The 284,731-nt window shown below is 39.7% G+C and overlaps 18 protein-coding genes and 1 non-coding gene across 32 annotated transcripts in view; 5 read left to right on the forward strand and 14 right to left on the reverse strand.

Annotated features, from left to right (window-relative positions):
• Positions 1–2,906: 2,906 nt before the first annotated feature.
• On the forward strand, positions 2,907–21,802 carry acsl1a (acyl-CoA synthetase long chain family member 1a). Of its 2 annotated transcripts, none has more exons than XM_084931462.1 (21): positions 2,907–3,005; positions 12,978–13,190; positions 13,628–13,742; positions 13,824–13,888; positions 13,986–14,087; positions 14,711–14,810; positions 14,940–15,115; positions 15,740–15,772; positions 15,994–16,045; positions 16,157–16,230; positions 16,943–17,020; positions 17,418–17,552; positions 17,655–17,789; positions 18,022–18,117; positions 18,204–18,276; positions 18,368–18,456; positions 19,317–19,433; positions 19,522–19,665; positions 19,774–19,875; positions 19,968–20,039; positions 20,532–21,802. In XM_084931462.1, exons 2-21 carry the CDS (start codon positions 12,996–12,998, stop codon positions 20,670–20,672), a joined length of 2,094 nt encoding a protein of 697 aa, XP_084787588.1. In that variant the 5' UTR covers positions 2,907–3,005; positions 12,978–12,995; the 3' UTR covers positions 20,673–21,802. The 2 variants fall into 2 exon arrangements, with proteins under 2 accessions (XP_084787588.1, XP_084787589.1); XM_084931463.1 differs by lacking the exon at positions 2,907–3,005 and adding an exon at positions 9,961–10,079.
• Positions 21,803–21,849: 47 nt separating this feature from the next.
• Positions 21,850–27,012, reverse strand: primpol (primase and polymerase (DNA-directed)). Its single transcript, XM_084931464.1, has 14 exons — positions 26,892–27,012; positions 25,645–25,929; positions 25,469–25,563; positions 25,228–25,366; positions 24,279–24,426; positions 24,114–24,195; positions 23,911–24,020; positions 23,645–23,807; positions 23,459–23,556; positions 23,203–23,289; positions 22,890–22,998; positions 22,730–22,806; positions 22,584–22,630; positions 21,850–22,509 (listed from the first exon to the last, which is right to left on the reverse strand). The coding sequence occupies exons 2-14, from the start codon at positions 25,816–25,818 to the stop codon at positions 22,273–22,275; spliced, it is 1,566 nt and encodes a 521-aa protein (XP_084787590.1). The 5' UTR covers positions 25,819–25,929; positions 26,892–27,012; the 3' UTR covers positions 21,850–22,272.
• Positions 27,013–33,479: 6,467 nt separating this feature from the next.
• LOC146385648 (ecto-ADP-ribosyltransferase 4-like) lies at positions 33,480–36,463 on the forward strand. Of its 5 annotated transcripts, XM_084931466.1 has the most exons (6): positions 33,480–33,532; positions 33,826–33,881; positions 34,153–34,206; positions 34,365–34,455; positions 34,547–35,265; positions 35,568–36,463. In XM_084931466.1, the coding sequence occupies exons 1-6, from the start codon at positions 33,506–33,508 to the stop codon at positions 35,644–35,646; spliced, it is 1,026 nt and encodes a 341-aa protein (XP_084787592.1). In that variant the 5' UTR covers positions 33,480–33,505; the 3' UTR covers positions 35,647–36,463. The 5 variants fall into 5 exon arrangements, with proteins under 5 accessions (XP_084787592.1, XP_084787594.1, XP_084787596.1 ...); XM_084931468.1 differs by lacking the exon at positions 33,826–33,881 and having other exon boundaries at positions 33,499–33,532; XM_084931470.1 differs by lacking the exon at positions 33,826–33,881 and having other exon boundaries at positions 33,517–33,532; positions 34,378–34,455.
• On the reverse strand, positions 36,464–43,227 carry tacr3l (tachykinin receptor 3-like). Its single transcript, XM_084931465.1, has 5 exons — positions 42,772–43,227; positions 42,118–42,306; positions 41,783–41,933; positions 38,469–38,665; positions 36,464–38,387 (listed from the first exon to the last, which is right to left on the reverse strand). The coding sequence occupies exons 1-5, from the start codon at positions 43,119–43,121 to the stop codon at positions 38,189–38,191; spliced, it is 1,086 nt and encodes a 361-aa protein (XP_084787591.1). The 5' UTR covers positions 43,122–43,227; the 3' UTR covers positions 36,464–38,188.
• Positions 43,228–49,385: 6,158 nt separating this feature from the next.
• On the forward strand, positions 49,386–57,575 carry LOC146385650 (N-acyl-aromatic-L-amino acid amidohydrolase (carboxylate-forming) B-like). Of its 3 annotated transcripts, none has more exons than XM_084931471.1 (9): positions 49,386–49,481; positions 49,861–50,061; positions 50,152–50,253; positions 53,319–53,545; positions 53,698–53,890; positions 55,116–55,209; positions 55,288–55,395; positions 56,215–56,327; positions 56,703–57,575. In XM_084931471.1, the coding sequence occupies exons 4-9, from the start codon at positions 53,319–53,321 to the stop codon at positions 56,892–56,894; spliced, it is 927 nt and encodes a 308-aa protein (XP_084787597.1). In that variant the 5' UTR covers positions 49,386–49,481; positions 49,861–50,061; positions 50,152–50,253; the 3' UTR covers positions 56,895–57,575. The 3 variants fall into 3 exon arrangements, with proteins under 3 accessions (XP_084787597.1, XP_084787599.1, XP_084787598.1); XM_084931473.1 differs by having other exon boundaries at positions 49,861–50,001; XM_084931472.1 differs by lacking the exon at positions 49,386–49,481 and having other exon boundaries at positions 49,852–50,061.
• Positions 57,576–58,480: 905 nt separating this feature from the next.
• On the reverse strand, positions 58,481–62,857 carry cldnd1b (claudin domain containing 1b). The gene is made up of 5 exons (XM_084931474.1): positions 62,696–62,857; positions 61,924–62,378; positions 61,507–61,608; positions 61,171–61,308; positions 58,481–59,875 (listed from the first exon to the last, which is right to left on the reverse strand). The coding sequence occupies exons 2-5, from the start codon at positions 62,147–62,149 to the stop codon at positions 59,655–59,657; spliced, it is 687 nt and encodes a 228-aa protein (XP_084787600.1). The 5' UTR covers positions 62,150–62,378; positions 62,696–62,857; the 3' UTR covers positions 58,481–59,654.
• Positions 62,858–64,972: 2,115 nt separating this feature from the next.
• Positions 64,973–67,000, reverse strand: LOC146385652 (ecto-ADP-ribosyltransferase 5-like). The gene is made up of 4 exons (XM_084931476.1): positions 66,685–67,000; positions 66,487–66,582; positions 65,680–66,398; positions 64,973–65,437 (listed from the first exon to the last, which is right to left on the reverse strand). The coding sequence occupies exons 1-4, from the start codon at positions 66,712–66,714 to the stop codon at positions 65,368–65,370; spliced, it is 915 nt and encodes a 304-aa protein (XP_084787602.1). The 5' UTR covers positions 66,715–67,000; the 3' UTR covers positions 64,973–65,367.
• Positions 67,001–67,297: 297 nt separating this feature from the next.
• LOC146385653 (ecto-ADP-ribosyltransferase 5-like) lies at positions 67,298–69,986 on the reverse strand. Its single transcript, XM_084931478.1, has 5 exons — positions 69,897–69,986; positions 69,645–69,730; positions 68,833–69,551; positions 68,227–68,274; positions 67,298–68,111 (listed from the first exon to the last, which is right to left on the reverse strand). The coding sequence occupies exons 2-5, from the start codon at positions 69,702–69,704 to the stop codon at positions 68,045–68,047; spliced, it is 894 nt and encodes a 297-aa protein (XP_084787604.1). The 5' UTR covers positions 69,705–69,730; positions 69,897–69,986; the 3' UTR covers positions 67,298–68,044.
• A 1,156-nt stretch (positions 69,987–71,142) lies between these two features.
• LOC146385654 (NAD(P)(+)--arginine ADP-ribosyltransferase 2-like) lies at positions 71,143–75,477 on the reverse strand. Its single transcript, XM_084931477.1, has 4 exons — positions 75,356–75,477; positions 74,113–74,199; positions 73,295–74,019; positions 71,143–73,013 (listed from the first exon to the last, which is right to left on the reverse strand). The coding sequence occupies exons 1-4, from the start codon at positions 75,359–75,361 to the stop codon at positions 72,932–72,934; spliced, it is 900 nt and encodes a 299-aa protein (XP_084787603.1). The 5' UTR covers positions 75,362–75,477; the 3' UTR covers positions 71,143–72,931.
• A 2,989-nt stretch (positions 75,478–78,466) lies between these two features.
• Positions 78,467–82,963, reverse strand: LOC146385655 (ecto-ADP-ribosyltransferase 5-like). 3 transcript variants are annotated; one of them, XM_084931479.1, is made up of 9 exons: positions 82,242–82,963; positions 81,374–81,450; positions 80,562–81,280; positions 80,235–80,282; positions 80,105–80,152; positions 79,990–80,037; positions 79,857–79,904; positions 79,353–79,400; positions 78,467–79,260 (listed from the first exon to the last, which is right to left on the reverse strand). In XM_084931479.1, exons 2-9 carry the CDS (start codon positions 81,431–81,433, stop codon positions 79,182–79,184), a joined length of 1,098 nt encoding a protein of 365 aa, XP_084787605.1. In that variant the 5' UTR covers positions 81,434–81,450; positions 82,242–82,963; the 3' UTR covers positions 78,467–79,181. The 3 variants fall into 3 exon arrangements, with proteins under 3 accessions (XP_084787605.1, XP_084787607.1, XP_084787606.1); XM_084931481.1 differs by lacking the exon at positions 79,857–79,904; XM_084931480.1 differs by lacking the exon at positions 82,242–82,963 and having other exon boundaries at positions 81,374–82,074.
• Positions 82,964–83,032: 69 nt separating this feature from the next.
• LOC146385656 (ecto-ADP-ribosyltransferase 5-like) lies at positions 83,033–88,029 on the reverse strand. 2 transcript variants are annotated; one of them, XM_084931483.1, is made up of 7 exons: positions 87,735–88,029; positions 87,523–87,607; positions 86,681–87,399; positions 85,046–85,093; positions 84,899–84,946; positions 84,770–84,817; positions 83,033–84,674 (listed from the first exon to the last, which is right to left on the reverse strand). In XM_084931483.1, exons 2-7 carry the CDS (start codon positions 87,583–87,585, stop codon positions 84,596–84,598), a joined length of 1,005 nt encoding a protein of 334 aa, XP_084787609.1. In that variant the 5' UTR covers positions 87,586–87,607; positions 87,735–88,029; the 3' UTR covers positions 83,033–84,595. The 2 variants fall into 2 exon arrangements, with proteins under 2 accessions (XP_084787609.1, XP_084787608.1); XM_084931482.1 differs by having other exon boundaries at positions 83,035–84,674; positions 87,523–87,620.
• Positions 88,030–92,158: 4,129 nt separating this feature from the next.
• LOC146385657 (ecto-ADP-ribosyltransferase 5-like) lies at positions 92,159–94,516 on the reverse strand. Its single transcript, XM_084931484.1, has 5 exons — positions 94,308–94,516; positions 94,057–94,152; positions 93,213–93,931; positions 92,741–92,788; positions 92,159–92,659 (listed from the first exon to the last, which is right to left on the reverse strand). Exons 2-5 carry the CDS (start codon positions 94,114–94,116, stop codon positions 92,581–92,583), a joined length of 906 nt encoding a protein of 301 aa, XP_084787610.1. The 5' UTR covers positions 94,117–94,152; positions 94,308–94,516; the 3' UTR covers positions 92,159–92,580.
• A 2,378-nt stretch (positions 94,517–96,894) lies between these two features.
• On the reverse strand, positions 96,895–107,424 carry glb1 (galactosidase, beta 1). Its single transcript, XM_084931485.1, has 16 exons — positions 107,181–107,424; positions 105,227–105,396; positions 104,729–104,879; positions 102,761–102,821; positions 102,581–102,675; positions 102,309–102,489; positions 102,090–102,148; positions 101,890–102,011; positions 100,983–101,023; positions 100,768–100,880; positions 100,516–100,590; positions 100,270–100,359; positions 100,072–100,185; positions 98,525–98,656; positions 97,974–98,213; positions 96,895–97,611 (listed from the first exon to the last, which is right to left on the reverse strand). The coding sequence occupies exons 1-16, from the start codon at positions 107,235–107,237 to the stop codon at positions 97,357–97,359; spliced, it is 1,956 nt and encodes a 651-aa protein (XP_084787611.1). The 5' UTR covers positions 107,238–107,424; the 3' UTR covers positions 96,895–97,356.
• A 3,087-nt stretch (positions 107,425–110,511) lies between these two features.
• ccdc86 (coiled-coil domain containing 86) lies at positions 110,512–111,991 on the forward strand. The gene is made up of 4 exons (XM_084931486.1): positions 110,512–111,161; positions 111,377–111,506; positions 111,607–111,681; positions 111,815–111,991. The coding sequence occupies exons 1-4, from the start codon at positions 110,632–110,634 to the stop codon at positions 111,962–111,964; spliced, it is 885 nt and encodes a 294-aa protein (XP_084787612.1). The 5' UTR covers positions 110,512–110,631; the 3' UTR covers positions 111,965–111,991.
• A 5,714-nt stretch (positions 111,992–117,705) lies between these two features.
• On the reverse strand, positions 117,706–150,566 carry rnf24 (ring finger protein 24). The gene is made up of 6 exons (XM_084931488.1): positions 150,051–150,566; positions 137,773–137,922; positions 130,612–130,654; positions 130,041–130,082; positions 124,809–124,888; positions 117,706–121,414 (listed from the first exon to the last, which is right to left on the reverse strand). Exons 2-6 carry the CDS (start codon positions 137,913–137,915, stop codon positions 121,273–121,275), a joined length of 450 nt encoding a protein of 149 aa, XP_084787614.1. The 5' UTR covers positions 137,916–137,922; positions 150,051–150,566; the 3' UTR covers positions 117,706–121,272.
• A 9,306-nt stretch (positions 150,567–159,872) lies between these two features.
• trnas-cga (transfer RNA serine (anticodon CGA)) lies at positions 159,873–159,954 on the reverse strand. The gene has a single exon. It is a non-coding gene; the product is annotated as a tRNA-Ser (tRNA).
• A 13,218-nt stretch (positions 159,955–173,172) lies between these two features.
• smox (spermine oxidase) lies at positions 173,173–188,627 on the forward strand. Its single transcript, XM_084931489.1, has 7 exons — positions 173,173–173,297; positions 179,253–179,487; positions 181,371–181,597; positions 183,758–183,931; positions 185,109–185,829; positions 187,172–187,332; positions 188,085–188,627. The coding sequence occupies exons 2-7, from the start codon at positions 179,280–179,282 to the stop codon at positions 188,235–188,237; spliced, it is 1,644 nt and encodes a 547-aa protein (XP_084787615.1). The 5' UTR covers positions 173,173–173,297; positions 179,253–179,279; the 3' UTR covers positions 188,238–188,627.
• A 6,778-nt stretch (positions 188,628–195,405) lies between these two features.
• On the reverse strand, positions 195,406–263,198 carry fbxo41 (F-box protein 41). 4 transcript variants are annotated; one of them, XM_084931490.1, is made up of 14 exons: positions 263,008–263,198; positions 244,685–245,460; positions 243,543–243,772; positions 224,169–224,376; positions 217,359–217,432; positions 209,360–209,736; positions 205,985–206,223; positions 205,758–205,873; positions 204,695–204,847; positions 204,430–204,525; positions 204,218–204,336; positions 203,805–203,963; positions 203,520–203,635; positions 195,406–200,055 (listed from the first exon to the last, which is right to left on the reverse strand). In XM_084931490.1, the coding sequence occupies exons 2-14, from the start codon at positions 245,231–245,233 to the stop codon at positions 199,993–199,995; spliced, it is 2,499 nt and encodes an 832-aa protein (XP_084787616.1). In that variant the 5' UTR covers positions 245,234–245,460; positions 263,008–263,198; the 3' UTR covers positions 195,406–199,992. The 4 variants fall into 4 exon arrangements, with proteins under 4 accessions (XP_084787616.1, XP_084787619.1, XP_084787617.1 ...); XM_084931493.1 differs by lacking the exon at positions 263,008–263,198 and adding an exon at positions 262,807–262,974; XM_084931491.1 differs by lacking the exon at positions 263,008–263,198 and adding an exon at positions 262,460–262,791.
• Positions 263,199–284,640: 21,442 nt separating this feature from the next.
• Positions 284,641–284,731, reverse strand: part of LOC146385664 (uncharacterized) — a 3,522-nt gene continuing 3,431 nt past the window's right edge. Inside the window, exon 2 of the mRNA XM_084931494.1 lies at positions 284,641–284,731. This exon is cut by the window's right edge and continues 2,739 nt beyond it. The gene's annotated coding sequence lies outside the window, so the exon portion shown is untranslated.

Here is a 284,731-nt window from a genome sequence, read left to right on the forward strand (position 1 = left end):
GCCCCCTGTGACTGTGAATTTGATAAGCAAGAGATGTTAATTCCATTTTTAAATTATAGGCCACATATCCAAATTATTATGCAAATGATATTTTTCTCTGTTTTTCCTAAATAGTGGATTCAAATGACAGTCGGCATAATTTTCGAGTCATCGACCAATAGAGTATAATTCAAATGTTACTGAACAAAACTCCCAATGAAAACATTTTTTTTGTAGAAATAAAAAACTTAAAACACACTGTTCCAAATTATTACACACACAGAGTTTCAAAAGATTTTATAGGTTGTAGAGAATTGAAAATGGTCATTTGTTGAATTTGCAGCATTAGTAGATCAATTTCATTGAAATCAAAAGCTATTTCAATCAAAAACATCTTAACAGGTCAAGTTACATATTAACATAGGACCACTTATTTGATAGCAGGTTTACAATTTTTGCATCCATGGAACTTGTAAGTTTTTGGAAAGTTTCTACTTGAATGTCTTTGCAGGATGTCAGAAGAGTCTCCCAGAGCTGCCGTTTGGATGTGAACTGCCTCCCACCCTCAGATTTCTTTGCTTGAGGATGCTCCAAAGGTTCTCAGTAGGACTGAAGTTGGGGAAGAATGGGTACCACACCATGAGGTCCTCTCCTTTTTCCTCTTGTTGTTGTAGCATGAGATGGTGCATTGACTTGCATGAAGATGGTTGTGTTGCAGAAGGCACAGTTCTTCTCTTTCTACCATGGAAAGTGGTCAGTCAGAAACTCCACATACTGTGCAGAGGTCATTTTCACACCTTCAGGGACCCTAAAGGGGCCGACCAGCTCTCTCCCTGTGATTCCGGCTCAAAACATGACTCCACCACCTCCTTGCTGATGACGAAGCCTTGTTGGGACATGGTGGCCTTCCACCAACCATCCACCACTCCATCTGGACCATCCAGGGTTGCACGGCACTCATCAGTGAACAAAACTGTTTGAAAATTAGTCTTCTTGTAGTTCTGGGCCCACTGTAGCCGTTTCTGCTTGTGAGCCTTGGTTAGGGGTGGCCGAATAGAAGGTTTATGCACAACAGCAAGTCTCTGGAGGATCCTACACCTTGATGTTCGCAGGGCTCCAGAGGCACCAGCAGCTTCAAATATGTGTTTGCTGCTTTGTAATGGCCTTTTAGCAGCTGCTCTCTCAATCTGATATATTTGTCTGGCAGAAACCTTCATCATTGTGCCTTTATCTGCACAAACCCGTGTGTGCTCTAACTCAGCCACAAATCTCTTAACATTATGGTGATCACGCTTAAATTTTCGTGAAATATCTAAGGTTTTCATTACGTGTCCAAGGAATTCAACTATTTCACACTTTTCAGCAGCAGAGGGATCATTTTTCCTTCCTATACTGCTTGAAAATGGTGGTCTGCTTAATAATGTGGAACATCCTTCTTTAGTAGTTTTTCCTTTAATTGGGCTCACCTGGCAAACTAATGATCATAGGTGTCCGAGATTGTTTTCAGTGATACAAAGAGTCCTGAGACACAATTCCATCCATGGGTTTAATTGAAAAACAACTTATTTAATCTTTATGACACTTAAACACAATTTGCATAATAATTTGGAACGCGGTGTACAGCCTGCTTTGATCTTATGTGGGCCGAGCCAGTGCAACTGCTCTTTCTGTCAGTTTAAAGAACTTAAGTAGACTTTGATTGCACATCTAAACCCTGAGATATTTTAATATAAGAAAAGAATTACAGTTCCAATGAAAAATTCTCTTTCCAGAGTTCTTTTAACAAGATAAAGAGTATACATCTTTCTAAAACTAAACATGAAAAACTAGACATGAAAAAGATTTTAGATACCCCCCTCATAATTGAAACAATTTTCAAACTTAGAAAACTAAAACCCTGGTTTTAGTATTTGTTAGTTTGCTAAATACATGGTTATTGAGGACATCTACGAGGCTGTGAGTCGACTGCTTTCAAAAAGTTGTGTTTTTATTGTAATGCCTGTGGTGAATTTACTAAATCTGGCCTCTGACACTTGCCCTCCATACAGTAATCATTAAAAACACTAAAACCAACACAGAATTGAATAAAAACTCAACATTTTCAAACAACAAAAATTAAACCAAAATAAGAATATAAGCCCTGGAAGCTAACTGACACTACACCGAATTAAAAAACAAAAAGTCAAAATGAAATAAAAATTAATTAGAAAATACAAAACTAAGATAATTGTGATTGTAACTTTATGCGTTCAAATTGTGTATGTAAGTATATTTTATGTATTCCACTAGTGGCATGTGCAGTGGGACAGTGGATATATTGGAAAAAGATGTTGAAGATGGAAAAGGAGGAAAGGCAGCAGATAGAATAAGAAGACTTACATATTTGACTAATGACAAACACATGATAAATGTTCAAAGTACCCTGTTTAAGATTCAAGTGGTGATTTCTGGCTGGTGCTTGATTGTCTGGTTGTCAGGTAGGGGCCACCATAGTTAACAGGTGTTCCCATAACTTCTTTGAAAAGCTTGTAATTGAGTATTTTTACATTTTTGAATTGGAACTTTTAATTTAAGGTGCCACCTTAAATTGACAGGACAAATGGAGCTGCAGGTGTTTAGTCTATTCTTTAATCAAATGAACTCCCTAAAGGACTGACTGTATATTTTAAGTTGGGGGCGGAAATAACTTCAAATAGTCTCACTGCAGTCATTCACTAAACCTCTAAACACTATTCTCCTGAGTAGCAATTAAAAAAAGTAAGGGTGTCTTAAAATTAGCTAGTATTCGTTAATTACTCGTTGGCTGTACCTGATTTCATTCACATGGATGTGAAACCCTCTATCGAGCGTCACAACTAACTGACCAATGACCGAACGCCTCTCAAACTTTACGAAAGCAACATGTGAAGCCGCCTCTGATTGGCTGGTAGCTGCACCAGCTGAACAAAGTGTAAACCGCCACTGCCGCCCGCCGCTGCTGCTGCTGCTTCCTCAAGAAACGCGTTAAAGTCTGCTGCTGCAAACAGGTTAGTGCCAACATTTGACTCTTAAAAACCGAAAAAAGGCAGCGTAGGTCTGAGCTCCTCTACCGAGGCCCGTGTGCAAAAGTTAGAGCAGGATGAAGCCACCGAAAGGGCTGCTCTTATTGTTGCTTTAAATAGACCAGACCCCAGCCTCGTTTTATGTCTTTTCTCCGCATTATATCTTCGTTTCTGCTAATCTGACGATGAGCAGCGTGATATTTAGTGCGTGATCAGAACGAGCTGTTCATTTTTGATGTTTGTGGGTCTGTTTATCAGCGACAAACCCGCGTGTAGGCTGAACGGACCAGCCCTCTGAAAAGAAAACAGACAGGGACACGTAGCAACAGGGATGAAACAGTCACCAACGCCTCTGATGATAATCCTTTTTCTTTTTTTTCAAAAACAACTTTTTATTTCATATGTATTATTTCTTTATTACTAACATCACTGCTGATAGTCGGTGTGAGCGTGCTACACGCGCACGTCATTGTTAAATAAAGATAAGAAGTGGACAAGGAGTAACAATGTAACTGTTATCTACTGTGGTGGCATCCCGCCAAATCACTCATAACTCCGCCTGTGGTGTGTGTGTGTTTGAATAAGTGACCAAAGTGGTCCACACCAGATAGTAGTAGCGCGTGCTGCTGTTTCCTCCAATTTCCACTCAATGTCAAAATGTTGGCGACATCTATTTTGTTTAAAATGAGAACATGGCTTTTAGTGAAGCCACCGCTGTGAACTTGAACTGTTTCTTTTTTCCGCTTTTGGAAAGTTGTAAACTTTGAGAATGAATCTGAAAACACGGATTGAGAGTTTAAAGGTTTTGTTTTTGCTTTCTGGCCACAGTGTGTAACTGTGCAGGACCAAGTTGCTGTTTTAAGGATGATGTGCTAAGCAACAGGCCGATATTCCAGGAACTTTCCATGTCCTTACCAGTGACCCGTGGAGCATATCATAGTGACACAATGTCTTTGACGTTCTCATTAGAGATCCACCATTGTAGTTTTCTTGGCCTATTCCAATTTCTCATTTTTCACCTAGTGTGACTTGCCCATAGTGATTTTTGTGTATTTAGGATTTTTTTGTGATAAAGACTTATTTAAACGTGACAGGCTTCTGTAAGTTTTCTCTCAAAACTGAAAGTAAACTGTCCTGCTCCTGGAAAAAGTTAATGACAAATAATGAATGAACATGAGTTGCTGTACACCCACCTTTACCTGACATATTTTACCACAGCTAACAAGTGCAGCAGATTTATTTATAAAAATAAATGTCTGGTACTTACAAATTTTTTTCTGTATTTTTATATTGTTACCAGATAACAGATCATCAACCTTTTCCCTTTTTTTATTCCTCTCCCCATAACTGATCTGATCCTTTGCTCATACCGAGGCTGCTAGCCATTTTGCCTTTGTTAGCTTCTTTAAAATGTCCACGTTTAAGTGTCTTTTTAAGTTTGTTGTTTCAGATATGTTTGCAGCTTACTTTAGTGACCGTTACGTCTTCACTCATGTCCAACATGAGTGAAGAGTTTGCGTGGGACTATTTGCCTGTGCTGCCATGTGTGAGTAATGCATGCATGACCAGCCAGTCACCAATCCACGTTAAGAACAGTGGAAACTGTGTAATTCTGGTTCCTGGCTGGTCAAACGGTGCATCTCAATTTCTTTCTCCACAGCTATTCTGACTGGCCTGTGATTGCTGCCCCTTTGAGATGCAGATGGCCATCATTTACTCCACATTCAATTGTAGCTCTTTCATTTGCCAGCAGATACTTTATATCTTGCCTACTTATGCTGGAGGACAACATGCATGTTCCAGATATCAAATTAAACATAAGATTGTTGAGCAGACTTACTTTCATGCATATTAGACAAATCAAGCAGGTTTTAACAGCTTGTTGAAATGTGAAGCATTCGTGTGTTTAGAATTAACTGCAGATATGAGAAAAACAGCAGGTTTTCCACTCAAAAGCTGGACTGTTTCTGTCATTTCCCCTCAAAGGAAAAAAATCTCTCAGACTAGAAGTCATGGACAGCTGGTAGCCGGTAGTTGGATACTTGAGTATTATGAATAAGTTCCAGCCTCTTCTATAAGAAAGAAAATTGGGTGAAAGTGAATCATAATTGAGTGCTTAGTAGTCAGTTGTTGGTGTACATCACTTTTTGGAGAGCAGCTCTGATATGTGCTTGCGTCTGAAGGCGTTTTTATGCAAACTTCCTCTAACAGGAATCTCTGGAATGCCGCCTGCTGTTTTCCTCCCATTTTAAACCCAATTTTTGAAACACTAGGTAATGCTGTTGCGGTCATCCAGGGCAGTCACATGAACAGTTGCCATAAAGATGCAATCGTGTGGGCGGTTTTAGTACTCAAGTAGAGGAGGAGCTTTCAGTAAAGCAAACCCAGGATGTGGCACAGCGTGGTTTGCCATGTGGCCTTTAGTCTTTCGACAGTACCAGTATCAGCCTTTCTGTCTGCTTTGGTGATAGCAAGGTGAAAGGGCTGAGCTGGATGACACAACAGTCAGCTCTGGTGTGCTGCTTTTGTGGCAGATTGCTTATAAAATAAAATAGTAGTTACATTCTTGGAAAAGATGATCCAATTTTACAAAAAAAACAAATGGCCGTGTACTTCAAACCAATTCCTTTTTTTTTTTCTTTTTAAATTTTTTTTTTAGGTTATTCATGCAACAGCCTTTCAGTTCAGTGCAGGCTCTGATAGCTCAGAAAATATAGAAAGGGCAGTCATGAAGTTGTGCAAAGAGATTTAGTGTCTCAAGAGGATCTTAGAGGATCCCCTTTTTTTCCTTTTAGCTCCTCTTTAATGAAAAAACTGCTAAATGGATTCAAGTTTGCCACAAATCCACTGACATTTCCAGCCCTCCATGTGATCTCTGTTAATTAGCACATGTTAGCAAGCACAACTATTTACCGGTTGGCATCAGGTTGGCAGCAAATCTTAGCGATTTAAAGGATAATGATGCAAATTAAAGCATAATGATGCTTTTGGGGTTTTATAATGTAATGTTTCACTGTGAAAGCACTATGTCAGGTTGTTTTTCTTTCATTTGCTTTGCCCCAATGGTGTGTCGGGAGTTGTTAAGAGTTGTGTGACCTTTGTCCTACTTAAGCAAGCTCGTCCTCCACCCTCTCTTTCCCCCTATACATTTCTCCGCTGTGTGACCATGTGACTTGGAGTGTGTGGTTTCATCAAGGAGGTTATGACCTGCAATCTTTAGTCTGGTTGTCTTGTGCAAGGTCAGGTCATGTGTCCGAAAACCGGGGTTAAAAGTCACAGTCAGCCAGGGGATCGCAGCACATGAGAGACACTATAGTGAAGCCCCATACGAGTTAAAGTAGGCCTCCTGTAGCTGTGCTGGGATGTCTCTCAGTGTAATGCTGGTCATGTCAGTTGGTCTGCCACGTTGATCACATAAAAATGGGTGGAGGTCTTCTCTTCCTGTGCGCCTTTCAGAGTGCCCCTCATCTGCCACGCTAATCAGGGAAAACTGGTTTGTCAGTTGCCTTTATGGGGTGTGTGAATGCCCTTGTGAATTTATACTGTATGCAAGGATATCTCATTACATCCATAAAAATGTATTGACTCCTTTTTTTTTTTTTTTTCTTTTAATCACTTCCTAGGCGCTGTGCTGTGCTTTATTTTTAAACTGTTGAATTACCAGTGAGGTTTTTGGTGTTTCCTCTCACCAGTGAGAAAGCTGTTGTCAAGTTTCAACACATGTTGCATTAAGCCTGGTCTCATCATGAAGAAGTTATGATATCGTGTCTCGGAGTACAAAAAAAGTGTGCGCTTTAGTGAGCAATTTAAAGAGGAAAGTCTTTAACAGACCAACAATGATGAAGTGGAGCAGGCACTGATTTATAGATGCGCACGGTGATGATTTACACTGAAATACCATGCTAGTTTCTTTATCTTGGTATATCAGAAAAGAATTGTACTGTTACATATACCTCTATATCTCAGTTAAACACAAAGTCCTCTTTAGAAGACCCTAAAATAGGCAAGATGCAGAAGATGCCCTCAGAGATCGGCTTATGATCCACTCTTCTCAGACCATTGCAACCTGACACCACACAGACTTTGCACCGAGGAGCTAGCAGGTTAAAACTGTTTAATGTTCACCTGTATGGACCTTTCTGTTGTCACATGCAACTCCATCAGGGTCAGCGTGCATGTGTGAAAATGGTTTTAGCTACTGTCAAAACCATGTGTTCTCACACAGCAGAAGCAGTACTTCACTGCCAGACACTAACTGATGCTTTTTTATTTCTCAGCTGGACCTACTATTGACCGCATTCGGGTCTGAAAGGGGAAGCCAGTGTGGAAGTGCTTCAAACCTGCATTCTTTCTAATGGCAGGTTATGTGCGTTATGGTCCTATTTTGAGTAAAATAGACAGTAAGGGGTATGCTTTAGGGAGTGGCGACTTTGGGATTAACAAGTCCCTGCCATATGAGCGTGCGGCGTCCTTGGTTTCTCAGTTAGTTCCACCGCTCACCTGTGAAGTTTGGTTTCAACAAAAGAAATTCAAACGTTTATTTTAGTACAGCCATAACACAACACACATTATTTAATTTACTTTAAAAAGACACTTACTGTTTTAGTTATACTGTATACTACCCAGTTCATGTAAAGCTGAGATAAAGCAGCTGGCTTGTTAAGATGGGATTATGTTTTATGTGTTAAACTTAATGTTTAACCCTCCTTTAATAAGGTAGTAATAATGAGATTAAACAGGTTTATCTGATGCTCAACAACTGACTAAGCAGCTCAGTATCACACTGCTTTAAGGTTTCAGATGTATTGCATCATTCTTCTAAGAGGAACCAAAGCATTTCAGAAGAATTCAAGTATGACTGACCAACTATGTGCTTTTTTTGTAGCTTCCTGACTGTGGTAAGAGTGTCTCTTATACCAAACAGCTGTAACCTGCCTGCAAGCTTGAGGCTGTTGCCAACTTATCTTCATGTTCTGTTATGTGTCAAATGAACCCACTGCCCCTCCACCTCTTTTTTCCAGTGCCTTATGTTTGTGGGGTGACTGCCGAGCTGGCTCTGCCATTGGCTCCTCATCCTCCCAGGCCAAGTATGGTTAGTGGGGGTGGTGGTGGTGGGTGTAGTGGTACCTTTTGCCTCTGACAACTCTTAGCAAAGCATGACACCAGTGTCATGTGCCACTGCTGGCCATCAAACAGACACATGTACTCTCAGAGTAGATCTGTAATGAACACTCGCAAAATAAGATGTGTGAAGATGTCACTCGGTCTGTGCAGCGTGTGGTTTACTGATGCAAATAATAAATTATTGAACCAAGATTGTTAAGTTATTTCTATATAAAACCAATTAAAACAAAATCAGGTTTGTTTCCGCTTACAAAACAATATTAACACAACACAAAACACAATCAAATCTCCAAATTTCTTAGGTTTGTATTTTAAAATGTTAAATGATTTTATAAACGCATTCTTAATTTATTAGGTCATTTGGATCCCTGCAGGCTGTCTTGTATGGTAGGCTAGTGTAGGATTTTTGCATCAGTGTGATCTGTAAATAAAGGAGTGGATACAATGACATTGCCTTTGTACCTGATGAAGATCAGTGTGGCATAAACACTGTAATTTAATAAAGGGGTTAGTAGTAAGCGAGACATGTGCATGAGTTACAATTAGTCATTTTTTGGGACTTTTTTCTCTGTTGCTCATTAAGGAGTTCAGAGATTTTGAACTAGTTGTTTATCGGTGTGAACCCAGCTTGCGCTAATGTGAAATTTACTTGTGACCAACAGGTCCAGAAAAACAGCTGTAAAAACAGTGTCCTGTGAATGTTTTGAAACATGATATAAATAAAAATATGGAAGAAACACCCTTCAACCATGTTATTTTTCAGTTTGTCCATCAGAGGGCGCACTGAAATTTCCTGTTTGTTTGGATCACTACAGTTAAATAAATAACTAAAAATGTAAGAAACATAAACAAAATCTATTTACGTTCCGTGTGTCCCAAAGAAAGAAAGATATCAGCTAATATATCAGAATATCACATTTAAATCACCAAATATCGGTGATTTAAATGTGATATTCAGTCTCAGTCTTAAAAATTAAAAATGGGTTGAACTCTTAAAATTATTCATATCCACACTGAGTTTTCTTGACTCCATGCATGTCTACATTTTAGCCCATGTGCTTCCTTTACTTTTCACAAAAATCTGCATTCACTTTGTTCAATATAGCCACAACCTATCACACTTATTCGACTCAGTCCACTTATCGATTTGCTAGAGCCGGAAGACTTTAAATCCATGTAGAAACTGTGTAATACTCTAAATGTCCACACTCACAAACGAACTCGTCTTAGTTAGCCATCATTATTTGGAAATGTTATTTTATTCATCTTAGACACGAAGGACTCTGCACATATGGTTTGCACACATTATTTGGTGACTTCGTACATTCTGAGACGAGTGTATGTTGGTGTCGACATCTCTGCTAGATCAGGTCTGTCAACATATCTATCACACAGAATACACAGCATGACATATAATCAGTATGTACCTCTTTGTTCCACAGCTTCATTAGATTGGCTGCTCAGCAACAGAAGAACTTAACACTCCGTTTGTGTAGATAAAGACAATGTGTGATAAGATACTGGTGATTCACTCTTGAATAAACATAAATAAAAATGCTCGAATCACTCAGATCAGCTTTCAGTTTGTTCTGAGCTTTTTCTAAGATTACTTTTAAGCTACTTTTACAAACAGACAAATGCACACCTGTGTTCACAAACACAAAAAGCTCACATCAGTAAAGAAATCGGCAATGAGTTTGAGTTAGCCCGTTAGCTAAACAGTACCTCAGTGAGTCACTTGTGTGGGGTGTGTGTGTGTGTGTGTGTGTTTCTGTTTGAAAGGGGCGTGTTTCTGCTATTCATAGTTGTGAGAACTTCAGAGGTCTATTAGAGGTCAGTCTGAGTCCTTCTAATAGCAACTGCAGCAGCACAGGGCCTTTCAAATATCCACTGTGGCCACGGTCTCGACCTTTCTTCAGACACACACTGTGAGCAGTGAGTAAAGAGTGATTTTTATTTCTGCCTGTCAATAATCAGTGCTTAGATTTGTGAAAATGTACTTAGCTGCACTTAAGGTTGTCCTTGAGGTGATTTGAAAGAGATGTTATTGCTGCTTCTCTTTTATAGTGTTTAAAAATACAGTTTAATCTAACGTTTATGATTTGGGAACCTTTTTTTTTTTTTCCTTCCGAGAGGATAAACAGATCCGAACACTTGTAATGAATGTAGCCTTTACTTTGTGGTTTGTTCTTCAATATAAAAATTCTCATCTCAGCTCAGTTTACAGTAGTTATTTGTCATTTAACACGTATATATAAATTGAATTGAATCCACAATTATAAGTCGATGACAGCGTCACTGCAGAACTTTGTGCCAGTTGGCAGTGGTTCCACTTGTCACAGGTTTGTTGATAATAATAGAAGTAGGTGAAAAGTCAATTGTTGTTGCTGCTCGCTCATTTATCTCACAGAGGTCAAAAGAGTTAAACACAGTTCATGTGCTTAAAAAATGTGAGCTGCACAGAAGGCAGCGTGAAAAGTTGTAGGTCTAAATGATTATTTAATGTGCTGCTTCCATATTAACTCGTAATAATTTAAAAAAAAATCTAGTTGACTATTTTAGTGAATTTAAATAGGTTTTTCCTTCTTCGGGCTTCTCTTATTTCATTTAACATGTCATTAAAAATCAGGCATTCAGCCTACTTGTGACTCACTTTTATTGTTGTATGAATATTTTATTAGAATAGAGCCATATGTCCATGAGAGTGAAGAGCGAGCCCAGCCCAGTGAGCTCATTTCTAAACCATCCAAAGCAGAAAGCTTCTCTTCCTTTTGTTCAGCATCTGCGGTCGCCCATCTTGTTATATTTCCACTGAGGTTTGTGATCAGAAAATGTGTCGGGAGTCATTTTTATTTCCCATGTCCTTGTTGTCAAGTGCACAGCTGTTGAATGGGATAGCACATCCTCTTCTTTTTCTTCTATTAACAACATCAGTTTAAAAACAAAAACAAAAAACAAAAAAACAGAAGGAAAACACGCAAATGTGCAACTATGTTTCATTCATTCATTCTTTAGCGATTTGAATGGATTTAAAAAAAGCTCAGTTGTTAATTTAAAAAAAAAAAGTCTTCAATTTTATTTTATTCACCTGCACAATTTAAAAGACAAAGATAACAAATACCACAGTGCAGCAGGGGATAAAGTTGACCTTGAAGCTGCCATCTATTTCATATATGAAAAAAATATCATTGTTATGGAAAAACACAACATTTGCACACAATAAATGATCTGACTACATAAAATGAATGTCAGATTACTGAAATGTTTTTAAATGAAGAAGAAGAACCATAGAAAATTACCTCTGCAAGTGAGGAAGTTAGGAAATAAAGCTGAGTAATCATGTACCTGTGAGGTGACATTAAAGTGAGTCTGCTTAGGGAGATTTCTTTTGCTGGAATATAACTTATAAATAAAGGCACATACTAGATGGATATTGACGTCATAAATAGCAGAAATCTTAAGCTTCCACATAAAGGAACAGATGTGATGTATTACTCTGAGCACGATGCAGACCTAACAAAACACTTCTGTAAGAGTTCTGCAGAGAGCAGGAGGAAACGTACTCGCTCAAACTACATTACAAAAGGAAAGAGAGGGATAAATGAAACTATTAATCTTTAAGGAAACTGGTTTTAAGTGCAAGATAGCTAACCCTCCTCATTGTATCAGTGGATTTGTTGATTTTTCTGCTAACCCAGCAAGTATGCTTTTTCAAGCGCTTATCAACCATAATTCCCAGGAGCTGATATTTGTGGCATTTCAACAGACGTGATTATGATTTTTGATTTTTTTCTTATATATAAATCTTGATGTTTTAAACACAAACTTAATTATTTTTATTTTCCAGTCTTCAGTATTCACATTCACTGAAAGGAATATTCACATTTACATCCAATGTTTGACTCATTGTAAGTCTGGTACTCAGATTTTTAAACCACAGAAGAAGAAGAAAAAACAGTTGCAGTGAAGAGTTGGTTCATTACTGAATCACTGAGCTGTGCTGCTGCTCCATCTCTGCGGTGAGCCTCGGATGATTCACTCTTAGTTTATCCTTGAAGCTTTTATTTTGCGCAGTACGTTTTTGTGTTATCGCGTCAGTTTGCCAGAAATAGGTGTTTGTGTCAGAGAAAAGTGAAAGCTGTAGACATGATATAGTCCTTTTAAAAACATTTGGCTTTTGGGATCGTGTTACAGCAGTTTTACAGCAAATATTAATGTCAAACCTGAGATCACTAGGCTGGGTCGGGATTCATGTGTAGGTCATGTGTAGCTAACAGAAGGTTTATAGGGTAAATCATGCCTGTTTTTTAAGCTGATGCTTTAGTTTTATAGAGTACAGTTCTGTATGTGTTCCTGTTGTAATGTGAAGGTCAGAATGTATTTTTAAAACAACGGTTTAGCCTGGTTTGTTTGATTCCTTATAGCCTCAGAAAATAGTTGGAGTCTGGCCCTTTAAACATGTTGCATGATGAGGGATGATAAATATTACCCTGGAGCCTACAGGTGGATGGCAGGGTGGTGTAGGTTGGAAAAGCAGCAGCACTAATGTGTCTGAGGGACAGATGGCAGATTTCTTTACATCTAAAACAAACCACAAAAACCAGGGGCTGTGTTTCAAACATGATGTGAGAAAAGTGAGGCCATGAAACTGTTCAGTTTGAGTTGCCAGCATCAAGTAGCTTCAGGCTCTTTACAGAATTTCACTAAATGGAAAAAGTTCCTATTACAGTCATATTATGTGCTAAATATTTCACTTCTCCACACAAGTCTCTGAGCTAAATTAAAACTAAAACTTGAGACCAATGAACTTGTTTGTTTTCTGTTTTTCTGCAGGTTCACTGCAAAACGACCATGCAGGCTCAGGAGGTCCTGAGACAGCTGCGGATTCCCGAGCTGGATGACTTTCGGCAGTACGTCCGAGGCTTTCCCACCAACGCCCTCATGGGTATGGGTGCCTTCGCGGCCATCACCACCTACTGGTTTGCCACCCGGCCAAAAGCCCTCAAACCACCCTGTGATCTTGGACTGCAGTCAGTGGAGTTACCAGTGAGTGATCTCTTTTTTTTCTCCAGTTAAACTCTCTGGATTTAGGTTTCGGTTTTACGGTCATATTTGTTAGTGGAATTTCCGAGGTTTGATCCCTTATACAGTGACACTGGGCAAAAAGCACTGAACAGTTGACTTCATTCACTGGAAATGTTAATGGATTTTCTCCACAAACTCAATCACAGCTGGCGTTAGTGTCAGTTTTAGGAGTTACAAGCCATGACTTCATCACTTCCTGTTACATTAAAAGTACTAAAATGTTTTTCACACAGTCACTGTTGGCGCTGCTGATGTTGAATGTTGTTTTATTATTTCAGGGTGCACAGTGTTGTCACTTGTAGCCCAGTCTTTGCATTGGACCTCATGAGTAGATAAACGTGTTAAGGAATCATGGCGAGCTTGCTAATTATTAGTTAATGAACTCTGTTTCCTTGCAGGGTGGTGAGCGTGCGAGAAGATCGGTGTTGTGCGAAGACGGCTCTTACCTGACACACTACTACGACGATGCACGCACGTTATACGAGGTGTTCCTACGAGGGCTCAGAGTATCAAGTCAGTGTCTCTCTTGTACTTGCTAAATGTGAGAAATCCCCAAAGACGCTGATGTTGGATAAACGTTCCTTTCTTTTGCAGATAATGGACCTTGTCTAGGATCAAGGAAACCAAACCAGCCATATGAATGGCAGACTTATAAAGAGGTTAGATGGGCACCACGGACATGCCAGTGTGGGATTTTACAACCATCAAAGTGGGAATTTATTTTATAAACTGGATTTTATTTTATTTTTTGCACAGGTAATAGATAGAGGAGAATGCATCGGCTCCGCCCTCCTTCACAGAGGACACTCTCACACAGGAGACAAATTCATCGGCATCTTCTCTCAGAACAGACCAGAGGTAAAACTTACGTCATCCTCTCATGTTATCCTACGGTGTTTCTGTTATCACTAACCACAAGCTAACTGCATTCCTGCGTTACAAGGGCAGATTAAAAGGGTAAATATATACTCGGCAGACACTCCTCTTTAACTGAGGAGATATTTGTTTGGTAATTTCACAGTAGATCAGCAGTTTCTGAAATACTGAGATCAGCCCGTCTGGTACTAACAACCATTTCATGCTCAGTCATGATGCTCATTTTGAACTTGAGTAGGTCATCTTGACCATGTCTGTAGGCATAAAAGCAGGTTGCTACCCTGTAATTTGCTGATTTACATTAATAAGCAGCTGAACAGGTGATCCTAGCAAAGTGTCTGGTTTAGTGTAGACACACTCCACACTTCTGATGGGAGACCTGGTAGGAAGAGTTAGGTAATGACTAATTCATCCATCTGACATAAATACTGTTTGAAGCTGTTATATTGTTAGTCAAAAGGTGTATCAGATATTGAACTTTTTACACTTTTTCCATTAAGATCTCTGTGACATAAATGATTCTTGTAGCATTACCAAGTTGTTTATTGTTCTTTTTCCTTTTTTTCCACGGCTGAACTCAAATGAATGATACTGTTTCTGTGCAGTGGACCATTACAGAGCTCGCCTGTTACACGTACTCCTTGGTGGCTGTCCCGCTGTATGACACACTCGGCGCTGAAGCCATTGACTACATTATTGATAGAGGTATAAAAAAGGGCACCATCTCACACTAACCACATATCGCCTGCAGCACTGTCAGAGTGCTTTATAAATCAAGGGCCGTGACGATGGAAGATTAAATTAATGGTTCGCTTGGCGCCGTCTGTTTCACAGCCGACATCTCAACGGTGATCTGTGATGTCCCTGAAAAGGCCCGGATGATTCTGGATTGTGTCAGCGGAAAAGCACGAGCGGTGAAGATGATTATTCTCATCGAGGCGTTTGACAGCGACCTGGTGACCCGCGCAAAGGAGAACGGCATCGAGATCCTGAGTTTAAAGGAGCTAGAGGTGAGAATAAGAATCGGATTTGTCATTTTTGAGTTTCACAAATGTTCATTTTTGATGTGCAGAGCAAATTGTGTCATCTTCTGTGTTATGTCTGCACTATAGAGAGTAGTCCCCAGAAAGTTGATTCTGTTCATCTTGACGTAGATTGTCACTGGGAGGAACGTTTCGTCACTCATCCAAGTGACTTCTTCAGTCCCAGCTGACTGCAGGGTTCTTCAACCTTATAAACAGTACATAATGGCATAATGCTCTTTGATTAATTCTTATGACCATTTTCATATTATTGATCAAGAAACTGACCTCACAGCCGATTCTTCAACAGTGGTGCTATTTTCAGTCATTATGCAAATGTACTGTTTATAAGGTTGAAGAAACCTGCAGTCAGCTGAGACTGAGTAATGCCTTACCGGGATGATTAAGCATGCATCAAGACACTGTTGAATCGAATTGTAATTTTGTTGCATGCATGTAAAAATGACTGTGAAGGCGACTCTGGTTCGAATATTTCAGCATGTTTCTGTTTGTGTTTTTTAAACCATCCAGCCGTGTTCGAGCTAAGTAGAAATCAGACCCTTATCAGGACTTCCTGCAGATGTACTAATTTTTGTACATTTTTGTTTCCAGGCCTTGGGTAAAGCAAACCTCAAGCAACCAGTGGTGAGTAGGAACAGCACGCCATCTTTATCTGATCTATTGACAACATTATTTTTTTTTAAAGGCTCTTCTTTTTGACTAAATTTCTCCAGTGAGAGTCATTGGTGAAACTTCGATGAATTTGCTTGATCAACTGGTCTCCATCTTAAAAAAATTATATTATATTATAAAAATATTTTAAATGTAATAGACGTTCATGTATCAGTGTTGCTCTGTGATTACAGCCTCCCAAACCAAAGGACCAGGCTCTTATCTGCTTTACCTCTGGAACAACAGGTGAGTACGGGGTTGTTATTGCATTAACATTTCAGAAATGTTATGTTTTTATGTTCTATATCATCATAATTGTTTTTTATTGTGTTTGTTTTGCTTAAACTTTACTTTCAGGATACCCAAAAGGTGCAATGATTTCTCATGAAAACGTAATCTGCAACACTGGCGCTTTCATTAAATTGACCAAGGTAAACAAACCCACCCACCAGCACTCTAATATTTTCAATTGGCTGATCTCACTGAAACCTTTCCAAACAATAATAACACAGAGGCTCTGGGTCGCCTTCAGGTTGTCATCAGACTGTAAGAAATCATGTATCATCTTTTTTTCATGTACTCCTTTAAAGATGCGATAAATGAACATCAAAGATGAGGCAGAAAGGCAACACCTGATAAAGAAAAGAAGCATAAAGTCTCAGTTCTTAGTTAAGTTAAATGGCGTTTTGAAGTACACAAGCTGTTGTATAACAAATGTAAAGGTAGATTATAGAAAAACAAACCATGTCATTGAATTTATTTACTAAATGTAATAAAAAAAAAGCCAAAATCTTCATCCATCTTTGTATAAGCTGATTCGGCACAGTTCAATCAAACATTTTCTTTTGTTCTCATACGTTTTTTTTCTACGTCAGATAGAAAAAAACATGAAGCTGACTCATGGCTCTAATATCCCTGTCTGGCCCCTGTTGCCTGTCCTTGATTCCTCTTTGTATTTTCCTCTGTCCGTCTGTCTTGCTCCCTCGTCTGTCCCGTCCTGTGTGGTGTCGTCTAGGAAACACTGAAGCCCACAAGTAAAGATGTGCTCATCTCCTTCCTGCCTTTAGCCCATATGTTTGAGCGTGTAGTGGAGGTAAAGTACAGAGTGCTTCACCTGCATGTGTTTTGTGTGTCCCTCTGCAGGTAAACTGCATGCTGAACGCCCATGACATTCACGTATCCTATCTCCCTCTAGCTCACATGTTTGAGAGGGTTGTGGAGGTATGTTGCTCACCTTAAGATGCACAATGAATTTATTAGTGGAGGTAATATTTAAGAGTCGGCAGAGAAGGACTGCTAGTATAATGTTTGTGAGACATGAGATGTGAGACCCCTTAATGCCTAGCGTATAGTATTTGATAAATGTGTTTTTGTGAGTTTTATCAGCAGTGTGATTTATACAGTTAAAGGTTTAAAATTTGTGCACCCCTTCATGTTTTCCACAGTTGTCCAGTAGGTCACATTAGAGTCTTTGGCAGACCGATTCTGGCCCTTGTGCCTTACATGTGACACCCCCGCCTTAGTGTGTTTAACTGCAGCATTAGTGCCCTCGTGTGGTCAAAATATCATTTTTAATTTGTCAAAGTTGAAATGAGCAGCATCTTTTCCCCTCCATCAGTGTGTCGTACTCGTCCACGGGGCTCGAATCGGCTACTTCCAAGGGGACATTCGACTCTTGATGGATGATCTGAAAACACTCCAGCCAACAGTTTTCCCTGTTGTCCCCCGCCTCCTCAACCGCATGTTTGACAAGGTCAGTTTATGCTGTTTATGTGCTTTTGTGGTCAGAAGTGCCGTTTCTCTGGTCTGCTGCTTTGCACGAAACACGATTTGGATATTTCTCATTACTCTGCAGGTTTTTGGTCAAGCCAACACGCCACTGAAAAGATGGCTGCTTGATTTTGCCTTCAGAAGGAAAGAGGCGGAGCTTAAAAATGGAGTGGTCCGAAAAGACAGCATGTGGGACAAACTCATCTTCAAGAAAGTGCAGGTAAACACGAAACACTTTAAAGCACTTGGAGATGTTACGTACCGCCTAACAATGTTTCAAAGAGCACATACACTAAAGAGGAACAAAGACACAAAATGGATAAACACGTCCACACATTTGACCTTTTTGTCAAAATTATTTTGTTAAATGAATCTGCAGCGGTTTTTGTGATGCATAATAAATTAGTTTTGAGTTGACATTTTGGAGCTTTCATGTTTGTTTTGCACTGTAGGCGAGCCTCGGCGGCCGCGTGAGACTCATGATTACAGGAGCAGCCCCGGTATCCCCGACCATCCTGACTTTCCTGAGAGCTGCTCTCGGCTGTCAGGTGAGCCACATTCACAGTCATCTCATCTGTAATTTTTTTAATACTTTGTTTATGAATATCATTAATAACGTAAACGTTTTCCACAGTTTTATGAAGGTTACGGACAGACTGAATGCACAGCTGGCTGTACCATGTCGATGCCTGGGGACTGGTCAGCAGGTAAAATATAAAACTTTCACTAAATTTTGCAATTTGTAGACACAGTGATGCTTGTAAGAATGAAACGACACTATGACTGCTCTGTCATCAGGTCACGTTGGGCCTCCTCTGCCCTGCAATGCTGTTAAACTGGTGGATGTGGCAGAAATGAATTATCTGGCAGCCAATGGAGAGGGAGAGGTGAGGAATAGGATTCGTCGAATGCATACGGCCATTACGGAGACTTACAGTCAGTTTTCACACAACTATACATCCCTGTAGAAAAAAGTACTGCTTCTATAGGAATTAAGAGCAGCCAGGTGGTGATATACAAATGCACTTGGTTAACTGATCATCAGAAGGGTGTGAGCACCTCTGACACACAGCATAATTTAAAAAAAAAAAAAAAAAACTGAACAGGCTCGGCTTGTTTTAGAAGGGTTGCCAAGACCAAGCCTCTTCTCCTTTCCTTTAAAAAGAACATGTCGGGTTTGCAAAGTTGCATCTGAACAAGTCGTGAGAACAAACTGTTTGCTCACAATGCACAGCTTCATGTTTGGACAAAGCCACACACAGCATATCAGCACAAACACTTCATACCAGGTGTCAGCACGGTGGTGGAGGGGTGATGACTTGGTAAAGTCAAATGTGAGCCCATCTGTCTGACAGCTGAAGCTCGTCTTTTTTTTTCTTGGTACATGGCTGTGAGCAGATTTCTGGAGGCCAAAACTGAATTTATTGTTTTAATAACATGAACTTTGTGCAACAGGATCCAGTTTTTTTTTTTTTTAAAAAGAAACAAAAACATGACACAGAATTTAAATGCAAAACTATTTTAAACATATTAAAGAACCACAATGTGTATTTAAGTGCAAATGGAAACCCTTTAAAGGAGAGGCTGTCCTTTAACATTTTAAATCAATGTTGGCTTCAAACGGGGACGTGAGCGAGAAACTATTTGTAAAAACAAAATGTAGCGGGGTTGATTAAAAAAACAAAACAAAATAAAAACAAGAACAACAAACCAAACAGCTTCTTATTTATAATCTCGGTTGTTGTAGGTGTGCGTCAAAGGGCCAAATGTATTCCAGGGATACCTGAAAGATCCTGACAGAACAGCTGAGGCTATTGATAAGGATGGATGGCTGCACACTGGTGACATTGGGAAATGGCTTCCTGTGAGTAAAACGGGCTGAGTGGTGATGTGAATGGTGATGATCACTGTGCATAAACCTAAACTTACATTGCTCTTGTGGTTCCCTGCAGAATGGCACTCTGAAGGTTATTGACAGAAAGAAACACATTTTTAAGCTGGCACAGGGAGAGTACATCGCCCCGGAGAAAATTGAAACCATCTATGTTCGCAGCGACCCCGTGGCCCAGGTGTTTGTTCATGGTGACAGCTTACAGGTAAGGCTTAAATCTCAGACTTTTGTTTCATTTTTTTTTTTTTTAATCTACACAAATAGTCTGTTTGAAGCATTTGATTCTCATCTGGTCCATGTTGTGTTTTTAAAGGCATGCCTGGTGGGGATAGTGGTGCCCGATCCTGACTTCTTACCTATTTGGGCCAAGAAAAAAGGGTTTGAAGGCTCTTACTTTGAGCTGTGTGACAACAAGGTCTGATTTATTACTATCAGTAATCTCAACATGGACTCTCACTCTGTATGCCTGTGTAACATCTTCTGACCTTTTTTTTTTTTTGCTTTTAGGATGTGAAGAAGGCAATTCTGGAGGACATCTTGAATTTGGGCAAAGAAACAGGACTCAAGTCTTTTGAACAGGTGACTGGTCCTGTGTAATTTCAAGCGCAGCCAGTGCTTCCCACAAACAGACTTCATTTGAACTGAATGTCCACTGAAGTATATTTGGAAAATAATTTTAGTTTTTCCACTCGAGGAAAATATTGCCAGGAAATTAATGGTGCACAATCACTTCGGTTTTATTTTGAAAGATCCAAACGTTCCTGCCTTGTATTTCCAACAGGCCAGGTCACTGTGACGGTGCTGATCTCTCATCTGTGCTTTGAATATATTGTGCAGTTATTTAGTATTAATAATTAAAATAATTTCCGCTGAGGACCACACATGAATGCAGGTTGTTTTTTTTGTTTTGTTTTTTACATGAAAAAGCACGAGTGAGTCTCTTTCTGGTTTCAGTGCAAGATTTACACTTCAGAGACCCAGAATTTTGCAATATATGCATCCTTAAAAATTATTTGCAGCAATACTTAAGTAAAGTTTGCTCTGTCATTTATCTTTTTTTTCCCTCTGCAGGTGAGGGACATTGTGTTACATCCCGAGATGTTCTCTGTCCAGAACGGTCTGCTGACTCCAACCCTGAAAGCCAAGAGGACTGAGCTTCGGAGCCACTTCAGAGAACAGATTGATGAACTCTATGCCAAAATTAAGATGTAAGCCAAGTTCAAGGCGTATTATAGGGAAGCCGTTCAGAGACAGCCAGAACCAAACCATGTGCTGAGGGAATCCGTCTCACTTTCTCTGCAAGTGACAATCTTAACAGTTCTATGGGGAAAAAGCTTTCAGGATAATTGGATAATGAATTTTAAAAGTGCATTTTATCCCCACTTTGATCAATAATCACACAGATCCATTATCCCAGCTAACACTGGCTAACTGGCAAAGAGATCCGCAGAACCCGCATCACGTTTCTTGTGTAGTTTATCCAAGAATAAGGGTTAAAATGGCACAGAGGAAGTTTGACTTCTGCTTTTATGTATGACAACTTCACGGTCAGAAAGGTGAATCCTGAAAACATTTCTGCTAGTTTTATTCGTGAGAGCAACAAGAGAAAATCTTTGAAAATACTTCTACAACAGTGACAGATATTAACTATTTATATGCCATGACATTTCATGCTTTGGTTATCTATTTAAGGGGATATTTAATATCATCTTTTTGTAAATAGTGTATCTGCTGGAAAATTTGTGTACAGGGTACCATGCCAGATACTCTGTAGCTTCCCTGCATTCCCATGTTTCTCAGTGCTGACGGCTGAAGGACTTTGATGAAGTTTTTGGTTAACAGCCTACTGAAAATCATGTTGGTTCACAGATTTTGGGCTTTTGTTTTTGGTGTTATTTTTAAATGTTGCATGTAACATATTCACTGTTGCTTTCTAAATGCCTGACATTGCATTGCCAAAGGCTGAGGAATGAAGCTGCACAACCATCGTTTGTATATTCTGCAAGTATTTGGGGTAAAAATAGTAACAGTGATTTTTATCGTTGATTTTTAAGAAGTCAAGTGATTCAAACCGTTTCCATGTCCTTTGCAAAATCAGCAGTCTTCATTTCAGCCATTTGAAAAAAAGTTTGTTTTTTTGTGAATGCCGGTTTTCTGACTGATGAATGATCATGATGTACATCCAATCGTGTCAAAGACCTCATAATAGCACAAGCTGTACTGTTTAGTTGGGGTTTTTTTTAATGACTTGTAATCTAAAAAAGGGAGAAAGGTCCAGTTTTGTGCTAATAATGGAAAGTGTATCTGTCAAATGTACCAAATAAACACAACATGGTCGTGCAGTTGTTAGCACTGTCACCTCATAGCAAGAAGGTCCTCCATGCTGCCATTCGGTGTGGTATTTGTGTGGGTTCTCTCCAGGTACTTCCAGGGAGTGTTTATAAAATTAGCAGGAGCAGTGAAGGCAGCCTGGAGATGGTGGAGAAGATGACCTCAAACAGAAACTTGGTCAAAAATTTAATCTAGTGTGGTCTGCGGTGCTGATCTGATCACATACCCAAACCATCTCAGCTGGCTCCTTTGAATGCAGCAGAGCAGCAGCTGTGCTATGTTACAGTTCATGTTCAGTTTAAACTTGAGCAGGCAGTCAAGGATCTCCACTTGAGCAGAAGCACCAACGCCTGCAGCTATGTACAAACCAGGGGCATCTCCACGGCGTGTGTAATAAATACTTTATTACATGTTTTCACAACGTTTAAAGTGCTGCCAGTGTCTTTTATGCAATACTGCAAAGGAACACAAATCTCATGCTCTACTGGGAATCAAAATCTGCCATACAACTGAGCAGGAGCTGGTCTGAGATCTCTTCACTCTTCTGTTCAAAATCGTCTAGACTCTCCAAATAGTCCCGATCATCCCGTTCATCTCCCCACACATCAGATTTCTCCTCCTCTGTGTGAGTTGTGCTCTGTGGGCCCATGGGTTTATGTTCCTGGCTGCTTTCAATGTTGCCAGCATCGTCCATGAGGTACACCTGGTCCTCCTCATCCTGTAAGAAACAGAAGACGTGATTACCGACTGTGCATGTTAAAGCTAAAACGCTGTTAAAATAAATGAACTAACCAGCGTCAAGACGTAGCTGATACAGATCTCTTGTGGCAGTGGGTAACCTGTAACAGGGACATGATGTTACCTCACAGTCGGGTCATGTTTCCTTGAATTATTTCAAATACAAGTCAGTATGGCAGCTCTTTCGGATCGTGACATACTCGAGGACCTGAAGTTCCTGCATTCAGGATCGTGGCACTTCTGGTACCACACTTCCTCTTTCAGATCCACAACGATCCTGCAGAGGGTGACAGAGCCAAATCAGAAAGCGGAAGAACACTCGACAATCTTCAGAAGATGAAGGAAACAAACTGCACTCACATGATGTTGTTGCTTTTGTGAAACCGCCCCACGTTTTCACACCAGCGGTATTTGGCGATGTCATAAACGAGAAGTTGCTCTGCGGCGAAGTAGTTCCATCGTCTTAAGCCTGTTGAAATTTATGAGATCATAAAAGTCAGGTAGGGCGATCGATGTGAACTGCTACACTTTTCTTTTCAGGAAGAAAAAAAAACGGTAATATCTAAATGTTTCACTCAGCTGGATGTCACGTCAGAAAACCACAATTTTAGGGAGATGAACTCTACAGACTGAAATATTTCACGAGCAAATGTTTTCACAGCATAATACTTACTTCCTTGTATCCCATCCTTTCTAACCACCGTTAATACAAAGTTGTCCACTTCTTGGTGAGGGGATGACAGGAAGCCAGAAAGTGCACCTGTCGGTAATATACGGGAAAAAGTTTCACGAATCAAATCATTTCACACTGAGGTTTTTGAGGTGAAACCAACAATAACATTTATGCCATAAACTGACTACATGCAGGAATACTTCACATATGTATATGCAGAAGATTAAGAAAAACTCTGGTCTCGGTTCAGCATTACCTGAGTCTGAATCCGACCCTTGTTGGGACTTAGAGGGGGAGATTTTGGGCTCACTTGATTCTGGGACATCCCATGTAAGAATCCTCTGACCTGTGAAGCTGATACACGGGAGGAGAGATTATGTGTGGCACTTTTTAAAAAAAGATCACAGCACACAGGAATCTGAGCTGTTTGTGCCCAATGTACCTCACGTTACACACTAAGGAGGCCAAGAAAATGCTTTCCTCCAAAGAAGTTCCCTTCTCAGGTTTGGCAATACACTGGTTATCTTCTGCCACAGTGAACGCAGCATTCTTCCCCGCTTTAGACGACTTGTACAGGCGGAAATTTCTATTCTTTGTGTAGACACCTGTGTGTTGAAATAAAAATCCACGGTACATGAAGGGAAATTGTGTAAATGCATATCTTTACACATAAAAAATAATAATTTTTAAAAATCTGATTTCCCTTACCAAGATCCACAAAGAGAGAGTCTCGACCATCTTTGTTTTTCACCTGGAGGAAACTGAGGTCTCTCCCTTCCTCTTTACGCCTCTTCATCTCTGGGCTCGCTGCTTGAGTTCTACTCAGGGCAAATAAGTGCAAAATATTAACCTTAAACACTGAGCACATAGAAATAAAAACATGCAGTTTTTACAGGTCTGGGAGAACAAACCGTGTGTCCACTCCATTATCAAGGTGGCTTCCATTTTTGGGTTTGTTCAGGACAGGCTGAAGAATTGCATGGATGAACCTCCCTACAAAACCCCAATCAGATGGAATATATGATTATTATGCAGGTATTAACAGGCTGATGTTTTCCATGTAGGGCTGAACATACCAACATGAATGTTGTCTTTGAAAGCTGCTTGTTGGAGACAGAAGATGAGATGTCTGCTGAATTTCTCCTCAGTGCTGGAGTCGAGATTGAGGACATTTTTCGCAGAGCATTCAATCCCATAAACTTGCAATAACTTGTCACAGACGTACTGTCACCACACAAAGCAGAGAGGGGTAAACATATAAACATATCAAATGTTTAGACGAGAACTTTTACTATTCATGGTAAACATTAGCTCAGTTTGAATTAGATGGATGCTGAATGATGCTAAATCACATATTGCATCTATTAAAGCAGCATGGCTTCATAGTAGAAGAGTCTAGGTGCACTCCAGACCTTTTTTCAATGGGACAAAATTTATCTCCCAGAAGTCCAGCAGCTAGTCTTTTCAGTTCCCAGGCATTTGCAGACTGTTGTTTAAAAGAAGATGGGATGCCTTGCCCTACTTTTTTAAAACATGTTTCCATCAAATACAAAATGAGCTATTATTTTTCTTAAAATTGTACATTTTCTTAGTTTAGGCACTTCATAGTTTTTCTGTGCTCAATTGTGAATAAAATGTGGGTCAAAGAGATTTGCAAATCTTTGCATTCTGTTTTTATTCACATTATACGCAGGGCCCCACCTTTTGTGGACTTTGTTCTGTATAAATGTTTCTCACTAGTCAGACGTCAGGGTCCAGAAGCAAGTTATAACCATTTCTTTTCACAGGTTCATTTTCATTATCATTTCATTATTAGTGGTAAAATAAACTACTACTTCAAGAATTTCAAATCAGTTTTATTTGTATATATTTCCAGTTGACAACAGCAGTCATTTCAAGGCTCACTATGAAAATACTACAGTCTATCTAAATCCATTCATAATTTATGTCTAAAAGTGTGTGAATCAAGCTGCTTTATTAAACTCCTTTGAACAGGAAGTAGTAAAACAGAAAAATGGACCCCACCTGGATAAGCAAAGACACCATAGTTTTCCCATCAGATCTTTTGTTTGAAGGTTTGTGGAACTCCAAGTCCAAGTAGAGCTTACAGACAGCTCCCTCTGGTATCACCTCATAACAGTGCATCAAAGACTGGGTGTAAGTCCTGTAAAAATACACAGAATCAACAGCTGAACATCAATTTTTTTACTGAACACAAAAGGAGCTGCATCTGAAGCGAGTAGTAACTGATATATATTGATATTACCTGTAGTAAAACCACAGCTCACTGTAACTGGTAACCAGGTAAATCCTTTGACCCATGGACTCCTTTTCTTTTTCAAGTGCAAAAACATGCACAGCCTTGAGAATGAAAGGCACAAAATTCAGCAACTTTCCCTCCACATACAGTATGGAAACATTAAAGTAGAAGGTCTTGTGTACCTCTTTGCAGCTCTGAGCGAAGCTGATAGCCATGGACTGACGAGGGAAGAGTTTCCAAACAGACGAAGGCTGGCAGGGCCACAGTCGAGGCTTGTAAGGTGTCATCAGAGGATTTTTCTGGAACGACTGAGCGAGCTGCTCAACTTTCTTCAGTCGATCCCCCCACTTACTCATCTTCAAGTCCGTATTAACCTCCAATTAGCAAATTCTCTGTTATTCTCACTCAAGGACAGTTTCACTCAGTGATCTTTAGTTATCCTGTCATTCTCCAACCTGAAATAAAAACTACATATGGCATATTGATTAGATACAGTTTAAGAATACTGTAACCTATAACCTGTGAACTTATAAACTGGCAACTCCATGCTGGGTATATAAAAGCTGACAAGCTACAAGGCGTCGCCACAGCAGGTAGTGTGATTTGCTTAAGTTTTATGTCCTTTATGCCCGTCCTCATGCAGCCCCAAAAGGGTTTCTGTGTCTCCCACAGGAATAGGACAAGTGACAAAGTGATTGCATTAACCACATCTCAAACCTGCCAAGTACAGCAGCCAAGTAAGTACCTTCTGCCACTGTATGCCATCTGTTTTTATTTTTTAACTGTTATCAGGCTCTGACCTTTTTTGTGCTGCTTTTATCTGATTATCCTTATAATTCAATAAAGACCTGGAACACTAAGATTGCATCCAGATGGACAGCTCCCAAGTGAAAGGGTGTGTGTCCGCGGAAAAAACATAAAATAGCTTTTTTATATTTATTATAATATTCATGACATCCAAATGGGATGTGTTTCAGATCTAACTGTGACCAGCTTGTGTACTTTTCTTCATATCTGGCAGCTGAGCCTTCGCAGTATGTAAAAATGGGCAAATATATTATACAGTAATAACAGTTATATCCTGCTACACATCTGCATGATATGTGACTCATTTTACTCTAAAAAGTCAAAAATCTGTTTCTGAAATGTCAAGTTTTTGGTTCTTTTTTTTTTTTTTTTTTTTTTTTACATGTAATGTTGTATTTTCCAAGTATGAGTACTTGTAAAGTACTCGTAAATACTTCTTCAGCCACTGTAATCTATCTACTGTACTACCTGTTTGTACACGGGGCACAGACTGTTCACTAGACGGTCTAAGTGAACAACAGTGAAACAGAGCTAATGTAACTGTAAGTTAGCTTGCATTAACTTTGAAGTGAGATAATGCTAAAGGTCACTAAGGTTTAAGGAGTTAATTAAATTGTTTTACCGTTGTGTTTATGTCCACCTAGTCTCTCGTCACTCGGTCAAGATGAGTGGTTACTACAGATGTAAACAGACGTGCGGAACATCACGTCTTGTTTTTCGTTTTTGGCGCGTCGGGAACCGGAATTGAGACTGTTTCCGGTTACAAGACCGGAAACAGCTGTTGGAAGCCAGAAAACAGCAGTTTTTCTGACCTCCACAGTTCATTTTTTTTAAAGTCTGAAGTGTTTATACATACAAAAGCCCTTAATATTAAGTACTGTCAGTACCGTAAACACCAACAGCACAGGATTTACACTTCCTGGATTAAAACTGCGTTTTAACAAAATAAAAGTCTTGATTTGAACTATATTACAGCATTTCAAACGTAATATAAAGGTATTTATTATTATTTTGTCTTACATAATTTCCTCCCATCTGCCAAAGTCATCTTTAAACTGTGATTCACCACATGTTTTGGAAAACTGAGGACAGCCACTCAGTCACGTGGAATCAAGAAATCATATAAACCCAGCAATGTGGCTGAATTCAAACTAAAGAAAGAGAGTGGGCTAAAATTCATCCACAGTTACGTGAAAGACTCACTGCCAGTCGTCATAAATGTGTGGCATAACTAGTAATATATATATATATATATATATATATATATATATATATATATATATATATATATATATATATATATATATATATAGGGTCCTAAGGCTAGACCCCCTATGCTAAGCGAGCCTACCGCAGACATGAGCGAGACAGATAAATATGAAGGCATGCCGGCTCGGACGTCGCCCGGATCAACAAGGTCCGCGTCAGGTGTTGAGGAACCAGGGCACCCTGACGACAATGCAGACATAGAGGACAGTTACAAGTACCTGGGGATCCCGCAGGCGAATGGGAACCATGAAGAGGCCGCTAGAAAGGCTGCAACCACCAAGTACCTGCAGAGGGTCAGGCAAGTCCTGAGGAGTCAGCTGAACGGTAAGAACAAGATCCGGGCCATCAACACCTACGCCCTGCCCGTGATCAGGTACCCTGCTGGGGTAATAGGCTGGCGAAAGGACGAGATAGAAGCCACTGACATAAAGACAAGAAAGCTCCTTACCATGCATGGAGGGTTTCACCCCAAGTCCAGCACCCTGAGGCTGTACGCTAAGCGGAAGGAAGGGGGCCGGGGACTGGTGAGTGTCAGCACCACAGTCCAGGATGAGACAACGAACATCCAAGAATACATTGGGAAGATGGCCCCAACTGACCGAGTGCTCAGTGAATACCTCAGGCAGCGGAAACCCAAGAAAGAGGAGGGAGACTTGGAACCATCATGGAAGGACAGGGCCCTGCACGGTATGTACCACCGGCAGATAGAGGAGGTGGCTGACATCCAGAAATCCTACCAGTGGCTGGACAAAGCTGGACTGAAAGACAGCACAGAGGCACTAATCATGGCAGCACAAGAACAAGCTCTGAGTACAAGATCCATAGAGGCTGGGGTCTATCACACCAGGCAAGACCCCAGGTGCAGGCTGTGTAAAGATGCTCCAGAGACAATCCAGCACATAACAGCAGGGTGCAAGATGCTAGCAGGCAAGGCATACATGGAACGCCATAACCAAGTGGCCGGCATAGTGTACAGGAACATCTGTGCCGAGTATAACCTGGAAGTCCCGAGGTCAAAATGGGAGATGCCCCCAAGGGTGGTGGAGAATGACCGAGCTAAGATCCTGTGGGACTTCCAGATACAGGTGGTGGCTAACCAACCGGACATAGTGGTGGTAGACAAACAGAAGAAGACGGCCGTAGTGATCGATGTAGCGGTTCCGAATGACAGCAATATCAGGAAGAAGGAACACGAGAAGCTGGAGAAATACCAAGGGCTCAGAGAAGAGCTCGAGAGGATGTGGAGGGTGAAGGTGACGGTGGTCCCCGTGGTAATCGGAGCACTAGGTGCGGTGACTCCCAAGCTAGGCGAGTGGCTCCAGCAGATCCCGGGAACAACATCGGAGATCTCTGTCCAGAAGAGCGCAGTCCTAGGAACAGCTAAGATACTGCGCAGGACCCTCAAGCTCCCAGGCCTCTGGTAGAGGACCCGAGCTTGAAGGATAAACCGCCCGCAGGGGCGAGATGGGTGTTTTTTTTTGTTTTTTGTTTTTTGTTTTTTGTTTTTTGTTTTTTGTTTTTTTGACCTACTTAACATGTGCCACCATTTTTTAAAGGGACCGAAAGCAATTGGACAATGACTCAAAGGCTATTTCATGGGCAGGTGTGAGCAGTTCCTTCACTGCCTTTATCAATTAAACAGATAAACGACATGGAGTCAATTTGAGGTATGGTGTTTGTATTTGGATGATTTTGCTGTGAACGGGCAACATGTTGTCAAAACAGTTCTCAATGCAGGTGAAACAAGTCATCCTTAAGCTGTGAAAACAGATGGTGACGAGAAACCCCTTCACAACAGCCAACCAAGTAAACAATACTCTCCAGGAGGTAGCCATATCGATATCCAAGTCTACCATAAAAAGAAGACTGCATGAAAGTAAATAAAGGGTCCACCGCAAGGTGCAAGCCACTCATAAGCCTCAAAAATAGAAAGACAGTTTGGACTTTGCTAAAAAATAATAAAAGAAAAAAAATCAACATCTATCAGAATGATGGCAAGAAAAAAGTGTGGAGAAGGCGTGCAACAACTCGTGATCCAAAGCATACCACATCATCTGTAAAACACGGCAGAGGCAGTGTGATAGCTTGGGCGTGCATGGCTGCCAGCCGCACTGGGACACTAGTGTTTATTGACGATGTGACACAGGACAGAAGCAGGAGGAGGAGGTGTTCAGAGACAAGCTGTCTGGTCAAATCCAGCTAAATGCAGTTAAATTGGTTGGTCAGTGTTTCATAATACAGATGGACAATGACCCAAAACATATAGCCAAAGCAACCCAGGAGTTTATTTAAGCAAAGAAGTGGAATATTTTTGAAGATCCAAATCAGTCACCTGATCTTAACACAGTCGAGCATGCATATCACTTGTTGAAGACTAAACTTCAGACAGAAAGGGCCACAAACAAACAACAACTAAAAGTTGCTGCAGTAAAGACCTGCCAGAGCATTAAAAAAGAGAAAACATCTGGAGAAAACAGGAGAACATCTGGTGATATCCATGATTTCAAGACTTCCGCTATCATTTCCAACAATGGGTTTTCAACTAAGTATTACAAATAAACATTTTAATTTCAGTTTTTAATTTGTCCAGTTACTTTAAAATTCTTTAGTTCCTCACATTTTTATGCAACCTTTTATTCACCCCACTGAATTAAAGCTGAAAGTCTGCAATTCAACTTGATCTAAGTTTTTTAATTTAAAATTCATTGTGGTAATGTACAAAATCAAACTTTAAAAAAAGTTGTCTCTCTCCTAACTGTGTGTATTGCATTTTTTTGCTGGAAACCATCGGTCCTGCCATTCATGTGGGTGTTACTTTGACATGTACCCCCTACTCCTGTGGATCATGTACTTTGATGGGAACAGCTGTGGTCTCTATACCACAAGGGACCGTCCTCTCCCTTTTCTTCTCCATCCTCTACACCACAGATTTGAGCCAATGCACAAAGACCTGCCATTTTCAGAGGTTTTCTGATGACTCTGCGGTGGTTGGATGCATCAGTGAGGGTGATGAGATGGAGTAATAGAGTGTGGTTGACTCTTTTGTCACATGGTGCAAGCAGAATCATCTGCAGCTCAATTTGACGAAGACCAAAGAACTGATTGTGGACTTTAGGAGGACCAGGATACCTGTGACCCCTGTTTCAGTCCAGGGAGTCGATGTGGACGTTTGTAGGACTGTAAAAACTTTGGAGTATGCATAGATAATAAACTGGACTGGGTTAAAAACACAACTGCACTTTACAGGAAGGGCCAGAGTCATCTCTATTTTCTTAGGTGGCTTAGGTCTTTTAACATCTGTCAGACAATGCTCAGGACTTTCTATGGGTCTGCTGTGGCCGGTGCCATCCTCTATGCTGTTGCATGCTGGGGCAGCAGCTTGAGGGATGCAGATGCCAACAGACTCAATAAACTGATCAGCAAGACCAGTAATGTTGTGGAGATGGAGCTGGAATCTCTTAGGGTAGTGTCTAAGAGCAGGATGTTGTCCAAGATAATGAAAATACAATACAATACAATACAATTTTATTTATATAGCACATTTAAAAAACCACAGGTATGCCAAAGTGCTTCACAGTTAGAGCAATAATAAATACAAATACAAAACACAAAATACAAAATACAAATAAAATATACTAACAGGCAGCTGACATAACTAACCAATAATACACCAGGCACAGTAGGCACAACCCGAAAGGCTGAAGGTTAAAACATTATAAATATTAATAAAGCGAAAAAGATAACTTACAGTACACCAAAAATGCGGGCTCTAGGAGGCGGGGAAAGCAAGGCTAAACAAATAAGTTTTTAATCGAGATTTAAAAGATTGAATTGAATCAGACGCCCGAATAGCTAGAGGGAGGTTATTCCAGAGGTAGGGTGCGACAGCGGCGAATGCGCGGTCACCTCTGGTCTTGAGCCGAGATCTAGGTCGCACCAGGAGCATTTGGCCTGCTGATCTAAGCGCTCTCCCAGGGGTATAAAAGCTGAGGAGATCCGTAAGATAGCTGGGCGCGGTGTTATTTATGATTTTAAAAGTGAGCAATAAGATTTTAAAATCAATACGAAATTTAATAGGGAGCCAGTGCAGGTCGGAAAGAACTGGAGTAATAGACTCAAACCTGCCAGTTCCAGTTAAAAGACGCGCAGCCGCATTTTGAACGAGCTGCAGTTTGTGAACAAGGGCAGAATGGAGACCAGTGTAAAGGGAATTACAGTAATCTAATCTTGATGTAACAAAGGCATGGATAAGTTTCTCCAGGTCCTTACGTGGTAAGTGGGGCTTGGCCTTAGAGATTAGACGTAGTTGATTGAAACTCGATTTAACTACAGAGGACACATGTTTGTCCAACTTGAAGGAACTATCCAAGACAACACCCAGGTTCCTCACAGTGTCAGAAAGGGAGTCAGCAAAGGGCCCAAAAATACCAATAAGTTCAGCCCGAGAGGAGGGAGTATCAAAGATTACAATTTCAGTCTTCTTATCATTTAGAATGAGGGAATTGCTCAGTAGCCAGATTTTAACTTCATTCATACAATCGGAGAAGTGTTGCAACGATGACGTGACATCCTCAGCTAGTTCAAAATAGATTTGAATGTCATCCGCATAGAAGTGGAAAGAAATATTGTATTTATCAAAGATTCGGCCCAAGGGTAACAAGTATAAAGAGAACAGCATGGGACCCAGCACAGACCCCTGGGGGACACCAGAGGTAACAGGGGCAATGGAGGAGGCGTAGGTACCCATGGTGACAGAAAAGGACCTTTCTGAGAGATAGGATTTAAACCAGCTAAGGGCACTGCCCGTGATGCCCACCAGATCCTCAAAGCAGAGGACAAATCAAGCAAAATTAACACCACAGGGCGCCCAGAGTCAGCAATTGAGAGAAGATCATTAAAGAATCTCAGTAATGCAGTTTCCATGCTATGGCGTGGCTTAAACCCCGACTGAAATTTTTCCCCAATATTATTTGCATCCAAATAAGTTTGAAGTAGGAAATGGGTCTAAAGTTAGCGAGGTCATTCTGATCAAGGGAGCTCTTTTTAAGTATAGGTCGCACTACAGCGTGTTTAAAAGCAGCCAGAACACAACCCAATAACATCGGTTTTGCTGGACAAAACCTTCCAACCACTCCATGACATGCTTGCTAGTCACAGGAGCACGTTCAGTGTGACACTGAGATTACCAAAAGGCACAACTGAATGACACAGGAAATCATTCCTATCTATGGCCATCTCTCTGTACAAATGTACTGTAAACACTGCAATAGTAACACCCTTTTGCACATCCTCGACAGTGAAAATAACAAATAACAAGTTTTACAGTTTAGAGTAAAATTCCAATCATTTATACCTCTGTAATATTCTGGATATTGATAATTGGAGCTTTTTGTATATATTAGAGCTATTTCTTATATTTTGTAAACTTTGTAATATATTGTATTATTTAATTTAGTTCAGTCTGTTACTGTTGTTGTCTTGGAGCAACTGTAACCACATAATTTCCTTAGGGATTAATAAAGTAATCTGACACTAATTTCAGCAGAGTAATGCATCTTGCTACAAACTAAAAATGGTCCAGGAATGGTTTGAGGATCACAACAATGAGTTTGAGGTGTTGACTCAAACTCGTTTTTTTAGTCAACACCACAGTTGAGCATCTGTGGGATGTGCTGGAAAACAAGTCCTTCCATGGACATTCATGTCAAAATATATGCGAAATATATGAAACTATCTAATCTCTACGCCTGGTACTGCTTGAATCCACAGCACTCCCTCCTTCCTCTCACTCAAACTGAACAGTTTTGCAATACAAAATCCTGTCAGAGTGCTCTGCAAACCCAAGTTTTAGCATGCATGTTTTACTACAAAGCAAGGGAGGGCGTGAGTGGAAAGTAGGAAACAGAACATGATCTTGCTCAGCAGGAATTTACTCTTAACAAGCACCAGAGAACAGTGGAGAAAACAATGCTACATACAGTGGAAAGTCATCAGGTATGTGTGCACTCAAAAGTGTTTAGTTTAGTGCTTAATTTACCAGCTATATCATATGAAGAGTATCAAGTGATTACTTCACTAGTACTTTATATTAAGTTTATATTAAGAAAATTATTGTTACATTTCTTCCATGCTGATTGCTGACATGTCACAGTGAAATGTTTATAAGTGGGTAGATCATGATGCAAAGCAAAAGCATGTAGTGAGGTTAATGTGTTAAGTTACTGCTCAGTGTGGACAACCTGTGAGCTCAGAACATATCACACTGTAACTTTAAGATGTCCAACTAGGGCTGCTGGAGTCTCCTGTTTACTTTGGATAAAGGCTGCACAGAAGAATTGCTGAGGTATTTGGCCCAATCAGCTGTACTGAAATTATGTTAGAACACAAATAAATTATTGCTGGTTTAAAGGGGCAAAACTATGGAACCATTACTCTGGCTATGAAGCAGTTTACAACAAACCTGAACAAGCTTAGAGGAACTGGGTAGCTTAAGCAGGATAAATTACTGGACAACTGGTCCCCCAGTGCCTTTTTACTTCCTTCCACAGGAAAGACTAAGAAGTTCTATTGTATGACATCTTGATTCTTTCCTCCACACCCTGTGTTCCCTGCAGTTTGATACAGCCTTTTTGTGAGTTGCTAACACAAGTTTACTCTTCTTGCTTCAGGTATGTGCTTTTCAATCTTTCCAACATTTAAAAATTTAAACTTGCCAAATTCCACAGAAACCAAACAATGAACAGATTATTTACATCTTGTCAGTTCCAAGTTTCTGGATTGTGTAAAGTGTTAAAGAATTTTTTTCTGTCCACATTTGATCCTGCAGTGCTTTCTTTCAGAAGAAGAAGAGAACAAAAATGGGGTGCAGAAGAAAAGTGCTTCTTGCTGCAATAATTTTCATGCTTGTCTGCTACAAAGTAAGAATTGTGTTTAAAAAAAATATCCGAAGGTTAGAAAAATGATACATTTAAAAATGTGTTTTTTAAATGTGATACACCTCAATTAAAGGTGACCGCAAAGGATACAAGATTACTGGATGTCCAAAAGACCACAGATGTTGTAGATGACCAGTACAAAGGATGTCGTGAAGAGGCCATGAAGAAGTTCATCGAGTCAGACGTGTTAAAAAAAGAACTAAGCAACAGTGAAGGATTTCAGAAAGCGTGGAATAAAAGTAACGAGTGTTCAAAGCAGATTCCTGGAGGAAGAAAAGAGCATAGTGCTGCACTTTCAGTCTATCTTAAAGGAGACCGGCCTTTCATACTAACACTGAACAAAGCAATAGAGACAATGGGTGGAAATGTTAGCATCTATAAAAACCGCTTCCAATTCAAGTCTCTTCATTTCCTGCTGGTGGACTCCATGAGGCTGCTGAAGCCAAAGGAGTGCAAGAACTTTTATGTTTTTCGAGATGGTCAAAACCAACCACAGAAAGGCTCCACAGTGAGATTTACAAGTTTCACTTTAGCTTATTCAAACTATGAAGAGCTAAAGAGACTTGAAGATGTCAATGAGAATACTATTTTAAATCTCACTTCTTGCTTCTTTGTCAACCTGAAAGACTATGTGTGCGGTCAAGGACATGATGAAATACTCTTATCTCCAGCAGAAGTTTTCACTGTGCAACGAGTGAAAACAAAAACTACATCGGATGGTGATGAATACCTCGAGATTGTTTTAAACCACTCAGGACTGAACAGCTCACACAACTGTTACATGTTTTCACAGTAAGATTCATATTCTCTCAATTAAAGTGAAATATTTTTCATATTAATTTCACAAATTTTGATCTTGGAACTGCAGTGTGGTGTTAAAGATATAAATGTTTACCATTTAAAGCAGATGAAAACATTTCGTATGTCCAGCTACTTAAAAAATGCATATGTATTTCAAATAAATTATAAATTTCAACATTTTCTGAATCTCAGAGGTTTTACCATCTGGAAATGTATCATGTTCGTGTTTTAGTAACTAAAAAAAAAAAGATATTACAGTAATCCCCCTCTCTGCTTTGTTTCCATGTCTTCAGGTCTCCTCCAGCTGCTGTCGCCACCCTGTGGCTTGTATCAGTGCTTGCGGCCTCATCTTTGTTTTCTTTAACTGTTTAGTAAGAACAGTGTTATCATCTACAGTACTGCTTTGTTTATTCATTTTACAATTTGTTGTCACTTTATTTGGCAGATTGTAGTATCTATCAAATAAAGTTTTAAAGTAGGCTGCCAAAATATAATCAAATATTATTTTCTGCTTGTCATATGTTATGAATTACAGACCCAATTCACATATATTATTTATGCATGTGTTTATTATTTCTTGTACTTGTGTACTTTAAAAGAATGACAACAAATGAGAGATGGGAATTACTTGCAGCTGTTCCAGGCTGAATTGAGACTGTTGTGGAGCTTTAACTCCCCACAGCAGGAGTGTTTCCAGGATTTCTTTAATGGGCTGTCACGAGAGGACTAAAAACAAGGCAGAGTGGCACATAGAATATCCAAATAGTTGAGAAATTTTGTTTTAGGTTCAGAAAAATGGTGTAGACCATGCTGGGCTAAATTTTCAGGCTCATGTGAAGCCACAGCCAATGTCACATGTAAATAACCTATGAGTCTGACAGATGAACTGAATCTTTGAACCAAAAAATAGAATTTAGAATCTTAGGTATCGGTTTTCTGTCTTTCTTTAATTAATCTGTGAACTCATCCATTTTTACATTTTCGTCAGTGAACATTTTCTAAGTTGAATATTGTTTACAGCTTCCTTCAGTGTGTATATATCTGTAAATTACTAGCTCACAAGTTTTAGAATGCTTTTTTTAGTCGTTACAGTCAGCAATGTTCTCCCTCTCAAACTGCTTGTAAAGACACCACGCCTCAAGGATTCCTTCTGTTTCCCTATCAAATAAACAACATGCAAAAATCAAAAGGCTTTACAACAAATTTAATGTGATCACACAAACATTTTACCTACAATTAACGATTTTTTTTGTTTTGTTTTTACAAATATACACATTAAGTCCAACTTCCCCAAATTAAACACCATAATACGTCGCTTGCCCAGTAGCCGGACAATAATTACTGTCTAAATGTAACACTCATCATTAGACTTCACATTAGTGACACACACAAACACACATTCACACTGTAAAGGCTAAATATGTCTTTTTTTGTATTCATGTGTGAGTCAGCAGCAAAATATTTAAATATTATAATACATATTATTATTATTATTATTAACAAATTACTTACATTAATACCTACATACTGTTAGAACACCAATATACAGAAAAATCACACAGTTCACACGGCACATGCTTCCTGCAACTACATCAGCAAGCACTTGTGAATTAACATGTACAAACATGAAACACAGGTAACATCTGAACACCTTCAACAACAGTGTCACTAAAACTGATTTAAAGACATTGAAGTCAGTAAAGCAACATTACTTTTGATGCTGAAGTTGATCAGAGCCACTGAGATCTACAATGATGTCAAATGTGTTAATGTAATCAAAACAAACAAGAGAAATTGAATTTTTTTTAGACTTTTTATAAAAAGTTCTCACTTTTTACCTCTGGGTACTCAGTAATGGAAATATTTAAAATTCTTTGTTATGCATTTATGAGAAATTAAATGTATTCACAGTTGTATGGTGTGATTTAGTGCCTTCCCCCACCCCCCAAAAAAGGAAAAAAACCCCAACACATTTGTAATTTCTCACATGAGCACATAATTCAATTTATACACATACGCCCACAACATTCATGTAGACAAAGCAACGAAAAATATGACGTTTCGACACTTTATTAACAAAAATATATATTCAGAAACATGTCATAATAAAAAAAATGAAACTATTAAACATTTTAAGGACTGGAAGGAGGTAATAGTAAAGCAAAACATTTCATAGTTATATTTATGATTTTTAAAATTAGAATAATCCACAAAAGTATTCATCAAAAAAAATATATGTCTATGATGTATGTGTGTTCAGGATTAATGCACCATCGGTTCCTTTGTCAGCTGTCAGGCACAATAAATGGCCCAAATCAACAGCCAGGGCTTTAACACTACATTCCTGTTTTTCTTTTTGTTGGTTTGTTTTTAACCACCAGCATAGAGGCTGTCTTTTTCTGCCTAGTTGTATCATTCTTCTCCTTCTGCGTGCAATTTTAATCCTTCATAATAAGTAAGTAAAGATTATTTGTAGAGCACTTTTCACAGGCATTAAATTCACAAATCGATGTACAACAATTAAACAAAATTAATTACAAGAGAAGAATTTTAAAACAGAATCAAAATAAATAAAAACACACGTAAAAAAATTCATCAGAAGGCCTGATTAAATAAAAATGTTTTTCAATTTTGTTGTTTATTTTCTTTTTAAAAAGACCTCACAGAGTCTCCTAAACAAACTGGTAAACTGTTTCAGAGACCCTTGGTGCCACAGACTGAAAAGCTCTCTTCCCTCCTGGTCTCTTTTCTTGTACGAGGGGCAACTAACAGACTTTGAGTTGGTGAGTGGAAAAAAAAAATCACAGGAAAAAAAAATGAAGCAATCAGCTCAAAATAATGTAAAAGAAATAAAAAAATCCGCAAATAAATAATTCACGTTGAGCTGGAGTGCGCTCATTGGATCAGAAATACCCTAACTGTCTTTATTATTCAGCTCAGAGTTGGGTTTCGACCTGTTTCCACGAGTGCTCTTGTCTTTGCTCAGGATGCTGGTGCACACGCTGTTCTGGTGACACGGTTGAAGTCTTGTGCTTTGGAGCTCCAGCTCATCGTAGCTCGACACCCGGACAAAAGGACACCAGCGGAAAACCTGCTTGAAACCAGCTCGAAACCTGCAGCCAACAAAACGCTGACATGCAGTTATGCTCTGATTAGTGTTGGTGAGGTGATGAGGTAGACTGACTTGGACTCACCTGCTATTGAGGCAGCAGTAGATGATGGGATTGTACATGGTGGAGCTCATTGCAAGCCACAGCACTGACAGGTAAACCTGCTGGATGTACTTCCACTTGCTCAGACGCTTGTTGAGACCCGTCGCGATGAAGTAGACATGATACGGCAGCCAGCAGAGGGCGAAGGTAACCACTACAATAATCATCATCTTCACCACCTGCAGGACACAAGCCATCAGCAGGAGGGCAAATCAGTAGGCGGGCCCCCACCCCCAGAAGACATTCTGACATTTCACAGGAAAGCGGAAAAGGAGAGGCACCAGTAATAAAATGAATGATGGCTTAATTCCGTTCAGCTGCTTCTATTTCTGGGTGCTGGTATTTTGCATGCTGGCTCGCTGCCACACTGTCGTGTCTCGCTGGGGCACTTGAAAAGAACAGAGCCTTCATTAGTGTCAGGAGTGACACGTGATTTTCCTGCTGTCAAAGTGCTGCAAACGGGTCTATTTTACAGCACAGTGATTTTTGACAGACAGCCTTCTTCAGTGTGCAAAATGGCAAATGTAACATAAGTAACTGCGAGAAAATGTGCTGGTATAACATAATAACACAAAATCCTTGTCTGGGGAATTATGAGATAAACTCAGATGTGGCATCTGAGACAATACAACATGGAAAAAAATAATCAGAAGTTTTGTAGCAGGCTGGTAGAATCACAAAAAAACTACAAAAAAAATGACTATATATCATAATCCGAGCCATGAATAGAAACAGGAATAAATTATTCTTTCCAGCTTTAGTTTCTTAAAGCATCAATACAGTAAAGGTGTCTTTAAATCACGGTGGTCTGGCAAATCTAAAGCAAATATTTGATTGCACAGGATTTTATTATATATGGGGATGTACCAGTGCAGTGACGGATAGATGCATGAAAACTGGAGCTGAGAATATCTGATATGCTGAAGGAAACCAAGACATCTAATCTTTTTAACAATAGTCTTTGCATAAACGATAGAACACTGACACAAGCCCTTCAACTGGAAAATTACCAGTTATTATTATTATTAATATCAAATGGTTCCATTTGGTATCAGTCAGTGAGGTTTTGATTAGGAGGAATTCCACTACTGCTGAATGTGTTTTTTTATGTAAGCTCTGTAGCTTGGGAACACTTTGGGGAAGAGATTGAGACCATTTAAGTTGTATAACTCTAAAGATGTAAGCGTGCAGCAGAAACTCAAATGGATGTGGGTAATTTGTTTTCTTTGTTTTCGTTCTGGTGTGTGTATGACCTCCTCCCTTGTTTGTGTATGTCTTGTCTTTTACCCCAGAAGGGCTCTAATGAGAATGAAAATAAAGACTAAAGAAAGAATAATACAGTATCCAGTAAGCTGCTTTATTTGTCTTCCTCACTAGACAGTGAAACAAAAAAAATCTACATCTGAGTTGTCAGACCACAGAATATCTGAATAAAAATCTGATGTTGAGTTTGTAATTACCTATTGGCTGCTCACTGGGCTGAAACTGAGCTAAACAAAAAAGTGGAGGATGTAAAACTGAATCTGAGCTGATAGATACAGAGAAACGCTGTTGGATGATTGATTTGTCACTATACTTTATACCTTTCACACTACAAATAGTTTAAACTGTATCCAGCAAATCTTCATATTCAAAAGCTACATTTTTGCTACTTTAGATTAATTCAACTTTGTCACACTGAGCAATTATTCCGTATTCAAACTTCCATACTATCCATACCTGCATCCTAAACATCATTCTTAGCAGGAGAAATATCAAATTATGAGTGCAAGCATTTCTCTAAATGCTACTTAAGCGTGCAATGTCTGGCACCGTGGTAGCTCTGATGCACAGCGTAGGAAATAATGAGTTTATTGACCATTTTTATCTCTCTGTAATTATAATTTCGATTCATTGAGTCCAGGATGGCTGTCATGAGGAGAGGGAAAGGTCAGGGATGACGCACCAGTACCCAGGAGGTTTCAGGTAGGATGGAAGAGAGAGCACCGCAGAACGCGTCAGCAAGTTACAGCACAATGCAAAGCTGTGGGGGGTTAAAAAGGAGCAGGCAGCGATTCATGAGCAGAAGTGCATCTGCAACAGCATGCTTTCTTATCTGATGCAGTGCCATGAAATATTCTTAAAAGACTCCTGCAAGCAACAGATTTGTTTTAAACTTTATAGAAGTATGTGGTTGTTTTGTTTTCTGTCCTCAGTTTGCAGGAAAAAAGTGCCAAATATGGCTAAAACCATATATGAGATCATTAAAATCAAGCTGGGAAACTGTTGCTGGGTCAAAGACAAATAAAACCACAGATTTATTCCTTTTAATTCCATCCAACACACCCTTAATCAATGAATACTTCCACTGTCTGACCCTTAGGGTCCCTCTTTGAATAATCCTACATGGAGCATTTATCAATGAACTGACATTAATCCCAGGCCCATCTTGATAGACGCTCGTCATGACATCTGCAATGACCTTAATCCCTGCTCAACCCAGCGCTCACAGTAGCTGCTGGAAAGTACACTGTGCCGTCTGGCTGAGGAGTGAATCGATTGCCTCCGGATCCCATCCTCTGCTATCAGGATGTGGCCAGTTCCTTTACTTCTGTGTGATCAGGCTGTTTCGACGTGTTGTGTTTGCAAAGGTCAACATTAGTGCCCAGCAATAAAGAGATAGCTTGTGCCGGTGCATTTGTTCTGTATATGGTTTTCAGATAAAAGCTGAACCTCCGCTGCATCACATTTTACTGATCAAAGCTGGAGGCGGTCAGCGGACATGCTCGTATTTATTTTTTTATATTTTTCATTTGATTGTTCATTGTGTTAGGATTTCCTTTAAACCTGCAGATGTGTCATCAAACATCTGCACTCTTATAGTTGTTGTGCACTAGCATACCATCGCTTCTCCGGGGATGTTTTAACGCAGTATTAACTTAAAGCATTTCAACATTTCATTACTTGTTGTATCAAATTTAAGATGGAAAGACTTTGCATGTTGGATTTCAGTCACAGAGCTGGTAGTTTTCCTCTCTGGTTTAGGTAAGTGTTTTTTTAATATATATATATTCTCAAATAGGAGAAATAACTTTGCCATTTTTCTTGGTTAGCTACAGTAAATGTAGAAGACCTAACATTTGTCTTTTCTGTAAAATGTGATCTTTTTTCCTTCACGCAGAACTGTGTTTTTATTACAGCCATTTACAGGTTATGTTAAATTCAAGTTTGTTTTTCCCCATAAACATTTTACACTATTAATCAAAAGAAAATCATTAAGGCAGAGGATGAATGCATTGGATGAGCACAGTGATTACCTTCCTTTTGGCCTGTAGCTGTCCTTGGTAGTTATCAGATGAATCTCCAGGGATCTCACCTCCCCATAGTGTCACCCCCACAATGGTATAGGTGATGCCCATCACCACTAAGGGCAGTATGTAGACCAGAACTGTAACTATGATATGATACCTGTGCAAATAATGAAGCAGATGCCAAGCTTTTAAAGGAAGCTGTCTGACGTTGCTTGACCAAAGCAGCTTTAGTGGGAGTGATAGTGATGCAAGCTACAAGAAACAAGACAGCTCAAATCTGAATTGATAAGGATGGTTAGGTTTTCAGAGAAAAACAGAGGAGGGTGTCAGTGTGATCTCACATGAAGGAGTCTTCGGCCATGCGGGGCCAGGCCACGTAGCAGACGGTCCTTTGGGGCAGAGTTCGGATGGTGGAAAAGTAGCAGAGCGGGAAGGCCAGAACCACAGCCAAGCTCCAGATACAGACAATAACCCCCAGAGTGGCTTTAGCCGGCAGACGAGGCTTCATAGGGTGGATGATCGCCATGTACCTACAACCGAGAGCCCACAACTTAGTGAGTGAGTGAGGTCAGCTATCAGTTGATGCCCACAAGTGTGGGTTTCTCCATGGTAGGTGGGATACAAACCCTGAAATGGCCGTTACTGTGGCAGAATACTATGATTTACCCAAGACCTCATTAGACCCAAAGACCCATTTTCAGGCATTTAAAGCGTGTAATTCATCAGCTGTAGTTTATTTTTAAAGTCAGATTAAAGATAGAAAAAATAAAACTGTAACAATTTTAAAAGAAGTATTTTCAGACCAAATTCAGACAAAAAAAATAAACGGAACAGTAAATAAAATAACACTGAACACTACTGCTACTGCAACTTATGTACAGCGTGGGGGAATAATCTAACTAATCTAACCAAACTAAAAAAAAAAAAGTGTTCGTAAAAAGAGGTCACTGAAAGGGCTCTCGCGTCTCTCCAGCTTAATAATAACACAGCCGTACCTGTCGATGGCGATCGCGGTCATGGAGTAGATGCTGGCAAACACGGCGGTGACGGGAAAGAAGTTGTGGAACCTGCAGTACACCTGGCCGAAGTACCACTCTCCGTGAGCCGCGTAGATGAAGTTGATGAGCGTGTTGAAAGCGGCCATGGAAACGTCAGAGAAAGCCAAGTTCAGCAGGAAATAGTTGGTAACAGTCCTCATCCGCTTGTGCGCCAGAATAATCCAAATCACTATCAGGTTCCCGAAGACCGCCACGGCCAGTACTGTGCTGTAAGCCACCGACCACAGCGCGACGCGCCACGGAGGCTGCACGAACTGGTTGGTCAGACCTCTGGTTGTGTTTTCCATTCCTCAGGTGTGCTCGATCCGATCTGTTTCACTCGGTCTGCTGCTGCCTGAGGTCTCTACAAAGATGCGCCACAGACGCGCGACGTGCCCAAAGGACATGTGACCGGTGAGGCAGAGAGAGTTCTCCACATGCGTCTGCCATCGTTCAACAAATCAAACAAACATAAACTCTCTGATCGTAGTTTTCACATTTTAGTCTGCACAATCAAACAAGCACACAGATTTTTAATGAGAAATTGATACTTTATTATGTTCTGTCTGTGTCTGTTATTAGAAACACACATTGTTTTTGGTTGAAGTCATGGACCTCTTTAAACTAAATCACATAATTCAAAGGCAAATAAACAAGTAATTTAATAAATAACTGGGTTGCTATTTGGTATATCTGTTATTGGCTACTTGCACTTCCGCAGTACCATCACATCCACATTACAAGCCTTTGGAATTCATCACATTCCTAATTTCATATGGAAAAAGTGACAGACAATGAATCTGAAAGACAAGGAAATGTTCTACATTCATAAATTACAGACTGCTAATCACACTGGTTTAAATGACGATTGAGATTTTACAGTTTTTGTTTGTTTTTACCTTTCAAATTTTGTTTGTCCCTAGAAATGCATTTGTATTATCTGTGGTTGATGGTATTGTATGTTGCTTATGTACATTTAATTTAAATGTAATAAATATTTTGGATATCATGTTGACATCCTTTTGGTATCCTGCATCCAGGTTTTGAAAGTTCTTTCTATTGGTGGAGCATCGCTGGTGGACGCTTACCACTGGTGGAACATGAAGATCCAGCATTTCGATGAACTGTGTTGATGAAGGCTTATCTGCTTAAAGATGTTGGAGTATTCTAGGTCAAACGTGACAATAAATGTTAAAACAAGTATATTTTTTTGCTTTTTTTTTTTTGCTAAAATTTTGGTCATAACTCCAGGAGAAATCAAATAAATTTCATTGTAAAACATAAAAAATGTTGCTGTAGCATTAGATCTGTCTGAAGCTTTAAATCAGCCTGAGGGTGATACCGTTAAATCCTTAATAACTGTTTCATCCAAAGCAAAGCTCGTGGTGTCAGGATTTTATGGGTTTGTCTGTATTATGTAAGAGGTTCAGCCGATGTGAGAGCCCAATAGGTTAGCCTGACTTAGTGGTTCATATACAGAATCTGTTTGTAGAGAATAAAGCTCAGTAAAACCAGTAAGTGTAGAATTTAGTCTCTTTAGGGTGCTACATACAGTATCTCACAAAAGTGAGTACACTCCTCACATTATTGTAAATATTTTGTTATATCTTTTCATGGGGCAACATTGAAGATATGACACTTTGACACAATGTAAAGTAGTCAGTGTACAGCTTGTATAACAGTGTAAATTTCCCGTCACCTCAAAATAACTCAACATACAGCCATTAATGTCTAAACTGCTAGCGACAAATGTGAGTACACCCCTAGGTGAAAATGTCCAAACTGTGCCCAAAGTGTCAACATTTTGTGTGGCAACCATTATTTTTCCAACACTGCCTTAAATCTGTTGGAAATTGAGTTCACTAGAGCTTCACAGGGTGCCACTGGAATCCTCTTCCACTCCTCCATGATGATATCATGGAGCCGGTGGATGTTAGAGACCTTGCCCTCCTTCACCTTCCATTTGAGGATGCCCCACAGATGCTCAATAGGGTTTAAGTCTGGAGACATGTTTGGCCAGTCAAGTACCTTTACCTTCAGTTTATTTAGCAAGGCACTGGTCTTTTTAGAGGTGTGTTTGAGGTTGTTATCATGTTGGAATACTGTCCTGTGACCCAGTTTCTGAAGGGAGGGGATTGTGCTCTGCTTCAGTATGTCACCGTACATGTTGGCATTCATGGTTCCCTCAATTAACTGTAGCTCCCCAGTGCCAGCAGCAATCATGCAGCCCCAAACAATGACATCCCACTACCATGCTTGACTATAGACAAGAAATGTTTGTCTTTGTACTCCTCACCTGCCACACACCCTTAACACCATCTGAACCAAATAAGTTTGCCTTGGTCTCATCAGGCTACAGGTAATCCATGTCCTTAGTCTGCTTCTCTTCAGCAAACTGTTTGCAGGATTTCTTGTGCATTATCTTTAGAAGAGGCTTCCTTCTAGGATGACAGCCATGCAGACCAGTTTGATGCAGTGTGGCGTATGGCCTGAGCACTGACAGGCTGACCCTCCACACCTTCAACCTTTGCAGCAATGCTTGCAGCACTCATACATCTATTTTTAAAAGACAACCTCTGGATATGACGCTGAGCATGTGCACTCAACTTCTTTTTTATTAACTATGGCGAGGTTTGTTCTGAGTGGAACCTGTCCTGTTAACCTGCGTTATGGTGTTGACTACCGTACTGCAGCTCAGTTTCAGGGTGTTGGCAATCTTCTTATAGCCTAGGCCATCTTTATGTAGAGTAAAAAAAATTCAGATCCTCTGAGAATTCTTTGCCATGATGTGCTGTGTTAAACTTCCAGTGACCAATATGAGAGAGTGTGAGAGCAATTACACCAAATACAACACACCTCCCCATTTGCACCTCAGACCTTGTAATACTAACGAGACACATGACAGTAGAATCGAAAATGGCTAATCGGGCACAAATTGGACGTTTTCACCTAGGAGTTTACTCACTTTTGTTGCCAGCGGTTTAGGCAATGATGTTGAGTTATTTAGAGGGGGAAGTGAATTTACACTGTTATACAAGCGGTACACTGACTACTTTACATTGTGTCATATCTTTAATGTTGTCCCATGAAAAGATACAACAAAATATTTACAAAAATGTGAGGGGTGTACTCATTTTTTGTGAGTATTTCTTTTCTCAGATTAAGGTAAAATCCAAAATCTTTTGGAAGTAGGACTAATTTATGAACACCTCTATAAAATATCTATTTTCTGTCTCTGAGCTTCTTCATGACAGTAGATTAAAACAGCAATTGTTTTAATTTTATTTTGGTACATCACAATGATTAAGGGCAAATTGTTATTAAACCCAAATAGTTGCATTTGTTAACAAAAACGTACTTTGTGTACTAAAAGTTTACTCATTCTCACAGGGTCAGACTGCCGGCCTATTCTGATGTGATTTGCTTTTCATTGATCAAACTTCACACAGAGATCAGACACCTGACAAGAAGACACATCCATACCCCCCCACTGCCGCCCCCCTACTAAATAACTGATGCCTGAATTATTCAAAGCAAAAAGAGGGTGAAAGTTTAGGTTACAGCTAATGATACTATCAGCTGTTACTAAATAGCTCCTGACCTTTTTAGTATGGGAGTAAGGGCGTGTTTACAACAGTTTCTAACACTGACATTTTAAAGAGGGAGTGGCCCAGAAGAGGTGGCCTCTGGGTAATGAGTTCTTGCTGAGAGGAAACAGACTTTCTGACCTTCTTTTGGTCTTTTCACAGTGTGCACAGCTTAAAATGGCCCACAGCCTCTATTATAAAACCCAGCAGAGTGCAGCCTTTCAATAAATACATTTTGAAAACAAGTGCCGCTCTGTAAAAGTGCGAGAATGTGGAAACATCAAACAACCCACGTCACTGAAGAGCTCATAAAAGCAAGATTGCTCGAGGCGCTTTTTGAGGTAATTGCAGTCATACACAGCAGGAGAAAAACCAAACACTTACTGGGCACTATAATTGTGACACTGATGTCTGCGTGGCAACACATCAAATAACTGATTTGTTATTAACATTAGACAACCTCAAGTGAATAATGCAACACGCAGCACTGGCAGAGCACAAAGCAGGATTTTACAAACACAGATTTCAAGAGTCCTCCGGATACGCTTGTCTTTTTAATAGTTTATTCATGATTTTATTTAGCCAGAGTCAATGAGACAATGTGGAGGACTAGAGGAACAGTTGCAAGGAAAAAGGAGGAGTCCTTTTTTGTTCAGTTAAAGATGTTTTGAATGGTGTTCTTCTAAATTAGGTCATAGTTGGATATATATCACATGTATTGTTTATAACATCTGAAAAGCACAAGTTAGAGAAGCATGTGCTTCTCACATGCTAGACAGCTTGAAACTGGATAGCAAACTAACAATGTATGCCTGGTTAGCCTGAATCCTCAGAGTGCCATTTAGATACTTTACATTTGTTATTTAGTAGCAACAGTAAGCTATCATTTATTTATTTATTTTTTTTCAGTGTAAAGGTAACTGTGTCAAAATCAAAACGTAAAATATGATTTTCTTATTTTTATATATTCATATCAGCTGATATTATGAACAGGCTCAGTATTTAAAAAATGGTTTCAGTTCACCCTCCCTCAATCATAAAATCATGCCAGAAATACAAAAGAGCAAAGAAGAGCCTGTAAGTAGTAAGAATGTACTACTCACGGTCAAGGAAGCATTTCGAAATGCATAAATGTATCCAGCTGACCTGGAGGTAAAATACAGCTGTCAAAACGAGGTATGAACAAACTGACCTAATTAAGTGAGACACAACATTATACTCACAAATCAAAACATTTAACAGCCAGAGGTGAAATAAACACCACCCCCTGCTGTCACACATGATGGTCTGGTCCTTTTGTTAGGCCTCAGTGTACTCCACCCTCGCCACGTCAGAAGCCCGAAACAAGTAACTGAACGATTCAGCAACGTAGCGCGTGTAAACTACTGACAGGCCAACTTACAGCCCTCATTTAGCACCGCAGTATGTTAAAAAAGATTTTAAACATCTGTTATATAAGTTAGGTAACTACAAAGGTGACTGAGTATGGTAATGCTGTGTGAGAGGGTGAACCCAAGATCTGTGTTTGACTCTGTTAATTAATGGATGAATATTGCTCAGTCGTTCGTGTTTGTTTTTTGTTTTGTTTTTTAACTTTATGCTAATATAGCTAACAATGAGTCGGGCAGCACATGTGCATTTTTTTCCAAGCCACACTATTCCAGCCTAGTTTTTTGTCACTGTGAACAATGTTACCCATGTTTGTTGTTGAAAATACCCTAGTTTAGAAGAGAATTTAATTATTTACTTTAAGTTAAGAGAAAAAACTTTTAGTGTTCTTGGAAAGTTAATATTGTTAATTTTTATTCTGACTTCGTTCATCAGAGATTAACCTTTGCCCTTTGGACCAAATCTGAAGTGTCTCCTTTTTCAGAGACACTGACACAGCATGAATTTGGCCTATATCTCCTTTACTTTAAAACAGCAAACACACTGTACAACATTTGAAAAGCTTTTGCTTTAATATCTATGCATATCTACACAATGCCTGGTTTATTATTGTTGAAGCATTGTCAGCATGCACTTCACAGAGGCTAGAGCTCAAAGGACCTGCACCATACACAGGGTCCTAAAGGGCAAGGCCTCATTGGTAGCAACAAGAGCAACATTACTATTTATTTATTCACTTAGCTGATTTAAATATACATTTTGTACTTCTGGCAACACTTCCAGCCATGTTTAGATCACTCCCATATTGACTTGCATTTGCTCATCTACATGAAGGGTGACTCTCCAGCTTTAGTTTTAGTTTGCGTCTCCACAAAATGCCATGTGGTGGGACAGTTGCAGACACCAAAGTACAGGCTGTGTTTGCCAGATGTCACAGGAGTCAGGAGCAGGCTTTCAGCCCAGTGTTGAGAGTCTGAAACTGGAGCTTAATTTAATGTTTAAAACCCCAAGAAAGAATGAATACATCCAACTGGAAGTTTTTATTTATTGTATTCTGTGTTCAGTGTGATACACAGTTTTACCACAGCACATACCTTAATATGGTGTGTCTAATTCAGACATATAGATCTTCTTTCAGCTGTTTTCTTATCAACAACACAGGTAGTTCTGCATATTTGATTTTATGTATTTATTTGTTTTCCAGATGCCCTTCCTGACCCAAAGAGACTTGTGTCTGCTCCTGGAATCAAACCAGGGATCTTTCACTTATTAGAAAAATGAGTAAACCACTATTCAATGGAGCCACTTTGTGAGCTACTTCCTGACAAATAGATATAAAAATTAAAAAAGAAAGCACACATTCACACAACCAAAAACAACCAACAACATAAAAACAAGGAAAAAAGGAAGAAATATCTTCATAAATACAGGAAATCAGAGCACCATTAGCCAGCAAACCCTGCGGGGTAAAAGCAAAAAGAGATAAAATCAAGTGAATTGAATTGGACAGACAGAGGCAGAGAACGAGAAAGAGAGAGCGACAGAGTGAACGAGTGAGAGGAAGCAGCTTATCATCAAGCGACGGATCAAAAAGGATTACATGTCTAAATGGAGCTTAGGTCTTCTTTCGAGAGTTGCAGGGTGTGAGAAAACGGACGGTGGTATCGAGTAGAAAGATTGCAAAGTTGTGAGGTAATTAACATTTTTAGATTACAGATTCATCAACTAGATTCATTCATTTGAATGATATTGATGAACTAGATGTCCAAGAACTGCTGCTGCTAGAAAACTACTGTAATTAAATCCTACCTATATCACTTTAGACTGCTTCACCTTTCTTTAGGCAATAAACTAAAAAATTAAGCAGACTTTTGCCCAAAAGCATCCATGCTTTTACTGTTTGTTTACTAATGAATTATCAGATATATTTATTTATTTATAGTTAGCAGTGGTGGTGGAAATGCTTGGAGTGTTTTGATACAGCTGAAATAAAGCATCTGCTGAGGTTTGGGTTCCTCTGAAGTGAAACATCTTATGTGCCATTTACTTGTTGTTGTTGTTGTCGTTGCAGCACCTCAAAGTTGCACCACAGGCCAAAGAGCAATGAGAGCGGCTCCTGCTGGTTTAGCAGAAAACAACAGAGTGACTTCCTGTTACATCACAAAAATGAAATTTGAGCTGAAGAAACATAGAGGAGGGCCGCTGTAAGAAGGTACAAACATAAGGAAGCTTGAAGGCGGGCGCAGTCAATCGAAGCAGTCTGTACTTGCATGTGGGTTGGTTTGTACTGCGTGTCTGTGTGAATTGTGAATAGCTAAGCAGCTGCTGTGGGCTGAAAAGTGTTTTTTTTTTTTTTTTTTAGGTTGTGAAATAGCACACTTCTGCCCCGACACAACTTCGTCTCTGGGTTCAAAGGTTGATGAATCCAGTGAATGCTAAACAAGGCTGAATTTTGACGTGAAAGGTAAGACGTGGAGTCGATTTAATGTAGTTTTATGCGTATTTTATTGGCTGTATTGACAGAGGCAAGCTGCCAAAGCCTTAAAAACCAGTTTCTCAGATTTTACTACTTTATTTGTCTCTTTTACTGCTGCTGCTGCTGCTGTTGTAGTAGGTGTAACTATGCACTTACTAGTGCTTACAGTCACATTGTAATATGATTGTATGACAGCACAGTGTGCTCCTATTTATATTTCTGCCATCACTTACATTGTAAATAGCAGATCCAGTTCTTCAGCTGGGATCATATCTGTGATCCAAAACCTGGAGTATAATGAGTATAATGACACTGCAGCATTCAGATGGCATAAATATCATAAAGAGTAGGTGTGGCCTTGTGCTGTATCCCCACTTACTATAGCAACAGATGCCAGGATCTCTAAAACTAATATAGATAATGATGTGAAATAGCCACTTTTGATATTTATTTTTGATAAGAATAGAAATGCAAAGTATGTATTTAATATTTTAATGTACAGTTGAACAGAAAGTTATAAAAGGGCTCACCTGAGGGCAGTATCTGACTTTCCCTCAATAAAATGGGGCCTCTATCAGCAGATGTGGGATCCCTTGTGGTTCCCAGTGTGGACATTGGACGAGTGAGCAGTGTTAGGAAAGCGCAAAGGACCGCCGCCTAAAACCTTTCTGGTTGACAAAGAGTGTTTATTTCAGGTTTCTCAATAGCAAGATTTGTTTCATCAGCTCTATTTGTACTTCTGAACTCTTAAAATAGTATTCCTGGTGAAAAGGCGGTAAGGCCTGTTAAGCTTAAAAGGTGACCAAAGTATAAACAACAAACTGCCTCAGGGAAGATTTGTAAATGGTTCAGTGTCCCAACTTCTGTTCTCTTAAACAACCCAGAGCAAGGGAAGTAAAACTGTAGTTTCCTATGAACTGAGTGTTGTCACCTATTTATCACTTATGCTGCTAAATATTTTATTATTTTTATTATTATAAACTAGAGATGGCACGATACCACTTTTTTATGTCCGATACCGATACCGATATCATAAATTTGGATATCTGCCGATACCGATATGAATCCGATATAGTGTTTTTTAATCAATAAAACTGTTTTTTTAATATCTTGCTGCTTTTTGTATAAGTTCATACTCAAGTTAAAAAACAACAACAACACTAAAGCTATTCTGTTATACCTGTATGTAAAAAAAACAAAACACTGCACCCAAAATATTTCATAGATCAGCAACACTGATCAATCTAATAAAGTTAAACCTACTCCATCCTCCCTATTCTGATATTTTAAAGAGTACTTAGCAGAAATATTAAGCAACCTAACTAATAGGGTTGCAAACTCCCAGCAAAAGAAAATAGGGAACCAGCCTCTTCCTCATGATGCTTAATCGATGTAATCAACTTTAATTTGATGCAGGGTGAAAAAAATTCACAGAAATAAATTATTTTTCAAGAATAATTAAATAGATTCAACATCTTTCTTCAACAGAATTGCAGAATTCACAGATGGTACTTTCCCAAAGGAAAAAGTACTACAGCTTACTAGGGTATATTAGACTTAACAGTTACTATATACAGTAATGGACTTCTATACATTTTACATCAGATTAAAACTTTGGGTGTAAGATTCAGATAATTATTAAATAATTAAAAGCTAGATATTTTAAATGAGAATAAGAAAGAAAAGTATGTCTTTGTGCCCCCTTTTCCCTGTTAATGCCCTATCGCCCCCCCTGGCTAAACTTTGCTAGATCCGCCCCTGCACAGTTACCAGCCGTCAGCTGCGTAGAAAAAGATCCTGGTGTAGAAAGTAATATTAAATAAATTCTAACAACAGCTTATCAAGCTTAATAGTGCTGCTGTTTTTCAGCCGCTGGTTTCCTCTTTCTGGTGCAAAGTGGGCCAAAAACAAAGAAGAGAGACGGACTCGCGACAGAAAAGCCGATCAGCTCATTAAGCAGTTTCACGATTGAAGTAGCAGCAGGAGAGAGAGAGAAGAGGCAGTCGCTCCATATATCGGTTGTTAAGCTTAACGCGGGAATGCTTTACAAACATTCAGAGATGAACTTACACACTTGATTTACTTCTCTCTGACATAACTTCCTCGGAGATGAAATGTTTGCTAGCAGGCTACAAATACACAGCCGCTCTATGTGACCACACTGCTCCGACGTGCTACGGTTATGAGCCGAGTTACGCGGTGTCGCAAGTTTTGTGAGGTGCTTTTTTGATATTTAATGGATCGGATTACATTTTTTATTTCTCTCCGATATCCAGTAATTTAGGTCAGTATCGGACCGATACCCATACGTAATATCAGATCGGTCCATCTCTATTATAAACTGATTTACCTATAAATGGTAAAGGAGAGAGCCATCAATTGGAAAACTGTCTTTTGGAGAGTTGCCTCTCCAGTGCACCTATTGTCTGCTTTTCCCCCCAAAGCAGTAAAACTGGATTCGTGGTGGTTCATGCTTCTTAAAGGGGCAGATGCATATTCCTGAAGTTTGTTTTACACTGTAAGAATTAAGTGTTTGCCCTAATTTTATGAGAAGTGTATTTTGTATACAATCATAAATGAGTTAGATGTGTTGGACTTTCTGACTCTGATCTGGAGGGTGGTGTGTGTGTGTGTGTGTGTGTGTGTGTGTGTGTGTGTGCGCGCAAAGAAATCATTAACAAGTGTTACCACAAACTCTTATATCTTGACAGACTTCGGGCAAATATTAGTATTTTAAAATAAATAAATAAATAAATAAATATATATATATATATATATATATATATATATATATATATATATATATATGTTTGAGTTTCAATCTTTACATGTATATTTTTGCAAAAAATAAATGATTGTTCTTTTTATTCAGAATAACAGTTTTGCTGTTATTTATTTATTTTTTTGTTGGAGGTGAACCTGAATTCACTCCCTTTAGTCAATGAATGACTGCCAGGACATCATCGGTACTTTTTTTTGGTTTGTTTGTTTATACAACAGAAAAAGAGAATCCAACATTAACCTAGCACCCTCTTTTTTTCTCGTGGAAACAGATGGAGTCTGTGTCTTTCCCACCGCTGTCCAGGGTTGCCGTTTGTGGTGGCACTCATGGAAATGAGATGACAGGGGTTTACATGGTGAGACATTTGCAGAAAGAGAAGATAGATAAAATTGGATCTGTTTCTGTCTCCACTGTCCTGACAAACCCACGGGCTGTGGAGATTTGCAGGAGATACGTAGAAACCGACCTTAACCGCTGTTTCACAGAAGCCTTGCTAAAGTAAGTTCAAAAACGAAACTGACGCCAAAGCTTTATGTAGGTAATGAAGTTTTAAAGATTTTGGCTAACTGCGCTACACTGTGAGAGCAAAGTAAAACTTTTCAAATCTGCCATGTGTGAGAGACATCTTTGTTTTATTTTCCCGATTCTAGTTCCCCTGTAACAGATTCATCACCCTATGAACTGAGGCGAGCTCAGGAGCTGAACGCTCAAATTGGGCCCAAAGGAAGCAAAGAGGCCATGGACCTGATCATAGACATCCACAACACCACTTCCAACATGGGCCTCTGCGTCATCTTTTACTCCATAGACTGGTTCACCCTGCACATTCTCAAGTACCTACAGGTACAAGAGTACTACAAACAGATATTTCGAGTCATGCACTTGGAATTTGCATCTATAATGTTTCTGATAAAGAAAATATGCATAAACTGTGAACTACTAGAGGTCTCATATCTTCAAGTTCAAATAACTTAAATTTTGCTAAAAGTCAGGTTAATCTTCGCAGTGATGGTATGGTGAGATAGCAGCAGCTGTTTTCAAAAGCAAGAATGCAAATAAAACAAATAAATAATAGAAACAGTGCTTACCTTCTTCAGTAATGGATGATTGAAAACTTGGACCTATTATTTATGTTAATCACCAAAGTAATTCAGAAATTCTGATGAATCCTCAGTTCATTCCCATACCACTAGTTAAGGCACTAACTGGCCACTTTATTGGGCACTAGTCACCTGTACTGAGTTGGGCTTTTACTTCCAGAATTGGCTTGATTCTTTGTGGCACAGATTCAACAAAGTGCGGGAAACATTTCTCAAAGATGTAGGTAATGTTCTTAGGTGTTCTACTGGACTGGGATCTGGTGACTGAAGCCATTTAAATACAAGAAGCCCGTTTGAGATTATTTGAGTTTTGTGACATGATGTGTTATCCAGTTGGAAGTAACTACCAGTAGATGTGTACATTGTGGTCATAAAGGTTTGGACCTGATTAGCAAAATTGCTAGGGTTAAATGCTCAGTCGGTAACAAAGCGCCCAAAGTGTCCCAAGAAAACCCTTTTATAACTTTCTGAAACTTTGACACAAGGCAAGGTGGATCCATGCCTTTATGTTGTTTGAACCAAAGTCTGACCCTACTATCAATATGTTGCATCAGAAATCAAGACTCATCAGACCAGACAACATTTTTTTTAATCTTCTGTTGTGCAATTTTGGTAAACCCATATGAATTGTAGCTGCAGTTTTCCAGTCTTAGCTGATGGCAGCAGAAGACCACACTGCAGAGATGCTGTTCTGCATACCTTGGTTGTAACACATAGTTATTTGGGTAACTGTAGCCGTCTTGTCAAATTGAAGAAGTCTGGTTATTCTCTGCTGACCTCTAGCATCAACAAGACATTTCCATCCAGTAAAATGCTGCTCACTGGATATTTTCTCTCGTTCAGGCCATTCTCTGTAAACCTATAAAGCTATAATCAAAATCCGGGATAAACATGTCGTTTATTTTAAAGCTCAGCCTATCATACCTAAGCACAGTGTGCAGTCGACAGTAAACATATTTGATTTTCAGAGTAAAATGGCTTCTGTGGAAGTTAGAGCAATCCAGCTGGACATACCGATCGCTGAGGCTTATTCTTTAGAATCGGTCGGCAAGCATGGCTTTGGTAAGTGTGTCTGTGTGCATCTTTTGCAAAGCTGAGCTTATTAAATATTTAGATGATTGTTCCCCTTGTTCTTTGCAGCAATAGAGGCTGGCCCACAGCCCAGTGGTGTGGTCAGAGCAGATATCTATAACATGGTGAAAGAGGCAGTGGATCACATATTCAGTTGGCTTCAGGAATTCAATTCTGGTAAGATGCTACCGCTTTTAAAATGCCCCTTCTTATAAGCTTTGGTTTAAATATTTATTTAAATAATTTTGTAGTCTGTAGTTCAGTTCAGTTAGCTGCTTTTTTTACAATTGCCATGGCAATATCTTCAGCTGTGGCCAAGCTTTTAATTGCTGCATACAGGAGAGCTAACACGTATCACACAGAGATTCATATAGTCAGCAGATAACATAGTTGAGCAGGCTACACCAGGTCATAAATCTAAATATGAGAATAAACAAGAATTGTTCCCATTACACAAACAAACAAAATAACGAGGTGAAACATATCTGATGCATATGCTTCCCCACATGTGTAATGTACTGTGTAATTAACCAATTAATTATAGAATGCATCCTGTGGCTGGAGCTTCACCTCACCTGATGTTTCAATGGGAGCAGGGACTAAAGTGGCCTCTGCAATTTGTTAGATATATAAATATTTGGTTAATGACACGTGTTTTTTGTCATTTTGCTGCTGTATGCTACAACAGTTGGTTCAAACAGTCATCACATGAATAAAGTGCAGACTTTTTACTTTTATTGAAGAAGTTCATCAAAAGCATTGCATTAACTCTTAAGGTATTACAGTCGTTTTTCAACACAGTTCCCTCATTTTCAGAGGGGTAGCTTCACTGGAGAAGCTTTAAGTCATCACAAATCAGTAAATCAGACAGCGGGGTTAACCGTGAACAATTATGCAATGGCAAACAACAACATCAGGTGGACCTACAGTGGCAAAATCAAACCATAGCTCTTTGTGAAATGACTCCATTAACTCTGCAACTTTTATCCTCATCAGGAAGCACATTTGAAGGGGGTGAAGTGGAAGCATACACCTTGGTGAAAAGCATAGATTACCCGAGGAATCCAGTGACTGGGGAAATCACTGCTGCCATACACTCCCAGTTACAGGTACAGTACAAGATGGGTGCACGTTTTATAGTCTAAGCTTTCACACTTTTCATTATCTGACTCTAGGTCACAGTTGCAGCAGTTTTAGAAGCACTTAGGTGCTTCCAAGCTAGCTGAGAGACCTAAAACCTCTCCAGTCTATCCGTCTAGCTTATCGTTATCCTCGGGTCTCCTGCCCATTAGACATGTCCAGTGTCCACAAAATAAATACTGAGTCCTTTGGCAGAATCCCTCACACCCTCAAGTATCCTTGAGAGGTTGTCTAAAAGTTTGGCCTTAAACAAGCCTTCCTAACCTGGTTTCATCTGAACATTTACATTCATGAATTCAAAGACTGTCAAGCAGTAAATGTCGTATTTGCATGTCTTTCTCCAGGATAATGACTTCAAGCTTCTGCAGCGGGGCAATCCGATATTCATGTCATTTTCCGGGGAGACAGTGAAGTATGATGACGAAGACCTCTACCCTTTCTTTGTCAATGAGTGTGCCTACTACGAGAAGAAGATCGCTTTTCATTTAGCTCGAAAGATAAAGTTGACACTTCCACCCATAAAAGTGACAGGCTGAGAGTGCTAAATTTAAATATCCCAATTTTAAATTATAATAAAGTAGGAAATGAGAATTATTCTGATCATTTGAAATGTGCAAATGAACAAACGTGATGTCATGACTGACAAATATAAGGTGTCTAAAACATAACTCCATCCTCCAGTGCAGTACAGGAGCTCTGCTACTACCTCTGTTAATATGTAAAATGAAGCTTATTCGAGCTTTATCTGAGTGGTGTGTTGCACAGGCTCTAGAGTTGAAGTCCACGCATTTTATGTTTTTTAAAGCTAAATTTAACGTGCAGAAATCTTTTTGAATGAATGACTGAATAAATGAACATGAATGAATTTTAACTACAATCTTCTTAGCACTGTGTATTTGATTTGGATTTACATAAAATAAATGGATCAGCTCAATTATCAGCAGGAATATGCTCATCGGTCAGAGCAACTACATGCTCCAGTGTGTTTATCAAGTACACTTTACAACATTGGTTTGTCCTAACATTACACTGTGAGTGATGAAATGATCAATGAAAGATGCAAAAGAAATCTATCATATTTATCTACTGTGCTTAAAAAAGACTGATGATTTCAGTTGTCTCTGTATTCCTTACACACGTTTTTAAATCTTTCAGCAGACACTTTATAACTGTGTTAAGGAAAATTTGTTATAAATAAAGTTAATTGTATAATACAAGCATGCAGTAAGTGGTTCTTAACACAGTGCACAGCTGCAATTGAAAAGCCTTTGTTTTAAAGTAATCATCAAAAAAGCCCATAAAACAAAAAATATTACTTTGACCTTGAGCACAGTTCAGATGAAGACTCATTAAGTGGTCACGGTGTGCAACTTTGAGTGAAATCTGACTAAAACTCTGGGATGAGAAGCGATTCTTGTCAACTGTGGACGAAACAGATGACCGACACCTCTCAGATCATCAGTTGGCAATATCTTAAATATTTCTACAATCAGTTCCAAATGTGCAAACACTTTTTTTAACTACTTACATTAAAATCTGACACTGTAGGATTAGCTGTAGGTCCTGTTCTTTGGAGCAAGCTGCCTGCTGACCTGAGATCAATTGGATCTTGAAAAGGGTCTTGAAAAACCCTTCTTTTTCACACTCTATAGGAATGCATTTTTCTTTTTCAAATTTTCTTTTGTTGTTTTCACAAAATATATAAAATTGCCATTGTTCTTCCTGAAGATGTGTAAGACAAGACAAGACATTGTAAGCTTGCAAGTAAGAACTCATCATCTTTACTCATCTCCTTTAACCTCCTAAGACCCAAACTCTTTCATGGCATGCATTTTTAATTTCTGTTTGCTGATTAGGATCTGATGAATGTAAAAACAGAATTACCTGATCTTTTTTTTTTTTTTTTTTACCTGATTTTTGTTTCTGAGAAAAATTAGATCCGCATAAGAGGTCATTCATTTTAAATTTCAATAGAACAATGGCAGTATAATGTCCTCGTAAGTGGATATCAGGCCCTTGTAGAGCAAAATTTAGTATTTTGGTCTAGACAACCCAAAATGTGATGTCCACATATGTGAACGCCAGGTCCTAGGAGGTTAAAAGGGATTACATGAAACAAAGATAAAAGTCAGCAAATGGCAAATTTATTAAGACATAATCAGTACAGTGTGCTTCTGGATACATAAAAACATTTACAAAAAGCCAGAGTGTATACACGTCAGACATGTAACAAATCATTCTGACACAAAACATTACAGTTTGTTTTGTTTAGTGCTGACATATTACTCATTTTGGACTTTTATACACACAAAAATGTGTAAGTGGTCACAGATTCAAGAGGATTTGAACTTTTTGGAAAATTTGATTGTTATTTTAAAAAGTCACACTGAAACGCTGACATACTGTACCAACAGTAAACATCTGAAAGCTTACCAAACCAGTCAGACAAGTAACTGTTTGAAAGGATGGGAGAACCGACTTAAACACCAGCCTGCAAACATTTAGGTGGTGTTGAGCAGCAAACCCTCTGTAAAATGGCAGTATAGCAGATCATTTGGGGCTTAAGGTCACAGGTTTGTGTGGCATCACTTTAGCTTTTTTGTTTTTCTTTTTAAATATTCAAACTAACTAAATTAATACATCTACAAACACAGGCGACAGATGAGTGGTCACATTTGTGATGACACTTGGAAAATACCACAGGCTGAAATGAACAATCACCACAGACGATGATAAAAAGGCATGCACAGGCTGGATATTTTAAATTATGCAAAAACAGAACTGCAGTAAAAAAAAACGTAAAACAAATAAAATAAAATAAACTCTTGTTTAATATTTTTTCATGCACAGAGAAAGCTACCATGTCCTGGATAACTCCAGGTGTGAAGTTAAGGGCAATGTGGTGAGCAGCTTCAGAAGAAAATGGCAACCAAAAAGAAGGCAATAAAATAATGCACAAAAAAACATGGTTAACACCAGAAATAGTGAGTGATCTGCAACCCTTAAAGATTAAAACCATTAAGAACATGCTTTGGGTAAAACACAGGTTAGAAATGCAAGAAAAAAGCACTGGTGAAATAACTCAAATGGTATTAAAACACCACTCCTTTCTACAGGTCTGAGATACTGTAAATTCGTTTTTTTTTCTTTCCTTTTTTAAGTGTGAAAATTCTGTTACAGATGAAGTGAAAAGCACCCTTTATCCTTGTTACATCCTCTCCTAGCAGGAAACCATTTTCTGAGGACGTAATGAAACCCGTAAGCTGTCTTAAACTGTATGATTGTCAGTCTCTCTTTTACGCTACCCTGTAAGCGGTCATGCGAGTGTAATTTTTGCGGTGACTTTTGGCCGCCCACAGGAACAGAGCAGCTGCCATCATCTGCAGAGGGAAGGATATGAGGGCAAGGTAAAGAGACCAGCCCAGGGTGCCCTCCACCCCATCAGGCAGAGGGAAATACTGGTGGACTAAATCCACCCCGGCCAGGAAACAGCAGACGGTGCCCAGAGAACACAGACCTGAGGAGTCAAAAGCAGCGATGAAGGAACGGGATGAGATCGTGTAAACGTTTATGTTTGTGGTCATTTGGATCTTAAAAAAAAAAAAAAAAAAAGGACTAAGCTTCTAATGCAAAGCAGAAACAAATCTAGCAGATGAACTCCACCTTCATTGTACTCTGGCTAAGACCAAAGTAAATGAATGAAAGCAGAGGGAAGTTTTTTGTTGAACAAATGTTCTGTGCAGTGGTTTTCAAAGTGGGTTCTGGGGACCCTCAAGGGTCGTCAGTCTCAAAGCCTTAGGAATAAGCACCGCTGATTTTGGATGATTTGCATACATTTTGACTTCTGTTGTGAATCTTTGTAGAGACTGCAATGTAACCTGGCTGACATTGGTGCTGGCATTTGTCCTGGGGCAAGTGCATTATTTCTTAATTGCCGTGTGGTCGTGTCCAAGGGTTTTACATGCACTGCCAGCCAAGATGAAAACAAACAGAATTCTGAGACTTTTTTCCCCTCCCGGGTCCCCACTCTTTATTATGGTCAGTTTTTTATGGGGCAAACATATTTGTCCCTCAACTTTTTCCACTTCTTCCCTCATGTCAATTCCAATAGTTTCAACAAACTCCCTCCAGGAACTTGGTGACAATCATACCGATGCTATGATTGTTTTCTCTCACTGATAAATTAAGTAAACAAGTAGCTGGAAAGTCACAGGAGGAATCAATGAGACACTAATTGAATTGAATGCACCTGTAACTTGTAAGTTCAAAACTGCATGCCAGTAGCTGCAAGTCCAGCTGTGTAAATGACATTCAGCAGCAGATAAGGACCAACCATTCATTTATACAGTACAGTCTGAGCTGCTGTAACTTTACAACTGGCTTCATTTGGAGGTGTTAGTAAAGTAAAACTCTAATGTTGTGTGTATATATAATTTATTCCTTCAGCACATTTAAGGCATCCTGTAAATAAAACAAAAGAAATGCTGACTATATTATCCTTCCAACTAATTTTAAAACGAAAGTTTAAAAATTAACCTGCTCTGAACCAAGTTACCATGGCAATCCAAGCAGCTAAGGAGACTGACTTTAAGCCAAATAATATTCTCACTCCTCAAAAACTCTAAGATACTATCTGTATGTTTTCATGGGAGTCTGCTTGACCTAGAACTGATTGTGCCACTAGTTTTTGTCAACATTACTCATGCAGTAAAAATAGTAAGAAATTAAACTGTCAGTTCAGAAAAAATGCAAGATATTATAGTTTTTATGCTCTCTTTAAAAAAAACTTGTAAATGTGTGTGTTTCTTTCACCTGCAAGAAGATGGAGCACTCCCACACAGAAGGTCGGGGTAAAGCTGCGGCACAAGCAGGCACAGACCCCAACGAGGACACTGAGGAACACCAGCGCCAGAGACACCAAGGGCAGCAGAAACTGGCACCTCCACAAGTCTGCACAACAATCATTACAGGTTAATACTTTCTAATGTTTAACAAATGATGTGCAAGTAAAGACAGTGAAGGGAGCAGAAGTGACCAAGATGGGTTAAAAAATGTAAGAATCGCTCAGTAAAATGCAAAAAAACCCCACATATTTTATGAACTACAGGTCTCCCTGGATAGATTGAGGGAGAGTAAGGACACACTCACATGTTCTTAGCAGGTCTTCTTCTTCCTCATTTCCAGGTTTATACTTTGTACCTAACTGATCAGAAAGACTAAAGCTTGAACAGCGGGTTTCCATCTTGCGATCTAAAGCCAAAAAAGTCAGAGAACACAAATCCAACTAAGTCTTCTCATTAATTAACAATGTAAAGCATTTAACACGGGACTGGGCATTATAACAATCACGTGCACTGGTTAAACCAATGCTGAGTGCAGAAAAGTCAGTGACGTAAATCAATGTGCAGAATTAATCTAAATAAAATTCCTTAAAGTTAAAAATGGAGTTTAACAGACAAATGATCTTGTTCCAGATTTTCTTCTTAAATTTAGAAGGCAGCACTATCATCAAACAAAGTATTGGTCAGTGAGGACGCTGAACAGGTGTGCCACTGTGAGTAATACCTGGAGATTTGAACCAGTATGAGGGGCTGGCTACCAGGATACACCTCCACCATAGTGCCCGAGTGCCGTTGGGGAATACGGGTTCGCTGTGCGTTGTATTATTAACTTCTGGGGTATTGTACTCATACCAGTGCTGAGTCCCCACAGCCACGGAGAGGTACACCGTGGCCAGCAGGCTCAGCACGGAGCCGATAACCAGAGCTGTGGCGTACCGGTTATCCACCATGGTAGAGAAGAAGACAGCTCCTTAGGAGAACAAACACAGTCTGCAGTGTCAAATGAGGTTTGGCTTCCTGAGATGGAAGGCTAACAATTAGATGTCGGCTTGTTGCTTTGGCTCCACGGCATGTGGTCAGTAGGCACTGGAAGTGTCACAGTATCCGAGCATTGTGCTTTCTTCAGTTAAGCTGCATGTTTGCTGCAGTTTCGATTAGGTCCACAGAAGCGTTCACAGCCTGCCGAGGAATCCAACATAAAAAATACATAAGCAACAAGTACGCAATACGAGGTGGTTAGCGTCGCTTGTAGCTTAATTAGCCTGTAATTAGTGATCATAACTGCTTTGTACTCATAATTAATGTTATTAACGTTAACTCTGCTTCACATTGCTAACAATAACAAAGACAGCTTTCTCACTTGTGTCAGGAAGTTAGCATCCTACTTGCCAGCTAACGCTAAACATAGCTTCTTGCAGCAGAGTGCGACATTATCGAGTTATTTAACAGACACCTGAATGTTACAGATTTCACTCGAGCTCTTTTTTTTTTTTTACCTCATTATTGGCCAAAACCTTCCAGTTATAGCCTTATCTTCTCTGCTCTATCAATTTGTAGCTGACCTCCGCCTTCTTCTTCGCCTGTTTTTTCTTCTTTGTTTGATGGAATGAGTTTGTGCATTATGGCCACCGTCTGCTTCGGAGGAGAGGTGTCGCGAAATCTGATATGATAATCCCAGCTAAAAGAGTTCGCAATAACAGTATTGTCGCGATATCTGTGGAAAGGGTGACGCTTTAATTGCAATCAGCCAGATTCAGTCATAAAAAAAAAATCATAATTCATAGTATAAAATATGTTTTAATTATGAATGAATCTGACTAACGCAAGATAGGAGCGTTGGAAACTGAATGTAGAAACCATAACCAAGCGAAGTGCCTACAAACTATAACAATTATAAATATTACATAATACATTTGAAACTACACTTATTTATAAATGTAATCTTTTAATTGTCGTGGTTATGGTAGATATTGCATCACACATATCAAATGTTTAGGAGACCAGACACTATTCAATTTATGTTTAGTTCAATTAAATGTGATTTGTATGGCACCAAGTCACAAGAACAGTCATCTCAAAGTGCTCCCAACCAACACTGCCTTGACACAAACTGTTTAGGTTCAGGAATAGTCACAGATATGTATGCAGTTGGTAAAACCTCAATTTTACTCCTAAAAAACTTTAACACACACACACAAAAACGTTTCTAGTCTTAGTTAGCATGCTTCAACATGCTGAACAGAAAATAATGTGTTTGTGTGTTATTTAACCCAACATGTAACTGGTGTTGGCAGACCCTTTGTACATATGAATAGTAAATCACTTTTTCCTCCATCATCTGACCTGCTGCCAGACCAAACCACTGGCTCAGTCTTAGCTGTTCCCATACCCATAGTCCTGACATGAGCCAGCCCCACTGATACCTCAAGTAGGTGAGGTGTCTTTTGTAATAATAATACATTGTCATTATAAGCCACATAAACAGAGCAGTGCAAGTGTGCATTGCTCTGCATATATTTTGCACACTGTGACTGCGTCACTAGGTCTCAAATCAGAAACATATTTTATTTTGCTAGACTTTGTTGGAAAATTAATATCCAAATAATTATTTAAGTTGTATTTGCCAATACTTTATATAAAAATACAAGTTTTTCTTTTCTTTTACACCATTTAATAGATTAGAATTTAAATTTACTTACATCCAAAAAGTATACACATATGTACCAGTCAATGTAAAAATAATAATAACACTATAAATGGATAACACATATCTCATCAATCTTCTAAACATCTTCTCATCTTCTTTCTAAACAGAAAATTGATCCATGTTTGCAGTATTAAAGTGGCGGGGTCGAAAGTGATATATTTTTCATGGGACTCCAGATCCCTGGTGGCAAAAGAGGTAAAATCAGTCAAAAAGTCTAAGGTGTTTGTCTCAAGGAGGGCTATCATTTAAAACAGGCTACATCAAACCACATGTGTGCAGCCTGGGACAAGCAGCCTGAAAACAAGCAAGGAGCCTCATGGGAGATATTTTTCCTGCTTTACCAAACTGCTTTAAGTTACCTGGCTGAAGATTAAGTTTGCACTCTAACATGTAGTGGTGGTGTCTTTATGAACTTCTAACAGGAATGACACATAATGCCTTCTCCTAAAGATTAAACGTGACCCTTCACATCAAGCTGCACAGAGACCCAATAAAAGGCATCATTTTTTTTATCGGGGTTATATCTAACACATTATATTTTTACATTAATGCTTTCTGAGAGTTTTAAATGTTTTCTTAAAACACTAAGTCTAAATATTTGCAACAAATTGTACAAAGTTTATATCCTAGTTGTTTTGTTTAGTAACTTGAAACTAGTGGGCTTATTTGTGTAAAAGAAAAAAATGATGTGATCCTGTGAGAGGTTTGAACTAAAAATTATTTCAACTAACCAGTGAGAGCAGATTCATTAATACTCAGTATATGTGGAACTTTACCAATGGTATTTATTTTACTGATATTTTGGGCACAATTACATGCAAAAACAAATAAACCCAGTATTTAGAAGCCACCTTTAGCAGTAATAACTTGAAGTAATTATTTTCTGTATGATGTTATCTGTCTGTCACATCATTGTGTTGATCTGTGGAACCGAGTACTTAACATCTGGACTGGCTCTCTGTTTAAAAAGTCTAGTCTCTGATCCCATCGATACTACCCAGCAGGCAGTGCAGAGCTAGGATGGAGCCAAAGGGTGAAAGTATTCACCCAGTTCTAACTGCCTCTCTATCCTGCCTACTCTGATAAAGTATCTGGCCCTAGGTAGCCTTGCAGGCCCGGTATCCTATTTTACTTATCTTTACTTTTTAAAAAAACAAAAAAAACAAAACAAATGTCCACAATTTAGACTTTTTGAATTCTGGATATTTTATTAGAGCAATTTAACAGGAGAAAAGCTCGCTTTTCATACTCATTTACCCATTTGCATCTCCCCTCTTTCACTTTTATCTTTAGACATCCAATCACCATTGTTGACATACAATCACATGACTTCATAACACAACAGAACCAGAAAACTATATTTGATTATATTTCACAGATACCACATTCTGCCATATAAACTATGCAAAACAATTACACAAATAAGCAAATCAGTATTGTAGAAAATGATAACTGTTTTTACTAAACAGATAAGGATAAGGCTGCAAACACTAATACAAGCCACAAGGTGGAGACAACAGCTAGAGGAGACCTGAAGACATGGAAGAAAGCAGAGAGACAGATTATTACTACTACTACTAATAATAATAATAATTTGCTTTCTTTTGTGTGAAGTATTTTTATTATATTTTTATTATATCGAATTGGCACATGTGACATGTTTGTATCTCCTTTAAATATTTAAATACTAGTTCAACTAACAGTTCCAAGCTTAATATTTGAAGAATGAATATACAAAAAAACTCACTTTACTTGAGAGAATATGAATCTTACCGTGAAAAGATGTAACAGTTGTGTGAGCTGTTCAGTCCCGACTGTTTCAAAACAATCTCAAGGTATTCGTCATCATCCCATGTAGTTCTTGTCTCTACTCGTTGCACAGTGAAAACTTCTGCTGGAGATAAGAGTATTTCATCCTGTTCTTGACCGCACACATAGTCTTTCAGGTTGACAAAGAAACAAGAAGTGAGAATTAAAATAGTATTCTCATTGACATCTTCAAGTCTCTTTAGCTCTTCATAGTTTGAATAAGCTAAAGTGAAACTTGTAAATCTCACTGTGGAGCCTTTCTGTGGTTGGTTTTGACCATCTTGAAAAACATAAAAGTTCTTGCACTCCTTTGGCTTCAGCAGCCTCATGGAGTCCATCAGCAGGAAATGAAGAGACTTGAAGTGGAAGTGGTTTTCATAGATGCTAACATTTCCACCCATTGTCTCTATTGCTTTGTTCAGTGTTAGTATGAAAGGCCGGTCTCCTTTAAGATAGACTGAAAGTGCAGCACTATGCTCTTTTCGTCCTCCTGGAATCTGTTTTGAACACTCGTTACTTTCATTCCAGGCTTTCTGAAATCCTTCACTGCTGCTTAGTTCTTGTTTTAACACGTCTGACTCGATGAACTTCTTCATGGCCTCTTCACCACATCCTTTGTACTGGTCATCTACAACATCTGTGCTATTTAGAAAATCCAGTAGTCTTGTTTCCTGTGCGGTCACCTTTAATTGATATATCACATTTAAAAACCCATTTTTAAATTTATAATTTTTCTTACTTTCTAATATTTGTTTGAATCACGATTCTTACTTTGCTGCAGGCAGCTGTGAAAATTATTGCAGCAAGCACTTTTCTTCTGTTCTCCATTTTTTGGCGTCTTTGTCTTCTACAGAGTGCAAGAAAGCCCTGAAACATCAAATATGGATAGAGAAAGTTCAGTAACACTTTACATGGTCCAGAAACTTGGAAGTGACAAAATCTAAAAGACTGAAAAGACTAAAAACTTACCTGAAGCAGAGAGAACAGCAAGGGGCCCATCAAACTGCAGGAAAGCGAAAGCAAGAGTTTGAGGAACTGGAACAAGTTATCATACAGTGCAGCCCTTTAGTCTTTCCTGTGTAAGAAAGTAACTTGTCACTGGGGGACCTGCTGTTCAGTTACTTTTTCTGCTTTCTGCTTTAGTGAGGAACATTACTGTGTTCCTGTAAGCTGGTTCAGGTTTAGCCCCTTTAAGCTCGGCCATAAATTATCTTTATATCTCTGATCTAGCATGGCTTCAGTATAGCTCATGGGGGCAAATACCTCAGTACCTCTTCAATGCAGACTTTATAAAAAATGAACTGGAGCCTCACAGATGAATATAAATAACATTTAGCCTTTACAGCGAATGTGTGTGTGCGTGCACAATCAGCTTTTATTTCATTGATGTGTAGCTTGATGATGAGTGTTACATTTAGACAGTAGTTATCGCCCTGCTGCTGGACCAGCGATGTAATATGTTTTCAAATGTAACATAAGAAAAAAAAAACTTTGTGATGTCTGAAATGTCTGTGTGATAAGATTAAATTCATTGCAAAGCATTTTACATTTTATATGCTCTTTATTTGTCAGAGAAATGGAAATCAAGGTGTGGTTTCTTTAGAAGCAGGAAGATAATCGCTGACTAACTCAGGAAACACACTGACGGCATGTTTATCGTAAAAATCCACTCCCTGAAAAATCGTCACTGAGGAAAATGTAAAAAGTGAAGAAGTTCACTAATGTTGAGAGAAAGTTCAATAAAGAAATTGATGTTGAATTTAGTTTTATGGATAGAAAATTTCAGTTTTTCTATCACAGTCACAGTTCATTAATAGGCGGCATTGGCTGTGCTCAGGAGCCTGAAAATTGAACCCAGTGTATTTTATGCCAATTTTCTGCACCCCTTTATAAATTTTTAATAAATGTTCTGATTTTCTATGTGCCACCCTGCCTTGTTCTTGGTCTTCTTGTGCCAGCCCGTTGACAAAATCCTGGAAACACTCCGGCTGTGGGAGTTAAAGCTGCCACCATAAACTCCAGAATACCCAGTCTGAATCCAGCTGGGAAAAGCTGCAAGTTATTCCCATCTCTTGTTTCTTATCATCCTTTTAAAGGCACACAATGCTTAACAAGAATCATTGAAATTATAACGCATATTATCCATGAATTCAGCCTATAATTTTAACATATGACAGAAAAAGAAAACAATATTTGATTATATTTTGGTAGCCTAATGCAACATCTTATTTGGCAGATAGCACAATCTGCCAGACAAAATGCCAAACAACTGTAAGAATAAACAAAGCAGCATTGTAGATGATAAAACTCTAAATGATAACTGTTTTTGCTAAACAGTTAAAGAAAACAAAGATAAGGCTGCAAGCCACAGGGTGGAGACAACAGCTGGAGGAGACCTGAAGACATGGAAACAAAGTAGAGAAAGAGATTAGTGTAACAGCCATCCATCCATTTTCTGCCACTTGTCCGGCCTGTAGATATGGAAATAAAACAGTAATAATAATAATTTACCTATCTCTCTCTGTGACAGTTGTGAAAGGTTCCAGTTCTCCTGAGACCCTGAATTGTATAAGCAGAATGTAATACTTTAAGCGAAATGTGCTGATGTGTGCGTTCGTTTACTAATGCTGTCAGCATTATAAGGCCAAACTATTCAAACCACATCCAAAACCGTACCAGGGTTTTATAATCCTGTTTGGGTTTTTTCACTTTTTATGTCACCTCATGCTTTCCAGCTGGGAAATCTTTAAGTTTATCAAAACCTCGAGTATAATCCAGTCATTACTTTGTATTTACAGCATTTGTTACATCCTGTAACGGAGCAACAGGCTGTTTTATACAACACCAATTATTTTCCCCGCTTGTTAGAAGTGTTCAGCTACATTTAAAAAAAAAAAAAAAAATTAAATACCTATTGAGACAAATAAGTATATTTTACAATTTTCTTGTGTGGCTTGTGAAGTATTTTTCTTATATGTACTTTGGACAAGTTAAATGTTTTTATTTCCTTTGTGTGTTTAACACCACAATGAAAATTATTTAAGCACTTCAAAGTTTAATGTTTGGGAAGTGAACCTACAAAATATTTTACTTTAATTGAGATAATATGTGTCTTACCTCGGAAAGATAAAACAGTTGTGTGAGCTTTTCAGTCCTGAATGTTTCAAAACAATCTCAACATATTCTTCACCATCCTCCACAGTTTTGCTATTTACGCCATCCACAGTGAAAACCTCTGCTGGAGATAAGAGAAATGTATCCCCTGCTTTAGTGCAAGTGTGTTCTTCCAGGTTGACAAAGAAACAAGATTTGATATTTAAAATGATGTCCTCAAACAGATCATAATAATTGTTTGGCTCTTCATAGTTTGAATGAGCCAAGGTGAAACTTGGAAATCTCACTGTGGAGCCTTTCTGTGGTTGGTTTTGACCACTTAGCAGAACATAAAAGTTCTTGCACTCCTTTGGCTTCAGCAGCCTCATGGAGTCCATCAGCAGGAAATGAAGAGACTTGAAGTGGAAGTGGTTTTCATAGACGTTAACATTTCCACCCATTGTCTCTATTGCTTTGTTCAGTGTGTTTATGAAAGGCCGGTCTCCTTTAAGATAGACTGAAAGTGCAGCACTATGCTCTTTTCTTCCTCCTGGAATCTGTTTTGAACACTCGATACTTTTGTTCCACGCTTTCTGAAATCCTTCACTGTTGTTTAGTTCTTGTTTTAACACGCCTGACTCAATGAACTTCTTCATGGCCTCTTCACGGCATCCTTTGTACTGGTCATCCACAACATCTGTGGTCTTTTGGACATCCAGTACTCTTGTATCCTGTGCGGTCACCTTTAATTGAGGTGTATCACATTAAAAACTCATTATTTAGTGAATAATTTTTCAAACCTTCTAAAATTTGTTTGTATGAAACACATTTCTTACTTTGTAGCAGACAGCTCTGAAAATTATTGTAGCAAGAAGCACTTTTCTTCTGTACTCCATTTTTTATCCACTTCTTTTTCTAGAGACTAAAAGAAAGCATTGCAGGATCAAATGTGGGTAGAAAAAAGTTCTTCAACACTTTTCACAGTCAACTTGGATTTGGAAAGATGTAAATAATCTAATATTTGTTTGGTTTTCTTGGAATATGTCAACTTAAAAATTTAAATGTTGAAAAGACAGAAAATCACATACCTGGAGCAAGAACCAAAAAAAAAACTTGTCTTAGCAACTCACAGAAAAGAGTCTATCCAATTTCTGAGCAGCAATGAGCACAACACGCTTTGGGGAGTAAAATAAGTTATCCTACAATGCAGCTCTACAGTTTTTCCTGTAGAAGATTGTAACTTGTCACTGTGGGAAATGGTGTCCCCTTATTGGTTCTGCCTCAGCTACTGAGTTCCTGTAAGCTCCTTTTTTTTTTTTTTTTTTTTTGGCATAACTGATGAGGCCAAGTCCCACAGTACTTCTTCAATGTAGACTTTTTCTAAAATTAAAAAAACAAAAACAAACCCTCAAGCAGTTCCATGCCCACTTTTAAATTTTGTACTTTTTCCCAAAGAAAGGGGTTAACTACAAAATTGCATTTGTTACTGTTTGCTAAAACTCAGGTCGGCAGAGCACTTTGACAGCACTTTTTATTACTAAACTCTTCAATTTGGGCTACTATTAGGTGGACTCACGCAATGTCAGGTTTAGAAGACAGTCAGTGAGTGATAATTTTGTTGAATAATAGTATTAGTAATGATGAAAAGAAGATGATAACTAAATTAAAACTAATTCACGAGGACAAAAACTATGATGAAATGTAATGACACTTAAAAATTCGATAAAATTGTTCTGGAGAGATAAGATTCCATTATAACTAATGAAGTTGTGTAGAAAGGCAGGACGAGTTTGGAAGTCCTTGTGTAGTAAAGTTAGACAAAAACATTTTGATCCACCCAGGGTAGGGAGGGAGGTTCAGCTGACTAAACCTATTGTAATCTTATGATATTTAGTAAACTAAAATTAGACTAAAGCTAAATAAATAAATATAGCTATAATAAAACAAAGTTACAAAGTAAAGTGATTTCAGGATTGGTGGTCCAGACATGACTTCAATTCAGATGTTTAAAGTTGTGAATAAGCTAACAAAGACATGTTTGGTGTACTCGATTTAACATGCCTCCAGAGCTTTTAAAAAGGTCCCAACAAGTGATGATCAAAAAGTTGGTCCTCGCATGAGGTGGAAACCTGTGTGTGTGTGTGTGTGTGTGTGTGTGTGTGTGTGTGTGTGTGTGTGTGTGTGAGAGAGAGAGAGAGAGAGAGGCTTTTGTATCACTTAATTATAAGTGTGACATTTAGGCAGTAATTACTGCCCTGCTACAAACCTGTTGGACTTTGTAAACGTAACACAAGGAAAAACAAATGTATTTGTCTATTTGTGTGATCAGATTATATTAATTGCGAAGCTATTTCAATTTTCCATGTTGTTTATTTGACAGGGAAACAGAAATTCCTGGTGTCTTTAGAAGCAGGAACATTTGCTGCAAGTTATTCCCATCTCTCATTTCTTATCATCCTTTTAAAGGCGCACAATACTTGACAAGAAATAACAAAGTTTGCAGTATATTTTTCTAACATGCATAAAAAAAGATGTAAATTGAGTCTATAATTCATAACATACGATAGAAGCAAAAAACAAAATTGCACAATACTTTGGCAGCCTGTTGTAACACCATATTTGGCACATACCACAATTTGGCAAATAAAGTGCCAAACAATTATATGAATAATCAATATAGAATTGTAAATAATAACACTCGATCGCAGTTGGTGTATTTCTAGTTACTGTTGACTGCAGCTGCACATGAGCCTGAAATTTGAAACCTGAACTTTATTTTGCACCCCTTTAATATCTTTATCAAATATTCTGAAGTAATGAAGTCTATAATTCATAGCATAAGCACAGAAGCAGGAAATTACTACTAAGACAAAGTTATTCATCACAATCTTTCAGATAACGTCCCAAATAATTGTAAGTAAAAATTTATATAACGCTTTTCCCAGATAAAAATCACAAGGTGCTCCACAATACAAAGCATGAAAATACAACATATAACAATGTAAAACAATAAACACAATAAACTAATTGAAAGCTTGTCTATATAAAAATGTCTCCAACTGCTTTTTAAAAGAATCAGTGGAGTGAGTAACAGGGTAAAAACAGTGGAAGAGAATTCCACAACTGTGGTGCCACTGCCTGAAAGGCCCGATCACCACGAGTTTTAAATCGAGTGCGTGGGGCCACCAGCAGTCTCTGACCTGATGACCTTAGAGGTCGGGAACCGGAATGTGGTTTCAGCAGGTCAAATATGTACTGGGACGCTTGAACATGTAGGGCCCTAAAGGTTAGAACTAAAATTTTTAAAAGAAATGTAAACCTTACAGGCAATCAGTGAAGGGAGGCTAAAACTGGAGTAATATGAGATCTTTTGTTGGTGCCTGTTAAGAGTCTTGCTGCAGCATTCTTCACAGTCTGAAGACGATTTAAAGCTGATTTCTTAAAACAAGTAAAAAGACCACTGCAATAATCCAAATGGGAAGAAAAAAAAAAAAGCATGAATAATCATCTCAAGTTCAGCCTTTGACACCATTAGTCTGAGTTTTGAAAAATTCCTTGGATGATAAAAACAGTTCTGGACCAGCTGTTTGGAATGTTGCTCAAGGGAAATGGAGCTGTCAAATATGGCACCAAGGTTTCTAAGGCTCAAATTAACAGAAGGCTCTAAGAAGCTGATATGCTGCCTAATTTCTGAAATCATATTGTCTGGAGCAATAATTAAAGTTTGTTTTATCACAGTTTAGCCGGAGGAAGTTGTCGTTTAACCATTGCTTGATTTCTGTCAGGCAATTACTTAAACTAGACAATTTATAAAGCTCAGAGACTTTAAAAGAACAGTATAACTGAATGTAATCTGCGTAGAGATGATAGGACATATTAATGCAGCCCCCATTTAATTTGGCCTAGGTGGAATAGATATAAAGCAAAAAGAGAATTGGACCCAGGACAGATCCCTGAAGCACCCCACAAAACAAAACTGTTGATTTGGACATCACTTGATTCATACAAACAGTAAAAGATCTTTCAGATAAGTATGACGTGAATCATTTTGACATTGTATGAATAATTGCAGCAATATTATAGATGATAAAATCCAGAAAACTCTGAATGATAACTGTTTTTGCTAAACAGCTAAAAAACAAAACAAAAATAAGGCCAAAAGCACTGATGCAAGCCACAGGGTGGAGACAACAGCTGGAGGAGACCTAAGGACATGGAAACAAAGCAGAGAGGGGAATTATTGTAATATTCATACATGCACACATTTTCTGTGTGTATGTATGAATATTACAAGCACTAAGTTATAACAGATGCGACAAACATATTTTATTATATGCACTTACATCTAAAATTTAATTTTTTTAAAATATTTATATCTTTAAAAATATTTTGAAGTTTGACTTTGCATTTCGATACTAAACATTTGTAAAACTAACATGGAAATTGTCAAACTTTTTCACTTTAATTGAGAGACTGTGACTCTTACCGTGAAAAGATGTAGCAGTTGTGTGAGCTTTTAAGCCCCGAATGTTTCAAAACAATTTCTACATATTGAGAATCATCATCTGCCTCCACAACTTTGCTATTTATGTCCTCCACTGTGAAAACTTCTGCTGGAGATAAGAGTATTTCATCCTGTCCTTGACCGCACACATAGTCTTTCAGGTTGACAAAGAAGCAAGAAGTGAGAATTAAAACGACCTCCTCATACAGATCAGTTTCACTTTTTAGCTTTTCATAATCTGAATAAGCTGAGGTGAAACTTGGAAATCTCACTGTGGAGCCTTTCTGTGGTTGGTTTTGACCACTTAGCAGAACATAAAAGTTCTTGCACTCCTTTGGCTTCAGCAGCCTCATGGAGTCCATCAGCAGGAAATGAAGAGACTTGAAGTGGAAGTGGTTTTCATAGATGCTAACATTTCCACCCATTGTCTCTATTGCTTTGTTCAGTGTTTGTAATAAATTGTGATCCCCATTAACATAGACTGAAAGTGCAGCACTATGCTCTTTTCTTCCTCCAGGAATCTTCTTTGAACACTCAATACTTTTATTCCACGCTTTCTGAAATCCTTCACTGTTATTTAGTTCTCGTTTTAACACATCTGACTCGATGAACCTCTTCATGGCCTCTTCACGGCATCCTTTGTACTGGTCATCTACAACATTTGTGTTATTTAGAAAATCCAGTAGTCTTGTTTCCTGTGCAGTCACCTTTAATTGAGATTTATCACATTTAAAAACATATTTTTAAGTGAAGAATGTTTTAACCTTCTAATATTTGTTTGTACGAAACTTAATTCTTACTTTGTTGCAGGCAACTGTGAAAATTATTGCAACAACAAGCACTTTTCTTCTGTTCTCCATTTTTTTGTCTTCTTGTTCTTCTACCGACTGAAAGAAAGCACTGCAGGATCAAATGTGGTCAAAAAACAGCTCTGTGACATTTTACATACGAAGGACATACACTAAGTCTGGACTGGAATACTACAGTTCTCTGTATTTGGGTCTTGAACACTCATCTCTCCATTGCATTTAAAATTCAAAATGTTGCTGCAAGTCATTTAACAGGTATTAAAGGGACGATTACGTCACTCATGTACGTAGTCATGATTACATAGCTTAATTTTTTACCTTGGCTTTTAAGTTCAGTTTGAGTCCCATCAGGGGTTATTTTATGTTGTGATGCCTTAGTTTTACTTTGTTTTGAGTTTTAATTCATTGTCTTCACTCTATTGGTCTTAATATTGAAATGTGCCATCCAAATAACATTAAAATTGACATTGACACAGTCCAGTAAATTTGAATCTGGCAAGATTTAAATTAACAATTTCTTTTCTACCTCCTGGAATTTGGCAAGTTAAAAAATTTAAATGTTGAAAAGACTGGGTACATACTTGAAGCAAGGAGATTGAACTCATATTAGCAACTGCTGGGAACCAATAAGAACAACAGCCTGGGAAGTGAGACAAGTTATTTTACAATGAATTCCTTAGTCTCAGTCTAGTTCCCAAAAGCTTGTTCAGATTTGTTGCACAATGATTTATAACCAGAGTAACACTTAGATAATTTAGCCACTTTAAGCCCAGCCCAGTGATAGCATATCTTTGTATCTCTGTTCTAACATGATTTCAAATACCTCAGTACTTCTTCAGTGCAGTTTTTGCCTAAAGTAAACAGGAGGCACCAGCTATCATAGTTGGAAAATCTGGGTATCTTGAAATTGAAGGAATGAAAATGCACCAAACAATGTGAATAATCTGGTCTCACAGAACTGTTCACCCCACTGGGCAGTAACAAATTAACTTAACTGAAAACACTGATGTTGAAATATCTGTCCACTTCTACATTTTTCTGTTTTGCCCACCTGAAGCGCTAAACTAGAAACTTGGAAATGTTGAAACATGCCCTGATTCAGCTTGGATGAAACATGCCCACTGACACTTTTTCAGTGCACTTTATATTTCACCCTGCTCCACCCTGACCTTGAAAAATGACTGACAGTCAAGCACCAAATCTTGATTTAATTTCTTTAGTGGAGAGTACTCACAGACATCGAGCAGAGGTCTATACTCCGATTGCAGCTGATTTTCTGGAACTGTCAGTTGTTTCACACTTCTGTCTGTAGCATTAAAAAGGCTGGGACACATTCAAATCCTACTCTGCCTCTCCACTCACTCTCCGGTGTCTCCCAGTGTCTCTCATCCCGCCCACTAAACCCTTTTTAGTCCTCTGGCTGATAGAGGTCTGTCCTGATTGGTTGATGCCAGTGTCCTTCAAGGCCATGAGCTCACACAGGTGTGAGCACTAAAAAATCAACAAATTTGCAATAAAAGCATGCAATAAAATTCACAACCGTTAAAGATGAACTCATGCAATACAAAAAACAAACAAACAATAAATCAATAAGAAGACTTCCCTGACAGTGCTGTTGTTGGCAATATCATCATCTGCTGGCTCAGTTACAGGTTACAAACCAGTCTATCCTACAGCCTTACCAACACATTTGAAGACATTTGATACTTTATATTTAGACATTAAATGCTATTTTGTAGAGTTTTATTTGTTTATCATTAGATCAAGATAAGGATGTTTCTGGTCATAAGTCTGAATATTTGTAAGAAATTGTGCAAGCGTTATAAGTTGTCTTTTTTTAGTAACACATAGGTAGTGGGCTTTTATTACGCAGCATATATGGTGCTTTAAAATGGGACTTCATTAAAGACTTCATTACAATAGTCACAGCCTAATGGAAAAAATGTCTTTGCATAAATGTTTTGGATCTTCACTCAGTAACATCGCATTTTTAAAGGTGTTTACTGTATTTTATAGGAGAATTGTTGCACATTGTCAGGTGTGTCTGTCTGTCACAAAAGTATCCTATAAACATGAGTCATTCATTATTATTTTTACTTTAACCAGCAGGAGTAAAACCTTGAAGTCATATGCAAGATCGTATGCTGACAGCATTTAGCTCTACTGTTAAACTTTTCGAACTGTGGACTCGTAGCTTCTTTTTAAACTGTAATAAACTGTTTTTGTCTTTTGGATGCTCACCTTTCCTTCATCTTTCCTCATGTTTGGTGTCTCACTCTTAATTCTAGTCTCCACTGTTAATCTCCTGTGCTCTCTCCCATCTTGGTAGTAAAAAGAAAGCAGTCAGCATGTGCCAGTCAAGTTCTAATCAAATCTGTAATTCTTGATGTGATGATTTGATATTTTTTCCCACCATTTCCTGATGGTCTGAATAACTTTGGTATGACTAATTAATTTGTTTTGTGAAGACTTTCTTTTCCCAACTGTTGTGAGTACAATAGATTTTTCAGAATTGTAAATAAAAGATTATACACATATTTGCAGTATTGAATAAAGTAAACAGGCAGCTCTTGCACAAAGCATCAGGGATATTAAATTTCATCAGTTTGTTCTGGCTCTGTCAACATTTGACATCATTGCCACCCTCTTTACTTGTAAATTTTCTAGTGCTGTCAAAATTAAGACCTTAACGCAAATTAATCCGCCATCACCGTCAATGTGATTAAAATTTTTAACGCAATTAATGCATCTGGAGTGAAGAATGACTCAAAATCCCTGAAATTTCTCTTTCAATGCATTTCGGGCAGTTTGTCCAAGTAGAGTTACCTTCGCACATGCGCAAATGGGCAGTTGATCTGGTAGTGACGGTCAGCTGAACAAATCAACTCAATATGGAAGATGATAAACGCACATTGGCCCTCTTGATGGGAAATTTGTGTGTTAAAAAAAGTAACAAGACGGAACAGTCGACAGACATAAAGTATTATGCACATTGTGCAAGAAGGAATTTCCTTTTCACTGAAGCACTTTCAGCTGAAAATATCACATTGACGCGAAGCATACGTTAGTCGGGGATGCTGCAACACGTTGACTGACACAATTGTCAAGTGGATTGCAATGCTATTAATATCGTTGAGAACACGCGCTTTACGCAGCTTTGGTTCCTCTTTTCAAGGACTTGAAGTGCCTCCCCAAGAGTGACAGAGAGAGAGTGGATAAATGTTTCAGTTTTTTTGTTAACATGAATGTTCAAGATGTTCAATAAACATGTTAAGTGTGTATATTTTCCCTTTTTCTCGAGTCTGTTTGCTCATGCAAAATGAAATGCGATTAATGTAGAATAGAAATTAATGGTATTTAATCGTGATTAATCAAAATGAATCCACAGTAACCCTGTGATGAATATGATTAAACACTTTAATTGTTTGACAGCACTAATATATATTATATATTAGTGTATACTTACCTATTAGCATATAGGTTTTTTATGTTTTATTTCACAGGAAAGAACCTGTGTTAAAAGACTGAAGAAAACTATTCAAATTCTCTTTGAATGTAAGCATACATTCTTTGTGTTTATTCTGCATTTACTCCATTATATTGCATGAATGTCAGTTACAAGCTTAAATATAAAGTTGAAAAAAAGTAATTGCAACCATGCTATTGATCAAGTAATTGTGATTAATCAAAATTAATTACAGAAAATTGTGTGATTAATTAGTTATTCTTTTAATCTATTGACAGCACTAAAATGTTCATGTCTTTGTTTACTCACACAAATGTGCTCTATATGTAGTGAGGTTCACTGTTTCTCAGGGGCTGTGATTAACTTCAGTGTCAAAAGTAATTTACTGATTTTAATGTCTTTAAATGACATTTTAGTGACACTGTTGTTGAAGGTTTTAATATGTTACCTGTGTTTCATGTTTGTACATGTAAATTCAAGTGTGCTTGCTGATGTAGTTACTGTTAGCTGCATGTGCCGTTTGAACTGTGTGATTTTTCTGTATATTTGTGTATTAACAGTATTTAGGTATTATATCTAAAAATTTTGTTGCTGTCTCGCAGACAAATACAAATATCATTTAGCCTTTACAGTGAATGTTGGTGTGTGTGTGTGTGTGTGTGTGTGAGAGTGTGAGATCATCTTTAATACCAATAATGTGAAGTCTAGTGATGAGTGTTAGTAATTATCGCCCTGCTACTGGACCAGTGATGTATTCTGTTATTTAGTTTGGAGAATTTGTTGGAATTTTTAAATGTAACATTAGAAAAAGGGAAAAAAAACTTATTTGTAGGTAAAATGTTTGTGTGATCAGATTAAATTAATTGCAAAGCCTTTTATATTTTGCATGTTGTTTATTTGACAAGGAAACAGAAGCAGTTTGGCAGGAAGAGCATCAGCGACTGTTTAGGACAGAGCGCTGTCGTAGGTCCTTCAAATCAGTCAAACTGTCAGTCAAGTGTAGTTTACTGTAGCAACATATATAGTAAAAAATACTTTTCTATAGTATTTTCGTTTTTGAATTGTACACTAAAGACTGCAGCTGCACGTGAGCCTGAAACGCAGTGTATTTCACACTAACCGGCTCGGACAGTCTCGGTTGTTGTGTCCTTGAGCAAGACACTTCACCCGTTGCCTACTGGTGGTGGTCAGAGGGCCCGGTGGCGCCAGTGTTCGGCAGCCTCACCTCTGTCAGTGCGCCCCAGGGCGGCTTTGGCTACAATGTAGCTTGCCATCACCAGTGTGTGAATGTTTGTGTGGATGGGTGGATTACTAAACGTGTAAAGCGCTTTGGGGTCCTTAGGGACTATGTAAAAGCGCTATACAAATACAGGCGATTTACCATTTACTAACTTTCTGACCCCTTTAAAATCTTTATCAAATATTCTGAAGTCATGGAGTCTATAATTCATAACATATGACAGAAGCAGAAAATTGCTGCTAAGACAACTAATTCAACACAGTGTGTCAGATAACATGTAAAACAATTGTATGAAGAATCACAGCAATACTGTAGATGATAAAACTCTGAAACTCTGAATGATAACTGTTTTTGCTAAACAGCTAAAGAAAACAAAGATAAGGCCGCAAGCACTGATACAAGCCACAGGGTGGAGACAACAGCTGGAGGAGACCTGAAGACATGGAAACAAAGCAGAGAGACAGGAAGAGATTACTGTTGTTGTTTATTGTAATAACAATAATAATAATAATAATAATAATTTACCTGTTTCGGTCTATGACAACTGTGGTAGTCTCATGCACTCCTGGAACACTGAATTAGAAAAGACAAAATAAATCAACGGATGATGATGATAATAATAATAATAATAATAATAATAATAATAATATCCACCTGGATCGCTCTATGACAGTTGTGGTCGTTTTCTGCCCTCCTGGAAAACTGAATTGGAAAAGAAGAAGAAGTAAATTGATGGATAATAATAATAATAATAATAATAATAATAGTAATGATAACAATAAAAATAGCAATAATAGTCACCTGGATCGCTCTATGACAGCTATGACAAAATAAATCAACGGATGATGATGATAATAATAATAATAATAATAATAATAATAATAATTTACCTGTTTCGGTCTATGACAACTGTGGTAGTCTCATGCACTCCTGGAACACTGAATTAGAAAAGACGAAATAAATCAACGGATGATAATAATAATAATAATAATAATAATAATAATAATAATAATAATAATAATAATTTACCTGTTTCGGTCTGTGACAACTGTGGTAGTCTCATGCACTCCTGGAACACTGAATTAGAAAAGACGAAATAAATCAACGGATGATAATAATAATAATAATAATAATAATAATAATAATAATAATAATAATTTACCTGTTTCGGTCTGTGACAACTGTGGTAGTCTCATGCACTCCTGGAACACTGAATTAGAAAAGACGAAATAAATCAACGGATAATAATAATAATAATAATAATAATAATAGTTTACCTGACTTGCTGTGTGACAGTTGTGGTAGTTTTCTGCCCTCCTGGAAGACTACATTGGAAAAGAAGAAATAAATCAACGGATAATAACAGCAATCATAATAATAACAACAATAATAATAATAGTAGCTTACCTGAATTGCTCTGTGACAGTTGTGGTAGTCTCTTGCCCTCCTGACCTCCTGAATTGGATAAGCAGAAGAAAATACTTTAAGTAAAATGTGCTGACACATTATCAGGCCAAACTATTCAAACCACACCCAACTCCACTGGAGAAGTATTGTCCCTGTTTTTGCCACTTTCCCCCCCCAGTTATTACTGTGTACTTACTCCATAAAAACCAACATAAAAAACGTATTTATATATTTATCATTACATTGAAAGTTAACTTTGCAGTTTCAAGTTTAATATTTGTAAAATAAGAAAAATTTTCACTTTAATTGAGAGAATATGAATCTTACCGTGGAAAGATGTAACAGTTGTGTGAGCTGTTCAGTCCTGAGTGGCTTAAATCAATCTCAAGGTATTCGTCATCATCCGATGTAGTTTTTGTTTCCACTTGTTCCACTGTGAAAACTTCTGCTGGAGATAAGAGTATTTCATCCTGTTCTTGACCGCACACATAGTCTTTCAGGTTGACAAAGAAGCAAGAAGTGAGATTTAAAATAGTATTCTCATTGACATCTTCAAGTCTCTTTAGCTCTTCATAGTCTGAATAAGCTAAGGTGAAACTTGTAAATCTCACTGTGGAGCCTTTCTGTGGTTGGTTTTGACCATCTTGAAAAACATAAATGTTCTTGCACTCCTTTGGCTTCAGCAGCCTCATGGAGTCCATCAGCAGGAAATGAAGAGACTTGAAGTGGAAGTGGTTTTCATAGATGCTAACATTTCCACCCATTGTCTCTATTGCTTTGTTCAGTGTTTGTAATAAATTGTGATCCCCATTAACATAGACTGAAAGTGCAGCACTATGCTCTTTTCTTCCTCCAGGAATCTTCTTTGAACACTCGATGCTTTTATTCCAGGCTTTCTGAAATCCTTCACTGTTATTTAGTTCTCGTTTTAACACGTCTGACTCGATGAACTTCTTCATGGCCTCTTCACCACATCCTTTGTACTGGTCATCTACAACATCTGTGTTATTTAGAAAATCCAGTAGTCTTGTTTCCTGTGCAGTCACCTTTAATTGAGATTTATCACATTTAAAAACAGATTTTTAAGTGAAGAATGTTTTAACCTTCTAATATTTATTTGTATGAAACTTAATTCTTACTTTGTTGCAGGCAACTGTGAAAATTATTGCAACAACAAGCACTTTTCTTCTGCGCTCCATTTTTTGTCTTCTACAGACTGAAAGAAAGCACTGCAGGATCAAATGTAGTCAAAAAACAGCTCTGTGACATTTTACATACGAAGGACATACACTAAGTCTGGACTGGAATACTACAGTTCTCTGTATTTGGGTCTTGAACACTCATCTCTCCATTGCATTCAAAATTCAAAATGTTGCTGCAAGTCATTTAACAGGTATTAAAGGGACGATTACGTCACTCCAGTTTTTAGCAAGTTTACATTGGATGCTTGTCCATTTTTATATTGATTTGAAGATTCTTTTACTTACTTTCAAATCTTCAAATGCTATGGTGCCAACTTTTAAACCAAACTGCTAAACTTACATGATCCGAGAAGAGCACCAAGATCATCTGCCCAGATGTTTTAGTGTAGCCGAGGTCTCGATTTAAGCATAGAGAGTTGAATCCACTAGACTCTCGTATAACAGGTCATTTGATATTCCTACTGAGTCTATGTAGTCTTTAAATCCTGTCTTAAAACCACTTTTTTTTTTACCTTGGCTTTGAATTTAAGTTCATGTTGAGTCTTATCAAGGGTTTTTTTTATGTTGTGATCTCTTTATTTCAGTTTGTTTTTAGTCACATAATATTGTAATTGTTTGCATATATAATATATTGTATTGTCTTTATTGATTTTGCTATAGAAATATGCCATATAAATAACATTAAAATTAACATTGACATTGAAATTTGAATCTGGCAAGATTTAAAATAACAATTATCTTTTCTACTTCTTGGAATTTGGCAAGCTAAAAAATTTAAATGTTGAAAAGACCGAAAGGTACATACCTGAAGCAAGGAGATTGAACTTGTATTAACAACTTAGCGAAAAGAGTCGATTAAACTGCTGGGAAGCAATGAGAACAACAGTCTCTGGGAAGTGAAACAAGATATTTTACAATGAACTCCTTAGTCTTAGTCTAGTTCCCGAAAGCTTGCTCAGATTTGTTGCACAATGATGAGTAATACTTACATCATTAAGCCCATTTTAAGCCCAGCCCAGAGATAACTTATCTTTGTATCTCTTCGTATCTCTGTTCTAACATGATTTATGTATGTATTTGATTGTGGCTCAAGAGTTGGGAGTCGGAAGGTTGCCGGTTCGAGCCCCAGCTTGGACAGTCTCGGTCGTTGTGTCCTTGGCAAGACACTTCACCTACCGCCTACTGGTGTTGGCCAGAAGGGCCGATGGTGCGATATGGCAGCCTCGCTTCTGTCAGTCTGCCCCAGGGCAGCTCTGGCTACAACTGTAGCTTGCCTCCACCAGTGTGTGAATGTGTGTGTGAATGGGTGGATGACTGGGTGTGTAAAGCGCTTTGGGGTCTCTAGGGGGGACAAGTAAAAGCGCTATACAAATACAGGCCATTTACCATTTACCATTTCAAATACCTCAGTGCTTCTCTTTACTAAAGTTAACCGGACGCATCGTAGTTGGAAAATCTGGGTATCTTAAAATTTAAGGAATGAAAAGTCACCAAACAATGTGAATAATCTGGTGTCACAGAACTGTTCACCACACTAGGCAGTAACAAATTAACTCAACTGACAACACTTTCATATTGAGAGATGTCATGATCCATCCACTTTTGAAGTTCTCATTTTTGGGAAACTTGCAAATGTTGAAACATGCCCTGATTCAGCTTGGAGGAAACGTGCCTCCTAACGTAGGTTTCCAGTGAACTTTGATGGTACTTTTTATTTCAAAACTTTTCAGCTTGAGTATGAGAAAGTGGGTACTACTGGGCAGATTCGAGGCATTCGTAGAAAATTATATAGTTATATTTCTGTGGAAACAACATCCTTCATATTTCCATGAAGCCTGTTCTTTAAAGTGTTTTGAGTGCTCATGTACAGCAGAAACACACCACTCTACTTGCCACCTTGCCAAGTGCTGCACCCCCAACCTTGGAAAACAACTGACAGTCACTTGATTTACTTTAGTGGAGCAGTACTCACAGACATTGCACAGATGTCTATACTCTACCTGCAGCTGATTTTCTGGAACTGCCAGCTGTTTCAAACTTCTGTCTATAGCATTACAAAGGCTGGGACACAGGCATAGCCTGCCCTGCCTCTCCACTCTCTCTCCAGCAGCTCCCTTTGTCTCTCATCCCTCCCACCAAACCCCTTTTAGTCCTCTGGCTGAAAGAGGCCTGTCTTAATTGTCTGATGCCAGTGTCCTTCATGGCCATAAACTCCACAGGTGTGAGCACTAAAAAAAACATACAAATGTAACAATAAAAATCAAACAATACAAAAAAGAAATAAACAATAAATCAATAAAAAGAAAAACAATATTCCCCGGGATGACTGAGCAGATGAAAGTACATGATGTAAGAAGGAAAAAAAACGTATTTGTGGGTAAAATGTTTGTGTGATCAGGCTAAATTCATTGCAAAGCCTTTTATAATTTGCATGTTGTTTATTTGACAGGGAAACAGAAGCAGTTTGGCAGGAAGAGCATCAGCGACTGTTTAGGACAGAGCGCTGTCGTAGGTCCTTCAAATCAGTCAGACTGTACAATGCGCACATATCACAGATACCTACTAAAATACATACATGTATATGTTATCAGTCCCACTGCACTTTATATACATATAACATAATCTCTGTGACATGTCTTGTAGTGTATTTTACTACAGTAACATACACTTTTCTATAGTATTTTGTTGTTTTTTTAATCTGTATACCTTTTTTCTTATTTCTTTTCTTTTCTAATCTATATCAAATTCACCTTTGTTCTTGCTGACCCCTGTGCCACTAGAACAAATGAACTGTGCAGGCTTAATAAAGTCTATAAAACCTATCAATATCTATCTATCGATCTATGTGACCATAAGAACAAATAAAAGCATCTCATAATCGCAGATTATTTCTAGTTGGTCTTGACAGCAGCTGCACATGAGCCTGAAATTTGAACTCACTGTGTTTTACACCAATTTTCTGCACCCCTTTAAAATCTTTATCAAATATTCTGAAGTCATGGAGTCTATAATTCATAACATATGACAGAAGCAGAAAATTGCTGCTAAGACAACTAATTCAACACAGTGTGTCAGATAACATGTAAAACAACTGTATGAAGAATCACAGCAATACTGTAGATGATAAAACTCTGAAACTCTGAATGATAACTGTTTTTGCTAAACAGCTAAAGAAAACAAAGATAAGGCCGCAAGCACTGATACAAGCCACAGGGTGGAGACAACAGCTGGAGGAGACCTGAAGACATGGAAACAAAGCAGAGAGACAGGAAGAGATTACTGTTGTTGTTGTTTATTGTAATAATAATAATAGTAATAATAATAATAATTTACCTGTTTCGGTCTGTGACAGCTGTGGCAGTCTCATGCACTCCTGGAACACTGAATTAGAAAAGAAGAAATAAATTAACGGATAATAATAATAATAATAATAATAATAATAATAATAATAATAATATCCACCTGGATCGCTCTATGACAGTTGTGGTCGTTTTCTGCCCTCCTGGAAAACTGAATTGGAAAAGAAGAAGAAGTAAATTGATGGATAATAATAATAATAATAATAATAATAATAGTAATGATAACAATAAAAATAGCAATAATAGTCACCTGGATCGCTCTATGACAGCTGTGGTAGTCTCATGCCCTCTTGAGGTGCTGAATTGGATAAGCCAAAAACAGTAATTGAAGTAAATGTGCTGACACATTTTCAAACCACACCCAACCTCAACACTGAAGATGTGGAGAGATAAACCTCACTTTTAAAATCCCGTTTTTGCCACTTTTCATGCCACTTCCACTCACTTCATGCTTTCCTGACAACACCTATCATTTTTCTTAGTAGTTTTCATTGTTTAGGTGTATGCACATTTATTGAGATAAATAAATATGTGTTACTAATATTTTTTATATTATATATATATTAGGGGCGCAACGATACACAAAATTCACAGTTCGGTTCGGTACTTTGGTGTCACGGTTCGATATTTTTTCGATACAAAAATGTTCATGCCTTTTTAATTTGTCATTTATTAAAATTATAAATATTTTAACTCAAAAGTACAGTTTTTAAATGTAATGTTGCTGAAACAACAAAATAATAAAAAAAATAAATAAATCTATCTGATTGAGGAATCACTCATCTTTGGAAAAGAGTTTATTACAGAGAAATGGCTCTTTCCAAAATAAAAGCTATACTATACGCTTCTTCTGGGCTATATTCTCAGCAGCATATTAAACATATCAGGTCCCCATAAGGAGAATCATGTGCTAACGGCTGTCTAAATGACTCGGGTAAAGTTTGTAGCATGTGTGCTTGTTGTTTTTGTCTGCTTCCACTTGTCTTTGCACTAGGATGATGTCGGCGTAAATGTGCAGTCATATTCGTTGCGTTCCCACTAGTGCTGTCAGCGTTAATCTCATTAAAATGACTTTAACGCCATAACGCTGCAAATCTCCGTTAACGTTATATGAAGTCATTCTTTTTTGAACAAAACTCAAAACAGAGCCTATTAATCTTTCAGTCAATTCTAAAGCCCCCCCCCAAGCGTACTACCCTTTATACCCCCAGGTGTATCAAATGTCTGCCTCTGCCTCTGTTTCCCACCAATTGAGCATTGCGTGGCACATCCGACATACTGTTTTACTTTTGTCCATGACACGCTTACCATCAGGGTCATGCTTCACATGAAAACCAAGATAGTTCCAAACGCCAGATCTGAATGAGGGTGGGGGAGGTTCAATTTCGGGTAGCATTGAGGAAGTTGCCATGTTGCAACGAGCTTAGCTTCTGTCTTGCTAGCTTGCGCTGCGCTCAGTGGATCTGCACTCGACAGTGCAGCCTAGGCGGAGTAGTCGAACGCAGATCCACTGAGCGCTCAACACAGACAGCATCGTCAGAAGAAAAGTTGATAAAATAAATAAAAAATGTTGTATTGTTCGATACATATGCACACCGAACCGAAAGCACTGTATCGAACGGTTCAATATCGATACGAGTATCGTTGCACCCCTAATATATATATATGTTATATAGAAATACAGAATGTATGGGGCTTATGAAGTATTTTTATCATATTTTTATTATATGCACTTAGACTACGTAAAATGTTTGTATCTCCTTCGAATATGTTAACATTCACATGATAAACACCACATTAAAAGTTAACTTTGCAGTTCCAAGTTTAATATTTGTAGAAATAATAGAAAAATATTTCACTTTAATTGAGAGAATATGAATCTTACCGTGAAAAGATGTAACAGTTGTGTGAGCTTTTCAGTCCTGACTGTTTCAAATCAATCTCAAGATATTTGTCATCATCCGATGTAGTTTTTGTTTCCACTTGTTCCACAGTGAAAACTTCTGCTGGAGATAAGAGTATTTCATCCTGTTCTTGACCGCACACATAGTCTTTCAGGTTGACAAAGAAGCAAGAAGTGAGATGTAAAATAGTATTCTCATTGACATCTTCAAGTCTCTTTAGCTCTTCATAGTCTGAATAAGCTAAGGTGAAACTTGTAAATCTCACTGTGGAGCCTTTCTGTGGTTGGTTTTGACCATCTTGAAAAACATAAAAGTTCTTGCACTCCTTTGGCTTCAGCAGCCTCATGGAGTCCATCAGCAGGAAATGAAGAGACTTGAAGTGGAAGTGGTTTTCATAGGTGCTAACATTTCCACCCATTGTCTCTATTGCTTTGCTCAGTGTTTGTATGAGCGATTTATCCGCTTTAAGATAGACTGAAAGTGCAGCACTATGCTCTTTTCTTCCTCCAGGAATCTTCTTTGAACACTCGATGCTTTTATTCCACGCTTTCTGAAATCCTTCACTGCTGCTTAGTTCTCGTTTTAACACGTCTGACTCGATGAACTTCTTCATGGCCTCTTCACCACATCCTTTGTACTGGTCATCTACAACATTTGTGCTATTTAGAAAATCCAGTAGTCTTGTTTCCTGTGCGGTCACCTTTAATTGAGATTTATCACATTTAAAAACACATTAATAGAGATGTATCATTTTTAAAAGCATTTTTAGGAGGATAATTTTTCAAACCTTCTTATATTTGTTTGTATGAAACATAATTCTTACTTTGTAGCAGACAGCTGTGAAAAAAAATATTGTAGCAAGAAGCACTCTTTTTCTGTACTCCATTTTTTTCCTCTTCTTCTACAGACTGAAAGAAAGCACTGCAGGATCACATGTGGATAGAAAAAAGTTCTTTAACACTTTACACGGTCCAGAAACTTTGATGTGGAAAAAATATATAAGTAGAAGACTAAAAAAAACTAAAAGGCACTTACCAGAAGCAAGGAGAGTAAACCTGTGTTAGCAACTCACAGCAAAGGGTCCAACAAACAGCCGGGACGCCCAATAGGGTCTGGAGAAGTGAAGCAAGTTATCTTACCGTAGAACTTCTTAGTCTTTCCTGTGGAAGGAAGTAACATGGCACCGGGGATTTGTTTTCCACTGATTTTTCCTGTTATTTGTCCTTCTGGAGCTACTGAGTTTCTGTAACCTTGTTTAGATTTGTCAAGTAATGTCTACATAACTTAGCTCTTTTAAGCCCAACCAAAGCACCAAATTGCCTTTACATCCCTGTTCTCACATTATTTCAGTATAACTGATGGGACCAAATACCACAGTTCTTGTTCCATGCAGATTTTATCTAAAGTAAACAAGAGACTCCAGCAGCCCTAGTTGGACAAATGAGGGCATATTAAAGTTACAGGAATGAAACTGTATGAAAACGAGCTGTTGTATAACAGAACTGCTGTCCACACTGGGGTGCACCTTAACTTTATGTACATAATGTAGGAAGGAGTAAGAGCGGCACATTAAAAAAAAAAAATTGTTCATTTTGAGATTAAAGTTGAAATGGGCAGATTACAGTTATTGTTTCAATTCAAACAACTGACACAATTCCTATACCCTCAACAAATGTCCTTGGGTAGATCAGTTAGTGAAACAACTTGATCAGCCGTGTTATTGTGTATTCTGATACAACATACATCGTCCTTATTGCACAAGGGTGTAAACATCAGTATTCTTGCATCTGTTCATTGCACAATTTCCTGGATGCCCTTATACTCATTACCACACTGTGTTTACGCGTTAAAAGAGCAATAACTTCCTTGCTACTAAAACTGATTCTGAAGTATGATTTCACTAACTCATGTTGTATAATAGATTACTTTTTTGAGTAATGACCCCAACACTGAATACAACCTTTGCCATTGTCTGCCATCTTTGCTCTACACCTAGATTCCCAGTACTCCTGTCTACTTTCTTCATCTCCCTCACTATCCCGCTTTTTCTTTGTTAACCTTTGTTCTTTGAATATTTTTCTTTGTAGAGCACCAAACATCTTGCTGCCAGTTTCCCTCAGCCCTGCAGCTGTACCTTCCCAGTCATCTGCTAACTCTTCGCTACTCCTCAGAGGCTGTCGCAACTCCTTCATGGACTCTGTGTGACATTCTTACTTCCTCAACATTCATCATTTAATCCTTGGCTCAGCCTTCACTTGTTTCCATTTCTTGATTTCTAAAGCCATGTGACAGCCTACCATCCACATCCTCGCCACATTCTCCCCCGACACTACCTTGCAGTCTCCTCTGCCTTTCAGGTTGCACCTTCTGCAACAGATATATGGTGCTATGCATTTACTGCCTTCCTGATTTCTATTTTTTTAAACCAAGGAGATTCTGTTTTTGGTATTGGTATTGGGTTTGCATACTCTGTTTTCTTCCCATCTACTGGAGGGAGAGAGAGAGAGAGAGAGAGAGAGAGAGAGAGAGAGAGGAAGTGCAGTTGCAAAAGTCTTAAGCAAACCCTCAAACCTTTATAAAACAGAAAGTTGACACAGAGATTTAGTGAAATATGTTTAAACAGCCACACTACAGTCAGTGACCAGAGCTGTGGTCCACCATTGCAGAGAAGAAGACAGGACAAACACATCCTGCAGTGTTAAATGAAAAAGAATGAGGTCTGGCTTCCTGCCAGGCTCAGGAAGTCTCACAAGCATTGTCTTTTATTCAGTTCAGCAGCTTCTTTGTAGCATGTTTTTCAATGACGTCCACAGAAATGTTCACAACCTGCTCAAGAATCAAACATGCACAGGTTTAGTGTTAGCCTAGGTTCTCTCGGTTAAGTGATGTCTGGCTGGGTGGTTGGCATCAATCGATATTTAATTAGCAAGTAATTAATTATCAAAAAAAGCAAGAATTACCCTACCAATTAATCCAGATTGTCTAATAAATCCTCAGGAAAAAAAAGCTATGGCATGTACAATTTTCTGTCAATATTACTATCTTAATTAGGGATGGAAATCGAGAACCAGTTCTTCTAGAAAACTGGTTCCCAGTAGTCCAATTCCTTGGAATTGTTCACCTGCCTATCGATCAGGCTTATTGGTTCTTGCGCTCGCACTACAATCAACCGATATCAGTTCACGTGTCAGAGGAAGAAAAAAGTAACACAGTCTAGTGTGGACATGGCATTTACTTTATTTTTATTGCACAAAAAGACAAGATAAATGGCAAAGTGCAAAATCTGCATCCAGGACAGAAATAACCGCATTATGCTGCTGACACTAACTTCAGTACTTTGCAAGCATCAGCCAAGATAGCATGCTAATGCTAAGCTAGCCAAGAACCCAGAGTGAAAGCTGATTGAATGCCGACGCCAGCAGCCAGACCCTGAACCTCGACAGGTAACAAGAAGATGAGCAGTTAAGCTGCAGCTTCACTTTCTACCTGTTTATGTTTCTAATCAGAATCACTGTGGCCCTTTTTGGTGTTGGTCTTCTTTTTCTTTTGGTGTGTGGTCAGCTTTGTATTCTACTACGAGAAAGATGTTAGAGACGTGTGTCCTCATTAGAGATTTGTGTTGGTGTGTGGGCCCTTAGCCTCAGGTTATATTGTTAAATGGTGCTTATGAGTCAGTGGGTTTCAGCTGTTTTACAGAGTAACAGGAAAGTAACATAATGAGTAGTAAAATGAATTACTTTTTCCTGGCAGTAATTAAGTAACGTACAGCGTTAGTTTTGAGAAAAATGTTCTGTGTAATGTGTGCAGTAATTACTTTTTTGAGTAACACTGATCACAGCAAAGTGAGGAAATACCTCAACAAACATGCACAAATATTTGACCCACAGCAACAATTAATTTGCATGAATGTAATTTAAGTTTATAAGTCTGAATATTTGTAACAAATTATACATAATTATTATTTTTAGTTATTCTGTTTAGTAACATGAACGAAGTGGGCTTATTTGTGTAAACAAACAAAATGATCACGTGAGAAGTTTCAGTTTTGTAAAATCTCCAGTGAAAGCGAATTTATTAACACAGGATATATATGGAACTTTAACAATGGCATTTCATTCATACACTGGGACACACGAAAAACGAATTCAGTTTGAATAAAATGTTATTTATATGGCACCAAACCACAACACGTTGCTTTATATTGTAAGAAAAATCCCTACAATAATACCAATTAATAAAAACTAAACAAAACCAAAAACCTAAGTATGCCCATGATTCAGTAGCTTGTACAAACCGCTTTAGCAGCAGTAGCTTGATATAATCATTCTCTGTATGACTTTGTCGGTCTGTCACATCATTGTGGAGAAATTTTGGAAGTTGCTTCAGTTTCTTGAGGTTTGCAAAAATTTGTTCATGCACAGCTCTCTTAACAGCTCAGCATTTCAGGTAGATTGTGGTCTGGACTTTGACTGGTCTCAATGCAACACCTTCATTCCTTTCTTACTCAGCCATTATGTTGCAGATTTGCTGCTGTGCTTGAGATCATTGTCCTGTTGCATGAGCAAGTTTGAGTCAAACTTTAAATGTCAGGCAGATGGCCTCACATTTGACTCTGGAATATTTTAGTATACAGATGAGTTCACGGTCCACTCAGTGACTGCAAGGTTCCCAGGTCCTGTGACTACAAAACAAGCCAAAGCAGCTTTACAAATCTAAGCTGTGCTTCATGATGTTTTTAGATAGAAGAAGCTTTATCCTGGCAAAACCTTCAAACAAGTCATACCTGTTCAGAGTTTTTCTAATTGTCCTAAAGTTTAATACAGTGGAACCCTGACTTACGAATACCCCGTTTCACGAAAAATTCAAGTTACGAAGGCACTGAACCGCAATATTTTTGCCTGTGTTACGGCAAAATGCCCGAGTAACAAAATCCGCTGGCTCTGGTTGGCTGAGCCTACAATGCCCACAATGCCTTCCGAATCATGTGACAACCCCTTGGTTTCCGTACTTGCGCTTCGCTGTTCCACTTGAACGACGTATTGTTGTTCTAGTTAGCAATTAGCCTATAGCCTATCGTTCAGCTTCGACTTTCGAAAATTTTCGACTTACGAAAGACCCTCGGGAACGAATTAATTTCGTAAGTCGGGGTTCCACTCAGTTAACATTTGACATGTTAACATTTGACATGTTAACGGAGGCCTGTAGAGTCTAAAATGCAACTCTTTGGGCTTTTTGTGATTTTACTAGGAAGACCAGACATGGAAAGATTATAGAGTTAACACAAAGCTGAATGCTCCAGTACCAAAATATGTTATATAGAGATGGCAGTACCTGAATGCCACTTCCCCTAATCAGTAAGGGCGTATTTAGTTTAGTCCTGTGAATCATACATTAAAGTTTTTCTGAAAGTCATATATGTTGTAATATACATATATATAATATACAATCATTTTCCAGAATTGCATTAAAGAATTATTGTATTTCCATTGTTGAATACTTGGAGGTACACCAGAAGCAACTGTACCAAACCTTTATTCTGACCTTATCGACACATATCGTCTTTTTTCATTCCCATCACTCATTTCCTATAATCCTTTTAAAGGCATGCAAACCCTAACAAGAAATAATAAACACATACTGCATATATATTTCAAGTATGCTGTACATTTTTCTAGCGTGCATAAAGAAAATAAGAACTGAGTTCATAATTCATAATATACGACAGAAGCAGAAAACTGTATTTGACTATATTTTGACATAATACTGCAATACCTTATTCACCACAATCTGCCAAATAAAGACCTAAAAAAAAGCGTATGAATAATCAAAGCAATATTGCAGATTATAAAACCCAGAAAACTCTGAATGATAACTGTTTTTGCTAAACAGCTAAAGAAACAGAAGATAAGGCTGCAAGCACTGATACAAGCCACAGGGTGGCGACAACAGCTGGAGGAGACCTGAAGACATGGAAACAAAGCATATTATTATTATTATTATTATCATTATTACAAAAATAATCATTAATAATAATAGTTTACCTGGCTCGCTCTGCAACAGCTGTGGTAGTCTCCTGACCTACTGACATCCTGGATTGATAAAGGAGAGAAAATACTTTAAGTAAAATCTACTGACACATGTGGTTTTATTCAAACCACACTCAACCCCAGTGGAGATGTGGAGAGCAATCCTCACATTTTAAAATCCTCTTTTTGCTACTTTTCACATCACTTAATTTTACATCATTCCCCAGTTATTACTGTGTACTTACAGCAATAACAACCACTAAGTTATAACAGAGTAACAGACTGTTTCAGACACCAATATTTCCCTCTTTTGATTTATGGGGCTTATGTATTTTAGTATATGCAACTAGAACTTTTTTTTCAAATACATAAAAAACATATTTATATATTTAACATCACACTGAAAGATACATTTGTAGTTCCAAGTTTAATTTCTGTAGCACTAATAAAAAATATTTCACTTTAATTGAGAGAATATGAATCTTACCGTGAAAAGATATAACAGTTGTGTGAGCTTTTCAGTCCTGACTGTTTCAAAACAATCTCAAGGTATTCGTCATTATCCGATGTAGTTTTTGTTTCTACTTGTTCCACAGTGAAAACTTCTGCTGGAGATAAGAGTATTTCATCCTGTTCTTGACCGCACACATAGTCTTTCAGGTTGACAAAGAAGCAAGAAGTGAGATGTAAAATGGTATTCTCACTGACATCTACAAGTCTCTTTAGCTCTTCATAGTTTGAATGAGCATAGGTGAAACTTGGAAATCTCACTGTGGAGCCTTTCTGTGGTTGGTTTTGACCATCTTGAAAAACATAAAAGTTCTTGCACTCCTTTGGCTTCAGCAGCCTCATGGAGTCCATCAGCAGGAAATGAAGAGACTTGAAGTGGAAGTGGTTTTCATAGGTGCTCACATTTCCACCCATTGTCTCTATTGCTTTGTTCAGTGTTTGTATGAACGATTTATCCGCTTTAAGATAGACTGAAAGTGCAGCACTATGCTCTTTTCTTCCTCCTGGAATCTGGTTTGAACACTCGATACTTTTATTCCACGCTTTCTGAAATCCTTCACTGTTATTTAGTTCTTGTTTTAACACGTCTGACTCGATGAACTTCTTCATGGCCTCTTCACGGCATCCATAGTACAGATCATCTACAACATTTGTGGTATTTTGGACATCCAGTAGTCTTGTTTCCTGTGCAGTCACCTAATTGATATATCACATTTAAAAAGACATTTAAAAAGGTTAAAAAAAATTATACATTTAAAAATGTATTTTTAAATGTATAATTTTTTTAACCTTCTAATATTTGTTTGAATCACAATTCTTACTTTGTAACAGACAGCTGTAAAAATTATTGCAGCAAGAAGCATTTTTCTTTTCTGCTCCATTTTTTTTGCCTCTTCTTCTACGACTGCAAGAAACCACTGCAGGATCAAATGGGAAAAAAGTTCTGTAACACTTTACACAGTCCAGAAACATGGAGCTGACAAGATGTGAATGATCAGTTATTTGTTTAGTTTTCTTTTGAATATGACAACTTCAAAAATGTTAATGTTAAAAAAGGCTGAAAGGCACATACCTGAAACAAGGAGAATAAACTTGTCTTAGCACCTCACAAAAAAGGGTCCACAAGCACAGCAGGCTCCGGGAAATGTGGAAAATATATATTATGCAGCAGTAAGTGTCAAAGTAATCCAGAAGTTAATAAATGTGCAAATCATAGGGTATTAAAAGAAGTTGTCTGCTTGTAACTGCATACGGTAAAGTTGGAACAGGATGTGAATCTCATGATCATGGGCCTCATAACGAGAGCAACAGGAAACAGCTCATCGCAAAAGAGCATTGAGTGCTTTGTGCTTCCTCTTTGAGATCTACCGGACTGCGCTTTGGGTGGTGTCGTGTGGATCTACCACATATATGTGCTTAATAAATAATTGTTGTTGACCGGACCTGCTCTGAGTATTTGTTGTTTATTCTCAGCCCATCATAAAAGAATCGGGACAGAAATGAAATACATTATCTTACTATGCAGTTCTTTAGTCTTTCCTGTGGAAGGAAGTAACTTGTTACTGGAATACCTGATATCCAGTCATCCTGCTTTATCCACTGAGTTCCTGTAACCGTGTTCAGATTTGTTTTATAACCAGAGAAATCCCCACAGCGCTGTGAAAAAGTATCTTCCCTTTCCTGAGTTTTTCTTCTGTGTGTGTGTGTGTGTGTGTGTGTGTGTGTGTGTGTGTGTCTTTTTCTCACACTTACATGTTTCAGATCATCAAATAACTTTTAACATTAGTGAAAGACAACTTGAAAAAATATAAATTCTGTTTTCAAGGATTCAAGGAAGCTTTATTGTCATTCTCATCTCATCTCTCATCGCATGTTTACATGAGATGGAACGAAATTACATACCCACAGTCCCGGTTTTCCATAAAAACAACAGAATGACAGGTAATAAAATAGTACCAAATAGTAATAAAATAATACAAATAAGTAATAAATAATACAGATAAGTAATAGAATAATGCAAATAAGTAAAGTGCAACAACCTGAGTAACAGTATAACGTATAGATATAGAAGTGTAGGTATAAGTATTTTAGCAGCAAAGTATCTGTAGTGATTACACCACAGTAGCAGTTTCTTGTCCATTATGTATTGAGAAGTCTCACAGCTTCTGGAATGAAGCTGTTTCTCAGTCTGGTGGTTTTGCATTTAATGGTGGTTTTGTTTTGAAACAATGATTCCATATAAAAGAAAAGAAAAGCAAAGTTATCCAACCTACTGTGTAAAAAAGGTTATTGCTCCCTAAAGCTAATAACTGGTTGTGACACCCCTGGCAGCAAGAACTGCAAACAAGCATTTGGCAATGAGGCTTTCACATCTTTATGGATGAATTTTATCCCACTCTTTTTTGCAAAATTGTTTTAATTCAGTCACATTTGAGAATTTCAAAGCATGAACAGACTTTTTAGGACATTCCAAAGTGTCTCGGGTTATTTCAAGTCCAGATATTGACTTGGCCACTCCAAACCCTGTTTTGTTGAGCCATTCAGAGGTGGACTTGCTAGTATGTTTCCAATCATTGCACTGCTGCATAACCTGAGCTCTTGAACTTCAGGGCATAAACTGATGGCCGGTCATGCTTCTTCAGAATTTTTTGGTAGAGAGCAGAATTCATCCATCCATCAAGTCGTGCAGGTCCTGCATCCTGACACAAGGATGGATGAATCCATTGTTTTATATCCAATTCTGACCCTAGCATCCAAATGTTGCACCAGAAATCAAGATTTGTTAGAGCAGGCAATGTTTTTCAATTCAATTCAATTTTATACAGCGCCGAATCACAACAACAGCCACCTCAAGATGATTTATATTGTAAGTTAGACCCTACAATAATACATACATACAAAATCCCAACAATCATATGACCCCTATGATTAAGCACTTTGGCGACAGTGTGAAGGAAAAACTCCCTTTTTAACAGGAAAAAACCTCCAGCAGAACCAGTCTCAGGGAGGGGCGGCCATCTACCGCGACTGGATGGGGTCAGAGAAGGAAGACAGGACAAAGCCATGCTGTGGAAGAGAGCCAGAGATCGTAAAATACTACCCAATCTACTTATTGTTGCCTTCCTATCAGCTGGAGACAGTCTGGCTATTCTCGTCTGACCTCAAAACACTTTCACTCAGAGAACCGCTGCTCACTGGGTATCAGTTTTCTGCAGGAAAATCCCAGCAGACCAGCACTATCTGCAATATTCAGACCACGTTCAGTCACTTAGACTTTATCAGGTTGTTTTCACCATGACTACATATCTAAATGCTTTGAGTTGGTGCCATGTGATTGGATGATTAGACATTTGTGTTAATAAGCTAACTAAGTATATCTAATAAAGAGGCCATAATGGCTTTGTTTGCCTTATGGTGATGGATACATCACACCCAGTATTTCCCACCACAAACAACGCTTACCTTTTATAGAGAGGACTACATGTTTTTGTGCACTTAAGTGCAGCCTCACCCAAGGCCACTTCAGAAGAACCTACAGCCATGTTTTTGGACACAGACAAGCCACGGCAGCAGATCCCAACCCTTCCAACCACTGTACCACCACAGCAGCCAGGCGGACTGGTATCTTTTCATACAAAGACAAGACAAAGGGGATTTTTGAAATTCCAAAATTTTTGGTTTTTATTTGAAAGGTGTATAAAGGTAAATCAAACTCAGAGTGCATGTAATGTAATGTAAAAGAATAAAAGCAGCAATCCCGCAGTAATTTAAAAATACAATAATTCCCTGATCTGAGTTTTGAACAACAAAGAAAAAAAAAATCTGCTTTCAGTGGCTTTCACTTCATTCCCTTTTTGAAGAGGAAAAAAAGTCTCTGAATTTGGAATCATGTGGAATCAGTGAGGTAGAGAAACCCGAAGTTAATGTGCTGATAAAAAACAGGCTAAAATAATTCAGCAAAATGCACAAAAACACACATCATTGATATCATTTCCCAAATTTAACCACTTTTCATAGTTTTAAAAAAAAGAAAGATTGTTGAGGTGACCCAACAAGTGCTAAATCAATGAGTCTAAATGTGCAAATAGATCCCTTTTGTGCAGCGGGGAGTTTTCTTATCATCACAGTAAATCCTCTTTAACAAACAGCCTCCTGTGCTGTTTGTAGTCAGACTGGACTGTTGCATTGAGGATGGGGGTGTTGGTGAACTCCACAGTGCACGCTTTAGAGCCGCAGAGAGCCCCTTCCAGCTCCAGGATGGTCACATTGTTTGGTGCAGCTGTACTGAGGATGTTAGCAGGGACAAAAAGTGTCATCTGAGGCCCTCGAGTCGGCCAGTACCGTCCTACATTAAAGCCGTTTATCCAGATCTGTCCCTGAAAAACACAAAATCACAAAGACAAGCTACTTAGCCCATTTTTCATCAAAATAAAATTAAATAATTAACAAAAATTAAAAATATCTTGTGTATCTATCTAGATGTCAAAGGTCTAACACACCACCTGGTCCTAAAAAATTGTACACATTAATTTCATTTACCAGGATGCAACTAAAAATGAATATTCAGTCTGTATACTGTCACATAAACACATGTACTTTGAGGTCAAACTGTCACCTTCTATCCAGCAGACCCTCTAAAACCAAAAATATTAAATGCATAAGAACATTCAGCAGAGAAAAGCAAAACCTGTCTTTTGACAAGTTAGCACCAGTGCGTGCTATAAAACATGTCACATGCCTTTCTCCAACTGCTCAGCTTGATGTAGGTGTCCTGAGGGAGGTCTGGGATGCCGTCGGGTATCACGAAGCTTCCCCCATAGAAAGCTGGAGGGGAGAGATCAGCTGGCTGAGGTGGATCAAAAAGTGCAGGCTCTTTTTCTCCGAGGAGGCCCTTCATGACTGCTTCATCAATACTGAGACTGTACATGGTCCAGTCGGTGAGAAGGTCCGCCCCCAGGGTCAGATTAGACACCAAGCCCTGTGATAAGAGAAGAGAAGATCTCATGGGACTGTTTTTTTAAACAGCTAACAATAATAATAATAATAATAATAATAATAATAATAGATAAACAGCAAATAGTTTTGTTTGTGTGTCAATTATTATGTTTTATTATCTGATCTCTGATTGATGAAACTCTGAAGAACCAAAAAAAAACCTACATGAACCTCTGGACAATTTTTACAAAAGTGACCAAATTCCACATGACCGTAGACCTGGGATAGTTACACAAACACTAAAATGTCCAAAGGACAAACATCAGCACGACATGTTGTAGCACAGAAACAAACCTTAAAATCGTTGATCTGTTTTCCGTAGTTTACTCGGCCCATGTTCTCCACCAGTATGTCCACCTGACTTCGAGCCTTCCCGGTTACATTGATGCTTAAGACTTTATCCCTTTCAAGAATTCCTACAGCCAGCTTGAGAAGAAATAAGAAAAAATCTGTAAAAAATCCAGATTATAGCAGAAATAATCACATTTTCTTGATCAGTGCAAAGCAGTTTTTGGGGAAAAAGTGGAGATTATATCAAGTTTAAAAGCTTAACCTGTTTTGTTTACTAATCTATCTTATTATACTACCTGTATTTTTAGACTTAAATGAAAATGTAAGAAAGATTAAGAACCACGAGGAGGTAACGGAAATGGCACTTTTAAAATATTATTTTCACAATAATGATTCACAAAAAACCCCACACCAAGTATCACATCTGAAAAAGATTTTAAAGGAAATTTGAGGGAAATCTAAACATCTAGAGCTCCTTTTTCTTTTCTTTTAATTTCAGTTCTTTTGAGATGAAGGAAGAAGAATCCAGATGCAAAAAAAATAAAATAAATAAATAAAACCTACTCAGTGAAAAAGGAGAGAATGATTTCAAGGTCTCTGTGAATGGTGGTCTCTCACTGATCAGTGCTCTTTGATCAGTAGTTGTTGATCAATGGTCATGACAATTTGCATATTAATGATCAAGAAACTGACCTCACAGCCCATCGTTCATTCAGTGGGCTAGTTTCAGTTGTTGTGCATTGTGTACTGTTTATAAGGTTGGGGAAACCTGCAGTCAGCTGAGACCGAAAAAGCTAAATGTTTTTCCCACCAAAAACGCTACATCTAGATGAACAGAATCAACCTTTTGCGGTCTCTATTTGTACTGAACAATAATCAAAGGAAAGTGGTTTTATGGGTTTCTTCTGCTGGCAGAAAACTCTAAAACTACTACACCAGAATCATGCAAAACTGATCAGTTTGTTCAAATGTTGCCAACTTCATGCCGAACTTCTTATATAGTGGCTTTCTGCTCAGTTAAGGTAGAACTAATAAAGACAAAATGACTTTATTAGTTCTACCTTAATTGTGGAATATCTCTTTTTTATTTATCCTGCTGTTGTTTGGCAGTAAAGTGTGCCGTCCTTGTCGTGTCATTGTATGCGGTTGTACTTTGTGCTTATTGCAGATCAGTTTTTTTCAGTGTTTCATTTCTGTTTTCATCTTTTGTAACATATCCAGCTGCATCTTTAATGATTTTATTATGATTTTTTTTGTTTTATCCACAGCGGTTACTGTAAAAAAAATTATGGGTTTTGATGCAAAAGACATCGAAGTTTGTTAATGAATAAATAAGTGACTTACTAAACATGAACACAGGAGCCTAATCAACAAAAACAAGACAACAACTTAATGAAAGCAAAAGTTGTGTAAGTTTAATGACGCATACGTTTGGCTTCCACCAAAATATTTAAGAACAACAGCTAGTCTAAACTTGAACTGACTGAGCGAACTGTGATAAAGTCGGGCTTCATATGAAGAAGAACCTCCACCTAACATCTGATACTCACCCCGTCCACTGACACGTATGCTCTGTCATGGACCCCATTCAGTGGAGATGACAGTGGAGTTGGTGTGGTGCAGTCCATGGGCAGGATGGTCCTATAGAGCATAAAACCAAAAGCCTAGAGGAGCATGAGAGACTCGTTAATGACAGTACAAAGTTATTATTGCTGATAAAACGGGAAAAACGGAACAATTACTGGTACCTGATTCAAGTCGATGAAAGTCTGAGGATGGATGCTTCTGACAGGGCCAGAGAGGGACAGTACGTCTAGGGCATCCGACACGGTCTGGAGCTGCAGGTGGCACAAGGTCAAACTTTAATCTTTAATTTTCATCAGTCCATAAGCTTCATTATCCATTTTTTAATAAAGCAATCTGAAAATATTTATTAAAGTGCTAAAAAAGAAGCTGTTTTAATGACTTTATTAAAGGTGATGAGTATCACCCACCTTCTTCATTGTTACGGCACCATACGCATACTTTGGAGTTGTTGGTGGTATCGGTCCTTCTGGTACCTTACTGTACTGTTGGAAAAATGCAAGTTTGTCAGAATGGCTTATACAAGAAAACCATACTCAAAAAAACAATGAATTACTTATTGTAACTACAGTTAGCGTATGCTAATGAAATGCTGCCACAGTGTTTTATTACCTTCACAGATATTAGACACTGTAAAAGTAGAAGCTTACGCTTGTTCGTACCATTTTGATCACCTCTCGGATGGCAAAATATTTCTCTGTGAGGTCTCCGGCTTCTGTGAGCGGAGCATCGTAGTCATAGCTTGTAGGCTGTGCAGCGTATGGCATATTAGCCCCTGAGGGTATTAAGTGACAGTCAGACAAATGGCAGTGTTTTCATCAGAAGTCATGTGAAACAATCATCATCTCAGCAGATCAGTTTGTCAAAGTGGACTCACCATTCCAGTATCCAAAGTTGGTTCCTCCTATGAACATGTACCTGTGTGAGGAGGAAGGAAGGTGAGTATATAAACTAAAATATGCACCTGCTGTATTTGCAAATGTAGAGCAATTAGCTAGTATCCAATTATTTTACATAGCAATGTCTATATTCTTACAATGATTTAGCCCATTTCAATCACTGTTTGCCATAGTTGCACCTTTTTTTCTCAAGAAGGAAATATTCAAGTGTGGATTTAAGATCAGACTCATTATTAATCACACACTACACAGAGTAATAATGTTTTACAGATCTGCTTCTTTTCACCTGCTCCCTGTAGGTGTCACCTAAGAAGCTCATATGCCTCTTTGTTACTGTTATTCACAACTGTGTTGTCAAAGGAGATGTCTTTTTTTTTATTATAGAAGAAACATTTGGCTGAAACTTTTTGATCACACCACCCTGACACACTGTGGAAATGTAGAATCGTGTATAAACACAAGAGAATGAAAAAGGTAAATGAAGGAGAAATGCTCAGTGCATTATGGGATGGGGTGGTAGATAGGTACCAAAGATTTTTGTCACTTAAGCCTGTTGCAAGGTTGTTGCTAGGAACGTCTAATTTAATGTTTGTGTGGCAGTTGTAAAATTAAAACGATACAATACCAGGGCATAAATCCTAGAAATAGGTCATTTTAGCATGTTGCTAAGTGGCTGCTAAGCAACATGATGCTGCCATAATGTCTGATAGATAAGAACCTTCTATCATTTACCTGTGCACCATGTTTGGCCAATCACTGTATTAGGTGGCAGTTGTAGCAGTGGATTGATCCCTGGAGGCATCACTTCACCAATACATTTCTAGCTTTAGATGATACAGCCCTTCACTGTCTCTAACAATCAGTCTCTGAGATCCATAAACTCACAAGTTGACGTTTGCTCCCATGAGCAGCATCTCGCTGAGGACCTTAGCCACTCGAGTGGGCGACACGACCGAGTGATGTGATCCCCAGTGGTCCAGCCAGCCAGTGTAAAATTCAGAGTTCACCTGTGAACGAAACAACACCGTGAGCACCTAAAGAGAAAACGTACCATGCTGTGAGAACATTGTGAGGGCGACCCTTACCAAAGGCCCGTGAGGTTGAACTTGTCGCTGTGCTTCAAAGGCAGCAGTAACATTAGCACCTAGCAAAAGGAAGAGACAATAATAATCATGCATTTGTTTTTGCTACTTCCCTGTGAATGACTAATGAAATGTGACAAGGAGTCAGTGCAGAAAAAAACAAGAAGTTTTCAGCTTAGAGTGTTCACCTCACTCTGCATTTTACCGTTGACAGATACCTACCCGGCCCAAAATCCACAGTGGCATAGAGGTCTTGTATTGAGCCACACTTGAGGTAGCCCAGCCCAGCCCCATCTGTAGTGAACAGCACCACCTCATCACCCAGGTAAGAGCGGAACAGCTTGGACAGGTGACGCATGTAGTTGTAGTCACAGGCAAAGTAACTGCCGTATTCATTCTCCACCTATCAAACAGGTATGTAATGATGATGTAAAACATAACAACAGCAGCTAAAGCAGGTACAAATCCAAAGACCAGGAAAGTCCTGGACTCACCTGAACAGTGATGATCGGACCACCATTCTGATAGAGATACGGCTTTATCATAGGCAGCAACTTCCCCATCCATTTATCCACTGCTGCGATGTAGTCTGGAATACACAAATGACTCTGTTGCGAATTGTGCTGTATATACAATTTGTACTGGTTACATTACCATTTGCTTTTGTTTCTCACCTGAATCTGTAGAGCGCAGTACGATGTCTTTCTTTTTGAGAAGCCAGGCAGGCAGACCACCCTGGTTGGCAGAAATACACAAAAATAGATAACGTGAAATTTTAAATACACCATAAAGTCTAGTGAAACTTAAACAGCAGAAATATAACTTGCAATTCATACTAATATTAAGAAATTTTTGCTAAATGCATGTTTAAAGCTTTGAGGCATGACATAGCATAGAAACTCTGTTTCTATTCGTTGCTAAAAAGACAATTACTATGGGGACCACAGAGTATGTATTGCAGTAGAGGTTAATTATGAGGCGTGATGGGTTTCTGGGAATGTTATGATGCTTTGCACCAAAGGTTGGGAAGCTTTGCAATTCGGTTCATCCAGAGGGAAATATAAAATTTTACAGCGGTGTTCCTGGTCCCGAGAGGATCAACTCAACACTTGAAATTTGTTACTTATCCTTTTATCCATCAATTATTCATCAACAGTTTCTAACCAAACATTTAAATAAAAAGAAAATCAATGCTATCTGATTCATAAATTTCTGCAGATTTCAGATGAAGATGATACTAAACTGCACAGTGCTTCTGTTATAACAGCATGACTTTGCAGCCTGGATGATGAACAGGCTTGACTGCCTTCCAGACTTCTCACCATCTAAAAGCATTTAGTGCTTTAGTAAACCAAAAATACTGCAAAGAAGACCCCCAGGGCTGTTGAGCAGCTAGATCTGATATGAAACAAGAGCAGGACAACATTCCTCTCCCTAAAGTTGGTCACATCAGTTCCCACATGTTTAGAGACTGTAGTTAAAAGAAGAAGGGATGCTACAGAGTGGTAAACATGGCCCATCCACAACCTTTTTGAGGCACGTTGATAACCTTCAAATCCAAAATTACCTTTTTTGTGCTCAACTGTGAATAAAAACATCACCAAATCACTGCACTATCCGGTTGTTAAGTCTGACGTCACTAGCTGTGTCTGGGCCTAAACTCCGCTGCAGGTCCATATATCAAATGATCACTATGGCATTACTGAGAGTTGAAAAACTGTCTAAAGTCTTTCATCTTTAATAAAATGATCAGCGTTCTGCTCTACCAGGTGTAACAATTGAGTTTAACATCCAGGCATCCATGAAAACGGAATTTATGACATTTAACGGAGTTAGAAGTTAGCAGGAAGTTAGCTCGCTAGCTTCTATCTAAATACAATATAGCATGTCCTGACTGCAGGGTTTTGGAAACAAATTAAAACGTACAGCTCTGTTATCACTTCCAACATAAATGAAGACAGAAAACTAAACAGCAGTGACGTTTGTAGGGTTACTGAAGTTTGGCTAGCTGGTATATAATGATGTGCTACGTGACCGCTAGCGACACAACTATGTTAGCATAATATAAACAAGCTAACTTTTTTTCCACTCAATAAAAGTTAACGTGAGTGTTCTCGGTGGTCAGGAACAAATGTAATCGCATGGCAGGATGCTGTAAAAGAACCAAACTTCAGCCAGGAGAACAACTGAGATAATCCATCCACAATACGAGGTTAGTCATTCATATACTGCTGCATGGGCTGGGCTGTAGTTACATCCTAAGGTTTTAAAAACTGAGCTTAAATAAATGATTAGCGGTAATAAAAGCCGAGGGAGGTCAACAGTGATCACTGACTGTTTTAGGAGCTTTTTGAGATTAAATATAAGAAAATACATAACATTAAATATGTAACAACACAAAAGCCATATTAAACGCAGACTACTTTAGGCCCGGAAGTAGGATTCGTCACGTCATCACTTAACGACCGGATACACAGCGTCCCAGCTTTTTTGGAAACGACTGTGTAGATGACCAGGTAAGAAGCGGTTAAGGCTGATGGAGGGAGCAGACTCTCCACATTATTAATAAAAGGCAAGTGCATGTTTTAAGTGTCCTGTAATAGTTTATTATAAAAACACAGTCAACAAACACTTTCACTCACCATGTCCCACTCTGCACATATGTAGGGTCCTGGCCGGAGGATGACCAGCAAACCGATGTCCTGCGCCAGCTTAAGGAAATGCTCCAAATCTCTGTCTCCACTGAAGTTGTACAAGCCTGGAACCGCTTCATGGTAGTTCCAGGGAACGTACCTGCAAAGTGACTGAAACGTCAGTGTCATCCAAACAAACAGGAAACCTGTCAGATGTGTTTGTGCTTTCATTAACATGAAGCTTTAAATCAAATCATACATCCTTAGTTCTATAACTATTTTGTTATGATTACGCCATAAAGTAATTTGGATTCACCAACATGTAATCTATTAACAGTTTAGTTTATAGAGCATCATAGTGCTAAGATTATGTTTGTTTGCATCAACAGAGCAAAACTGTCACAGTTATTAACTTATAAGCTGAGTTCATTCGCTTCAGTTTCCACATCAGTCCCACAGATATATGACCAACTCAAGATTACAGAGAGTGAGAGGAAGTAAGCCTACGTCTGGATGGCGTTCAGGCCTGCCATGTACATCTTGAGCAGCCGATCTTTCCAGTAGACTCTGGGTATCCTGTTATAATGGATACTTCCTGATATGTATTGAAACTTCTCCCCATCTTTACGGAAGCAGTCATGCTGGTAGTCCACAGTGAATGAAGGAGATTCCCCGAGCTGCAGACAGATCACAACACAACAGGTTCACATCTGAATCTTTTTTCCCTTTTTTTTGCATATTTGTCACACTTAGATGTTTCATATCATTTTACAATTAGACAAGGATAACCCAACCACATACAAAATATTCATTTTAAATGATGATTTAATTTCCTAAGGGAAAAAAGTCATCTAAACCTACCTGGCGCTGTGTGTAAAAAGTTATTGCTCCCTAAACATAATAACTGGTTGGGCCAATCTTAGCAGCAACAGCTATAATCAAGCATTTGCGATACCTGGCAACATCACTGTGGAGGAATTCGGCCCACTCTCCTTTACAAAATTGTTTTAAATCACACACATTGGAGGATTTTTGAGCATGAACAGCCTGTTTAGGGTTGTGCCAAAGACTCTCAGTCGGATTGAAGTCCAAACTTTGACTTAGCTCAACAAAAGAAACCTTCATTTCTTTTTGTTGAGCCATTCAGAATTACTGGTGTGTTTCAGATCACTGTTCTGCTATGTAACTCCGGTGAGCTCGAGCTTCAGATATTCTCCTTCAGAATTTGCTGGTCGAGAGCAGAATTCATGTTTCTGTCAATTACAGCAAGTTGTTCAGGGTCTGAAGCAGCAAATCAGCCCCAGAACATAACACTACCACCACCATGTTTGACTGCTGGTATTATGTTCTTTTTATGCAGACCTTCCAAAAAAAGTTTAGATTTTGTGCCAACAATCCACAGAATATTTCCCCCAAAGTCTTGGGGATCATCAACATGGTTTTTCAAATGTGTGCCTTTGTGTTCTATGTGGTCAACGGTGGTTTTCTCCATGAACTCTCCCATGGATGCCATTTTTGCCCAGTCTCATTCTTATTTCTTATTCTTGAATCATGAACTTCACTGAGGAAAGTGAGACCTGCAGTTCATTTGATCTTGTTCTGGGTTCTTCTGCGACCCCCTTCATGAGCTGCTGATGCGAGGCCGTACACTCCTGGGAAAGTTCACCACTGTTACACGTTTTCTCCTTTTGTGAATAATGGCTCTCACAGTGCTTTACTGGAGTTCGTGTGTTTCTTTAGATTGTCCCATGATGTGTTACTTTTGGAGATCTTTAGCCGACTTCACTTTGTCAGACTGGTTCTGTTTAAGTGATTTCTTGAATCAGCAGGCCTGGCAGTAATCAGGCTTAAGTGTGGCTAATGAGACTGTGTATATTCATAATTTGAGAAAGAAGGACATTAACTTTTCCACATAGGGCCAGGTACATGTGGATAACTTTTGTTTGTTTCTTAAAAAATGAAATGATCAGTTAAAAACTACATTTTGTATTTACTCAGCTTATGTTTGTCTAACATTACAAATGTGTTTAATGATCTGAAACATGTACGTGTGACAAATATGCCAAAATATAAGCAAACCAGGAAGTGCTGTTTCTTAGCACTGTATATTGCAGTGGTCATAATTTGGCAAGTTCGTGTTTTTATGGCACAGGGCTGACACCTCAGGTGATCTCAGGATGTCTCAGTAAAAAATGTCTCATTAAGATCCTGTAGTTATCCCAACATGGTTTTAAATGTTTCAGCTCTGTTAGACATTCCAGTGTAACCTATGTATCGACCATTCATCTTTATAGTCTAAAGCTCTGACAAACAACAACCGATACATGAGCCTGACACTACTGATGTTAAAAACCTTTATGATCTCACATCACAGCACCATATTTCATGTTCGTGTAATGGGGCTGCAGAGTATGCACCAGACAAGTTTAAAACTTTATCTTTAAAAGCGTAGTCTACTCACTGATCGTCCAAAGAGCATCAGCAGAAGCAGCACGCTGCCAGTTCTGAGCAGCAACATGATTACGAGTCTTCTCAGGAGTCCTGCTGCTCTGTTTCAGGCTCGGAGCGCATCCAAAGTTACCAAAACATGCAGAATTTACCTGCAGACGGTCAGCGACAGACCTTACGTCCCCGGATCTACTGCGCTGTTTTCATTGAGTCGTTTCATTTGGGCTCGCGGAAGTGAAATCATGTGACGTGATATGCTGGTGGAGTGTGGACGCTTTTACATCAGCAGAGGGCAGTGTTGAGCTTTTTATTCAAAGGGTTTGAAATAATGACAGTCATTGTTTTGAACTATGGGATAGAAGTCTTTTTTTAAATGTACAATCTGACAGTATAGAGTAAAAATACAATATACAGCAGAAAGAAATATGGGTAAGAGAAAGACAATGTATTAAATCCGCAATATTTTTATGTCTGAAAATCATGATAGAGGTGAGGAACAGATGGTCTGGACATGTGCGGAGGAGGGACAATGAATATACTGGATGAAGGATGTTGAATAAGGAGCTGCCAGGCAGGAGGAAAAGAGGACGGCCTAGTTTTATTTATTTATTTTTATTATTATTATTTTTTTAAATATTATTATTATTGTGCCGTCATATGCTGGTGGCGTATGGACGCTTTTAAGCCAGCAGGTGGCAGTGTTGGGCCTTTTATTTAAGGCACTGAAGACGTTTTTTTTTTAAATATTCACAATGTAACATTTTACTTTAAAAGGTGTGTCAAGTAAGCTGTTTTATTTGGACTGTGTGTGTGTGTGTGTGTGTGTGTGTGTGTGTGTGTGTGTGTGTGTGTGTGTCTTTTAGTTACCTGCATTTTTCTCTACTAAGTAAAACCCAAGCAGGTGAACCTATGAGGGACACTGTGGGGTGGCCTACAGATACTTGGCCTTGTCCTCGGTGTGAGCAGGGACACTGTGTGAGAAAACTGTTTGGATGTGGTTTAACTAGAGATAAAAATGTGGAGATAAAGACTTTGTGCAAGTTTTTGAGAATTTTGTTAAAAAATAAAAACAGTGGAGGATGGATGGCTGGTTCACCTCTGACAGGTGAGATCCCACCCTGAAAAACTTTAGAACAAAGTAAGGCAGTACAGTCACGCGTTCTGGGCCTTAAAGTTTTTACACCAGTTGGTCAGGCACAGTCTAATTCTACTTAAAGCTTTGATCTTATCGCAGTTAAAACAAAATATTGAATTCTTTATAAGCAATAGAATTATACAGAAGGCTGATGAGCCTATGAGCGGTGGGATGGCCATGTGTGTGGAGGGAAAGCAAGTTCAGGTTCCCCTATGATGGGCAAGATTCCCCTACAAAACAACACCCATGAACACTTGAAAACACTTGGCCTGTTTTCTGCTGTGAGCAGTAACATGTGCAACAGTCTATCTTCTGGGACCTTGCAAAAAAAAAAATCAAAAGTTTTCAAATTTACAGCAGATAGAAGTGAGAGGGGGCAGAGCTGTGCTATTTAAGAAGGTTTTGGTACGCTTTGACGTGGATTGACTTTATTGATGCCTGGGGCTTGGAGTGGCAACTTCTAATATGCTTTTTTCAGGTGATGCATCCTTATGCTGAAAAATACTGACAGTTAGTGTACCAGAGACTTGGATCAAATACAGTTATTAAATTAAAATACAATTACAACAGCAAATTAAATTACAACAAGCAAACCTGTCTCAGTGTTCCTGTCAGTACCTGGTTAATAATCGATTAACATGCCCTTTATGTTTGGATTAGACAGAAAGGAAGTTTTGGGAAGGTCTAAAAAGGTGAAAGGTCAAATCATGTCATAGTTTCCTGTCCTCCAGGTGCAGTTCTGTTGTCTAGCTTTCTCTACCTCTATAAGTTGCATGTATGTTCTTTTCCAGGAGTCGGTGTGGTCGAGGGAAGACTCAAGTAGGCAAACCTGTTTCGTATTTCCACTTACTGACAGCACTTTCCTGTCCCAATTCCTCAGTCTCATCGGAGACTCCTCTGTTCTGGAAGGTTAACTGCAAGCCTTACCCTCCCAGTTCATATGGAAATACTTGTCTGAATCCATGTTTTGGTAACACTTACCTGAGGGAAGTCCTGGTCCTTGGAAAACTGCTTGTGAACATTCTGTGCTGCTGCACATTCCTGAAACTGTTCACTGAAACCTGTTAAATGGTTCAGCTGTCTCCCATCACCGTGGATCTTAGGTAACACCTAAACACTAACACACTTTGCCAGGATAGTGATGAAGTCACTCTGGCATTAAAGTCAGACTCTTCCATCAGGGTCTGAAGGGTGACTAAATGTAATCACATCAATGAAGGAAGAGGATTTTTAGTTAAGAAAAAATGTTTTCACATCTCCCACAGTTAAGGCTCGGCTAAGGTTAAATGGCATGACTGAGGTCTCAGTTTTAATATCTGCTTTTAATAACTTCTGATATTTATACCTGTCATAACTGCACTATGAAATATAAAAATACAACAAATCAAAAAAGGGGGTTGCAAGCTTTACTACTTGCATGGGTGTGATGTGATGAATCCAAACAAAGCCCTATTCCTTCTTTTTAAACTAAATTTGCTGCCCTTAAGGAAAAAAAGAGTAAAATTGTTAGCTTATTTAACTTATTCAGTTTCTGAAAAAGTTTGTAAATCGGGATCAGGTTGAGATCAGTGAAGCGCAAACTAATTCTGAGGGTTCAAATCTTTAAGGACCTCTACTGGTCTTTTTGGCCTCAACCCAAAAAGCTCAAAAAGGCCTCACAGCAGCTACTTACACTACTGAGGTTTACATGACATTTGATTTGAAATCTCCCTGTTTTAAATTTAGTAAAATATGAAAAAAATAAAGTTCACATATGAAGTTGGCCTATGAGGTTCTTCAGCCTTCATCAAATACTTTGACCACTTTCCTCTTGTTTGTATTTCAGCGTCATTTCAGGATCTTTCTCTCTGTGTTCTGTGGTTCACTTCAAGCAACCTCGCCTTAATAAGACATGCAACCAAAGAGACTGACTTCTCAAATTTGATTGTGGCTGTAAAGAAAGAAGACACCCAAAATCCCAGTGTGTTTAATTAGTTTATATGTGAACTCTGACAAGCTAAATTCACTCACTATCTAACTCTAGAGGTATCTCTGAGACTGACTCACTGATGGAGCTAACGAAGCTACACATTGATGGTGTCACATTTCTATGAGTATTACAAAGAGCAAACACCACAGTTTTCATGATAAAAGCTAAAGCCAAACAATGGCGCTCCTTAGAGGAAGTTCAAATTTGTAGTTTGCCCTCCAGAACTGGAGGTGGCGGTAATGTGAAGCCATGTTGTTTATCGTCGACACCGGAAATAACGCGACGTACACAACGCTGGGAGAGCTCACACGTGGAAACAGAAGTAAGGTTTAGTAATGAGCTGTTACTTTGTTTAAAAATATGCCAAAAAGAGGAAAACCCGTGTCAGAAGAGAAAGCCGCCGATGAGGCGGAACCAGGAGCGGAGCAGGTCCAGGAACCACCGGCGGAGGGCAGACGGACCCGCAGCGGCCGCACGTTCCGGACTCCCGCACCGGTGCTCGGCTCTGAAGCCCCGGTGAGGACTCCCAGCCGGAGGAGCAGGAGGTCAGTCCTCCAGGAGCTACCGGTAGAGGTGGAGGAAACAAATACAGAGGAGAAACCTTTGAGTCCGGCCGAGGACAGGTCCAGCATGCCAGCGGAACCAGAGCCCTGTCTCGGGGCAGAGCAGCCGACACCGGAACCAGCAGAGCCGCAGACAGTGACTCCAGCGGCGGATACAGAAAACAAATCCACAGTTAACGGCAGCGGAGACGCTCCTCTGTCCAGACCTGTTCCAGCAGAGCCGGTCCCGAAGAAGCCTCACCTAGCTCCCAGTGAGAAGCCCCGCCCGGCCATTCCTCTGGGAAAACCGAAATCTGGAAGAGTGTGGAAGGACCGGAGCAAGGCGAGGTGAGGACGATTATTATTATTATTATTATTATTATTATTATTATTATGATATAGTACTGTATGTGAATGAAAAGTACGTACATGGCAGTTAATGAGGAAGGTGATGGTGATGAGAGTTCTTGGTAATAAGGTTTTGTTTATAATGAGATGTCTTGTACAGATCGCCCTAAAGTTTGTTGGTAAAACTTTAGTGTGAACCTTTTTTGTCTTCTAAGGTTTTCAGCTTTAGTGAGAGACAAACAATTGTGCTCCTCTTGGGAAAAGAAGATGGAGGCCAAGCGGGAGAAGGCACTGGTGAAGCAGTATTCGTTGCAGCTTAAGGACGAGAAAGCTCGACAGAAGGAGGTAGGGAGGCAGGCCGTGTGAGTGATGCAGGTCTGCCTGACCATTGTGTTGTCAACGCTTTGCACCTCACTTGGTTTTGTGTTTTTGCCTGTTTTAATAGGAAAAGAGGAAAAGAAGAGAAGAAAACTTAAAACGTCGAGAAGAGAACGAACGCAAAGCTGAGATTGTTCAAGTGGTATGTCGACTTGTCTCCAGCTAAAAGAAATACTGGCATATTCTTCAGTCCCTCGTGTGTTAATGCTTTTCTCGGTTTATTGTAATATTCCAATCAGCTCATATTTGACTTTTATGTCTCATTTGTTTCTCAGATCCGGAATACGTCAAAGATCAAGAGGATGAAGAAGAAACATCTCAGAAAGATTGAGAAGCGAGACACGCTGGCTCTGCTGCAGAAGTCACAGAAGCAGAGTGGCAAACCCACAAAGAAACAGAAGAACTCTGACCAAGATTTAACTTAAAGTCCAGAAATAAATGTGATAAATTTATCTGTTCTGGATTTTGACTCATTCTTGTCTTCCACTCATTTATTTATTAAAACTTCACTGAGGCTGAGGGGGAGCACTGGTGGCTGACAGTATTTTTATATCACTACAAACTCATTTCAGTGCAACTATAATAATGCTGGTTTTATATTTGTGAAACTGTGTTTGATGATTAATGGGCTGTGAACTGATGGTTTATTCAGAACTTCAGAAATGGGAGTCTGAGATCATTTATGAGCAGATTGTCCTCCAAAAGTACATTTTTGAACTATAAAAGCATCCCGTTCTTAAGATTTAAAAACTAGACACTCACTGGACACGATCTTGCTAGTACTGAGTTAGACCCCCTTTTTGCCTTCAGAGCTGTTTTAATTCATGGCGTAGATTCAACAAGCTGCTTGAAACATTTCGTCAGAGATTTTGGTCCATATGAACATGACAGCATCACTGTGATGTCCTGCGGGACCCAGTCATCTGAAAATAGGTGCACTGTAGTTATTATTGTCAACAACAACACTCAGATAGTACTCACACTCAAACTGCCCAGAAAATATTCCCCACACTGCTACATGACCAGCAGCAGCCTGAACCACTGATACAAGGTAGGCTGGATCCATGCATTCATGAAGATAAACTGTTGCACATGTTCTTTCTTTTTTGTTTGTTAACCCACATAATGCTGACCTATAAATCATTCAATTGTAAAAAAAAAAATCTGGAAGAACCAGTGTTGTGTCTACATATAACAGACAAATCTTAGTGCTTTTTTTTTTCCTGGCAACCAGTTACATATGATTGGTTCCCATTGCTTTAGCCGTATCTATGAAAAATGTCAAAGATGATACAGAAGGCAACCAACATCCAGGGAAGAGCTTTGAATGTCCTTCAGGATGCCTGGAGATCTATTCCTAAAGACTGCTTAAAGAAAATGCAAGAAACTCATCAGTATCTGTACAGAACGTTCTCTAGTAAAACGTTGCTCTGCTGTCCAATTCAAGTTCAGTGAGAATTGTTTTTCACACATCTGATCAGGTTCTCAGCAAATGAAAAATGTACCTAAAACAGTCCAATTCAATCAAAAGATTTTTCTTTGTGTCTGGAGTTTTTGTTCTGAAGGAAGAAGATCTAACACGTTTTTCTCCAGACAGCCTAAGAAAAATAGAAGTTGTTTAAGTGCAGTTAAAAAATTATTATATGAATAAAGCAGAATCATCCTGCTGTAAGACATTAGGCCTAATTTAGCAATGATGTCCACTAGATGAGTCTGTGGGACTTTTCTTCTAACCTTGGTCGTGACACGTTAACGTCACCAGTAAGTATGCAGACACAAGACATGGCTTTAGTATGTTGAACACACACTCTGCTTCTCTTCACCTGCGTGCCCATTCCATGTATTTCACATGACATGCTTTATACGGTGGATTCATTGTTAAATTAATAGCCAAGCAGCTCTGAAACAGATAATTCACCGTTATAAGCACACTGCTGTCTTTGTGTCACACAGGTAAACAGTTCCTTCACTTTGTCACCAACCTGATTCCTTTGTAATCTGTCAATAATCTCACAAGCCTGGAGATGCACGCATGAACAAAGCAGTTTGTTAAACTTAGGTGACTGCTGTGAAAGGAATGGCCATCCTTCAAAGGTGTCTCTTTCATGTCATTCCTCATGTCTGCCATTCACAGTATAAAAGATGGGAAGAACTCACAGCTTGAGGCGAAGTTGCTCATCTGAGGTGCAAGAAGACTCGGCACTGAGACAAGTTCACAACTGAGACAACTGAGCTGAGAGAAATTAAAATACAGGAGTGTTGTAAGTAACACACTTTTAACAGGTTGTTCAGCTTTCTTTTTTAGACCGTTTGCTTGTTAGAAAGTAATGTTTAAAGTCAAAATATTTATTTCAATTTTCCTTTTGGTTTTCAGGCATTACAGAGATCAAAAATGCTTCTGACCATTCTGATACAGATCCTGATCATTGGTGAGTAAAACGCAGTTTCTCATTTATTCTCTTTCTGTGTCAGCAAATGCCCAGACAAATTCCACTGTAAATTCAACCGCTCCCACCTTTGCCACTGCCACGACTGCAACAAACATGACAAGCACAATCAGCACCGCTACTGCGAACAACACTGCAACAACAACAAACAGCACTTCAAGCAACGCCGCGGTGGCCTCTCCCACTGGGATCATGTTCATGAGCAGTCTGGCTGTGTGCTACTTCACTGTCTCACTCTTTAAGCGCCTCCTTCCTGTTTAGCTTCTTCTTGTGTTGCCTTCATCTGATCTTTGTTATTCACAGAGAGGCATCGCACACAATGTATCCTTAAATATCAAACAGTGTAATCATGACATGAAGCACTTCTGTTGACAGGTTTTAAGATCTAGGTGATGCAAAGTGGTCACGTTTTAACAAAAGTGATCAAACTGAAAGTTTGTTGTTCTTTTCTCTTCCTTACTTTAAATATATGTTGAAATGACTTTTTGATCACTTTGACTCAGATGGAGTTATAACACTGTAATAAAAAATGTTATTATTTCCTGAAATGATTCTGAAAATCGATTTTTATGTAATCGACACAAAGTAAGGAAGTCTACCTTCAATTATCTGAATTCAAGAAGAAAATAAATCAGATCATGGAGTCTTTTGAAGCAGATTTTAAAAAACATCATTTGGCGCTTCAGGATAGACAGTGGAAGACCGATCAATAGTGTGATCCCAACAAAACCGGGACATGAGGTAAAGTGGGCCATCTTATCACTTTAAAATTCAACAGAGAGTAATTGCAAACCATTTCAAACTGTTGCCAAAGCAACACTGGACGTTCAGCATTTAATTGATTTTGGTCTGAGGTTGCTGAGAAAACCAGGCCTAGTCCTGGTTTTCACATTTCCACAGAAAACTGCTGATGAGTGGGCTGACGTATCTATGCTAACTTGTCAGTTTTAGGGTTGATAATTAAATAAGACATAAACAAACATCTATCTATCAAGTACTACATCATAATCTATGTCAGGACAGCCCCTTGTCAAATAAAATACTGATATTATACTGATAAACTACATTTTATGAAAAAGCATTTTGAGATACTGGACCAGTTTCCCATCATGGGTCAGATCAAATGAGCCGTCTATTGGAGTTTTCACAGATATTCTGATGGTTTCTCTTCTTAAAAACGACTTTATAATAATGTCACACTATTAAGTATTAAATAAGGTATTGGCAGGTGCTTAGTTCATCTTTTACAGAGCATTACTCCTCCTTAGTGTGTCATTTATAAATATATAATCATAATGATGTATCTGTGTTTATAAATGTCATCATAAATGATGAATGAAGCTCTTACTAGTACCTTACTAATATATTACTAGTGCTTAATAGCGTGACATCATTATAAAGTGCTAACTAATATTTATAGATTTTAAGTTTGTGGATGCTAGTTTGTATGTCGTATGACACAAATTCAAACGCTCACTAAAATGCGCACACAAGACATGAGTTCACAGTCAGATAAAAGGGAGAGGCTGAAATAGGAATGCTGACATAAAAGTGATCAGTGTTGAAGTAAAGTAGCATTACACTAGCATTAGGATAACAATGTCCTCAAACTTGAGACCATTTTACAGGGTGACAAAAACAAGCCACACCAGCACTTTCTCAGCCTGTTCTGTCTGTCAGTTATTAACATGTGTATGAGCCACTGTTTACTGAAACAGACACAAAACAGACTGAGTGTGCTGTGCCCTGATGAAGGGTTTCTAACATGAGTTAAAACCAGCTGCTGTGTCGAAATGCCGTGTGGCCAGATGTTGCTGAGTGCTCCCATTTGTTTAAGTAGAAACAACCTTATAGTAGCCACGACAACAGTGGATGAGTCCTGAGGCTGGGGACAGGTTAATTGAATTTTGACATCATCCCTTGATGCAATAAATGCATATATTCTTACTGACAGGTAAAAATATTCAATTTAAAGCACAAAGTGAGACTGTTAGAGTGTCCCTGGCTGTAACAGTGGTTGGGAACATTTTCCACTGTATTTCAAATAAAAGGACGCCTAAGAAGGATACTGTAAGTCCAAGTCTTATGCACTAAAACCACTTTTAAAAACCATGCAAATCAATATTGAAATTAATATTTTAGATAGACTGAAGGCCACTATATTAGGTAAACCTGTTCAGCTGCTCATAAACCCAAATATCTCATCAGCCAGTCATGTGGCAGTGACTCCGTGCATTTAGGCATATAGACATGGTCTAGGTGACCTGCTGATGTTCAATCTGAGCATGAGAATGAGGAAGAAAGGGGATTTAAGTGACCTTGAATGTGGCATAATGCTGGGGCCAGAGTATTTGTAGTCTGATTATTGTAGTAATCTGAGTATTTCAGAAACCAATGATGTGCTGGGATTTTCCCACACAACCATCTCTAGGATTCACAGAGAAGATTCTCACAAGCAACAGTAACTCCAGTAACTTAATTGGGTATGCCTAGAAGCATCTCTGAATGCAAAACACATTGATCCTTGAAGCAGATGGACATACCGGGTGCCACAACTAAGGACAGGAAACTGAAGCTACCATTCACACGGGCTCACCAAAATTGGGCAACAGAAAATTGGAAAAATGTTGTCTGGTCTGATGACTCTCGATAACTGCTGAAACATTTGGATGGCAGGGTTAGAATTTGGTGTAAACAACGTAAAAGCATGGATCCAGCTTACCTTGTGTCAATGGTTCAGGCTGGTGTTGGTTTAGTGATGCAGGGGATATTTTCTTGGCACCAGCTGAGCATCATTTAAACACCACAGACTACCTGAGTATTGACCATGTCCATCCCTTTGTGGCCCGGTGTGTAGTACCCATGTGTGTGGAAGAAAAACGTTTGCAGCTACATCAAAAAAAATGTATCAATTTTGTCAAAACTTGTGATTAAAATTGTCCTGCTTCCTTTCATAGGCAGGAAGAATCCTACTGGGCATGCCCAGTGTCATGATTCTAGTTTATTTCTTTTTGGAGAAAATAAAAGTGTTACAGTTGCGTCTCGTCTGTCCTGCTCAACAACCAGGACCACATCCATCTGCAATACCAAGAAGTATGCAGTCAGTAAAAAATTATTATATTGTAACTGAAAATGCAGTTTAAACATTTGAGTATTTAACCAGAAGGTGGCGCTGGTGCATCATATTTACTGATACTTACTGGCAAACGGTCCCAACAAGGAGTAAATGATATCAGTGAAGAAAAAAAAAAAGACTTAAGCAGAGGTGGCCTTAATTTTCTGAATCCATTGTCAGTCACCAGGATAACAGCGGAACATAATTTTTATTTATATTTATAATTTTGATTTAATTCAAATCAGGTTTATTTATATAGCATCAAATCACAATAACAGTCACTTCAAGGTGGTTTAGACTGTGAGGTAAAAATCTCTGTAAAATATTCTGGAGAAAAATCTAGACAACTAAGCATGAGCAAGTTTGTGGATTTAACAGGAAGCCAATACAGAGAATTTCTAGTCTCACAGTATAGTTTTGGATCAACAGAAGGCTTTCAGGGAACTTTTAGAACACCCTGCTAATACTGAATTACATCAGTCCAGCCAAGAGGTACTGAATGCATCTTGAGACAGGACATACAGACATTATTTTTCCTGAGTTGTCAATTTAGTGATACATTTTGACTACATCTGGAAGAGGAAAAGACAAAACACAACAAACATCCTTCCAAAACTTGGAAACTTTATTTACAGTTCAACTCAAGTCACATGCAACATTTTCTTGAAATGAATACCCATGAAATTAGCAAAAAACAAGAAAAAAAAAAAAAAGCATATTATTTTCTCCAAAATAACAATATACAAAAATAGAGCTTACAAATACTGACTGTCTCCAAAAATATTCTGGCTGCAGAATTCTTAGTTTTACAAACAAATGTCTGTGAAAGTCCACAAACGTAATCAGTGTTAACAAAAAAGAGGCAAGAGGGTGTGTTCAGGTACGCTGCTCAAGCTGGGAGGTTGGAGGATTTGTTTGGACAACATTTAAAATAAAAACGGGGGGAGGGGGGGGAGTATCACTACTGGAGCAGTGGTGAAATAAATAGCACACCATACAAACAAGAAGAAAGTTCACTTCAGGGCGGCAGTGATAGAGATTTCAAAATAAAATTAAATGGTCTGGTCGCTAAAATCAACCACGGAAATGTAACGCAACCCTCATCTGAAAGGAAAAGGTAACAACTTTATTCTTTTATGAATAAAACTGACTCTCACATTCTCCCATCAAACGCCTTGCCCTAAAGGGACAATAATAAAAGTGGCTTGTGAGGCAGTCATTCGGAAGCTCTCCACTCACAATACGAGTAGATTCTCGGTGTAAAACTGTGCTCCTGACTGTCGTCTATTTATAGCCCGAGGTAACTCAGGAGCGGCGCTGACGTCAATGGTGATTTCAGTGGTGGGAAGTCGTTCATTACTATATTCATGACTGGCTCAGCTTCCAGCCTCTTCTGCCCACAGCCTCACAGAAACTCCCTCGCATCTCTTTGCTCGATCAATCTGATTCACCGTGGGTTGGCGCGCTCTCTTTTAGCGGGATCGGGACGGCACGCGGGAAGGAAAAAAATCAGGTGGAAGGTGTTTTACAATCGAGCAACATTTAAGATAGACCAGACTGCGGGGAAGTGTCAGCTGCCGTTCAGTTTACAGGAAGGAACTTTTTCTTCTCTTTGTGCGCCGTGTGTAAATACACTATTTATGATACTAGCATCTACATACATCTAACAGTGGTGAAACAAAGTGGCAACTTGACTATGCAAAATAGCACATTTTCACATTAAATCTCTCCTTTTTCTCCTAAAACATACATTCAAAGACAAATCCACTAGCAGGAACAAAGCATTAAGACTTGTGTTATTACCAGCGTCTATCGGGGGACAGTGGAAGAAAGATAAAGTGAAGATCTGGGATTAATAGAAGTGCAGAAAAACAGTCACAGCCTTTTTGTAACCGAAACCGAGAAGAGAGAAGGCAACAAATACTGCCCGTCACACGCTGCAGGATTTGATGCTGCTTCATTTGTTCAACATGAAACTCTTTTGAAGTGGAGATGTTGTCTGATACACGCCCTGCTCACCAAGTGTCCTAATAAGTCTGTTTGGGATTGGCCAATACGTTTCAATCAGCCTTAACATTTTTATGTAGCACCGTGCTGCTTCCATGCAGGAGGAGTGACCCTCACACGAGACAGAAAAATAACCCTGTTTTTGTTCTTATTTAATGTCCACAGAGGTCAACACTGCGGTGTGTGTGTGTGTGTGTGTGGCCTGACATTCAGATCAAAGTAACAATGGAAGAAGCATCGTCCACGTATTGTGAACCTCAACCTTTGTGTAATAATTCAGAAAGAAAGCAGCCAGAAAACAGAACAATCAGTTAGCATGTTAGCCCTGACAGAAAGCTCACTTTTTGTAGCGGGGGCTCATTTTTTGTTGCTGTTGTTTGTGCTTCTAAAAAAGGTAACACACAGCTGTTACTGGATAGCACACATCATTGATAAAATGACAATCTCTAATTCATCTCAGAGTGATGAAGCTTTTTTCTTTTAACCCAACAACATATTAACAGGAGACAAAAACAAAAACACAAAGGTCAGGGGTTCAGGGTTAATGTATGTGTGGCACGAAACAAAAGCACCCTGTACTATACAGAGAGAGGCGAGGGGCGAAAGCGCCAGAATACCACGGCCAAAAAGCTGAACCTGTGTGCGCGTGTGTGAATGAAACTGCTGCTTCATTACAACCTGCTGACTGCTACCTCTGTGGGTGGGGGCGGGAGGGGGGTTCGCGGCTCGAGCCCCTCCCAGTGTATGTGTGGAAATGTTGCCTGAAATCTATGCTGAGTCCACTAACTTGTTCTCTCTATGAAGCTGTACCGAGATATCACAATAAATATATATATATATTTTTTTATTTTTTTATTTTTTAAAAAAAGCATAAATACTAGAGCGGAAGCAAAAACAAATTCAGCGGTAAATGCAGCGTGCTTAAACTCAGAAGTCATTCAGATTCAGATTCAGAGGGACGTGCGGTGATATTTCGAGTGACGCCGACTCGACCGTATGACACTTTGTTTCTGTGAAATGTCTGCGAAGACGAGTCTCTGCGGCACCCGCGCAGCTCGGCTTCAATGAAATAAAAACGCTGCGAAGCAAAGCGCAACATCTGTGTTAGTTGGGAAACGTCTGAGTGCTTGATTCCTTCTGTTGGCTCTGTTTAACTGTTTAAAGATTAAGCATCAGTGCATACACACCAACACAATTTGAGGTTAAAACAGTGGGCACCGTGAAATGTTGATTTCCTGTGACTGATCCCAACTGTGAGTAATGCCTGGATTGTGGAGGGCTGACAGTATCCACACACGGCTGATGCTATAATTTGTTCACTGCATCATCTTTATGTGTTCAAATCCTTACAAAAAAGGAGAACTGTAACATTATGAATGAGTAATGAGTGAGGCGATGTGGGAACAAATTCTTCATGTTTCATCTGAATTGTGTGTGCGTGTAAAAACCTTTCACATTCAGTCAGACGTAAAGTCGAGGATACTTTGACTTCGGTTTCTTGTGTGTGTGCAGCACAAACTAAACAAACTTTCCAAATTTCCCAGCATCCACTGCCGTGGGTATCGATGTGCCTTTCTGATGTGTATGTACATTTTGTTTGTTAACAAAAAAAATCCAAAATGACCTAACCCTGGTTTATTTGTACTGTACATGGAAATGAGAGTTAATGATAAAATATATTGACCTTGGGACTACGAGCCACATGCAAATTCAGGTTTGCCTTTCTCATAAAGTGCTTGTTAAATAAAAGAAAAACTATTCAGATTTTAGTGTACTGTAGTTCTTTTGTCTTTTCCTTCTTCCTCCTGGTCTTTCGCTGGTGTCCCCAGAAAAGTGCTTTGGTTGTGAAAAAGTTATCGACTGTCTCGGTCGAAAAGGAAAACTTCTTCGTTATCAGCTCTTCTTCATTGTCCGTGAAAATAAAAATACATGAAAACAGATGACTCTCAGTTAGAGCCGATGTCAGGAAATCCTTTTGTGAACCGATGCAAAAAGATACGAGAGGTGGCGATGGCGGCAGATTCGCAGCTTTTGCGTAGATCTGAGCATTAGCTCCAGTTTCTCCAGTCTGTCCACGCACTCATACCAAAAGTGTACCTGTACAGGTAAGAGCATGAGTGTTGGGATGCGTGTGTAGTGTACTGTGAAGGAGGCCGTCAGTCTGCTACACCAAGTTCTCAATACCAGGCAAAGGCTGCTCTATCTGCACAGGAGGGTCTGTGCTGCCGGCCTGCTGGGCGAGCTGCAAGACGGGCATGTTGCACAGCGGGCACACTTTCCTCACCTCCAGCCACTTAATGAGGCACCTGAAGGAAAGAAAAAGCACAGCGCTTATAGTTAAAGGCAGGGATGAAAGAAGCGAGCGATTCAGAGGGTACAGGAAATATAGGATAGCAGCTTGTAAGCAGGAAAAAGCATCAAAATCAGAATCAGCTTTATTGATTATTATGGGTTCACATACACGGAGATGGGCTCCGGTTAGCTCTTAGCTCTCAATGTACGTAACGGAATTGATAACTGACAACAGCAACACGTATGGCATATTTATATTTATATGTGCAGTGGTGCCAAAATGTTGTAATAAATTATGGAATAAACAAAATGCGGTATGTTTAAATCAATTTAGAGAATGTGCCATGACATAGTTTTTCCACCAGTGGGCGCTAATAAATCGCATGATGTAGCCGTTAACACATTCGCTTTACGGCAGCGGTCCCCAACCTTTTTTGCGCCACGGACCAGTTTATGCCCGACAATATTTTCACGGACCGGCCTTTAAGGTGTCACGGATAAATACAACAAAATAAAACTAGCACCGGTACCGAAAAAAAGAAGATTTATTCATAACACACATGAAAAGATCCAGGAAAACCGAGTTAACGATAAAAACGATAACAAAATAACGCTGAAAACCGATAAAAACCCTGAAAACCATACATTTCACACCTGAGCCTCAACTCTCGCGGCCCGGTACCAAACGACTCACGGACCGGTACCAGTCCGAGGCCCGGGGGTTGGGGACCGCTGCTTTACGGGGGTTACACTTCTTTATTAAATCTACCCCATAGGTACGTCATAACCACAGACCCCTTTGACGGAAACGAGATGATAACGAAGTATGAAGAACTATGAAGAAATGCACTGACACTTTTGTTAACAAATAAAAACAAGACAAAGTCATTCTGGAGAGACGAGATCCAATCAGAATTAATCTCCTGCAGTAAGGTTAGATGCACACGTTTGATCAGCACCCCCATTTTTTTTAAACCTAAAACTAGACCAAAACTACAAGAATTTAGATGCCTAAATTATGACTAAAACTAAGTATGAATTAAAGACTTGCACATGAGTCTCAGGAGGGGTCACAAGTTAGTGATGTGCCGATTCCAACCCCGGATAAATGGGAGAATTACATCTGGAAGACCATCTGGTATAAAATCTATCCCAAATTTAAAAAAACAAAAAAAAACAAAAAAAAAAAAACACATGGAAAACAAGTGGAAAATAAAGGGGGCAAATAAATATAAACCTCATATACCAAAGACAACTTTTTTTCTGGGTTTATCCTAAAATATTTGTGTCTGCATGTTCTCCACATGCTTGCGCGGCTTTCTATAGGAGTTTTATTTCCACCTGGCCTAATGTGGGCGCCCTTTTAAAAGCGTTCTTTGCCACAAGTTTCATCTCATAAGTAAATATGTGTTTTGTTTCTCAATCTTTTGGTCATTACCCAGAGCTCATAATAATAATTAAGTGGTCAAATGTCGATCACCAGAGGCTTTGCTTTCTGTCTTCCAGTGGCTGTGTTCAAGAGGAAAATATGAAACATATATCAGCTCATTAACTAGGAAAAAAAATGCAGGTATATATTTTTTTATATTTTAGATTAAGCTTTAAATCTTCACATACATTTGCAAACCGTCGCGCATCTATTCCTAGAGTCGCTCAGGCCCGTGTAGCCAAAATCCTCGTAAAGAGACAGCCAGGTGAGAGGAGATTTATTTCCAGCTCTCAGAGTGCAACACTTTAAGCCGTTAATAACCACAAACACACATCTATGACTAGGGATAGGTATCGTTTAAGTTTTATCCGATACTGGTGCCAAACCGGTACTTTTGAAACGGTGCCGGTGCTTAAACGGTGCTCAAACCGGTGCTTAAAGAATGGAGAACACACACTTTTTTTTTTGTAAAAAAGATAACAATGTTAGCCTTTTCTGCAGCTATGGGGCATATATGGTATCACTCTTGGCTGGAAGCAGTGCTTAAACAATGGAAAAAACACAAACTTTGTCCAAAAACCTCTCATGTTTAACTGTTTTCCACTTTTTCTTTGGTCATTTTAGCCTTTTTTGGCCAGGGTGAAGGAAGCATCTGCCATCAAACAAGAAGACAGCCGCATGTAGGACAGTGTTTGCTAGTTCACCTTACATGTATTAATTTAATAACGTGGTTAGCATACTCAACGTAAATTACACACGAACAACATTAAGCTACTCACGCAGAGAAGAACGGCTGCTGCTGCCATCATCATCTGTCATCATTTCTGCTACACTGGCAGGGCTAGGGGCCAGGACTCTCCTCTTTGGGTTTTTGGGGGATGTTGCTAATTCCGGGACCGATAACAGGCACCACACCCGCAGTAGATGTGCACGGTGTGAGGTCTCGCAGCAAGCTATCAAATACGGCGCATTTCTCGGCTTTTAAAAAAAACGCTAGGCGTCGCCAGGTGTTTCATCAGATTTGAGGTGTTACCTCCTTTGCACAGTATCACAGTATCAGCTTAAAGCACTTGTTGCAGGCTGCTGTGTTTGCATATTTTGCTGTGAAGTAATAAAGCATAAAGCATAATAAAGAATAAAGCACCGAAATGTGCGCTGCTTTTCGGTCTGGTTACTACCGTTTATGACAGAACCGGTGCCATCATGGCACCAGATACCGGTACCCATCCCTATCTATGACTGTATGTACACATTCACAAATCTTGATACAGATTTTGATTACACGCAAGGATTAAGACAAACATATCTCTAAATTCACAAATAATTCTGCACTTGCATGACTCACCAGCACTTCTTTTATTTTATTTCTTTTTCATTAACCAAACATTCACTGGAACCCTATTTTTCTTGTATAATTTGCCTCTCTTGTCATCATTTGTAAACAGATCTACCCAGCAATACCCTCCTCAATAAACCTTTTCCTCTGCACAGCGGCATGCCTTTCCTTACCTTGCACTAGAGCAGAGCAGTGTATATATAGAGGTGAGGGGTCACTACTCTTGCAGCAACTGCAGAGAAAAACTAGGCCAAGGGAGGCATCGTGCTGTTATAATGAACTCAGTTGAAGTAGGAGGTCATGGGGGGAGGTGTGGGACAAACAGGATGAAGCAATCCAACATGTCATCTGCAGTTCCCAATTCATAAACACTGGGCTTTAGTTTAGTGTCCCAAAAACATGCAACTCTGAGGTATTTGTTATTGTTGGCTTCCACACAAACGCAACAAGCTTGACAATAATTGTTCACCCTAAGTCTCGATATACCGATTTGTATTTACTATACCTAAAAAGCGGGAAAATCAATGGAAATACACCATCCAGATAAAGAAATCTTTAATGACTTGTTTGTCCTTGACTGGATGTGTACAAACATGTGTGTGTCTGTGTGTGCTTGTGCATGTCAATAAGATCGTGTACTTACTTCCTATGAAAGGCGTGTTTGCATGGACAAATCCCCAGCTCATCTTTCTGTTTGAACTCCTCCAAGCACACTGCACAAATCTGAAAGAGATCGGGGGAGTTAGGAGGTGCTTTCTGTATAAAGCCATGCATCATTTTAGCTTTGTGTTAGTGAAAAGAACAAACACACAAATTAAAAAAAAAAAAACTTTTACCCACAACACAAAAAACTTAACAAAAACCCACCCCAAAAAACCCTGAAAAAAACCCAAAACCACGGTAAAAAGTCCAACTGACCAACTATGCCTGTTGTATAACTCTGATGCAACTCTCATGGGGACTCTCATGGCCAAGAGGCCACACATTACAGTAGTTTTGGTTTTCCCCTTTTCAACAGGAAAACAATCAACACTGTAATGCAGATGGTGAGAGATTATCAGTTCATTTCTGGAGTTGCAAGTTAGAAAAGCTGAGAGATCTTCAGATCTGGTTTGAATGAAACAAGAAAGCATACTAAAGCCCACACTATGACTACAAGACTTTAAACTCGATTATAAGACAGTAACCATTTCTGGGCAGTTCAGCTCGAGTTCCCTGAAAAAAAGTCCTTGTCAGGGTCATTGAGAAATTCCTGATGAGCAAGATGTGGATGCCATTTTGGTTTAAACAAAAACACTTTCAACTAGCGTAACAGGTCACCTTATAGTTTTAGCTAACTGTTGTGGTTGTGTGGAATTCTTGGAAATTAGGAAGTGAAACATGTGGGGATGGAAAAAATAATATTCCACTGATCCGTTCACCCCTCCACCGCCTGTAAATTCTATTTTGGTGGCTTTAGATGAGCGTGATGATGAGCCCTTGACCTTTAACTGGGTTAAGAATAGATCCTGGGTTTGTAATGCTGTCACAATTGATTGCAGTAATATTATGATAGCCTAATATGAGCAACACTGGCTCAATCATCCCCTTCCCCCTGACTTTGAGTAACTGCAGGCCTTTCATCAAAGAAACAATGCAGCCCTTTCATGTAGTCGCTGGAATTCGGCGCTCATCAAAATTCCCCTATGAGAGACCCAGCAGAGAACGTTATTTCTAAAACTCCTACAGCATCCATCCATCCATCCATCTATACATTTTCTTCCACCAATCCGGTTCAAAGTTGCAGAGTTACTATAGCCTATCCCATCTGTCATAGGGTGGAAGGCAGGCTACAATTAGTATTGTATGGGGAAAAACTGAGTTTAAATTAACTGGCAACTCAAGAAAGCATTGTTAAACCCAGATTTATCTTCATTACAACTGCTTGGGAAGGCTAGGAGAGCTTCCTAGCTGTCTTGGTAATGTGGCCAGACTAATTTAAAAGGGTTGCCATTACTCCCCAACTGTTTTACATGGATTACGACTTTTCTGCACTTAGAGTAACAGGTTTTCTCCACTTCACCCGTCTCTACTTTGCTTCATTTCATACTTATGGAAGGGAACAGACACAAGTATATTATTCCAGAAATAGAAAACTAGACTCTGAAATCACATTAGCTTCTGTCTATTTTCTCTCTTTTTTGTGTTCGATCAATGTAGCTGACTGACACGCACGCTCATATTAAAGTTGTGCAGAGGTGCAAGCGTTGAGCAATGCCTGTGCATGACCGACGGTGACGCAGGTCTTATTATGATGGAGATGCTGACGTGAATCTATGGTGGGGCAAATTATACAGTTCACAAACACCCAAGAACCACACGGCACACTAAGCGCTATGTGACGTGCTACTTATTTCAGGCATGCCGGCTACATTTGATCAAAACTACATCACCTGTGAATAAGTGATGTCCTTTCAGATGGATTTCTCTTCCAGTAAGAAGAGTGCTCTCTCAATTTAATGTTGCTTGAAACAAATTAAAATGAGAAGTTTTAATTTGTTTCAAGAGTCATCGTTCCCAACCGTTCCTATAACTTGCAGCAAATCTTACTACCTATCCATGCCATCAATGGCCAGCTGGAATGATTTCACAGTGGAGGTAAAGTCTAGGGAAGTATTGTGAACTCTGAAATAGATAAACTGTTGGTCTACGAAGCCAATTTTCATACAGCCTTTACAGTAGAAGTTTTTAATGAGGGGCTCACTGGCTATTCAAACTCAGCAACATTTTCTCTCTAACTTCTATTTTACGAGTGTTGAATGGATGACTGTGGATGAAAAGAACAGTATGGGGGGCTTTAGCTTCCACTCCTGAGGAGTTTTGGACACACAACACTTCTCTGTTAAGATGTCTGCTTTGCTCTCTTGATTGGTGAATAGATCAGTGTTCTTGTTTTCCTCAGCGCCTTTTTCTGTGGCGTCACCCTCACGGTTTAGATGTGACACCGTCGGCCAACTTTTGACAGAACCTATTTTTTCACTGTTAAGTGGATTAATCCTGCAAGCTTCCAAAAACTGTACAAAAACCCCCAAAAGACACAGACTTCATTTTATGGAGAAACTCTACCCTCTTGTTGATTTTATTGAAGCAAGAACAGTACATGAATGCCAAGCAATGCTCTGCACGTACAAATTTACCAGACAAAGAGCGTTCTTCATTCAACTCAGCCAAGCAACAGAAAGAGATCAAATTAACAGGTAGAGAAAAAGACCATCCGAGGATCAGCGTAATGCTTAAAACGAAATTGTGAGAAAGAGCAGACGTGTGAAGGACTCCAATCTCCTAGTGATGTCTCTAGTGATGAATCTCTAGTGATGAGAACATGTTGCCTAGCACGCTGGGACCACAAACTGTAATTACCACCCACAGTCTTACCACTTTCTACTGTGTAAAGAGGTACTAAGAGGAACATTAATACCAAGAGTTTCCCAGTTTCCCCATCTGCAGACGTTTACTTTCACTTTACACTTTAAAACTTTAAAAAAAAAATGCACTTTAAAATCAGGTCACTAACCTTTAGCCATCATAAAACATTTTTTAACAGGAACACACAACATGTAACATACAGTTAAAAAAGATTTTTTTTAAACGCTCCACCAATGTAACAAAAAAAACCCCAAAAAACCCCACACTCGCCAAAACCCATCAGTGACAAACAAAATGACGCAATAATGTAATAGATGTATTCTTTGAATTTAATGCAGCAAACATCTTTAAAACAAAAAAAACAAACAAACAAAAAAAAAAAGCAAAATAAACTCCTCACAAAGCAAAATTAACCCTTACAATGCCAAATATTTGATACATAAGTTTATGATACCTCCATATTATCAATCTAATTCTATTTTTTTAAAGATACAATGTAAACAATAACTTGCACAAATTCCAAATAACACAAATTAATAAATTTCGTATTTGTCAGAAACTTCAATAAACACTCTAGTTTCAAATAATTTTACTTTTCTGGCTTTACACGGTTAAAACAACTGAATGTTTACAATAGGCAGTTGCTGCCACTTGCTAACTGTATTCTTGCATACATATTCCCAGGCTATTCATCCAGCTCAACATCAATAACTGTCAACATATGACCAACAACCTTATCAAACTGATAAAGCAAATTACACAGCACTAGATAAGATGAATGTAAGATAAAGATATGAAATCATTACCTCTGCCCTACATAGATAGGAAAATGCGACCACAGCAAATAGACACAGTGTTATGTATTGCACTGCTGAAACATGACAGGCATATTTCATGCAGGTCTCAAAGCGTGACTTTTAGTTTTTTTTAATCAAAGTTATTCAGCACTGATGTGTTTGTGCAGCTTTTCCTATTTTAAAAACGTCCCAAAAACAACACGATACACTTGGGAGTTGGGGGGAGGGTTTCCAAGCATCTGGTATATTTTTAGATGTGTGCACTTGTTTATAACTACAAATACACACACAAAAAAAAAGTCTGAGAAGACACAGAAGCATGAACTTCATGTGATGCTATTACGACAGCCACTCTTTACATAAAACCAACATAACATGTAAGACAGTTAATGTAGACCTGGATCAAAGCCATGCTAAAAACAGCACCAGCTTAGGATAGCTGTTCAAGTTACAGACTTATATAAACACTCAGTGGATTCCATATTACACTGCTATACTATATATATAAAAGACCAAATCCACGTAGCTTAGGCTGTGCTCATTTCCACCGGGTAATCCTGTGAGCCTGGAACTGGGTCAGCCTTGTGTGCAAATATATATTATTGTCCTTAAACACAGCTTGGTTACTCTGTCACGCGCTTCATTCACACGACACTTTGTGATGCTTTCTCCCTCGATTCCTAATAACATAAATAAAACCCCGAAGCCTGATGGGACAGCAGGAAATTCCAGCACGGCTGATGAGAAAATATGGCCATGCCTGTGCCAAAGCACGCACGAAGATGCTATTTGTTGACATTTCATTTTCGCTGCTCTGTTAAAAGGCTGTCCGCAAGAAGCGATGCAGCTTTACTTCTGCGTTTGTAATTTTCCAACCACACTGAGCTGACACCGAGCATTACGTAATAATAACAGGGAGGACGTTAATGCCTTAACTACACCTTTTCACATGACTATGAGTGAAGACACATGTTGAATGTTGGATGACAAACAGTGCGTATCAGTCATCACTGTTGTCAAACCAAATCTTAACAAACCCTGTTCAAACACGGTGAACGTCTGTTCGCGATGTTTATTGCATAACATCTTTGTGGACGTCGCACTCGTTTTACATTGTGGGCCACATAGGGATCACTTTGATGTTAATCCCAGAGATATCTTAATATAAAAAATACATGCAATTCCAACAGCATGTGTCAGTTTCTCTACACGATAAAAAAATAAATGTTTGAAATTACAGATAAAGTTTTAGTTAAAAGACTAAAATCTCTGCCCTCCTTCACTTGTTCCAAAGCCATCCAGTTGGCCAGATTGGAGTCTTTGCCAGGCCAATTCCAGCCCCTGGATCTTATGTTTGATACCTCTGCTCTAAACTTTTTTTGTAACATTAAATTGTTGCTTCACAGGCCCAGGGCTCTGGACTTTGTTTTAAATTAAATGACGACCCAGGACATCGTGGGTTCCTATGCAAGTACAAAACTAAGAGGATGAGATTAAAACCCTGAATAAAAACACACAGTGGGGCTACAGCTAAGACGTTTGTGACTGACCGGTTCAAAATTGACAGAGAACAGTGAGATGCTGCTGATACTGCGTGACAAACTGTTGCAGTAGACGCAGCAAGCCTTGACAGTGATGCCTGATATTAGCCAACGAAACAGAAAAGCACTTACCTCATGCAAATTTAGCTCTTTGACTTTTTCCTTCTGAATGACCTAAAGGTGCAACAACAGAAGAAGAACCATTAGTCAGATTAACACTGTATGAGAATAATTATAACCAGTTCCTGAACCGAAACATCACAATATTAGACACTAAAATGTGTGATTAACAATCAGAGAGACACAACGCACAAAACGTGTTTATATTCTGTGATACCATGTTTGGATGCTTTTTGCATGCTGGTAATACACAGTATTACATAATGTAAGTTTGTTAACACCTTCCATCTCTCTTTCTTTCTTTACACGCTATTATCTGCTCACAGCTTTCACATAACCGTGACTTTTCCAGCACTTTACTCTTATCCGGAAGTGCTGGACGTGCACGCGTGCTTACAAAAAACACAAACCCTTTAAAATTCTTGCAGCTGCCTAAGGAGTCAGCAATGGGAATTTTAAATGATGGCCAATGCACAGCTGATACAAACTAGACACTGCAGTGATACTTCATTTCTGCTGTGCATTTAGCTACAGATGATTTCCTATCTCTGAAGTGTGTGTGTGTGTCTGTGCTTTTTCTTACTTGTTTGTAAGCATATAGCTCTTTGTGCGCCTGGTGCCGTAACCTGGGGAGAAGTAAAGACAAAACACCTTTTTGATTAATAATTGGCCTCTTTCACTTGACTCTATAACACAGAAACAATCCACATGTCCTGAAAAAAAAATTCCTAGAGTCAGTCTACTCTAGTTTATCAGCAGGGGTGCTTTAATTAAAATGATAAACACTGTAATAACTTGGTGTACATAACTAGTTCAGAAATTATTTCGCTAAGAGACAGAGCAGTGCGCAACCATGAGATATGTTTGGGTTGTGCATTTTTCTCGTGAGTGCACGAGTCCTGCTTCTGGCAAGCTTCACCCCCTCACACAGGGTAAGTAAAATATTTCTAAAGGAACGTGTTTTTAAATCTTTTTGACTAGCAATGCAGAAGCTGAGAGCAGGGAAGAGAGCCTGGAGAGATGGAGGTATGCAATGGAGAGGAGAAAGAGTAAAGGCAGCAGAAGCGAGATAGAATACACGTGTGTGAATGAGAGGGCAAGAGCAGGAAAGGAGACCATGCAAGGATGAAAGGCAGTGAAGGTCGATGAGTTTAAATACCTGGGGTCAACCATCCAAAGAAACAGACAAGGGATAAGAGAGGTGAAGAAGAGAGTGCAGACACGGAGATGTAGTGAGACCTACTATGATGTATGATTTGGAGACGGTGGCACGGACAAAAAGACAGGAGGCTAAGCTGAAGATGCTAAGTTTTTCACTGGGAATGACCAGCAGGGATTAGAAACGGGTACATCAGAGTTTGGACACAAAGTTGAAGCGGCAAAGCCGAGATGGTTTGTTGCAAAGGAGGGCTAATGGATATATTCATAAAAGGGTGTTGAAGATGGAGCTGCCAGGCAGGAGGAAAAGAGAAAGATCACAGAAGTTCATGGATGACCAACAGAGGACATGCAGAGGGTTGATGGAGGCAGACGAGTCGCTGTGGCGACCCCTAAAGGGAGCAGCCGAAAGGAAAGAAAGAAGACGATGAAGGAGAACGCAGTAGTAAGCAACATACATATTAACAGATACTCTTGGTTTCCTGTCAAAACAAACACTGAACCTAAGGTAAAATATCAACTCACATCACCAAAAACACAGCGAATCATACATTAAAAGCATTACTGCAGGTTCCTGAGGCACTCTACAAAAGCACAACAAGAGTACCGGTCGATACAACCCGAGTTTAAGCTACAAAAAACATTCAGACAACAGGAAGAACACTGGATAAGAGGTTCTAGGTACTGAGAGGGAGAATAGCATATGCAAAAACAAACAAATAAATGAAATAAAAAATTAGGGAAGGAAAAAAAAGAGCAAAAGAGATAGGAAAAATTCATAGGTTTGTAAGATTTACCTCCATTACAAGTAACCTTAACCTCTCGCAGCAGAGTGAGAGGGATCTGTAAAACAAGCAGCACAGTCTAGGAGAGAAACTGACATTTTGAAAGAGGTCAGCAGGTAAAGGTGCAGAGACTCCCAGGGGTAGGGGACAAGATCATGGGAGGGTGGGTCATAGGCGACTGATGATGGGGGGGGGGCTCATTAGCCCACAAGTACAATGTAAAAGTGGGCAAAAGTGGGAGAATACTTAATATGAAAACCAGGTGTCGAATAGGATAGAATTACGCTGCAGTAGGTGCCACCTACATAAAAACATGTATCATCTGCCCTGTGGTATCATGAGCACGTAATGAATATTATAAACTGCAGTGATGACTAACAGATTCAAATATACTTGCCGCATTTGTTCAGAGCGACTATTAGTGCTCCTTTTCCACGTTACAGAAACACCCAGTAATGTTTGTGCAAACTGAACTGCATATTTCGCACCTGTGTGTGTATGGATTAGAGACTCGCTAAGAGATGTGGTTGCGTTTCTCTGTGAGAGTCTGCCTTCTGTCAAAATGTATCTGCGAGTATATGTCTGCTGGAATCTTGCGAGTGAACTCTAACGTGTTACTTCATCTCTCCTTTCTCGCCCCTGCCGGTGATGCTTTACTGCACAGAAACCTTAAGATTCCCCCTTCATGGTGGTGTGAGCCGTGTCCACAGAGCTCCACAAAGTATTTCCCAAATATGGAGCAATCGTGTCATTTTTTTTTTTAAATTATCGGACACCATGAGAAAATTTATACATATACGGATAACCGATTCACCCTTTGGGAGACTGCATCTTTAGAAGTCTTTTTATGGAGCCAAAATTGCTCATTTGCATTTAGAGAGTGAACCTGGCAATGTCAGCTTTTAGTACTGAATCATGGTACTGCATCAAAGTCATTAAGTGTCTCTTTACAGTTAGATGAGGAATTGTAAGGACACAAGAGGAGTTAATCTACTTACCATTTGCCCTGCAAGACAGGACATGACAAGACGGCGAGGGGAGAAATTTTTGGGCAACTGCTGCTTCTCACTGTTTTAGATAAAAAACGCTGGGCATTATTTGTGTTCAGTCTGCTGCTGCTAGGATAAAACCCCTGTTGCAACAGCAGCCGGGACAATTTGATTAGGCCAGTCGGCTTACAAAAGGAGCTAGCAAGGGAATGAAATCATGTCCACACTAATACGTTTTCATTTTAAAAAGCAAAACTTTCTGGATGTTTATGGCTAGTGTCCACATGGCCCTGACTCCTACAGCAAAGTTCTGAAAATGCTGCTGGACACATCTTAGCTTGTGCTTTTTTATTATTCAAACTAGGAGCGCCGCAGATCAAACACAGTTTAATGTCAAGTCCAGCTAATTAGGATCTTTTAGCTAACGGCCCTGCTAGGTCATTCCTAGAATAGCTCAGTGTGTAAAGGCTGGGGATAGGGCTGTTCGATATAACGATATATATCGGATGACGATATAAAAACGATGTATCGTTTCATTTTACGCTATCGTTTGTTTCGTGGTGTCGCAAAATAAACTGTTTACGGCAATATTTTTTCATCGTTTTGATGGTCACTGTAGTGGCTATATTAATTTCTTAAAGTTCTCTCTTTCTCTTATATTTTATATAACCAGTGTTGGGGAGTAACGGAATACATGTACCGCCGTTACGTATTTAAAATACAAAATATGAGTAACTGTATTCCGTTACAGTTACCGTTTAAAAAGGTGGTATTTAGAATACAGTTACTTTGTTGAAATAAATGGATTACACGGCGGTATTTTCCTGTTTCATATTGTGGCGGGTCAGGACTGTTTGGGTTTTGTTTGACAGCTATGTTCTGTTGTTCCAGGCGGCAGCGTTACGGTTGCCATGGTGACGCGGTCTCTCTGCGACTGTGTGTTTCCTGGGTGAGAGAGCGCTTTTTTGTTGTTGTTGTTGTTGTTGTGCTAAGCTAATAGGCCTAAAGAATGTAGCCTTATGGCAGTGTAGTCCGTGCTGCAGGGAGAATGGACTGCCATACCCGTTATGTGTCTGTGAGCGCGAGGAGGGAGAAAAATGTGAGTAGAAAAGTACGAGCTGTCGCGGAGCAGCACTCGACTGTACACTGTGTTCGTGTTTTCCTCCGAAACAATAAGTTCCGTTGGAGCAGCCTTTCAACGCCTCTCTCTGTCTCTATTTTTCGGCTACGAGCCCGACACGGAACCGCCGTATTAGTCTGAGGTCCCTTTACTACAGTTCGGAGCCGCGGACCTTCAGTAATAGTAATAAATCACACAGCAACAGTACATTCATGCAGTTGTAAAAAGCATGATAATATATCCAAAGTAATCCAAAGTATTCAGAATACATTACTCTCATTGAGTAACGTAACGGAATACATTACAAAATACATTTTGGGGAATGTATTCTGTAATCTGTAGTGGAATACATTTTAAAAGTAACCTTCCCAACACTGTATATAACCACACTACGGACGGACAAGCGCCTGTTTTTATGCGTTGTCGTTAGCAACAACAACGGTAAAACCATCGCGGGTCCGCTTGTTTATGTTCCACATAAACCTTTCACAATAAAGCTCAAGATCCTGTTGAGACTTTTCAAAATAAACTGAATCACGTGAAAGAGCAGATTATTTACGGATGAGAAGTAAAAAAGAGCCGGCAGGTGCTAAAAAATAAACCTTAGACTCAAACGTTAGAACAGGCAACCCGCAGCACGCTGTGTAATAAATACAAAGAAAACGGCGGCCGCTACAACTTATGTCTAAAAATGTATAGTTTCATGCATCGGTTAAAACACTCGACTCCGGGTAAAGGACGCGCAGATGGAAACACTTCACGCAAGTCGAGCTGCCCGAGATTCACAGAATTTACAGAAAATGTTACATTTTTGTGATTTATATTGTTATCTGGACGATAGAATTCTTATATCGGGATATGAGATTTTGGTCATATCGCACAGCCCTTGCTGGGGATGTTTTAAACTCCCCAAAAGAAACATCCTGTTTTGTTCTTCTGTTAAATGAACATTACGCTGTCTCTTCACATTACAGACAAGCGGGACTTACACCTTTTGCTGCCATGCTCCAACATTACTGCTATCTTTCTATTAACTAGCTACAGCCGCTAACTCAATGATAACTTAACGGAAAAGACATGTGGCTGTGTGGTAACATTTAACTGTGTGCACTGGCCTGGTTAATATGTACGTTAACAGTTGGATACTTGTCAGTGTCTCAGCTGCTTTGCCAAGTCTGTTGCGTTGCTGTGGCGTTGCTGTGGCTGCGTGTCCGTGAAGATCGCACCATTAGGATGATTGCAAACGAGTATCTAAATTTTGGTACTAAATGCTATAGTAAGAATTGGCCTCATCTGGACAGCCAGACACGCATTTGGAAGCAGTTAGTATTTGCTGTCCTCTACCACATGACCTTCTCCAGAGAACAAAAAGACATCAGCCCTGGCTAACTGGACACTTCAACATGGATTATGAATCACAACACGCTCACGCCACTTCTGTCGACACGAAAAGTTATGCGATGTACGCTTTTAACCATTGCAGTAAGTCCAGAGATCGTTTTCGTAACAACGTTACTAAACAGATGAGAAACACTCATCTGTTTAGGGATGGTTTTTTGTCAAAAGCAGCGTATTAAAATGAAAACGTATTAGTGTAGATGTAGCTGGTAAGTAGCAATCTCTGAATTTTCCTTTAAAGGAAATAATTACACTAAAGATGCTGTGCTTACAAAGGGGCTTAAAAAAAAGATTAGTTACAAGCAACATGTTTAAACACCAGTGGAAGTTTAATGCATATCCTAAAGATTCAGATTAGGTTAAGTGGCAATAAAGCAGCAAATAAATAAATGAATAAAAAAAGTTATTACTAGTTTCTTTGACATGTAGTGCCATGATCATCATAATGTATCAAAAGCCACTTTGGATATCAGCCATTTTTAAATATTTTTTAAGATATCAAATTGTCCATCCATCCATCCATCTTCATCCGCTTTATCCGAGGCCGGGTCGCGGGGGCAGCAGCCTAAGCAGAGAGGCCCAGACCTCCCTCTCCCCAGCCACCTCCTCCAGCTTATCCGGGGGAACACCAAGGCCGTTCCCAGGCCAGCCGAGAGATATAATCCCTCCGGCGTGTCCTGGGTCTGCCCCGGGGCCTCCTCCCGGTGGGACATGCCCGGAACACCTCACCCAGGAGGCGCCCAGGGGGCATCCTTGTCATATGCCCGAACCACCTCAGCTGGCTCCTTTCGATGTGGAGCAGAGAGGTGACATTCCATGTCCCTATTGCCAGTCTTGGCAGCCGGGGGTCAGTCCGCCAGGGCCTCCGCTCCTGGCCGCCACCCGGCACACAATGCACCCGACCCCTATGGCGCCTCCTGCGGGTGGTGGGCCTGCGGGAGGATGGGCCCATGTCTCCTCTTCGGGCTGTGCCCGGCCGGGCCCCATGGACTAAGGCCCGGCCACCAGACGCTCGCCCTCGGGCACCCTCCCCGGGCCTGGCTCCAGGGCGGGGCCCCGGTAACCCTATCCCGGGCAGGGTAAACTGTTCCCTCGATATTCTTTTCATAAGGGTCTTCTGAATCGCTCTTTGTCTGGTCCCTCACCCAGGACCAATTTGCCATGGGAGACCCTACCAGGGGGCAAAAGCCCCCAGACAACATAGCCCCTGGGATCCCTGGGACACACAAACCCCTCCACCACGATAAGGTAGCGATTCAAGGAGATATATCAAATTGTTATATATGTATATCAGAGAAACTTTCTCCAAACTGTGCTGTTGAAACTTTTTTCCCCACTTGTGAGAAAACTATTAGCAAATGCTTATTAACACACATTTCTCAAAAAAAGGAAGAAAACAAGAGCTTTTTTCTTTCCCCACAAAATCTCAGCCTAAAGCAGCAGTGACAAGTGCCATACAGTATGTTGTTAAAGGCTACAAGGTCATATTATGTAACCAGCTCGCACGTATGCACAAGCATGTCCATGTTTCTGAATTACTAGTTATAAAGAACTCATTAACATTGAGCTATTTTCAGTACTCAACATCTCCTCACATTATGCAAAAATATGGACAGAGCTAAAGTGAAACAGTACAAGGGGAATTCTGAATGAATGTGAGGCAAACAGACCTAAAGAAAGAGCTATCGTGCCATTGCATAATGACAGTTTTCAAGTGTCAGATGAGCACTGGCGCTGATGGTTTGGTGGTCAAGTGGTACGCTGTGTTCTAAATCACTATCGTCTTCGAAAACATGCTTCACACAACCTCTTCTGGACAGAGCTGTGTGAATTACAAATGTGCGCGCAAATTCCAAGCCTGCTGGGGCTGATTTACAGGAATGGGAGAGTAATGATTGGAATTTGCTTCCTAATTTGCACATGTAAATGAATTTGTATAGGCAAATCTGGGAGCCTTCTCAGGTTGACTGATTTACCAATACCAACACAAAAATCAATAAATTAATGTATTAAAAAATACAACAATGTGTCTCTTTAAATGATTAATAAATGTTTGTATCTTCCATCCTAGCTTTTCAGAGACCACATGCGGTACTAGCACCAGATTAATCTTATGCACACACTAATGTTGCCTGTATGACACTTTATGCCACAAACCCGCATGACAAAGCAGCCATTTCTCTCACACACACACACACACACACACACACACACACACACACACACACACACACACACATTATAAAAATTCCAATCCTCCGCTGATCCCAAGCTAAAGTCTGCATGACTCTTACCTTATTAAGTAGCAGCAGAAGAGGAGGCTGAGGATGAAGACAAAGATGGCTGTCCCAAACACCACAATGTAGATGTTAAGGGGAAGGTTCTGGAACCCTATATTTGGCATCCTGAAACTGTAGTGTGGGAAATCGGAGCTCATGGATAGCCTGGATGGAAAGACGCAAATGGACATAAGTACTTCCAGACACCAACACAGTCCACAGAAAGAAAAACCCTTTGTACCAGTAAGAAAACTAAATGACTCTAAGGAGCTGGAGCTGAGGGCATGTCATCATTTTAGAAGTGCTGCTTAACTGTAATACCATATAACTACAAGTGTTACAATTAGTTAACCTTGATGAAGTGATGTAAAATACAATGTAATGACAAAACACGGGTTAACTGGGACTTGTTGTCCAAAGACAAAAACCATCCTGCATGAAGGTAAACTTAAACCTCAGAATCTGCAATGAAAACAAACAGCAGGGCAATGATGCAACGAGTAATAAAGGGCAACTCAGAAAGCACAACTGTGACATTATAGCATTCACGACCTCTTGGTATCGAACCACTAAAGCTTCGTTTCTACCAAAACAAGGCAAGAGAACAGAGAAAATTGCTTATTTATGTAATTTATATAATTTAAAAAGAGTGTAAACACATGTGCAGGCAACTTTTGTTAAATATTTTCTTCCATGTTTGTACTTCTGATAAACTTAATCCATCAAATCCAAGGAACACTAACAAGGATAAACTGGCCAAGTGCTCTTACTCAACTTGTGAAAAAGGACAAGACTGGGCATGTCTGAGCCTACCCACAGAAGATGAGGAGGGGGGACAGGAATAACTTTTGCTCCTTTTGGACCCGTGTCTTGTGCTCCTCCCTCTTCCCTAAAGGCTTCATTCCTGTACACTTCCCGAGTGGAAAGTTTTGGAGGTTTTACTGAGGCCATTAACAATCCCCTGCTCACTGTATAACTGTCCACCCCCCTCCCCCCAAAAAAATGCTTTCTATTACATAACAGAGTCACCTCCATATGGTGGGCACTTTCTTAGCTTTATTTCGAGGCGCTTCTACATGACATTACTCCAGCTGGTATTAGCAATCATGATAGCTGCCTTGCTCCAGAGCTGCAAGTCATCCATACATAAACGTGGTTGGCACAGCGTCTCTTTCTAGCTTTACACAAGAGCAATGCAAGGCACATGGTTTATGATACAGGAGAAGTAAAGGACCTGATGTTCTCCTAACAAATGTTTCAGTGGCTCAGCATGACTTTGAAACTGTCAGCTTAGAAAAAGACTGTAAAAGCTCCGAGGACCGAGATTTATCCCTTAAATATAAAGAGCTCTGAGTGAACTGAGCACATGGAGTCACCAGTTTAAAAGGGAGATGAAACGGGAAAAATGTCCCAAATATTAGGCACAACAGCCAGGTCAAGCTTGAGTAGTATCTCAGAGGAAACTGAGCCCAAATTGTATGTGTAAGTATCACATCCCAGAGGATGGAATCCGGCGTTTAAGATAAGCATAGCTTAGATAAGGAATGAAGCTAGCGTGCTGTCTTCAGAAGAGAGGCTATTGAACTCAAAAGCTAACTGAGTTTTTTGTTTGTTTTTTCCTCCAAAGACACTTTGAAAAGACAATTGCTGACTCAGAATAGAAATGAAATTCTTGTGACTTTAACAACAGTTTCTTTTACATCCTCTGCTGGCCTGCAAAACATTGTGGTGCATGTAGAGATCAGAGTATTACATGAACATCAGGGAAAGTCTATTATATTCAATTTCAAATATCCTAAACTCATAGGGCTCCCGGTGGCCCTATGAGTTTAATCATTCATGAACGAGCAGCAAAAAAGACATTTTAGTTTAGAATTTTGCCAGCTAACTGAAGCTTGGTAGCCTCGCATGTGCCAAACTCAAGCCCCGAGCTCAACTATCTTCTTCACAAACACAGTCCAGGCAACCATGCTCTTGTTATCCGATAACAAACATGCCTCTGTGCTGCGTACCTTTGACACAATGTGAGAAGCACCTCCAGAAACACCTCCAAAACTTGAAAACGAAACACACACTTTCATTTACAAGATTAGTCCTCTGTTGTAATCTTGCGTCAGTTCACACAGTTAGAATAATTTCTTCGAGTAGTTCAAGCTACCAAGTTACACAACTACATGTTAATGAAATTATCTCCAGACTGCATCACTTATATTTTTGTTAAATATAGAATAAAGAAACTCACATATACATACCCTATTGGTGCTTTCATGCTAAAGAGCAGAAAAGTGTGCATCTATCTGTAACACAGGCCTTTACAAAGTGCCATGCTGTGTCCTTGAAAGCCTTTTCACTGAGTGCATCTGTTGACTTGTTTGGATTATATCTGCGCCCTGTTCATAAAGGCTCCCTGCCAAACTCGAGCCCCTCTCTGCTCTCTGACTCTTTTTGGCTTCTCTGTATTAACAAGAGCTGAGCCGAAACTGAAGTTTTGGGGCCAATTCCGACTTACAAACTGTAGAGATGGAAGGTTGGAGACACGGCTCAACTCGAAACCGCATTGTGACGCATGCTCTGTTATTTGTGAGACTTTTGTAAACAAAGGAGCCAAAGTGGACAAACTACTGTAACTACTGTAAGACACAGTTCCTTTATCTGCATTCAAGTTCAAAGAAAAAAAAAAGCTTTTGTCTGACATATCAGGCCAATATTGGTCAACAATGTCCAACCAACACAGCCGCAGCATCATACCCGAGCTTAACTAACCACAGAAACATGCTGCGCAAACACCTCTGGAGAAATCTGAGTGCGACACACTGACAAATCTGTTCCTCATAGTAGATAATTAGGACAGAGGTCTTCAGCACAATCTGGAAAAACAGACGCTGGAAAATTGGAATAAAACTAAAACCCTACAGTTTGGAAAACTAGTATTTAGTCGTATTATATATTTTTATATTTCTAGTATTATTTTTTATTATTAAGTTTTTAAATGTCATTCATAAAGAGTGGCATTTTGTCAATGGGGAACAGTTTAAATACAATAATGAGACTAAAAACAATTATTTCCACAGTTCTTAAATATCACAAAGTAAACAAAAGCACATAAACTGACATGTGACCCAAGCGCTGAACTTTAACTCTGTTTCTCTGAAATCCAGCACAGATATGGTTTTATTGCTTGCTATATGAGAGACATGTAGGTCAGGGATCTGGTTACTGGGATGTGTCATTTAGGTATGCTGGTCACGGCTAATACGATCACACTGAAAGATAGGTTTAAGAAGTCTTTTGCCCTAAACCATGAGGCTGTGTCTTTCACTCTGTGCAGCATCCCTTCAGTATCAAGATTCGCTGACTGACAGGGTCGTGGGTACATCAAGATCTTGAAATATAACCCCCTTGCAGTCAACAACTTACATACCTCCAATTTTGTTTGTGTGTGTGTGTGTGTGTGCGCGTGAGGGGGAGAGGTATCACGTTGTCAAACACAGGAGAGTATTAGAAAAGGAGCCAGTGTGAACTGGGTGATATAAATCATTCTTTTTGTATTAAATGTATCTGCTCTCCTCATTCCTCCCTTTCTTTCACCACCTGCCTGTCTCCCTCAGACATTTTTACACGGCCTCACCCTATTACGTAACCAGCAACAAGGCTATGCACACTGCAGATGCATTGGAAATGAGGATGAGTGGGAAAATCTTCGCATTCCTTGTGCATGGCTTTGTGAGACACGATTGAAGAAAAACAAAGCAAAAGTAATTATTCTATTTTCATCAAGAGTAAAATAGAAACGAGTACGTGCAAAGTACAAATGAGGAAAACATGACTTATGATGTTCACCTTTTGTCTGACCTCTGATATTTTATTGTCCAGATTCATGTGCGATGGGACTAGAAAGAGTTACTCCACACTGAGCTCCTATATGTGGGTTTCCTAATGATAACAGCATATTCTTGCACAGAGTTTATTTCAAGAAGTTGCATGATCCACACGACCAACCACAATTCTTCAGTTTAATGTCACATCTTGGGGATGAATACACACAGGAAGAGGCATGACGAGCAAAGGAGTTCCTCATAAAATGTTCACAACTGAACACTGAAATGTCCAGTATTTTGCGTTAATGCTGAACACACGTAAGCTTGTGACGCGTGTCACAAGCAGCAGAATCATGCATCGCTATCGTCAAGCGGTTACATACACGACTATTTTAGCGTAACTGACTGCACAATGCCCAAAGTACAGTGCCGCAGCACAATGACTAAAGGACACAAAGGATACATTTTGCCTGCCGAATCATGGGATTAAAAAAACAAACAAAACAACAACATTATCAGGGTGTATCTGCAGAATTTGTTGTTTTTGTGTCAGCAGGATGTACTTAAACACAATACACAGGGCACATAACATCACGAATGTCAGCAGCAGACTGTAAAAACAACAACCATGTAATACGTGACAAGAGGAACAATTACGCGTGAATTATACTTGTGCGTCAGATCTACGTCGTAACTTACACCATAAGTGGAACCCCACCTAACCCTACGCCGCAACCTTCTACGTAACCTGGTGTGCACCTCCCAATAAATGTAACTACAATTGAGTCCACGTTTTTTTTTTTGGTTTTTTTTTACATTGTGTTTATAGCTATGAAGATATTTGGTTATACAAATATAGTAAAATTATAAAGCGAGCACTGATAAAGCCAGCCAGCACGTGCAGAACATTTCCCTAACCAGAGAAAACTGAAAAACGTAACTCAGATTGTTTCCACAGTTTTATAAAATGAAGATAAACATGTGTTGCCTAACTTACTGGGAAGTCTCCAATCAATTTTCTACAAAAGCAAGTCATCATAAGGACACGTGAAAAAAAAAAAAGCAATGAAACGTCAGATATTTGTGTACATTCGCAGTCTGTGTTTGTTTTCTTCCTACCTACAACTGAGCCTGATTCTGATTTGATCACAAACTTTCAACTTCGTTTAATTTGAAGCAACAGCTCTCCTTAGACCCGAGACAAAAACAAGCCGGAAAAAATAATGGGAGAGCTGTTGCTTCCCATTTGTCGGAACACTGTGCTTCTCCTGGGGATAACATCAACTTCCTAACTAAGAGAGGAGCAAAGACAATGTCTCAGACTGCACTTTTTCATCTCTGCTGGCAGGCAGTTTCAACTTTTAAACTATTTCATAACTTTTTGGGGATTTCTTTTAACTGACTGCAACCCATGAAGGAACTTTTCCAGTAAGCCAGTGACTCATGATGTATCTGTGCAACAGACTGAAAGCAAAACAATGTTATGCAGTTGTTTCACACTGTAAAACATTCACATCTACTTGAGTCTGATAGGTCAGCCTGATAGAAAAATCTACACGTACGTTAAACCCACTAAAACAAACCAGACGACAATGTAGCCACTACAGAATAAAGTCCTTATAAGAACGTTAAAAAGGTTAACAAATTTAAAAAAACGTTACCTATATAAATAAACACCAAACTGCTTTTAAAACAACGCCTAAACGTTTAAATGTGTTGTACAGTTTCTTGTTATCAGCCCTCAGCATTATAATACACAAGATGCTGTATGAAGAGAAGTGGAAATTTCCACTAGCAGCCATGAACGGCCATGAGATTTGCACATCTGAAACTTAATATGCCAAAGGGCAGCAACAAACACCAGGGCCTCACAGGCAGAGTAAGGGGCTCTTTAAAATGTGCTGGCAGCGAAAAGTGAAATGTCTGCACTCACATGACACTTCACTTACATATCATATTTTCAGCAGTTTAATGTTCAGATAACTGAATCTAAACACAGCTGATCCTTATGCCTTAAGACAAGGGTATGATACAAGCCTCAGCGTGAGAGAAGAAAGCTTTAAAAAGCACATTTTTAAACAGTAATTCAATGAAAAAGATGGATTATGTTCTGTATGCAGCAGATAAAGACATGGTTGTGCATCTCACTATTTACTTTTGGCTAGCAGTGCCCACAAACGCTTGCTTTTCCAAAGTTGGACCAGGTTCTACAATAAGTAGGTCACTGTAGCTGTAAATCTAGTTATGGAGACGTGGGAGACAAGGTTGTCAACGGGGGCGAGCTCATAGCAACTGATGACACCTAACAGAACTACATGCGCACTTATACGCATGAAATCCATGCATGAAATCCACACATATAACAAGCAGTCTTCGTCATCATTAAGTTTCCCTAGAAAGTGTTAACTGTAAGGCTCCTTTTCTAGTGCCGGAAATGTTGAGTATCCTTTGTCACTAGCAAAGACGCCGCCCCTCATTTGCTGATTGGCTGTTCAATACGGTGTTAGCCTTACTTTTTAATCTACCTGTGCATATTTACCGACTCAACACATGTGAATCAGTGACGAGGGCATTTTTACAATAGGTAACCAGTCATTTGTAGACTCCTCAAAATAAATCACTCTTTATTAATTTTATCTCCCTGCAACAGAGACAGAAAGCCAGGGACAGTTTTATAAAAGGAAGTCATTAAAGAGACACTGGGGACTGGTGTGATTACTTAATAATAATAGATGAAACATGAATGCAGTAGTACAGGATTTTGAGGATTTTCTGGCATGTCCCAGTTCAAAAGCCAAAACGTTTACAAACCACAACTTTTAACCATCATTAACCAAAAAGAAAAAAAGTCTCCAGCATCAACAACCTCGTATTCAATCGTATTCACTCGACTTTCATATTCGTATTTTTTCCCTGCTTGTCTGCACTCTACCTGCCTTGCCTCCACACCACAGCTTTAGAACCACTGGTGTAGTATACGGAAGGACTGTATTTGCAGTAGGCTAATTAGAGTTTTATGATATCAGTACAGCCTGTTCCCATCCCGCCAGCATTAATTACTGCATATTTGTCAAAGCTAGTGGCTCAGTCAGGTACAAGGTGGCCTTGGAAATCTTTGCTCCTGAAACACTGGGTCAAAGCACGAGTGAATCAGAGTGGTCACTCCCACCTCATCGTTTGTCACATCTTAAACTGAACCAAGCAGCTGTCAGTCCTGAAATATAAACAGCAAAATTAAAAGGCCTTGACAATTTGTTACAAGAAAACCTAATTTAACTATAACTTCAAGCCACAAGTGAGACAAAGGCTCATAGTAGAGGTGTCATGAGCGGGGAAATAACCTACAGAGAGCAAAACCACTTGTGCACCAGGCTGTACATGGGCGTCTGTAGTCTATAGGGATTGACTCCCTTTTGGCGCCAGCAACAAATGGCCATTTGAAGCTTGGCATGTTTTGGCACTTGTGCTTTGGCTTAATGTTCAAACCCCAAAGGCTCACTTGTTTACAAGTTTCTTAGAGCGTTCTTTCGCTTTCACTAGTCTACCACACTGTAATTCACTCCTGTACCTTTGCGATTAGAGTTTACCTTTATGGTTTTTTCCCTATGGTGTTTTGCGTGCGGTGATAAGTTGTTATTTTTCCACTCGGTTTAGTCTCGATAGTGTTGCTTCTAAATGAGAAAATCTGCTGCCTACTTCATGCTAACTTTTAGAGTATGTTCTTTGAGGCTATATTCAAGCCATATTTCTCTTCCTTTTTAACCATTTTTGTCTGTCTCCGTCTCCATGAGCTCGTCATCGTTCCTCAGTGGACTTTCACAGTAACACAAGACGACACAAATATGAGAAAACTGACACACACAGCTGCCTCATAGCACTCTTGCCCCTGTGCTTCTCTGCAGTTTCTTTTTTCACCAGTTTCTTTTTTCACCCTCCTTTCAGCACTCCCTGCCACCTCATTAACCAGTTTCCATTTGACTGTCAAAGTTTTACTTTCTTTTCTGCTCTTCATTTTATTTGCAACTTCTCGGCTGTTTATTTGCCTTCTAAAAAGCCGCACGATCGCTGAACAGGCTCGTGTTTAAATTGTAGCAAGCAGCGTCCTTTCACAACTACCTACTTTAGGGAAATGGGAGCCTTGGATGTGCAAAGTGCAGGGTCACAGCTAGTATAAATAACCTGTAGTCATGTGAGGGTGAGTAAGTCAAGTAGAAACATGAAAACAAGCTGAAGTCATATCAATTCTTAGTGTTATCTGCAATTGACCCTCAGGGAATCAACAACCAGCCTATGTCAAGTGCAACTTTTGTAAAGAAAACAAGCTGTAAAACTAGTCAGTTAACCCATAGTTAGTATCAGTGAGACCATACATAAGTGAATTTAGTACTTAGTACTTTAGTACTTAGTTGAGGCCAAGAGACACAAGTGAATGATCAGTGGGTGAAATCTAAGCATTAGATGATTTTCAAAGGGGATCATAAGTATCTCTCTTCACCATATACTCACTAATAGAAACCCTATATTTTGGCTTATTTACTTGAGAAGAATAATTAAATTGGTTATCATTTGTGAAGGCTTATTGTGATACAGATACATGTGAGCACAGGCGCGTACACAAAGATTTGTGGATCAATTACATCTCAAGTGCTGCAGCCATCAAGCTTGTATTTCCAGACCAGAGAATATTTGGTACATGTTGGACAGGCTTTAAGCATACACCATGAATTTGTTAAGTCACTAGTCTATTTAACCTTTCCCTTAAGCATTAGAGCACTTGTGGTGTGTGTGTGTGTGTGTGTGTGTGTGTGTGTGGGGGGGGGGGGGCTTCCCAGCTAAATATGATAATGCTCATTTCCTGTTCCTGACAATTACACAAGAAGCATTAACACACTGTAAGGAAGCATTTAGCAAGTTGACTGGAGTATATCTACTTGCTTCAATCAATTCAATTCAATTCAATTTTATTTGTATAGCACCATATCACCCCAACAGTTGCTTCAATGTGCTTTGTATTTTGAGGTAAAGACTCTACAAAAACACAAAGAAAACCCCAACAATCATATGACTCCCATATGACTACAAGCAAGTGCTTTGGTGAAAGTGGGGTGGAAAAACTCCCCTTTAACAGGAAGAAACCTCCAGCAAAACCAGGCTCAGGAAGAGGGGCCATCTGCTGCTACCGGTCGAGGATGAGCGGATGAAGACAGGACAAAGGCATGGAAGAAAGGCAGAGATTAATATTAACAAATAATTAAATGCAGATATGTGTAGACACATAGTAGGTGAAAAAGGTGACTGAAGAAAAAGTACTAAAGGCATCATGGGAATCCTCCAGCAGCCTAGACCTATTGCAGCGTAACTAAGAGATCACAGGTGGATGTTTTTGTATCTGTAACACAGCTTTGCCTAGTTTTTTCTGAGTATCTAACGAGTCTTCAAAGAAGGCATTAAAAAAGCAGAACGGCCATTATTGATGCTGTGTCAGACAGTGAAGTAAGAGGAAGCCCAACCCCTTACTGTTACAGACATCCAGTGTTGCATCACCAGGTGCCCTTGAGGAAAAAAAAAAACAGCCCACTTTTTAACTAAATGGGCATGGACTTCACTCCTTCCCTCATGGAAAATTTCTGTGTAATCGGTTGCACCATCAATTCATAGGTAGATGACTTTTTCCTTCTTTCTTTTATTTTTTAATGCTGTCTTACTTCACTTTGCTTCATTCAGCTACCTAATGATATGAACATGCAAGTTGTGTTATGTCAAATAATTTGAGAAGTACAAACTAACAGCTGTGAAAACAGATGCCTGATGCTTTCCTGAAAGTGAAAATTTTAAAACAGATAAAAGAACACACTGTAAGTGTGCATACACGAACCTACAATTTTTCCTCTAACTAACACTATTTTTCATAGACTCACAAGCTATTACCATCATGGACTGTTCGCTGCCTGCTCTCACTGAATATTCACTTACAAACTTTTGTTACAATGTTTTCTTTTTGATGCCTGAAACTGCACAGAATCAAACATGCTACTTCAAATGCTTGAAGGCTGTTAAAATAAGCTTTATTAAATGGACTTCACATTTATGAGCAGGTTAGTGTTAATGTACAACCAATCCACTTGAAGACTGAGTGATTGCTAATGCTACTATCTTTCTCAATACGCTAGATATAGGCATTATACATACATAACCCAATTATTACATTATACAAATTAAATATCCCTGCTTGCCTTACTTGTAGAGGAAAGAAAAAATTGGGGGGAACTACCAAGCCATTTTACTCAGTTTTGTACGTATCATTCAGTCACATGCACCAACCTGTCATTAGTACTGGTGGATAACGTCTAAACTTTTGGAACAAGCCATTTAATTACTTCATAGCCCGAAGTCACAAAGCAACAGTTCATACAGCGTGCACAAGGACTCTATTCTTAGACCCCTGAAAGTTGGGGAACAGTTGAAATATTAACTGTTCAATGCTGCGACTGCATGTTTTCTTTTCCTAGAATGAGTGGGTGATTACAGCGTTGAATGTGTGATTACACTTTACATTGTCTCGAATTGTCTACTTCACAGCTGAGACCACAGCTGCAAGTCAGGTTTGCAAGAGTCAGTGCAATACTGCCACATTGCATCTAGAGTTCACAAAGGAGTTCAGCACAAAGACAGCATAACACTTTTTTTTTGGCCATAATCACCTATGAGATGTTGAACCATTTACGTAACCCACGTTAAACACACTGTAATAGCAGAAAAAGGCTAAAAATATTGTTTAATATTAAAATAAAGTATAATATATTGCTCATTAATTTTTTTGGAATATATAGATAAACAAATCATTGCCTTAACGTCTTGGAAATTCACACTATTTTTCCTCAGTTATAATCAAAATGTAGAGTCATATGTGGGTGACCAGATACAAAAAAAAAATTGTGTTTGTGTGGGGCAGTGCTGCCAGGTAGTCTGATATTTTCATACTGAACTTAAAAATACATATACTCTGCAGGGTGCCAGATATGCACCTAAAGGCAAAATAAATAAGCTACTTATCCAACTCTCTTGATGAGTAAAAACAAAAACCCTAAAAGGGGGAGTTGAAGTTTGCTCTTATTGTCTCATACTCTTTATATTATGTGCATTGTCTGTATTTTCAGCTGCTTTTCTGTCTGCTGATCATCACTGGAGCTCAGCAGGGATGCACCCATCAATCGTTGTGATTTTTTAAAGCCATATCTGATGATTTTGATTATTTATGTGTCACTTCAGGCCACATTTTCCTCTGTGTGAAATTGAAGAAAAACTGTATTTCCCACTGTCGTTTCATTTTCTTTGAAGTAGTTTCTGTTACATTCATTTCTGGTGAATTCTTTCCCTGATGGGCACAGATAGGCTCAGACAGGCTAACCTCTACTTGAACATAGTAAAAAGCCTTCCCTGCTTTCTTCACATGCATTAAAAGCCAGACTTTAGAAAACTGCAAGTACTGCAGAGCCAGGAAAAATTTAGGACACTGTCTCAACATGTGGAACAAAGGTGACAAGGCAATAAAATGCTTTGCAGTCCCACATAATGAGGGGCATCTGGTCACTCCCCATGTACAGGGCCAATAACTGTACTGCTGTGAGAAGTCGGTGCAAAGCGAGCATGATTTCTCCCAATAAAGGTGGGCTTGGGCCTCATTTTTGATCACACCACGATGATTCATGAAAACGCAAACTAAATGAACATGCCATCTAAACAGCCTCAAACTACTACAAGCTACACCCACTTGCACTGATTAACGTGTCGGATGTTTTTTCACACCGTGTTATCAGTGTTGCCGGAAACACTGGCTACCACGCGAGGGTTATTACTATCCAAGATACAGCGAAGAAGTGGGTTTACGATTAACCTGCGGTGGGTGAGGGGGGAGGGAGACCACTGCGATAAGCACAAAGTGGGAATTTCATAGAGATAGGAGGACATCCCTGAGCTACTTTACTTTGGGTCAGCCGTTGAGCTCAGATAGACAGATAATGTTTTATGTATTGTTATCCACACGAGGCTGGGATCTCTGTGGTGTAACTGAGCCATTCATGATATGGTTGTTGCTCATTAAAGAACAGGAGACCAATTGGGCGTGGGCTCCCTAGCTAGTAGCCGTCAGGCTAACCTTAGCTTCAAATGACATAGCATTACTTAACGTGAGCAGCCCCCCTCCACCCCCTTCCCTTTACTACTGAAAAACCATTTAAGTTCACTTACACAAATTCATAAACATTCAGTCATTTCCCTGAAACATTTTAAGTTGCTTTATAATAACTTGAAGAGTAATTTAGTGCAATACTGTTAGTTTTGGCTGGTTTTGAACTTAAATTGGGAGCATCAGTGTTTTTTACCAAGTTGGGCTCATTGGATGTTAACAGTTGACAGTGAGCTAGCAGCTACAGATAACAGGTTAATTAAAATAAAAAGAAAGTACTATCAACTCACCAGCGATCCCCCCAGCAGCCCCAGTAGTAGCCGTGCTCTTCTACAACGTGCTTCTTCTAATAGGCTTTAAAAAAAGGCGACAAGTCGATCCAAACCGAAACTCGTCCTGGCAGCAAAAAGCCGTCTTATCTCTGCGTTACCAAATCCCCGCTGTAGGGCGATCTCATCACACAACCCCCCCGGCCTGCGGTGTTCACGACTCCTGGCTGTTGTGCTTATCACGATTCTTGATTAATTTGATTCAAAATCAGCGATGAGTAAGAGAGCAGCTTGCAGTGGCGAATAACTGTCTCAGAGGCGGGCGGTCTTAGTTTTTTTCCAGAGAAAAAAGAGCGCTTATGGGAGTGGTAACCGAGCTTGGCAGTCTGCACGGTTCGCACGTAGTCGTTTGTTAGCCCACTACCACAACTAGCATATAGATCCCACCTCCTCCTGCTAGTCGGATCAGCGTGCACAGACCGAGACGGGCAACGCCACTGGAGGTTTTGAGGACAGCCTGTACGAGGGGAGTGATGCTAGGGATGGAGGGAGGGGGGATGCTGCACATGATGGTCACGTAGCTGATTGCAAAGCTGCACTCACAAATAATGGTTGGAGTCAGAACCGATGCTAGTTCTCTAAATGTTCATAGGTTTCATAGAAGCTGCTGACTTTCAGTGCAGTCATTTCCTGATTTATCGACATAAATATCTTCTGAATTAACTAGGTTTTATGTTTTCTAAATATTTTCTTGTAAAAACAGAATATCGTCTCCAACTAAGTTCTGTTTTAATGTTTTAAAGTATTTCTATTCCCAAAGAGCAAACAATTACTTGAAAACTTTAATACAGTTTTTCTTGGTTCTCTCGGTTTTCTTGGTGAATTACTAAATTCAGTTGTAATAACAACACTTTGAGTTTTGTAACAAAACTTGTAATGGTTGAGTAAACTTCAAATACATATTACAAAATTGTTTTAGCTCCGGTCAAGCAATAATATCTCCATTTCTGTACATTCTGTAACCATAATGACAAAAAAGTAAACCTACACTTATTTTAAATTATTATTTATTGGCTTTTGTTTATTTTATACTGAGTATTAAATGCATTGTAGTTCATTATATACTGCATGTAACAACTTTCAAAGCTTACTAGGTCACAAAACATTGGAAAGACCTTACATGAATTATATATCTCTTTACATGTTAGCCTGAATTTTAAATAACTAATGAACCGTATTATAGTGCACATTTGCTTTTAGCTACAACATATTTATTTCCTTTTGCTGTTTTAGTGCCCACAGGTGATATTATTATGTGTGTTTTACTTTGATTTGGTTGTGGAAGTTGCGCTCAGATCCTCAAGGTAGGGTTAGACTTAAAAGAATTTAAAGTAAAAATGTCCACATGGCCTCATATGATCAGTCTTTATAATCTGATCGTCGATTAGTTCTTTCAGCGTTTTACTCTTACAGGGATGAAACTGAAGCTTACTAGCCTGCATTTTATTTACTGAGCACAGCTGGCTCACAGATTTTTGAAGTATTTAAGTGCCTTTAAGTCAGGGCTAAATAAATGCTCATCACTAAAGATGAGGGTATGAGTCATAGTGTATATACTTAACATATTTCATTAAAAGCATACAAAGTTACTGAGTGAAAATCTATTAATTTACATGCTACTAACATGTTTAACTATAGTGACTCAACTGTTACCTTGATAAAGAAACAGACACCCTTCAGTATTATTTAATGTTATTCAAACCTACAATTGTTTGTAATCTATCTCTAAATATCTAAAAGAAACAACTATTATTAGTCATTAAACCATCCAACATTATACTTTATTAGAAGGTGAAATGTTAGTAGTTCAATATAATGTAAACATCCTAAATATTTTTCGCCATTGCTAGCCTAAAACATTTACATAGGATTCATTATTTTAAGAAGCAAATCAAAAAGACAGAATAATTTCTTTGCTGTTAAGAACCAGCGCAGGTTCTAAAGTGAACCCTTGTTTTAAGGGTGGTTGTAATAGCAGCAGACATTGTTTATTCATGTCTGCTGTAGTGAACTGCATGCTCAGGTTTTTCTCAGATTTAAAAATAAATGTGGTTCTTGTCCTTTTTTAGTGAGGGCAGAGAAGCAGAGCCGTAACTGGCAGTAATATCTTAAAATCACCTAATTTGGAGATCAGTGCCTAATTTTAGGTTAATTTTTACCGCACAGAAAGGCAAGTGGGGATTTTCTCTGAAATCAGTTTTATTTTAATGAAATCTAAAATGATAATAATACATGACAGAGCTTTAGAGACTTTTTGGTAGGTGATTCATGCTTCATCAGATTACTAACCTCTTGATTTCATTTGCTGCTAAAGCACTGACAAGCAAAACTTGTTGCAAGGGCTCTTCTTTCTTTGTTCATTTATTTTTATAGCAAGTCTCATCCTTTCTTATCAGCCAATGTTCGGCCTGAGGTCCTCAGATAAGATCATCTTTGAAAACTACTTTTTAAAAGATTCTTTTTAGCAGTTAGTCTATGTTTGTGTTTCCGTCTGTATTTAGCATACTGCAGATGTTCAGTTTTTATCTTGTTCCTCTTACCCTGGTTTATGAGGTCAGTTTATGAGTTTTATCTACATATCTCTGTTCTGTTTGTTCTAATTGATTTTTTTTTTTTTCATTTTATGGCAAATACCAGATTTGATTATTAAACTTGAGCACATAAAACAAAACAAAAATACGTCAACTTTTATGTTTTTGGGGTTTTTTTTACATATAAAAGTATATGTATTTGCAGGCTAAGAATTATTTATCCACCCACAGGTGACAAAATGCCGTCATTGGCACTAAAATAAGATTTAAACACAACAAAAGAAAATTAGTTATTTTGAAAACTTTAACTGTAACTCATTCTACACTCTTATGGTATTAGCAAGACTATCATTATCGTCACTGCAATTTGCCATTCATTCACAGTAGTAACGGAGTTAAAGGTTGTGGGAGGTTGGCATGTTACTTCTGCTGAAACTCGTTGCCAGCTCCTGACACACATTTCAGCACTTCCTTCCAAGAAATATGAACACCGTATCCAGGAAGCCACACTTTGGCCACCCAGCCCGGCACTTCATTTCCTTTGAAACTAGTGGAAGAGCACGACCATTCCCCCATGCACATCACCATGAGCGCATGTCAATGAGGTGCCAATGACAGGGCCGCATTGTGAGATGGGAGCAGAGTGGGAGTGCCATGTGACACTCCTGAATGGGCTGCCGGGGGTTGGCTGGGGGAGGAGGATGGCAGCATCCACAAAAGCCCATTGAAGGATTGCAGACTAGGTACAAGTCTGGCACTGGTCCTCCTTCCCTTCCATGGGACAGCAGGAGGAGGCTGCTGCTTGGTACTGCCTGAATGGTGGGATTATTTCGGAAGAATTGGAGAGAGGAGGTTTATTATCACCGTATTACACTTCCTCCAGTATGTCGATGGCCATTATGCCCAGATCTGCATATACACTACTGTCTTGTGTGCTTCACCAGCATAGAAAAGACTGTTGTGTTAACGTATTTTCAGCAGCACAGATGAGCATTGTGGTAAATGGCCCATAATGTGAGCCATGCACACATGCTTGCATACATCCACCCTGTACCAAGGGCTTAAGTAACTGTGACACTCCTGTAAGTCTACTTTTCGCCTTAAAATCACTTTGTTCAATCACCATAAACTGATACGTATGTTTAATGACTTGTAAAACATGCTTGAAGTTTGATATATTTTTTGTGAAAAAGTACATTTACCATGGTTTACTATGTCTAATGATCCTGGTAGTGTTTGTAAAACGAAAGCTTGCATAGAGGAAATAACCAGTAGTAACTAATGGTTAATGGTCTGCCATTTATATAGTGCCTTTCTAGTCAAACTGAGCACTCAAAGTACTTTTTACTACAAGTGTCATTCACCCAGCCACACGCATGTTTCATGCAGCACTTTTATATGTGCCTAAGCACTTTGTCTAACATTCACACTCTCACTCACACTCCGATGGATTCAGTATCTTCAGGTCTACTTGGTGTGCAGAAAATCATAGCAAATCTCAAATCTACTGTAGCAGCATGAACTATGACATATTATGGAGTTTGCAGATTGCCACAGCTTTTTGGATAATTAAGAATGAAAACCAGAGTTAAGTATCAGCAAAAAAACAAAACAGATTTATTACAGTACGTGAAGCCTTTATAGTACACGACATAATTGTCAATCGGGGCAATATTTTTCAAAGATTTTCACCCTGTTTTATTTCTTGAAGTTACAGGAATCTATCACAATCCACAAGTCCAGTCCAGGGCAGAGAAACATACCTTTGCTTGGTGTAACTTGTGACTGGCCCTCATGGCAGAGTCGTATTAATGCATATTTGCTTCCCTCCAGTGGTGATGATGGTGAATTACACAGGACCCAAAATATTTCACATGTGAAGACGCTGTACGTCCACTGCACAGAAAGACTGTCATGCTCACTGTACGTGAGAAAAATACAAACAGGAAAACACCAATTATTATTTGACATAATACCACCTTTCAAAAATGATAAGATAAAAAAAAAAGCTTTTTTTATTAGTTGTACCAGAAAGGGATCAAGACAAAATGTAAAAACACAGGCTAATTAAATTTCAAGGGTTAAATAGCATATATGATATATGATAAAAAAGACTGTTTAAAGTAAGGCAGCACTGGTTGATAGCGGATTAAAAGCAACAGTAAACAGATAAGCCGTAAGGCCCAGTTGTATCCCAGATACAGTGCATTAAAAACTTAATGTGTAGTTTTGACTCTTAGAGAAAGTAAGCAGACCCGTCCACATGTTATGCTTCATAACAGATCAGCACGAATGGTGATTTTCAGTGCTTTACTGTATAAACCAAAAACATTTAAGACATTTAAAGTCAATGTGAGAAAAGAATGGGGCAAACTAACTGTGCTAAATTAATAAAAAGCCAAAGCTCAGTATGATGTCACTTCATTGTGCTTTTATTCTTACCAGCAATTACAGTGCCAGTGACACTTTAACACAAGGGAAGCTGGGACTTTTACACAGAGAAAGTCATCTCAAACATACCAGAAGGAAAGTTGGAAAACATCAGTAGGAAACATGAAAGGAATGTTAAAGTTATTGGACGGATTTATCCACAGCAATGCTGAACTTTGCCTGTAGAGGGCAGAGTTGTGGTTTTTAGGCTGTGCTGCACTCAAAAAATGGGAAACCTGAAGGATTTAGTTTATGTTGGATCTAAAATATTTTTGAGAACATTAATGCAGTATTTCTATATTTCTGTGTTTGAGGACAGACCATATTTTCTGTCCTCAAACTGAAACACTAATAAAAAATATATAATTTTTGTGTCCTAAAATGCTTCAGTTAAAACAGCCACGTGTTATATTTTACATACTGTTGCCCTTTTCCCTCTGACATTATAACTTGCTGCATGTATCCTTTCAGAGGATGAAAGTGGGTGTGATGTATTCATTCAAAGGTGCTCCGTGTTTACATTTCAGAGACAAGTTGTTCTTGTACTTGTGCAAGTACAGTTGCCCTGCCCGCTTGGGTGTGTTAGCACTATACAGTCTCGTCGTTTACATGCATAGATATTAAAATGCAAAACTTAGAGCAGCAATAAAATAGTTAATATATACATGCAGTTTAAAAAATGTGCAGAATATAAACAGATGACTGTATTTATGTAGCATATTGTCTATGGTAGCAACAGGAAAATGAATGTTGCTGTATTTTAATGGGATATAGTCTCAAGATGTTAATAATAATACTTTGGTATTTCTTAAGCATAACAAACATAAATAATTTGAACTCAGAATTTGACAAAAAAAAAAATTGCATTCCTGCTACTTTGATGTAAATAAATATGGTAAAAATTTGATATCTGCTTTCCATAAATGATTTATCTAGTGAAAATAGACGGTTTGTAGTTGTATTAAAGGTTTTCAGCAGTGTCAGTTGTGCTTTACCATCACTGGCATCATTGATAGTATACTGTATGTTAGCTGCTGGGCTGTCAGCTACCTCACAAAACAAATGAATCGAGTCTCACCAGCTGTCATTAAGGATGCCTGAGGCTAGGGTGGGGGGATTCCCATTCCTGCCACTCCCCACTGGCCGTAAATAAATAAAATAGAAAAGATTAACAAGAGGAGCCCACAGAGAGTGTATAGTGCTCCTATTGGGAAAACCAATGTGTTTGGCACAGCAACGCATTTTGCTGTGCCAGCAAGCAGGACGGGTGTTTAAAAAAATGAAATAAAATAAAGGATGCCTGGGGAGCAACTGAACTTAAACTATGATAGGATGAAAACTGTGCCTTCTTTTTCAGCATCCCAAACTTGCCCTATTGGACTGTGATTTGGTGACAGTGGAGGACATCTGAGTACTTATCATACTGGAAGCAGCCAGCAGAAGATGGGTAAACTGTGGTCCTGAAGGGATGGACGTGATCAGCTCCAAGCAGTTGACCATTCACATTTGACCTCTGGCATCGATGAGGCATTTTCACCCATTAGAACTGCAGCTCACTGGATAATTTCTATTTTTTTCCAGGCTATTCTGTGTAAACCATAGAGATGGTTGTGTGGGAAAATCCTAGTAGACCAGCAGTTTCTGAAATGGTGTGTTTACACCATACACCATGCCACATTCAAAGTCACTTAAATCACCTTTGTTCCTCATTCTCATGCTCAGTTTGAACATCAGCAGGTTGCCTTGACTATGTCTACATGGTCAAATGCATTGAGATACTGCTATATAATCCTATTTTATATGAGGTTTTAAAATGCGTCATTGTGTTGTGGCTCTTTAATAACGCTGTTATTGTCCAACTTTAACCTCTTAGGAGTCCACCTTCTCTTCATTAAAAGTTTGTGCTGCTGTGCAGATCACCCATGTTCAAGACTTTGTTTACAAAGCCGACGAGCTGTGATTAAAAACTTGAAGAACATGCAGCATGTGAGAGAGTCAGCATCTCCTGCAGTTTCTGTGACATTTAAAATCAGCAAGGTTGTTCAGCTGCAGTGCGTGTTTTGTAACAAGAGAGGCCTACAGTCAAATAACTCCCCCAGTGCTCCCAGTGGGATACACATAGCAGAGTGGCTTGTAACGAGGCGGCATATCCAGTGACAAACACAGCAAACACAGCCCAGATGAAAACAACAGTGTGTTTGTTGACCTCACGTGGATCAAAGAATGAAGGAGGGCGAGTACTAGCGATGCACAACTGTAGCTGTAATCCTTCTGTCCATTTTCTCTTGCTTAACCAATTCAGGCTCGGGAGGGGGGCTGAAGACTATCCCAGCTGTCATAGGACGAAAGACAGGGTACAGAACAGCCTGTAGCAGGGCTAACAGATAGAGACAGGCAATCATTCACACCTACGGCCAATTTAGAATTGCCAGTTAACTCATGCATGGATTGTGGGAGGGAGCCAGAGAGCCCAGAGAGAGCCCACACAGGCATGGAGAGAACATGCAGCCTCCACACAGAAAAGCCCCAGCTGGCCATGGATTCAAATGCAGCACCTTCTTGCTGTGAGGCGACAATGCTAACCGGCATTTGTAGCTATGAGTTAAATCTAATTCAGAGTCTGCAATCTATTTTTTGCATCGTGGCTTCATTTTGAACATGTTCAAATACAATAACAACAACAATAATTATAATAATAAATTTAATAAGTTCAAAAAGGAGTAGGAAGAAACATATGCTTATTTAATCCCACCAACTTTCTACAATTCAGTAACTACTAATCATTACATTTGTTTCCTTGTTTATGCCCTATCCTATCACAAATCCTTCTTTTCAATTTGTTACATTTATTTGGCTTTAATTGCAAGTAACATGCCAAGAGATAAACAAATATACAAATACATAATCACATGCAAAAGTATACACACACACATATGTCAGAACACCCAGTCAAAGCCCTACCTCCTCCTTGAACTTTGCGAGAACTATATTTCTGTATCGGTTTTTCCTCACTGTTCCTCAGCTTCATTTAACTTTTGAGTGTGGTAAATTGAATTCCCCCCTTAAATTGTATCCACCATCTCTTTTGGACAACAAAAGGATGACATTATGAGGAAGTAGGATGTTTACTGTTCCATACATAATTTGTTTCATAATTTTAGATGCAGCACATCATACCACTTTTTTTAGGCTTTATAGCAATTGTTCTGTTTCACTGGATTCCAAATGCAGCAGGTCACTGCTTCTTCTGATAAACTCTACATTTAATCACTTCCAATCAGAGACATGCTGGCAGGATGGAAAATGAAGCCATTATTCTTCTAGACATTGTCGTAAGTTGAGCTGCAAAAAAAAAAAAGAAAAAAAATGAGTTAGTTAATTAGCTCTATACACTCTTGTCTTTTACATGGGTAGAGATATAGATATATTCAAAAGGTTAAACATGGAAGTTTTCCCCACTACTGAGCATTGTAGGTTCACATATAGTTTATTACCTCGGTATTTTTCCATGACAGAGCACCAAAAATAACTGCTTTAAGGGGAAAAATACAGTAATTGTATTTTAAATCCTTCTTATTTGTAATATACTGGTCTCCCAAACTTTTTGTCTGAGGTGTTGCTTCTGTTCTTAGCTGATGATTGGAAATGGGCTCACAGCTGCACTTCAGTGAAACACTGCATCTGGGTGTTGGTCACTCATCCTTTTCCTGGACTTCTAAAATAACCTCAACGTGTGTACAGGCCAGGTCAGCAGGTTACCGCTAGCTTCCCCCTGCCCTGTAGGAGCACCGGATGACTCACTGCAAAGAGCCTGGATGCTAATGTGATTATCATGCGTAATTTTTTTGTTCTTCAGGCTAAAGATAAAGCAGGAAATTGTATTCACTATCATTCCCGTCACTCTACATGTCTATCTTTGTCTACTTCCTACCTCCTGAAACTCAACATCCATCTTAGTGCTTATTTTATCTTCATGTAGTGGGTCGCTACATCACTTCAATCACTTCAATGGGTCATTGAAGTGATTGTATCAGGAACCGCTTTTTTCACCTTGATTTATGCTGTTTTGTTTCTACTGATTAAGTAAACAGGAGCTATTGTTTTAATAAATTAATTTATAGAGGTGTTAGCAGAAGGATGCAGCAATAATCTTTGGACTACCTAGTGCCAGTTTCTTTATATTTAGAGTACAAATAAATTTGTACAACGTTACTCAAAAAGCAAGCCTTATAGCATGATCTTAGTTTCTTCAGTTTGCTGTATTTGCTATAATGTAGATGTTTTGATTTTATAAGCCATGCCAACTTCATTGGCTGCAAGCCCTGTTGTTTGACAACAGGGGTGTCAAACATAAAGCCCAGGGGCTAGAATCGGCCCAGCAAAAAGTCCAATCTGCCCCGCTGGGTGTCTTTGGAAATTGTGAAGGCACAGATTTTTTTTACTTTTAACTGTATTTTGATAAATTTTACAGCTTTTCCTACTGTTAAATACCTCTCCTGTTATTCATACTACACCAAAGAAACTAGAAGTCATTTTGGCATCTCTTCATTGGCACCCTGTTTAATTTAAATGTTGGGAGTAATTATTATATAGTGTTTTTCTACTCTCCCAGAGGATTCAAAGCATCTTGTATATATTAACATTTTTTCTATGCTTACGTGCTTTTATCTAACAGTCACACCTGTTCATATTCCAATGGGCATCAGTATCTTGCCCAAGGCATCCATACTGGAGCCAGGAATCAATCCACTACCTGATTAACCCTCCAGGTTAGGCTGACTGGTTTGTGAGAGCAATATGTCAGCTGTGAAGTTGAGAACTACGCTGTGAGCAGGATTTGAACCTGCGCAGGGAAACCCCATTGGATTTCGAGTCCAACGCCTTAACCACTCGGCCATCACAGCTGCGAGTTAGCACCCTTCCCCTCACATACAAGGTCTTAAATAATGAGGTTTTAAATAATAAGGCCAAATCTTGTCTTGAAGCGCTCATAGTGCCATATCACTCCAATAAAGTACTGTTGGGGCATCCCATGATGCACGGAGTGTTTCCTGTTCACTCACCTTTTTTCATTCACTATGCGCTTACAAACCTCTTCATTTAATCAATAGTTTTTATTTCTATCTGGCTCTCTTCCACAACATGTTTTTTGCCCTGTCTTTGCTCCCATCATCCCCATCTGGTTGCAGGTGGCTGCCCTGCCCCGAGCCTGGTTCTGATGGAAGTTTCTTCCTGTTAAGAGGGAGTTTTTCCTTTCCACGGCCGCCAAAGCTCTTTCTCAAAGGGGGTAATTTCATTGTTGAGGTATCTATGTAGGTTCATTACCCGACAATATAAAGCACCTATTTGGCATAAATAAAATGTCGTTGATTTAAGTAACAGATAAACACCTAAAACACAGAAAAATTGCCATGTTTTTTTCTTTTAACTATATTGTCTATGGAAATTTCTGCTCCTAACAATGAAATTTTCTGTGAATTTATGTAGACTGTCTGGGTACTTTACAATACAAAATGTTGCAGAACATTTTCTGTAACTTTACATGTGTTTATTTGTAGATACAGCACCTGCTTTTCTTTTACTAAGTGCAATTGAATGTGTAATTAAACATCTTTACACCACAGAAAGGGAGTTTCGCTGGTTGCGCCCACTTAAGTTTAGACGGGGTTTAATATGGCCCTCGATGTAAAATGAGTTTGACATCTCTGCTCTAGAATTTCTTTTTCAGAGATTCAAAGAGATAAAGAGTTACAGAAAAATGTTGTTATAAGGTTAAGAAGCACAAAATAATAATTTTGTTCTTCAGACTTCAGCAATTGCACCACCAGAACTCTTAAGGGATTTTACCTGCCAATACGTTGAGTAAGCTGCAGACATTTGAGTCCTTGCTGCCTAAAGGAGGGACTGGGACAAATGCACCAAACTGTGACTGTTGTGAAAGCAACCCTGTTTTACCCTTCTTGTAAAGAAGACTTTTACAGCTCTGCAAAGAAGCAACATCGTCTTTACTGACATTGTCACCGGTGTGCTGCTATGGCTGTTATTAGGCTAATATTTGAGGAGCTCCAGAGTATTTGTTTCTCTATAGACTCTGACATATTGTCTCTGTTCTCAGATCTGTGCAGCACCTCCCACTTTACTTTCTATTCTGGTTCGAGCCAGTTTGTGCTGTGAGAGTAGTACAAACTGTTCAATGAAGTGGAAATTCCTGGAAAGTTTTATCTTTTTTTTTTTTTCCCATTTCGTGATCACATTCAAGCACACACCGTCTCTGAAAGCTATATCTTGCTTAATCAGTACAGCAGCTTTTAGCTGGGTTAACATAAATGGAAAAGTGCCTTTTGATTGCTTAGTTGGAGTAAGAATGTGACAAAATCATTCTCCAAAATACAGGAGTGATGCTGAAAATGGTCCCATTCATTAGATGTTTTATTTTTTTAAATAATTAGGAATTTATGATAAATGTTCTGTTTTGGTTTTGGTTTTTTTCCATTTCTAAAGCTAAAAGGAAGACACAAAGAAAGAAATGAATTCCATGACAGCAGTTGGAATAATGGGAATGCAAAGAGAAAAGATTTCCACTCACAAACAATCCATTATAGGCACAAACCGAATGAACCATTCTGTTGTTTCAGATGAATAAAAAACAAAAACAAAAGGCTGGACGTATTCCTCTTCCCTCAGCATTTTTCTTTATCCTGTTTGCTTTTTAGTTTGGGTCAACAGACATCTTTAGCTTAAAAAATGCATCATTGCAGCATGTTCTGCTGATTCAGAAGGAGAAGTAAAAATGTGCCAAGGAATTGAATATGCTGAGTAGAAACAAACATCCAAGTGAACAGACACTGACAAAGTGAGCAGCTCAGTGTTACCACAGTGTACTTACTACTGATCTGATGTATTTAGAGAAATCCATCCATGCTTCTATGTTTGATTTTCTGGAGCGCAAAAACAGAAGCCTTTAAAAAAGCCACCAGCTGTTAGACTGGAACTACCAGATTAGACTAAAGAGAATAAACAAACAAAAAATAGAGTGAGACAAACCACATACAACACTGTATAAGAGATTGCAGCTGTTCATTTGGTGCAAATCTCTGCTGGCATAGATGTCCTTATGTAGATTTTTTTTCACTATGCAATTTAAAAAAAAAAAGAGTGGTATTGTTATTATTTTATTGTAGGGGTACATATAAATACTAAAGTATTGTTGGTAAGAAACACAAAGCAGCCATAATGTCTGATATAGATAAAAACCTTCAGGGATATAACATGCACGCATGTGCTGATTTTGTTTGCTAAACTCCTGATCATGTAGGATGAAGTTTGAAATTTCCCCTCATAAGAGCCATTTAGCTTTGTCTCTTATATTTTTACATGTTACATGTGTGTTCCCTCACATGTAATAAGACATTGTCACTTTTCAACAATGCTTTCCTCCAAAACTCCTTTTGTTTTAATCGCAGGGGAGATCATTACTGGTTCAGTGTAGACTCCTTCAATCCTGCAGCTTCATAGATTCATAGGCTCTTTGTAAATGCACAGTTTTTAGTATTGTCGCATATACCGTCTTTATTCTATAATCAAACCTGCAATAACCCGAAGCTGTGATTCAGAGATGTTCATGGTTGCCATGCCTTTGTTTGTTTTTGGCCATGGTTTTCTTTGCTTGACAGTGACTTCAAATGGGAACACCGTGGCCTCTAAAGCTAAATTAAATTAGCACATCGAGATCATGCGGAGAAAATAATCTTAGCACAGACGTAGTTCAGAAAAGCAAAGAGGTGCATCTAATGGGAAGTCTTTATTTCCAAAAGCATGGATCTGGAGACAGCCACAAGCCTGATGAAAACAGGTTAACTGTAGAAGAAATAAAAAAGAAATAAAAGAAACTGAGAAATAAAAAATAAGAATCTCCCACCCTTTCACTCTTAGTTTAGCTGATGTTTAGAAGCCCAGATGTGCATTTATTGAAAACACAGTTCTAAACTGGGTAATTTAATCACCCCTTTCGGATTCATGTTCACTATAAAGACTTCTTTTAGTAACACTTCTTTCACTTCCTATATCCTACTAAGCACATGTCCTTGCTTTATGTTTTTCTTATGAAATAAAAAGTAAGAGGGAGGGAGGCCAGGATAGATTTTTACAGCTCTGGTATAATAGTCTAAACTGAGCTGTGTTATTCTTTTGGACCTTCTCAACAGGCAGTTTAATAGTTAACATGTTTGATATAAGGCAACTTGAGACTAGAGAGAGCTGAGGAGGAGGGAAGCATCAGTTTCAGCGAGCAGGGAAAGATTTGGCCGAAACACTTCGTCACAGGGCTCCTTGTTACACTACAACAACAGAAAACTCAGACCTCTGGCCAAGACCTGTTGCATAACCGGTGGTGTGATAGTATACACAAAAGGGAGAGTAAGGGGAAGCAGGGATGAAAGGATACAAAGGAAAATGGAGCTGACAGTGAAGTCTCTGGAGAATTAACGCCTGCCGTGATTAGCACTTAAAACTCATAGATGCTTTAACATGCTGTGGTGTGATTATACGATATTACTTAACTCAGCCTAGTCATGACATGAAAAATATCTATCTAAAATCTTCAGATGTCACTTTAAGTTGTGTAAATGTATGCAAAGAGGGTCATTCATGGTGTGAACGTGTCTAATTTTATACTGTGGTGAGACACAGCGGATGCTCTGCTTTGTTCTTGGACCACTCGTAAATGCAGCGGAAGCATAATCTGTGCAGGCAGCGGTCCAGGTGGGAAATGTTGCTGAATGCTTCCAAACAGATGGGGCTACTTGGAGTCAGGTCACACCTCTGCAGACGTCATTTCAACTGATTTTTTCTGCCATTCTTGGCTGGGATGCAGGCTGATCTTGAATGCTGATATGATCTGACGCGATAACACAAATGAAGTATAAATTAATTAGTAATTTGGAAATACTCACATTTACCAAAAAAGGCACTTTATTGAGTGGCTCACATTAAATTACACCCTAATGTTCTGTGATATTCATATTGTTATATATCATGCAACATAAACAAACCCTGAGACATGTCTGTACATATACACAGGAAAGGTCTGCAATTGTTAGCATGCTAACTGCTAAAACCAGTAATACAAGTAATCTGTGAAAATGTAACCACATTAGTTTCAGTAAGAAGCACTGCTTATGACTAGCCTGTCCTTTGTGTTAGTGCTAATGTCCTATCACAATCATGATAATCCTGTATGTGACAGAGACATTCTCAGGACTATAAAGCCAGCTTGAAGGTCCTGCCACAGCATTTTTCAATCAGGTTGAGGTCTGAACTTGACTGTGTCGTTGCAACACCTTCATTATTTTAATTTTCAGCTATACTGGTGTAGATTTATTGACATGCTCGGGATCATTGTCTTGTTTGTCTTTGGTATACAGAGGAATTCATGGTCAATTTAAGGTAACTGCAAGGTGCCCAGATCCTGTGTGCTGATATGCTGTGCTTAGTGTTAAAATGGCACTCTGTATTATTTCCTAAAAGCCCCACTTTGGTCTGTCCATAGGACATTGTCCCAGAAGTCTTTGTTTGTTACGTTTGTTAAGATTCAACGTTACAAAACTACACCATGCTAAGCGCTCTTTCAGAGAGAAGAGGTTTTCTCCTGGCAGTCCTTCCAAATAATCTACACTTGTTCCATTCTTTTCTAATTGTTCTTGAACTTTAATTTTTAACACGCTAACTGAGGTCTGTAGAGTCTGAGATGTAGCTTATGGGGTTTTTACAGCTTCTCTGAGCATTGCTCAGTCTGATCTTGGGGTGAATTTGCTGGGACCTCCATTGTCAGGAAGACTGTGGCATTGTGATGACACACACCTGAATGCTCCAGACCAGCAAACTGACAGAGATGCTCACACTTGCTGATGATTTGTTAATAAAGTCTATTTTAGTAACATCAGCCGTTATTTAGCCTCTTAACTCCTAATGGAAGCAATCAGAATCAGAATACTTCATTAATCCCTAAGGAAAATATGTAAGCATTTGCTTGCAAGAAATGCATTGTCAGAAGTGGGATTTGAACCTACGCCTCTAGGGGAGACTGTGGGCTAAACGCAGCGCCTTAGACCTCTCGGCCATCCTGACGAGGAAAAGAATGGTGCACTTAATTTTTCACAGGACTACATACAGTCTTGTGAGAACTCTTTTAGGTGGTTTTAATAGCAAAGGTGAGCTGGATATAGTGTCTTCAAGCTTATCTTACTCGTCTAATTATATCTAATAAAAGCAACAGTAGTTGAGGTGGGTAGGGCTTGTGAAAAGGTAAATTACAATTGGACCCGGAGAGTTCAGTTCAGTTCAGTTCATTTTATTTCAAACATTTCAAACATGTGCCCTCACAATCATTACAAAATATCATTCCATTATTTGTTTGAAAAGGAGTAGGCAGAAGTATTTACTTATTTGTCCCTACCCCCTCAAGTTTTACCTCTCATTCATTAATTTTTTTTTTTTTTTTTTTTTTTGAGAGTCCTCAGCTACTGTCGTTATTACACTGTTGCCTATTAATGATCAATCTGAATGTTGAATTAAGTCTCCCAATGCTAATAAATGTGCTAATAAATAAAATACAGCTTTTATAAAGGCCGACTTTTCATTTATTCCAGAAAACATTTGGGCCTCTTACATAAGTAAGGAAACTTGCTTTTCGAAATGTTCTGCACTGAATGCCCTGAGACTCAGTAGCGAATGCTCGTTTGAACTCAAAGTAGACCTTGAAGTCTGAAGTTACACTACAGCAATAAAGCCTGCTAGTAAAGATTGCACTCTGATTGGTCTTTTGCACCCTGGTCACTGCTTCCTGGTGGTGCTGGAGGTAATGAGTCACTCTGTAGTGTTCATGCAAGTTGCTTGTTGCTGGGAAATGGCTCAAGGTCATAAAAGGCAGTTGTAGCCAGCTGACTGGCTCCCCTCTTCATTGAGTTCCTGTGCATGCTCCAAGTTACCCATGAATGAAAAGCCACTTTCTTCCTCTTCTCTGGTGCGTGGCTACGCAGGAGAGTGAAAGGGAGGTGGGAAAGCAACGGACAATACAGTAACCCAGCGCTGGCCTGACACACAATGTGAGGTCTCTGTGCCCTGGTGGACCAACACACAAAGAGGCCTTTCTCGTGATCCAACTGCTTCTCCAATCCCACGCCAGCATTTCTGTGCACTTTAATTACGCAGCAAGCACATGCATATTCACGTGCTAATCACGTCACCTCAGCAGAGACACCCTGTTAAGTAATTAAGACAGCAGAGGAACATGTGATCAAAGTGGATCAGCACAAAGAAAGGACATTAATTGTTTGGCGCTTATATAATGCTGTCAGTCAAAGCAGGCTGATTGTTCTGTGTTGATATGTTTTGCTGTGACCAAAGGGTTTCCTGCTGTGTCCTTCAATGAGCTAAAATAGCAAAACAATGATCTCATCAGCACTCGTATTCAAGAAAGTGTGCAACATAACGTCCATTTACCTCAACTGCTGTTTATTAAACTACAAATTATTTGCACTTTGCATCTATACTGTGAGTTTTATGCAAAAAAACCTTAAATTTTGATAATGCTGGAAGATGCTGTACAGACAAATTAAGCAAAGGCTGCTTAGTATATTACAGAGGAACATATGTATGCATGATACACACAGGGCATCCTTCCATATAATATTCCACTAGACTGATTTTCTTGCACAGGATGCTACTTTCAGTAAAGAGGACAATTCAGTGAGATGCTTCTATTCTCCTTTCATATAGTAGAATATAAAGCACCTTACTTTATAACTTAATGGTAAAACAGCTCATCAGTGGTGTAGCATCTGTTAAGGTACTGCTTTTGAAGTTACTTGTGCCTTTGTGATCAGTGTAAGGATTTTTACAACAAATTAACCATTTAAAAACTTGGGCACCAATGAAACTTTACATATGTATGATCATTCTTCACTGTAACATAGAAATATGTTAAAATGACATAAATAAAAATTGAAGCACCAGTTTTGAAGTTTTGTTTGCCTCAATGTACAATAATTAGCCCCAGAGAATACATTATTGTCTGTAGGAACAGAAATGAACTTTTACTGCATCCCTCTGTCCAAGATGTTTGCTACATGACTGAAATAAATAATAACATAATAAAAATAAACTAACCCTTAGATTTGCTCATGCTCAAAAAACCCTGCTGGAACCCCAGCACACAGCAGCACAGAAAGGCTTGTTCAGCAGAAAAAGCAGAGTAGTGTTGTGGCTGATACTTGATCTTTTATTGGATTTTATTTTCTGGGCACGCACCCAGTTAGAAAAACAAAGACAAAATGTTTTGTTAGCTTGATATTCTGCAGGATGATTTGTCAAGCTCCCAAAAACAGACAGCATAAAGTAGCAACACTTTGCCCTGAAATTTAATAGTGCCATTTATATGCAAAGCCTCTTAAATTGAAGGCATTCACACAGTGGAGCTCTTGAAGCTTTCTGCTTCACAAGTTTCTGAAGACTCAGCTGAGTTGCAGTGCTTTGTGGGAATATAGCTTTGATGGCATAAGCTGCATCATTCCAGTAGACTTCTAGTGGAAGGAATTGTTTCACAAGTTTTAATTTTGTAAAACTTCGGGGGGGGGGGGGGGTTCTCTTATCAACACAGGGTAAAAAATATATACCCATAATCCTATGTGCAAATATATCCATACATCCCCATTATTATTTGTTTAATGTCCCTCAGCAAGTTGCACCTGAACCAGATGCTTCCTATAGGCATCAATGAGACTCCGGTATAATCGTGACCGGATATTTGAACACGCTTCTTGACAGAATTTGTAGAGTTTCATTAAACTTGGTTGGCACAAACTCAGTCCTTAAGCATAGTCCACAAATTTTCAGTATTTTCAGGTCGGCGCTTTGGGAAGGCCATTCCAGAAGTTTGACGTTAGCCTGCTTTATCTTTCAAAAAGCAGTTTTGATTTTTTTGTTTGGAATCATTTTGACCATCTAACTGTTGATTTCTTTCTTCATTATTCAATCCAATTTATGCGATAACCCAGTACCACTGGCAGCCCCAGAGCATGATGCTACCACCACCGTGCTTGACAGCTGGTACAGTGTTCTTAGGTTTGGAAGTCTCACCTTTACGCCACCAAGCATTTCTCTTGTCATTGTGTCCACATAGTTTAACCTTTATTTCATCTGACCATTAAACCTTTCTCCAGAAGGCATTTGGCCTGTCCATGTGGACAACTCCGATTTTCAGTTGAGCTTGAAGATGTCGACTTTGGAGCAGGGGCTTCATTTTTAGGGCAGCTCTTGGTGATTCCTGGGTCGTTCCTAACTCATGCCTTCTCAGGTGTCAGTCCGTTAGTACAATAACTTGTACTTATGTACATTTTTTGGAATCTGCAGTTGTTTAGAAATAGCTCCAAAAGACCTGAATTATAAATCTACACGTCTCCTTCTTAGATCTTCACTGAGTTCCTTGGACTTTCCCATTGCTCTGAGTATTGGTCAATCGAATGAGTGCTGGCACAAAAATTATTTTTATGCTATGAAAGAGAAAATACCAATTTCTATTAGTCAATCATGATCACCAATGAAATAAACAGGCCTTGACCTGGTTTAAAGATACTGTAAAACCTTCATCAGCGCTTATTTAAAGATTTAAGTCAGTGTATGCTTACACAATAACATTCATGCCCATGATGAGTGCATGTATATTTCCTTTATTACTTCACACTGTGACTGGTGAGCTATACAGAGTTTTCTGAACTTTAACAGTTAAAGAGAGCACAGGTCATATACTCACATATTTAACACAGAACATTGTTTGAAATATGTGAACAACAGCAGAGTTTTATCAATTTTAGGTGTACAAGAGGGAACACACACAAACAGTTTTGTCATTGCTGCTTCAATGTAAACCTTCAGTGAAAGGCTAGGCTGGGGTTGGGTGGTTTCTGGCATGATTCAGTCATTTCAGTTCTTCAGAAAAAGGAAATACCTAAAAGAAACGAAGCCAGGACTGTTGGAGGTGTGTGCTGATAATTCCAAAAAGCATCTAAACTGAAGGTTTCAAGGTGAGATTCAGGGAACAAAGTAAAGTAAAGCCTTAAACCTGAACAGGAAAGAGCAAGTAAGCCAATTTAATGATTAGCGCACAACTCCAGTCAGACTAGTTACACTTTCACCAAACTGTCATTGTTTCACTGGCACAAAAAATATTGCTGGAAACATTTCTGAGTCTGTGTAATCCATTTCAGACTTGGTAACTTGGAGTATTGATAAGAGAAATACCCCGCTGTCATGCACAGAAAAGCAGTTTCCATTTTTTTCAGCAGCATGATCATGCTTTATAGTTTATCTATTGAGGTTCTACTGAGCCATTTACTAATGGTGATTTACACACAGGAATTAGTCATGTGGTGTTAAACTATGTCAGATTTATTTACCAACATATTTTTGAATTATATCTCCACTTGTTTCAATAATGTCCTAAGAGTCAGCTGATATTTTTTGGACTGGGACAATGTGCCTGAAAGACTAAATCAGCAGATTATTCATAATCTGCTGATTATTCAAAAGATTCAAACTTCCGTCTTTCGACTAAGCACCGAAAAAGCACAGCACAGGAAGGGTGGCAACGTGCAAGATCAACGTCTACAATTATCAGCCAGAGCACAAACGCCGAAGACATCCGAGAGGTGCACAACTGAATCATCAAGATAACTTCCTGTTGACTTTTGGGTTTGGACTTGTGGACAAAACAGCCAGGGGTGGTCTAGAAGTTAAACTAAGGGTCAATCCATTAAACAAACAGCTCCTGCTTCCCATGGAATTTCCTCCTCCACATGAAACAAGTCCACTGCAGGGGCATTGATTTGTATACTGTGTCTTGTCACGGAGAAGACAGTCTCCACAGTGTTTAACAGATGTCTGTAAAACTCTCTCATACTTCTCTCTTCTCCGCCTCGTGTACGTACTTATAACAATTTGAGCAAAATTTTGGATTTATCACTCCATAACAAGTGTTTCTACTGATTTTCCACCCAGTTCTAGTGTAATTTGGTATACCTCAGCCTTTTCTCCCTGTTTCCTGTCCTTAAGAATGGCTTCTTGAGAGCCAACCTTCCACTGAGACCATTTCTGATGAGGCTTCAGTGAACAGTAAATGGATCATCTGAAGGTTGAGATGCATCATCCAGGTCGTGTGTCAGGTCTTTGTTTGGATTTTTCCTATTTCTGAAGGACAGGACTTTCAGATACTGTTCATCTGCTGTATATAATTTTCTAGGCCTGCCACTTCTTTTTTTGTCCTGCACTTGTCCAGTTTCCTCAAATGTTTCTAAGGCCACGCTGTACACCACACACTGAGATATGCCAAATTTTGGCTATAGCTTATATTTCCACATCACTCTGATTGATACAAATACTTACTGACCTTGTATTGATTATTGACAAATACTACCCTGCTGCCCTTCAGTTCCTAAATTCTTTTTTGATCTCATCATTATTTTATCACTGGTTCAATATTTCACCTCCCTACAAACAAGAAGAACTGGTCACTCTGTGGTATTTAAACCTCTGATATCCTTTAGTATTTACTCGTGGTAACTACAGTAAACTTCCCAGTCGTTATATAAACTTTGATTTTCTTTATGCAACTCAAACCCTGACCAAACTGGTTTTAGGTTCATTAAATCTTTCTTATGAAATGTAAGATGCTGTAGACTAGACTCAACCTGTGGGCACTATGTAGATTTTTTAAAGGTTACTTTACATTAACCCCTTAACTGTGTTAAATCTGTTTGTTGTTTGATACTTTTTTTCTTATTTTTAATGTTTTACATGCTCCTATTCACACCTTAAGAGGGCGTGCAATGGAAAAATGATGTTAAAGGGTAATAATGCACCCCTACTCTGCAGTTGTTTGCTTTGACTATTTTTATGACCAGTTCTTTGTACACCACACATTATTGTGTACTTAATGATCCTGGTCCTATCAAAACAAATTAATCTATTTTAATTATAAAACCATGCTGGATAAACACCCTATTTATCTGTCTAATCTCCTATCATGTACCAACAGATGTTATAATTCACCCTCCTTAATAGCCACTTACCCTGGATTTACTCAGAACTATACAACATCTTTTTGTTTGCACACAGGTCAGGCAATAATCTTTAAAACACACACACACGGTGGAAAATCTCAAATAAATTTTAAACTGCTATTCCTACTCTGGATTGTTCATTATGTACAATGAATCCAGCTCTGTGAAAAATATACAATATATTAAAAATAAAAAACCAAAGTTATGAACACTTACAGATAACAGTCAATTTTTACACTGAACCTTCAGGCCTGGTTCAACTAAAGGCCCAGACCTGAATACAAATTGAAAATTTGTACTGATGCTCTCAGTATTTTATTACATGGAGGGCACAAAATGAGTCTCAATAAACACATCCATCAAAGCCTTATCAGCCAAGCTGTGATTAAAAACTACAAAAATAAAATCATTTTTTTATGAGTTAAAACTACAACAGCCTGGTTATGTCGATGGGCACATCCTTAAACTAATACTGTTGAAGTACTATTTCATTTTAATAGAGCATTCAGACTGTCTTCATTTAGCCACACTTGCCCACTCTCCCGTGTTAAAAGCGCTCCAGATCTGTCAGACTGTGAGGGCATCTCCTGTGCACAGCCCTCTTCTCACAGCCTCACAGATATTTCTACTGGATCCAGGTCTTGGTTTTAGCCTTGTTCTGGTGACGCCATTCTTTTCATGATTTGAAAGCATGCTTTGGATTGTTGTGCTGAAAGTCATTCAGCATCCTTTATGTAAGACTTCCCTCTTTACGAATAACTTTTTTAAAATTGCAGTTCAGCCAACATTTAAAAGATTTAGATTAAAAAATCACATGTAACACAGCTGACGCAAGATAGACAATTGATCAGACACATGTGGATAAATACCACTGTTATGGTAGCTGTGTGGTGGCCTATGTCACTGTGTTCAGTCTCATGCCCCTCCAAAGTCCAACAAACTGTGACTTGGTGCTCTGACCCCCATGAAGTTAACGCATATGTTTATGACAAAATTTCATCAACAGCAAAATGCAACAAATCCTGGTGTAGAACACCAAAACCAATTTTGGCTCAAATTTTCTCTGTCAGATTTGGATAGCCATCGGTTGTAACATCTACCCATTTGTCCCTGTCTGTTCAAGCATGCAGTTATCTCCAGGAACCTTTCAGTGAGTGCATTGGTGCCAACTCCATAATCTCAAACTCATTTGTTAACCCACATACAAATATGAGTAACTAAGGTGTCTAGGGTACAATAACCAAAGGGCTGGATGTGACCCAGGGGCCCTGCAAAGCCCAGGTCTGATTATGTGACTCTGGGGCAAACTGTTCATGTTTTAATGATTATTTTCACTGTTACACCATATTTTCTCCACTTTTAGACGACTGTCTTCACTATCTCACACAGTATACCGTATCTAATGCCTTAGAATATCATTTGCACCCTTCTCCTGACTGATACCATATCTTTCAGCAATGCTTTGTAAGCTCTTTGTAAGATGCAACCAAGTAAAGTCAGCAAAGTCTTAGGACAGCTGATCTTTGACTTTAATCAGCCACACTGGTGGCAGGTGTGTTCTGACTACTATTTAACATGAATTTGAATCTGATTGTTTATTTTGAACACAGTCATATCCTGACAGTATAGATAGATATTGGTGTCTTTTTTTACATCACAAAAACTTCCATTTTAACAGGGCTGTGCAGATCCTGATGACTGAAATCATACACTATCCATCAGATGCATGTAAGTAAAAATGTATTTATATAGCTCTCTTTAAGACAAGAAACCAATCACAACGTGCTTTACGGAGGTCTTAGTAAAAAAGACCACTACTACACGGTCAAAAATAACACACATGAACCAAGTAAAATAACGCGGAACACAACGTTACCCGAACGTCTGTCTGAATAGATGAGCATGTGTGTGGGGCTGTTTGTACAGCCCACAGCTCTATGGGCACAGGCGGAGCGGAGGGCAGGTCTGTCGTCATCGCTCCTGCTGCATTATTAATGAGGAGGCAGCGGCCACGGAAAAACTGGCTCCTTCTGGTTTCCAGGCATAAATACAAAGCGCAGCCGGTCTGAGGAAAAAACGGCACAAAGGAAAACGGAGCACTCTGAGGTTTTACAGCTAAAGACCAAGAGAGTCAGGTAACCAGCTCTTCTACTAAAGGGAAAAAACTGACATATTTAACAGGTTATTATTCAGCAGCGGGACGGTAAAGAGGACCGCCGTGATTTTAATTGTTAACGTAAGGGGGGGAAAAGAGGCTCTGTTATCTGTGGAAACACTGTGACAGCTCAGGGGGTCCTGAAGGCAACCGTACACACAAAACGTCACCCACTTGTTTGTGTTGAGAAAATATGAACGGGCACTGCTGCCTGTGTTTAAGCTCGCCGGTGGACGAGCACATCAGATGTTAGTTGATGTATCGCAGGTCTTTCTGTGTGTGTGTGTGTGTGTGTGTGTGTGTGTGTGTGTGTGTGTGTGTGTGGACAAAGTGCTCATGCTGGAATAAGGTGGGTTTTTGCTTTTCGCTAAATGTCCGCTTTGAGGTGCCTTCAGGTGTTGTATGTTTGTTGTTGTTCTCACCATCACGTGTTGTCTTTCATAGATAATTAGTTAAAGTAACGGAGTTTGCTTTGTTTCAAACTGCTGCCACTTTGGCATCACAGCTGAGCTATACGTGGCAGGGGGAGGCTTGTACTCCAGCTGATCCAAGCAGGATATCCACCAGGGAATCAAACAGTCTAATTTCCACTGATTTTTACCTTCTGTCTGCTCTGCTGCTTTTCTAATGATGTTTGAACTCGTTATCTTCATTTTATCGGATTTTTTTCTAGACCTAACTAATTAATTTTATTCTTAATCATTTACTTATTGATCAGTTCTATTTTATCAGCTTCTCACTTTCTCGTACTCCCCTTCTTTTTTTAAAAATAATAAATTATCAATGAATCCATGAAAATGATTTAATAAATAAAGTTGTCCTTGCAGGTAAAAATGTTATATGTAGATCAAGGGGATTTTTACAGCTCGACAACCCCCAAAACAAAACCTGTTGTTAACCTCTGTCGTGATTTCCTACAAATATAGCTTAAAATACCTTTAATTGGTTTTCTCACTTTACATGTTTTCTGATTTGTGAATTTTATGCTCTGACTCTATCAGTGGTCATTAGTATACCCTCATTGTGCATCTCTAATTGATTTCATTAATTATTGGATGCAGCAGCATCTTAGGGCACGGCTCTCCTCTTTATCTGCATTTGGAGAAGAACAGTGTGGTGTATAAAGGGGCACGTCGGTGGAGTGTTTATGTCTTTGTGAGCGGGGTGTCTCTGGTCCTTCCTCCCAGCTTGGGAAATGCAGAGATGGGAGAGAAGTGTGGAATGTCTGGCCTTTGGCAACACCCCCCACCCGACTACCCTGCATTTTTCTTCCCCCATCTTTTTTCATGTAAGGATGTAGAAATGTCCATTTCCATGCTACTACTCGCATGGGACCAAAAGAGGAAATGCAGATGTGAGTGTGGACACAGCTGGAAAGGGCTGTGTTCACAATTAAAGCGGAGAGGAAAGCAGTAAAGATGAGAGCCACGAATGAGCTCAGACTCAGTGATTTAAGACATTCCAGCCCAAGACTCGCCCTGCAACTTGACAAGTCCACCAGCACACACACTGTACTGTAGATTGCTATTTCTAGGTCAATGGTAGCCCTACCCCCTCCCCTCCCCGTCTATTCTCCTCACTCCACCCCACCCTCAGCCGTCTATCTACCCAAGGCCAAGCCACACATTAATCTGCTCTAGTGGTGTAAAGCCTGGTGCGGTGACATGTGGCAAGTGTATTACCCAGCCATAGAATTACATGCTACCACGGAGTGATGCGCAATCTGTCAGTTCAGTGTGTGTGTGTGTGTGTGTGTGTGTGTGTGTGTGTGTGTGTGTGTGTGTGTGTGTGTGTGTGTGTGTGTGTGTGTGTGTGTGTGAGATTAAATGCTTTCCATCAATTAGATCATCATCCGTTCAGGTGAATTTTAACAGTGAAATAGGATTTATTTTGTAGGTCAAGCCAGATTTCATCAGAGTTATTCTAGATGGGTATGTTGCACTTACATTTCAGCGCAAAGAAGAAAATGAACCTTACATGATTTCCAACATGGCCTAAACCTGGTTTGGGATCTTGTTTTAGGCACAAGTTCCCCCACGTCTGAGTGTCTTAGTCCGAGTGTGTGGAGAAGCGGGGAGGGGGGAGACAAAGCCTGTAAAGTCCCAGTTCTGGAATATAGAGGGTAGATAGAAAGCATTTCTGAAAAATTAACAACTGGGACTGTCACAATGTTGTCATATACAACATTGGAAAGTGCTGACACAAGGTCAGCGTGTTAGTGTGCGTCTCCTCCAAAGTGGTGGTCAGAGAAGCTGAGGCATTTATCATAATGTAAACAGTAAGTACAAGTCACACATGAAGGTGGGTCTTTATTGGCTGCTGGAGATGATTCACGTAGTTACTTGTGTTTTCTGTGGACTGTGTCTGAGGAAACACTTGCGTAATTCATCCGTAGAAACTAGTTTAACATCATACACATTTGCATTATGTGAAATAAAGAATTTAGCTTTAAAGGTTTTGCACATACATACATATGATCAGAGGCAATGGGCTGCAGGATATAAACCAAAAGGTACCCAACTAATTGCTCACCAGCATCCTTTTCTCTTTTCTGTTGTTGTCATTGTGTTTTGTGTTTTGTTTTTTGTTTTTTTTGTTTTTTGCCACAAATCAGTTTCCTGTGTGATGTTCAAACTTAACAGCTGCAGAATTAAAAAAAAATCAAAATCACATAATGCCACAAAAACGCATTTGTACACCACATTCTTAAACAAACTGCCTTTGAAGCAGCAGAGCAAAGAGACATGGTAGTTCCCACATGGGTTTTAAAAAAACCAAAAAACCAAAAAAAAGCATTTTTGAGTCCTTCATGAATATATTATTGTTCCAGAAATACATACAGCAGACTAACACCAACCTCTTTTAAAGCCTGTGAATGAGTCCATTCATGTTGATGCTGAATTCATATTTCAATTTTAGATTCTGGGAATGTAACTGATGATTGGTGTCATTGTTAAAACTGTTTTCTTCTTGTTGTTGTTGTTGTTGTTGTTGTTTCTGTGCGCAGAGAGTAAATGGAACATTTCTCAGCTCAAAGCATTCATGGCTGGGATTAGTTTCAGAGAAAAGGGCAAAACTGAAACTCGGCCTCATTTAATACTTACAAAGATGCGATTCAGTGTTTTAATTGGTAGCTTGTTCACAAGTGCTGATGCAGAATGGAGTCAGTCGAGCGTTGTGCATGGATTAACCACTTAATATTCTTATATGTTAGTAATAATACAGTTTGAGAAAATCAATAGATTATGTGTTCATGGATACACAATATTGTTCCAGTTTACAGAGTGTATAGAAAAGATAGACATAGCTTCTTGGTCTGAAAAGTAAAACCAATGTAAAGGTGCCTCGAACCTGCACTCGTCAGATTGGGAATTGTGAGTGTGACAATCATCTGATTTCAAAACACGTGAAACTCCCAAATCCTGTTTTTCTAACAGTACGTATTTTGATTGTTACCAGTGAACGACTGCAGAATTAAAGCACTTTGAAATCAGATGTTTCTTTTTGATACACCCTGTACTTTTCTGATTGCTTTATGGTCTCTAGCATCTCAAAGGTCAATAAAGAAGCATAAGCGTTATGGTGAGCTTATCTTGTGATTTACAAGTCGCTGCCATAAGATTGTGGGGTGTATCTCAGTTTGCTATGCCAATCACACCCATTTTCAAAAAAAAAAAAAACCCCAGATAGCAGCGGGCAAAAGCTCAGCTTCTAGGCAGGACGATGTCAGTGGGTGATGTCATGGCGGCCGCATCCGTCTTTATATACAGTTTATAGTCTAAATCTGTAAATTCCAGCAAAACAAATAAACATCATGCACGGGGGGGAGGAAAATAAGAAGAAAATTATTTTATTCACAGTGTTGCTCCGTGATTTGAAACATTGCTGAAAAAAGAACCCCTCAAACATAGTAAATATTGGAAGAAGCCCCTGTTTTACAAATCCAGGAAGTCTGACCTGTATTCACGAGGAGGATCATGAAGTCAGGCCACATGTCATGTACTGACGGGCAGATTTGAGGGTTTAACCCACATCTGTTTCAGCAGTCGGATACGAGCGTTTCTCGTACAGATGTTCTGTCAAAGCTTGTGGTTTCCTCTCTGACAGCCTTTTTGTTCTTTGTTCTTTGATCAGCTGATCTTGCAACTGCGCTATCACTGCTCACAACTTTCTTACAACACAGTTCCTCAAAAAAAAAAACCTCCAAAATCAAGTCAAAGTTTAATATCTGTGCAGAGGCCTATTGTGTGTCACAGTTATGTCTTTTTGTGGTCTGCAGAGTGCGTGTACGTCTTTCAGCTGGGTGGCCTCAAGCTAAACGAAACTCTGTCTATTTTCTAAACAGTATATTATGTACTGAACTCTCTCCGGTGTTGCTGTGGTAACAAAGCAGGGAGGTGTGTGTGTGTGTGTGTGTGTGTGTGTGTGTGTGTGTGTGTGTGTGTGTGTGTGTGTGTGTGTGTGTGTGTGTGTGTGTGTGTGTGTGTGTGTGTGTGTGTGTTGGCAGGATATGGGTTACCTCAGAAGACATTATACTGATGCTTGTACAAGTCAGGAGTAGGAAAACAGACCTAAACGTTATCATATAATGGCAATAACTTTTGACTGATATATCTCCCATAAGGAACTACAGTGTTAGTGCGTAGCGACGTTCAGGAATGTCCTCCGTGCTGTTTCCCACACTCATCCGCAGCTGTCCATACATCGATAGCGAACAGCCTTGTGTGGCTGAACAACAAGGTCGTCTGTGTTATGTCTTCACAGTCACGGTGTCTCTGAGCAGTTTCAGTTAAATTAGAGGGACTCTAACAAGAAATGAGCAATGGTTTGCTGTTGTGCCTTTGTATAGTCTATTCTCTGATGGAAATAACAGGGTTGTCTCATCGCTTCTAATTTGGCCTTGTGCTTAATAATAAACAGACACACTATGGGAAGGCAGAACATTAGCCGCATGGCATGGGGGGGCTAAATTAAGTTAATCACAGGTATAAACACAGCTGTAAATGTTGGTTATATTCACAGGAATGCCAATAAGCAGGACTTACCAGTTGTAAAATAGGTTGTGTGTTTTGATTTGGGGTTTTTTTGAGGAGGGGTGGCTTTATTTTTGTGTTAAAACAAGCACATACTTAGACCAACAAGCACAGCACCAAAGAGGCCCAGATTTGACTCTGGTTTGAGGTCCACTGGCCAAAAAATTCTGGTTTGGTTGGGTAGTGTGAATAAATCATCGTCTTGTGTATGCTACATTCGCTGAACAAGATCATTTTATTATCTTATTTTCACCACGTCCTTGTTATTCTTGTTATTCTGTAGGTGAAACTGGTGAGAGAGTATTTAAATTCCATTCTTTTTATATGTCTTTTTATATTTATCATCAATTCCTCTCCAAGGTACCTGCCTTTAACAAACCCTGCCACTTTTTTCTGTCATCATCCTGAGGGTGGTGAAGTCATGCCCAGGCAATACGTTTGTCAGGCAGCCAACAGCACAGATGTGCAGGGCACACCTGTAAATGTTTTGGGTTTCGAAAAGTCCTCAAACTGAAATCATCACCATGGATAGTCGCCTCGGGCTCTAAAAACAGGGTTTTGGAAGCTAAGAGTTTGACAAACTTAAAGCTGATCTTTCTTGATGTAGAACCTCTGAGCAAATTGGCACTTTACGAACACACACACGCACAGATATACACATGTTGTGTTGTTGTTACACAAATTTGAGTTAAATAGCTTTAGACTTTATTGTCCTCTTGGGTAGTTTTGCTCTAAAGGTTCCAGTGTAAAGTAAAAAATGCACTCTCAGTAGTTTCCCTAACCTTTCCTATACATAGCAAAACTACATAATGTGGAGTTTATGAGTTTTACATGTGTATTTGTCACCCTCCTGTCAGTGTCATCATTTGTAACTTGGTTCTTGTTCTTTGCTCTGTCCCCAGCCTTCATTGCAGAGGAGTTTGGACGGCATGCAAAGTTGTGAAATTTCCTCAGACAGCACTGATGATCCTCTTAGTAGCGGCCTACGTATTCATCGGCAGCCTCGAATAGTAGTGATTGGAGCTGGCTTGGCTGGCCTGGCCGCAACTAAGATCCTACTGAAAAACGGCTTCACTGATGTCTCTGTCCTAGAGGCATCGGACCACATCGGCGGGAGAGTTCAGAGCGTTCAGCACGGTGGGAGGATTTTTCTGTCTTAACCCAAAAATTAGCATCACACACTAATTGGGTTAACGGGTAGAATGAACATCTCCAGTTGATTAAATCATGAAGTTCTACGTCAAGTTATATTATACGATGAGGCAAAGTCTCTAGAAAACCATTGTGCTTACTGGCAATCATTTGAATGGATCATGGACGAGGTCACTGGTTAAGTCGTTTGGAAAGCTTCTCTGTTTTGATTTTGTTTGGTTAGTAAGAAGTCACATTACCCACACGAGTGTGATTAAGAGTCTAAGTTGGCTGTTAAAGATATTGGAAAACAGCAATTTATCAGCCCCGAGAGTGTGATTGAATCAACTTTATCCACTCAAGACAACATTAGAAAGCTGGCTGTTTATCAGCATGAGCAACTAAATTAGCATTAGCTAACAGATCATTACAAACTGTTTTAATATATGAAAATTGCTACATGTTGCACTTTTAAATGGATTTCAGTTTTATCTGTTAGCTAAAATATGAGGGAATCTAGCTTAACTTCACATAAACGGTGAATAAAATAGTTGGGCGTAGCCACCATCTCGTCACTCACACGTAAATGAAGTCCTGTTATGGTGAGCTGAGCATTTTCGCTGCTGCCGTCTTATTGTTCACTAAATGCACATAGTCCTGACTCAAGCAGGCATTTAGAATGAAAATAATTTACAAAATGTTTTATTAGATGTAATCTGAAGCTAGTAACTGAGCCAATAGCCAAACAGCCCCTGTAGTCACGCCGCTGTTTGCTCAAAGGTCCTTCCCTGATGACCGTATAAATGCCATAAGGCACTTCAGCACTGACTTCACCTGTCATACCTGGAAGCTACGTCCATCTTTATGGATGAAGCCCAAAAGCTTAAAAAATAATTTGATGAATGAATAAAACACAAAAACTTGCAAAATGGTTTCTGTAGGTAGCTAGCTACTAGCTTTAGGAAGCCACTTCACTTCACTGTTAAACAAAATGTGCTAATTAGGTAAACTGACCTAGCCATGTGAGTCTTAGTTTTAACTTGCAGCGTCTTATTGATCTTATTTTAAACATATAGACCTGCATAAGGCCCCTTATGAACCCAATAACTGTACAGAAAAGGTTTTGAATTTTATGCCAGAAAAACTAAGTTAACAATTTTGCCCTATTTAGGTAAAAAAAAATTCCAGGTAACAGTTTAAAATCTGCTAAGGTTTTCCCAAGAAGACAATATTTGACATATGGTCAGTTTTTAACTTTGATTGGTTAGTTTCAGTTAAACTGTGCTGTTAATCAGTCATACAGTCGCACAATCAGGATTTCCTGAATATGCCAAAAACCGCACTTCCTCAAATGCATTTTTAGTGACGTTGTTGTGATTATCTTACAAAATCAACTGAGTCTTAGGCAAGAAAAATTTAGCCTTCCACTGATTTCCACCATGATGAATTCTTCTAACTGGCAAGAACAAACGAGCGGTTAATAAAGAGAGCCTGGCTCTGTGCGCATAAAAGGAGCCACATGTAAAAAAAACATGCATGCATTCGGTTACACGTAAGTCTATATGTTAGGTGCTGTGTTAGTTGTGTGTTATGTAAATGCATGTTTGTGTGCTTGAGTGCGTGTGGTTACTTCTGTCGTTTTATCAAAAAGTGAACACATACAGTGGGTTTGATGCTATAATCCTCAGAAAAGAAAATTCATGGTATTCCACCGGGGCTTTAGCTTTGGTATTTTAATTGCGTTGACCTACTTTTGAACTCTATAATTACCCAAAACTCCAGAGTGATTGTGCTTGAGCCAAGAAGACCGTATATACTGCATCAATCAGGGGCACTTAGGAGACCCTGTGTTCTTTAAATTAATCTCTATTGATTTTTCTGTACTGCAGGAAAAGCAACTTTGGAGCTTGGCGCTACCTGGATCCATGGTGCCAATGGGAACCCAGTATACCACCTGGCGGAGGACAACGGGCTGCTTGAACACACCACAGATGGGGAGAGGAGCGTGGGACGCATCAGCCTGTACACCAAGAACGGTGTGGCTCACTACCAGACCAATGTCGGGAAGAGGATCCCCAAGGACCTGGTGGAAGAGTTCAGTGACCTGTACAATGAGGTGAGGGGACACATGTGCGCACAATTGGATGCACACATCAGCATGCAAAAATGGAAGTGTGCACGAACAGAGATGCTCGATGTTCAACCTGCATAACAACTCAATATGCAAGTGAAATTTTGCCACATATTGTCGGCAGTAGCCAGATTATATAAGGTCAGCGGTAACCATTGAAAAAAAACTCACTGTGCAGGCTCACTTTGTTCTAGCTGTAATCCATGATTTTAAATCCAGAATATGTTAGGCTGGATTAATAAGAATGTGGATTAAGTGATGCACAAGAGCAACGCATTTGTGCAGACATGGAAAAACAGGCTGGAACAGCTTGTAGTGAGCAAGGTGATTTTACTGTAGCAAGTCTTCTCACGCTCATTACTTTTTCTTTCTTTCTTTTTTTTTTTTTTTACTGTTGTGTAAGTTGTTGTTTAAGTAGGTCACATCTGGAAAAGCACTTACAGAGAGAAGGTATAGCAGCACACACACATTTTTCTTTTCAGCATCTGTGCAGTGACGAATCTGAATTTTACAGCTTCGCAGATATGAGCAGAAAAAAGAGCTTTACATTATTTTTAAACCTGAAGATTTGTGGTGAATTGTCCTCTTACAGTGAAATGAGTCTATGCTGTTCAAATCACTCCAGTTTTCCAGCTCTTGTGAATGTAGTGCATGCTTTGATGCACATATTGCACAAGCTCTCTTGGTATTTGTGATGCGTATAAAAAATTGGTTTGACTTGGGGGCCGCAAAGTTGCACAGGATCACTTCCCTTTTACCACACGGTGTACTGTAATATCATCCAGCCCAGACTGAGGAGTGATGTGGACAGGGGTGAACACTCTGTCACCCTTAATAATGATTATGGTCCGTGTCATATGAAGGTTACTTCTTATGCTCTGTGCTGGGTTTATCCTTGAGGTTCAGCATTGGTTACTGTCCCTTTCACATGTGTAATATTGAGTTGTTTCCTTAATGAATAAAGTTGAATATGTTTAATATTTATGTGGTATAGTTTAATTATTCTCTCTCTATTAACTGTTAGGTCTTATTCATTCACTTGTAATATATTTATGCAGCAATCTAAAAGGTTTTTTTTTTCATTGTATATCAAGTTAAATCAACCTTCATTTTTCACTAGAAAATCACTATGAAATGTCAAAAATCAGAATTTAATAAAAGCCAAATTCAGATCAGTGCTCCTGTCAGTTTACACTCACAGCACCTGCAGCCAGCAAAAAAGAAAAATGTCACAAGCAATGAAAACAAAAATAACTTCAGTGATTTAAGGAGCTTGGAAAGAAAAGCGTCTGGACTTCTTTAGGTTGCTTGAAGATGTTTCACCTCTCATCCGAGAAGCTTCTTTAGTTCTAGGGTCAAATGGTGGAGAGTCCCAGATTTAAACCCTGTGGGAGTATTCCCCCCCCCCAAAAGAGGGACAAAAGGACCCCCTGATGATCCTCTACCTAATCACATGAGCCAAGGTGTGAAAACTGGTGTGGTTCAGTGATTATTCCTTGAGCGAAACAGTAGTTTGTAACAGTCAGCAAATAGCTCAGCATTGTGCACATGCTGATTTAAAACAGAGCTGGGAGAGAGATCAGAGCTACGAGAATGACCAACACACATGCAATCAAGCAAGAAACCATCAGGCACAAGGGGAATTTGGGGGTTGGGAAGACGAGGTAGAGTCAGGAAGTCAGTTGGAACCATTTGTACTTAGGCCCAAGCGTAACATTCAACCTGAAATGTCTAAACTCCAGTACATGGGCTGCATTCGGAAAGTCAGGGATTCATTAACTGGAAGTCGAGACAACAGCTTTGCGCTGTTATGTTTTGACTCAATACATGCTGATGCATAACTGATGTTGTCCTTACTGGCTGTTCTTTCTAGGAAATGGTTTATAATCAACATTGTGGAAGCACATTTTGTCAGCACACCAGCATTTCTTCATAGTGTCCTTTACCGCTGTCTTTGTTCTGCTTTTTACCGGCCTGTAATGTGTTGTAACTTGTTCTGTCTGTAGTGTTTCGCCATGATGCCAGTGTTTAGTCATGCAAGTAAAGAAATCTGCCCTGGACTGAAATAAACTGGTTTCTTTTAGTTCCTCATTTCACAATGCCCTGCTTTCTTTACATCGTTCCTTGCCTTTTGCTCTCGTTTAGGTGTACGAGCTGACTCAGGAGTTCTTCAAGAACGGGAAACCCGTCTGTGCTGAGAGCCAGAACAGCGTTGGCGTTTTTACACGAGACGTGGTCCGCAAGAAGATCATGTTGGATCCTGATGACTCTGAGAGCACCAAGAAACTCAAACTGTCCATGCTACAGCAGTACCTCAAGGTGTGCGTTGTTTCATTTGAAGACAAACATTTGTAAATTTGGAGTCCTAGAAAATAACTGATACTCATGAACCCTGAAGCTTTGGTTTGTTTCCTTATCGCTGCCTATAATCCATGTAGCTATCAATGGACAAATAAATATTATAAATTAAAAACAAAAAGGAGCAGGGAGCAGCGTAAATACAACTTGCAGATAAATAAAAACAATCTTGCTAACATACGTCATTTACATGGGAATGGGGCATCTGTCTGGTATGATTGCCAAAGCAACCCTAATCTTTCATTCATAAAGTAGGCTAACATTGCTGTGGTTAGCATTTAGCATGGGCTAGCTGCCTATAATTCACTTTAATCAGTTAAATTGGGGTGACAAGTCACAGCAATGATCACATTTTCCAGTTTAATGTGAGCCTGCATAGTCCACCTCTCAGGATACTGCTTAGTGATCACCCTGGATTGTTTTAATTGGGGTGAGCGATTCATTTTCCTAGAGACTACATGAGAATCTGGGACTGTTACTTTAACCTGCTGCCTTTAACGGTCGCATCGCAGTAGCAGATCCTCTGCCTCCATCTTCCTCTTTCGTTACCATCCTCTTCTGTCGCCAATTAGCTCATAAAGGGATGAAGTCAATAACATGGCATAACAGTCCCAGTGTGTCATGTGGCCCCTAGGGAGATTTACTTGACCACAACTGGTAAATAGATCTTGATTGACTGTCGCCTCACATAGTAGTTGAAAACATTAATTTTCTATCAACCCTGCAAGTAGTACCAGCAAAGCTATGCTAACCTAGCTCATTAGTGGCCTAGGTACATCCTCACAGAACTGAAGTTATAGCCTGTATAACTTTATATTTCAAAGTGAATATAAAGTGAGTGCATGTGGAGAAACGCAGCAGGGAAGCAAACAGCAAACATTAGGTAACTGCTGCCATACTGGTTCACCAGCTAATGAGCCAGAAGCAGGTGTAGCTGTCCTCTAAGTAAACCCTGTGTATCCCCAGTATGTTTAAACTAGTTAATTCATGCTGATTTGTTGAGTGCATTAGTAGCTGCAGAGATGACTTGCTGACACGCAGTAAATACTTTAATGGCAGCAGAGGTTTGATTTTGAATGTTAGCATTGCTACTTTAGTGACACCCGATCCTCTATGTTGATGTTGCATCATGTTTCAGGTGGAAAGTTGCGAAAGCAGCTCTCCCAGTATGGACGAGGTGTCCCTGAGTGAGTTTGGTGAGTGGACGGAGATCCCCGGGGCACATTATGTCATCCCTGAAGGTTTTATGAAGATCATGGAGCTCCTGGCCCAGGACATCCCCTCCCACACCATCTGCCTTCGCAAGCCGGTGCGCTGCATCCACTGGAACTACTCAGCCCAGCATCAGGAGGTGATCACTAAGAGCAGCGACGACAACCACAATGAAAACAACCACAGCAGCCAGCCTGTGATGCGGGGTCACCCTGTCAGCGTGGAGTGCGAGGATGAGGAGTGGATCATGGCTGACCACGTGATCGTGACGACCTCTCTGGGCGTGCTGAAGCAAAACCACGAAGCCATGTTCTCGCCCTCTCTTCCCGAGGACAAGGTCCTCGCCATCGAGAAGTTGGGCATCAGCACCACCGACAAGATATTCTTGGAGTTTGAGGAGCCCTTCTGGAGCCCCGAGTGTAACAGCATCCAATTTGTGTGGGAGGACGAGGCCCAACTGGAGCAGCTGGCCTACCCCGAGGAGCTGTGGTACAAAAAAATCTGTAGCTTTGATGTCCTCTATCCACCTGAGCGCTACGGCTACATGCTGAGCGGCTGGATCTGTGGGCAGGAGGCGCTGTACATGGAGCGCTGCGATGACGAAACGGTGGCCGAGACCTGCACTGAGCTGCTGAGGCGCTTTACAGGTGAGGGCATGCAGACGCAGATGTATAGAGCTTGGACAGTTTTACGCTCATAACAAGATATGCTATTCTTATGACTTTTTAAAACTGTATTTAAAATAGGATCTAGTTTAACTAACAAAGAACTATTGAGGACAAATAAGAGATCTCTACTTTTATAATCTTCACTTCTGTGGATTTAATAAACCAGGCAAATTCAGCTGTAACCTCCTTCTTTAATTCTAGTGAAGCCTTCACTAAGAATCAGTCATCTAAAACTAACACGGTTCAGTCTGAGGCTGTGAGTTCAGTGACTCATTTGCACTATGATTAAGGTTGGGTCATTGTACTTCATAGAAAGGAAATTATGTCACCTTTCAGCTGTGATGTAAGCACCTTTTTTTTTTTCTGCAAAGAAAGGCTGAGAGATGATATCGCTGAATGACTCGGGTGCCTTCTTTGTGTTCGGTGAACGGCAGCTTTCCAGTCTCATGTCACCGCTCAGAGAGCTGATGTTGCACAAGGCAGAGAGTCATTTATTGTCACTGGGATTTTTAACCATCCCTTCTGTTCTACATACACAAACAATCCAGTACTTGCTGCTACCAGTTACATGATGCACGTCACATCTTGCGCAACTGGGGGAAAAAAACAGAAGGCTGACTAACTTCTTCAAGGTGACTGGAAGCTAAAATGTAACACGCACTGCTGTTTGGCAACTTGCATAAGGTAAGAAGTGCAGAGAGGAAAGGTCTCGGATTATATTCTACCTCAGAAGTAGGTCACAGAGACACTTACTGTCACTTCATGATAAGGTCAGTGGACTGTAATTTGCACAGAGAAGCCAAACACATACAGTCACTCCTCATTTAGGTCAACGTAGTTTAATCCCTTCAGCTGTTTGCTTAATTGCATCACTCACTGGTGCCTCTCTGCTCACACACAGTCATAAGTTGATTGGTGTTGGCAGATTAAGCATCCAAGTGTAAAAGCTAGTCCAGGTTAGCTGCTGGTCTTTCATATAATTTTACCATTTTAGAGGTATCTGAAAAACATCTCAACAACTTGGATTTGCTTTGAAATTGTTGTACAGACATTTCTTTCATTCACACCTGATGATGATGATGATGATGATGGCTCATGAAATGTCAACCATCAGTTATCATTCTCTGCTTTTGTTGTTTTAGGGATGGTTTTTAAATCTTAGCATCCTAACCCACTGACGTGGTAGCTCCTAAACATGTTGAATCTGCCACAGTGAGAGCTGAGAGGGATAATAAGAGCTGCTATTGTCGACTTGCTGACTGTCATTGTCTTTTTATCTCAGCTGACTCCTTTGTCTTTCCACCCTTTCGTCCATCTCCAGGGAACCCCGACATTCCAAAGCCCCGGCGCATCCTGCGCTCCTCATGGGGCAGCAACCCGTACATCCGAGGCTCCTACTCCTTCACCAGAGTCGGATCCAGTGGTGCGGACTGTGAAAAGCTGGCCATGCCACTACCTTATGCCAATAGCACCAAGGCTCCAGTAAGAACTGCTTACATTACAGTTGTCATTTATTGATTAGTAGACATCCTTTTTTTTAATACACTACACAAATTCTTTGAGTAGAACAGTGCCATGTAAGTGCCAGTCTATTGACCATTTTACCACTTTTATCCATATACTGTATGTTGACTTTACACTTTTTCTTTATAATTATTTCCACATTAAAGTTCCCTTTCTAGAAAATGTTTTACTGATTAAATTTTTTACTTAGAAGCTGAACTGTTCTGAGTGTAGAAGTTTGGGATGGCAGTGTTTTTGCCCTCATGGTTTGTTTACAACCTTCGGCCACACTCAGAGATCATGTGCCCAGTGTGGCCGCGTCATCACATACATGTCAGAGCCCAGCTGGTGCAGAGTGAATACAGCTGGTGTCAGGAGGGTCCGAAGTGCTGATTCCAGGCCAAAAGTCTAGACCATGAAACTCGATGCATTCTGGGTGAAAGGGAGAAGGGGCTAGGAGTGTGGGGGTGGAGGATCCGTGTGTTCACTTGACACTGCTGAAGGAACGGCATGACCCCCTTCTGCTGAAGTGTACAACCCTGGCAAAGTGAAATCCCGAGCCCTCAGGAAAGTTTCTGTAGCCTCCTACATGTGGAGCACTAACAAGGGAGTGAAATAGGAGCGAGTGCCTCAGGAGAAACAAAAAAAAACAACATGATGACATTGATGGATCGTGATTGAATCTCATTTTTGTTCCCTCTCTGGTTTCCTCTCCTCCCCTCTTTGCTCAGCCCTTACAGGTCCTGTTTGCTGGAGAGGCCACCCACAGAAAATACTATTCCACTACCCATGGTGCTTTGCTATCAGGGCAGAGAGAGGCCACTCGCCTGATGGAGATTTACCAGGACTTGAACAGCGCGGAAACCACAAAGCCTAATATATAAAAATAAATGAACCTCTGACTAGTGAAAAAAATACAAACCTGTTGAGTTGAAGCTTTTTATCCTGATGATTAAGTTATACTTAAAAGCATAGCTCGGGCATTATTACACTTGTAACAAATGACTTTTGTTTCTATTGTACTGTAGATTTGAATCATGCTAAATTTTTATTTGAGGTGTACTGTTCAGAAGTTGCCAATGGTGCTGTCATTTCATTTCTTTATCATTCTTTTTTTAATCAGTAATTTAATGTTTATAATAACAGCATCTGTAATTTAACTTGTTTTTGTAAGTGCCTTCTGTACGTAATGCTATGTTATTTCGAAAATAATGAAAATACTAAACAAAAAAAATCGAAGGTTTTAACAAAATAAAAGTTTTATCATCATTTAATACTGTTTTGTTTTGTTTTCTTGATTCATTAAATTTATTAAACACACCAGTGGATGTGCAGATGCTCTCATTATTTTGAGTGAGAGGGAGCACAAAGTGGTGCACGTGGAAAGAAGAGGAAAAAGGCTCCAAAGTGACAGATGGTGTTAGAACAGACCTCAGCCCAGCCTCCACTTCTGTTGGACAGCACTGTCAATCCTCTTAATCAGAGACTGAAAAGACAAGGGAAGGTTTCAATTAGCAACAAATGAAAACAGGTTTTAAATTCTGTGTTTACGCCCCACCGATCATCATTTTCCAGAGTCAGGTGGTCGTGTGAAAACGAGCCCTCTTTAACTACAAACCCTCACAGGCTGGTTTGTTAATGCACCTGTTCAGCTGCTTGTTAACACACAAATCTAACCAGCTAATCGCATGACAGCAACTGCATGATTCAGGCATGGTAGGTCTGAGTCTGTCGCGATTGTTGGTGCCAAATAGGCAGGTCTGAGTATTTTAGAAACTGATGAGCAGCTAGAATTTTACTCAAAAATTTAAGGGAATTACTTAAAAAATGTTTTAAAGTATTACAAAGAATGCTCTGAAAAAGAAAATGTCCAGTGAGAGGCAGTTCTGAGGAAAAGTGCCTTATTAATGTAAGAGGAGAATGGCCAGACTGCTTTAATGTTAAGTGGGGGGTAATATTAACTCAAATAACTACTGGTTAGAACTGAGGTATGCAGCAGAGCATCTCAAGATGCACCACAAGCAGCAGAAGACCAATTCACACATGCTGACCAAAATTGGATATTAAAATGTTGTCTGGTCTGATGAGTCTCAATTTTCTTGGCACACTTTGGGCCCTTTAGCACCAGATAACCATCATTTTAAAAATGAACTCACCCGAAACCTTGGCTGATTGTGACCTACACCCATTTTCACACCTTGGCTCGTGTTATTAGAGGATCATTAGGGGATCCATTGTCCCTCTTGGGGGGACACTCCCACAGGGCTTAAATCTGGGACTCTCCACCATTTGACCCTAGAACTGAAGAAGCTTCTCAGATTAGAGGTGAAACGTCTTCAAGCTACTTAAAGAAATGGCCTGTATTTGTATAGCACTTTACACTACATTTAGTCATTCACCCATTCATTCACACACTGGTGATGGCAAGCTACATTGTAGCCACAGCCACCCTGGGGCACACTGATGGAGGCGAGGCTGCCAGACACTGGCGCCACCGGGCCCTCTGACCACCACCAGTAGGCAACGGGGGAAGTGTCTTGCCCAAGGACACAACAACTGAGGCTGTCCGAGCCGGAGCTCGAACCAGCAACCTTCAGAGTACAAGACGAAGTGCCAACTCTTGAGCCACGATCGCCCCGTGGCTCAAGAAGTCCAGATGCTTTTCTTTTCAAGTTCCTTAGACCATCATTTGAACACCACAGACGACCTTCATTGTTGCTGCTCATGTCCATCCAGGTATAGTTGATGAAGTTGCCTGTGACTGTAGAAATGTGATGTGTCAGCAACAAAAGTTTTTCAAGTTTTATTTGTTTCAGTTGCTTGCAGATTGTTCAGAATTAATCTCACAGAATTGATAAATGGTTCAGAAAAGTGTTTTATTTTAATGCATTCACATATAATGTGAATAAAACTCCAAGACCGGCACAAAAAATAACTGCAGAGGAAAGTAACTCAAAATTGCCCCTCTGTGCTTTAAGGATAAATCGGTGCACCCTGACAAGCACCATGTCACAAATGGTTACCCAGAATCCATTACTGATCACGTGTTTGGTTGGAAGTTTCCAATTAAGATCTACTTAGGCTGCAGATCTATAGTTGTGGTCAGCTTTATTTAAGCCACATTAAGGAAGCAGCCGAAAGAAGCTTACAGTACTACATATCAGTTCTGCACAGAGACTTTTACCTGATTTCCAAAGTATTGCAAACAGTATGTGTTTGAGATTTTTGCCTCAATGTCTCTTTTTCAACCCAGACACTTCTTTTTTATTTTCCTATATGCCCCAAAACTTCTTAGGGGAATGTAACAAGTCTCAAAAACTCACAAAAATCCGTGCATCAAACATTACACACTTGGCATTACAGGGTTAAAGCACAGAGACGAGATAATTTGAGGGTTGCAAATCTGCACCCTACAGGCAGCTCGGCTCTTATGGGAAACAGCTGAAGCACAGACTGACGACCACATAAGCAGCAAGGACACAGATCCATCTTCGTGATGTAAACTTGCTGCCAGATATGAAAATCAAGCAGCGTCAGATGGTGAACAAGAAGGAGAATAGACTCCAGTTCAAACGTGAGAATGACGTGCATCTAAGAGTTTAACGTGTCAGTGCTGAGGGACACGGCGCGCCCCCCGAAGATGAACAGACGACCCGTGTAGGCTCTTTAATTTTGTTTTTAAAATGTTTGGGAACTAAAGCCTCTAAATGGTCACGGGCCACCCACACAGGTGTTTTCACTTTGTCTGATTAGACCTCGTCTCATTACTGTGTGGGCAAGTGCAGACAGAGCCTGACTGAAGTCGCTGTTATTGCTCCTTTCAAGGTGGAACAATTCGTACTGTCACACAGAAAAAAAGGGGGCTTTAATTCACGACTGAGAAAAGATGTCTGTTCTCTAGCATGGGTGCATTCTGTTCTCACTCAGTGCAATCCACAAAGACCATCACGCACACATTCAAAACAACATTTCAATGCATTCCCCAAATCTTGGGAAAACATAAAAGCAGTAAAATTACAAAGTCAAAAGGCCGATATATAGAACTAGATAGTCGTAATTCCTGGTATCTAATAATAGAGTGTTGATATTTGTGCACGCTAGCTGCTTAAATGTATTTGAATTTGAACAAAGGTGACCTGCTGCTCAGCTGCAGTTCCCAGAAAAAGCAAACACGTTTCAGAAGTCATCAGCGGTTTGGCCTTCACAGCAGACTTTCTACTTGTAACTGCAGGAAAACCATTAAAAGCATTAACAATGACTCACTTCAATGCCTCTCTGTGAGCATGCAGGCACACAATGTCAGGACAATCCCTCAGAGAAAGGCAGTAATGGTTTATACATTATACACTTGTGTTTTTCTGCACTGAGCTCGAAGCGTCGCTTGTGAATGATGTCTGATGTATGTGCTGGATCGATGGATGGCTCGGTGTGAGAAAATGAGTTCCTCCTGTTCCTATCGTCTTTTAATTTGAGCAAGAGGCAGAATAAATATTCAACCTTTATCTTTTCTGAATCTGCACCAAGCCTATGGGCAACTTTCAGCCCATCTAAGCAGAGGTGGAAAACCCCTGAGTGGGTTTGTAATTAAAAATGAGTGAAACCCTTCTTCCTTTTTCAATATTATGCAATTAACTGTATATTTACCTGTACGTGGGGCACTTAATAGATCAGCTAAAGCTAGGATTTGTAAGTAAATACATTTCAAGATTACCAATATATCTACTTTTTATCACCTGTTAGCTTAATTTATATTATATGCATGTATATTGTGCTTTCCTTCCTCCCTACTTGTGGAGCTGTTATGTGGTATTCTAACTGACAGTTGGGAATGTGATGGAGGACTGATGGCTTTAAACTGGGACGTGTCTAGGTTGGTCTCAGTTCCTCCATCCTGGATCCTAACCAGACCATACTGTGCCACAATAGCATGTAGAGACCAACACCTTATATTTGTGAAATACCGCTAAAATAGAAACACACTTCCTCATATTGAAAGGTTAGTTCATGCATGTATTACTTCTAGGCTTGACTACTGTTATTCATTATTATATCACGTTGCTGTAAAAGCTCCCTGAAAAACATTCATCCAGAATGCTGTGGCAAAAGTAGACGTGCTCTCTGCTTTTAGGATTAGGCTTGAACGCTTATAGTTTGGGCTGGATCATCAGGCACTCTAGCAGAGACGAAACTTTTGAAAAACACATATGCCTGTGTCAACTCCACTGCCTGCTGTTCTCTGCTTCCCTTTGCAACAGGATGTTAGTAATTGCTTTCACTACTTCCACTTAACAGAATTGAAACTAGAAGTACAATACATAAAGAGCAGCGCGGTGGTTAGCACTGCTGTCTCACAGCAAGAAAGAACAAGGTTCAAATTCACCATCTGGCCTGTGTGGAGTTTGCATGTTCTACCTTTGTCTGCGTGGGTTCACTTCCAGCTTCCTCCCACAGTCCAAACACATGCAGTTAGTGGGGTTAGGTTCAGTGGTGATTCTAAACTGACCATAGGTGTAAATGCGAGTGTCTGTTTGTTAGCCCTGCAACACACCTGGATCTGTCTAGGGTGTACCCCGCCTCTCGCCCTGCGGTAGCTGGGATAGGCTCCAGCTGCCCCTCTGACCCTGATAAGGATAAGTGGAAGAAAATGGATGAAAATACATAAAGCATGAGCCGGGGGATTTTGTGTGTTTGTGTGTGGAGAAGGCTCGGAGAGCACTATGCTGATTGCTTCACTGATATGCTAACAGCTTTTACCGTGATGGAAAAGCAAGGCTCGTCATCATTGAAGCCAACCTCAATGCAGAGATATTGATGAGATTCTGCAACCAGCGGCAGTCCCATATCTCCACACACTATGACTGAACTCAGTCCACCGACATGACAATGCTCGCCCCACAGAGTGGGGTTTATCAGAGACTATGTTAAGTTTGGGAGTGGAGAGGACAGATGACTGCCTGCAGTCCTGACCTCAACCTCACTAACACTTGCTGGATTAGGGTGAGCATGCAGTTTGGGCTAGAGTGACCAGTACAACCACACTGGCTGACTTGCGGCAAATGGGGGAAGAAGAATGGGATCCCATCCCACAGCAGTGTGTGACCAAGGTGGTGACAAGGAGGTGGCGGACAGTTGTGTCTTCCACATGCTGTTGAGGCCTCTCTGTGTTAAATGAATAAACTGTTAAATTGCCAGTACCCTCTTGTTACTTTAGACTTCCAATCCTCCAATAAATACGGACACCAAGCATGAATAAGCTGTTTAGCATTGGCAGAGAAGATTTGGGAAGCTTTTCATGGGCGCAACCCACAAATGCATTTTGCTTACAAATGTGGTAACATTTAGTGGAAGTAAACAGGCTTTCCAACGGTATAGGATTTATTGCAAGAAGCTTTGGGACAACAAAGAAATAAAAACCAAACACAAATATCCTTAGTTTTTGTCCTCAGTTTGTTTACATAATGGTTTCTGTGGCAATTTTACTGTTATTGTGGTGTTCGAAGTTTTGATTTTCATGTTTGTTGAACTTTCAGTTTCTTGTTTTTATTATAGTAGATTGTGGTGTTTTTAAATTGTTGGTTCCTTATTTTATTTTGTTGATTTGAGTAGAAGTATAGCCACCCCAGTGTTTCACCCGTCTTTTTTCTTAGTGTTGTTAGCCTTCTGCTTACGTTGAAGGTTAATTTTCATCCATGTTTTGTGTTACTTTTACTAAAACAGGGGTTAAAAGAGAGATGTTCGGGGCTCATGAGAGCGTTAAAGCACCTGCGCTCCCATTTCAGTAAGCGTGGGAAATGCATGCAAGTCCCACACACACACAAAGTTTCCTGCCACTGCTTTGCATGCTTCAATAACCTTTCAATAAGAAGTTTTGATTGTTCCATTTTCATTATTTTCTTTAAGAAATAATATATCATTATGATTTAACTGTTGTAGGAACAGCTCCAGAATATTTGTACCATTTTCACTTTCAATAAAATATCCTTAAATTATTATTATTGTCTGTTATCTTTTCATGTTTTCCTTAACCTTCTGAAATATGAGATTATACCATACTATAGTAATAAAATCAAAAGCTAAAGAGAAAAAAAGTCTCACTGCAGATTGTTTGTATTTTCATTAACTATGAATCATCTTTTTCGGATGACATCCTGCCGTTTGACTCATTTTAAAAACATTCATTAGTGGAGCTTTGAAACATTCACTTGTTTCAGCAAGTTATGAAATCAGCTGCGCTGGGAAATTGTTTGTGTGTAAGAGGCAGCAAAGCTGAAACTTTGTTCTCCGTGTGCAGCATACTCAGCCTCCTCCTTCATTCAGACTGTAAGAAAGCAGAGAGGAAACATGGGGACAAAGTTCTGGCAGGAGTCCCGGTCCAGCAGGGAACACGTGAGGCTGAAGAGAGAGACGATTTAACCATTCAGCTACATCTTTCCAGGCCAAAGCTAAAGTGATCTGCTCTGCTGTTTTGAGTGGCTCATTACATGTGGGGACGGTGCTTTTATTTCATTTCTTTTTTTCTTTTCAAAAGTATGCACACGTTGACAAGTCGCGTCATCGGGTGTTCCTTATCAATTTAAGTCACAGATTTATAATTTTACAATAATAAATGACATTTTTATAGAAAATAGATGGTAAAATTTGATTTTGGGGTGGATTTATTACAGTCACGTGCATTATGCCCAGAAATGTACCAACTGAGCATCATTTAAACACTACAGCCTATGAGAGTATTGCTGCTGATGTCCATCCCTTCATGACCACAGTGTACCCATCTTCTGATAACACACCGTGTCACAAAGCTCAAATCATCTCAAACTGCGTTTTTTAACATGATGAAGAGTTCACAGTACTCAAATGGCCTCCACAGTCACCACATCTCAATCCAACAGAGCACCTTTGGTTTCTAGCAAGGTGTAGATAATAAAGTGGCCTGTGAAACCGTGATCTTTCTGTTTTAAAGGATTTTCTACTACAGTCATATCTTAACATCTTACTAGGATATGATTTTATTCTAAAATGACAAAAAAAAATTATTTTAAAAAAATGAGCCAGTACAATTTAAAGCAGTTTTTATTGATGACAACAAAATGAGTGAAAATGAGCAGTAAAACATTTCCATCTATTGCAGTCATCAGAGAAGGCTGATCATGTTTTGGGAAAGTTATTTGTGTTTTTTGTTGTTGTTGTTTTTCCAGCAACAGAATTAATTTCGTCTCAAGCAAATCGGATGAAGTTCATGGATCAGCCGGCGGTCAAAAAATAAAAGGAAAACAAAGATTACAAAGACAAACGGCACACTTAATTGCCCAGTTAAGTGTTGAGGTAATGTGTAAAATACTGTTCAGATGAATGGGCAGAATACAATCAATCACACATAAAATATGTACAGAGAGGTACATGAACACTCAGACACCATTTCTCTATTGCACACTATGATAAACTGGGGTAACTGCAAGAGAGGATACTTGATTTAAATAAAACAAACAAAACAAAAGTGAATGAGAAAGTACCTTCCATTTTCAAAACAATGAAACAACTACAGGATCATAACTCGAACCAAAAGGAGTCACTGGAGTACGCTTGGCACCTCTAATCTGCAGGTTTAGAGGGCAACAAAAGGGCTCTGCAACAACCTCAGCAGGCCAACTTCAAAATAAAGCAACTGATGTACTGATGGGTGTGCGCGTGAAATCGGCAAATAAAAGCAAAACTAAAGCAAATCAATTAAAAATGTTTCAAAATAGATGAGCGTAAGGTCATATCGGTAACCTAAAAAACACTTGAATGTAGCTGAATCAGGTTCGATCTTTTCCCCTTCCCAACATGAAGAGATATGACAGATGAGAAACCGTATGTCTGTTCACTTATAGAAGTTCGTAAAAGTATCGCTTATCGTGTTTCCGAAATCACCTTCCCAATGAAACCGACACGTAAGCGAAGAGTTCCTTTTTAGTAGCCCATCAGAAGGCGCCGACGGGCAGGCCGACCGCCGTCGCTCCCTACACAACCGACGACCGGCCGGCCGATAAAAGGGGGGAAAAAAGTGCATCATAAAATACTGAGAGATAGCTGAACATTAAAAACAACACTCTTATAATAAACATCTGAAATATCTTCTTTTTTTTTTAAATCCTGTTTTGTTTTTCACTAGTGCAACAACAGACGGGTTGAAATAAAGATTATTAACCTGCAGGCAATCAAAGCTCTTTAAACATCGAATAATTTTCTCGCCACAGTAGCAGAACAGTAAAGAAGGCAACTCAATGACTGATGCGTGAACACAAACATGCCAACAGTATTACACATCGCTCTTTTTTTATAGAAATAAATAGCTGATTATTAACTTTAACCTCTTCTTAAATAATTTCCATCTCTATATGACTCTGATGCACATTTAATATAAAGTATCTAGCACACAACTGCAATTTCAACACTACTGTTATACATAATATAATTCTCTCTGCTCGTCTGTCGCCAACCTTTGGAGAGAAAACGCTTACAGAGTGAACACCTGTAAACTTCAACTTTGCCACTCGTTAGTATGACCTTAATATTATATAACATCAAAGGTTGGTCATTTTTGTTGCTTTTTTTTTTTTTAAGCAAACATTATGTACAGAGTAGCTGATAACCAAGGCAGGATTGTCTAAAACTAAAAAAATAAAATAAAATCAACAAGTGCTTTTGTGTTTTCTCTATTGTGTCAGCAAACCTTTACACCATTCCCCACATTTCCTTCACCTGCACCCAGCAAACAATCTGTGACCAGTGTGGGATAATAAATATGCGGTACTGGAAGAACACAGAGAAATGGACATCCAAGACTGTTCCCGAATTGTCGTCACAACAATTTGCAGTTATACAAGTCTGCGTACGCATATCTGACTGTGAAGCAGAGCGGCTAAGAGCTTTGTTTATCTGGGAATTTTAAAGAGCTCACGTGACAGACACCCACACAGGGCTCCTTGAAAATGTCAACCTGCTCTGCTCTGCTGCTGTTCCGCCCACAAATGATGCAGCCTGGCGTGGCGACGCAGGGCCGTCGGGCGAATAAGGTGTGTAAAGTGACAGAGTAGAAGAAGAAGTGATGTTCTGCACGTCTCTTGATTAATTTTGAAACTTGTTACAGAACTGTGCTCGTGATTTGTTTACAGCGAGGGACCTGCTATGCTTTCCATTCATACTGCTCCTCATAATCCCCGTGAACCAAAAGCTAAGGCTTCAAACTACATGTTTGGTTTCTGAAAGTTTATCAGGCTACAGATGACATTTTTATGATGTCACCGAGAGAGCGGAAATCCTTGGTACGGTCATCTGAGGCAGATAACTGTGAGCACAGAATCTCCACCCACCTCTCACGTGACTTTCTGAATCTTTCTGAAGGCTTATTTTGCTTAGATTAAGCAAAATAAGGAATTACTTTTGTCTGTGAATCATGCAAAGCTACCTAGTAGAGCCCAAGAATAAAAATATGGCGCTCTTTACCCTCAGCACCCAACCGGTCGCAGCAGATGGCTGCCCCTCCCTGAGCCTGGTTCTGCCGGAGGTTTCTTCCCTTTAAACGGGAGTTTTTCCTTCCCACTGTTGCCAGGTTCTTGCTCACTGGTAGGCGGGGGTGTCATGATTGTTGGGGTTTCTTTCCAATATTGTGGTTCCTTCTTTACTCCACAATATTAAGCGCCTTGAGGCGAATGTTTTTGGGAATATAAATAAAATTGAATTGAAATGAGCACAATAGGTCCCCTTTAAAAGTGATTGTGAGCTCCGTTTAGAGATTTAGTATTGCACTTCCATAAAGTCAGGGAACTCATTAGAGAGACATTTAAAATTCAGTGCAGCAGAATTTTGGTCCATAGAATCATCAAGTTTCAAAAACTATAAAAAATAAATAAATAAAACAGTCCATCGCAGCACTCCGAAATACAGTTTTTTGGTAACCACCTACATCTTTTTACACCCACAGTTCAGATCCCAGGTTTTCTGTTAGAAATGTGAGATAACCACCAGATCACAATTTCTATTTTCTCAGACAGGACAACGCTCCTGCAGAGCCTCAGCATATATTAAGATACTGTTTTCACAGGCTGTGTTACTGTGTGTATCTGTGTGTGTATACGGGTGATCTGGCTGTATAAAAATCACTGGCGCTCCTCCCTTTTAAGCTATTTGCAGCACAGAAGAGTGAACACAGTAAGTTTAACTACTGCAGGTATTGCTACTCATACTTCTTGAGGATTTCCAAAACATACACTAAACTGTAGTCAGGTCGCTTTTCCAATTTTAAAGGTGACACCGAAGACCTGATCCCTTATGTCTGCAAAATAGTAAAAGGTGATCCTTGTTCCATGCTGCAAAGGGTACAAAGTGTCACATAACGCCAGCTGCACGTCAGCGCTGCATCTGCATGGAATCACCAGCAGAGGGAGGCAGAGTACGTTAATGTTAAATGAATACAAATGAGGGATCGCACAAGAGCTTTGGCCACGAGAAGCTCCGTGAACGGGAATGGCACTGATTCAGGTGGCAAACGAAGAAAGTCGGATGACGTCCGAACTCTACGACACCTGCATACACCTGGAGACTTTGTCCCATATGAAACACAACGCCTTAAATTCACACACATTTAAATCAAACGTCAACACTGCTTTTGATTTTAGTGATCAAACACTTGGTCCCCCTTTCCCCCTCGTTAATGGCACATTGGAGAAAACGCTCACTGGAATGAGGACACTGTTACGAATGGCACCGGTAACGTCAGGTATTAAATCCTGCTGTCTGGGATGAAAAGGCCCAAATATTTAAAAACACAAGATTTGTGACCTTGTTTGTTTTTGTTTTTTTTTAAACATATGGAAACAGAGGATGTTAGAGAAGAGGAGGCAAAATGCATCACTGCCAGGCAGTGTTTAGAAGACTGAAGGTCTGTGTGTGTTTGTGTTTGTGTGTGTGGCTGTCCTTTGCGCTCTGTCCACGGAACCCGGAGCTGGTGCAGCATATTTCTGTTCTGGGTGGAAGCAGTAAGTGTTCAAAGTCATCCATTGTCCAGTTTCAATGTACAGGCTTGATCCAGTACTTTGTCACAATTTCCATTTATGTGTTTAAGTCATCCACGCAGACACAAACACAACGTGAACTTGAATAAGAGAAGTCACATTTGCCTGTGATCATGTTCTGCAGCCCGTCAGCCCATCAGCTGTTGGTGTTAGTCTACATTGAGCACTGTGTGGATGCGGACAGCTAAAAAGCGCTGTCGTGTGGCTTTAAGTGTTGCAATAAAAGGGATCTGCTCTGTGCAATGACACAAACCACTTTTTTGAATGGAAAAAGCAAAAAGGTTACTGCAAAGGAAAATTTAGAGTAAGCTGTTGCGTTTCTTGAGTTTGTCAAGTTTAAAACAAGCCCCCCTTTCTGATACATAGTGCCGCTGCAAGTCAAACTGGCTAACCGATATTAACGAGATAACTGTATCAAGTTTTTCTGTCTTAGATTTGTACTTTAGCAAAATGCACACTGAGCCCTCGATACTACTTCTTCACGATGCTGCAGACGCATTCAACTCCAGGAACAGCTGGGTCTTTTTGATTGGCTGGAGCCGTGATGGCACCCTCTCCAAGGCTTGAGGAACCTGCACAAAAGACGTTAGCAGAGACTGTCTGCTTTCACGTGGAGGATTTTGGAGAAGCCGGGTCTCTTCTTTAGAGCCTGAAAGTAAAAGAGAGTGCGATATCATAATCTCGTTTCCTGTAGAGACACACGGTGTGTATGACTTATCTCTAAATACCTGCAAGCCAAATAGTCTATCCTCTATAAATCTCCATCTTGTCATGCTCTTTTATTTTTGTACAGATGCACCTTTTTTGCCCTTTATGCTTCACCCTTACACGACTTGTTTGACAAAACAGATGATTCACTTTGATGTTTCTTTCTCCACAGCAATCGTGAGGAAGGAGGGATAAAAGTGAATCAGAGCTGTTTGCACCTTTTGGAGAGAAAAGAAAAAAATACCTCAAACTAAAATAATCTCTTGATTCTACAGCTTTGTGTGTGTGTGTGTGTGTGTGTGTGTGTGTGTGTGTGTGTGTGTGTGTGTGTGTGTGTGTGTGTGTGTGTGTGTGTGTGTGTGTGTGTGTTAAGCTTCAACAACAGCCAAAGCATCTTGGCAGCATAGCGGCAGCACATCCACAACAAACCACCACTGGGGCTTTGAGGACTGAGTCATGGTCTAATGGTATGCAACTGTGATAAAGATAGATGCACTGTGCCCACTTAACAACTATTGACCTAACTCTTAGTCATGTGTATACAGGACCTTTGTTACCAGATACAGTAACTACAATGTCAGACATTAACATTGCACAGTCGACCTTTGATGAATGAATGGCTGTTACTTTAGTAAAATAGTAACTGCTCATTCAGGAAGACTCATAACGGGGGCTGACAAAGAGTGGGGGGTGTATACAGGGAGTGCAGAATTATTAGGCAAATGAGTATTTTGTCCACATCATCCTCTTCATGCATGTTGTCTTACTCCAAGCTGTATAGGCTCGAAAGCCTACTACCAATTAAGCATATTAGGTGATGTGCATCTCTGTAATGAGAAGGGGTGTGGTCTAATGACATCAACACCCTATATCAGGTGTGCATAATTATTAGGCAACTTCCTTTCCTTTGGCAAAATGGATCAAAAGACGGACTTGACAGGCTCAGAAAAGTCAAAAATAGTGAGATATCTTGCAGAGGGATGCAGCAGTCTCAAAATTGCAAAGCTTCTGAAGCGTGATCATCGAACAATCAGGCGTTTCATTCAAAATAGTCAACAGGGTCGCAAGAAGCGTGTGGAAAAACCAAGGTGCAAAATAACTGCCCATGAACTGAGAAAAGTCAAGCGTGCAGCTGCCAAGATGCCACTTGCCACCAGTTTGGCCATATTTCAGAGCTGCAACATCACTGGAGTGCCCAAAAGCACAAGGTGTGCAATACTCAGAGACATGGCCAAGGTAAGAAAGGCTGAAAGACGACCACCACTGAACAAGACACACAAGCTGAAACGTCAAGACTGGGCCAAGAAATATCTCAAGACTGGTTTTTCTAAGGTTTTATGGACTGATGAAATGAGAGTGAGTCTTGATGGGCCAGATGGATGGGCCCGTGGCTGGATTGGTAAAGGGCAGAGAGCTCCAGTCCGACTCAGACGCCAGCAAGGTGGAGGTGGAGTACTGGTTTGGGCTGGTATCATCAAAGATGAGCTTGTGGGGCCTTTTCGGGTTGAGGATGGAGTCAAGCTCAACTCCCAGTCCTACTGCCAGTTTCTGGAAGACACCTTCTTCAAGCAGTGGTACAGGAAGAAGTCTGCATCCTTCAAGAAAAACATGATTTTCATGCAGGACAATGCTCCATCACACGCGTCCAAGTACTCCACAGCGTGGCTGGCAAGAAAGGGTATAAAAGAAGAAAAACTAATGACATGGCCTCCTTGTTCACCTGATCTGAACCCCATTGAGAACCTGTGGTCCATCATCAAATGTGAGATTTACAAGGAGGGAAAACAGTACACCTCTCTGAACAGTGTCTGGGAGGCTGTGGTTGCTGCTGCACGCAATGTTGATGGTGAACAGATCAAAACACTGACAGAATCCATGGATGGCAGGCTTTTGACTGTCCTTGCAAAGAAAGGTGGCTATATTGGTCGCTGATTTGTTTTTGTTTTGTTTTTGAATGTCAGAAATGTATATTTGTGAATGTGGAGATGTTATATTGGTTTCACTGGTAAAAAGAAATAATTGAAATGGGTATATATTTGTTTTTTGTTAAGTTGCCTAATAATTATGCACAGTAATAGTCACCTGCACACACAGATATCCCCCTAAAATAGCTCAAACTAAAAACAAACTAAAAACTACTTCCAAAAACATTCAGCTTTGATATTGATGAGTTTTTTGGGTTCATTGAGAACATGGTTGTTGTTCAATAATAAAATTATTCCTCAAAAATACAACTTGCCTAATAATTCTGCACTCCCTGTATAAGAAGGAGTTATGTTTCCAAATTACAAATCATATTCACTCCTACATAAAAGTTACACTAACAAACAATAATACAAACTGATACTGTACAGTTATTTAAACAAAAACGTCTTGCTCTCATTGGCTAAACTCTTTTTATTTATTCTGGATGTTTGACAGAACAGCACTAAGTCAGCTGTGATAGTCAGTTTTGCCTGAGAGGAAAACGACAACAGCAGAAGAACACAGAGATGCAAAACAACAGCGAGATAAGGTGGCGCCACCTTGGCACATTTTCTGGTGCTTGTGGTTTGTTTGACAGTCACATTGTGTTTGGCTGCATGTTTTTAGAAGGAAATAACACAGAATAAAGTTTCCATCAGTAGCAGGCTCGACCTCCTTTGGCCTTCAAAACTGCCTTAATTCTTCAAGGTGCTGGTGTGATGATATGCCCATACTGACATGACACCATCACACAGCTGCTGCAGACTTGTCAGCTGCACGTCCATGATGTGAATCCCCTATGCCACTGCATCCTAAAGTTCCTCTACTGGATTGAGATCTGCTGACTGTGGAGGTCATTTGACTACAGTGAACTCAGTGTTACGTTCAAGAAACCAGTTTGAGATGGCACCCTGTGTGGTGTTCTGCTGTTGTAGTTGCGCTTCTGCACACCTCATGGTTGCCTTCCTATCAGCTCAAAGTAGTCCGGTCATTCTCCTCTAACCTCTGACATCAACAAGGTATCTTCACTGTAGGAGCTGCTGCTCACTGGATACTTCCTACTTTCCAGACCATCTCTGTAAACTGCAGAGATGGTTGTGTGGGGATGTTTGAGTAAAAAAGCAGTTTCTGAAATACTCAGACCAGCTCGCCTGGCTCAAACAGCGGTCAGCATCTAAAGTCACTAAAATCACCTCGGTGTGAACTTCCACAGGTCACCTCAATCATGCACTGCATTTTCTAAAAATGGGAAATTTAATTTTAACTGAGAGGTTAGCAGGCAGGTTTGGGTTTCTGTTGGTTTCCTCCTCTTGAGTAATGAATGCCTGTAACTTGATTTTGTCTGTGAACAGTACTGGATGTCTCATCAGTTGAAAAACTGGTGTATCAAACTATGTATGTGAAGTGTGGGTGGACTGTGAGACACAAAGGTGCTGTTACCTGGAGCTTGTTAACCATCTCATCAAACAGTTTTCTAGCTTCTGGGCTGTTCGGGTCCTCAAAGTAATCTTCTATACCGATCTGAACCACAATGGATTTGAGGTTGCGGCAAACACCTACATAAATGGAAGGAGCGTTAACACACATAAGTAACAACACCGGCAGTAATGTAACAGCAAAAACATGACTCTGCTTAGAGTTCTGCTTTAATATTATTGACTACACAGCCACACTAGTTAACTGCAAAGCTACTTAGCCTGATTTATTTATTTATTTCAAACTCACTGTTGAAGTGGAGCAGGGCTTTCGGGGTGACTGGTGTGGAGGTGAGCACCAGCATCTCGAGGCCCTTCAAGCCCTCTCTGCAAACCTCTGCTGCCACCTCCTGGTTGATTTCACTCACATGGTCCAACTCTAACACCTGCAGGCGCATGCAGTTCCTCGCTGCACAGAGAGGGAGGATTTCAAAATAAAACACAGCAGAGGTTACTGCAGGACACAAAGACTCACTTATATTTTTAGGAGCTGTAGCAGAAATGCAGGTCTTTTAAACTAAATAATGTCAGGACAACAAAGAATGGACAAGACTCATTTGGATAAAAACATCAAATACAAGAAAAGACACAAAGTAATTAGATCAGTGAAGCTCAAACTCTAATTTGTAATCGCTAAGGAGTGGAATTATTATTCTAGTTTACCCAATGAGGCCAGTCCCTGAATCCCACACCCAGCACCGCCCACACCAAGAGCACGGAGGTGCGGCCAGCATCTTCCAATGGTCTGCAGACATCGGTTACTGAAGCGAGCGGGTTGTTGGCTGAAGGGAAAAGACTGGGTTTGAAATGTTCATTGATTTGTTTGCAATCCTATATTTTAACAGAGTTTCTGGGTATGAGATGGCGTGTGTTACCATGGATGTAATGGCGCCACCTGTAGGGATATAATGTCTCTACATCCAGCTCCAAGGGCCCAGATAACCTCCTGACCAACTGGATCTGTGGCACTCCTGAAATAGAATAAATATGCACAAATAACCAAATTGCACGCAATATTATACAGATTAGAGCATGACTTCGGGATAAAAAGCAGGATAGTTTCTATTTGTTTTTATAAAGCGGTCTGAGTGTACGTTATTTCACAAAAGACAGGACCTGGATGTCAGTGTGAGAGTCTACCTGTATGTTACAGCCTGAAGGGCTCGGCAGTAGCAGCTGGCCAGCCAAAGGGAGCGATCAGTCAGCAGGTTGGGGCAGTGTGAAATCTTCAGTATCAGCAGGTTACTTCCTGTGGCCTTTAACAACGCCTCTAGACCCTCCTCCAGACAGCCACTTAGACAGAGATTTAAGGGAAGGTCAACAGAAAAAGACAGAAGGTGATTTTTTTGCCTTTTGACACTCCAAAAGTACCATTTATAGAAAATAACAAAAAAGGGTCCACTAACATTTGCAGCATATCCAAGTTGTATCAGCGTAACCTGGGAGCACCTACTTAACTCTAATTCGTTTCCTTCACTCCACGTTCCACTCGTCCACTCATATCAAATATCTACTTTTCTACTTCCAGGAAATCATAACTGATCTTTTACATGCCGAGCATAATCAGGCAGCACGGAAATGTCAGTATTCATCAATTATCCTTCTCCTGGTAGCTTCCGCTTATCAATCACTCTTTGAGGAGTCATTTGGTATGTCACTTAGTTTGACAGTTTGCACAGCAATGCTTAATAAAGCCAAAACAACACACACTGCAGTAACAGGTGTGAATGAGCCACTAGGCAGGGATTTGAAAAGAGGAACTGAGCTTATCGGTCGAGCAGCGAGCTCCAGGGCTTTTTATCACATGGCCTGCTTGAGGTTGTCACCATGAGCTCTCATGTTAAACTGTCCAACAGTGAAAAATAAGCATACTAAAAGTCAGATTTTTGGTTTTTGTAGCTGAAGTTTTTTTTAACAACTCATCCATTTTTGAGTTAAGATTTAAAGCTCTGAATTATTTTACCACGGATAGTTCAAGTCATTCAACTGCACCTCTCCACTGCGTCTCTGAGAGCTTTTAATACAGTCCATAGCTTGCTGACATTAGCTGATAGCTTAGCATTCCACCCTCTTGTCTGAAGGTGAAACTAAGTTAGCAACAACATCAAAACGCGAATCCACAAAGCAGTGGAAGACACTGTGGTGGGAGTGACCACATTTTACATGCAGTCTTTGGCAGCTATATGTTGGATGTGTGCCTCACCGTGTGCTTTTCAGGTAATCCTCCTTGGTTTCCTTCTTGCCCCGCTGTCTTGGTTTAAGGTTTTGCAGGATCAGAGAGTGCGTCTGAGTGCACCACTGAGACATTGTGCTAAGAAACTGAGAAAAAAAAATACATGTACAAAGGAAATACAACTTAAATAATAACAGTAAGCACATGGTTATCTTGACTGTTACATATATCACAATATCTTCATGTTCACTAAGCACCTTGGAAGAGATGCGAGCGTTCTCTAACAGCACTCTGGTCCACACGGCTGGGTGGCGGGCCACAAACTTCCAATTGCGGCAGACCTCGGCAGCTCTCAGCAGCGTCTTAGTATCCAGGTAGGTGAAGATACAAAAGAGGGCAGCACGTATCTTCAGGATCTCTGGACTGATCACCTCATTGGATTTGGAAGGACTCTTTTCATGTCTGCATGGCTTGCTGTAGACGCCTTCAGACCGACCTGTGGGAATAGAAGAGTCTTTAATCCAGTTCCTAATCGTACTAGATTAACAAAATTATTGTGCAAATACAGTACTGTGCAAAAATCTTGAGCCAACACTCATTTCTTTATATTTTGCTTTGAAGAAGCCAGACTTTGTCTTTTTTTTTTTTAAAGAAAGTGGTCTTAAACAATAGTTCAATAGCTTTCTAAACATCTGCTTGTTCACTCACTCTTTCAGAGGAATGTTTGGGGGGGTTGTGTGTTAAACCACTTAGCACTGACCTATGAATCAGTCAAGCATACGAAAGCACCCTAGTCAAGGGAGGAACCGTGCTGTGTTTGCAACTTAGTAAAGCACCCATTTCTTTAGTTGAATCTAAGAAAAATACCAAAGATTACACTTTGACAAGCATCAAATATTATTTTTGCAACAACAAGGTGACTCCCAAAGATCTATTAGCCAAAAATTTGGAACATCTTGGGGTATGGTGTACTTTCAAAACATAATGAGGAAGCTGGACATGTGGAGGAAATAACTATTTAGCATAGATTAACAATTAACAGTATCTGAAAGTCAAATCCTTAAGATATAGGGAAGAAATCCAGCAAAGGGCTGACAGTTCACTGAAGCATTGTCAGAAATCTTGTTTCAGGCTACATTTACACTGTGGGGTTTTGTCAAAACCGAGGGAATTATGAACACAGACAAGAACCATTTTGATTTTTGACAATACTTTACCTTCAAAGAAGCACTTTGAAAGTCTTTTAAGAAGCCTGAAGAACTATTCCTAATTTTTTTTAAACACTATTTCAACACAGCCTGAACCTAAGAAGGTTCAGGCTGTGTTGAAAAATAAAGGCGGCCAGGTTAAACTCTGACTTTCAAGGTCAGTAAAGTTACACACACTGTGTTTTTGCCCTGTATGCTGCATTTCCATGTATGCTTGCACATTTCAATAAATCACTGCAACTGTTTCCCGTTTTTCTAACAAAACGTAAAAGACATGATGGGTGAGTTGAGACTCTTACTTTAAATCCTCTTTAAAAAAAGAAAAAAAACATTCTGTCACACGGTGGCGCCAACTTTCTGAAGGACACTAATTAACATTGCTCTTTTTTCACCTTCTCATCTTTTCATTCTGTGGATTTTTATCTATCGGCTGACATCATGCGTCCATTCCTCTTAGCAAGATTGCTCCGAGATGACTCATTTCGTCTTTGGCCTTGGAAGGCGTCCGCTCGAAACCAACAGCGCTACGAACCATTGCTTACACTCTCACTGTTCCTCGTTCACACTCTCTCTTTATCTCTCTCTCTCTCACACACACACACACACACACACACACGCACGCACACACGCACCACCTACGCTCAAGATTGCCAAGTGAACTAAAAAAAAAAAAAAGAAGCCAAACTGTGTGTTGCATGCTGGGAAAACAACTCTGTCTTTGCTTGTAGATACATAAACCTCCATCACAACCTGGCAGAGACTCTCCCGATAAGAAGGACTACGTCAGAGCAGAGGGATGCCAGTAACATGATGAGAGGAATCTTTTGTGTTAATGGGGCCGTTATAGCAGTTTACACGAATTCGTCAGAGATTTGGCCCAGTTTTGCTTCTTCGCAGACCGGCCCAGTCCAACTGGTATTTAAAATCCCAACAGCAGGTGGAAAAGATGGAGGGGCCACAGCAGTGAGTTCAAAGATCTTGGCATTACAAGAAGTTAAGAGAGAAATGCACAATCTGTGGTGGATTTCAGTTGTGCAAGAAAGACTAGCTGCCTAGCTTGGCTGAGCACAAAACCTAGTATGAGGGGAGGAACTGAGACAATATGACAGACAAATATCGCAACGCACAAAGGCACACAGAGGAAGAACAGCAGAGTCACCTGCAGCAATGTTTGACTTGATTTTCTCAGCATCTACAACAGAAATGCTGGCAAAACATCTCATTAAAAGGGACTCGAGATTTTAAATTGTGTTGGATAACATTAGCCTGTGAGCCTGCTAGAAATATTTATAGACCCTAAACTTTGTGCGTTTATCTTGTCCCTCGTTGCTTCATTTATTTTGTTTATCGGAAGCAAACGTAAAGAAGCTGCATTTAGCTCCAACACTGCAGATGGAGCCATCTTCCTGATGACCCCTGATGCACCACAACTGAACTGAAGCTGTGTACCTGCACCGCAAACACAATAAGCATATGTGTGGTCCAATATTAGAGTTTTTAATCATTTGTACCTATTGTCATGTTATTTATTGATTTAAATACAATTTATTTAACTTTGTTTTCTCAGATGGTATAGATTTTTTCCTTGTCTTGCATGAATATCACACGAGACCTGCAGCAGATAAAAGGCCTCAATGATAAACCCCAATCAGTTTGTAGAACGAGCTTCGGCCACTGACGCAGCTCCTGCAATATTACATTACAGCAAGCTGACCCAGATCTACATCTGTCACTTCTATTATGGGACTCATTTCAAGACCTCGACTCTGAATCCTGGCTCCCAGATATTAAATTGTAGGGAGTTTGTCGGATTTACAGGATGGAGATTTCTACTCATTTTCCTGCACTTGACAAACAAGCACCAACATGTGGGACCTGAAAATCAAGCCAACAAAGTACTAAAAAATGCAGGTCCTACAGTGAGTTAATCCCCTTAGACTTTTAATGTAAAATATCAATCCAACTTCACAGCAGAATTTAATATGTTAACAGAAAGTGGATACAGGCTAGGCTGCCATCTGTCTGCGAGGGCAGCTAGAGACGCTGATCAGCATCAAATAACAGTAAACTGGAGGCTATCCAAGAAGGCTGTGCTAGTTTTGATGAACAAAACACATTTTTTTCTTATTTATATGTTACTCAGAACGATTAGCAGGTAAATGTATCTGTGCACCCAGAAGTTTGTCAATGCAGCTTGAAAACAAGCTAGCTAGGCAGATCCAGTAGCAGCCCTCCACCGTCACCATCTGACTCTGGAAAAAAACACATCTGGCAAAAACAAGATGAGAATGGCCACAATACTAAACAGCCAACAACTCTGGCTTCAACAACCGCAGTTCAGAAATCGATGGGTGACCTGTCACCGTGGCTACGCCCATCTGTTACCCATATGTCTACATTAACAACTTTCCAAAGAGCCCTTACCGGCGTTGGGGCGGTATGCTGCTCTGCTGTGAGAATAGGGCGCAGCAGACTGCTGGACTTCCGCCACAGCCCTCCTCTCTTGCTCCCACATCTCCACTTCAGACTCGGTGGTTCGGGAACCCACATCAGATACGTCTCCCTCCTCGCCTTCAGTGCTGTTCCTGTAAGGTCGCCGCTGCCAGTTCTGGATAGCCTGTTTACGAAGACCCCAGTTTCTCGAGCCGCATCCGGGTGAGCGTTCGTAACCCCCCTCATTCAACCGGCACTGCATGTGATAGTACTGAGCTTCAGGACAGTCCTCCATGGGATGCATCTCAACGCTATCACTGTCGTAACCTCCAGAGCCTTGCGAGACAGACTTGATCCTCCCTGATGCTCTGCAGAAAAAAATACAAGGGAGGGTAATATACATGAGTTTGTTTTTATTGAATTGTCTAACATATAGATGACCCATCTTACATCTAATAACAAGACATACTGTGGTAATAATTTTGAACAAATACAAACATAATGATTCACATACATATAGCAGATATTATAGAAAATAGCTTTGCTGGCTTTCATGCAGAGACCTAATTATCAAACCAATCTGTTAAAAATGAAGCTAGAGACCAATTGGTCCAAAAGTAACTAACAGTGTCTACAAAAAAAGCTTACAATTGAAATGCAACGTAAATATGACAAGTTGTGGGAGTCTTTTGGTTGTTTTTTACGGGAGCTAGTTAGTTCAGTCTTAGTTTTTTTGCACATTTGTCACACATGTTTCAGATCATCAGACAAATGTAAAGAACCCAGAACTAAAGAAGTACAGTCCTCACTTGTCTCACTTAAGGTCAGAGTTCACGATTTAACAATAAGAAAGAGGCTGTGCAAAAATGGCATCCGTGCACTATTGACCAAAATGTCCGGCCATCAGGTCACACCGTGAAGCTCAAGAAACACTTGGGTTATGAAGCAGGACAATGATCCAAAACATACCAGCAGGTTCTGGAGGAGCCTCGTCGAAGTTTGGACTTAAATCTGATTGAGATGCTTTGGTATGACCTGAAACAGGCTGCTCATGTGCAAAAATCCTCCACTGTGGCTGAATTACAACAATTCTGCAAACAAGAGTGGGCCAAAATTCCTCCACAGCCGTGTGAAAGACTCATTGCCAGTTATCACAAACCCTTGATTGTAGTTCTTGCTGCCAAAGATGGCACAACCAGTTATTAGGTTTAGAAATCAACGACTTTTTCAGACAGGTAGGCTTGGATAACATTTATTTCCCTAAATAAATGAAATCACAATCTAAAAACTGGATTTTGCATTCATTCAGGTTATCTTTGTATAATAATGTATAATACAACTTTGCGTGTAAGAGTAACAAATTTGCAAAACAACTAAGATACCATGACAGCATAAATAGTAAATAGCAGTTGAAACTGCGACCCCATTCAGGCCTTCCCCGTGCGGATGCTGAATTTAAGTCGACCAATTTAATGGCACATTCAAACATACAATTGCTACACACAAAAGTCTCAAATACACAAAAGACTTCACTGTTGTAGCTACTTTAAATTCATTAGCTACATGTTCATGTTCTTCTGATCAGTAAAGGCCTGAGGGCATTGCTAACAGAGACTAATATCCTCAGAGGTCCATTGAAGACAACATGAGTGCTGCTATAGAGTACGACAGAACAGGTAAGCTAGTGTCACCAACGAGGAAGAGCCGCACTTCAGGTTACTTATTGTCAAATCAGGGTGACTTTTGTGAATACGAGCTAATACAGTCCTTAAAATAACCTCCCAGCTACCTCAAGCAATAAGCAGTTACAGTTATCAGCCTTTCAAAAGTAGGACATTTTTCTTTTTCTCTCTTTCTTCCATCTCAGTGCTTCTTTTTCTCAGCATAACAAGGAGAGCAAAAACGTCTCCATGCATCATTTTAGGAATGAAAGTGTAAGAGAATCACAGGTAATACAGCAGATGGCACTAACCAGAAATTCCAAGTCAGGATGCGCCAAAGTAGAAATCCATAAAATGCCACAAACATCAATTTATATTCTCTAAAATTAAAATGATGATCTCACTTTATCGTTTAAACAACAAAACTGGGACAAACCTGGACTAAACTGCAGTCTAACAAGCTGTTTGTAAAGCTGCAACATCATCAACATGACAGACTGCACCAATATTAAAATCAATAAATACCTATAATGTGAAATGAATATATATGAATATATATATATATATATATATATATATATATATATATATATATATATATATATATATATATATATATATATATATATATATATATAAAATAAGAGACTATGAGTAAGAATTGGTAATTTCAGAGTCCACATAGCATCAAACAGTAAATAATAAACAGCTCAACAAGCAGCTCCCTTCTGTCTCATCTTACAAAAATAACTAACAAGTAAATCAATATGAGAAGACTTGCACCAAGAACGTGACACCGTTACATCTGTACAGTATAACAGGTTTTCTTGGACGACACTACATACAAAAAACAGCAGTAATAATAGATAAATAACAGAGAACTCTGCATACATGGTGGTAAAGAGCTACATAATACTGCACCAGCAGTCGTGACAGCTGCATCCACCGAACTGAGGATGAAAACTGCAGCAAGTCTGAACACAGTCAACCTCTTAGCTGCAACCCCTCCAGCTCACTGACAGACAGTGGTCCCACTGGTAGAGATACTGGTACATGATAACACAGTTAACACTATGAATGCTACCAGTAGTATCACAGACTCCAATGAGCTCTTTAATGCCACTGCAAGGAGAAGGAACTATCCAGACTAAAGTCTCTCAAGAAAGCCCAGAGAGACTTGAGTTGCTAACAGAGGTTGATAGAGAAGTGCAAGAAGATATCTATCAGTGAGTCCCAGAGAGACAGAAGCCAAGAGTATGAATACTGTACCCTTCTCCAAATCGAGACAACAGGACACATGAATGAGTCAGCCAGAGCTGAGACTGAGCAAAAGTGAAAAGACATAACACAACATCAATGCTAAGAGTCTGGTGGGCCTCGAAGTAGATGTCAAAAACACAGAGACAGACATTCGGCAGACTGACTGGTTAACACTGGTTAACAAAACACTCCTGATGGTCAAGGATTCGTACAAGGGTAAAACACTAGTGAATTTCTAGGTCCTGAGCAGAGTAGACAAATAAGCAAAGCTCAGAAGAATGCTAAGAAGAGAATACGGTGAAAGCGTTACTAATTGGTTGACTGTTAAATACAAGTAAGCTTACAACTCAGTGCCCAAAGCACAGAGCTTGACACTAGATCTGGCTAACTGGTCACTGATAACCTTCCTCACCAAGTGACCTGGACAGTGCAGAGAAAGCTCTGTGACAAATACAGGTGTTAGACAAGTTTACTTCAAAACTGACCCATAATCTCCCAAAAGCAGCACCATTTATGGTTGCAAACAAGCAAACCTGATGGGGTGGGGGTGACCTTTACTAATAACACAGGCACTTTTTATTACTTCTAAGCTGACAAAGAGTGTAAGCATGTTTTTGTTTTTATGCATCCTCAAGAAACCCAAAGTGCGCCAAGAAAATATCCTGCACACTATCACAAAACCAGCTGTCTGAAAAACTGATGCAAGTAAGGACGAATCCATGCTTTAAATGTTTGTACTACATTCAGACCCTACCATCCAAATAACACTCATCAGACCAACCAACATCTTTCCTTCATGCTTCATCCTGTAACTTCATCTTCATCACAATACATCAGGGTTTGTTGTGTATTCAGAGATGCACCTAAACGTAGATGGGTTGTAGCAAAGCAGTCTGGCCATTCTCCTCTAACCTCTGGCATCATTAACTGAACTGAAGTGGCAAGAACTGATACTTACTGGATATTTTCTCTCAAACCATTAGCTGCAATCCCAAGAGATAGCTGTGTGGGAAAAACACGGCAGATCAGCAGTTTCTGAAATACTCAGACCAGCCCGTCTCACACGGTGTTAAAACGATGTCATGCCCAAAGCCACTTAATTCACCTTTTTTCTGGTTAGTTTGAACTTCAGGAGACTGTCTTCACCATATCTACATGCCTAATGCACTGAGTTGCTTCTGTATGATCGGTTGATTAGGTGTGTGTCATGGCTGCCGTTTTCAGGTAACTTCCCATGTTTGAGTCCTGCGTTTGGGTCCTACATCCTGCCACACAGCCGAACTTTGACAGTATGTGATAATGTGTAGTTAAACTATGTACCTAATAAAGTGACCACTGTTTCTGTAATATTTCTGTTGAAACACAGACAGCTGTGATCAAGAACGAGCACACCAGCAGGTCCGTTAGTCATTTCCCAAAATCCAGAATAACATTCAGCGACATCCTAAAGGCATTTCAGCGAAATTCAGGAAAATAAAATGTACCCGAGTCACATCGATGGGTGTAATTTTTCCAAAATTTCAAGGTTATTCTTGATGTTATGCAATAGGAAGCAAAATACATGAAAGTTCATTCATGAGGTTTCACAATGTTTTGTGTAAACTTTTGCAAACTGACGATTGGTGTCCTTTTCTTTTTCACTCTGGATTGATGTTTGTGCAGCAATGTCTATTTAAACAGTCTTAAAGGAAAACAGTGACCAGTGACTTTGGATTGCCAACTTTTTATTGCGTGTCTTTAGTAAATCTTGATTATAAGTTTTAATGGGAGTTTGAAGTTGTGCAAATTGAGTAACTTTGCCTGTAAAATGGCATCTGAATACAACCTTTATCCTTAAACAGCTATTAATAACCGAAGGCAGAAGGCTCACACAGTTGTTCTCGGGCGTCTGTGCGTGTGTCATGTCATCACTTATTTAATGGGGAAGGCCTTACAGGCTGTGTGTGACGTCAGAGAAGGGAACACATTCGCGCACCAACTGGGGATGACAGTTGGGTCGGTACATGACGGCACGCCATGTGTTTGAAATCTCCAGTGGAGACCCAGAAATACTTCAGTCACACCTCGTGTAGTGAGACGTCTGACGTGCGCCTCAGCGCTGCCACTGACTGAGAGCATCTGTGACATGTGGTTTGGATAGATTCAATTTTAAGTCAGTTTTCAACACTATAGATTTGAGGTTCTCATTAGTAGTTGGCGACTACTGTGCTCACAAATTTTCACATTAGGACTCTGGATTAAACAGTCTACTCTCAATATTAAAAAAAATAAATTCACATTCGCTCTGTTGAGGCTTTGCAAACACATGATTACTGACCACATGACATTAACTTTTCGGCCATTCTGAACATATGACTATCGTGGTGACAATGCAGGATCCAGTGAATAAGGCCCCAGTCATACAAGCCTACAGACTGCACCGCCACCATCTGGTAAATAGTAGTCATCACGGAAAACTGAGTATTTCCCAACCTGTTATGTGTCATTGCTGGAGGTTGGTGGCAGCGACTGGGAACATGATCGCTAAAGTGCTAGTCACAGAGGCCTACAGTCAGTGACCCCATGGCAACCAGCAGGTAAAAACACATATTCCCCCAAAACCTCTTTGTGATTGCTTCAGTTGCTAGCACATTGCTGCAGTCTCGTTTGAACGGATGTGTCGGCTTTTTCTACAAACACCAGTCGGCTCCTCTCTGCGCCATTTGAAACCTCTGAGACACAACTTTTACTTTGAGGCCAAACCTTCTACATGTCCAGCTAGCGTTGCACTTTCTCAAACTGTACTGATGCTTGGCTGATGTGAAAAAGTACAGGTTTATATTGGAATAAGCTAGCAAGGTTTGGGATTTAGCACTTTCTTTGCAAACAATTTCCCCAACCAGTTTCCATAACAACCAGTGGTTGTATAACGGCCAATGTGGCAGACACAAAGAAGCAATGTGAGTCCTGAAAAATCAGCTCTTTAGTTTAAAAACAACAATATCATGGAATACTGAAAAATGAAGTGCCATGAAATCTGTTACAGATTGTTTGCTCTGGTTAGAAGGAAAAAATATATAAAGTTGATGATCTATATAATAATTTCCTGCTTTACTTTGAAATCTCTGAGCTGGTAACTAGTTCCTCTCTTTGTTTCTATTTTCCCGCCAATTAGTCACCCAGTATTTATAGAGCCCTCCTTCCTTCCGTCCTTTGCCAAACTCTCAGCATTTTGTAGAGCTGTGCAGTATTTTCTGTGACTTTGTGATTCTCTTGTGTATGATATCCTGATAGTTTTTCGACCACAGTTTGTCTGTCTCTTGCCTGCCCCTCCTGTCAAATGTTAGCTTCTTGAACTTGTGTATGACCCTAGTTTTGAACACTGAAATGAGTTACAGTCTTTAGCTTGCCTCGGAGGCTAGATAAGGTAACAAATATTAACTTTTGAAAAAGTGTACCAAACAGATGTTTAGAAATCTTGCTTAATTTTTTTTAAATTACATTTTTGAATTTATAATTTATATATATACACACACACACACACACACACACACACACACACACACACACACACACACACACACACACACAACTGTAATCTTTTGATTTTTTATATATTAACAAAAAAATAGAAAAAAACAAAAGAAGTCACAAAAATATTAACATACTATTGTTTTTTCAAACAATATTATGACAATTGCTGGGCATAGAAGTATTTATACACAATACTGACAATGTTGAACCTCAAAAGGCGAAGACCAGCAAGCACAGCAGATAGCTGTTAAAAGCTCTGGGAATCCATTTCCAAGTAACTGACAGATTGTGTTTCACTACACAAGCTCTGAGCAGGTACAAAAGCTGAAGTGAACTAAAAGCATTTAAAAGCCAACTATAAAATCTCCACCTTGACCGAAAAAACGCTCCCAAAAACAACCGTAAAATATGCACATTTCAGAGCTGCCTAATTATCTGGTGCGAGACATATAATAGTAATTATAACAATTTAAATAAGACCATTTAAAGCATGGATCACTGCGATTTCACTCAGCAGTAAAAGTACCATTAAACGAGAGACTACATTTGCTATCATGGTTTTAGGGTCTTGTATAGTATTTGCTGAGCTGTGGTTCCTGTTGTGATGTTAATGATTTCCTTTCTTTATTGTTATAATGTTTATATTTTTCCACTATTTCATTGTCTTTGTCTTCTTCTGTTTTTGTCCACTTCCTGTTTAATTTCAGCAAATCACTTTTCCTTGCATCTATCTGGTTACCTGACTTGACTGTTTGAATTTTTATTCTTCATTTAGGAAGGTTTCTGAGTGAAGTGACCTGGAAGTGGCAGCCATTGAGATTTTCCAAACACAAAGGAAAGGAGCGCCACTGATTCCTTTATTAGCTCTTTTAGCAGAGGATGCACTGGACCATCCTTTCTGAAAGCAGAGAAGATCATTTTAACCAATAATTCATAGTGATGCACCACCTGAGTAACGTCTATTGTTGTATTGCAAAATCATTTGTTATTTCAGGTCAGCTGTGAGTCATAAGTGATGGATGGTGGGGAATTTTACTTCAGCCATAGAAATCCTAAATAAGAAGTATCATTAATTTAAACCAAAATCATGGCATAAAATGAATAAATGAGAGAAAGGGGAAAAATGTGTTTTTGATAAAAGGTTAAACTCTTAAGTTTGTGTGGTCCTCAGGATTAAGGCTCGGGTAGAGCGCAGGATTTATACAGAGAATAAACATCTGGACATTTGACATCTGCGTGTAACACTGTGTAGAAGAACACAAGACATTATTTACCATCAGAACCCGAGCGGTCAGTATGTTATTGAAAATGCATTTAGTGAAAGTGCACATTGCTGTTTTTTGAGGGTTTTTTCCCCAGCAGTCACACATTGTAACATTCGGGGGGTCAAAAAATGAAGGCTTGCTTTTTCGAAGTATTGCCTGCCTCAGCATCCTGCTTTTGCATCCTGTTTCCAATGTACATCAACATGTGTTTCATAAAGCTCTTCATGGTACAATGGTACTATGAATGGATAACTCATGTGTCGAATGTACAGCAGTGTGTTGCTGACCCACCCTGTGCTGGGAGAGGAACGTCGCTCTGACACTTGGTACATTCCCCTCGTGCTCCCAGAGATGCTCGAGTTTCTCTGGAGAGAGAGAGAGAGAAACACAAAGAAAACAAAGAGTCGGATCAAACGTGTTATTAATAAAATGTCCTGTTTCCCCATCATTCTCAAACATTATTTTACAGGCTGATCTTTTTTTTATGATGGAGAAATGCGAGCATACATATTTTACCAAAACACAAAATACAACAAGACATTTAATTGAAGGACAAGATACTGTATGTATTACTAACAAACAGCTGTCACAGTAAATTAGAGCTGCTACAAAAATAAATCGAGTACAGAAGCCTGCTTAAAAAAATCCCACTGGAAGTGGAATGAAATCATAGAAAATGAAACCGCCGCCTATTTTGCAGTTATCTGGGGAAGGTTTTCTAAACGTATCTCGAACAGGCTCCGTTACTTCTGATTTTTGTCAAACAGAATACAATCATGACTAGAATGATTAACAAAAGTGGTTTTCTGATTAAAGGTAATTGTGTGTGATTCAGTGACGTGTTTTCATCACATTTCATTTTCTTGATTTGAGATGTTTTTGTACTGTACACACGAGCAAGGCATCGGAACAGGATCATTGTCGTGAATAGGCGTGAGTGTAACATGATCATTTGTCTGTATTAGCCACACGACAGACTGGTAACCTGTCCAGGGTGTAACCCACATTTTGCCACATGACAGCTGGCACAAACTCCTGCAGCCCTGAATTGGATAACGCAAAGAAAATGGATGGAAAGTAGTCAAAATATCTTTTTCTAGAGCAAAATGCTGGTTGGACCTGACTGACTGAGCAATCAATACTTCTATCTATCCACTGTACTCACTGCGGAGAGAACCCTGCAATCTAAAATATTTGGTTGCAGCTCTGAGAGCAGGTTTTTAAAATGTATTTGCTTGTAAGTGTGCAATCTGACTCTGTGTTTGCCAGCGCAAAATCTTCCTTGTCGCTTTTTCACACCGTGCTCAAAGCTGCATGTGCACTGAAGTGTGCGTGTGTGAAGCCATGCCAGGTGGAACTCTGTGTACCAAACCGGCGACGTGCCACAGAGGGAAAATGTGCGCAAACACAGACAGTCTCCCTCCCTCTCTTTTTCTCTGCTTCACTCACACAGCTTGTTTGTGGGCCACTGCCAGTGAAAATGGACCGTGGAGGAAACAGGCGAGCATCATCCGTGCCTTTCATTCCTGGACAGACTGCAGTGAAGGCAGAGCAGGAGCACATCTCCAAGAAATGGTTTTAATCAAATGCATTCATCGGGAGGTATAACTCAATTTGGGTGACTTAAATTCGAGCCAAATGTCAGCATTTGTCTATTTCTACCTCTTCTGCTCTCTGTTACAAACCCAAAACATAATAAAGAATCACAGTCAGATTAAAGCTGCTGTATATTCCTCTCATTCTTTGTGAAAATTATATTACAGTCAGCCTGGAAAGAACAACAGAGTGAGCAGATAAACCATCCCTTCTCTCACCACCAGTCCTAAAATACCCCTGTCACTCTAAAACCTGTCTCCTAGGAAGATGAGGGCGACCTTTCTCAGGCCATATCGAGAGGTGGAGACACCCTTGACAGTATAACAAGGTGCCAACCAGTTAGTGCCTCCACACTTGTCATGCTGATTACTCATAGTCCTACAGTGCACAAGCATGGAGACAAGAAACTGACTAAATGTAGGTAGTTTCAGGTCATTCACAGGTCATGTGGTTCTCTAATATTTCAAATCACAACAACAATCACCTTGAGATACTTTATATTGCAAGTTAAAGATCCTACAATAATACAGAGAAACCCCAACTGTCAAACAACCTTTTATGAGCAACCACATGGTGAAAATGGGAATGAAAACTCCCTTTTAACAGGAAGGAAGGGACCTCTGGCAAAAGCATTTCACTTAGTGCAGATTTAGGGATTTCGTATTTAGTCACACTAAAGTACAAGAAGGAAGGCAACCTCCTTGCAACTAGTAAATAAAAAATAAGTATATATATATCATATATAAAATAACCGATTGCAAGTAGTTGCAGCTACCAGCTGGTCACCAAGTGTTTAAACATGCAACAGTATCAATCAGTTTCCATCATGAGGCGACTGCACATTTCACCTGATGGGAGGCAACCTTTCTCCAAACAATCACAGTCCAACTCAGACTGACTGAACTCTCAGACAGATTGGATAACCAACTGGTTTGCAAGCAACCGCCATGTCATTTATAAACAAATTCAAACTGCCGGCACATTGCAATCAGTCTGAGTCAGTCTGCACTGACGAACGCAACACATCTGCAGCATGTCTCCTTGTAACAGGGGCCTACACTGGTTATATTCTGGTTATGTTCCCATGTGAAATCGAGGTTGTTTATTTCCTATTTCATTTTGCAGTTAAATCTCCACCCTGCAGTAACTATGTCACCATCTGAACAGGAATTTCTGTGTGTATGAGGCTTTGGCTGAACTCTAAATGCGAGCAGTTAATGTGAATTTCTGTGCATCTTGCTGTCATCTGTCGCAACAGATTTACAACAGATGACAGCAGACTTGCAATTTTTACCATTTTATGACAGTTAATCGCCCATTAACCACACAGACTCTATGCCAATGCCAACTTCACCTCAATCAATCACAAACTGATTGCAGACTGGCTCTTGCAAAAAAAGAAGTCACTTTGAAAATGGAAACTGACTGCGAGTACTGTTGTTTCCCATCTTTAAAGGAACAAGATCGCAAGTTCGTTGCAACTATTGCAATAATTGTGATTATGGCACAGTCTCCAATCAGTGTTTTCGCTACAGTGTGACTGTAGCAGGCTTTTTGCCTGGTAAGTTGATAGTGGTTTATGGTGTTAATGTTTTTATAACCTCTTCTGAGACTGTTGTGTTCCTTGATCCCTGCTGGATTTGTCAGTGTTAGAAAGGTTTGTGAGCTATGATGACTACAGCAGAAGAAGTTGAAGAGAAATACTTGTTTTCTCCTGTTCTGTCAGAGTCTGCCATGAACTCGGATGAATGAAATGTGCATTAGTGCATTCTTATCCTCATCATGTTCGTGGGCTGCATAAAATGTTACCAAGAGCCACACTTTAAAAGCCCTGACCTTAGAAAGAAGGATCACTCTGAATCAATACATTCACTCTTCTGAATCACCCCCTTTGTCTGCCCTGATGCCCTGAAAGGTTCACTCGATGGTTTGAGGATGAAAATGAGGTGAATCATATGCTACGGCCAGATCTCAACCCAAGTGAAGAGCTACTGGAGAATTTGGACTGATTGGTCAGAAAACATCCAATAATGGAATATCATTTGGAAAACATGTGGCCACAGTGGCCCAACTCCTTAGTAAAACACTTTATTTTGAAGATTTGTCTATAATTGGTCACCTGACTATAAAGCGATAACCCGAGGACGCCGACATCATCTGTGCACTCGGAGACGGTAATCCTAGGACATGATTCCTCTCAGGCAGCTCTGCACCACATCACATCTGATTAAAAATCATGCTGAAATCTTGAGCGAGAGCAAGAACTGTTTCCATGGCAGCATACACATTAGTGCATTGTGAAACAGGTGACCCCCTTTTTTTTTTCCATAAGTGTCGTACAGTAATTTGAATACGTGACATTAAGAACAGACTCTGTGTGCTTTTATAGCTTTTTTTAATCATTGTGTAATACGGCAAAACAAAAGGAGCAAGGAGGCATGGTTCAAGCACCGAGCCTGGAGATGAAGAGCTGCATTCCAGTTTTCTTTTTCATAGAAGCACACTTTCTGATCAGGATGTACCGAGCTGCACAGCTTCACTGTTCCAACAGCTTTGATGCTGAATGCTGTAACAACTGTAAAACTGTACCTACTGTATACCTACTGTAATAATCCCTTGATGAAGGAAGATCACACTGATAGAGTATAAAATAAAATGCTTTGTATATTATCAGTTCAATATATACAGCTAGGCTTACCCCCATATCTTTGAAGAAAGGAATTTGTTTAATCCGTTTTATTTTAATTTAAAGCACTTTGGTTATAAATGTGCAATATTAATAAAATGCACTTGCATATATAGAGCACATGGATATTAACAAAATCTAATCTATAGAAAACATAATCTCTTGTACAACGATATAAGGACTCACTTTATATCCAAGCAATATAACCTTAAATAAAAACATCTGCACATTTAAACATACGGGGGAAAGAATATGGGGATTCTAAATATGACTAAACATAGCTTGCATCCAAATATCACGTCACGTTTGACCTCCGATCTCACTTTTAATTTTCACATCTGCCTTTCTAACAAGTTGACCGTAAAACGTGTTAGATATTTATAAGAGAGTATTGCCAAAGGAAAGAGACTGAGCTGTCTAGTTATCTAGAAATATCCCGTAGTATAATATGATATACTATGCACAGGTTGTTCGTGTCCAGTTATTTACAAATCAATACCTATTTCCATGATCTACTCCTACATAAAGTTTACAATACTATTAAAATATAATGCAGTACTATTCCCTTAAAAGTAAATACTGCCCAGCAATGTTCCCTCTAAGCTGCGCATGTGCGCAATTGCGCACTGCTGGCACGGTCTCTGCGCACAGAAAATCTGTGTTGCGCACAAAAAAAATCTAACCTGCATTGAAATTAAAATTAATACTTTAACAATTCTGTTTTGCAGTGTTAGTCAGTGAGTGACTGGCTGCTCCCGTATGGGATTAGAACGATGCCACCTTATCCCATAGTCCAGCCAATAATGCGATTTACATTCGTATATACGCAGCTAATCAACGTCGTTGACAGGCTATGACAGCGTCCTTATGTGCCGACACCGGTGTTTTAGCTAGCAAAGCGGCGTGGCTGATGTGAAGTGAAGCCACGTTAATGACAACGTGTACAATCATTGGAGATGTGAGCAGGACAGACGGAACAATTGACGGAAAAAGTGTGGACTTTATACCAGTTTTTAAATCGTGTTGATAGGCCACGTAAAACCAGAGTTGTGATAAAAAAAATATGCAATGTTTGGTTTCCTTGCTGAATACTATCATTGTTTATATTTACTGCAGAAAGAAACGGTAAAAACGGCGTTTTATAAGAAAAAAGGCTCGAAAGCCTGTGAGCAAAAACAAACTCCACCCCCCTCTCCCTTTCCTATTCGTCCAAAAAAGTACCATGTCGACCAATCAAAAATGATATGGCAACGTGGCGTCTAGTTGTTAAGAAACGGGGGGAAGTTTTAGGAGTGACGGCGGTGCTTTGAGATGTGAGAGATTTGAGACGTTTAGCGCAAATCTTGTGTAGTTAGTGTGTAGTGTAGTTTTGTTGTGTGTGTCAGAACAATGAGGCGACTGCTGAATGTTACAGGTGTTACAGCAGTGATACATCTCCTGTTGTCAGGCCTGCAGGTACCAGGCTGTTGTTCTCCTTTATCTCATATCTTTGTGGACAGAAATTATTTTTTGAAGTGGCACAAATAATTTGTGTGGCATCAGATTTGATGCAGAACAGCTGATTGTTCTGGAAATAGTTTGAAATGTTTATTTAAAACTGCCTTGGCTGCATTTAAAAAAACATAGCTGCAAAAATCTTTGTTGTTTGCCAAACTGAGTTACTTTTTTGAAGAAGTAACTATATAATTAATTGCCCAGCATTGGTCATTATATACTATAGAGAGCTACAGGACTGTCTCCCAGACCACAGACTCATAATACAAGTCAGAGCTTTTTTTAAAAAGAAAGAAACTTATGTTTTCAAAATTGGAGTTCAAGTTATTTTTACTTCCAATAGTGTTAACATACTACACAGGTCAATGACTAGATTTTTTTTACATTTTCATTGTAAGTGGGCTAAAGCAGTTAATTAAAAGTAGTCTAACATAAATGTAAATGCTGTAATTTGATTATTTTAATAAACCATGTAACTTGGATGGATAAGATGCCGGCGTGACCACAGTGCACACGTCTGATGTCGCTCACAGTGGTCCAAGGGACCGCTCAGGGAGTTTGTGTGTTCGCTCAGACACGTGAAAAATTAGAGGGAACATTGCTGCCCAGAGAGTGACGTGCCGGCAGAGGTTTGTCTTGTTTTGTTTCTTATATTTTCACAGAAGGGGTAATAACTGCTCCGAATAAGCAAACCAAATAAAAATATCAGAATTTGGTGCATCACTAATCCAGAATTATATCTTATTTAATTTCAACTGCTCATATGTGAAAAACAGGCAGCGACTACCCTTCAGTTCAGTAAAACACAGTAGACTTGCTGTCTCAGGCATCTTGAAGTCTATTACCGGTTCGAGCTGTGGTGCATTACAGAGGCATAAATCAATACAATCTATGGTTATGTACTTTTCATCAGCAACAAGCTGCTCTGTTAATGACTGCCAGAATGCTGGAAGTGGAGTTTCCTGCAGTTTAAGGAGTCTTTAAGAGTCTCTGGAAGTGAAAAAAGTCACTACTAAATGTTAATGAAACATTACTTATTTGCAATAAAACTAAGAATGTTACTTACTTTTGCCAGTTAAAATAATATGCCAGTTAAAATGTGCTACAAAATTACATAGAAAAAGTTCATCGGAAAATCAACCAATGACAATCGGTGTGATAAGGAGCAGTTAAATATTTAAAAACCAATTTGTACATCAGGTGTTGTTACGTATGGCAGAAAATATGTTATATATTATATGCATTATATATATTTTTCTTTTGACAGGAACTATCACACGTTTCATAGTGTTAACCTACAGCAACGTGTATTCAAAAATCCTAACCTGGCGTCCGTTGCCCTTCGAGGCCTGCAGGCTGCAGCGTCCCAGGCTGCCGTTCGGCGTGGTGCCACAGCTGCTGATGATCTGCAGCTGTTTTTCGGCCCGGTCGGCTCGGTCCAGAAGCTCCTCAATGAACTGCTGCAAGCGTACCTTAGCGTTTGCTTCACGGGCCGCCGTCTCCTGAAGGAACTGGTCAATCTGGGCGACCTCCCTGTGGGCACAAGGGGAAGAGGTGTGAACCTTTCCTTCTTGCTGGAAGCTAGGATTCTTGAAATAAGATATTTGGAGGGCTGTGGGGAAAATTAGAGATCTCCTAAACCTCCTTCATTCAGAAACATTCATGTCCTGATGACATTTTTGCACACACAAGTTTATTAATGCATGTGGGTACAGATTCTGCCTTCAAAAGCCTCTCTCACGCATCCACCAGCTGTACTGCCCTTTTCTGAAAACAGACACCGAGGGTTGATGACACAGATAAATAAACAATACAACCACAAAAGCAGAGAGAGTAGAGGGTGAGAGAGCAGCTGGATACTTGCACTGCAAACACAGCAGGGCAAATTCCTGTCATTTCAAGACCAAGGCTTTCAAGACCAAGGCTGTCTGGGTGTGACCCAGAGAGCCTTGGTCTTAATTTCAGGGCAGTTTAATAGTCTCAGATGCATTTTGCATTCAATTATAGTTGCACTAGTTTCTGTAATAGCTTCCTCTGTTGGCACCATATGTGTGTGAGGGGAGTAGGAACCGGTAGAAGAGAAGACAGCTTACTGAAATCAATGACAACTTGCTAGTCAGCTGCAAAAGCTTCAGAACAAAAGCTTCTCATCAAGGGATATCAATAAACTTATCTAAAACTAATGATGGACAGTTTCCGACCCTAAATGTCTCTAAGACTGAAGTGACCCAGAAGTATCTGTGTGGCAGCCATAATAAGAGCTGCTCTAGATACTGAGGAAAGGTGCTCTAGTGCTTCCTTTATTACCTCCTTTAGGAGAGGATACACTGGACCATCCTTTATCCAAGTAAAAGAGGTCATTCATAGCAATTTAACCAATCATAAAAACAATAACATAACTGCTAATTCAATGTTAGTTATGAATGTGTTTTTGTATTTCATGCCATAACCTGCAGGTATGATTTGACTTTTGACACCAACCCAAGGTTCCTAAATTACTTACATCAAAGTTAGTTTGAACTTGATCAGGTTTCACTGTAGTTCCATTTGTATTTGTTTTTTTAAGCACAGTCAGATTAACCTTTCCTTCATACTGTGATACTGATTTGAAAGTGATTCGGAAAAGGAGAAAGAAGGTAAATTTGTCTGCACTATTCAACTGTACCGTAAGTCAGATGAGAGAGAAGCTGATCCTACTGACTTAGAGCTGAATAAAGGCATAAAGATAATAACAGATGAATAAACAGGTAAACAAAAAAAATGCAATGAAAATATATCAGTAAATGAATGAAAGTAAAATACAATAAAAAGGAAAGTCTTGCATTTGCTTTTAAAAATCTCAACAGTCTGAGCAGCCACCAGGTCATCAGGCAGACTGCTCCATAAACATGGAGCACAATAACTAAACGATATCTTTGTGACTGGGAACCTTAAACCAGCAGAGACCTTACAATTGGTGTAATGTGACCTCCCTCTCTGGTCCTTGCCAATACGTGCAGCAGAGTTTTGAAGATAACGCAGTGGCCAAGATTTCTCTGGAAGAGGATTGATCTGATCGATTAATCCTGTAAGTGTGACTCTGTGTCTCTGCATTAGCTTAAAAAAGACACGGTCGGACTCTTGCAATGTGCTTGAAATAATAAAACACAGTAACTTATTGTGGGCAGAAGAGACAAAGCTTTAGCTTTTTAGCTGAAAAATAATAACAGCTTGAGTAGATGCTATTAAACAACAAGCAGGTCTGAACACATAAGTCGGACGAGAGCAAGTTCCACAATTTAGGACCCACAGTCCTTTGGTCTTTTGAAAAGTTTTCCCTTGTTGCCTGATACAAACTAAAAATCTGTCTTTTACTCATTTCCAAATCTACAAAAATATGTGAATATAATATTTAATGCTCATCAATCCAAATGTCTACAGCTTTCAAGGTCTTTTTCCTTTATTGGTCTCTGACTGTGTCCTTACAAACAGCCCAGTGTTTACTGTCTAAACAATGTCAGAGAGGAGAGCTTATTAAACCATCTGACCTTCAGAAAGCAAAAGAAAAGTTCAGAGGATTCCTGCAGACATGGAATGGAGACATATAACCCGTCCCACTTCAATTTAAATGGATTTGTGGTCATGAAACAAGCAAAGCCACTTATTTCATGTCAAATTAATGTCAAACATCCGCTGTTGCTAAACCATCATACGATGCAGAATCCAAAACAGCAACAACACGCACAACTTCCTGAAATGGGGACAAGCTGAGATAAAAATAGCTTCGAGCCTGGCACAGATAACTTTTCTTATCTTCAGGCAAAGATTATAAAAAGAAAACGACTCCAAAATTAGTCAAGGTAGCAAACTGTAGGCCAGCAATAAATGTGCTTTAACATCAGTGAGTAAATAATCAGCGAGTCTGGAAATTATGTCAGAATCAAACGGCTTCTCTCCACGATGAAATGTGATCGACTGTGATTAGAGCTCGGAGTCACTTAGTAATTGCTCACAACTTTAGATAGCATGATTTTTATCGAGTGCTCACTAACCAAATTGTATAAAGTTGAGCGTACATTGATTAAGAGGCCTGCTACTGTACACTATCTACACTACTCGAGATAAAAATCTTTGTGTTCATGTACACAGAAAACATGAAGCATGTGTGTCTTGTTGTAAACTGTCTTATCTCACCATCACCACACTGTTAATTCCCAACGATGCATCTCATTATGTTTAGTTTTGCAAAAGGAAAAAGGGGAAAATCCAGCCCAACACATTTAGGTGATTTGATGACCGGGGACAAACTGAACATACAGACAGATGTGAGGATCTGGTTTTAGCCAACATGAAGATAAAAACTGTTCAGCAGAGAACAACATTCTCCAGAGGACTTTAAGTCTTTAGATATATTTAAATGAGTGCTGTCACCGTTAATCTCATTAAAATGACGTTAACGCCATAACTGCATTAACGCGGCAAATCTCCGTTAGCGAGTTAACGCGGCCTCAACACGTTAGCGCAGTTAGCTCGTTAACGAGTTAGGGACAATCCGCGTTAATGCGGTTATGGCATTAACGTCATTTTAACAAGATTAATGCTGACGGCACTAATTTAAATCCAAATTTTAATGTTATGTTTCCACAGCTTGTCTTTTTCCTGTCTTTCTCCCTTCACCCCAACAACTCTGTATGCTAGTTGAAGGGTACATGACCCACATGATGACTACGAATTCTGAATTCTGTATGTCAAGTTTGGATTCAACTCCTGATCATTTAGGACTGACAGAGATTTTGTGAATTTTAGTGTGACGTATATCACACGTGTGTGCTACACGGTGGTTAGCACTGTTGCCTCATGGCAAGAAGGTCCTGAGTTCAATTTCACCATCAGGCCGGTGCCTTTCTGTGTGGAGTTTGCATGTTCTCTCTGGGCAGTCTGGCTTCCTCCCACAGTCCAAAGACATGCAGTTAATGGGGATAGGTTAATCGGTAACTCTAAATTGCCCATAGGTGTGAGTGCGAATGGTTGTCTGTGTCTATGTGTTAGCCCTGCAACAGACTGGCGACCTGTCTAGAGTGTACCCTGCCCCTCGCCAGTGCTCCAGCCCCCCAGCGACTCTGAAAAAGGATAAGTGGAAGAGAATGGATGGATGGTATAGCTCACGACTGGTCTTAATTGTCTTTCTGTGTAAAATCCACTTTACAAATAAAATTGTTCCGCCTCAAGGAAAAGAAGGGATAAACAATAACAGAACAACCAGTGATAAGAGTAGTTTCCTCTCCTCTTTGTGCAATCTAGATGAGCTTTCATAGATAATAAGGTTTACACAGAACAGTCTCCAGTCAAATTAACCATTTTAGTGAATGATTGTAGTTCTTAAGGCTGGTGACTACTGCCCTCTTCAAAAACCATATGGTAAATGATGGTTGGAGGAGTCCTAAAGTCATAATGACGTAAATAAGCAAACAGCTTCTGCAGATTATATCATTAAATCATCCTACACTAAACATGCATCTCATTATGTTTAATGACTTCAAGAACTATTTACTTTGATTTAATAATTAGATCTGTACATAATGAGATGTCTCATTAGAAAACCTGAAGCTGACGTTTTGTTCTCATTATTCGGTTAAATAAACAGAGGACACAACGACTGAGTATTGCTTTAAGTTCAGCCTCCAGAAAAGTAGCAAATATCCATTTGAGAAAATCCTGGAATAGACATTATTGAGCTTGGTTAGTATGCACTCAAAATTAGGGCGCATGTGATTCAGGATCTAAATTTTCATGCATCTTTAATTTGTCTTCATTAATTATTCAGCTGTATCAGGAGATGGATACACCAACCCCGTGATGGACGCCACACAGGAACACTTTTCCCATCCTTCCCCAATGCTGCCTGACAGCCTAACAGACGCTTTACTCGGTCTTATGCTAACGAAGAAGGAAGGAAATCAGGCGAGAGAACAAAAGAACACGATTGATGGCAAAGGATGGTCAGAAAGGAAGAAAAGGAAAAATAAATATTTCTGTCAGTTTTTTGTAAGATCTAAATCCAATAAAAAAGACAGACAAGGAGACGAGAAATAGGGAGCTGAAGCTGAAGAGGAAGGAAGGGCCACAACGACTGTGAGAAAAAAAATAAAATAACACACTGCAGAAGCTAAAAGATCAGACAGCAAACAGAAAGCTGCAGTCATGTGGAAGAAGAAAGCACAGGAGGTTTAAGGAGAGGAGGGAAATGGGATGTAGCTGCTTCCTGTTGTCAATCCCAATTTTTTACACACGCTGACATATTCACAACACCTCACTCTCACACCTCCGAAAAAATACCTCAAGGTGATAAACATGCCTGGGTGTTTACCTGGAAAAGAAGAAATGCCATCTTTTCAGGCTATTCCAGGTGAACGTTAGCCAATGGTGACATAGAATTTTGTCCTTTCATGCACTTTTCAGTGATCTTCATAGTCAACGACACAGCATACATCTTATTTTCACACTTCTATTTTCTATAACTTTGAGAAATAATTGAGACCTTGTAATACCAAAAAAAACAGCTGAGAGTTTAGTGAGAAGATGAAAGTTTCTCTGACATTGGTAAGCTGATGGTTAGCTTACTTAACAAAAAGACTGCAAACAGTGGGAAAACAGTCTGCTAAGATTTGTCCAAATTTCACAAATAAAAACAATTTACAACATTCATCCAACTGGTCCTATTTTTTTTTTTAAACTTTCAATGGAAATGTCAAAAGAACTGAGCATCCTTTAAATGCCACAGTCTACCCGAGTGTCATTGCTGACCATGTTCATCCCTTTATGACCACAGTGTACACATCTACTGATAGCTGCTTCCAGCACGATAATGCGCCGTAGTAATTAATCTCAGACTGGTTTCTTAAACATGATGAGTTCACTGTACTGGACTCCACAGTCACCAGCTTTCGATCTAATTTGGTTTGTGGTGGAACAGGCGATTCACATCATCAATGTGCAGCCGACAAATCTGCAGCAACTGTGAGATGCTAACATGTTAATATGGAACACAACCTCAGAGGAATGTTTCCAGCCCCTTGATGAAGAAATTAAAGCAGCTGTGAAGGTAAACAGGCTCCAACCAAGTATTAGTATTATGAAACCAAATGTTTTAAGACAAGAATCAGGAACTTTTGTTTTGGAGCAACTGGAACACCGCCGCCGATTTTTCCAAGAACCACAGGGCAAGTTGCATCTGCGTCCATTTCATTCAAGAGAAAGGCACACGTCTCCACAGCCAACATCTCTGAAACTACGCACAAACACCCACAAGATAAAAAATGTATGCATGCGCATTTGATTTTGCACTTAACTGAAAATTTGAGAGCCATCTGGACACTACCTGCTCGGCACCAAACAGCAGACAGCTGGTGACTGTATGAAGCACTAAGAAGCAACGACTCCAAAAACAAATGTAAACACTTCAGCTTAGAAAAAACACGGATAATAAGACGTGTTCAGCTGAAGGGTTTTGTCTAAATGTTCATTACAGTGACTGGTCAACCTCCTGTCACAGCTGTCATCATCTGTGGCCATTCATTTAAAATTATGCTTTATTAATATTTAAGAGCAGAGATGATTGACTAAAAGGCCTGGATAAAGACAACGAGGCTTTCTCTCCTTTAACAAAGGACAGCTGCTCGCGTGTCGTTCTGTTTTGACACCTGGATTTTTTATTCTTGTTTCTGATGGTTTGTTTTCTGGGGGTTTTTTTGGTTTACATTGTGTTATCATGTCATAGTGTCACACATTTGTATGCATTACACAGAAGCACACAGTGAGGTAGGCAGCATGAAGAGCGTGGCGACATGAGAGGAGATGTGAGACGGACGAGGATGAAAGGCTGTGAGAAAGGGGATGATAAAAGAGTTGCAGGCTAAAATGTGCTGCTTTTTCACAGAAAACCTGGTTTCCCAAGAAACCGCTAATCCTGGTCTTTGCTGCCTCCGATCAATTGGGAGAAAATAAATATTTTACTGCGGGTGGACCAGCTCTCTGGAAATCTCAATTCCCATTACAAACCCCAGATGGCTGAGTAATCCTGAGATACAAAAGCAAGGTGACAATCTGCAGCATTTCAGATGCATGAAAGAACGAATTCATTACATGGGAAAGGTCAACAAAAATTCGGGTGTCTTTAGAAACAGAATAGATATGTCCTGAAAAGCATGCTCGCAATGATGAGGTTTTGTATCTCTGCATCCAATCTTTCAGAAAGCGGAAGTGCAAGTTAAACAAAAATGTGGGAGAAGACAACCAATCTACATTAATGATGGTATGAATGAGTAGTAGATGTCTTCAAAACTGCTTATTTAATCAAATACCCTGTGAACCGCAAATATAGCAATTAAGCTATATTTGCTACTGCTTAATTAATTAAGCAGTAGCAGGTTTTCTATTTGGGATTTTAAACAGATGATTAAAATTGGTTCCATGAAGTCATTTTTGATCATTTGCAGATCAAAGAATTAAGAAATGTTTTGCAAGGGAGACAAACATTTTAACATATACAGTACTGTGTAAAAGTCCAGAGTCGTCCACCATTTCTTTATTTAGTTAGAAAAAGGGGAAACAGGTGCAACAAACACACATGGAAGTACACTATATAAGGCAAAAACAGTTTGTACAATTCTAACAAGCTTGAAAGTCATTATCTGGTATGACCACCTTAGTGATTCAACATAGCCTGAACTCTCTTAAGCAGATTTCTTCTAATTTATTTAAGTAGTCTTCAGGAATAGTTCTCCAGGCTTCTTGAAGGACATTCAAAGCCTTTTCTTCTGATCTCTGTCAAAATGATCCCACAGTAAAGTTGAGGTCCAGGCTCTGGGGAGGCCAATCCATGACTGATAGTGTTGCATTGCATGTTTTTCTATCCATGTATGCTGTTACTATACTGCAAAAACACTCATATGTCAAGTTAAATTTGATGCCCATTTAATGTCAAACTGTCAAAAACAGTCTAAACAGTCTAGAGATGGACCGATCCGATATTACGTATCGGTATCGGTCCGATACTGACCTAAATTACTGGATCGGATATCGGAGAGAAATAAAAAATATAATCCGATCCATTAAATATCAAAAAGCACCTCACAAAACTTGCGACATGGCGTAACTTGGCTCATAACTGTAGCACATCGGAGCAGTATGCATCAGGTGATAGAGCGGCTGTGGCGCGAGACCTGTCGGTGGTCTGGTTGAGCATTTGTAGCCTCGCTACCAAACCGGCATTTCATCTCCGAGAAAGTTATCCCAGAGAGAAGTAAAGCAAGTGTGTAAGTTCATCTCTGAATGTTTGTAAAGCATTTCAGCGTTAAGCTTAACAACCGATATATGGAGCGACTGCCTCTCTCTCCCTCCCTCTCCTGTTGCTACTTCAATCCTGAAACTGATCAATGATCAGCTGATCGGCTTTTCTCTCTTGTTTGTTTATTGCCCACTTCGCGCCAGAAAGAGGAAACCAGCAGCTGAACAACAGCAGCACGTTTAAGCTTGATAATCTGTTGTTAGAATGTATTTAATATTACTTTCTACACCAGGATCCTTTTCTACGTAGCTGACGCTGGTAACTGTGCAGGGGCGGATCTAGCAAAGTTTAGCTAGGGGGGCCGATAGGGCATGAACAGGGAAAAGGGGGCACAAAGACATACTTTTCTTTCTTATTCTCATTTAAAATGTCGAGCTTTTAATAAATAATTATCTGAATCTTACACCCAAAGTTTTAATCTGATGTAAAATACATAGAAGTCCATTACTGTATATAGTAACTATTAAGTCTAATATACCCTAGTAAGCTATAGTACTTTTTCCTTTGGGAAGATACCATCTGTGCAGTCTGCAGTTCTGTTGAAGAAAGATGCTGAATCTATTTAAATATTGTAGAAAAATAATTGATTTCTGTGCATTTTTTTTCACACTGCATCAAATTAAAGTTGATTACATCGATTAAGCATCATGAGGTGGAGGGTGGTTCTCTTTTTCTTTTCTTTTTTTTTTGCTGGGAGTTTTAGAGCCCTATTAGTTAGGTTGCTTACTCTTTAAAATACCAGAATAGGGAGGATGGAGTAGGTTTAAGTTTATTAGATTGATCTGTGCTGCTGAACTATGAAATATTTTGGGTGCAGTGTATTTTTTGCATACAGGTATAACAGAATAGCTTCAGTCTCTTGTTTTTTAAAACTTGTGTATGAACTTATACAAAATGCAGCAAGATATTAAAAAAACAGTTTTATTGATTAAAAAACACACTATATCGGATTCATATCGGTATCGGCCGATATCCAAATTTATGATATCGGTATCGGACATAAAAAAGTGGTATCGTGCCATCTCTAAAACAGTCTAAAGGCATTCTTCAGATCTAAACAGTTCTTCAATAATGAGTCGTACTTTAAATGCTGTTTAGCTGTGTGCCACCTTCCACTGTGAACCTTGCATTTATATAACAGACAGAGAAGGAGGAGGAGGAAATAAAAAACACTTCAAATAAAAGTGTTAAATATGATATGAAAATGCGTTACAACAAAACTGAAAAAAAAGTTCCGATATTATTAAAATATAACAAATTAACACCCAAAAAACTGATAAATTTCAACTGAATAATGAAAATTGTTCAACAATTCGTGACAACTATCTCTATAAAAGTTGAAAGCTAAAATGACAACAAAATAATAATCACCCATCGATCCATTTCTTCCTCTGGGTCACGCAGGCAACAGCCTAAGCAGAGAAGCCCGGACCTCCCTCTCTCCAACCAACTCCTACAGCTCAACAGGGGGAAACACCAAGGCGTTCCCAGGCCAGCCGAGAGATGCAATCTCCCCAGGATGTGCTCAGTCACAACACCTCGACCCAAGAGGCTACCACCTCAGCTGGCTCCTTTCAATATGGAGGAGGCTCCACTCATCTACAGGAGGAAGCTAATTTCTGCCACTTGTATCGAGAATCTCATACTTTCACCTTCAAAAAAAACTAACAAAAAGAACCACAATACTTGACAGGATCAGGCTTTTTCTCCAGCGATGTCAGGGCTGCTGTTCCCTCTGGTGGCAGATGGCTGAATAAAATGTGGGACACAACAATTTTCCAGCACTAGCCATCAATTAAAATGTAAAACAATTAAATTAAACTAGTACATCTGGTACTGACAACTGTGCTTTACAGATGGCTGTTTTAAATATGGATTCATCAATCCATAAGACCTGTTGCCACTGATTTTCAGTTCAGATCGTGTTTAATTTGGCATACCTCAGCTTTTTCAGCCCCATCAGAGGCATTTCTATGATGGGGGTGTTTAGCAGATCATAACTGCAGCTTTTAAAATTGCCACATTGTACTGTACAACATAAACTGTGAGAATGTGACTAAAAGCAACTACAGACATTTAAAGTCATCGTGGTGAACACATGGGGCTGAAGTCATGTGATTGTGTTCATGCATATCCTAAAACTTGGACAACTTGCAAAACTTTTGGAGATTGCATTAAAAACATTTAAAGAGATGTGTAAATCTAAATGTAATCCACTTTCCTTTCCCAATACCCAAAAAGCAGATGGAAAATCTCACTTTTGTTGCCTCACTTCAAGAAAATCCAGGGTTCAAAACCACCACGTGGGGCCTTTTTGTGTGGCGCTAGAATCCCTTAGTTATCCCTGTGCCTATGTGGAGTTTCTCTGGCTTCCTCTAAGACCAAAGACACAAAGTTAGTGGGGTTAATTTAATGAGTGACTCTAAATTGTCTATGGGTGTGACTGTGTTGTCTGTTTCTGTGTGTTAGCTCTGCGACAGACTGGGAATCTGTCCAGGGTGTACCTCTACGGCAGCAGGGATAAGCTTCATCCCCCAAGATGGATGGATGGATGGCTTAAGTTTTTATTTGGAGCCCTAAGTAAACTTCTTCTTGATGTGTTTATGGTCTCAGTCACTTGTTCCAAGCCTTCAAAATTGCAATTCACAAACCAGCAGGTGAAGCCAGAGCGGCTACATCAGTGTCTTTCCGAAACATTTTGACTTTTTTGCTAGGACACCTGTTTTTAGACATAACAACCTGAAAACATCCGAGACAACATTGTCTCAATATAAGGTTTTCTGATGAAAAACAGCCCCCGACACACACTGACAAATACCTACCCTTGATGGATTCTTCAAGTACCTTACACTTGACCACACCATTCATCTTATTGCACAATTGTTAGTCCAACCTTTCGTGTCAGTCTCAACATAATGAGAGGAGAGATGTGTCTACTGAAAGACCGGTTGCATCATCCTTCCTGATTCCCTTCTCCTGCCCTCATGAAATAATTTCACCCAAACTCAAGGACACTCATGTCAGTCTCCTACATCTAATGGCAGACATGAAAAGCCCTCTGCCCATAAATCCTGCCCTAACTGAAATCGAATGCACTAGTCTTGATTATATATCATGCGGAACGATTTCTTGTTAGAAGCCACTTCATCTTCATCTCACTACAGGAAACCTGAAGCAGTGTCTACACACACATGCACTGATTTGTTCTAAGGTTGGATTACCACAACTCTTTTGTGCATTACAGCCCTGATAAATCCAACTGCAGACATTCAGTCCAATTAAATGGGCTATGTAAGTACGTACCATTGCAGAACTTCATGTTATTGTTCTTGTTAATGAACAAATTCCCTGAAATTAAAAAAAAGAAAAGATCTCTACAGCACAGTATGTGCATGCCTTTTTTATGACATAAAAGTGCTTGGAAACAGCACCAGCGTGTTTTCTGTCATTCAAACAATTTGCCTGTTTAAATGACACCCATTCCTCCAGAGTTTGATCAATTATTTCTCGACTGCCTTCAGACACACGTCGCACCGATACTTCAACAATTCAAAAATGTGTTTGTTTATAAAAATCAAAACTACCTTCGACTTTGATTTTTCATCTTCACAGCAGATGCCCAACTTCTTTATTATTATTCAAATATTCCATCCTCCTAGATATTGTGCGTGTCCTGTTCCCTTTCTGATTCTTTGTCATTAGGGAGCCTTTGGAAGTCTTGCCATGTTTCTTTCTCCGAGACACTGCTACTAATGAGATGAGTTCTCTTTCTGCCCTGACAGCTTCACTTTGCAGTCGAGATTTCCTGCTCAGTGAAATAGCCTTGTTTTCTGAAGAAGACATGGTGACAGCACATAGCGGGACTCTTCTGTATTTTGTGCTTCCTTCAGAGCCTCTGGGTTTTGAATTCAGCACAGACCAATGTTACTTTATCAAAGCTGGTTGTAGGAATAAATCAAGCCTGCAGGGTTAAGGCCTACTGCAGCAGGCGCGCGTGTGTGTCCTGAATATGATATGAAAACCTGGCAGCTCTCAGAGCTCTCTTTTGCTTTTCTATGCAGAGGGTGGACAGAATATTTTGAACACCTACACAGACATTAAAAATGCATCACTGCCTCCCCCCGCTGTTTGTACAGTATGTAAGATAAGTATGATTATGGATGAATGATACATTGGGTCAGTACAAACCAGTTAAGAAGTCACGAAACGCAGATAATCTATCTACAACACAGCCTAATAACATAAACACTACTGTCCAGGCACAAATTTACCATAATAGTAGTACTTTTCTGACACATTCTCAACACTATAGTGTTTCAGATTAATGGATGAATGCTCTATCCTACATGGGATTATATGAGGTCAGGAGAAGATTTACTTCTGCCTTAACCTCCTAGGACCTGGCGTCCACATATGTGGACATCACATTTTGGGTTATTTAGACAAAAACACTAAATTTTGCTCTACAAGGGCCTGATATGCACTTACGAGGACATTATATTGCCACTGTTCTATCGAAATTTTAAATGAATATCCTCATATGTGGCTCTCATTTTTCTTAGAAACAAAAAATCTGGTAATTCTTTGTTTTTACATTAATCGGGCCCCAATATGGCCACATATCAAAGAGAAATTAAAAATGCATGCCGTGGAAGAGTTCGAGTGTTAGGAGGTTCATTACGACTCAAAATGCAAAAACAAAACATACTTCATTTCTTGTTCGGATTGCTTAACATAACATGACAAAGCCAGTCCTGTTTCCTTCTTCTGCCTCTACATCTTCAAAATCCTTTGTTCAGTATATCCACCATCCCTCATCTGCACCTGTCCAAACCATCTCAGCCTTGATTCTGTAACTTTGTCTCCAAACTGTTTAACCTGAGCTGTTCCTTTGTTAAAGTCATTACTTGTCTTGTCCATTTCTGGTCACTCCCAGTGAAAACCTCAGGACCTTCAGGTCAACCTCCTCTCAACTTCTTTGTCAGTGCCACCATTTTCAAACCATACATACATAGGAATATAAATACCAGGTCTCACTACCATCTTGAAAACCTTCTTTTTCATTCCTGCTGCCAGCCTTCTGTCACAAATCACGTCTGACATTTGTCTCCAACCGCTCGACCCTGCATGCACACTCTTCTTCTTCTTCATCTGTTGCTTTGGATGGCTGAACCCACACATTTAATCTCATCCCGCTTCAATATATCTACTCCTTGCATCTTAACTATTACACCTGTTTCCCTCTCACTGACACACATCTATTATTTTTGCTTCTACTGACTTTCATTTGTCTCTCCAGTGCATACCTCTACCTCTCCAGGCTCTCTTCCACCTGATCACTAATCTCACCATAGAAAGAAACGTCATCTGCAAACATCAAAGTCCACGCAAAAAAGTTGACTCTGTTCATCTGGATGTAGCGTTTCCAGTGGGAGAAACATATCGCCACTCATCCAAGTGACTTCCTCAGTCTCTGAAGAAGTCACTTGGTCAGTAAGAATTTGGGCAATAATACAGTTTTTTGTAATTCTGCCGCTGTAAAATCCCCAAAGTGGTTTTTTAATCAATCAACAACAGACTTTTAGACTGAGTGAGTCTCAAATGTAATTGGGCAAACTAACATTTCTGGACAGTTTTTAACAAATTTGGATAAAAATCTGTGCAGTCTATGGCTGATTCAAGTCTAGGACCCATGGACATCAGCAACTCAAGCTTAAAGATGAAGTTCAATAAGTAAGATCTGGATTCACTCGTCTGCCTGCATTCTTGGGTGTTTCAGCTGTTGGTCTGTTCTTTACATCACTTTTATTTTCCCACGGTGTCAAATTCAATTCAGTCATCATCACTCTGGTCCAGTCTTTTTGTTGACTGCTTTCTGTGAACCAATGACGAAAAAGTGTCTAGAAACTGGGGTGGGGGTATTATTTACCACAGGACATTGCTGAGGTCCTGTCCTACTTCCTATCTTCATTGGAGTCAACTCTGCTAAATAATCCTGCTAAGCTTATTAGTCAAACTCTGCATTTCAATAAATCATGTTTACTTTCTCCAAAGGATCACTCCTCATTGTAATGCTGCTTTTTCTCCTTTGAGATGCTCTGAAAGGCTTTCGCTGCAGCTGCCTACAGCTACTGTTTGTGTGATCCACTGTGGAGGTGTACACATGCATAATTACAAAACCTGTGGCACTGTCCAAGCACTTACGGACTTACCTGGATATATGAGAGACAACAAGGAAAAGCACTTCAGGTTCACTTTTAACCTAAGTTGAGCACTGGACTGTAATATTGCACAGGTCTAATTAATACTGCATTCAGCCCCTTAAGCTCTCGGCAAAATGCTGCGACTGAAGCATACAGTGTTCGAGAGGCAGGCCATCACATACTTGGCTGTGCATGATCACCATGTATTACAGTCCATTATTAAATATTACAGAAACGTTTGCTCCAAATACCTCTTTAAAACCATCTACTGTAATCATAACAAGATCATTATCATAGCAATGAAATAAACCCACATCATTAAGCAATCACAGATAGTTGGAAATACTCCAATGATATTTCTGAGACAGACACAAAATGGAGCAGTTTTCTCATTTGAGTGATTCTGTAACAGCTGAAATGATGGAGATAACCATCCCATCATTTTTCATTTCTCCTCGGGCTCCAGTTTCCGCTGATTACAGCTGCTCTCGTTTATTCCAGCTGCTGTTAAAGCACTTAACAGGCACGCTTCATTCAGCTCTGACCGCTACAGGCTAGCATGCGGCGGGGGTTTTTTCGCTCGTATTGTTTGTGAATGAATTATTCCGCATGCTGAGTAACAAAGTCTAAGCTGAAAGGAACAACTGCACCTGAGGCGTTCTGCACACTTTTTTTTCTAATTACAGGGATATTAAGTGCAGGAGGAATTATCAAGGTCATATTTTTATGCACGGCACTGCTAGACGCAAAAGAAGGCTCGTAGGAGTTTCTTCTGGTCGCTTAGCAACCTTCGGTTAGGTGACTCGCATTTTTCAGCATTTGACACAGCTGATGTAAAAGCACGATCTCACACATCTCCTTAAAGGGCTTTCACAGAGCCTTTAAAGTCGCTGGATTCTTTTAGAATTAAACTAAAAATCATCTAATAGGCTGTTAGGGAGACATACATGAGCCAATAAGTCGCTTTGTATCTGTTGACTACGGCTTTCAAGTCCACCCTGCTGAACATTCACAGACTGTGATGCTCTTTTTCCACTCAGACCTGCTCTGTATTTTAGACTCTGAATGAGCTTACTGTTTCACTGCCAGCTTCTCCTCTGAGAGGCAGAAAGGCACAAGAATTGTGTGTGAGTGTGAGAAAGAGGGAGAGGCTAAGCAGGCTGACATAAGTAGGTGGTATTCACACAGCCCAGGCAAGGATTTTAAGCCCACAGCATGACCTTCCCTGTCTGATGTTGCCAGGTTTGAGATATGTGACCACAGCTACTGTAACCTTTACAATAGACGAGCAGAAGTGAGTAAAAGAACAGGACATCTTGTGGGGTTTTTTTTGTACATTAAACCAGATGAACGCTCAAGATCAGCCACATCTGAAAACAAAGCCGTTTGGGTAATAAGACTAACTAGTCAAAAACCTACGATGTTTGCATTTACCACTAGAGCACTGCAAAATGAAAGCCAAACAAGGCGATTTTAACAGGTTTCGGTGTGGTGGATATCTTCAGCGGACAAATTGAGTATGCTGAAGGCATTATCTTGGACACAGGGAAACTGTCAGTACTGACATTTTAAAGATCAAAGATTTCTTTGAAATTATTTTTAAAAGAATTCAACAGATTAATGAATAATGAGTAGTTGAAGTGAATAAATGTAGCTGAAAGCAGCAATGAGGGAGGGCAAACAGTTCATGAGGTGGACAGGCTTGAAAATCTGAGATCTATCCGGTGACTTTTGCAAGGTTGAATTTTAGTGACCACTGAAAAAAATGTTCTGCCTGTATTTAAAAAAGAAACCTTTTTCATTAAAGCCAACATTTATTTATTTTTTTCCAATAGAGCTTATGGTTCTGCTTTAGTTCCATTAGTGGTACTTCAGTGTTCAAAGTAAAGCAGTCAGTAAAATTGTATTTTTATTTTCACTGCTTAAAGTGAAGAGGATGTTTTTGTAGTTACTAGTGCCACAAACTGATCTAAATCAAGTGGACTGAAACTACAGTTTAACACTGTAGATCAAAAAATCCAAGCAATATTTCAACTACATGTTCTTATGTACTTACTCTGTTTGCAGAGCCCTTTTTCCCTTTCTAATGCTATAATGCATCCAATCCTCCTTTGTTAACATTTGCAAATATTAAAAAGGAAACTAGATGGCATGCATCCTATAAAAGATTTTAGTTTGACAGCTTCTAGTGTGTCAAACTAAAAACAGCACAAACTTTTGGAGCGCACAATAATTCATCCTGGGACTCATTTCAATAAAAGCTCTAAAAATCTGAAAATTAAGCTTTGAGCCATGCTGCGGAAGAGCTCCAAATCATCCTCATCTATCTTCATAAAGCTGTGATTGCCATCCAACAACTTAGTCTATTTACAGCAGCCGTACTTTAACTAGTTCAAGAAACAGCATGGCAGCTTTATTGAGGGACTGGCAGGATGCTGTAATCTCTACTGCCAATCCAGCTGCTCCCATCCAGCCATCCATTCAACATGAGCAGCTGACCAGCCCTGGAGGACACTGGTAAATTGCGACAACAGTGGGACAGATGCAGAACACATCTGGTGGGGGGGTATGATGGCAAATTACACTATCAACACAGAGGGAGAGGTGAAGGAAAGGAGGGAAGAGGATGATAAAGCGCTGCCGTGTGCAGTCCAATGACACTTTCCAAATCAGCACTAATCAGAGCGCCTCAGACCATTTCAGAAATTAAACTAATACTCTGACACTGATGAGCGGTTAAACTAAACACCAGATCTTCATCCAAAATGCAGCACACAAACAAGGAGACTTCGTATTAAAGCAACCTTTCCTTATGCGTTTAGCTGGAGGGAAGACAGCTGCAGCACAGTACTGCAGAAATTGCTGACAGGTAGTAAAATGCAATCATGGAATCACGGGAAAATGTTTTTCCAAGGACTGCTGCAGGTACTTCAACACCCACTTTTTTTGTTCCTCATGCAGAGCTTCAAGGAACAGATGAGGCACGTGCCCACATAGACCCCAGGTCAGGGGTCAGCAACCTTTAACACCGAAAGAGCCATTTGGACCTGGTTTCCACGCAAAAGAAAACACTGGGAGCCGCAAATACTTTTTGACATCTAAAATGAAGATAACACTGTATATATTGTTTTTTACCTTTATGCTTTGTGTGAACAACTAAGATGTGTTGCTTATGAAATCCTTGAAGTGCTACAGAGAAAATTACATTTTATTTATGTAATTAATACATTTTGAACTCTTAAAGAAATATAACAAAAGGAAAGACACCCTGCTGAACTAAAATGATCCATGTAGCAAACAAAAACTGTTATATCGCCTTTGGGCTTTTGGAGCCTTGACCTGACTTTTAAAAAAAAAATAATAATTGGAAAAAAAGCACTATGCTGCTAAAAAATGAAAAATAGATATTTGCAAAATTCTGCCTAAATATGTATTTTACCTGGTTAATGTGTGTGGCGGGGCGTGGTCTGCAGCGCCGCTGCAGGGGAGGCGACGCACCTGAGCGGCACCTGCAATCAGCCTCGCCGCCTTTACGTCTGTGCTCTCTATGCTGTTGTGTTGGTATGTGTCGGGCTGTGAGCTGCAAAGCTACAGCCGGCTGTATGCGTACAGCAACCGTGTGTGAAAAGTGGTCAATAAAGAGATGCTGAAAAGTGTGTTCATGGAAACATCGTCGGGTCTGCCGTGATATGTTTACAATGGGACTTCTGCTCCTGAACCTTTGTGCACAGCGTCTGCAAATCGGGGCTGTACAAGTCACTTTCATCTTTACGCAGGACTGTAAGCTGTCATCTGTGAGGCGTGAGCGGTGTTTGTCTTTAACATAGTTCACGGTGGAGAATGGCTGGATCCGAAGATCCATAATTGGCCTACCTGGGGTTGAAAGTCTTGATAAATGCACGGCGTTTCGGCGGGTATACCGGCTTCCGCGAGTTTGACTCTTATTTTGAGCGATGAATAAATAATAGAATATAAATGTATTTTTATATTTATAGAACTACAAGGTAAAAAAGAACTAACATAAATAAAATACACGTCAGCTAAATACTTCTAATTTATTTTCCCAAACCACGCGGAGCCGCACTGTAAGGACTAAAGAGCCGCATGCGGCTCCGGAGCCGCAGGTTGTCGACCCCTGCCCCAGGTAGTGCTCAGGCACCTGTGCTTTTAACTTCTTACTTGATAAGTCACCTTTTTGCAGGTTACTTTTTTTCTATCATCTATTTCACAATTTCGTATGACATTAATTTCAAATTAGAAGCATATGAAGGCCAACAATTATATTTTTATAATTCTGCTAGATCACACAAGCCACATATCCTCTTTTGATTTTTGCTGTCAGCCATATGCCTGCATGCCATCAGAGAGCCCTGAGGAACAGCATGATGTCTCTGACCTGCCATTACCCTGCGAAAGCAAGGTTATGATAGCGTTTGGCCAGCAAATATTCAGATGTCAGAAACACCTGCTCGGCATATCCATCTAGAGCCATTCATATCAACTTGCATGGAAGTGACGTTAATCTTACAGATTTGTCATCGTATTTATTGGTTATAGGTGCAGTCAAAAGAGGTCAAAGTTTGTGTGCGAGTCCGTGGGACATCAGTACCAGTATGTTGTGTGTGTGTGTGTGTGTGTGTCAGACCTGCTACAGAGGGAAAAAGTAGCTTGTATAATTATTTCTCAAATACTTTGCACATTTAGTTAGCTCCAAGAGTGTTTGCCTTAAATATTATTTTAATACATATCTAATCCTTAATTATGATGTGTAATATTTATTTAATATGTAGCACAACAGCAAGAAAGGACGGGTTAAGAAAACAGAAATAAAGATAACTACAGCAGGGCAGCAGCTCTCTTCTGTCCTGGATCAGACCATGTAGCAGTGAAGTCGATGAGGGAGATCAATAAATAAGTATGTAAGCAGGTAAAAGCTGTGCTATTGTGTGCAGATTTGTTTTAACATACAAATTCTTATGTGACCTGTTTTTGGCTTTAGCACCTCCACACCCTTTAAAATGTTTTTTTTCCAAATTTTTGGATGGACTGCTGTTTTTACTTAGCAGGATGTTTAAGTGCACTTAATTACACTTTTGTATACACCAACCCATTCAGACGTGTTATAAAACTGGAATGTGTTAAACAGCAGAGAACCAGTATATTTCACTTACTGCTGTTTGTGGTTCAGCTCTGCCTCCTTGTTCACCAGGTCCTGCTTGAGATTGGCGAGCATCTCCACAGAGACGTCCACCTGCCGAGAAAGCTCCGAGGCCTTGTCCTCCAGGTCTTGTTTCTCCTGGCTCAGCCGTTCACTCTCCTGCTTGGCCCGCTCCAACTCTGAGCTCTTCCTCTCCAGCTCTGCCTGAAGACGGCCTACACGGGCCGCTATTTTCTGCTCCACCTACAGTTGAGGAGAAAATTTTACCCCCCTGTGTAAAATTTAAAGTGTTTTTTTCCCAAGAATTTCTAAGCATACTAGTTTTCTTTAGAAAATCAGATCAGAGAACGAAATCATGAAAAAGCATGCCAAAAACAAAAGAAGTCAGTTTAGACTGGAGAAAAAGACTTGTTGCAAGAGATGGATATACAAAGTTATCGCAGTGTCAAAATGTCAATAATTGGAGTGAGAATTATCATCAAGAGTTACACAGTACAGAACAAGCATTGCAGAGGTAGAAAGTGAAAGAGTTTGAAGACTGGTTAAAAAAAAAAAATACAGTGTCTAAAGACCCCAGATCAACTTCCATAACACTAGTGAATGACTTAGCCAAGTCAGGAATTATAGTCTCAAAGAAGGCAATCACTAGAACCTGCACAGGAATGGACTGTGAGGTTGCAGACCAAGAAAAACTTCACTTCTGCAGAAGAGACACTTTCAAGCCAGACAGAAATATACTAATTACATACTACTTATGCATATTGGAAGTGCATCCTCTGGTCAGAAGAAAAGAAACTAGAGCTCTTTGGCCGGGGAGATGCTGCTTATGTTTGGAGAAAGAAGGGAGAGGCGTGCAACCCGAAGAACACTGTCCCCTCAGTGAAGCACGGTGGTGGGAGTATAATGCTGTGGGGATGCTCAATCTCATCAAGGTAAGAGGAATCATGAAGAAAGAAGGAAATGTGAAGAAGTAGACTATTAGAAAATTAGTGAAAAAACAGCTAATGTCCAAGGACCACTTAAAAAATTCCAAGAAAGTCTGGCTCCTTGGAAGCAAAATATAGAGAAATGAGAGGTGAGTTGTTGCACAGGACTGTTTACGGACACAATTTCCTGATAAAGTTTATTCTGACTCTGTTAGCTTAGTGTATTTACCTCTTCAGACAGCTTCTCCAGCCTCTCATCCAGCTCCAGCCGTTCAAACGCCCGCGCCTTCAGCCTGGCCAGGCCTTCCTCATACGCTGCTTCGACTGCACTGGCTGCTACATTAGCTGCCACCGCTACAGCTGTGCTGGGGTTTCCATGGGGACCCGGATCTGTGGATGTCATGGCTTTTTTCATAAAAATCTCCCCCAGGGGAAACTCCACATTAGGAATATACCGGGCTGCAGTGTTGGAGTTAGCTGGGGTCAAACTCAGGTCGTCTGCACAAGGAAGCTCACGGCAAGGAAAGCGCCGCTCCTTTAAAGCTGAAGGCCGAAGTGGCTCAAAAGGGTCGTTGTTATTGGCGGGTGCGAGCAGAGCTCCCTCAGCCACTAGGGGCAGCAGAGCAGCAGCGTCACATACACTGTTGGATTTGGAGAGGACGTAAAGGGTCTCGTACGTGTGGTTGTACTCCAGGTGGGCACGCAACGACGACAGGCTTCGGAAGCGCTTGTGCTCCCCGCAGCGAGGACAGCGGTATGGCAGGTCCAAAGATGCCATTCCGTGCAGTAACTGCCGGAGGAGGGGGGGGCGCTCACGCAGCACAACGGTAGCGCCAGTCTGAGGGCACTGAGCTCGAGCACCTGACAGATCCTCTCATGGTGAGAACAGGGCAACTACTGGACATCAGCAGGAGAGAAGAGCCAGGTCAGTCACATGACCGCACTGGGTGGCAACATTCAGCTGGTCGTCTCATTTCATCTGCCATTGTTGCCTTTCCTAAGGTCCTAAAGAGAGGACGAAAATACAAGTTAAAGTTTGTTGGTTTCATACAAGTATAATTCTAACATATACTGAGATAAAGTCACTCAAAGGCAAAAATCAAGTCAACTAAATAGATGCCAAGAAGCAGAGGACAAAGCTAAAGCTAAACCACCTGCCAAAATATACAAGGGAAAAAAAACAACGTGCCTTTTCCAGCAACACTACACGGCTTTTCCCTGCGACAGGGCCACATAAAACTCCCATTTGACAAAAAAAAAACAAAACATATTTTATTTACAATAGAGAAATGAACACAAATCAGTTGTTTAATCTGAGACATGAAAAATACTGGCTCATTTTGAATTTGATGATAGCAACACATCTCTAGGAAGACAGGGATGGGGTAACAAAAGTAGGTGACGCTAAAAAGAAACAGCTGGAGGAAAATTTTGCAAGTAATTAGGTTAACTGGCAACAGGTCAGTAACATGACAGAGCATCTTTTCTCAGCAGCAGAAGTGGGCCGAGATATAAAATACTATGTCTACATGAAGAAGAATTTTAATATCTCATCATCTACAGTACGTAATACAAACAACAGACTGAGAGAATCTGGAGAAATCTCTGTGCACAAAGCAGGCTTGAAAATCAAATATTGGATGTCTGTGATCTTTGGGCCCTCACGTGGCACTGCATTAACAATACGCATGATTCTGTCATGGAAATCACTGCATGGGATGAGCAAGACTTCCAGAAGCCACCATCTGTGAACACAGTTCACTGTGCTACTCACAAATGCAGGCAAAATCAAAGAAGAAGCTATGTGTGAACATGATTTATCTTCTGCGTTTAAAGCAGGCAAAGTGGAAACGTTTTCTGTGGTCAGACAATTCAAAACCTCAAATTCTTTTTTGGAAAACATGGACGCTATGTCCTCCAGACCAAAGAAGACAGAGATCATCTAGTTAACAGTGCTCAGTTCAAAAGCATTTCTGGAGATATGAGGAGCATCGGTGTTTATGAAATTGGCAGCCTAAACATCTGGAAAGGTGCCATCAGTGCTTTAAGGTATACACAGGTTTTACAGCAACATACACTCCCATCCAGACAACATCACTTTCAGGGAAGGCCTTGTATATTTTAGAGAGAAGATGTTAAACTACATACTGCAACTATTACAACAGCATGACTTTATAATAGAAGAATCCGGGTGCTGAAATGGCCTGCCTGCAGTCCAGATCTTTCACTGAAACCAGAAAACATTTGGAGAATCTTAAAATTTAAAGAAAATACCACAAAGAAGACCCAGGACTGTTGAGCAGCTAGATTCCTCTTTCAGACAAGAGCAGGACAATATTCCTCTCCTGGAGGCCCCCTGAAACTGGCTTTCTTCAGTTCCAAGATGTTTACAGACAGATGTCACACAGTGGTAAATATGGGCATTTCTCTTCATTTTTTTAATGTCCTAATGTGAATAAAATATGGGGTTATGAGATCTGCAAAACATTACATTCTGTTTTTATTTATATTTTACCCAACTTCTCTGGAATTGGGGTTGCAAATCCTGGTTATTGTTACATTTAGCTAATCTTTATTACAATATTAGAGAACAGTTTTCCTAATGTCCTCACCGCAGGCCTCTCAATATTTACTACTCCAGCTGTCTGATCACTGAAGAAATCAAAGCCTGTCTCTCTCAGCTGGAATCATAATCCATGAGTTTAGCCGTCAAGAAACCTGAAACCTTTACTTCACCAAGGATTAAAAAGCAAGCTCTTGCACTTGTACTCGGGGAATGGTGGGGAAATGGATCCATTAGTGAGAGTGCTTATTAGTGCCAAGGTCATTTTCCAGTCTTAGTCTAAGAGGTCAGACTGGATAAGGCTAAATCCTTTACAAAGGGATCTGGTAACCCACAGTAGTAAAGAAAAAAACCCTGATATCTGTTTTCAGAGTAACGGCCCTCATAGATAATGAAGACAAGAAGAGAACATGTAAATGCATAGCAAAACTTTTCCTTGGATGCATTTCTGGGTAAAAAAAAAAAACAAAAAACAAAACAAAAAACAAACACAGTTGCATTCAGAAACTGAAGTTAACTTAAGATATTCAAAATTATTTTTTGATTACTTTTTCCCATTTGCTATTCAGATGCAGAGCTGTGTGGGTCACTGCAAGAACAGTGAATTAGTTTTTTTATTCAATTACCCAGAACTTGAAGCCCCTGATGAAATAAAAATTCAGCACACCATCCTTTTCTGGTTTCCCTGAATCAGCTTCTCTAATTACTGTAAAGCTCAGTGTTCTGCTCAAGTCTTAGACACAAGTGCACTGACAAACAATACTGAGTTCTTCACTCTGAGCCTACACAGCTACTAAATAATATCTGTAGTAAGGTCTCATTTAGAGTCAAGTCCTGCTGTGATTCATTGTCTTAATAAGAAATTCAGTAAACTCATGTTCTTGGATGTATTTGTTTGCTACATTTTATTTTATAAAACTTGTTTAAAAAAACAGTGCTTAAGACGTCAGTCACATAGAGCCTAGCAACCACCAGTTGCTAGGAAAAAATTAATATTCCCTGAGCAGTTGGTGAGTAGCTGCTGAAGGTTGCCAACAGTCACTGTGGTTGCTAAAGTCAGGCCAGGGATCCCCTGGTAACCACCGGTTAACTTCCACTCTTTGATTTGCTGCTTTCTGTTGCTAGGTGAAACTCCTCACAAAGAGGTATGCAGTGTTGTACTAAAAACCTCCTCACGACTGCAGACTGCCACAATCACCCACAAATATGCACGGAACTCAGCAACTTGAAAAAGTGCGACAGAAAACCAGAAACAGAGACCGTTTGCAATCAAAGTCAAAGGTGCACCTTTTAAAACATGGGCGAGGGAACACCAGGGCGAGGGAACGCCAGGCCTCGAGGGCCAGTTTCCTGCAGGTTTTAGACGTATCCTTGATCCAACACAGCTGATTCAAATTGCTAAATTACCTCCCCAACATGTCTTGAAGTTCTCAAGAGACCTGGTAATGAACTAATTGATTCAGGTGTGTTGGCTCAGGGTGATATCTAAAGCCTGCAGGACACTGGCCCTTGCCCACCCCTGTTTTAAAACATGTCAGTTTCACCAGTATGGCACACCCTTTACTTTGACAGCAATCACTTCTTATTTTGCTAAGTTTTACAATCGCTATATGGTTAGTCAGTGAGTATTTGCAGACAAGCTGGCGTCTTCCATGCAAATCACAGGCAAACACAACAACCTACGAGCAAGAAAAGCAATCAAAAGTCTTTTTTGATCCCTCTCTGTGATCAATTTACAACTGCCAGCAACTTCCAGTAGCCACTCGTCAACCAGTCAGGAATACATTTTTCCCTAGCAACCAGAGATAACCAGGGTCTCTAGACCCCTGTGACTGAAGCCTAAGCCCGATGCTTCCTTACATATAAAAGAATTATTCCCAGCTTTTTCAATTTAAGACTGTTTAAAAGGATCTGTATCAGACTGCTGCATCCCATTTGCTGCTGCACTGAACACCACTCCCCTCAGCCACACAAAGCCCACTGGAGACACGGCGGTAGGCGATGCCTTTTTCGGTCACACTTGCCAAATCATTACCAATCTGTAAATTTGCAGTCTAGAAATAAACCAGTTATAGTTCCAATCCCAATCATTACAGAGCATATCTTTATTAGGAGTTGTGCTCATCCAAAGGTGAACATTTCCAGGCAGACTGCGATATATAAATATTATATTGTCTATTGTGTGTTGGTGTTTTTGGCTTTAGCGTGTACTCATGTGTGTACTTTTAGTAACGATCCTGAGGAATCTCCATAAATCACACCCAAGGGTATTTTTTAGGAAATGTTTCCCTATTGACAAGAAAATCAAACTAGCATCATTACATGTTGACTTTATTAATGGTATCAGTTTAAATACTGGGTAGTGTATTATCTGCATTTTCAACATAGCACAAGCTACTTTCTGCTATAAGGCAAGAACCATTTTACAATGACTGTAGAGTAGTGTTTCAAAGCCATAGAAAGCTCATGCTTGAAGCAGGGATTGTTTTACCAGGTAGTTCCCACCAAACCAGCCTGTTCTCATTCCCAGGAGTCACGTACTTCCAGTCTGTCAAAGGCAGTGGGGTCTCACAGATTTGACAATGTGTCCTCTGGGACTGGTGCCATAACACAGTCGGTTATGCATCAAGAGGCACATTTTAACCCAAACCACAATCTTTTCCTAAACCTTGCCAAGTAGTTTTTAACTCCTAAATCTAACTAACAAGTGAGAGTAAAAACCAACACTGGCACTTGAACTGGAACCAACTCTCAGAGATCTCCTATCTCTCAGAAACTTCTACAACAGCTATTAATGAGTGAAGCAGCAGGCACTGGAAGCACAATCACAAATCCCAGATGCAGACCAGTCTTCACAGTGGGCTCATACACTGGAAATCCCCAGAAGTCGCACAGACTGTTATTAGACGTCTGGTAAGGCTGGATCAGGGAGTGTACTGGCAACGCATCCCCATTTATTAAAGGAGGAGGATTTCACAGACACAGTCACTGCACTGCAGTGAGCAGGCATTCCCATCTGCTTAAAATTACTCAGTGAGGTATTTAAACAGGCAGGAAAAGGAAGGAAGCTAAACTGCTTTTAGCCACATGTCACATCCTGTCAGTGGAGCTCAGCTGAAACATTGAAAAGAAATGCATTTAATTTTCTTTATTGTGGAGTACTGAATAGCAGACATTAGAAATACAAAATAGAAACTATTGGGAAGATAATGTATGATTTACTTTACTTCATATGCACAGAAAGCATATTCAGGCCTCAATAAATGGACATCATTGAAGAAACACAGTCGCCTTATGACATCAAACAGAGTAAAGATATAAAAATGTATTTGTTTGCTTTAAAGTAGGTGGTAGCAGTTCAGATTTTAACTCATCAGCTCCACTTCAGTGACCATCAGTAACAACAAAAAGCCATCGGTCCCATCAGATCAGCTATCCCATCTGCCTCGAACATTTTGCAACCTTTAACTGCCAACTGAAAGGCTGTGTGGCCAAACACAGATCAGCTTTACAAGCTGTCCTTTAAAACTGAGTAGAAGCACTAGAAATGTGAGGGAACGCTTTATGATAGCTTACGTTCTCGTAACTGCACTGATCACATCTGCAAAAACCTCAAAGCTACAATTGTATTTCAGTATTATTTTGGGATTCGAGCATATTCAGAATGGCTCCATAATAATGATCCCACAGAGAAGCCACGCAGAGAGTGCATTAAGAGAGGGCATCAAGCAGCACAGTAAGCTTGTGTACGGTATTTACAACAATCATATTTACAGTCATACTTTCACAAAATCTTTGGTTTTACCCTCACAAAGGGTAGAGAGACATATAGACAGATCACACATCCTAAACAGCAATTAATTCCTAATAAAGTTAATAATGTAGAAATTTTTTTTAAAAAAAAAAAACTGCTGATATGTAAATGTGGTTAAATTCATCTTATTATTGTGCATTTAGACAGTTCATTAAACAGTTGAGTTAAAAGCAAAGGCTCCAAGCCTAAATGTACTTCCAGAAGGGTTAGTTTTCACAACTATATTACCGGCCGCTTCATTAGTTATTGATAGTTATGGTCACTGATAGCTCAGGCACAGTGCGGTGGCCTGCTGCTGTGTCCCATCTGCTTCAAGGTTTGACGTATTGTGCATTCAGAAATGCTACATACCTTGAGTAGAATGGCACTATACCAAGTCCAGTCCATTTACCATTTATATTATAAATATATATTTCAATTCAACAGTCACTTCAAGGCACTTTATACTGTAAGGCCTAGAGACTACAATAAACAGAGAGAAAACCCCAAAAGTCAGACAATGATCAATCACTTGGTGACAGCGGGAAGGAAAAACTCCTTTTTTTACAGGAAGAAACCTCTGGCAGAACTAAGCCAATTTTAATTTAGCGAGGCATCATTTCCACAAGCTTATGCAACGTCACAACATTTGAGAGAGTCGCTCAATTTTTATAAATTAAATTCTTCGAGTTGGTGACTTTTCTTTTGGCCAGGCGTTGTATTTACAGTTTACTTAGTCAAATATAATAAGTTCTAATTAGAACTCACAGTTATTCCATATTTACAGTACATAATAATGTACAAATATCAGTAAAAAACCAAAAATCAATTCAAGTTACAACCAACACTGGTGCGATGGGACCACAAATATACCCTTTACTGGCAGTTTTGAATTTCTTTATTGAGTAATTCAAATGGAGAGATTTAATGAAAAGCTACTTTTGAAAGGGCTTTTTGCTGGGAAACAGTAACAATCTCATTGTTAAACCCACAGAAGCTTTCAGACAGTCAAACAAGACGCAAAATAAGTCCAGTCAACAATCTATAAACCTATGACCTATTTGAGTGTAAGAGGGAGGACTTCATTTTGTGGTCCTGTACAACAAGGTCAAAGACTGAAAGTTATGGTATTAGGCATAAATGACTCTTTATTCATTGCTGTTTGCATTGGGGTGGTAATCTGAAGTCAGGGTTTGTTTAAAAGTGAAACATGGTCTACCCTCCCACGGGGATTCTGCACATCAAGCAAGATGTCAAAGGTGAAAAGAGTCCAATTCAAAGAGAAGATAGAGATAGATATAAAGATATAGAAAAGTAATAAGAAAGAATAAGAAATCTATCAGGACACACAGAGGTGTGAGGGTGAGTAAGAACAGGGCAGATAGAGGGAGTGAAAGTGTTTCTCAGCAGAAGAGGCAATAACAGGTTTTAATACTGAACTAATCTGCAGACTAGAGAGAAAAGCAACCGGGAGGTGTCAATTTTGAGCTTTGTCAATCATTTGTTATGTTTCTGTAATGCTTAACCAGCTGGTATATTCAAGTTCTTTGATCAAAACGGGATATTTTGAATATTATGTTGTTATCCATGAATTTTCAAATTCATATTTTACACGAAAAGAAAAAAATATTAAAGCAGAACATCATTTTTTGATAAAAATGTCAAATTAAATTTATTTAATTAAATTCCTGAATACAAAATAAAATGCATTAGTGGCTGAATGTTATCCTTGATTCATTTCTGACCACTGTGCTCAAATTTGGATATAAAACCATGAATTCAACTGTTATTTTCCTAATAAATAAAACAATTATTTTTAGTTTTAAACACATTTTCAGTATAAATTTTTACGTGACATAAAAATGTCATATCGTGATATTATTGCTATAGCAACACCAGGTGTTTACGTCCCATAGTGCACACAAGCTCGGGCATGTCTGAGAGCTGCAAGAGCCACGTGTCAGCCTTGTGTGACAATTTAGTATCTAAGAATAGAGCTGCTTTAACAACCTCCAACAAGACAAAGTACTTATATATGCAAGAAAACTTGCCGTTAAAGGTGGAAACAACAAACCTGTTTCACCACTTGAGGCAAAGAATACATCATCAAGTATAACCAGGCTAAAAAGGAGAAGATAACATCCCAGGTATCATTATTGCAGGTTTTCTTGAAATATCGAGATATAATTTTGAGGCTATGTCGTCCATATCTAATTCCAATGTGTTTTCATATTATCCTTTACTTGAATGATCTTCTTTTAACTATCTATCATGCTTTAAGTGGGTTCCATGTGGCTAATTAACATATCATTACATAAGCAAATTTTTATAATGATGATGATTATGATAAGAGATAATTATTGTAACCACTTATTTTTATGTTTAGGGAAGAGCAACCTGGATTATTTTCTGTAGCTACAATTTCAATGTTCACATCCTTGCAGTTACGCAATTCAGGGCTGTGGTTGGACTGGATGTGATCCCAGTTGTCGTGGGACGAGAGGTGGGCATACTCTGGGCCCATCTTTTGAAAGGCTAACACAGAGGGATTTGTTTAAACCAACAGCCAATTGGAACCACTAATTAACTTAACACACTAGTTGCTGGACTGCGTGAGGAAGCCGGAGGGAACCCACGCAGGCTAGCTGATGGATTCAAACCCAGGATTTTCTCGCTGTGAGATGACAGTGGTACCAAATGCACAACCATACAGCCAAACAGCCAAACAGTTGCTGTGAGCACTAAGAGACATGTAAAAGTACTTCTTTGAAATGACAGATCTTTAAGGACACAACAGCTTGAAGGATTAGTCTTTGCTAATTAATATAAAACAGATGAAGTGAGCCTGAAAGGTAAAGCTAACAAAAGAAGTTGCTAAATAATGAAATATAAACTAGCAATGAATTAGCCTGCTACAAGATAACCAGGTTGACCTAAGTAGTGTTAGGTGAACTCTAACTTTTTGGAGCTACACCCAAATTTCTCTGCAGCATTTCCCCCTTGCTCAAAATGTATTTTTTGGTGGCGAGTGTAATCACTACAATTTACAGCATTTAGGGAACATTTAAAGTTCCCTAAATGCCTCACATGCAGGCAATCGGTAGCTGTCGTGTCAAATGTCTAGAACCTCAATGCTGCTGAAAAGATAAAGAGCAGACATGCATGCATTTGTTTAGAGAGATAACAAATGTTAATGCTATTTTTCAAAATCTAACAGTAATTGAACAGGAGGAGATAATTGCTGAAAATAGTCCAGATTGGCTCAACCATCTCTGCCACTGACGAGACCTGAGAAACAAAGAAACTGATTGGCATCAGCTGCTGCATTCAGGCCTCACAATAATTGCCTTATTCACATCAGCAAATTGTTTCTAAGCAGGTGTACACACTTCTCACTCTGCTCTATCCAAAGCCACAACATCCTGTTTATGTGCTATATTTTTGTTATTGTTGATCAAGCTCAGGTTTAAACACCCGTTTATGTGTTTATTACTGAGGATATTGTTCCAACTGTACAACTACTTTCTATTAATGCTCATTATGGTCCTTGTAAGTGATTTTAAGAGTCTCTGACTGAACTGTGTTTAGCGTAGCTGGAGTTTCAAACTCCTGCTTGAGGACAATGAACACTGCTGCAGCGACTGCAACAGAAAGCTCAATCTCTGCACCGTGTGCATAAATCATGAGCTGGCCCTCAGGCTGCATTAATGATATGCCTATTAAAGGTTCAGCTCTAAAGGATAAACGCCAAATGATGGTCTGAATTCATTTATAAATAATAAAAGCGACCAGTCACAAGCGAAATACCCCCTCAGTCTCGCAGTCTTAGTTTCACAGGCTGTCACTGGGGTTCTATCACGCAGTCACTTCAGATTTATTTCTGTGTGCTCGCGCTCGCCGACAAAGGTTTGTTTTGCTCGGAGGTGTGAGGAGGAGAATGACTCAAGGTGTATCACAGCCTTCATGCCAGTCCTCTGCAAAGCTTCGCTTGGAGATGCTGTAGCGCTGAGCTCAAACTGGTGCAAGCCTCTCGGAGAGGTGCGACACGATCATCCTCCTCGACCCACGCTTTAACAATGGAGCCGTTATCCCTGCTGGTATTTCTCCTTTGGAAAATGTGCTCCTCCAACTACAGTTAATACCATGATAAAAACGCAGAGCAAAATAAACAAAGTGCGACAAAATGTTTCACATCACCCCGCCCCAGTGCTCTGCGTGGCTTCCAGTTGTATCAAGAATAATTAAAGGGGACACAGATGAGGATCCTTCAGAGTTTTGACACATTACAGTACACTATAGGCTCCTTTATAAACTTAATGAGAGGTTTAGTGAAAGCTCCTAAAGCCTTTTGGGCTACATGACTACATCAAAGTATGTTAGCCCTGAGTAAGCCATGGGACTCCCCTGACAGGACAACCTCATAGCCTTGGGCCTATTACCTGACAACAAAGGACAAGCCTAATCGCTTATGTCGAAAAAGACTTGGTACACTTCAGTTATTACACAATGGGCCACTCGTCTGAAGCATTTCATCTCATGTCACAGTATTACTCAGAAACCCTTTCATTTTAAACTCTTTCTGGATATCTAGTCAAAAATACAAACAAGCAGATACACGACATTTTACATCTCCGTAGCATCAGAATCAATTAAAACAAAACAGGACAACAAATCAAACTTTTTTTCCTATTTTAGCATCTAAGACCAAGTACTAACCACTGCTGTTGTAAGGAACACGCCCAAGTTACCTATAGGTTTGTGGTTACCATTGGTGCTAAGCTACAAGCTAGCAAGGTGGATCTATTGACTGTATTTATGCCTTGTATATACTCTATATATTTGGCCACTTTAATTTTTTGTACTTTTTATATTTACTGTGCATAAAAAATAATGCTAAGATTTTACACTGATCAAAACAACTGGCTACATTTCTGGCAGGGAATACAGGATATCACCAACTACAGATTTTACAACAAAAATCCGTGGACAATATGAGACATCACAACAGAACTCAGTCCTTTCTTCTCAGCCCCTTAGATGCTAACCCCACAGGAACATCAAGGTAGAGTAGTGTTCAGGTCAGTGAACATGAGGAATCCTGCTGCTTCCAGGTAAAAGCATGTGAAGACTATCTGTCACATGTCTTTATCGGTATATTCAACTACTCCCTGAGACAAGCCCTCATCCCTCTCCGTCTGAAATCTGTAGCAATCATGATCCACCGAAAAAGCCATGACTCTCCATTCGCACTGCGCTGATCCACCTAGAATACCTAGGGAGCAATGTGAAGATGCTTTTTATTTACTGTAGCTCAGCCTTCAGCACAATCATCCCAGAGATTCTGGTCAGCAAGCTGTCCAATTTAGGTTTGACTGGATAAAGGACTTTCTCACAAATCAGCCTCAAACAGTGAAACCTGTTCCCCACTTCTCCTCCACTCACTGAGCGCTGGTTCTCCCACAGGCTGTGTGTTGAGTCTACTGCTATTTGGCCTCTACACCCAAGACTACAGTGAACCCCAGTAACACCATTATCAAATTTGCAGATGATACCACCTCATTTCAGAGTGGTATGTCAACCTAGATGTGATGCTAAAAACATCTTCATCTCTGCTGACCTATCCTGGACTGCGAACACCCCAGCAGATAACCAAAAAGGCACAGCAGCGACTTTACTTCCTGGGAGGACTCAGGAAGAACAATCTGGGCCAAAAGCTGCTTGTGACCTTTTATGGCTCCTCCATAGAGAGTGTACTGAGATATTGTATCACAGTGTGGTACAGGAACTGCAGAGAAGCAGAGAGAAGGCTTCAGAAGATCATGAACACAGCTCAGAGGTGCCTGCAGGACTTGTTTACCTCCAGCTGCCTCACAGGATCTCGCGCATTCTAGTTCTCACCTGTTTGACCTGTTGCCCTCTGCCAGGCACTAGAAGTCCCTCAAATCAAGGACAAACAGACTCAGAAACAGTTTCAAGTGCCAAAACAACACTGAACCTCAATATGCAGACTCTCAACCATCACTACCACCTCCTCTTCCTGCAAGAATTTCTTTCCCCGTGTAATATCACATCGAACAGCAAAACTTGCTCAATGAACGTATCTCAAAGACTTATAAACATTTACTCTGCAAATGACTGTTCCCCTTTGCATTGCACAGGGTGGGCCATTTATATGGATACACCGTAATAAAATGGGAATGGTTGGTGATATTAAAGTCCTGTTTATGGTACATTAGTATATGTGAGGGGGCAAACTCCTCAAGATGGGTGGTGACCATGGTGGCCATTTAGAAGTCGGCTATCTTGGATACAACTTTTGTTTTTTTCCAATAGGAAGAGGGCCATGTGACACATCAAACTTATTGGTAATGTCACAAGAAAATGTTCATACCTTTTTAATTTGTCATTTATTAAAATTATAAATATATATTTTAACTCAAAAGTACAGTTTTTAAATTTAATGTTGCTGAAACAACAAAGTAATAAAAAAAATAAATATATCTGATTGAGGAATCACTCATCTTTGGAAAAGAGAGTTTATTACAGAGAAATGTCTCTTTCCAAAATAAAAGCTATACTATACCTTCTTCTGGGCTATATTCTCAGCAGCATATTAAACATATCAGGTCCCCATAAGGAGAATCATGTGCTAACGGCTGTCTAAATGACTGGGGTAAAGTTTGTAGCATGCGTGCTTGTTGTTTTTGTCTGCTTCCACTTGTCTTTGCACTAGGATGATGTCGGAGTAAATGTGCAGTCATATTCGTTGTGTTCCCACTAGTGCCGTCAGCGTTAATCTCGTTGAAATGACGTTAACGCCACAACACGGCAAATCTCCGTTAACGAGCTACCGCGGACCGCCCTGTGCGTGGGGCTGGACGGGCTGGACGGCCAACACGTTAACGAGCTAACTGCGCTAACACACTAGTTCCCACCAATGTAATTGAGCATTGCATGGCACATCCAACATACTGGTTTACTTTTGTCCATGACGCGCTTACCTTCAGGGTCATACGTCACATGAAAACCAAAATAGTTCCAAACGCCAGATCTGAATTAAGGTGGGGGAGGTTCAATTTGCCATGTTGCAAGGAGAGCTTAACTTCTGTCTTGCTAGCTTGCCCTGCACTCAGTGAATCTGCGTTCGACTACTCCGCCTAGGCTGCACTGTCGAGGGCAGATCCACTGAGCACTCAACACAGACAGCATCGTCAGAAGAAAAGTTGATAAAATAAATTAAAAATTTTGTATTGTTCGATACATATGGTACCGAACCGAAAGCACTGTATCGAACGGTTCAATATCGATACGATATATATATATTAGGGGTGCAACGATACTCGTGTGTGTGTATATATATATATATATATATATACACACACACACACACACACACACACACACTTACATGTTCTAAACACACAGCTTTAAAAAAAGCTAAAACTAATAAAACTATACCTTCTACTGCAGTGACTGAATAGCTGCCATTGCACTGCAGCTCAGGCATGTCCCCTGGGAAAAAAAATGCTTTTAGTACCCTATTATAGATGATAGCTTCACTGTTATTTCAGTCCTCTAGAGCAGCGGTCCCCAACCTTTTTTGCGCCACGGACCGGTTTATGCCCGACAATATTTTCACGGACCGGCCTTTAAGGTGTCGCGGATAAATACAACAAAATAAAACTAGTACTGGTACCGAAAAAAAGATTTATTCATAACACACGTGAAAAGACCCAGGAAAACCGAGTTAACGATAAAAACGATAACAAAATAACGCTGAAAACCGATAAAAACCCTGAAAACCATACATTTCTCACCCGAGCCTCAACTCTCGCGGCCCGGTACCAAACGACTCACGGACCGATACCGGTCCGAGGCCCGGGGGTTGGGGACCGCTGCTCTAGAGATCTGTGCAAACTTAGAAAACTGATCAGTTTTTAAGCAATAATGCCAAAAAGGCTCTGTTAGCATCTCCTCAAATGTAAATATTTCAAAACATTCCTGATTTTCAATTACCAAAAAAACTAAAAACAAATAACCACTTAACTATAAAACGCTGTAGTTCACACAAAACCAAATAATTTTAATATGTTAATTTGTGAATAAATATTTCTGTATTTCTGATGACTGGTAAAGAAACTACGCATCAGATTGCATTAATAAAGGAAAGTCATTTATAGTAGTACTCCTGTGATGGAATAATACCACTTTGCTTGAAGTTCCTTGTGCGTTTACTACAGTGCACACAAAAAAAGTGGTAAGGAAATGTAATAAAGCTCAACAGATGTGTTCAGTATTAAGATTTTGACACATCGGTCCTTTTTAAACCTGAAGGATAGGATGTATTAATCAGAACTTTTCTTCTGGCATTTGGGCAGTTGCCCACTTTACTCTGATGAGCATCGAGCTCGGGACAGGACAAGGCTGCGACAGCCTCTCGCCGATCTGAGCTTATGGACAGACTCATCCTCTGGCTCGCCGCTGTCTGCTATTGATCCAGACAGCTGTTCACTGAAGCAATTACATTCAAGTATACATGTACATATAAGCATGCCAAGAGGATGTTGTTAGGCACACTAATGCCACAAGTCCATGCTCATTATGTGGGCAAATCTGTGCACTGTACAAATTCAATACTGACAATGTAGGCACATTTCTATTCTGCTTGTTCGTTTCCCCAGAAAATAGAGGGTTTTTACAATAATGTGGGTATGCTAATGATGGAATATACAAAAACGATTTTTTTCTGCAAATTTCTTAACAGTTAATAAGATCAATTTATACGTCATACGCTTTTTTTCAGCAATTAGTTCATTTAAACAGCTGCCTATGCAGATAACACATCTGTCACCTCCACTCAGGGATGTTACAGTATCCTGCTTTCTCTCCACTGCGCATCTTCTCCAAAGACTACAGCAAGCTTCTTACTGTATGTTTGCACATTAAGCCCCTCCATGCCTGCCTAAACAATAATGGGGACGAAGCTCCTATAGAGGACGTGAGGAGGAAATGATGCAGAAAATGGCCTCTGTGATTTGTGGCTGCATTTTGACTGTCTCTGAAGTCCTCTTATACTCATTAATCCTGGGCTTGTGGTGGCATAACATGCAAGTTGCAGGTGAAGAAGTGAGGGTTAAATATTTAAACAGTGTTCATAACATTTTTAGATGTCACTTTTTGATGTTTTAAGTTTAAAAACCTTAAAACAATAAATGAAGATAAGTAAATATGGCACAAGAATCATTTCTACATTAGGGTCAATACAGTCGTTGATAGTCACAAGCCATCAGAAATGCTTAAATGCTCTGGGACAGAGCCATGAGTCTGATATTCGATCTGTACTTGATGGCCAGACAAGTACTTTGTCCAGCAATGCAACTTCAACTCCAGTGTTTACAACACTCTCAGTGCTGTCTGTAGCACGCGTAGCAGGATATATGGTCCTGTGAAAAACTGCTTCAATAGGAATTAATCAAATGCACTTGTATGACCACCTCTATGAAAGTAGATGTTTTGGCAGTTTGCTGGTCTGGAGCATACAGGTGTGTGTGTGTGTTAACAAAAGGCCAATCTTCCCAGGAATGGACATCCCAGGAAATTCACCCAAAGGTCAGACCATGAGTGCTCAGAGAAACTGCAAGAAACCCAAGAGCTACATCTTAGACTCTAACAGGAATCAGAATGTCAAATGTTAAAGTTCATGATAGCACAATTAGAGAAAGACTGAACAAATATGGCTTGTTTGGTAGGTTACCAGGGGAAAGCCTATTCTCTCTAAGTGTCTTGCAGCACTGCTTAGGCGGTGCATTTAACAAAAACAGAGCATATCAGCACTGCTGGCACCATGTTGGACGGGTGATGATTTGGTCTTGCTTTGCAACCATAGGACCTGGGCACCTTGCAGTCATTGAGTCGACCATGAACTCCTCTGTATACCAAAGTATTCTTGAGTCAAATGTAAGGCTATCTGCCCAACAGCTAAAGTTTGGCCCAATCTGGGTCACGCAACCGGACAATGATCCCAAGCACAGCAGCACATCTACGACAGACTGGCTGAAAAAGAAAAGAATTAAAATGTTGCAATGACCCGGTTAATGTCCAGACCTCAAGACAATTGAAAAGCCCTGGCAAGATCTTAAAAGAGTCGAACTGAAGCAACACTGTAAGGAAGAGCAGGCCAAAAATCCCCCACAATGATGTGAAAGACTGATAATGTCATACAGAAAACAGTTGGCAGGCTGTACATCTGCAGAAATAAATAAAAATAACTAAATAATCTACGTTAAATTCTAGAAATAAAGTACATAACAAAACACAGCCAGGAGAACATAATGAGCTCCAGCACCAAAAAACAAAAAAGCTGATGGCTGCAACTCCAAAAAACTAGCAGACATGCCAAAATCTTACTTTGTTTATGTCTTTAGCACCAAAACACCTATTTAACTAAATTTGTTCTTTCTCATTATTAAAACATCTCAGTTTGACTAAAGCAGATGTCACCAAGACAGCCCCAGCAAACACTTGTTTATTTCCCTTACAAGAAGCTACTTCATTCAGCTTTACGTCACATTTTTCAGTTTGTTGCTCATAGTGACTCTGTCCCACCAGTGGGACCCCACCCCTCAGTTTGAGAACTGCAGGCTGAAAGGATGCAGATTAAAATCTTTGGGAAAACAGCAAAGACGGTGGCAGAAGTGTAACTTCTGTGGTAGTTGGGGGACCTTTTTAAAAACTTTGATGAAACTTGGGGCAAAGTCAATGAACATTTTTAAGCAGGTTTTACCTGGACATGTCCATTTTTAATGTCCAAATAATCAATGAGATTTAAGTTAAGATAATTTAAGTTTAGATAATCCTTCAAAAAATATTTTCCAGAGGAGTGCCTGGAGGTGTCACCATGGCAAGACCTGCATCAAAGGATCCTACCAGATAGATAGCAGTACAGACAGTAAGTATTGTGCATCTGTATAAATACTTGCCTCACATGTGATCAATCAGGAAACCATCTGTTTGCACTGACATTTGCATGACAAATGGAAACCGATGACCGGCTATGCTATAAACTGACATACTGTCTGCACACAAGCATGTTGTATATAACTGCATTGCAGATAAAGGACACAGCTCTTCCTTAAATACAATTACTCACAGGCCCTGACAGCTCTGTTTTCAAAAGAGTTCAATCTACTTCCACCCTGTACAAACTCAGCTCTAATCTTGCAGCCATCCCTCTTTTTTCAGCATGACTGCCCCAACTTTTGTCACATCAGATTTCTACAAACACAGCAGCAACATAAAGGCTAAGGCCCACTGACTCTGAGATTTCTCCAGCTCTGTAGTCATATGACAGTTTCCCAAACTCTAGCAGCATGCTGCCTTAAGAGCTGAGGGTACATCAGGGGAGTTTGAGGAGTCCTTCGGGTATATTATTATTATTAGACCATGCATATAGAGTCATGACTTCCTTTGACACTTTCCTCTTGAATCCAAGTGTGCTCAGAGGAACAGCACAAATCTGTGCAGTGAACACTGTATAGGCTATAAGGGGGGGGAAACATGCAGATTTATGCTCAAGCTGTGTGAGCACATTCAATAAGCAAACACATGCAACTTAAAACAGACAGCATCCTAATATGTCTACATACAACCTGTCCAGTTCCTACAGGCCAAGGCCGGCCAAAGTCTCAGAGCGATCCCTGAAAAGCTGCATGTAGCTGTCGCCTGACAGCCGCCAGCGACGTGACAGCAACCACTGGATCATCCGGCGCTGACGATCTTTGATCCTCACATTTTGCACCGCACATGGATCAACCACAAGCAGCCGATCAAGTGGGTGTGGACGAGCGGCACCACCAAATGTTATTTCACAGCCACGAACGCCTCTGCAAGCGCGCACACATATACACACAAGCCTAGGCCCGGAGTCCAGCTTAATTCACACCGATGCTCGTGACAGCAGCCGTGCACAACGGGGAGGGGACAACCTGGCGTGTACCCGATTTTCTCCTGTGTTTTCACGGCAGCACTGGCTCCTTGCTGGACCCGGACTCCCGACGTTGCATAAAATTCGTTGCACGGGAAGAGCGGAGCGGCAGCGGTGAAGCGACAAAGCATGCACACACACACGCTGACACAAACGTGATCGGAAGACAGAGGGACGTTGGAAAAAGCAAAAGAAACGTGCGGTCTCACTCACCTCCTAATCTTCTCCCCATTTTTCTCCCCCTCCTGCTCCAATCAAGGGACCGCTCCAGCCTTCAGTGACGTCACGCAGCCCGTCTCTGCAGCAGAGAGCAGCAGCAGGCCTGCAGAGGACGAGCAGGGAGGAGAGGAAGAGTGAGGAGGGAGGAGAGAAGGAGAAAGAGAGAGGGGGGAGAGGAGCAGATGCAAAAATGTGAATCATTAAGGGAAAAAAAGCCCTTCTGTCCTCAGGATAGGGAGAGGATATTGTACCAACTCAGGCTGTGGAGGTGGAAATTGATTATTCATCCAGCTCAGCAGCTCACCATCACAAACTGAAAAGACAGTTTTGTCCTACCAGCTGCCTGTTTGCCTATTAATTAACATCAAGTAAACATGGGTAAGGTAACATCTCTGTCATCCAGGCAGCATGTTCACGTGTCTTTGGTCAGAAGAAGACGGAAAGGGTCTTTTAATTCAACATATGCTGAGATATATTTCTCCCATACTGGTTTCTCTTCATTGGCTTCCTGTGAAATCCAGAATCAGATTTAAAATTATTCTCCTCACATATGAGGTCTTGAATAATCAGGCTCCCTCTTATGTTAAAGACCTCATAGTACCGCATCACCCCAGTGGAGCACTTCACTTACTTGTAGTTCCTAGGATACTTAAAAGTAAAATGGGAGACATTTTACAGGTTTTCAGAAACCAGCTCCCAGTTTGGATTCAGATGATAGACACCCTCTCTACTTTTAAGACTAGGCTTAAAACATTTATTTCTGATCAAGCATACTGTTAGGGCTGGATCAGGTGACCCTAAATCCTCCTTAGTCAGGCTGGAATAGGTCTAGTGTGCTAGAGGCTTCCCATGATGCATTGAGGTTCTTCACTCACCTTTTTCACTCTCTGTGTGTTTATACACCACTCAGCATTTAATAATTAGTTATTATCCATCTTTGGCTCTTTTCCACAGCATGTCTGCCTCTCTCCCTTCAACCCCAACTGTACTTGGCAGATCACCGCTCCTCTCTAAGTCTGGTTCTGTAAGAAGTTTGAAGGTAGTTTTTCCTTCCCACTGTCGCCAAGTCCTTGCTGATAGGGCTGACTAATGATAAATCTAACAGTATTTTGTTTGTTGCCAATCATTAGTCAGTCCACATAACAATTAATTATCAGCTGTTTTGATAACTGCTTCTCAATTCAGTTCAACTCAATACATTTATATAGCGCTTCTTATATCGCTCTATGAGCAAGAATTTGGCGACAGTGGGAAGGAAAAACACCCTTTTAACTGAAAAAACCTCCAGCATTTGAAGAGGCAGCCATCTGCCGTGACTGGTTGTTTTATTGTTTTGTTCTCTTTTTTTACACAACTCTGCATCACCCAGATGTCAACACAGGTCCCAAAAGTGCCAGTAAATTAATAACAGCTAATTTCTTTGAGTTTTTATAGAATAAAAGTATACCTGTTTAAGTTCACCTGCGATATAAAAAAATTGAAGATGCTTGGTTTCAAAGATAATCTATACATTTTTAGAGCAAAACACATCATTTGTAACAGTTTCAGACAAGATGTGTATCTCCACCTGATAAATGTATCAGTGGCAATGTGTTTAAAGTTAGGAATTAGGATTCATGCAAGCTAGAGATAGAATCTGTGAGAAATACAATTTATCAATTCAATTAGGATAATGTAAATTCAAATAATATGACTAATGGATAATTTTGGTACATTTTCTTTGAGAGATTTAGAGAAGGAACACAAGGATTTTGGATGGGTTACAGCCCGGTGATACTGGAATAACTGGAACAATGGTTAAAAAAGTCACACAAGTATTTCTTAGACATGCTTTATAGATGTAACGACTAAGGGCAGCTAGTTCAAAGATTTAGGGACTGTTCATGTTTAAGTGAATGCATTAAATTTACAGTGTAGTAACAGTTATTGCAGCTATGATGTGTTTGTCCTCCATTGTTGTTAATTTATGATGGGATAGCTGGTGTGTTTATGGCTCAAGGTGGTGTTGAGTTTGGTTAGTGACTGGCCAGCATGAGCCCCACACCGCCATGGTAATCAGTCACTTCTGGCTATTGTTCCCATTTAGCATATTAATGCTAATAAAACTGTGTTACTGGGGCAGAGTAGTGTATAGGTCACAGGAATAACAACTGGAAACTGAGATCTTTGTATCATGATTATTTCATCCATTTGGATTTGCCACCATTTCTCTGCAGCTGTCTTCCCAACCATCTCAAGGATTTCACAAAAACTCAAAAAGATTCAGCCTTCAGGCCCAATGTGTCACAAACAGTCTGTCTCAGGATCTGAGGGACTTGCTTAATGCAGTTCACCATTCACTGGCTTTTGTTTTAGCTTTGATCATAACTTTTGTGATAAAGATTAGATTTCTTTTCTTTAAAATTATGTCAAGGTTTTCACAAAACACTCTGCTTCTTGTTAGGTTTTTTTTTTTTTTTTTTTTTTTTATCTTTTTGGCTGTGCTGTTTTAAACTTGCTGAGATACATTTTGGGCTGCGTGTGGACAGCAGCACGCAGAACTAAACTCGGCAGATTTCACTTTCTTTTGTGCTCATTTCTCCAACTCTGATGGTTTCTTGCTGTTTACTACAGGCAGTCATGGTAAACAAATCACATTTTTTATGGGTGGTTCTTTGATAATACAGAGTTAAAGAATGTTCTGGACCTTTGAATGCAGCGTGTTTGTGTGTGTGTTATAATGGGGGTCATAACTCTTCTGCTAATCATACAGTAGGCTTCTTTGTGGTGACAGAAAAGAGAAAAAAAATAATACACAAGCAAAAATCAGATTCCAGGGATTTATTCACCAGCTGATGTTTGTCCCATGCTTCACAGCCTGTGGCTGTATTCTGTACTAATGGTTTAGAAGTAGCAGTCTGGAAACATGAATTTGTCTTTGTCATCCACACGTTATAGCTTTTTTTTTTACTTTACATGCGTTGCTTATATACATTTGATACAAAGACCCAAGCATCCATCTTGATTTTGACTGGTTCTCCTACAGAACAGGACTCACTCAGTAACATTAACAACCAGAAGGGCTAAAACTGTCTTTGTGGACACTCACTGGCCAGTGTATTAGGGATATTTTGGTGTGTTTTGCTGCTGGAAGCAACCATCTGAAGTTAGGTACACAGGATGGGCACGGTCAGCAACAATACTCAGGTAGGCTGTGGCATTTAAGAAAATATCCCCCACACCACTACACCACCACCAGCCAGAACTGCTCATACAAGGCAGGATGGATCCATGTTTTTATGTTGTTTACATGAATTCTGACCCTACCATCTGAATTTTGCAGCAGAAGCTGAGACTCATCAGACCACGTAATGTATTTCCAGTCTTTTTATTTCCCGGTTTAAGTGAAACTCTGTTAATTGTTATGATCTTTTGCATATCTTGGTTGTAATGAGTGGTTGTTTGAGTTAATTTTGCCTTACCATCAGCTGGAAGCAGGTCTGTCCATTCTTCTCTGACCTCTGACATCAACGAAGCATTTTCTCACTGGATATTGTTGCTTTTCTCTCTTGTTTTCTTTTTCTCTGTTAACCCTAGAGGCGAAAAATCGCAGTAGACCAGCAGTTTCTGAAAAAAATCAGACCAGACCATCTGGCCAACAGTCATGCCATGTTCAAATTCACTTAAATCACCTTTCTTCTTTCAACACGTGCCTATACGCCTGAATGCACGGAGTTGGCTAATTAAATATTTGAGTTAACGAAGAGTTGACCAGTTATATGTAATAAAATGGCCGGTGAAAGAGAATAGTACTTTCAACAGAAATGGAGGTATCATTACACAGATTTAAATCAGTGTAAAGCAAACAATGATGTTTTCATCCAGTCGGTGCTACAATAATAAAAGATGTTGTGTTTTAAAGGCTGTGAAATCCTAAATCTCACGCTGTTGTAACTCTGTGTTCCTGATATTAAACACATAATCACACAATGATGCAAATTGATCCACTTGAATGATATCATTCAGTGTTTGCATGAATATGTGTTATTCGAGGCACATGCAAACACACTCTTTCTGATAATAGCTGACTAAAAGGGTGCATTTAATTAAAGGAGGTCATTAAAACCTCAGCATCAACTCAATCAATATCCTTTTGGTGTGGAAGAGGCTGAATGCCTCTTTATGTGGGGAAATTTTCAGCTTTCACAAGCTGAAGCTGCAGACCTCAGAGTGAATGCACTGCCTGGTGTTTTGATTTGATTTCACTGTAGCTTAAAATGAACACAGCCACAACCAGAGGTGCTCTTATGTGTTTGCGCCTGTACACTTGACTGTGAGAGAGAGAAGACTTTAGGAGTGACTGAACGTGACGCACACAGCACATGTATTCACACAAACAGACACGATATAGTGCAAAGTCAGTACGTGAATATATTTCAATCTTAACATTAACATGTAACAGAGAGAGAGCGATGCATAAGGTCCATTCAGGAACTTAAGCACCACTCCCTGGTGAAAGATGAGAAATGCACTATGTGCAGGCTGAGAATACAATAAAATTAAAGACAATATATTTTTAAATATACTGCATCTAAATAAAACTGATAGACTATCGGAAATACATTTTTTGTTTAAAAAGCAGTTTGTTCTGGACATTTTTTTTAAATTCAGATGTCTTTTTTTTTTGGTGACAGACACTGAAATGGTGGTGTATCATACAATCTCAAAGTTATCATCAAAATGAAAAAAATGTAAAGATTCACAAACAAAAAAGAGAAAGAATCTCTTCACCTTTAAAAACAGAAAATTAAAACTTTTATTGTGGGGTCTGATGAGGAGTAACTTGCTTTTATTCGACATTGATTTACTGCATGTGGAACCACTATGTAAATATATATAGATATGTAAGTACAGTGATTGATGAAAGCCTTCTGACTTTTTTTTTATTGACTGGTATTTTTCACTCTCTGTGGTTAATAATAACAAATTCAATACTATTATAAACATAGGCAGGAGCATTTCAAGTCACCCAACTTATGAGACGTGGCAAAGGGACAACACATACACCTTACATCTTGTGCTTAGAGGTCTTTGATACCTTGTAGTATACCTCTGCTAAACAGTTAATATATATGATGGTATGTTGGTACGTTATGGTGTAACATGGTTGCAATGAGTTTTTGTGGTAGCTGTAGTTATGATATCTTTACCGTTTTGATTTTCTGATTGTTGCAATAAGGCACAAATTGAAATTCCAAAAGAATGATAACAAATTTAATCTAATATGATAATATACACTCACTGGTCATTTCATCAGGCTCACCTGATCAGCTGTTCGTTAATGCAAATTTCCAACCAGCAAATCGCATGGCAGCAACTCAGTCCATTTAGACACGTGACTGAATGTGGCATGGCTGTTCATGGTATTTCAGAAACTGCTGATCTGCTGGGATTTTCCCACACAAGCATCTCTATGGTTTACAGAGAATGGTCTGAAAAAGAGATTATATCTAGTGAGCGTCAGTTCTCTGAGAGAAAATGCTCTGTTGATGCCCGAGGTGAGAGAACGACCAAACTACTTTAAGCTGAAGGCAACAGTAACTCAAACAACCCACTCATTGCAAATCAGGTATGCATCTCTGAATGCAGATGAGCAGCAGAAAACCACACTGGGTGCCACTCCTGTCACAAACAAGAAACCGAGACTACCATTTCCATGGGCTCATCAAAATCAGACTATAGATTAGAAAAATGTTATCTGGCCTAATGAGTCTCACTTTCTGCTGCAGTACTCGGATGTTATGATCAGAATTTGATGTAAACACCAAATCGTGGATCCATTCTTTGCCTTGTATCAATGGTTCAAGATGCTGGTGGTGGAAGACATTTGGCACAGAGTACCAACTGAGCATCTTCTGATGGCTGCTTCCAGCAGGATAGCACACCATTTCCAAAGCTTAAATCATCTCAAACTGGTTTGTTAAACATGAAAACTGGTTCACTGTAGTCATATGGCCGCCACAGTCACCCGATCTCAATCCAATAGAGCATCTTTGAGATGTGGTGGAATTGGATGTTGGCATTAATGGATGTACAGTTAAAAGAAAATCTGGAGCAACTGTGTGATGCTGTCATATCAATATGGACCAGAATCTCTGAGGAATATTTCCAGCACCTTGTTGAATCTGTGCCATGAAAAATTAAGGCAAAAGGTATATCTAAGAGTGTCCATTAGTGTAAATATACCAACTACTGTAATGTATAACACATGAATTAATATTGAAAAGCAAAGGCTCTAACCTTTTTTGATGTCTTTTGTCTTTTCACTAATTTCAATTTGAATTTGGCCCACTCAACTTTGGATTATTCTGAGCAAGCATGCAGAACATTAAAGTGTCAAATGGGCCATAATTCAACACTTTCCCGCAACTGTCAAATTATTCATACCAAATGTTAACATTTCCCTCACCAGTCTTTCTCGCTGACTTTCTCAGTATAACTCGAAGGAGATCAAAGCCAAGTGAATTCTCTGTGGCCAGTAAAAATGCACTTTTAAAGCTGATGTTACAGCAATGAATGGACAGAAACACAGCGCAGAAATGTGATCATTGTTGAATTGATATGTCATGAAGGGAATATTTAAGATTATTATCATTGATGTGCTTCTCTGCAGTATGACAGCGACCCATAGGAGTCACAGTAACAGAGATCTATCTGTAGTTATGAAAGAATGAAGGTGTCCGCACCACATTACGTGGCCCCTGAATGTAAATTTTCAAAGGTGATCGGATATAAAGCTAAAACAATCAGCTTACTCTTTATGTCATATGTGGGTGCAGAAAAGGATCCAAATACACAGTTCTTGGTAGAAACTTCAAAACAACAAAACAAATGTTTGTCCTTTGGTCTGTAGCGCTATTTATCCGTCCACATTGTTTTTGGACTGACTTGCCTATTTTTTGGGAGATATTGTCCACCTTCTCTTGAATATAATAGAACTAAATGGACCTCCACCCCCGACCATACGTTGTTGTGGTAGCTATTTTCTTACCGAACAACACCCACCAACCGCATTCCTTATACCTGCGATGAGAGGCTCGTGACAGGGTGACAGGATGTAAAGATTAAAGGTGTCTCGCCTCAGCTGAGCTGTGCTGTCAGCCAGCTGCACAGTCGCTTTGACCTGGTGGATGCAGTTCAGTAGAAAAAAAATACAGACTTCGTGGTTTGTTTATTTAGTTATTGTTTTTCAGAGTAACCAGGACATGATTTCTAGAACCAGATATTGCTGCCGGGTCTTTCTAAGATAATTTCTGGTGCTTTTTGACCACCACAAGGCACATGCCATCTGATTCCATTACATTCAACAGAAGGTGGCCGATATCTTCAAAACTGAACATCTCACACCCAAAAAGGGTTTAGGTAGGATTACAGGAAGACTGAAAATATGTAGCTTTAATAGGGGGATGAACTGTCCCGTTAAACACAGATGCAGGTACATGCATTCTGAGGAAGAAGAAGCTATTTATTTGACTACGATAAAGATTAATCAATTAATAAAATTCCTGCTTTGCATTGTTAATCTGAGGTGGTCTGGGATCAAGTTTGCTTTGATGACACTACAAGTGCACTCTTGATGAGCATTAAGTAAAGAATATGTAACAGTGAGAGTGGTAATTGGAATATAACTCTGAATATTTAAAGAAAAAATACCCCTCAGATATCTGTTTCCCTTTGATTTAGCTGTTCTGTCAGCTATATCTTTCACTGCATCTCACAGTAACAGCTGACACCTTCTGGCTATTTCTTAAAGCATGTAACCCTTTTCATTATTTAAAAAAAAAAAAAAACACACAGTAAAAACCCAAACCTGTTACATCAATCTCTACCCCTCTACGCCCTCTACATGCCGCACTCATCCAGTCATGACAGGGAAAGACTGACACACAAAAGCTTAAAAACTCTCTCCCTCAGGAGATTTTGATAGGATGAATATGATGCTGGGCCGTTTTCTCGTTCTCACGTCAAAAACCGTGGCAAATTTAGACCGAACACCTTTATCCATCCCTCCTTATTCATATTTATGAGAAGTGACTGACAAACTCATTGTTGGGTAATTACAGTGTGGTGAACCTTCATTGTCTTTAGATTGGTAGAGACTGAGACATGCTGTGCTTTGGCTTGCTGCACTAATGCAAACCTCTCCCATGTAGATATTATTAGTCGCTGTTTGCTTAGCAACCACAACACATGTCTGACATTTTTGTACGATGAAAACGCTTCGCCTGGAGTTTATTTTATTTTGGCTGTGAGAATGCTTATTTGTTTTGTTTTTTTAATATATACAAAAAAGGTGACAAAGAAGAAGATGGCTAAGGAAACAAAGGCAAAGTCTCACATTATAATAATTATTATTAACAATATGATTATTATACCTACGCGTTAAAGCCAGAGATTAAAGCATGTTGACGTTATTTAACACTTGTGTTTTTAACTAATGCCAACACCACATGGGAAATCAGTGGAGGAGGCAACACCTACAAATAGCAGTGGTAAATAATTCATCCTAATGTAATACCTACAATATATTTATGGAATAGGTGTGATTATAGTCTGAAAACACATCTAAGTCTCTTTGTGATCTTAAGATTGTTAAGCTGAATTTTACAGGTCACCTTAGAATAAATATGCCATACCTAAACAGATCAGTAAGCCAACAAAACAGGGGGGGAAATGAAGGCAGAGAAGGTAGTATGATCTGCGAACAGCAGGGGGCACCAGTAATATGCCTGGATTGACTGAAGTGTTACTGAAAGAGAAAAATACTTTTTAATCATCAGAATGAGATCAAACCAAATATTTAAACTGTTTACAGACGCACTGTCTTGATGTGTCTTGATGCTAATTATCCCCTTTCTGGCCATTCCAATCAACGTAATCTTTATAGATAACTAGTCAGATGATAAGAGTATGGAATACAGAATGATATAAACGCTTAAGTGTGTGTGTGTCTGAGAGAGTGAGCTGCCATATTATCCCCCTGTAAATGTTCACCAGATTTTTTCTTCTTCTTCTTTTTTTACAAATCAGTTTACTCACTGACCAGCGACCACACGCTGTGCAAAATGACAGCCAGCCTGGCTTTCATGAAATTCCTGCTAAATCAGTAAGTCAAATGGTCTTTTGCTGTCTGTTAACACTCAGGGTAACACAACGGAGCAACGCTCGAGCCCGTGGGAGCTCGGCCAATATCAATATATCACCTCGAGTGCCAATTATACTCATTAAAGGGATAAAATGAGATGGAACTGCAGGCGAGCAGCTTGAAATTCATCATCACGTTCCCCGTGCAACAATGCAACTCCACTGCAAAGTGTGCAGTTTATTGTCGAGCAGTCCGGCAACGACAATGAACAATCTGGAGCAAGAGGCCAAATAACAGGCAAATACAAAAACATTTGGAAATCACTCGAAGACAAATTATTCATTTTGGCAAACGCTGCTGTTATTACTTGCACTGGCTCTTAACACATCTGAGCACTTCACATCCAAAAACAACAGAAAAAAATAGCGAGAGCTCAGGAATGTCATAACAGCTCAGTTACTGAGGAATTATAGTTTCATTTCTCTTCTAATACAAATATATGTTTTGAATTTTATCAGCTGTGTGACTTAGATCAAGAGCCATTAAGTGATTGTAGGGTGGCGGCGGTGGGGGGGCTGTGCGGAGAACACAGTGCCATCTTTTGTTTTCACTAAAATAACAAGAGTGGAAAGTGATGTTGTTTTGGCTCAGCACTTGTCAAATTAGAATGCACTGTACACGCAAACATGAGCAAAGCGAGGTTTTAGCCACCTCCTCAGAAGGAAAATCCCCTCCTCTTTATTACACTGTGATAAAATTATTGTTTTGTAATAGGTTTTGTTCATTTTGGGTGGTTGGGGAGGGGGGGGGTTGCTTTTACAGTACCCAACGATCATGCTCGCCCCTGTGCACAGCTACAGCCCAGCGGCCCGTGCTGAACCAGGACGCACCGTGCATGATCTGATGAAGCAGTCAGGTTTACAGTGTGGGCCGTTGTGCACTGTCGCACCCCAATAAATCTCCAACTAACGCCGATTGTGTTTTGTCAGGAAAAATGAAAAAAATATCTGCACAACAGAACGATTTTTCAAAAGAGTCATATTCTCGTGCACAAACTGCCACTGCACAGTCATTTCAGTTCAGTGCAATGCCTGCACTTAAGGAGGGCAGTACATACATAGCAGTGATAGGTGGAGGCTTTTCATGTTGCGGGCTGCTCAGCATATGCCTGCACAGTCATTGTTAAAATGATTTCTGAATGGAAACCAGTGTAAGTCTGCAAACACATGTACGTCCTCATATAGTCATACACGGATTTTAAAGCGGGGTGTGGGGGGTGGTGGTGATGGTGGGGGGAATCTGTGTATCACAATGACAACGATTATCCAGATCTCTGCATCCTTAGCTTGAGCCATGGATGTTGCCATAGTAACACGAGTATGTCTTATCAAGTACAGCCCTTGTGATTTTTTTTTCTTTTTTTTTTTCCCACTGCAACTTATTTAGGCTGTTCACTGTAGGTATGACAACAGGCTATTGAGTTGTTGCATTCATTTCCATGTTAATAGAGTTAACAGCCATTGTGTGTTAGCTTAACCTTTGATCTTGCCTTGTCAAATTGTTGTCAGCTAATATTAAATTAGGCTCGTAATAGAGGGTTTTTATGTAAATGATGTAAAAATGCTGCAAAACTATAAATAGGCGTAATTTAGCCGAGAGCTAATGTGACGGTCTCTGTGATATCAAAACATTTTTTTGCTGCGCTTTAATGATCGGAATCTGAAAAGCCATTTGTGATCCAGAGCGTTCAGAGGCGCAGAGGTTGAACGTTTAATCCCATTCAGCGCATCACGGTATATCCTGGCTGCAGAAGTAGGACGGCTGCGTGCATCAATGAGGAGTTTGGGGTTCCTTAAGAAGCTGAGCTCTCTTGTTTAAACATTAAAAGCTTCTAATTTCGCGCAATTTGCATCAAACCCTGTGTAAATAATCGTGAAACCGGTGCCAGTCTGGGGGCTTGCAGCACTTTGATCCCTGCAGCGTTTCTGCTTACAGGGAACAACCGCAAAGTGCAGATTTTATTTGAACTTGGGAGCCACTTTGCAGCTCCAGCTCGTCGCATACTTGCGCTTCCTCCCTCGTTGAAAATAATGAGGCTGTTTGATGTGAGGCCACTGTGGGCCGTAATGAGAGGAGTAGACTGTTCAGGACACATGAAAGCTCTTCAGTCCATTTGGACCGTGAGCGGCCATTACGGTCGCGGGACCGAGAAACCGGGGAGGTCTGCTGACTTTAAGGGGGAGGGGGGATTTAATGATCGAGGCAACAGCCAAATCTGTCACCCTTTTAACATCTCGCGGAAGGAGGTAGGAAAATGTTTCAGAGGTGTTAAACACAGGGAGACCCGCGACATCTGAGGGCACGGTGAATGGGCCATACGAACAGAAACGCGGTCACATTCTCCAAAAAAGGACTGAGTGCAGCCCAGCTACTGTAGGAGATCACAAATGAAGAGAATGTGCAACATAAATGAAAGTCCTTGATTGTGCCGGCTCTGTGACTGTTTAAGTGATTGTTCAACTTCAATCACACTTCTGGATTCGCTCACAATGATAATTTCTTTGAGGGTTATTCTTTCACTTTTTTTTCCTTTTGAAAGCCTGTTTTTTAATGACCCGCAGAGTGATGAGTCCATAAATTATCCGTTTCTCATCTAAAACAGGCAGGAAGCAGCTCATCTACCTCTCATCATATCAATCTCTTCCTCCTTTACTAGACACCGCTGTCAGTAGTGCCCAGAAGAGACGCAAACACAAGTGAGTGGATGAGTAGGAGGAAGGAGAAGCTGATGGTGATGGAGGGATCAGCAGCTCTTCATTTATCTGCAGGATCTGGAGGAAGAGCTCCAGCTGAGATGGGGTTAATATTTCCCCCTGTCCTCAGAACTTCTACAGGACATTGTGATTTGTCACCTGAGCAGTAAGCTCGCCCCACCTCCTGTCAAGAATATAGTTAATGGTTAGACACAGCATACAGCATCCTGCCACTTCCTAACAAAGGAAGGCCTGCCTCAGCCTCAGAGAGCTTTGGACCCCGTCACTCTCTAGTCTCCACCGAAGATGGCACTTCCCCGTCAGTTAATGGTTAACAGACATGTGGATGTATCAATCTTGAGGAGTGACAAGGAGTATAAATGCACAAATACACAGACGGTGGGAGCTCAATGCTGATGCTGTAAACATATCTTGTTAACAGGAAGCAGACCCTATGTCGCAACAGCATTGAGTGACAGGATCACAGATGACTAAAAGCAACAGCACTCGCTCTTTTTTCTTCTTCTTCTTTTTCCCTCTCCTGTTTTCTAACCTAGCGTTTTTGCTGCTCAATCCTCAAAGCATAAATTAGCATCATTTTCTTGATCAAGTCTTTGCCGCAAACCTGTTTTAAGAAAGAATATTTATTGACCAAAAGGATGTTCAGTCAGAGAATAGGCGAAATGTACATAGATCATTCAGCAAATTGTGCCTTTCGTAAATTTAAATCCTCCAAAGCTGCTCATTTTCCAGTCTTGCCTTGCCATAAGCTCTCTAAAGCAGTTACAAAAACTACAAAAATCACACGACAAGTGAATTCTACAGAGAGAGAAAGTGTTTTGATTTTTAAATGAGCGCTGCTGATCTGACTCATACATATGAAAGCCCCCATTTAAAGCACCGAGAATCAGAGGAAAGGGACAAAACATGTCTCTTTAGGTTTCCAACACCCTACAGGTTTGAGATCAGAGACAGCTCCTGTCTGATATGTGGCTGGCTCTTTTATGCCTGGGAAAGCATACTGTATCGCATACGCCCCTGTGTGACCCCGGCATGGCTCCTACACACTCAGACAAGGAGAGACGTCACTCTCTGAGCGCTCTCCTCTGGTAAAAGTGACAGTCAGTCAACACCTTAAAGGCACAGAGAGGAGGAGAAAGAGGGGCAGAGCTAGCTATTATGCACTGCTGGGGAGAAAGCAGGGAAAAGGGATAAGGAGGTGAGGGGACTATAAGTGACGCTACATGCTAACAGGAGGACAGCACAGTGGCCTGTGGAAGCAGAGCAGGCTGGAGAGAAAAGTATGTTTGTATTTTGCTACCTTTCAAAAGAAAATGACCGTGCAGCTTTTATATTAAAAAGCTACAGTTACTAGTTAAAGTTTAAATATCATGTGTGTAAAGAATTTACAGCAGAATGTAAGATACCAACATACGTTTTTGAGGAGGGCCTTTGCATATTTAAATACGTCTTCTTTTTAAGTGAGACCAAAAGCCTTAAAATGCAGCAAGAGCCCTTTTTGTTTGCCTCAATCCTATTCATTCATTTAGTATGGAATTTATTTAATGTCATTATTTTTATTCGAGTAAATGACACTAATGGAAATGTGCAGGTGGTGCAACAAAAAGGAAATGCGCTCTTCTTGACTATTCTAGATGAGATGATTGCAGACATACTGCTACAGGTATAAACACCGAGTAAAGAGTGCCAGACCTCTTCTAAAGGTGAGCTTTCACATAAAACATCAGCAAGGCTCATGCATGACAGCAGGAAAGAGGCACATGGAAAGATCAGCTCAGTTCAAATCTGTTTTATTTATACAGCACCAAGTCACAACAAGGCACTTTATACTGTAAGGTAAAGAGCCTACAATAACACAGAGAAAACCCCCAAAACCAAACAGCACAGTTATGAGGAGGCACTTGGCGACAGTGGGAATAAAAAACTCCTTCTTAACAAGAAGAAACCTCCATCAGAACCAGGATGAGGGAGGAGCGCCACCTGCTACGACTGGTTGGGGTTGAGGGGAGAAAGACAGGACAAAAGTGGTGATGTAAAGCTGGATAAATGTTTAAATATATAGATTACATACATCAATAACGAGACTTTGCAAAACTAAGAGACTGGATGCCAACTTTTACATAACTAAGCATAAAAAAAAAATAGAGCACGAGAGTTGTCACAGATTGATTTTTGGCCTAATTGTGACCACAATTAGGCCACAATTCAGACTTCAAATACAGTTTTATTTATTTCACTTCTTTCTGTTTGGTGAGGTCTCACTAATTTGAGGAGGCCTGCATTGCTCAGGCAGAGTGGAGTCTTTTGGAGAATGACAGCCTGCCTCCTTTCTGTTTGCTGCTGTCTGTTTTGCCTCTACAAAGAGGCCTCAAGGACAGCCTGGCTGCTTGTTGACAGTGTAGACACTCAGTCAGTTCCCTCAACTGGCGGGAGGCTATAAAGAAAACCGTGTGGACGGATAAACTTCAAAACCAGATGACCGTGCTCGCTCTAGCATGCACTTATCTCTTGTCTCCTTGATATCAAGTTGTTCCATAATAAATGTATCTATATTTCATGCTATTCATCTGCATGGTTAAAAAAAAAAGCACCTCTTTATGATTTAGGGCACTTATGTGGCTGACAGAAAGTAATGGGCCTTTCTGTTTTCAGTTATTCTTTCCTTAATGGCTCCAATCCACAACTGTCAGAATTCAGCAGGTATTAAAACAACGGCGGCGGCGACAGTGGCAGAGAAAGCAAAAGCTGCTAATGCTGAAGTAGCTACATTTTGCATACATTTCATGGAGCTCCTGAGAGCCGCGCTTGATTTCGCTGGTTAATTTAGATGCAGAATACGTAGTGTAGTTGGCGTTGCGGCTGGTGTGCACATGCAAATCGTCGCCCTGCTTGACGGGAGGGTGCACTGTGTGAGCATGTTCAGCCCACTCATTTTTTTTCCATTTTTTTTTTCCACTACTAATCTTCATGTCCCAGCCCAGCCTCCTCTCTCTCCCAGTCTCTGATTCCATCTTGGCAATGACAGGCATGTATACATACACACACACACACACACACACACTTCAAACTCAATCGGCCTTTCCCCACTCACTTCTTCTCTTTTACTGAACCACACATGCGCACAGTTTTCTCAGACTTCGACACGTTCCCTCCGCTTCTTCTCTATGGGTGAGCCATCATTATCTAGAAAGAGTGCCAGTGTTTGGCCACAGTGTGCCTTCTTCCCAGCGTTGAACTGAACAGCTGAGACATCGGCTGCTGGTAGTGACACGGCTGTCAGAGACATGCCTCATTACTGCTGCTGCAAATGTCAAAGCACCAAAAGTAATCGCTCGCAGCTCAACCGGACACATGGACATACGGTAAATTATTTCAAGGGAAGAAGGGTTAACTGTTGTGTGCGCGCGTGGTGTGTCTGCATATATAAATGCTGAGATTTTACAGATCTTTTACGTTTGAGGTAATTTCCCACATTCCCTCATGCTAATGTGACAGCAGATTTCTGGTTATTTGCAACAAGTAATAGCATGGTGGAGTTTTTTTTTTTTTTTTCAGCAACTTCCTTCAGAGTTATTACTGCCAATCCAGGGATGCTTTCAGCTACTTTATATATGCACCTTAAGTTGATTTCCTCCACACATAGTCGCAGTAAGCATTTGTGCTGGGTACTTCATATTCCCAGCTTTTGTTGGGATGTCCTTCAGGTGCTCACCAGCCTCAGCGTGAGCACCTGAAGGACCAGCCATCGGCTGATCAGATTAATGATTATGGAGGAAAAGCTAATCATGTTGGAAAACATGCAGTTAATCTGAAATAACAAATTTTTAGGGACTTTTAGGGAGTGGAGTTGAAAGTCGCTGACACGACATCGGCAAATCATCGCTTTATACAGTTGCAATCAGAAATGTGAACCTCCTTTAACTGATGAGATATTCTAGTGATGTGAATAAAAGGTAATCAAAGCATATCAACTTCAATCTGTAAACAGCCAAAGAACGCTCCAAAGTACATATTAGAGGGATTTTTGGAGAGCATATGTTAAGCTTAGTAATGCTGCTCCAAATAAAGAACAGTTCTCCAAAAAAAGCCCAAAAGCTAAATTACTCACCACCCAAAGTCAGTATTTAATAACAATAGCCTCTTTTTTTTATGACCGCTGATTAATATTTCCAGTAGTTTCTCGCAAGCTCTCTTTGTGAGGATTTAACCAGGTCCTAGTGTTCCCAGCTTCCTTTGCTGCCACAGCTTTCTTTATATCCCACTAAGGATTCAATTCCAGACCACTCAGGGACATTTGAGGAATGCTTCTTGAACCAAGCTTAGGCCGATGCTTCGGGGTTGCTGTCCAGTGATTACCAGTTTTCTGTTTATGCACTGAGGGTATCGCATTCCTTTTGAGGCATGGCCTTAGTATTTTAAATCCAAGACGCCAGTCACATGGTCAACTTTTTTAATTTACTGCAACAGCAAAGCATCATTCTTCTTGCTTTAATGTTCTACTACTGGTCCGTGACTCCAAACAGCTCCAGTTTAGTCTTGTCACATCATATATGATTTTGCAAGTTGATTTTTTCGTGTTTTTGGGCACAAATTCTGTGCCTGTGTACGTCTTGTAATTTGTACTGATAGTTAATCACATCCTCAATGTGTCTGCTCCTAGCAGTTGTTTTCAAATTTCCGATTTGAGAAATATTCCTCTTTCTTTCACACCCGCTGCTGCTGCACCATGAGGTCTTAGCTTACATTAGATGCTGCCAACTACAGTGCTGTGTAAAAGTCCTGAAATATGTAGAAGCATAAATGGAAATACATAATATGAGGCAAAAAGAGAGTTTGTACAATTGTAACACGCTTGAAAGTCAATATTTGGTATGACCACATTTATTCTTCAACACAGCCTGAACTCTTTCAGTCAATCTTTCTTCTGATGTATTTAGACAGTCTTCAGGAATAGTTCTCCAGACTTATTGAGGGACATTAAAAGGTCTTATTTGGATGTTGGCTGCCTTTTGTTCTGTCCTCTGTCAGGAGGATCCCACACTGCTTCAGCAATGTTGGGGCTCTGGGGAGATTGTCAGTGACTGTTTATGTTTCTTCATCCATTGAATCCATTGGCACTGTGTTTGGGATCATTATCACATTCAAACATTGAGCCATTTCTGGATGCTATTGTATGGCAGATCAAACCTGATTTTACTTTTCTGTGTTTTAAGAAGGTCCCCAACACCACTGACTGAATTGCAGCTTCACACCGTGACAGAGCTTCCACCATGTTTTATAGATGCCTGTAGAAACTCACTGTTGTGCCTCTCCTTACGTCTTCGCTACAGTCTGATGACGAATTGAACCAAAAGTTTCACATTTGGATTCATCACTCCATCACAGATTTTCAGTCCAATTCTTGTTTAATTTAGGGTACCTCAGGCTTTTCTCCCTGTTTCCCTTCCCTAAGAATGGCTTCTTGAAGCCACCCTGAAACTGAGACCATTTCTGATAAACAAATGGATGTGCTGAAGGGCCAGATGCATCTCTCAAGTCCTCTATCAGGTCTTTGCTGGATTGTTTTCCTGTTTCTTAAGGACATGACTTTCAGATACTGTTCATCTGCTGTAGATAGTTTTTAGGCCTGACACTTCTTCTTTTTTCCTCCACTTGTCCACTTTCCTCAGATGTTTTAAGGACAAACTGCATACTACGCTGGGGAATCCCATGTGTTGCCAGTTTTCAGCTTTTTGGGACTCACCTCCTTGGTGGAAAAATAAAATTTTATGTCTGTCACATTGTGTTATCTTTGGCATTTTTCATAGATTCAACTAAAAAAAATGGGAACAAATAATGTGTTTTTGTGACAGGCTGCCAGTAACAAAATGCCTAAAGGTACAATTTAAAATTGGTTCTTTGCTGTTTACTGTTATGTGTAAACACAACACTGGTTCATCCCTTGAGTTAGGAGCCTTTTTTATACTTGAATGAGTCACAGGTAAGTGTTAAAGCATTCCTCTGAAAATGGTCAGGTACAAGGACTCGACTGAAAATGAGTGAAAAAGCAGCCAATGTCTAAAGAAATGCTTTGAGTGCCCTTCAGAAAGCCTCAATAACCTGCTCAAGACTGTCTGCTTGGAGTTAAAATATAAAGAAGTCTTATACTAGATATATCAGGATTATGTCATCTTAAACAAGTATAGCACCACCTGTTTTACATACTCACAGGTAGAGATAAACATCAACATTTACATCACATCTCTGGCCATCGTTCTCCTTTTAGCTCGGCTTTTGGTCTCCACCTGTTCTCAAGGTAAATGCCTCTCTTTAGCTGTTTAATATTCCACTGCTGTTTATCAGCCAGCTGCTTTTTAGCTGTCTGCTTTTTTATGCCAAGCTGGGAAGGTACAGTGGGCTTTCATAGGTTTATTGCAGAAAACAGCTGGATGTTGCTTCTGTAAAAATACTGCGAGTGTGGCGATAGCAGATAGAAAACAGCTGCAGCCACAATCCAAAACAGTGACCTGAAAGATGTTTCACTGACCTATAGAGAAACTCACTACAGACACCGTATCATTTTTTACTCATTAAAGCTTTTTTTTTTTAAATGGATCATTATTTATATTTCCCTAACTCAGCTAAGGTGAAGCAAAACACATCCAAACCATAAGGTTCAAAAGATTTTGCTATGCAGTTATGAATATGTTTGCATGCTCTGAAAATATCATTTACACTGACTTTCCAAATTTCCCCGAGGTTGTCACAGTAAACACGCAGCAGTGCCACAGCAGCATTGTAAGGTCTAAAACTGGAATGTTCCGGGGGCAGCTGCAAATTTCCTAAGTAATTGAACGACTATAAAGTCATTCATCTAAACTGGACGCATTCGCCGCTTTCCATTCACCTCAGGTGCAGCATAATGCCTTTGATGTAGATATGTTGCTCACTGGATAAAAGTGCTAGACTGAACTCCTTGACCCAGAGTTGACTTACCAGTTATGAAGGAGCAAGAAAAGAAAAGTTCTTTTTTTCTTCCCCTCACTTTTCTGCTTCGCCTGATCAGTAATACAAATGAAGAATTTCGGAGCCAGAGCAAGGGAAAAGAATTGGGCACTTTAAAATGTTTGCATAACAAGCACCTTCTCACTGCAAAGGTTCTCTTCTTTTTAATCACCTGCACTCTCCAGACCACCTACACCCTTCTTCATGATCAGATACAGGACTGACTGGCTGATGTATGATCCGAGGAATTAATCTGCTAAGCCTGATTGCCATTACCGCCATGCGATTATGCACCTTGATTACCGAGCCCACCCCAAGGACCGTGACGTGCCCCGGTGCACATTTTAAAGGTGCGCATAAAATTATGTGGTGATTACCCCACAATAGATCAATCCACAAGCGAATGAGACTGTGTGGCCATATAGACCGTCTCAAGTAGGACTGTGATTATTAATAGGTACTTGAGGTGACCTGATACCTGAAGCTTGAACCAATGAAACTGCTTCTGAACCTTCATATACGCAAATAAATTCCTTTTCATACATTCTGAAAGTCATTATTGGATTATTGTTGTAGAGGCAGAATTGTTTGGAGTTCAAGCATGGATAAAAGGGATGTTGGACTCTTCAGAGACAACTGGAGCTGTACTTATCCCTCTCAAGATAGGCATCAGACATTCAATGGCAGTACAGCTTTGGAAGGGCTTCACACTCAGGAGGAGGAGGGATGCTTATTAGTCTATGTCATCATATAGAACTAATGGAGGTCAGTGTGTTGTTGCATGATGAAAAAGACTATGAAGAACAAATGATGTACATAAAACAAACTGCTGTGTGCCAATTGGGGAAAAAAGAGAAAGCTGGTGATTACAAGTAATGAACATGTAAGTACAAATCATCCTGTAGTGACACTTATCCTCAGAATTTGGGCCTATCTAATCCTTCGCTGTCATTTTTTAGGATTTTTTTTTTATCCTGAGCCAAAGTACTCATTTGGTGCAGCAGATAAATAGTACCATTGACTTATCCAGAAGCAATCCTACATCAAGCGATTAATTGGATGAGACAATAAGGCAGTAAAATCACATCAGTTCATGGTTTTCTCCTTGGTCACATATGGAATATGTTAGTCACACAGACGCGCTACCTTGGATAAACTAACCCCCCCTCTACACAGTGCAACAGTTTTTGTTAACATGTTTGCATTAGTAATGCCCTGGCAAGGATTTAATGGACTTGATGTGCTACAATTCACAGTGGTCCACGTTCTTAGAAAGCATGGTGCTCTGTCATGTGCCCTCCCTGCACAATTACTTAATGGCTTCAGCAATTATGCATATCTACAGGAGTTTTTTTTTTTTTTTTTTAAAACAACAACACGCACACACTCGTCAGTCAGAGGAAAAGAACTGATTTACGTCTTTTGTTAGGAAGACTTACAACATACTAAACATATTCAATAAAGGCACCGCTGCTGAGACCGGGCTCACATGCTGCAGATACATCAGCCATTTACAGTATGCAAATGCGAATTTGAGCTTACAAACGCACAATTGCAGAAATTCCATCACTGGCCACAGTTCAATAACTCTTCAATCTTCAAGTGTCTGGATAATGGTCACCGTGACTGCACATCGCCGCAATTCAAAAACCTCAACCATCCATCACTGGACAATGTTTGCCACTAAAACAACACGGACAAGCGGGTGCGTGCCGATGCCGGTTGGGCCACGCGCTATTGTAAGCCAGGATGAGTGATAGACAGGAGAGGATGGGTACATACTATTCACAGTGCTCTGTGTGGCAGCTTGCATTTCCACACTGCTACAGTATGTTTGTCAGCCACAGACAACGCAGGCACTTGCGCACTGCCGTGGGCATGCAAAGTAGTGATCTGCCAGCCAACTGCGTCACGGGCAGTGTACCACCGCGGAGACCCTCATACATGGATGGCTCCACGGTTTGCGGTGACAGATTGTGAGATTTTGACATGTTGAAAAATGCCTCTGAAAATCGTATGCATGTACACAGTAGAGCAAATCAGTGTTGGAGTTGCTTTGACTTTAAGCATTGCTCGTACAATGATCTCTTCTTTACAGAGTGCTGCTTAAAAAAAAACACTCTAAAGATTACAATAAGAAGAAATGGCTTTCACCACAGCTTTGAGTCACTCTTTCCTTTTTCTTGTAGAAAGGTCTGAAGGCACAAAGATTATTACCTGCACTTACAGGAATGCAATGGGAAGTTTTGACAAGAGGAGGCTAAAGTTCCAGCGTTATTCAAAAAGAAACCAAATCATGATAATAGAAGATGATCGTGTTCAGCGCCTGGGTTGAAATTAATATCCTTCTATAGCCCCAAAAAAAGAGGAAAAAGGGGCGATTGAATGAACAAAGGAATGAATGAACACAAGACTTGAGATCATCTCATTGACATGGCAAGAAAATGTCCTTTTTAACAAGATTACCGTGGCACACGTGGTGTTCACATCACGAGAAAATCTTTTGAAGTCAACAGGGATTCGGGGCGAGGTATTCACTGTAATGTGTTTGAGCCTCGTGAGTCACAGGGCAGAACTGCGATGTCTAATGTTAGGGCTACAGTGTGGTGCCACGGGGGGCCCGTTATAATGTTTATTTTGGGTAAGACACACACTCATCTGAATGCGCCGACGGGGGGTCTCGACGGCGCACGATACCATTGAGCAAAGTGAGATCATTCCAAACCACACACACGAGAAACTTGCTGCTTCCAGAAAATTTTATTTTTGCTCATAAACTTTTCATAAAAATAACAACATCGATATTAATTTAAAGTATTGTAGAAACTGTGTATGT

The sequence above is a fragment of the Perissodus microlepis genome, chromosome 6 (genome assembly GCF_051167445.1).
Source record: "Perissodus microlepis isolate ML-2025 ecotype Zambia chromosome 6, ASM5116744v1, whole genome shotgun sequence".
Classification (NCBI taxonomy): domain Eukaryota; kingdom Metazoa; phylum Chordata; class Actinopteri; order Cichliformes; family Cichlidae; genus Perissodus; species Perissodus microlepis.

What these genes read in the sequence shown, in the direction of transcription:
- acsl1a (XM_084931462.1), top strand. Translation starts at nt 12,996, where the DNA reads ATGCAGGCTCAGGAGGTCCTGAGACAGCTGCGGATTCCCGAGCTGGAT. An exon ending in AATGGCAGACTTATAAAGAG is followed by an intron (nt 13,889 to 13,985) that starts GTTAGATGGGCA and finishes TTTTTTGCACAG; the next exon opens with GTAATAGATAGAGGAGAATG. An exon ending in TCATCTTCAAGAAAGTGCAG is followed by an intron (nt 17,790 to 18,021) that starts GTAAACACGAAA and finishes TTTGCACTGTAG; the next exon opens with GCGAGCCTCGGCGGCCGCGT.
- primpol (XM_084931464.1), bottom strand. Translation starts at nt 25,818, where the DNA reads ATGAGTAAGTGGGGGGATCGACTGAAGAAAGTTGAGCAGCTCGCTCAG. An exon ending in CTCTCTCTTTGTGGATCTTG is followed by an intron (nt 23,808 to 23,910) that starts GTAAGGGAAATC and finishes TTCAACACACAG; the next exon opens with GTGTCTACACAAAGAATAGA. An exon ending in CAGGAACTTCAGGTCCTCGA is followed by an intron (nt 22,631 to 22,729) that starts GTATGTCACGAT and finishes TCCCTGTTACAG; the next exon opens with GTTACCCACTGCCACAAGAG.
- LOC146385648 (XM_084931466.1), top strand. Translation starts at nt 33,506, where the DNA reads ATGCTACATACAGTGGAAAGTCATCAG. An exon ending in ATACAGTGGAAAGTCATCAG is followed by an intron (nt 33,533 to 33,825) that starts GTATGTGTGCAC and finishes ATGTCCAACTAG; the next exon opens with GGCTGCTGGAGTCTCCTGTT. An exon ending in TGCACAGAAGAATTGCTGAG is followed by an intron (nt 33,882 to 34,152) that starts GTATTTGGCCCA and finishes TGTTCCCTGCAG; the next exon opens with TTTGATACAGCCTTTTTGTG.
- tacr3l (XM_084931465.1), bottom strand. Translation starts at nt 43,121, where the DNA reads ATGGAAAACACAACCAGAGGTCTGACCAACCAGTTCGTGCAGCCTCCG. An exon ending in ATGGCCGAAGACTCCTTCAT is followed by an intron (nt 41,934 to 42,117) that starts GTGAGATCACAC and finishes TTATTTGCACAG; the next exon opens with GTATCATATCATAGTTACAG. An exon ending in TACTGCTGCCTCAATAGCAG is followed by an intron (nt 38,388 to 38,468) that starts GTGAGTCCAAGT and finishes TGTTGGCTGCAG; the next exon opens with GTTTCGAGCTGGTTTCAAGC.
- LOC146385650 (XM_084931471.1), top strand. Translation starts at nt 53,319, where the DNA reads ATGGAGTCTGTGTCTTTCCCACCGCTGTCCAGGGTTGCCGTTTGTGGT. An exon ending in TTCACAGAAGCCTTGCTAAA is followed by an intron (nt 53,546 to 53,697) that starts GTAAGTTCAAAA and finishes TCCCGATTCTAG; the next exon opens with TTCCCCTGTAACAGATTCAT. An exon ending in GGTCGGCAAGCATGGCTTTG is followed by an intron (nt 55,210 to 55,287) that starts GTAAGTGTGTCT and finishes TGTTCTTTGCAG; the next exon opens with CAATAGAGGCTGGCCCACAG.
- cldnd1b (XM_084931474.1), bottom strand. Translation starts at nt 62,149, where the DNA reads ATGGTGGATAACCGGTACGCCACAGCTCTGGTTATCGGCTCCGTGCTG. An exon ending in ATACTGGTTCAAATCTCCAG is followed by an intron (nt 61,609 to 61,923) that starts GTATTACTCACA and finishes TTTTGGCTTTAG; the next exon opens with ATCGCAAGATGGAAACCCGC. An exon ending in AGAAGACCTGCTAAGAACAT is followed by an intron (nt 61,309 to 61,506) that starts GTGAGTGTGTCC and finishes ATTGTTGTGCAG; the next exon opens with ACTTGTGGAGGTGCCAGTTT.
- LOC146385652 (XM_084931476.1), bottom strand. Translation starts at nt 66,714, where the DNA reads ATGGGCCCCTTGCTGTTCTCTCTGCTTCAG. An exon ending in TGCTGTTCTCTCTGCTTCAG is followed by an intron (nt 66,583 to 66,684) that starts GTAAGTTTTTAG and finishes TTGATGTTTCAG; the next exon opens with GGCTTTCTTGCACTCTGTAG. An exon ending in AACTGTTACATCTTTTCACG is followed by an intron (nt 65,438 to 65,679) that starts GTAAGATTCATA and finishes CCATGTCTTCAG; the next exon opens with GTCTCCTCTAGCTGTTGTCT.
- LOC146385653 (XM_084931478.1), bottom strand. Translation starts at nt 69,704, where the DNA reads ATGGAGTACAGAAGAAAAGTGCTTCTTGCTACAATAATTTTCAGAGCT. An exon ending in TCAGAGCTGTCTGCTACAAA is followed by an intron (nt 69,552 to 69,644) that starts GTAAGAAATGTG and finishes CCTCAATTAAAG; the next exon opens with GTGACCGCACAGGATACAAG. An exon ending in AACTGTTTTATCTTTCCGAG is followed by an intron (nt 68,275 to 68,832) that starts GTAAGACACATA and finishes TATACAATTCAG; the next exon opens with GGTCTCAGGAGAACTGGAAC.
- LOC146385654 (XM_084931477.1), bottom strand. An exon ending in TCACAGTTGCCTGCAACAAA is followed by an intron (nt 74,020 to 74,112) that starts GTAAGAATTAAG and finishes TCTCAATTAAAG; the next exon opens with GTGACTGCACAGGAAACAAG. An exon ending in AACTGCTACATCTTTTCACG is followed by an intron (nt 73,014 to 73,294) that starts GTAAGAGTCACA and finishes CCATGTCCTTAG; the next exon opens with GTCTCCTCCAGCTGTTGTCT.
- LOC146385655 (XM_084931479.1), bottom strand. Translation starts at nt 81,433, where the DNA reads ATGGAGCGCAGAAGAAAAGTGCTTGTTGTTGCAATAATTTTCACAGTT. An exon ending in AACTGTTACATCTTTCCACG is followed by an intron (nt 80,283 to 80,561) that starts GTAAGATTCATA and finishes TATCCAATTCAG; the next exon opens with GAGGTCAGGAGGGCAAGAGA. An exon ending in GTTGTCACAGACCGAAACAG is followed by an intron (nt 79,401 to 79,856) that starts GTAAATTATTAT and finishes TTTCTAATTCAG; the next exon opens with TGTTCCAGGAGTGCATGAGA.
- LOC146385656 (XM_084931483.1), bottom strand. Translation starts at nt 87,585, where the DNA reads ATGGAGTACAGAAAAAGAGTGCTTCTTGCTACAATATTTTTTTTCACA. An exon ending in GCTGTCATAGAGCGATCCAG is followed by an intron (nt 84,947 to 85,045) that starts GTGACTATTATT and finishes TTTCCAATTCAG; the next exon opens with TTTTCCAGGAGGGCAGAAAA. An exon ending in GCTGTCACAGACCGAAACAG is followed by an intron (nt 84,675 to 84,769) that starts GTAAATTATTAT and finishes CCATGTCTTCAG; the next exon opens with GTCTCCTCCAGCTGTTGTCT.
- LOC146385657 (XM_084931484.1), bottom strand. Translation starts at nt 94,116, where the DNA reads ATGGAGCAGAAAAGAAAAATGCTTCTTGCTGCAATAATTTTTACAGCT. An exon ending in TTACAGCTGTCTGTTACAAA is followed by an intron (nt 93,932 to 94,056) that starts GTAAGAATTGTG and finishes TATATCAATTAG; the next exon opens with GTGACTGCACAGGAAACAAG. An exon ending in AACTGTTATATCTTTTCACG is followed by an intron (nt 92,789 to 93,212) that starts GTAAGATTCATA and finishes TTATCAATCCAG; the next exon opens with GATGTCAGTAGGTCAGGAGA.
- glb1 (XM_084931485.1), bottom strand. Translation starts at nt 107,237, where the DNA reads ATGTTGCTGCTCAGAACTGGCAGCGTGCTGCTTCTGCTGATGCTCTTT. An exon ending in GTCCGATCATCACTGTTCAG is followed by an intron (nt 102,490 to 102,580) that starts GTGAGTCCAGGA and finishes CCTGTTTGATAG; the next exon opens with GTGGAGAATGAATACGGCAG. An exon ending in CACTGTGGATTTTGGGCCGG is followed by an intron (nt 102,149 to 102,308) that starts GTAGGTATCTGT and finishes TCCTTTTGCTAG; the next exon opens with GTGCTAATGTTACTGCTGCC.
- ccdc86 (XM_084931486.1), top strand. Translation starts at nt 110,632, where the DNA reads ATGCCAAAAAGAGGAAAACCCGTGTCAGAAGAGAAAGCCGCCGATGAG. An exon ending in AGAAAGCTCGACAGAAGGAG is followed by an intron (nt 111,507 to 111,606) that starts GTAGGGAGGCAG and finishes CTGTTTTAATAG; the next exon opens with GAAAAGAGGAAAAGAAGAGA. An exon ending in AAGCTGAGATTGTTCAAGTG is followed by an intron (nt 111,682 to 111,814) that starts GTATGTCGACTT and finishes TTTGTTTCTCAG; the next exon opens with ATCCGGAATACGTCAAAGAT.
- rnf24 (XM_084931488.1), bottom strand. Translation starts at nt 137,915, where the DNA reads ATGAGCTCCGATTTCCCACACTACAGTTTCAGGATGCCAAATATAGGG. An exon ending in TTCTGCTGCTACTTAATAAG is followed by an intron (nt 130,655 to 137,772) that starts GTAAGAGTCATG and finishes ACTTCTCCCCAG; the next exon opens with GTTACGGCACCAGGCGCACA. An exon ending in AGCTATATGCTTACAAACAA is followed by an intron (nt 130,083 to 130,611) that starts GTAAGAAAAAGC and finishes TTGCACCTTTAG; the next exon opens with GTCATTCAGAAGGAAAAAGT.
- smox (XM_084931489.1), top strand. Translation starts at nt 179,280, where the DNA reads ATGCAAAGTTGTGAAATTTCCTCAGACAGCACTGATGATCCTCTTAGT. An exon ending in TCAGTGACCTGTACAATGAG is followed by an intron (nt 181,598 to 183,757) that starts GTGAGGGGACAC and finishes GCTCTCGTTTAG; the next exon opens with GTGTACGAGCTGACTCAGGA. An exon ending in TGCTACAGCAGTACCTCAAG is followed by an intron (nt 183,932 to 185,108) that starts GTGTGCGTTGTT and finishes ATCATGTTTCAG; the next exon opens with GTGGAAAGTTGCGAAAGCAG.
- fbxo41 (XM_084931490.1), bottom strand. Translation starts at nt 245,233, where the DNA reads ATGGCATCTTTGGACCTGCCATACCGCTGTCCTCGCTGCGGGGAGCAC. An exon ending in CTTCAGGCTGTAACATACAG is followed by an intron (nt 204,526 to 204,694) that starts GTAGACTCTCAC and finishes ATTCTATTTCAG; the next exon opens with GAGTGCCACAGATCCAGTTG. An exon ending in TCAGGGACTGGCCTCATTGG is followed by an intron (nt 203,964 to 204,217) that starts GTAAACTAGAAT and finishes CTCTCTGTGCAG; the next exon opens with CGAGGAACTGCATGCGCCTG.